The sequence below is a fragment of the Jaculus jaculus genome, chromosome 11 (assembly GCF_020740685.1).
Source record: "Jaculus jaculus isolate mJacJac1 chromosome 11, mJacJac1.mat.Y.cur, whole genome shotgun sequence".
In the NCBI taxonomy this organism is placed as follows: Eukaryota; Metazoa; Chordata; class Mammalia; order Rodentia; family Dipodidae; genus Jaculus; species Jaculus jaculus.
The window spans coordinates 24766337-25010129 of NC_059112.1; the positions used below are offsets into that span (position 1 = coordinate 24766337).

A 243793-nucleotide genomic window follows, 5' to 3' on the forward strand; every position below is an offset into this window, starting at 1 on the left:
TCATTAAACCTAGGAAGTTATGCTGATGCTGAGAACCATTAACCATGAAAATGGCCACTGAATTTTCTTTTTTTTAAAAGACGTTAGGGCTGGAGGGATGGCTTAGCAATTAAAGGCACTTGCTTAAAAAAGATCTTACCTTCTTTCCACCAAGGACTTTCCTGCTCTCCCTATTTAAATATACTCATTTCCAAGCTTCCTCTCCCCCTTCCTTGCTTTATTTTCTTTCTTAATGATTAACGCACCACAGCAGAAAGTGTCCTAAGTTACACATGAGTTGTATATCTTCCTAGTAGATGTAAACTCACTATATAGCAGGCTATTTTTTTTGGTGTTTTTCTTTTTTAAATATATATTTTTTTTATTTATTTGAGGGGTAGAAAGAAGGAGAGAGAGAGAGAGTACACCAGGGTCTCCAGGAACTGTATACAAACTCCAGATGCATGTGCCCCCTTGTGCGCCTGGCTTATGTGGGCCCTGGAGAGCTGAACCGGGATCCTCTGGCTTTGCAGGCAAGTACCTTAACCACTAAGCAATCTCTCCAGCCCCTATAGCGGGCTTTTTTTTTTTTTTTTTTTTTTTAATCTCAGTGCTAGTGCCTAGCATAGTCCCCAACAAACAGGATAGCAAATATTCTACTTTTTTAAACATTATCTTTTTTAAATTTTTATTAACATTTTCCATGATTATAAAAAAAATCCCATGGTAATTCCCTCCCTCCCCCCAACACTTTCCCCTTTGAAATTCCATTCTCCATCATATTACCTCCCCATCTCAATCATTGTACTTACATATATACAATATCAACCTATTAAGTACCCTCCTCCCTTCCTTTCTCTTCCCCTTATATCTCCTTTTTAACTTACTGGCCTCTGCTACTAAGTATTTTCCTTCTCACGCAGAAGCCCAGTCATCTGTAGCTAGGATCCACATATGAGAGAGAGCATGTGGCGCTTGGCTTTCTGGGCCTGGGTTACCTGACTTAGTATAATCCTTTCCAGGTCCATCCATTTTTCTGCAAATTTCATAACTTCATTTTTCTTTACTGCTGAGTAGAACTCCATTGTATAAATGTGCCACATCTTCATTATCCACTCATCTGTTGAGAGACATCTAGGCTGGTTCCATTTCCCAGCTATTATAAATTGAGCAGCAATAAACATGGTTGAGCATGTACTTCTAAGGAAATGAGATGAGTCCTTTGGATATATGCCTAGGAGTGCTATAGCTGGGTCATATGGAAGATCAATCTTTAGCTGTTTTAGGAACCTCCGCAAATATTCTTTAATAAGTATTGTCCACGTGAAAGGAAGAGATGTTTGTAGTGTGGTAAGCAGGTAACATCAGGAGACATTTCTGAAGATTCTGGTGAGACAGGGTATGTTCAGGGAGGTATGGCCGTAGATGATTTCTGAGATGTTCAGAGGACACCTGACTATCATGTTATCAACAAGTTGATTTTAAAGTTTCTGGGCCTTTTTAGTCACCTGGGGCAAGAAGCACACATTACGTACGTGATGTGTAAGCCTACATGACCTTACTCCCGCCAAGATAAGGGCTTTGCTTTGGTCAATTTTCTCAAATTCTGCAATTCAACAGTTGTCATTGAAAGTAGGGTAGGGGTGGGAAGGGGAAAAAAAACAACTCCAAAAGCAAACACAAGTGACAGGAACAGCACCCAAGAGCTAAGTGCCTGCTGTATCCAAGCATCACGCAGTTTTAATTAGTCAAGTAATTAGTTTGATTTGAGCTAGGTCTCACCATGTAAACCAGAGTTGCCTCTAGCTTCTGAGCTACCTGTTTCACCAACTCCCTTATTGCTAGGATTTGGGGATTACAAGTATGGGTGACTAAACCTGGCTAGATTTTTTTTTTTTTTAATTTGTAAGTTTTTATAGAGTCCTTCCAGGTTGGATTGCACCTCTTTTAAAATTTATTTATTTACAAGAGAGAGAAAGAGGCAGAGAGAGAGAGAGAGAGAGAATGGGTTCACCAGGGCCTCTAGCCACTGCAAACAAACTCCAGATGCACACACCGTCTTGTGCATCTGGCTTACGTGGGTCCTGGAGAATCAAACCTGGGTCCTTTGGCTTTGCAGGGAGGCGCCTTAACGACTCAGCCATCTCTCCAGCCCGGATCATACCTCTCTTGCAGATGATATGGTCAGAGCCTCGCCCTTGCTAACTAGGGGAGCTGGGATTTGAAACGTGGCTTGTCTGAGCCAAACGTACCCTCGCTGCATGGTCTCAGCTTGCCTCTGTGTGTAAGCTCCTCCAGAGATGTGAGACGCAGGCCTCTTATTCGGAGACGGCGAGCGAGTGTTCCGCCCTGGAACTGAACCATCCGCAATGCCTGCTCCGAGCAGATGTGCAGGGGTGCAGTTACCCTGTGATGTCTGTGCCCAAACTGAAGATCCCTATCAAGGTGACGAGTAAAACTTGAGCATGAGAGGAAGCACAGATGGCCTTCTTCATCCTCTTCTCTCTCAGACAAGCCAGACTGTCTCAATGTGTGCGGATGGTATATTCTTTACAGTCGCTCCTTGGGGGTCCGAGCACTTGACCTGAAGATATGGTTCTTAGGCTCTTCACGTTTTATATTTCTCTTGGGGATTTGTTCTCAGAGCCTGCAATCCCGTCTTTTAAAAAAATCTCATCAACGAAAGCCAGCATTGGTCATTGTAGAGTGGATTTGACTTTCCAAGACAGCCACTTGGGAGCTCTATCCATTGAATAAGGTGGGTGAACAGTTAGTTGGACAATATTTTGTGTCAAAAGAAGGTTGTGTATAGAATGCAGTTTCTAGCCTTGTCCTGCAGTCTATTAAACTGTCTCTGGGGGGATGTTGTAAAAGAGTTCTAGAATCCACTTTGACCACTATCTACAATGTTAAGAAAGGGCATCAGTTTCCTAGGGACTAAAGGCTGATGGCTATTTGACATTAGCTCTGTCCGACAGTCTCACAGAAAGAGCCAAACTGTAACTGTGGAGTCCTGGCTTGAATGCTCACCTTGAACAGTATCATCTTCTGCAACGAAACTACACTCTTCTGAATTTTATGGCTTTGCTATAAAAGGAACCAGGATGCGAAAGTTTGCTTGATGAACACGCACATACAAGGCAAACAGACCAGTGTAAAAAAAAGGCAGCTGAGAATCCGAGAACCTAGTACCCACAGACTAAAAAAATCAACATGTTATGTTACACTAAAAACTTAATGCAAAAATAGATGATGAGAATAACAGCAGAGGGAAATGATGTTTTTATGGTTATGGCCGTAAGAGGGAAGCGAGAAAATGCTTGAAATTATATTCTTATCTGGCCAGGGAGCCTGTTGTTTGTAATGAATTAGAAATTGCAAGAGGGAAGTCATTCATGAGACTTCTGGCCTGTAGCATTTCTGAGATATTTTAATATTTTGTATTTTAAAGAGTATTTTTTACACTCTCAAAAGCATCATTTTACATTGCAAGTGACACATCAGAATTAAGACCTTCCTCTTAAATGGAGTTGACATTTTATAATCCCTACCCCCCAAAAAAATCTCCCCATCAGAAGGAATGGATATTTTGTCTTAATGTTATCATTGGTCATTCAGCAGAGAGTTGGAGTAAAAAAAAAAAAAAACTGTTTTCAATATGACTCTTGTCATTCAGACAAGAGTTTAGTTCATATTTGCTAACTTCAGAAACCACTGACCTATTTCATCCGGGGCATATCACCAGCGGGGGTTTGTATCAGCATTAGATGCTCCCCACTGACTCTAAATCATTTCAGTTAACATGATAATAGTAAGAAGAAGAGGCATGCTATTAAGCCAGGGGGAAATAATTCTGTAAATGATTCTCCTCTCAAGGTTTCCAAGGTCTGTTCATCTCAAATTACAGCTGTTAGCAAAAAGCCTCTGGTACAGATTGCAGAGCGCTTTTGCAAGACTCCAACTCAGGCATGAGTTCAGAACCATGACCATATCATTTAAAAACATGATGAATGAAGTCCTTGTTCTGGAGAGACCTGTGAAGAAAACTAAGCTTTCCTTTGGCACTATCAGAGAACATTTCTTTTTAAAAAATATTTTATTTAATTTATTTATTTATTTTTTTTTAGACAAAATAATTTTTATATAGGACATCCATCAAGTACTAGATTCTAATTCATTATCATGGGGTGATTGCAACATGATAATGTTTTTAAAAAATATTTTATTTTTACTTATTTACTTGACAGAGGGAAAGAGGGGCAGGAGACAGACAGAGAGAGAGAAAGGGTGCACCAGGGTTTCCAACCACTGCAAACAAACTCCAGATGCATGCATTACCTTGTGCAGCTGGCTTACGTGGGTCCTGGGGAATTGAACCAAGGTCCTTTGGCTTTGCAGTCAATTGTCTTAACCACTAAGCCATCTCTCCAGCCCCTCAGAGAACATTTCTAATGAAGGCGTTTTCAAGAAAGCCTTTACTCTTTCACCTTGACCTTGATGGGGTTTGCCTGGCGCTATCTGAGCTCTGGATTGAGGGCAATGGACTTTGACCTCAGGGTTCTGACTGCCTCTCCCCCCCATCACCACCCAGCTCCACCCCCACCGGGGCTGTGAAAAGCCAGGACGGTTAGATGGATTCTCAGTCCCGCTCCTCATGCTCTCTCCTGTCTCATCCACATCATCTAACCAAGTGGAGGCTTCTAGTACCTTGGCTGTTAAAATACATGTTACAGTCATCATGTAGGATTGCTGGGAGGGTGACATGGGAGAACCAATCTAATTATTAACAAGTAGGCACAGGAACTCACGCCTGTGTTGTCTCAGAGAGCAAGGCCAGGCTTCTGGGGGTCCCCCAGCCAATGTGATGACAACGCAGGGCTGATGGGAAATCAGACCACAGTTAATAGGTGTTCCCATGTTTTCCTTCCTGCCTATCACTCTGAGCTCCCACAGTTTTCCTCCTACCTCTGTCCCCAGGCTGCAGTAGTGTGTAAGAAGGTGCCACAACAGAGAGATTTGCTATGCACGTGAGTGTGTCTTGTCAGCATGCATTTTCTTCACTCACCCCATTCGGCTCCATTAAAAGAATGGCAGGGAAGGAGAGAGAGTGGGCGATTTTATAGGCAGAGGGAATAAGTCATTCATAGAGGCGGTAGCGTCAGTAGGATAGCCAGGGGTTTGGAAAGAAACTCTGCATCCAAATGTGGGAGTGCCTTCCCAGCAACATGAACTTGGGACCCACCACATCCATCCTGACTGTGCCTCATAGCCAGGGTCTTTTGGGCACGTTTCTGTTTTTTTGGGTTTTTGAGGTAGAGTCTTGCTCCAGCCCAGGCTGACCTGGAATTCACTCTGTAGTCTCAGGGTGGCCTTGAACTCATGGTGATCCTCCTGCCTCTGCCTCCCGAGTGCTGGGATTAAAGGCGTTCACCACTATGCCCAGTTTGGGCTTTTTTTTTTTTTTTTTACATAAGGTGTGAGGTTTTGAATTATGTTATAATGCCTCTTGCTTTATTTTCCAGAGGGCACAGTGTGTCTCATCTTCTCCTGGAGGTGGAATGGGTGGCCCATGAGGGTAGCTGTCCTCACTCCACTCCTGTGATCTCTTAAGAGATGGCTTAGTTGTTAAGGCACTTGCCTGCAAAGCCAAAGGACCCAGGTTCGATTCCCCTGGACCCACATAAACCAGATGCACCAGGTGGCACATGTGTCTGGAGTTCGTTTGCAATGGCTGGATGCCCTGTTGCACCCATTCTCTCTCCATCTCTCTCTCTCTCTCCTTCTTTCTCTCAAATAAATAAATAAAAATGAAACAGTTAAAGAAAAAAAAAAAAAGGAAGCATGATCCACCCTGATCCTGAGAAAATCACTGCAGAATATTCTTTGCTGGTGGTAGATCCATTTTGAACTCTAGGCCTCTAAATCTGTGAGAAGCAGGATGAGGAAAATCATTTGTGCTGAATTTTCTGAAGCACACCAGAAGTCAGCCATGATAAAGTAGATGGTCAGACCAGCCCTGTGGAACTGAAGCCTCATGGCATCGGTGCCCCGTCACACCCGTCCTTGCGGCGAAGAAGCAGCAGAAGGGCCTACTGGGCAAGACTTGTTGCTGCTTCGTCTAAGGTGGTATTTCCGCTTAGCCATCATTTCCTCTCTGTGGGAACCCAAAGGCAAAGTGTCCCTTTATTCTCAGCACCGGAAGCCAGAGGACCATAATCCTGAGCCAGGTGTTCGTTTTTGTTGGTTTGATTTTGTTTTTGTTTTTGTTTTTTTTGACACAGGGTCTCACACAGTAGCCCAGGCTGTCCTAGAACGTGTCTTGAATTCACAGCCATCCTCCTAACTTAGCCTCCTGAGTTCTGGGATTACAGGCATAAGTGTACTTTTTACCTGTACATTTTTATCTTGGTAGTGCTGTTTTCTCTGTGGTCGGATTCTCTCTTCCTATTGGTTGCCAGAAAGCTTAGAACCATATGTCTGTTTATAGCATAATTTTTGCCTTCATTGCTCTTGGCTTCATTAAAATATTTTATTTTATTTATTTATTAGAGAGAGAGAGAGAGAGAGGCGGAGAGAGAATGAGCATACCAGGCCTCTAGCCACTGCAAACAAACTCCAGATACATGCACCACCATGTGCGTATGACTTACATGGATTCTGGGGAATCAAACCTGGGTCCTTAGATTTCATAAGCAAGTGCCTTAACTACTAAGCCATCTCTCCAGCCCATCTTGGCTTTGTTTTTATTTCTTTTTTTCTAAAAAATATATTTTATACACCGGGTATGGTGGCACACACCTTTAATCTCAGCACTTGGGAGGCAGAGGTAGGAGGATCGTCATGAGTTCAAGGCCACCCTGAGAGTACATAGTGAATTCCAGGTCAGCCTGGGCTAGAGAGAGACCCTACCTCAAAAAACAAATATATATATATATATATATATATATATATATATATATATATGTATATGTATATAATGTATACACACACACACGTGTGTGTGTGTGTGTGTATCATTTTTATTTATTTATTTGACACAGAGAGAGAGAATGGGTGCACCAAGGCCTCTAGCCACTGCAAATGAACTCCAGACACATATGCCACCTTGTGCATCTGGCTAATGTGGGTCCTGGGAAAGCAAACCTGGATCCTTTGGCTTTACAGGCAAACACCTGAACTGCTAAACCATCCCTCTAAGCCCTTGGCTTCATTTTTTATTTTACTTTTTTTTGGGGGGGGTTGAGGTAGGGTCTCACTCTAGTTCAGGCTGACCTGGAACTCACTATGAAGTCTCAGGGTGGCCTTGAACTCACAGTGATCCACCTACCTCTGCCTCCCGAGTGTGCTGGGATTAAAGGTGTGCGCCACCATGCCCGGCTCACTTTTTTTTTTTTTTTAATCAGGATCTCATAGTCCAGGCTGGCCTGAAACTCTATGTAGCCCAGGATGACCTTGGACTTGTGATGCTTCTGTCTCACCACCACTGAGATTTCTTGTCTTTAACTGATTTTATCTGGCAACCGTATCTGTATCTTTACAAACTGCACTAAATCCTTTGACCATAGCCGCATCTTTACAAGCTGAGCTAAATCCTTTGATAAAGCAAAAAACAACTAGAGATAAATAAAAGTATCCAATAAACCATGTGTTTTGCTCACCTAATATTATCACAGTTGTGATTGAGCTCCTCAAGGAGAATTTTCTAGAAGGAGATCATGTGTCCATCAGATTGCTCAAGGGCCTTGTTTAGCAGGCGGAGTTCCTATTGTACTTTAACTGGTTGATGCTCGGCTTGGAGTCTCTTGTGAGCCCGTCTATATGAGTTGTACCATTTCCTCCCTCCACTCAGCTATCTCAACTTTTCACTTCCTTGAACATGGCAAATTTAATTTCATTTTTCTTTACCGCTGAGTAGAACTCCATTGCATAAATGTGCCACATCTTCATTATCCACTCATCAGCTGAGGGACATCTAGGCTGGTTCCATTTCCCAGCTATTGTGAATAGAGCGGCAATAAACATGATTGAGCACGTACTTCAAAGGAAATGAGATGAGTCCTTAGGATATATGCCTAGGAGTGCTTTAGCTGGGTCATATGGTAAGATCTATTTTTAGCTGTCTTAGGAACCTCCACACTGAGTTCTACAATGGCTCGGCCAGATTGCATTCCCACCAGCAGTGTAGAAGCGTTCCTCTTTTGCTACATCCTCGCCAGCATTTATGGTCATTTGTTTTCATGCTGGTAGCCAATCTGACAGGAGTGAGATGGAATCTCAACATAGTTTTTAATCTGCATTTCCCCGATGACTAGGGATGTAGAACATTTCCTTAGATGTTTATATGCTATGTACGTTTCTCCTTTTGAGAACTCTCTACTTAGTTCCATAGACCATTTTTTAAACTGGGTTGTTTGATTTCTTCTTATTTAACTTTCTGAGTTTTCTTTGTATATCCTGGATATTAATCCTCTGTCAGATGTGTAGCTGGCAAAGATTTTCTCCCATTTTGTACGTTGCCTCTTTGCTCCATTCACAGTGTCCTTTGCCATACGAAAGCTTTGTAATTTCATGAGGTCCAGTGGATGATCTGTGGTTTTATTGCCTGAGCAGTTGGGGTTATATTCAGAAAGTCTTTGCCAAGACCAGTAGAACATGGCAAACTTAAAACAAAAATTTTTTATTTGAGAACTTAAATGCATGGACATGCTATAATCTAACCATTTCCTCTTACTACCCTCTCTGTCCCCATCCACCCCTACCCACTGAGCATGCCTCTCCTCCCAATGGTCGTCTTTCTTCTTTGACGGTGCATTCTTTTTGTCCTCCTCTGTCCTCCACGTCACCATGCTGATGGGCTCAGAACATCACGGGTCTGTGGCGTTAACAACGACCGTGAAGTCATGGATGCACCAGTAAGTCCACGTCCTAGAGACGAATCCTCTATCAGATGTGTAGCTGGCAAAGATTCTCTCCCATTCTGTTGGTTGCCTCTTTGCTCTATTCACAGTGTCCTTTGTAAGGCTTGACAGAGAGGTCTGGCTTAGTGTGTTAAGCTTTCAACAGCCTCTTACTTCCAGCTTTGATAAATTTTGATTCTCCTTAGAGTCTACCGCCATCTCATAGAGAAGCTTCTCTAGCTGGTAGTGACAGCAGCAGTAATATTCTTTCTTTTTTTTTCTTTTCTTTCTTTCTTTTTTTTTTTTTTTTTTGTTTGCTTGTTTTTTGTTTTTTGGTCTTTTAAGGTAGGGTCTTGCTGCAGCCCAGGCTGACCTGGAATTCACTATGTAGTCTCAGGATGGCCTGGAACTCACAGTGAGCTGATTCATCTACCTCTGCCTCCTGAGTACTGGGATTAAAGGTGTGCACCACCACGCCCGGCCTGATATTCTTTCTGCCACCTCTCCTGCAAGGTTCCTTGGGCCTTGGCAGATGTGACAGAGGTGACTCGTCCACTGCTAAGCCCTGGGATTCCTCTTCTTCTTGTCATTTTGTCTTGGGGCTCCTTAGTACTCCCCACCATCTGTAGAGAGAAGCTTCTCTATCCAAAAGTGTGAGAACAGCATTAACCAATGGGTAAAACCATATGCATTTACAAGGCAATTGATGGGCTCAACATATCCATTTAGCCAGAGAACACTGGTACCTTTCCTCTAAGGCCTATGTTCTTCCAGACCCATAGGCTTTTGATTTGGTTGTCAGTTCCAGGCATGAAATTCCTTCTTTAAATTGACAACTGTCACGCATGCCCATAATGTTTTATGATTATTATCTCCTCCTATGACTTGCTTTTGCCCTTCCCCCTTCCTCCACCCTCCTTCCACATAGCCCAGTCTTCTTTCCACCTAGTCCCTCTTCTGCGTAGCTGTCTTTTGCCTCCTCCTTCATCATTCACATGACATGTTGCCGGGCCCAGTATTGTGCTGGTCTTGTGCAGGCAGTGAATGACAGGCACCATGAGGTCATGAATGCAATAGTCACCCCATGTCCAGGAAACAGCATGTCAAAGCACGTCTCCTCATCCTTTGGCTCTTACCTTCTTTCTGCCACCTCCTCCACAGCTCCCTTGAGCCCTGTACAGTGTGACAGACATGCCTCATTTAGTGCTGAGCACTCAGCTGTCCCTTCTGTCACTCAGATGAGATTCGCATCTCCCTAGTGGTCACTGCCACCTAAAAACAGAATCTAGAGCCGGGCGTGGTGGCGCACACCTTTAATCCCAGCACTCGGGAGGCAGAAGTAGGAGGATCGGCGTGAGTTCGAGGCCACACTGAGACGACATAGTGAATTCCAGGTCAGCCTGGGCTAGAGTGAGACCATACCTCAGAAAAAAAAAGAAAGAAAGAAAGAAATAGAATCTATTGCGACCAAATGAGCGCAGCACTCATCTATGGGAATGAGCGTCAATATTTATGTCTGTACATGTTGTTGACTTTATTCTCATGGTGCACAGGTATTTTGACCACGATGCCACCCTGGACAGTTATATTTATAATGATTCAGGATTTAGGACACAGAGGACTGTGACCACATCATGAAAGTCAAATAGATGGTCCAGACAGATGGGCACAGCATATCTATTTAACCAAACAGTAGCAGCTTTGGCACTTTTGCCTATGAATTTCCCAGCCATAGGCTTTTGACTAGGTTTTCAGTACAAGGCATGAATTCCCTCCTGTAGGGCAGGCCTTAAATACAGTCAGAGAGCAGTTGGCTGTCCCCATAATGGCCATGCTGCTATTAGAGCATGCCAAACTCTTTCCCACCTCAAGGTCTTTGCAGATACTACTTCTTTGCAGATACTTCCTTCTGCTTGGAAAGTTCTCCCTCTTCCCAGCCTCCCTGTTGCTCACTCATGAGAACAGTAGCTACCCTTCAGAAAACTGAGGGGTGGCGGCCGAAAGTAATCTTGATGGCCAGGTCCCAGTGGAGACAAGTGAAATGCGAATCTTTGCAGGTGGCTTTCAGGTACCGATCCCTTCAAAAAGGACAACTGACATGGTTCTACATTTTAGGCAGAGCTGAGTGACAGTTTCAAGTTTCATCTCCAATGTCCAGCAGCTCAAGGCTGGTCCACCTCTGGGATGCAGCCATTGTCTTGCCTTCTGGTTTGGCTTCTTTGACTTTGTAATTGTTATAACGATTTAGATTTTTGAATTTATTTGAATATTTTTGTTTGTCTCCCCCAACCCTCTCTCTAGCATTTTGGTGCTATAAGGACAGAGAATACACTTGTTTTGATCTGTGTGTGTGTGTGTGTGTGTGTGTAACAGAACTGTGAGGCAGGGTGTACCCCGACCCCACCCCAGGACTGAACACTGTCCTGACACACAGGGCTCTGCATGTTGGTTGATTTGAATGATGTTGACTTTATCCTTCATGGTACACAGGTATTTTATTTTATTTTTATTTATTTATTTATTTGAGACAGAGAGGCACAGAGAGAGAGGGAGAGAAAGAATGGACCCGCCAGGGCCTCCAGTCACTGCAAATGAACTCCAGACACATGTGCCATCACTTGTGCATCAGGCTTATGTGAGTCCCAGGGAACCTGGCTCCTCTGGTTTTACAGGCAAGGCCTTAACCGCTAAGCCATCTCTCCAGCCCCCAAGTATTTTGGCCACGATGGCACCCTGGGCAGTAGCATTTACAATGCTTCAGGACTTAAGGCACAGGAGGGCTGTGACCACGTCATGAAAGTCAAATAGTTGATCTAGGCAGTTTAAATAGCAGATGGTCTGTCCGCGTGGCAGGCACAGAAAGAGAAGACAAGTGAACTGATGTTTTTAGGCAAGTCATGGAACTCACAGGAGGCTGAAAACAGCCCAGGCGGGAGTCCACTGTCTCTGAGCGCAAGTGTCAGGGTCAGGGCAGTGGACTCTCGCTTGTGCCCGTTCTCGCTACACTATATCCAACACCAGTCACAGGTTAGAATGAAGCAAAGTGTCGGGAACAACCCGCTTACTGTCTCCAGCCACAGTGCACACGTTTCACCAAACAGAAGGAAACAAGGCCAGTCAGTGCGATAAAATGACTTTCCAATTTCTTCCTTACTTCGCTGCCCTAAATAATCATTCTGGTCTCCCCCTCTTCCTTTCTCTGTCTGTGGAGGTGAGTCTTTGCAAGAAACGGGAGGGGTGGGAGAAAGAGAGAGAGAGAGAGAGAGAGAGATGTTCGACACAAATCCAGCCGCCCTCTGCCTCTTGGGTTGGGTAGGGTTTCAGAGTCTCACGGAGGGAAATGCACGTGAACACCGGCTCCCCCACCCCCAGCCCGCAGACGAACCCCCCCCTCGGGAGAAGCAAGAGACAGGAAATTGACCTCGGCGCAGGAACTTACTAACTGCCTCGGTCACATACTGCAGTCGCCTCGGCCGCCGAGGCCCCAGCACCGGACTCTGCACCAATTTGGCTGCATGGTTCCCTCCAGAGCAAGTCCTTCGCCAGGTGACCCCCGGAGGAGCACCCCGCAGTAACAAACCTGAGCTTTCTCTGGCTTTTTATCTACCTCGGCCGACCAAATTTGATTTCCCGCGTCAGTCATTGTGGTGTTGAGACTTTTTTTTTTTTTTTTTTTGGCATTCTACGGCAGGTAAGACTTTTTGCTTCTTTAAAGATATTTTTTTCGGTGTTCGTAGGAAACATTGTAACTTTCTTTAGCTTTGTGCGTTAGGATGAATATTGTGATTGAATAGTGAACTCACAGTTGCCTTGTTCAAGCTGCTGTCAAGCGCAGATCAAACTTTGAAAATGGTGGGGAGCCACCCTGCCCCCTCCTCCCCAAAGTCCTAACAAGATAGCATGGCGTTAGGCTGTTGTTGACAAGGTCTTTCTGGTCCAGGCTGGCCTGGAACTTGCTTGATAGCCAAGAATGGACTTGAACTCCTGATTCTCCTCTCTCCACCTCCCTAGTGCTGCGATTACAGGCTTGTGCCGCCATGCTCAGGATCATGCACATAGTTTTCTTTTCTTTCTTTCTTTTCTTTTTTTTCTTTCTTTCTTTCTTTCTTTTTCGAGACAAGGTCTCACTCTAGCCCAGGCTGACCTGGAATTCACTATGGAGTCTCAGGGTGGCCTCGAACTCTTGGCGATCCTCCTACCTCTGCCTCCCCAGTGCTGGGATTAAAGGTGTGTGCCATCAAGCCCGACAAGTTTTGAAATATTAACAGTGACCATAGCTCTCTGCCTGGTTGTCTAGTTGTGGATTGATTCCCTGTGTCCAAGTGGGTAGTTTCACTATCTCACACAGCATGTGATAAAGTAGGTCAAAAGAGCCTCTAACTTGTGAAAATCTAAATTTTAAAGTTTCCTAGTTAGGAAGAGATACAAAACCAAAATTGAAACAATACAGATTTGGATTCAGAATTCCCAGTCTGATGCTCCTATGCCCAGTGCCCACATTCTGTGCATTTTAAAATTAATTTTAATTCCTGAGGTGATTTGATTTGGAGATATACATACTGTGTGTGAACTGCCAGTCAGGAGTCTGGCTTGCAACTACACAAAATCTGAGGTGTCATGAGTTTTCAGGTGCTTTGCTAATTAAACCTGCCATTGAAGTGTTCATGTGCTGGGTAGTTGATTACTGATTCTAAGCTGATTCTTTGGAGGGGGTAAGAGAAATATAAAGAAATATGTAACTTTGATGAACCTTAGCAAAAAAAGTGACATGTAGGAAATAATGCCGGATGGAAATCAGGTGCTACTTGGGAAGGAGCGTGTTTTATGGTATTGGGGTCCCGGAGGGGGAGCTGGAGCAATCAGGATGATGATAAGGGCTTTGGAAGGCTCTGAGGCTTGGGTGGGTGAAGAAGGTATGGGTTGTTTCGCACCCAGAGGACTGTGCCAGCCTTTACACAGAGTGGAAGATGACCTGGAGGTGACGGGCCCAATTGGAGAGACTGGCCAGAGAAGAGAAGAAAGTTTGGTGCGCCCATGACAGGAAGTAGGGTTAGAAAGTTAGGGTGTGGGCGAATTAAAAGGGCAACTGAGACTAGACTCCACTTGAGAGTTGAGGGAGGCCCAGTCATCCTAGCCTGTGAATTTTCAGAGCTTTTTTCCTGCATCCCCACGGCTGCGTTCGGTTCCCCATTTGCGCTCCTTTGCCTTCCTCCGATCTACGATGTGTGCCGAGAAAGGCTGCTAACTTCCCACTTCCGGTTTCCACATTTCAGGAAGCCCCTGCAATCGTCTGGTAACTAAAATGGCCTTCCTCTTGGGGAGGATGACTTGGTGGGTGAACGAGCAAGTCTCTGTTCCTCAAAAGCTATTCCAAAAGCTCCGTGAACTTTGAGCTGCTCCCCTTTCGGAGCTCAGTGGGCCATTGTGGATGCGCAGCCTTTCTTCCCACGCCCTTGCCACGGGGAAGTCAGTGTGTTATCATGATCCCGGGGTCACCAAGAACCCGAGTCTAGATAGCAAACCCAGCGAGATGAGCAAGAACTTGGAGCCCAGAGGGTCTGTGCCGAATCCTGGTTTCATTATTTCTGGGCTGTGGGAACCTCAGAGGAATTACTTACAATTTTCAACATCCAGCTAAAAAGAAAATAATAATAGTAATTCTAAATGAGATTGATATAACCCACATCCTTACCTCAAATGATTGTTGCAGAGATAAAATGATATAAAAAAAATATATAATAAAAGAAGTTAGTGCCTGGCTTAAGATACTCTCAAGGATCAGCTGTCATGATGTTTGGAAGGATTTGGCACTGGACACAAGAGATGATGAGCTGATAGCTGACCTGAGCGTAAGTTATCTGCAAACTTGCTATTTAAATACCAATATTCCTCTCAAGGGAAGTTGACAGTGATGGCAAGAAGTTTTTTTGTTTTTTTTTTGTTTTTTTTTTTTTGAGTACCAGGTAAGGATATATTATAATGTTAACATGAGAAGAAAAAAAGAAAAGAAAAAGAAAAGAAAAGAAAGATTAGAAGCTGATTTTTCAAGCTTTCTCAGCTTCTCAGAAAACCCCTCTCAGTATGGGCTGCTCTGTCTATGAGCACTCAGGTTAATGTTTGTCACTATGGAGGGAGTTCGAAAGGAACCTGGAGTCTGAGGCAGAGAGAGTGACATTTCTTCCCTGGCCAAGTTCTATTCAAATTACTTAATTTTTTTGTTTGTTTGTTTCTTTTTGTTTTACGAGGGTCTCCCTCTAGTCCAGGCTGACCTAGAACTCACTATGTATTCTCAGGGTGGCCTCAGACTCACAGCGATCCTCCTACCTCTGCCTCCCAAGTGCTGGAATTAAAGGCGTGCGCCACCACGCCCAGCTCTTACTTAATTTTTTTTTTTACAACATTTTAATTTTAGTGCTAGCACACACAGCTAAGAATTCATTTCCACTCATTCGTTAGGATCCTTTTGACCATGAGTTCTCACAGAACGTGTCTGGAGTCTGGATGCTCGGGTGTGAGTAAAAGTTGCCATTCTAAAACAACTTGCTTTCCCACTCTAGCTTACTGATTCCTTTGGATTAAAAAGCTACCCTTTTAAAAAAATTATTTATTTATATATTTGAGAGACAGGCAGATAGAAATAGAAATAGGGAGAGAGAGAGAATGGACACTCCAGGGCCTCCAGCCACTGCAAACAAACTCCAGATGCATGCACCACCTTGTGTGTCTGGCTTACGTGGGTCCTGGGGAATTGAACTGTGGTCCTTTGGCTTTGCAGGCAAGTGCCTTAACTGCTAAGCCATTTCTCCAGCCCGTAAGATCTCATTCTAAAAGTACAAGTAGCGGACTGGGAATGCAGCTCGCTTGGTAGAAAGCAGCTCACTTGGTAGAATGCTTGCCTCCCATGCTCTGGAATGGATAGCCAGCACTGTATCAACCAGGTGTTGTGGTGTGCATCTGTAATCCCAGCACTTGGGATGTGGAAATAGGGAGCTCAGAAGTTCCAGTTCATCCTGAACTACATAGGGAGTCTGAGGCCAGCCTGGGCTACATGAAACCCTGTCTAACAGCAAACAAATAATAATTAAAAAAAATGAATCAATTAAAAAGCAAGTACAGATAGCATGTTGATTATGGAAGAGATCCTCGGTATGTACAGATGACTTTAGTCAATTAGTGATATTTCTTTCCTATTCCTCTGACAGAGTAAGGGAAGAGAATCTGGGGCTTTGTGTATAGAAAGGGATGGGCAGGAGTCAGAGGGGGGTGTAAGGAAGGACTGGAAAGCAGCATGGTTATATTAGGAGATGAGGTGGGCAGTGAGAGAAGAGGGCATCGAAAGTGGAAGTGGGGAGGTGTGAATATCACAGAGCCCCTCCATGATCCTCACTCGTTTTACCCAGCAGCTGTGAATGACCTGGGCAACTTCTTCATGAGCTGAACCAGAAATGCTTATACAGCTCCTGGTCACGGACAGTCGTTCCGCGAGACGGTTGATTTGTCTGCTTCTGGCCTGGAATAGAGACTCCTAATACTCATTGGGCACCAGAATTAAGAATTCTTATGCCTCAAACCATATCCCTGGAGTGGGGATCTAGTAATCTATGTGGTTACAAATACAAGCCTTAAAATGACTTGGAACGGGTGATTTTATGGCTGGTGATTTGAGAGCCATTAATGCAGAGCCCCCCTGCCAGGGTCCCCCTACCAGGGCCCCAAAGCACCAAGATGGTAATTTGAGAAAGTGCTACATGAGGCAAATTGACCTCCTTTCACTTGTGATTAGCATCTGCCCACAGGCAGCATTTTCTTGCGTTTTGAATTTATCCCTTGGGATGAAATCTTGCCAGTGAGATGTCTGGGTCAAGGGCAGGAGTTTCTGGCTCAATCCCATTTACATCTTAACATGCAAACATCAGGTGCCTTCCTTAAAACCTTAAAAGTGTTCCAGACGTGTGGCGGCTTTGTATTAGGGGCAGCACAGGGGGGAAAAATAACTTTCAAGAGCGAAGTACCAAATCATTTCCCAATCGCTCTTTCCCTGTAGACTAGAATACTAACGAGTCACTTTGGGGAGAGATTTTCACAGTATTTTACTGAGTGCATAACAGTTTCTTACAGCACAAACTGGCGCCTTCTTATCTTGGACCTAGTTTCTCATAAAACTGAAGTCAGCCATGACCTACCTCTTCCCCATTTCACAGAAAAGAAAACCAAGACAGAACATGAAGTGACATGCAGTGTGGGTCTCGTCACATTTGCCAGAACTGCACACAGTCATCCATTCGGTTTACTGTTGGACACATGCTTGAGCACTTTGTACGCATGACCTCATGGGAAAAGACGGTGAAATGAATGTGCGGGGTGAATTGGTGTCTACTCCATCCAGAAAGGAAATACTATACTCTCTCCTTGTTTGTTAGTTAGCATACATTTTATTCATTACTTGCATAATCTGTTGACCTAATGCAATGGTTCCTGTTTGTTGAACAGATAGGGAGAAGGTGAATTTTAAATGACTTGGTGGAAAAAAGAACATTCTGGCAAAATATCAAGTGAGTTCGAAAACCAAGCTGTGCTGGCTTGCAAGAGCCAATTGTAATATTTCCAGAATTTTGCAAGCCCCTGAAGCGACTGACTTCTGTTTATTTGTATATAGAAGTGCTTCATAATCATGTGCGATTGGTTCATCTCCTTTCATACTTTGCCCACTGATGTTGTGTTGGTAGCTAGAAATTGGCTATAATAGGAATAGCAAACACATGCCAACAGGTGTCCCCCCCCCCATGTCTGTTTTTATTTTTTTTATTTATTTGAGAGAGAGAGAATTAGCGTGCCTGGGCCTCTAGCTGCTTGCTGTAAACAAATTCCAGACACATGTGCCATCTCTGCATCTGGCTTATGTGGGTACTGGGTAATCCAACCTGGGTTCTTAGGCTTCACAGGTAAAAACCTTAACCTCTAAGCCATCTCTCCAGCTCCCCGGTGTCTGTTTTTTTAAACACTTTGCACCATATCACTGAAGAATTTTGAGACATACAAATATAACCATCTGTTAATATGTGCCAAGAGCCATTAAAGTGTTCATACACTTTGTTCCTCCCGCTATGTGCCTGGAAATGTATTCTTAATAAATAATTCAAAGAAGGAAGAAATAACATGCATGAACACATTCACAATACTATTTTGTAATACCAAAACTTGGAAGTAACCTAAACACTAAGCAGTAGAGGTTTTGGCAGCATTAGCTCCATGGAATGTTTTGTAATCATTAACAGATATCATTATAGTTATAAAAATATATTTCATATGCTAGTAAGCTAGAAACATTTTTTAAAATATACTTATTTATTCATTTATTTGAGAGAGAAAGAGTCAGACAGTGAGAGAGAATGGGCATGCCAGGGCCTCCAGCTACTGCAAACAAACTCCAGATGCATGTGCCCCCTTATGCATCCGGCTTATATGGGTCCTGGAGAATTGAACCAGGATCCTTTTGATTTGCAGGCAAATGCCTTAACCACTAAGCCATCTCTCTAGCCCTACTTAACAGTTTTAAATTGGGGTTAGGGAGATGGCCCAGTGGGTAAGAGTGCAAACATAGGCCGTGAATTCGATCCCTAGCATGCCCGTTAAAAAGCCAGACATGACAGGTCTTGCCCATAACCCCAGTGCTGAGTAAGGCATACACAGGAGGCTCGCTAGGGCTTGCTGGTCAATCAGTCTAACTGAAACAATGGTTTAATGAGAGACTGTGTCTCAGAAATAAGCAGAAGATCAATAAAGTAGGACCCCAGTAGCATCCAGTGGCCTCCACATGTGTGTGCCTGAGGCATGAGCGCCTGTACACAAGCCAGTATACACTACACACCAAAAAGAGAAAGAGAAAAACCACTCAAAATCCAAACATTGAAAAAATTTACTTATATTCTGATTTTATGAAAAATGAGAATTAGAGGTGAGCTAGAAAAATGAAAGCATTTGGTGTGTTAGAATGGGATGTGAAATATATTTTTACTTTATGATTGTAGTGGTGGTGTACATGCATTTTTTTTAACAACTGAAGGGAGAGCCAGGTGTGGTGGTACACACCTTTAATCCCAGCACTCAAGAGGCTGAGGTTGCCAGGTGTGGTGGCGCACGCCTTTAATCCCAGCACTTAGGAGGCAGAGGTAGGAGGATCGCCATGAGTTCAAGGCCACCCTGAGACTACAGAGTTAATTGCAGGTCAGCCTGGATCAGAGTGAGACCCTACCTCGAAAAACAAAACAAAAAAAAAAAGAGGCTGAGGTAGGACAATCACTGTGAGTTCGAGGCTAGCCTGGACTACATAGTGAATTCCAGGTCAGCCTGGGCCAGAGCGAGACCCTAGCTCAAAAAAAAAAAAAAAAAAAAAAGCAACAAAAAAGAAAGAAAGGAAGGAAGAAAGAAAGAAAAATGGAGGGCCAGGGAGATAGCTCCATTGGTAAAATGCTTGGCTCGCAAGCATGAAGACCTGAATTCAATTGCCAGACTAATATTTTTTTTTTTAATTTTCATTTATTTATTTATTTGAGAGCGACAGACACAGAGAGAAAGACAGATAGAGGGAGAGAGAGAGAATGGGCGCGCCAGGGCTTCCAGCCTCTGCAAACGAACTCCAGACGCGTGCACCCCCTTGTGCATCTGGCTAACGTGGGACCTGGGGAACCGAGCCTCGAACCGGGGTCCTTAGGCTTCACAGGCAAGCGCTTAACCGCTAAGCCATCTCTCCAGCCCCAGACTAATATTTTTGCACACTAAGACCCGAGGTATCTTCTGTACACAGCTCTTCCATGTGCACAGTGAGAAACAGCCCACGGAAAAGCACCCATTTAAGGCCAGAGGATCTGGGAGCATTGGTCCAGACCTGTAATTCCAGCTCTTAGGAGGCAGAAGCAGGAGGATTGAAAGTTGGAGGCCAGCCTGGGCTACACAGTGAGTTCTATCTCAAAAGAAGAAAAAAAAAAAAACCTCAGGGCTGAAGAGATGGCTTAGTGGTTAAGGCACTTGTGTGTAAAACCAAAGGACCCAGGTTCAATGCCCCAGGATCCACGTAAGCCAGATGCACAAGGTGGTGCACGCATCTGGAATTCATTTGTAGTGGCTAGAGGCCCTGGCGCGCCCATTCTCTCTCTCTCTGTCTGCCTCTTCCTCTCTCTATCTGTCGCTCTCAAATAAATAAATAAAAATGAACAAAAAAAATTAAAAAGAAAAAAAAAGTAAGATCCTAGGCTCTACCTTCACCACCTTCATTTGACATGAAAGGGTTTAGAGTGAATATGTATTTTTTTAAAATATTATTTGCCGGGCGTGGTGGTGCACGCCTTTAATCCCAGCACTCGGGAGGCAGAGGTAGAAGGATCGCCATGAGTTCAAGGCCACCCTGAGATGACAGAGTTAATTCCAGGTCAGCCTGGACCAGAGTGAGACCCTACCTCGAAAAAAAAAAAAAATATATATATATATATATATATATATACATATATTTACTTTTCTGCAAGGAGAGAGAGAGAGGAGAGAATGGGTTCAGCAGGGCCTCTCACCACCTCAAATAAACTGTGTGCATCTAGCTTTACATGGGTACTTGGGATTCGAACGTGGGCCACCAGGCTTTGCAAGCAAGTGCCTTTAACCACTGAGCCATCTCTCCAGCCCGGAATATGCATTTTTAAGAAGACTAATGGGCGTGGTCTACGGATTCTATTTTGAGAAATATTATAGGATCGAAGGTAATGGTGTGGCTTGGCTCAGGGACTACATTTGTGTGTGTGTGGTGGGCATGGCTGGGGTCTGGAGACTCCTGATCCGAGAGCTTATATGCAGAGGAGGTGTAACAATAGATAAAGCCACGGTAGAATTATTTGTTTGCTATAGAGATAAACTAAAGCCATGAGATTATACTTACTACACTTCTTTTTTATTAAATATTTTTGTTTGTTTGCAAGCCGAGAGAGATAGAAGAGAGACAGACAGAGAGGATGGGCATGCCAGGACCTCTGGCCATTGAAAATGGACTTCAGGAGCACGCACCACTTTGTGCATCTTGCTTTATGTGGGTACTGGAGAATTGAACCTGGGGCCATTAGGCTTTGCAGGCCAGCACTTCAACCACTGAGCCATATCTGCAGCCCCTTATTACTCTTTAAAAAAAAAAAGATTATGTTTTTATTTTTATTTAAGAGAGAGAGAGAGAGAGAGAATGCCAGGACCTCCAGCCACTGCAAACGAACTCCAGACACATGTGCCCCCTTGTGCATCTGGCTTACGTGGATCCTGGAGAATCGAACTGGCATCTTTTGGCTTTGCATGCAAATGCCTTAACTGCTGAGCAACCAAAGGACCAATGTTTGGTTCTCCAGCACTCAGGTAAGCCAGATGCACAAAGTGGCACATGTGTCTGGAGTTCTTTGCAGTGGCTGGAAGCTCTGGAGCGCCCATTCTTTCTCTCTCTCTCTCTCTCTCTCTCTCTCTCTCTCTCTCTCTCTTTCCCTCTCTCTTGCCTCTCTCAAATAAATAAAAACATAAAGCCGAGCATGGTGGCACATGCCTTTAATCCCAGCACTAGGGAGGCAGAGGTAGGAGGATCTCTGTGAGTTTGAGGCCACCCTGAGACTACATAGTGAATTCCAAGTCAGCCTGGACTAGAGTGAAACCCTATCTTGAAAAGCAAAAAAAAAAAGGAGTAAAGTCAGGCATGGTAGTTCATGCCTTTAATGCCAGCTCTTGAGAGGCAGAAGTAGGAGGATCGCTGTGAGTTCAAGGCCACCCTGAGACTACAGAGTAAATTCCAAGTCAACCTAGGCTAGAGCAAGACCCTACCTTGAAAAACCAAGAAGGAAAAAGAACAAACCTGTAGTAGAATATGGAATAATAGTTATGTCCAGAAAACATAACATCACATTAAGGAAGGAAGGTATAGTTTTTGATTAAATGAAGTATTATATATAGAAAACTCTTTTTTTTTTTTTTGTTCATTTTTTATTTATTTATTTGAGAGTGACAGACACAGAGAGAAAGACAGATAGAGGGAGAGAGAGAATGGGCACGCCAGGGCTTCCAGCCACTGTAAACGAACTCCAGACGCGTGTGCCCCCTTGTGCATCTGGCTAACGTGGGACCTGGGGAACTGAGCCCCGAACCGGGGTCCTTAGGCTTCACAGGCAAGCACTTAGCCGCTAAGCCATCTCTCCAGCCCTAGAAAACTCTTAATATGTCAAGGGCGATACACTATTTGGTGATAGATATCTAATTGTTGTTACACTTACTGTGATAAACACATATCACATAATAAACATATAGGAAGCAAATGACACCCCTATAACAGAAGTCATGTCCCGAGGCCATCCGTCTGCTTCATCTGGCTTTAGAACTTTAGTGACTATAATAAGCTTTTTTTTTTTTTTTGGTTTATTTTATTTATTTATTTGAGAGCAACAGACAGAGAGAGAAAGAGGCAGTTAGAAAGAATGGGCGAGGCAGGTAGAAAGAATGGGCGCGCCAGGGCCTCCAGCCACTGCAAACAAACTCCAGACGTGTGCACCCCCTTGTGCATCTGGCTAACGTGGGTCCTGGGGAATCCAGCCTCAAACCAGGATCCTTAGGCTTCACAGGCAAGCGTTTAACCACTAAGCCATCTCTCCAGCCCTGTAATAAGCTTTCAAACGACTTTTAGTGTTCTGTATTCTCTTACACCTAAAGTGATGCTTTTAACTGTATTTACATCCCCCACGACCAGGGCTTTTAATCTTCCAGAACATGGCATGATAATCAAGAATTAATCAAGAAGCCCCTCTTTCACTGGTCTGTGACGTGTCTCCCACCCGCAGTCAGGCTTCCTCAACCCCTTCCCCACCATCCTCATCCCCATGGAAGTGGGGTTTTCATGGTTGGTTCATGGTCAGAGTAGTCTCCTCATTTTCTATTTCCTTCCTTCCCCCATTTCTTTCTTTTTCTTCTTCTTGTATGCATGTGTGTGTGTGCACAAGGACATGCGTGTTCATGTGTGTGTGCACATGTATGTAAGGTGCATGCACGTTTGTGTGCCTGGAGGGCAGGGGTTGACATCACATGTTTTCCTTGGTAACTTTCTACTTTATTTACTGAGACAGGGTTTCTCACTTGAACCAGAGGTTGCAAATTTAGCTCATCTAGCTAGCCAGCTAGCCCCACGGTTCCCTTCCTCCCGTCACATCTGCCCAGCGTCTGTACGAACTCAGGAGAGCCAAACTCAGTCCTTATGCTTGTGTAGCAAGTGATTTACCAATGGAGCCCCATCTCCTCATCTCTGTCCCCCTTTTATGGATAAGGTTACACTCAGTAACCAAGTCTGACTTGGAACTCACTCAATAGCCCTTGATGGCCTCAAACTCATGATCCTCCTGCCTCAGTCTCCCAGAACACTCAAAACACTCCTTCCCTCCCTCCTTCCCTCTCTTCTTTCCTTCCTTCTTCTCTTATTTCCTTTTTTTGTTTGTTTGTTTTGTTTTGTTTTTAGTGGTAGGGTCTCGCTGTAGCCCAGGCTGACCTGGAATTCACTATATAGTCTCAGGGTGGCCTCGAACTCTCAGTAATCCTCCTACCTCTGCCTCCCGAGTGCTGGGATTAAAGGTGTGCACCACCATGCCCGGTGTTTATTTCCTTTCTTCTAAAAAAAAAAATTATTTTCATTTATTTATTTACTTCTTAGAAAAAGGGAGACAGAGACAGAGAGAAAGGGAGAAAAATGGGTGCATCAGGCCCCTCTAGCAAACGAACTCCAGATGCATGCGCCACCATGTGCAATCAGGCTTACATGGGTTCTGGGGAGTTGAACCTGCGTCCTTAGGCTTTGCAGGCAAGTGCCTTAACTGCTGAGCTATCTCTCCAGCCCTATTTCCTTTCTTTTTCTTTAAATTATTTTTATTTTTATTTATTTATTTGAAAGAGTCAGAGAAAAAGGCAGATAGAGAGAGAGAGAGAGAATGGGTGCGCCAGGGCCTCCAGCCACTGCAAACGAACTCCAGATGCGTGCGCCCCCTTGTGCATCTGGCTAACGTGGGTCCTGGGGAATCGAGCCTCAAACAGGGTTCCTTAGGCTTCACAGGAAAGCTCTTAACCGCTAAGCCATCTCTCTAGCCCATCCTTTCTTTTTCTTGAAAAAGGGTTTTACGTATCCCAAGTTGGGGGGTGATCTTGATTTTCTGATCTTTCAGCCTCCACCTCTGAAGTGCTGGCGTTACAGAAGCACACCACCACACCTGGCTTCGGTGGTGCTGGGGATCCAGCCGAGCTCCCACCGCTGCCCTCAGAGCAGTGCTTATGACTCAATCGTTTTGGCCACCATGTCCCTTGGGACCTGGTGAGACCCACAGACCTTCTCAAGGAAAAGCACACACAGGGACAAACATTTTGCCGTGTGGTTTTAGGGGATCCAAGGACGCTTTAAAACCCTGCTAGGGAACCCCAGGCTGTCCAGTGAGAAGCCTGGCCTCAGAGACTGTGAGGCACCCCGAGGAAGTACTGCAGAGTCTGGGGAGCTCAAGTTTTAGTTGCCGTGACGCCAGGTTAGACCCAAGTGCTGACCTTTCTCCACTGATGGCATGCACGAGCAAGACAGACGAGTGTGTGCAGTTTAAAAGCATCAGATCCAGGTCCCATGTTAGCCAGATGCACAAGGGGGCGCATGCGTCTGTAGTTCGTATGCAGTGGCTGGAAGCCCTGGCGCGCCCATTCTCTCTCTCTCCCTCTATCTGTCTTTCTCCCTATGTCTGTCGCTCTCAAATAAATAAATAAAAAAGGAACAAAAAAAAAAAAAAAAGCATCAGATCCTTAACTTGAGGAGCATTTGGGGCTTGAGGATATAGGGAGATGACTCCAAGTCTTTCCTTCCACATTCTCTTCGTGAAGCCAAGGTCAGTTCACCAGTGGGGGAGCAACCTCCCAAGATTCTACTGCAATGCCTTACTTCCTGTCCCATGTGATCTTGGATGACGTCTGAGATGTGGCTGGTTGTACGTAGGACACCGATCAACTCCCACTCCAGGGACTAGTGAGTGGTTAGGATACCCCCTCAGTTGTGGGAGCCAGGTTGCTTTGAGAAGTGACTGCAGTAGCCGGTCTATGTGCTTCTGAGTGTGAGCCCTAGCTTCTCCTGTTGATGCTCGCTGCTTGTTCATGTGGGCTACTGTGGATCGAACCCAGGGCTTGGTGCATGCCAACAAACCCTCTACCGTGGAACCACATGCTCAGCCCAGATGTGACTATTCCTATCTGCCGCTGAACATCTGGTTGAGCCCTGATGACTTTGGAGGTAATCTTTTTCCTCTACAGTCTTTCTGTTTACATTTTTTGTTGTTATTTATTTTTATTTATTTATTTGAGAAAGACAGAGAGAGAGAAAGAGAATGTGTGTGCCAAGGCTTCCAGCCACAGCAAACAAATTCCAGATGTGTGTGCCCCCTTGTGCCTCTGGCTAATGTGGGTCCTGGGGAATTGAGCCTCAAACTGGGGTCCTTAGGCTTCACAGGCAAGTGCTTAACTGCTAAGCCATCTCTCCAGCCCCCTCTACAATCTTTTTAAAATTTATTTTTATTTATTTGTTCATTTGTTTATGAGAGAAAGAGAGAGAGAGAGAGATTGAAAATGGATTCACCAGGGCCTCCAGCCACAGCAATCAAACTCCAAATGCATATTGCCGCCATGTGCATCTGGCTCACGTGGGTTCTGGGAAGTCGAACCTGGGTCCTTTGGCTTCACAGGCAAGTGCCTTAATCGCTAAGCCATCTCTCCAGCCTTCCTGTCCAGTCTTTTGACCACAGAAGCACATTTTTGCTCACTGTCGGTTAGAGGGTAACCGATGTGAACATTTGGGAGCTGTGCTTAGGTTGTAAGCTCCAGCCTCCACTCATCTCTCATCCTAGCTCTTTCAAACCTAGCTGTTTCAATTAGTCAACTCTGCTGAGAGTGATAAGATGAGAGACCTCATTCTCGTGGCATGGGCTCAGGGTGGATGGGCAGGAGGAGGAAGGGCAGAGCAGCCCCCTTCACCCGTGCACAGAATAAGCATATCAAATCAGATGTGTGTCAAGAATCTCTGGATTTATGAGAACTGTGACTCTGTCACTGAGATAGAAAATAAAAATACATAAACAGAGCCACTCATATAAGGAGCATAACTCATCTTTTTGTTTCGTTTTGTTTTGTTTTCTGAGGTAGGGTCTCACTCTAGCCCAGGCTGATCTGGAATTCACTACGTAGTCTCGGGGTGGCTTCAAACTCATGGTGATCCTCCTACCTCTGCCTCCCGAGTGCTGAGTTTAAAGACATGTGCCACTATGGCTGGCTTCATCTTTTATAACCACTTTAATTACTGTGCACCCATGGCTAGGTTTGGTGTCAATTTCAGTATACATTTTAGTCATTGATATTGCATCATATGACTCCAGGTTACACCCTTCAAAACACAAAGACAAGGGCTAGAAAGATGGCTTAGTGATTAAGGTGCTTGCTGGCAAAGCCAAAGGACCCAGGTTTGATTCCCCAGTACCCGCATACAGCCAGATATACAATGTGGCACATGCATCTGGAGTTTGTTTGCAGTGGCTGGAAGCCCTGGTGTGCCCATTCTCTCTCCCTCCCTCCCTCCTTCCCTCTCTCTCTCTCTCTCTCTCTCTCTCTCTCTCTCTCTCTCTTTCTCTCTGGGCTGGAGAGATGGCTTAGCAGTTAAGACACTTGCCTGTGAAGCGTAAGAACCCATGTTCAATCTCTCTCCAGATCCCACGTAAGCCAGATGCACAAAGGTGAGCCAAGCACAAGGTCACACATGCCCATTAGGTGGCACAAGCCTCTGGAGTTCAAATGCAGTGGCTGAGGCCCTGGCACATTAATTCTCTCTCTCTCTCTCTCTCTCTCTCTCTCTCTCTCTCTCTCTCTCTCTCTCTCTCTCCTCTCCTCTCCTCTCCTCTCCTCTCCCTCTGTTTCTTTCTCTCTCTTTCTCTATCAAATAAAAATAAATTGAATAAATAAATAAAGGCTTTAAAAAAACCCACAAATACAGATTTGCAGTGGTGCAGCTTATTATTACTTAACTATATAATGATGTCTATCCAACCATCCTGTTTTTACCCTTCCATACAGCATTCTATAAGTTCCACGGGCTGTCTGCCACTTTATTATAAAATAGGCTTTGTGTTAGACAATTTTGCCCAGGCTTAGACCAATCATTGTATTCTAAGCACATCCAGGGATGGATAAGCTAGGCTAACCTAAGCTAAGCGAGGATGGTCAACAGGAGAATTAAATGCATTTTCAACTTAATAATACTCTCAAGTTAAGATTGATTGGAACATCACTCCATTTTAGGTGGAATCACATTCCACATATACCAAAGGCTAATGATAACCTCTCACTCCTCTGCTTCCTGGCCACGTTTCTCTGGCTTAACACTACACCCAGCAACCAAACTGCCCGTGCAAACAACTGACTTCCCCTGCTGCGCCTCCTCCTTCCCTTCAGGTGGATCTCGACTTTTCCCTGGTCCACTCTGGGACCAGCCTCCACCTTCCTGAAACACTTCTAAAGACACCTCACCACAAACCTTCCCCTCCCTCCCTCTCTTGTACTTTTTTCCTTAGTTGCCACACAAAATTGCTGTTAGCAAACACTAGCGATTTCCAGCTCCCACTGTGAACTGGAAATGTCCCCAGCCATGGTAGAGGAGAATGTATGGGCCTTATTCTCCTAACGAGGAAAAGGGAGCTGTGAAGTTAGGTTCAAACTTAAATAATGTAAAGCCATTATGACAACTACAAAGACCCTTGGCGAGGGGGGAATCTATCAATCTCCTCCTCAATACTTTTTAATTGATGAAACCCAATTTTCCTCAGCATCTAATATCTTTTGGCAGTAACTAGCTGCACTTATACTGCCTGTGTGTCTCTCTGGTTATGGTCAGGGAATACAAGGTGTTGGAGATATACATAGGACACAAGCAGGGTTAAGTCAAAAGGAAACTTTCATGTTGGCAGCGTCATAATTTCCCACATTTGCTAAAACAATGTTGTCATTGTATTCCTATACAGAGACTCTGCAATATCGGAGAAGTATTGGTATTAATTAAAAAATATAATACTGTCGGGCATGGTGGCACTCGGGAAGCAGAGGTAGGGGGATTGCTGTGAGTTCAAGGCCAGCCTGAGACTACATAGTGAATTCCAGGTCAGCCTGGGCTAGAGCAAGACCATACCTTGAAAAAAAATATTTTTTCATATATATATATATATATATATATATATATATATATTTCATTGTATATACATATGTGTGTGTGTGTATATATATATTATGGTAAGTCAGGCATGGTGACTCACGCCTACAATGCCAGCACTCGGGAGGCTGAGGTAGGAGTATCACTGTGAATTCAAGGCCAGACTAGGCTACTACAGAGTGAGTGTCAGGTCAACCTGGGCTACAGTGAGACCCTGCCTCGAAAATCATATATATATGCATTGTAGCAAATGTGGCCTATGCCTTTTTTTTTTAATTTTTTTTTTTTGGTTTATTTTTTTTATTTATTTGAGAGCGACAGACAAAGAGGCAGAGAGAGAGAGAGAGAGAGAATGGGCGCGCCAGGGCCTCCAGCCACTGCAGACGAATTCCAGACACATGCGCCCCCTTGTGCATCTGCCTATGCCTTTTAAGTATACTTGAATTCGTTTTTGTAAGTCTATAAATTGTTGTTTGTTTGGTTGGTTGGTTGGTTGGTTTGGTTTGGTTTTTTGAGGTAGGGTCTCACTCTAGTCCAGGCTGACCTGGAATTCACTATGTAGTCTCAGGGTGGTCTCAAACTCATGGTGATCCTCCTACCTCTGCCTCCCGAGTGCTGGGATTAAAGGCTTGCACTACCACGTCTGGCATAAATCTATAAGTTTTTAAAAATATTTTTATTTATTTGCAGGCAGAGAGAGAAAGAGAAAATGAGTGTGGGTGCACTGGGGCCTCTAGCCTCTGCAGACGAACATGGTACTGGGGATTTGAACCCTGACCATCATGCTTTGCAAAGGAAGTGCCTTTAACAACTGAGCCATCTTTCCAGCTCCAGTCTATAAGGTTTCTTTTTAATTTTTTTGTTGTTATTTTATTTATTTTAGAGTGACAGGCAGAGAGAGAGAGAGAGAGAATGGGCGCGCCAGGGCCTCCAGCCACTGCAAACCAACTCCAGACGCGTGCACCCCCTTGTGCATCTGGCTAACGTGGGTCCTGGGGAATCAAGCCTCGAACCGGGGTCCTTAGGCTTCACAGGCAAAAGCTTAACAGCTAAGCCATCTCTCCAGCCCTCGATAAGGTTTTAAAAAAATATATTTAATTTGCCAGGCATGGGGGCGCATGCCTTTAATCCCAGTATTCGGGAGGCAGAAGTAGGTTAATCTCCATGAGTTCGAGGCCACCCTTAGACCACATAGTTAATTCCAGGTCAGCCTGGACCAGAGAGAGACCCTACCTCAAAAAAAAAAACAAAAAAAAATTAATTTACTTAGAGAGAGGCAGAGAGAGAACGGGCCTGCCAAGGCATGTAGCCAATGCAAACAATCTCCAGACACATGCACCACCTTGCATCTAGCTTCACATGGGTCCTGGGGAATCAAACCTTGGTCCTTAGGCTTTGCAGGCAAGTGCCTTAACTGCTGAGCCATCTCTCCAGCCCTCAAGTCTTTAAGTTTTTGTCTATTAAAATCTCCATCATCCCCATGTTTTCCCTCTACAATGTACAGAATCTACAGAGAAGGGCTTCAAAATTGCTTTCTAATGTGATGAAATATCTTTAATGTTTTAAAAGATCATTTGAATTAATGAAGGGCAATTCTAGGCATCTTTCATGAGGGCTGCAGCTATCTTTTCTTTCGTTCCGTCACTCTTATCTCACAAAAAGTAATTACAATGTGCATTATGGCAATATATATTAGATTCCAGAGTTATGAACATACATGGACAGTTTTCATGTGGTAGCAGGCAGCCCTATGTAAAATTTCAGTCAAAAGTTCAAAAAACTTAACCAATGGCTTTGTTTTGCTTTTTGGCTTTTTTAGGTAGGGTCTCACTCTAGCTCAGGCTGACCTGGAATTCACTATGTAGTCTTAGGGTGGCCTCGAACTCACAGCGATCCCCCTACCTCTGTCTCCTGAGTGCTGGGATTAAAGGCGTGCGTCAGCACTCCCAGCAACCAATGGCTGTTGATTTCCTTAAGTACAGTCCATTTGACATGTCTCCTGGTGGAAAAAAAAATATCACTTTATTATCTGGGAGGAAAAATTCATGCTTCTCTTTCAACAGGCCAAATAGCTGTGGTTTCAGCTTAAAAACTAGATTGTTAGTTTGTGCAACTGTACTCAAGGAAAAAAAAAATTCACTATTTTCAATTTAAGTTCATGTTTTTGTCATTCTGGCCTGTGACCAGCTAGCTTTACATGATCGTAAGTGGACTCATTGTCACTTTCTTTGGAGGGCTGAAATGATCATACTTGGGAATTTTTTCTACATTCATTCACACGGTTTATAGCGTGAACATTAGTGCTGCTTCATTATAAATTTTGTCCTGATTGACTTTGTTTTGACAGATACATAGCTTGTTATTTTGTCTGCCAATTATAATTATTTTTGTTTCCTTTGCTAATTTTGAGGGTGTTTACTGACTCTTCAATACTGTAGCATTAGCACAATCCATGACCAGAGTAAATGCAGAATAAATAACGAGTGTGGTTGTTTTGAAGTGTTTAAGGCTCCATTAGAAGCCTTTAGATTATAATCATAATCTTCCCTTTTATAAGCACTATCATCTGCGGGTCAGAGAAAAGAGGCAAACAACCCCTTTATCTCTTCATATAATATACTCTGTTCTGAATTATGACTTTGCAACAGTTTTAGATGGCCATAGAAAGCCTTCCCCTACCCACCCCCCCAAGAAAACCAGGCAAGTAGTTGGGCAGTATAAATGAATGGCCTTTGATGACATCATACACATGCACACACGCACAAGCAGGAGTGCACACGTGGAGGGTAGAGGCCAAGAAATTCTGTCTCTGCCTTCCGCCTTCCATCTTGCCATCAGAGTCAGCATGTTGGGATGACAGAAGCCCGCCATGCCTTTTGACTGTTATTTTTGGTTGTTTTTTTTTTTTCTTTTCTTTTTTTTTCTTTCTTTTTTTCTTTTTTTTTTCTTTTTTTTCTTTTTTTTTGGCTTTTCAAGGTAGGGTTTCACTCTAGCCCAGGCTGACCTGGAATTCACTGTGTATTCTCAGAGTGGCCTCGAACTCGTGGTGATCCTTCTACCTCTGCCTTTTACCTTTTTTTTTCATTTTATTTATTTGAGAGTGACAGAGAGAAAGAGGGAGAGAGAGAGAAAGAAGCAGAGAGAGAGACAGAAAGAGGGAGAGAATGGGCACGCCAGGGCCTCCAGCCACTGCAAATGAACTCCAGACGCGTGCGCCCCCTTGTGCATCTGGCTAACGTGGGTCCTGGGGAATCAAGCCTCGAACCGGGGTCCTTAGGCTTCACAGGCAAGCACCTAACTGCTAAGGCATCTCTCCAGCCCTCAAGCCTTTTAACTTTTAACATGGGGCCTGGGGATGGAACTCAAGTACTCCAGATTGAGCTGCAAATGCCACCTTTCCAGCCCATGAACGTTTTGTAACAGACAAACCAAAAACAAAAATCTAGCATGTTCAAAAGAAAAACATGTTTAAACAATCTTTTAGCTATTAAGTATTTATTGTGCTTTTATTTTCTTTCTGTCTTTTCCTTCCTTCCTTTTCTATTTCTTTGGCAGTACTGGGGACTAAACCCAGAGCCTCATGTATTCTAGACAAGGCTTCTGCCTCCAGGCTGCATCCCCATTCTTCTTCTCACTTATTATTTTAGTTCACTTTTATTTCTTTTTTTTTAATTTAAGAGCGACAGAGAGAGAAAGAGGCAGAGAGAGAGAGAGAGGCATGCCAGGGCCTCCAGCCGCTGCAAACGAACTCCAGACACATACGCCCCCTTGAGCATCTGGCTAACGTGGGTGCTGGGGAATTGAGCCTCAAACCGGGGTCCTTAGGCTTCAGAGGAAAGCGCTTAACCGCTAAGCCATCTCTCCAGCCCCTCACTTATTATTTTGAGACAGGGTCTCTCTATGTTGTCCAGATTGCTCTTGAATTCACCCTCTGGCCCATGAAGGAGTTGATCTTGTAACCCTCCAGCCTCACCCTTCCCCGTAGCTGGGATTATAGATCTGAGCCAATAGGTCCAGTTTCATTACGATATTTGAAGAATGTTTAGTAACAAGTGAAAAAACTCAGAGTAAGCCAGGCGTGGTGGCACATGTCTTTAGTCCCAGTGCTCTGGAGGCAGAGATAGGAGGATCGTCATGAGTTTGAGGCCACCCTGAGACTACATAATGAATTCTAGATCAGCCTGGGCTTGAGAGAGACCCACTTTGAAAATAATAATAATAATAATAATAATAATAAATAAAAACTCACAGTACAATATTTTATGTCATGTTTTTAATAGCAAATTCAGAATATGGAGGTAAATAATTCATTTATAAGTTACTATTTCATATGTGATGAGGTTTCATAAAATTTTGAAATGTTTTTCAATTTTACTCCCTTTTCTTTAACTAGCATGTATTATTTTTATATAAAAAGACTAGTAATACCTTTTGAAAGAAAGATGATTTGTTTTTCCTTTTTTGTTTGTTTGTTTTTCGAGGTAGGGTCTCACTCTAGCCCCGGCTGACCTGGAATTCACTATGGAGTCTCAGGGTGGCCTTGAAACTCACAGCGCTCCTCCTACCTCTGCCTCCCGAGTGCTGGGAATAAAGGTGTGCGCCACCACGCCCGGCTTTTCTTTTCTTTTCTTTTCTTTTCTTTTCTTTTCTTTTCTTTTCTTTTCTTTTCTTTTCTTTTCTTTTCTTTTCTTTTCTTTTTAAACATGCATGCACCACCTACTGCATCTGGCTTTATATGGGTAATGGGAACTCAAACCTGGGTTCTTAAACTTTGCAGGCGAGTGCCTTAATCACTTTGTCATCTCTCTAGCCCCCTTTATTTATTTATTTATTTTTTAATTTTTTATTTATTTATTTGAGAGCGACAGGCACAGAGAGAAAGACAGATAGAGGGAGAGAGAGAGAATGGGCACGCCAGGGCTTCCAGCCTCTGCAAACGAACTCCAGACGTATGCGCCCCCTTGTGCATCTGGCTAACGTGGGATCTGGGGAACCGAGCCTCGAACCGGGGTCCTTAGGCTTCACAGGCAAGCGCCTAACCGCTAAGCCATCTCTCCAGCCCCCCCTTTATTTTTTTAAGAGAGGCATTTTTTTTTTATGAGGCTAACAATGAAAAAAAATCAAATCTATTTCTTTTTAAACATTCAATTTAACTTCCTAATTAGCATATAAAATAACAGATTTCCTCATGGCATATCACATATTCTTGGTTTGAATTGATTTCACCGCCCCATAAGTGCTCCTCTTCCCTACCGCGCTGCCGTCCTCAATGCTTGTTCCCTTCTGCCCCCCGCCCCCGTGCCTGCTCCAATTTCATCTCACCTGTGTTCTATTCCTTCAGCATTCCCTTTCATCCAGGCCTGGTTTATGCTGTCCTAGGGATCGGACCAGGGTACACGCTAAGCAAGTACTCTGTCAACTGAGCCACATTCCCAACACCTATCTTGTCTTTGAAATTTTAGATCCTGGGGTTAAGGAAATGGCTCAGCAGTGAAAGGCACTTGCATGCAAAGCCTGATGGCTTGGGTTGGATTCACTTGTACTCATGTGAAGCCAGATGCACAAAGTAGCACATGCATCTGGATTTCATTTGCAGCCACACTAAGACCTGGTGCTTCTCTCTCTCCCCCTCTCTATCTCCTTGCAAATAAATAAAATATTTTTAAGAAATTTAGATTTTTTTTTTTTTTTTTTTTTTTTTTTTTTTTGAGGTAGCATCTCACTCTAGCTCAGGCTGACCTGGAATTCACTATGTAGTCTCAGGGTGGCTTTGAACTCATGATGATCCTCCTACCTCTGCCTCCCGAGTACTGGGATTAAGATTTGGAGAGTTTTGGGTTTCTTGGTTTTTGTACTTTGATAACTATAGAAAGACACTGATAATGATAAATACTACAATTACTGGGTGGTTTATATTTTAAAGAGAGTTAGCAGTCTAGCTTGTTTTAGACTTTAAGTATTCACTTAAAAATTTCAAGCAATGAATACAGATTATTTTTTTTCTAACTTCTTATATGTCAAGACATTTCCAAGGGTATCTTTCCAGAAGCACATTTTATTTACGCATCTTAAATACTCAATTTGGGAATGATTGGTTCTTACATACTTTGAAAGGCAAATTTCCTTAACACATCACAAAAGTATTCAATGTAGCATAAGGTAGGAAAATTAGCTCTTATCATTTTATGGCCTTTTTTTTTCCACACGGTAGTAATAAATATCTAAACATTTGTTCATTTCAAATGTTCTGAGTTGGAATATTATAAAATTCTCTGTCAATGTGACTAGCAAAGGAGAGAATTTTCCATTTAAACATGAATGAACTTCCATGTTTGACTTGTGCCATATTCCTGATTAATAAAAGTTTTTCATGCGTGCATGCTTTCTCTGGCTCTGGCTTAATGATAACTCATGATCATGTTAACATTATCTGGCTGGTGTCATTCATGAAACACAGTCTTTTGGCTCCATACCTGACTAATAGTAGCTTAAAATGCCCTGCCCTTTAACAAGAAATCCTGAGGCTGGGTTCCTGGCATGGGTTCGAGGCACAGTGAGGCTGCTTGCCAGTCTCTTGGGATTCATTGAGGTTGCAAGGTGATGGTTCCGCTTCAAGTTTTGGCCTCCATTGTAGAGTGTGGGACCGCATGGGGGTGAGGAGGAGAGCGAGTTGGCAATAGCTGTCTCTTTTTCTAGAAAAAGAAGAATTTCCCCCAGAGACTTCCAGATATCAGCTTCTGTGTCGCTAGCCTGGGTTCCCTAGCCACCATGCTTCATGAACAATGGGAAAACAGGAGATAGATTTGTTATAATTCCCTTAGACCATGAGCTCTCAACAGGAAGAGAAAGGAAAAAAGAACTGTTGTCTGGAAACACACAAAGTGCAGGTACGCATACATGTAACACATGGATATGTGACATATCTATGGTATTAAAATTAATTTAGAAATAGTGATGATAAGAAAGTAATGAGGGACGCTGGCTTCAAGGCTTTGCATATTATCTCACAAAGTTGATTCTATTACTCACAACAGATACAGATATTAAATAGTGGCATAAATTAAGTTAACCTGGACAGGTGACACAGCCTTTTAACTGTTGCTCACCACTCACGGCACTGAGAACTTCTTACTACGTCTTCTGAGGACATACATGTGCGTACGTTAGTGCACTAGACTCAGGGCGTGTGTTTTGTACGTTTTGAACACTTTTACCTGACACAACTCAGTGCTCAAGCGGTCATCCTTGACATGCAAATTGCCATCCGAGCACCTAGTGCTTTACAGACATCAGGCCCAACTTCTCACTATGCTACAGCCTGGCATGCACACAAAGTGACCTGCTTGGTCCCTAAACACATCTTTATTTGAGTGCTCTGTGTCTTGACACATGAAGGTCCCCCCCCCCTTTTCTGCTTTGTCAAATTCTTTTCCCTTCCAGACTGCGTTCAATGCCACTTCCGGTGTGAGGCTTAGAGTGACTTCAATCATCTGCGATACTCACTGCTTCCTCTGCACCCTTTTCAAAGCCTTCCCTTCCCAGCTCAATTTTTTAGAATTTTTATTTATTTATTTATTTATTTGATAGAGAAGGACAGAGAGAGAGAACGGGTGTGTCAGGGCCACCAGCCACCGCAAACGAACTCCAGATGCATGCACCCCCTTGTGCATCTGGCTTACGTGGGTCCTGGGGAATTGAACCTGGGTCCTTTGGCTTTGCAAGCAAATGCCTTAACTGCTAAGCCATCCCTCCAGCCCCCCAGCTCAATTCAAGTCTTGCTTCCTCAATAAATCCTTTACAGGGTCACCGCATGAACATATCTCTATTTCATTTCTGGTCTATTTCCTTCTTTGAAGCAAATGCTTATTTACCTAATGCATCTCATGTCTCTACGTGTTATTTCCTGGGCTCCAACCTCTGCATCTTTTCTCTACGGTAGGTTAAATTCCACAAGAGCTTGTAATCACCCACAGTGACCTGTACAAAGGCAGTTAAGAAAAGCTGGTTAGTGGGTTGGGGAGATTGTTCATTTGGTCAAGTGCTTGCCTTGCAAGCATGAGGATATGAGCTTAATATGTAGAACCCATGTAAAAAATGTCAGGCATTGGGCTGGAGAGATGGCTTAGTGGTTAAGCGCTTGCCTGTGAAGCCTAAGGACCCTGGTTCGAGGCTCGATTCCCCAGGACCCACGTTAGCCAGATGCACAAGCGGGCGCACGCATCTGGAGTTCGTTTGCAGTGGCTGGAGGCCCTGGCGCACCCATTCTCTCTCTCTCTCTCTCTCTCTCTCTCTCTCTCTCCCTCTTTCTCTCTCTGTCACTCTCAAATAGATAAATAAATAAATGAACAAAAAAAAAATGTCAGGCATGATAGCATGCACCTATAATCCCAGTGTTGGAGAGGTAGAGATAGTAGGGTCCCTGGTTCTTGCTAGCCAGTCAATTTAAGTTAATCAGTGTACTAGGCCAGTGAGTGATCCTGTGTCCAAAAGATGTGAATGGCGGGGCCGGAGAGGTGGCTTAGCGGTAAAGGCACTTGCCTGTGAAGCCTAAGGACCCATATTCAATCTCACTCCAGATCCCACCGTAAGCCAGGTGAGGCAAACACAAGGTCACACATGCCCACTAGGCAGTGCATGTGACTGGAGTTTGATTGCAGTGGCTGAGGCCCTGCTGTGCCAATTACCTCTCTCCCTCTCCCTCTCTCTCTCCCCTCACTCTTTCCCTACCCCCCCCCAAGTAAAAAAAAAAAAACAAAAAAAAAAACTTTTTTTAAAGAGGTAAATTGTGTACCTGAGGAATTATGCTCTGGCCCCACCACACACATGCATATACATGTGTTCCTGCCAACCCATACATAATACAAGAAGCTGGTGACTATTTTAATGTAGGAGGGTCCTAGGGCTTGTTTGTTTGTTTTCATTTATTTATTTGAGAGTGACAGAGAAAGAGGCAGAGAGAGAGAGAGAGGGAGAGAATGGGTACGCCAAGGCCTCCAGCCACTGCAAACAAACTCCAGACGCGTGCGCCCCCTTGTGCATCTGGCTAACGTGGGTCCTGGGGAACTGAGCCTGGAACCGGGGTCCTTAGGCTTCACAGGCAAGCGCTTAACGGCTAAGCTGTCTCTCCAGCCTGGGTCCTGGGTTTAAATGGAAAGGACCCAGAAAAGGAGATTATAGCCCATTAAGCTATATCTGCATTGTCTGATGTATCTGTTTTGTATACAAGTGGTTTGATTTGTTTGCTTGATTTATTTGGAGTTCCTTCATCTTCCTCCTCCCTCTTCCTTCTCCTCTCCCTCTTTTTCCTCCTTCTCTTCCTCCCCCTTCTCATAAAAAGTGGCACTGAGGAAGAATGGAGCTGGATGCACGGTGGAAATGGTGAACAGGTGACCGACTCAGGAGATTTGCATTTTGGCAAATGCAAAGAGAGAGGGGCTATTCAAATAATGGGAAGATCTATTTGGTAGAGAGGGACTTCTTATCACCACCACCACTCCCCCCCCCCACCATGTCCTCTCATGCAGGCAAGTGCCATCCAGTGAAGTGGTTTTCTGATGGATGCCTGCTCTGCCCCCTGGCTCCAAACCCCGAAGAACAGCCTCTCCTGATCCTTGTCCACAGGGATGGCAGCAGCTGCTCTTAGAATGGAGAGAGCTGCTTTCCAGTCGTCTCTTACACTGCCCTTCCTGATAATCCCAGGCCAAGAGTACTGGGCGGGGGTGTCTTATCAAAGATTTCTGATTTACATACCTTAACACTGAAATGCCCAGAACTGTTTTGTGCACAAATAGCAGTGATGCCTTACAGTTGAGATGAACCTGGAATTCAGCCAGCAGAAGGCCGTTGAAGGGCGAAGAAGAGATAACAGATGTTTCATGTGATGGAGAAAGGAAGTCTTCCAAAAGTGTATACAGAGAAAGGGAGGCCATGTACCTGTGGAGTTAGCCTGCAAATGAACTCCAGACACATGCACCATTTTGTGCATCCGGCTTTATATGGATACTAGGGGAATTAACCTCAGGCCATTAGGCTTTGCAAACAATTACCTTAACCACTGAGCCATCTCTCCAGCCCACTAGTCCCATTGTTTTAAAGGCCCAAATAAACAAAGCATGGCATTCTGGAAAAACTTACTTGCTATAATATAGACTCTCTAACCTCTTCATAAGATATTTGGTCAGTGGGCTTTAGTTATGGGAGGCACTTTTGGTATGGTGTTTTTTTTGTTTTTGTTTTTTTTTGTTTGGTGCTATGACAAAACACTTGAGCCTGAGAATTTTTATAAAGACAGGTACTGCCTGATATGGCTTCTCTGTTTTCTTTCACATCGCAGCATGTGTATTCAGTAAGGTTCTCCTCACTAGGGTCAGAAGTAACAGAAGTGGGAGCCCAGCAGAGCCCTGGAGGGGAAGACTGGGTCACCACTTTTGAACACCAAAATAATCTCCCTTTAACTTTTTCTTTACCTGTTTATTTTTTTATTATTATTTTAGAGAGGGCAAGAGACAGAGAGAGAGAGAATTGGCGCTCCAGGGCCTCAGCCAGGACAATAGAACTCCAGATGCTTGTGCCACCTAGTGGGCATGTGTGACTTTGCACTTGCCTCGCCTTTGTGCATCTGGCTTACATGGGCTCTGGAGAGTCAAACGTGGGTCCTTAGGCTTTGCAGGCAAGCGCCTTAACCACTGAGCCATCTCTCCAGTTCTCCCTTCAATTGTTGTCACTCCTGCTTTAGGTGATTATACCTTAATATGATTTTTTAATATTATTTATCTATTTGAGACAGAGACAGAGGCAGAGTCAGAAAAAAAAAAATCGGTGTACCAGGGTCTCCTGCCACTGCAAACAAACTCCAGATGCATGTGCTACTTAATGCATCTGGGCTTTATGTGCATACTGGAGAATCAAGCCTGGGTAATTAGGCTTTGTAAGCAAGTGCCTTTAACCACTGAGCCATCTCTCCAGCCCGCCCCCCCATATGATTTAAAAGTGGCAACTTTATGTGCTGTTCACTTCTCTTGACAAGTTATTTGCCTGGGTTTCCCAAGGCCCCGGATGAAAATGAGTTTCTTCAGAGAGGATGTGAACTTGCCTGCCATGCACCCTGACAGAGTACCGCTCAAGCTCACCTTTCCTCCCTCTCTGCTTTCAATAGAGTCCAGGCCATGCCTCCCTCCAGTTCCTGGGGTCGGAGAGGAGGCAGGTTTACTTCTTATTGTCATATCCCTGGCGGTGTGTCCTTTGGGGTTCCAGCTGCGATGTCTACCTTGGTCTCCATTACTTTCTCTACCTGTGTGTTGACTTCTGTCATCCTTGCCTCAGGTAGGCCATCAGGACTACTGTCACTTGTCATCTGTTTCTTCCAGTTTACATGTCACTGGCCTCATTGAGTTCTTTTTTCTTATCGCCTGGCAGTTCTCTGTGATGTTTTCAACTTTTTTTTAAAGGAATATCTTCTTTAAAAAAAAATTTATTCATTTACAAGCAGAGAGAGAGAGAGTGAGGAGACAGAGAGAATGGGCGCGCCAGGGCCTCCAGCCACTGCAAATGAACTCCAGACACGTGCGCCCCCTTGTGCATCTGGCTAACGTGGGTCCTGGAGAATCGAACCTGGGCCCTTTGGCTTCACAGGCAAGCGCTTAACTGCTAAGCCATTTCTCCAGCCCCAACTTTTTTTTCTCAAATTTTTATTAACATTTTCCATGATTATAAAAAAATATCCCATGGTAATACCCTCCCTCTGCCAACCACTTTCCCCTTTGAAATTCCATTCTCCTTCATATCCCCTCCCCATTTCAATCATTCTACTTATATATATACAATACCAACCTATTAAGTACCCTCCTCCCTTCCTTTCTCTTCCCTTTATATCTCCTTTTTAATTTACTGGCCTCTGCTACTGAGTTTTTTCCTTCTCACGCAGAAGCCCAATCATCTGCAGCTAGGATCCACATATGAGGGAGAACATGTGGCTCTTGGCTTTCTGGGCCTGGGTTACCTCACTTAGTATAATCCTTTCTGAATCCATCCATTTTTCTGCAAATTTCATAACTTCGTTTTTCTTTACCACTGAGTAGAACTCCATTGTATAAATGTGCCATATCTTCATTATCCACTCATCAGTTGAGGGACATCTAGGCTGGTTCCATTTCCCAGCTATTATAAATTGAGCAGCAATAAACATGGTTGAGCACGTACTTCTAAGGAAATGAGATGAGTCCTTAGGATATATGCCTAGGAGTGCTATAGCTGGGTCATGTGGTAGGTCAATATTTAGCTGTTTTAGGAACCTCCACGCTGATTTCCACAATGGCTGGACCAGATTGCATTCCCACCAACAGTGTAGAAGGGTTCCTCTTTTTCCACATCCCCGCCAACATTTATGATCATTTGTTTTCATGATGGTAGCCAGTCTGATAGGAGTGAGATGGAATCTCAATGTAGTTTTAATCTGCATTTCCCTCATGACTAGTGATGTAGAACATTTTTTTAGATGCTTATATGCCATTCATATTTCTTCCTTTGAGAATGGTCTATTTAGCTCCATAGCCCACTTTTTGATTGGCTTGTTTGATTCCTTATTAGTTAACTTTTTAAGTTCTTTGTATATCCTATATATTAATCCTCTATCAGATATATAGATGGCGAAGATTTTTTCCCATTCTGTAGGTTGCCTCTTTGCTTTATTCACAGTGTCCTTTGCAGTGCAAAATCTTTGTAATTTCATGAGGTCCCAGTGATTAATCTGTGGTTTTATTGCCTGAGAAATTGGGGTTGTATTCAGAAAGTATTTGCCAAGACAAATATGTTGAAGGGTTTCCCCTACTTTTTCCTCTAGCAGTTTTAGAGTTTCAGGTCTGATGTTAAGGTCTTTAATCCATTTGGACTTAATTCTTATGCATGGAGAGATAGAAGGATCTATTTTCATCCTTCTGCAGATATATATCCAGTTTTCCTAACACCATTTGCTGAAGAGGCTGTCTTTTCTCCAATGAGTATTTTTGGCATTTTTATCGAATATCAGGTGGCTATAGCTACCTGGACTTATATCTGGTTCCTCTATTCTGTTCCATTGATCTACATGTCTGCTTTTGTGCCAGTACCATGCTGTTTTTGTTACTATGGCTCTGTAGTATAGGTTAAAATCAGGTATGGTGATACCATCAGCCTTATTTTTGTTGCTCAGTATTATTTTAGATATTCGAGGTTTTTTGTGATTCCAAATGAATTTTTGGATTGTTTTTTCTATTTCCATGAAGAAAGCCTTTGGAATTTTGATAGGGATTGCATTAAATGTGTAGATTGCTTTAGGTAAGATTGCCATTTTCACAATATTGATTCTTCCAATTCAGGAACAAGGGATGTTTTTCCACTTCCTAGTGTCTTCTGCAATTTCTCACATCATCATTTCTCATCATTGCAGAGATTCTTTACTTCCTTGGTTAGGTTTATTCCAAGGTACTTTATTATTTTTTTGATGCAATTGTGAATGTGAGTGATGCTCTGATTTCATCCTCTGTGTGTTTGTTGTTAGCATATATGAAGGCTACTGATTTCTGTGTATTTATTTTGTATCCTGCTATGTGGCTGTAGGTTTTTATCAGCTCTAACAGTTTGCTGGTAGACTCTTTAGGGTCCTTTATATACAGAATCATGTCATCTGCAAATAATGATAACTTGATCTCTTCCTTCCCAATTTGTATCCCTTTGATGTGTGTCTCTTGCCTTATTGCTATGGCTAAGACTTCCAGAACTATATTAAATAAAAGTGGGGACAGTGGATACCCTTGTCTTGTTCCTGATTTTAGTTGAAAAGCTTCCAGTTTTTTCCCATTTAGTAATATGTTGGCTGCAGGCTTGTCATAAATAGCCTTTATTTATTTTTTTTTTTAATTTTATTTATTTGAGAGAGACAGACACAGAGAGAAAGACAGATAGAGGGAGAGAGAGAGAATGGGCGCGCCAGGGCTTCCAGCCTCTGCAAACGAACTCCAGACGCGTGCACCCCCTTGTGCATCTGGCTAATGTGGGACCTGGGGAACCGAGCCTCGAACCGGGGTCCTTAGGCTTCACAGGCAAGCGCTTAACCGCTAAGCCATCTCTCCAGCCCATAAATAGCCTTTATTATATTGAGATATGTTCCTTCTATTCCCAGACTCTGTAGGACTTTTATCATGAAGGAATGTTGGATTTTGTCAAATGCTTTCTCTGCATCTAATGAGATGATCATGTGATTTTTGTCTTTCAATCCATTTATATGATGTATTACATTTATAGATTTGTGTATATTGAACCATCCCTGCATCTCTGGGATAAAGCCTATTTGGTCAGGGTGAATGATCTTTCTGATATATTCTTGTATTCTGTTTGCCAATATTTTGTTGAGAATTTTTGCATCTATGTTGATGAGGGAGACTGGTCTGTAATTTTCTTTTTTTGTTCTATCTTTGTCTGGTTTTGGTATTAGGGTGATGCTGGCTTTATAGAAGGAGTTTGGTAGAATTCCTTTTTTTTCTATTTCATGAAAAAGCTTAAGAAGCAATGGTGTTAGCTCTTCCTTGAAGGTCTAGTAAAATTCAGCAGTGTATCCATCTGCAGCCCCAACTTTTTTGATACTTATAAGATTAGTGCATATTGTATTTTATATTAATATGTATTTAGATTTATATTTATATATTAATATATTTTTTTCAATGAGAGGAAAATCTGGGCAAAAACAAACAAAAAAATAAACAAAAACTCCGCAGCTTGCTATAATTAGATATCAACCTCTGATCATAAAATCCTAGCTTGCTTGCTTTTTTTTTAAGGTAGGGTCTAGTCCAGGCTGACCAGGAACTCACTCACTCTGTAGTCCCAGGATGGCCTTGAACTTGCATTGATCCTCCTACGTCTGCCTCCCAAGTGCTGGATTAAAGGCATGTGCCATCATGCCTGGCATAAAATCATGGTATCCATCCTTGTTAAACTGAAAATTTTGTGCTAAGAAGTTCTTTCAACTTGATTTGGGATGATCAGAATACAAATTTAGAGTAGCATTTGTTATGTAAATAGCAGGCCAGTACATACATTTGTATCAAAATAGCACTGAGAGCAAACAATTTCATATTTCTTATAAAATACAAAGAGCATCTTGCCAGGTATGGTGGCACACGCCTTTAATTCCAGCACTCGGGAGGCAGAGGTAGGAGGATCGCAGTGAGTTCGAAGCCACCCTGAGAATGCAGAATGAATTTCCAGGTCAGCCTGAGCTAGAGTGAGACCCTACCTCAAAAAGCCAAAAAATAGATAAATAAATAAATAAAAAATACAGAGAGCATCTAATGAGCTATGATCATGAGATTTGAGGTAATAGATAAAACAAGTCACTTCAAGTCTCCTCAACCTAGTTTTATTTACTCCAAATCTAGGTAGCATTAAGCCTGCAGTGGAAACAAAGCAGGAAAAAGCCTTATTTGACTAAACAATTTCTAAAACAAGGGCCACAGAGCAGCAGCAGTGCTTTCATGAAATGGTGACTCATTGCTTCTGTTTCTCTTGTTTCTGGTATCATCCATAGCAGATCGAGAGATTGAAAGATAACCAGTCCCCGCTTCTCCTCTCTCACCATAGCAGAGCCACGCTTGTTGACAAATACTTGTCTACTTGCCTACAGGTTAGCTGAATGATTACTGTTACTATGTTGGAGAGGCAAAAAGTTAAAACAAAACAAGCCAATAAGTAGAAAGAGACAAGGTTGCTTCCCACAGCGACCTGAGTCTTTGAGGGAAGAGGTTTGTTTATTTGGTCGTCATTTTCTTTCTCTTTTTCTCAGCATCACATGCTTTTGTTTTATTGTTTTTAATTTTAATTAATTTATTTATTTGACACAGAGAGAGGGAGAGAGAGTGAGAATGGGCACGCCAGGGCCTGTAGCCACTGCAAACGAGCTCCAGATGCAAGTGCCATCTTGTGCATCTGGCTTATGTGGGACCTAGAGAATCAAACCCGTGTCCTTAAGCTTCACTGGCAAGTGCCTTAATGGCTAAGCCATCTCTCCAGCCCACATGATTTTATCTTTTTATTTTATTTTATTTTTATTTTTTTATGGTTTTTCGAGGTAGGGTTTCACTCTAGCCCAGGCTGACCTGGAATTCACTATGGAGTCTCAGGGTGGCCTCGAACTCACAGCGATCCTCCTACCTCTGCCTCCCAAGTGCTGGGATTAAAGGTGTGCGCCACCACGCCCGGCTATGATTTTATTTTTATACTGTTCTTTGCTGTAGAAATAGTACATACTTATGAACGAAATTTGAAAAGTGTAGCTAGGCATAAAAAGGGGGCTGGAGAGATGGCTTAGTGGTTAAGCGCTTGCCTGTGAAGCCTAAGGACCCCGGTTCGAGGCTCGGTTCCCCAGGTCCCACGTTAGCCAGATGCACAAGGGGGCGCACGCGTCTGGAGTTCGTTTGCAGAGGCTGGAAGCCCTGGCGCGCCCATTCTCTCTCTTTCCCTCTATCTGTCTTTCTCTCTGTGTCTGTTGCTCTCAAATAAATAAATAAAAAATTAAAAAAAAAAAGGGGGGGGAAGGGGGACAGTAGAGATGGCTCAGTGCATAAACATGCTTTCTTGCAAAGCCTGATGGACCAGGTTCAAATCCCCAGAACCTATGTAAAGCCAGATGCACAAAGTGGTGCATGTGTCTAGAGTTTAACAGTGACAGAAGGCCATTCTCTCTCTCTCTTCCCTTCTCTCTGCTTGCAAATAATTTTTTTTAAAAAAGGGTGGGCTGGAGAGATGGCTTAGCAGTTAAGGCACTTGCCTGCAAAGCCTAAGGACCCAGGTTCAATTCCCCAGTACCCATGTAAACCAGCTGCACAAGGTGGCACATGTGTTGAGTTTGTTTACAGTGGCTAGAGGTCCTGACACCCCCATTCTCTCTCAAATAAATAAAACAAAATAATTAAAAGGCTGGTTGTGGTGATGCACACCTCTAATTCCAGCACCTGACGTAGGTGGACCACCATAAATTTGGGGGCCATTCTGGGCTACAGAGTTTCAAGTCGGCCTGGAAGAGAGGGAGGCCCTGCCTCAAGTTTAAGGGAAAAAAAAGTGGTGGAGGGGAATGAAATTACACAAGACAAGAGTGGTCAACCTCCTGGTAGAGAGTTTTGTTTGTTTGTTTGTTTGATACATAGTACTTTTTTCATGTAACAATACTATTATATACCTTTCCTTACATTATTAGACAGATTTCTACAATAGTGGGAAAACAGTGTTTACTGGGAGTCTGTAGAAGGTTTCATGGAAGAGATGGAGTTTGAGCTGGGCTCTGCGGCAGTTACCAGTCACCAGGAAGGAGGCCAGCAGGGAAGGTCATATGTCAGGAGAGGAGAGCAGATGGCTAATACTGACAAAGAGAGGGCAGGAAGACGTGAGGATGTCACACTGTCACTATGGCAAGGACAGGACAGAGACAGGAGTGGAGCCAGAAGGCTGGGTGGGAGTTATTTTCTTCTTCATGACGTACACAGGCTTTGTACAACTAAGCTCCAATGTTCTTCTCCAACATCATCCCCTACCTACGCGTTAGCCACAAAAGCCAAATCTTACCTGTAAATGTTCAGGCCTCTCCTACCAGCCCCCTGGACACTGGTCAGTGTTATGCCCAGTTCTCAGCACCCCCTGTGACCAAGGAGAACCAAACACATATGCAAGGGCAAAGAGCTTTATTTTTGGGCTTAAGCTCAGTCTCTTGACTTCACCAACGCAGTGGATCCATACAAGAGCCCGCAGCAGCAGGGGGACAGGGTTTTTTTTATAGGGATTTGAATAAAGAATTAGGGAATGGACACATGATTGGTTGATTGCTTAGGACATTGGCGGCAAGGTTGGTGGGCGGGAGCTAGGTAACTAAGCAACCTCTGTTGCGATTGGCTAAACAAGGGAGGTAGGAGGGACAAGTCTTTGGCAACTCTCAGGTGTCCTGGGCAGGGGGCAGGGCAGCTGCCCCTTTGTTCCTTTGTTTAAGCTGAAACTTGTAATTTAGGCCTAACCAGGGCAGCACTCTACTGAAGCCTGGCATGGATTCATTCAGTTTCTGGGTCCTTCAGTCAGTTCCTCTGCCCGGCCATGGTACCTCTTCCTATTGTCTCTTCTCCACCGAGGACCAAGTTGGACGATCACTGCATAGTCCAGAATGACCTGGAACTTACTCTCCTCCTGCCTCAGCACCCTCAGTACTGAATTTATAAGCATGTGACACCACACTTGACAAGATGAACTGGCAATGCTGTGAAAGCGATTAAGGAAGGCTGTTTGTTGTAGTGTTGTGCCTCGACCCCTGACCAGGAGCCAAGACCCCCGGTCACCCAGGAGTCACCTAGAGGACCGCCACAGAAGCCGAGACACTCGAATGTAAAAGCAACAGGTTTCTTTTAATGTCAAGCTTAAGCAGGGACTCAATCCACCCAGACCGACGCAGCGGGAGTGGGAGAGAGCCTCGACCTTCTAAAAGTAGGGGTTTATAAAGGAAAAGAGTGGGAAGGGGGAAAAGGGGTTACATCACATTGCATCTTTTAAAATGATTGGTTCCAAGAAGGCGCGCGCAGGAACATTTCTAGTTGCTCATCTCTGGTCAGCAGACTGCTTGCAGATCCTATCTTTTGCAAGGGGCCGGAGGCCCCCACAGCTAAGTATTTCTGGAATGTCCTGTTGAGCAAGCGAGCGTGAGTTACAGAAGCAAAGGTCGGCACTTTAATCAGTTAGTTCCTTATCTGAGCCCAGCCCGGGATCCTCCTTTGTTCACAATGGTTTGTCCTACAATGGCAGTGTCATTGTTTAATTAGTTACGTGTTATTTCTTTCTGGTCTCTCAGTAGGAGATAAGCCTGTCATAAAGAAGAATTTATGTTCGGATCCTAGTTATACCAAAATAACCAAGGCAGGCAGGTGTCCCTGAAGGAAGTGGAAAGGACTTGGAAGGGAGGGAGGGAGAGACCATAGACCCGCCCATAGCTGTCACCACCCACACCTCAGCACCCTTCTCACGAGCTCACCGGCATGGGCAAGGTACAGCTTTGCGCCTTATTTTTCCCAGCTGTAAATTGAGCCGAGGGCTGGAGACATGGCTTAGCGGTTAAGCGCTTGCCTGTGAAGCCTAAGGACCTCAGTTCAAGGCTTGATTCCCCAGGACCCACGTTAGCCAGATGCACAAGGGGACGCACGCGTCTGGAGTTCGTTTGCAGCGGCTGGAAGCCCTGGCATGCCCATTCTCTCTCCCTCTCTCCTTCCCTCTCTCCCTCTCTCTCTCTCTCTCTCTCTCTCTCTTCCTCCCTCCCTCCTTCTCTCTGTCTGTCACTCTCAAATAAATAAATAAAAATAAACAAAAAAAACTGGGCCGAAAGGATGTCGATGATAAAGAGGTGTTGTCCTGAAATAGGGCCATGTTCCTAAAGCTTCCTCATAGCACAAGGACTGGCAAATGCAGTTACTGTGATCTAGGAGGCGCAGGTGAGAGATCCTTCCCGACAGCCTGGACCATCCCGCAGACAGCATTGTCATTCGCATTTTGCAGCTGCGGTTCTATGACTTGTCCAGGGCTAGGCTGTTGATCAGCAAGACTCCACCCCTGGCCCCTCTTCCAATGGCAGTGTTGGATATTCACACTAACATGAAATCACCTCACTCCATCCAGTGCTCTGGAGATTTTGTCCTCAACAAAATGCCCTGGTGTCTTGCATCATATAATCAATTTGTAAATTAAGGGTCTATCCTAATTCTAGGGAATGTTAGACAGCTTAATGATTTTCCAGATGAGAGGCCATCTGTCCTGACATCAATGAGAAGAGAAAAATCTGTATGGAGACTTTTTAAAAAATTTTTTGTTCATTTTTTATTTATTTATTTGAGAGCAACAGACACAGAGAGAAAGGGAGACAGAGAGAATGGGTGCGCCAGGGCCTCCAGCCACTGCAAACGAACTCCAGACGCGTGCGCCCCCTTGTGCATCTGGCTAACGTGGGTCCTGGGGAATCGAGCCTCCATCCAGGGACCTTAGGCTTCACAGGCAAGCGCTTAACCGTTAAGCCATCTCTCCCGACCGAGACTTTTTTTTTTTAACCTTTTGAGTAAAAAGTCACTAATACACGCTAATTTTCTCTGGAGGTTAAAAAAAAAAAGGCAAGAAAGGTTGATTTGAAATAGATAATTTGGGATAGCTAGCAAGCTAAAGGGCTTTTTGTGCTTAAAATATCAAGGTGATGATCCAACGTGCATTTGAACTCATCCTGTGTGGATGGAAAGTGTACTGACTCAGCAGGTTCTGATTCTGGGCCTCCAGTGCTCAACCACGCTTCTGTGCTCTCTGGTTTCCCCATGGGGGAAATGAGTAGGTTGAATTTGATGACCTTTTGGTCCTCTCATCATTACTGAGTTTCTTTCCACAGTGGGGGACATGTTACCTTGTAGGGGAGTGCCAGAGATTTGGGGAATTCCCAGAACACAGGGCCACATCATAAATATTCAAAAAATATTCACAACACACTTAAGTCAGAGAAGAATTAATAGTCTTTAAGAAGATTTAAAAACTCATCAGAAAACAATGACCACCTTTCTCGGTTGGTAAAATAGATGATTTATGAAAGAAAAAAAAAGGGCTAAGGTAGAATCTATGTATTGTATGTAAGGTATAATCTATGTTATTGGGTTCCCCAGAATGAGGAATGAGTAGGAAAAGAAAAGCAAGCAAAATAGAACACAAATAAAAAATAAGAAAAGAAAGAAAAGAAAAACGAGAAAAAGAACTCAAAGCCAGCGTCAGTGGTGCACACTTAAATCCCAGCACTTGGGAGGAGGCTGAGGCAGGAGCGTCTCAAGCTCCAGAGCAGCCCAGGCTACATAGGTAATGTAAAACCAACAACCACAAGTAAGCAAAAAGACCCAAACAACCAAAAAGAAAGAAAGAAAAGAAGATAAAATGCATATGGTAAAAAGAGTAAGGAAATTTTAATTTTTACCAATTATCAAGGAAATACAAGGGAAAAATTAAAATGGTCAATATTATGCTGTTGTTGTTGTTGTTTGGTTGTTTGGTTTTTTTAAGGTAGGGTCTCACTCTAACCCAGGCTCATCTAATAGACAGGGTAATAGAATGGTAGTCTCATATACAGTTTAAATCATTGGTAAAAGCCTTTTTTTTAATTTCTAACTTTATTTTTATGTCTGTGTATGTGTGTGTGTGTGTGTAGTATATGCATGTATGTGTGCAGGTGTGTGTGACCCATGTGCACGCTGTGGAGGCCTTATTACCTCAAAACAGTTGCTCACTGAACCTGAGGTTTCCCATTTTTCTGTTAGACTGGCTCGCCAAAAAGCCCCAGTGATTCTCTCCACCCCACTAAGAACCGGAGTTCTAGGCACCTGTAGCCACACCCTGCTTTTTTTGTTTTTTTCTGTTTGCATGTAGGAATTGAACTCAGGCTCTCATGCTTTCTATAGCAAGCACTCTTGCCCACTGAGCCATCTCTCCAGCCCCTTTCATCCCCTTTGAAAGAGATTATTTATTAAAGCAGACAGAGAAAGATAGAGTGTGGACACACCAGGTCCTCCCATCACTGCAAATGAGTTCCAGATGCATGTGCTGCTTTGTGCAGAAGGCTTTACATGGGTACAAAGGAATCGAACCTGGGCTATCAGGTTCTGCAAGCAAGTACCTTTAACTGCTGAGCCATCTCCCCAGCCCTTTTATCTCTTTTGTTTCAGTAATTTCACTCGTTAAAGGCACTTGTTTGCAAAGCCTGAGGGCCCAGATTTGATTTCCCAGTACTCACATAAAGCCAGATGCAGAGGGTGGCAATGCATCAGGAGTTTATTTGGAGTGGCAGGGAGGCCTTCTGGCAAGCCATTCGCTCTCTCTCTCATTCTATCTTCCTCTCCCTCTGCATGCTAGTGGTTAAATAAATGATCGTATCTACATTGTAATGTTGTATAGTTATGAAAATTATGTTGAAAGAATCTCAATATAAAAATATTTTCAATATAAATATTAAATAAAAAGTAAATGCCATACTCTGTAAAGTATGGTTTTAATTTTGGGAAAAAAGTGAAGCATGGGGGGAAGAAACAAAGGAAAATATATGCTAATATTATACAGCTCTTGGCTCTAGGTGGTAGATATATATGCTAATAGATAAAAATATATGCTAATATTATACGGCTCATGGCTCTAGGTGGTAGATATATATGCTAATGTATACAAATACATGCTAATATTATACAGCTCTTGGCTCTAGGTGGTAATTGGTTTTTGCCTTCTGCTGAATGTGTTCATATTTTTGAAATGTTTCATAATGTGCGTGTAATCAAAATATAATGGTAGATAGAGATGGTCCAGAGAAAATGAGAAGTTAGCAGAAGAGGTGGCCACCTCAGTCTGATGGGGCCCACAAATAAAAGGGAGACCACTTCACCATATTGGGCATGGCATGGGGCTCTCTGGCACATAATGGTTTTCATAGTCATCAGTGGTGCTTTAGAGTTAGGAGATATCTTATGCTTGACAGAAATCTAGCCAGACATCAGGCAGATTACATATTTTTTTTAATTTTTTAGTTATTCATTTATTTTGAGAGAGAGAGGCAGATAGAGAGCAAGAGAGAGAATGGGTGCACCAGGGCCTCCAGTCACTGCAAATGAACCCCGGACGATGCACCCCCTTGTGCATCTGGTTTACGTGGGTCCTGGGGAATTGAACCTGGGTCCTTTGGCCTTGCAGGCTGGTGCCTTAACCGCTAAGCCATTCCTCCAGGCCCCCCCTTAAAATACTTTAAAAGGTCACTACAGCAGCCTGGCATGGAGGCACATGTCTGTAACCACAGCAACCAGGAAGCTGAGGCTGAAGGGCTGCAGATTGAAAGCCAGCCTGGGCTACACAGTGAGAATTTTTCTTCTTTTTAAAGCCACTGTACATAAAAGTATATATTTTTTATTTTTTTAATTAATTTATTTTTTATTAACAACTTCCATGATTGTAAACACTATCGCATGGTAATGCCCTCTCTCACCCCACTTTCCCCTTTGACACTCCATTCTCCATCACATCCCCTCCCCCTCTCAATCAGTCTCTCTTTTATTTTGATGTCATCATCTTTTCCTTTTATTATGATGGTCTTGTGTAGGTAGTGTCAGGCACTGTGAGGTCATGGCTATCCAGGCCATTTTGTCTCTGGGGGGAGCACGTTGTAAGGAGTCCTACCCTTCCTTTGGCTCTTACATTCTTTCTGCCACATCTTCCGCATTAGATCCTGAGCCTTGGAAGGTGTGATAGAGATATTGCAGTGCTGAGCACTCCTCTGTCACTTCTTCCCAGCACTATGCTGCCTTCTTAAAAGTATAATTTTTCTGGGGGCTGGAGAGAAGGCTTAGTAGTTAAGCATTTGCTTGTGAAGCCTAAGGACCCTGGTTTGAGGCTCGATTCCCCAGGACCCACGTTAGCCAGATGCACAGGGGGCACATGCATCTGGAGTTTGTTTGCAGTGGCTGGCGGCCCTGGTGTGCCCATTCTCTCTCACTCTCTCTCTCTGCCTCTTTCTCTGTCTGTCACTTTCAAATAAGTAAATAAACATAAAAAATACTTTTAAAAAAGTATAATTTTTCTGTATTTTATTTCCATCTAGAAGACGAGACTAAAGCTCCAACTTGAACAACATGCTATCAATAACAAAATATCCCTCTGTTTAAAACTTTCAACCTGATAGGTTTTATTTCATGTGTACATATATATGTGTGTGTATGCTTGTTGGAGCATGCGTGCATGTGTGTGTGTGTGTGTGTGTGTGTGTGTGTGCCTGCTAACAAACTCAGGGATCCTGTCTGCCTTCCTGGTGCTGAGACTTCAGCCACACCCCACCATTCCTGGCTTTTTATTATTATTTTTTTAATTTGTTTTTTGTTCATTTTTATTGATTTGAGAGCAACAGACAGAGAGAGAGAGAGAGAGAGAATGGGCACACCAGGGCCTCCAGCCTCTGCTAACGAACTCCAGACGCGTGCGCCCCCTTGTGCATCTGGCTAGCGTGGGTCCTGGGGAATCGAGCCTCGAACCAGGGTCCTTAGGCTTCACAGGCAAGCGCTTAACCAAAAAGCCATCTCTCCAGCCCAATTCCTGGCTTTTTATTTGGGTGCTGGGAATGCTAACTGAGGCCTTTGCGCTTGCAAGGCAAGCACTTTATGCACCAAACTGTCTCCCTAACCCCCTGAGAGATTTTTTATCATTATTAAATTATTATATTTACTGAGGGAAGGACAGAACCAATGGAAGGAAAATAAATGTGCCCACGTGGTCTGGAGAGCCCACATGGTGGGTCTGGAAGAAACATAAAGAGAGTAAGAGAAGCAAGTACAGAGCCCACGTGGGAAGTAATTGCCGGGGTGTCCTCCCCTAGACTCAGGCCAGCTAGGCTGTGACAAGGGGGAGACTCACCAGAAGCTGGAGGTTCACAAGTGATGAACGGGCCAGAAATTGCCTTCCCCTGGTAACCATATTTATAACCTTTGAAAGATTTTGGATATAACACAAAAGTAAAAAATAAACGAGTATCTTCCCATGTACCTACTGACCAACTTCTGCTGCTCTAACTCTTTCCCAGTCTTCTTTCCTCCTTGGCTGTTGTTCTCTGAACAGCATGAAACAAGTTGCAGATTTTCTTTTTATTTGATCTACAAATGCATTTGTATCCGACAAGGATTTGAAAATAAATGTCCAGGCTGGATATCCCGCATCTTACGTGCTTGGGACAGACATGTTTTGAATTTTGGGATATCTTCTAGACTTTGGAATGTTTGCATATACATAATGAGATATGTTGGGGATGGGACCCGGGTCTGAACATGAGACTCATTGATATTTTGTGTATACTTTATGCATTTAACCTGAAGGTTAATTATACATCCTATCTTAGATAATTGTTGGGGTTTTTGTTTGTTTGTTTGTTTGTTTTTTGGTTGGTTTGTTTTTTTTTGGTTTTTTTTTTTTTTTTTTTTTTGGTTTTTCGAGCTAGGGTCTCGCTCTAGCCCAGGCTGACCTGGAATTCACTATGGAGTCTCAGGATGGCATCGAACTCATGGCGATCCTCCTACCTCTGCCTCCCGAGTGCTGGGATTAAAGGCGTGAGCCACCATGCCTGGCTTTAGATCATTTTTGTACATGGAACAAAGTTTTCATGGTGTGAATTTTTCAATTTGCCGTTTTCAGCTTAGGGATATTCACCTGATAGAATTAACAGCAGTTCCTTGATACCATTTGATACCTATGGGGTGTTGGAGACCACTTCACGTTGCTGGGATGAACATCCAAACTAGACACAGTTTGGGGGGGAAGGGATTTATTTCAGCCTACAGATCCAGGAGGAAATTCCATCAATGGCAGAAGAAGTTGCTTCCATACATCCAGGCAGGGAGAAAACCACCATCAGCCAGCAAATACCAAAAAAGCAACAGGCACAAATGGACACTGGGGGACGGGGGGTGCAGAGGGGAAACCCAGGTGTCCCGTCCCGCGGGACCTAGTTATTCATGGGGGCGAGGAGGACCCTAACCTGAAATAAGATGGGCGAGAGAGAGGAAGAGACTCAAGCAAATGTACACTTGTCAAGAGTCCCATTTTATTGAGCCACAGCGGCCTTTTTAAGGATTAGGGTTAGGGTTAGGGTCTTGGGTGAGGGGGGGCTGGAGGAGGCAGGTGGTGGAAAGTTACAGAATCTTCTTGGTCTTTGGCCTAGGACAGTTTGCGGTTATTCCAAAAATTCACGGTACAGTTCTCACTTCTCTGCAGTTGCCAGGCAGGGTGTTAATTAGTTAGGTGTGGCGGAGTGGGGGGATGGAATGAGTTAGGTGTGGCGGGGTGGGGGGATGAGGAAAGGTCAGAAGTTGCTCAGGGCAGAAGTTGCTCAGGACAGAGGTTATCTCAGGGCAAAGGTCTGTTCAGGGCTCATCTCCAAGTCTCCAACACCCAGGCAGCTTCAACCACTCTGCATACCTTTTGGCCAGGCAGTTGGAAACAAGCTCTAACAAAACACCTGAGCCTATGGAAGACATACCTATCAACTACAACAGGGGGTGTGATTTTTCTATAAAGTTATTTCAGATGTTTGAATTGTTTCTCTTGAGGAAAGAAGGAAAAAGCAAGTGTCTGGGCTTCTTGGCAGTTAGGGCCTTCCCTGGGGCCATCCATTCTGCACATGGCCTACTGCTGTCTCCAGGTGCCAGCCAGGCTCTGGTGGGTTGGGACAGAAGGTGGCTCCTGAGGACACAGAACCAGCTACCCCAAGGAGAGAAGTGGGTGCAGCATGTGCAGGTCCTTGGGCCAGCGCTCTTGGGGGAAGACACCACTTAGATGGGTTTTCGTAACTGACAGGCTGCCCCAGCCCATCATAGGCCTCTTCATTTTTGTCTTTTTTTTTTTATTGTTGTTCACTTTTATTTATTTATTTGAGAGTGGCAGACAGAGAGAGGAAGAGGCAGGTAGAGAAAGAGAGAGAGAATGGGTGCGCCAGGGCCTCCAGCCACTGCAAATAAATTCCAGACGTATGCGCCCCCTTGTGCATCTGGCTAACATGGGTCCTGGGGAATCAAGCCTCGAACCGGGGTCCTTAGGTTTCACAGGCAAGCACTTAACTTCTAAGCCATCTCTCCAGCCCTGTCATTGTTTTTTTTTAAAGAACATTTTTTAATTTTATTTTTATTTATTTGAAAGAGAGAGAAAGAAGCAGAGAGAATGAAAATGGGTGTGCCGGGGCCTCCAGCCACTGCAAATGAACTCCAGATGCATGTGCCCCCTTGGGCATCTGGCTGACGTGGGTCCTGGAGAATCAAACTGGGATCCTCTGGCTTTGCAGGCAAAGCCTTAACCGCTAAGCCATCTCTCCAGCCCCTAATTTTTTTTTTTAAATTATTTATTTATTTATTTGAGAGCGGCAGACACAGAGAGAAAGACAGATAGAGGGAGAGAGAGAGAATGGGCGCGCCAGGGCTTCCAGCCTCTGCAAACGAACTCCAGACGCGTGCGCCCCCTTGTGCATCTGGCTAACGTGGGACCTGGGGAACCGAGCCTCGAACCGGGGTCCTTAGGCTTCACAGGCAAGCGCTTAACCGCTTAAGCCATCTCTCCAGCCCATCCAGCCCCTAATTTTTGTCATTGTTCTTGAGACAGGGTCTCACTCTGTAGCCCAGCCTGGCCTGGTACTTGCCATGTATCCAGCCCAAGCTAGTCTCCCAAGTCTGAGATAACTTTTGCCATTATAAATAGCCTAAAAACAAGAGCACGTATCTATCTAGCTAGATGTTGTGTCAAAGTAAGTCCATGGAAGGGTAGCCTATTCTAACTGTCTTTCCTAAACCCCTTGCTGGGTAAGGGTTAACTTTGAAATAAGACCATGAGCTACCATGCTAGGCTGGGCTATGTTTTTAAAAAGTGACTGCCTGGGCTAGAGAGACAGATGGCTTAGCGGTTGGGGCGCTTGCTGGCAAAGTCTAACTGTGCGGGTTCAATTCCTTAGTACCTACGTAAAGGTGGATGCACAAAGCAGTGCATGCATCCAGAGTTTTGTTTGCAGTGGTGCACCCCTTGTCTCTGTCTCTTTCTGTCTGATTGCAAATAAATAAATAGATAATTTTTTAAAAAGTGATCACCTGAGGATTCCATAGGCATCTTGAAGTAAGCCACGTCCATCAAAGCCGCTACCTTAAAACCTGCAAAAGTAATTAATCATTAGCTCAAGTAGTCATAATTTCACCTTTGCTTGTTATTATGCTGTGTGGTTCCAAATGGGGCTTTTTCACACAGTGAGGACAAGAACAGTTTCATGCATTAATTCAAAGTGCAGGAAGGAATTAATGCCATGTTAACATTTCCACCCCAACCTCCACAAACTCCCTGTAAAGACGTGAGGGCAGATCTCGTTCCAGGTGTACCAACAGGGATTAACCATTTCACCTATGGTGACAAAGCAGACCACTTAAGATAGTAGAGCTAGGAATGTCAAAGAGACATGAGGTGATCAAGAAAGGGCAGGTATGTTTTTTGTTTGTTTGTTTGTTTCATTCTATTTTATTCTGGCAATCAGAAAAGACCTGCATTTATCTGTGGAAGGGGCCCTGGTGGAGAAACAATGTCAGTGTGCAGTGGGCATTGAAGCTGAGGTGGCATTGTCGGTGGTCCATGTCCCCATATCACATAGGCAAAAACCAGGAGGTGAATCTTTTTTTTTTTAATTTATTATTTATTTATTTGAGAGCAACAGACACAGAGAGAAAGACAGATAGAGGGAGAGAGAGAGAATGGGCACGCCAGGACTTCCAGCCTCTGCAAACGAACTCCAGACGCGTGCGCCCCCTTGTGCATCTGGCTAACGTGGGACCTGGGGAACCGAGCCTCGAACCGGGGTCCTTAGGCTTCACAGGCAAGCGTTTAACCACTAAGCTATCTCTCCAGCCCAGGAGGTGAATCTTAAAATTGCTTTATTAGAGAACTCTCAGTCTGAGAAGACAGCGGCTAACATCTTAAAGATCTGTCTTGCATCTCGACTTTGGCCAGCAGATTCTATAGGAAGGGCAAACAAAGGCAGTTAGTCATTCAAAGTTTAGTCCTGCCTGCCTCTCTCTCTCTCTCTCTCTCTCTTTCTCCGTGTGTGTGTGTGTGTGTGTGTGTGTGTGTGTGTAATAGAGGGGAACCTGTTTTCCCCTCTTATAGTCTCTCTGTGTAGCAGAGCACTGGGTTTGCTTAAACCAAGACCACCGAGCCTTAACTCAGAACAAACCAACCATTAGTAGTGTGTGTGCGTGCATGCGTGTGTGTGTGTGTTCAGATGCCTTCCTACAGAATAAAATGCATATTTATATAAAATACACAGCACCACTATCATTGCGGCCCTACCAAAATTAAGATGTCCCACCTGAAAGCCCTCAGGGAAAGTGGATTAGGCGTCTCACCCCACGCCCTCAGCTAGCTCGCACACTCTCCCTTCCTCTTTCTCGCTACATTAGTCCCTTTGCCCATTTGGATGGGTGGAAGGCCCGACACCTTGCTTTGGCCGCAGGAAGCCTCCCTGCCCTATAGCTCTCGGGTCCAATCCACAAAAGCAAGGAGAGGACAAAGATCAGAGGAATCAAGCCACTGAGACTCCAAGGGGCTGGCATGGGGAACCTCATTGGTCATGGGGTGGCACGCCTACCTAAACACGCTGGGGTAGCAGGCAGTTGGGGCGCCCTGCCTACCAGCCACTCACGAAACACCATGAATGGAAGCTCCCACCCAAAACCATGTAAGGAATGATTTCTCCCTTTAGAAGAAATTTCACCGGCATCTAGCTCATCAGTTTTACCTGTGCGGGCCACAGCGGCGCTCCTGTGGGATCATGTGACACCCTCTAAGATTGCAAGGTTTGTCAGTCATCTTTTCAAATAGCATGTAGTGAGTGCTTTGTTTTCACGCGCTCAGAAGAGGTCCTCCTTCAGCTCAGGACAACCAGGAAAGCTAATCTTGCCTAACTGCTTTACAGCTCGGGAAACTGAGGCCCTGAGAGCTGACTCGATGTATCACTCATTGTCACTGGCCTGTTGCGTGCAGGTCACTTTACTAAACAGAGCCTCTTCTTCCCAACTGGCTTTCAGAAGCTATTTGAGGACAAAGCTAGGAGAAGGCATTTCTTTGTTGATGTGATATTTTAATTTGATGCTATAAAAAGTTTGTCTTTTTATTCGTTTCTGAGAATAAGATGTATTCAAACACTACCAAATAACCCTCTTCATCACGGCTACAAACTCCACATTAAAATACATTTATTGGGCTGGAGAGATGGCTTAGCGGTTAAGCGCTTGCCTGTGAAGCCTGAGGGCCCCGGTTCAAGGCTCGGTTCCCCAGGTCCCACGTTAGCCAGATGCACAAGGGGGCGCACGCGTCTGGAGTTCGTTTGCAGAGGCTGGAAGCCCTGGCGCGCCCATTCTCTCTCTCTCCCTCTACCTGTCTTTCTCTCTGTGTCTGTCGCTCTCAAATAAATAAATAAATAAATAAATAAATAAAAATTTAAAGTTTATTTATTTAGCCAGGCGTGCTGGCGTGTGCCTCTAATCCTGGCACTTGGGAGGCAGAGGTAGGAAGATCACCGTAAGTTCAAGGCCACCCTGAGACTACAGAATGAATTCCAGGTCAGCCTGGGCTACAATGAGACCCTACCTCAAAAAAAACAACAAGAAATTTTTATCTATTTGTTTATTTACATATTTGTGTCTGTGTTCTTTCCAAGTATGCACCGCATTTGCATCCAGCTTTAAGTGGGTGCTGGGGAATCGAACCTGGATCTTTAAGTGCAGAACCATCTCCTCAGCCAAATTACACATTTTAACTATTAATTGTTTACCATGTTTAGTGATCATTACTTAACAGTGTTGAATAATAACGAGTACTTATTATAGTGTGTTTACCAGGAGGAGACTGACGCATGGGCATTTGAGAAGCTCTTACAAGGTGGTCATGCAAGCAATCAGTTATGCCGCTCAGTTCCATTCCAAGTCTTCCTGACTTTCAAGTCCCCATTTTATTTTTTGATTTCTAAAAGATTTTATTCGATTGCATAAATTTAATGTGCAACATTATTAAAATCTACATTTCTAATGTTTTTAACACTGTTAAAACCTGCTTCTTCAATGAGCAGTAAAACATTTACCTAATTTATCAGGACAGTTGAATATCTTATCATGATCAGTATAAAAAAAATACAGCTACAAACCTTCAAATGGTAAGTCTGACCCCCCCCCAAAAAAAATCCCACTTTTGGGACTGGCAGGATGGCTTAGCGGTTAAGGCATTTGCCTGTAAAGCCAAAGGACCCAGGTTTGATTCTCCAGGACCCACGTTAGCCAGATGCACAAGGAGGCACATGTGTCTGGAGTTCGTGTGCAGTGTCTGGAGACTCTGGTGCGCCCACTCTCTCTTGTGTCCTCTTGACTCCTGTGTCCCGTTCCCCCATGCCCTTCCCCAGGGAAGATATAGGTTCTGGGCTCCTGATTTCAAATCCTAGGATGTATAAGTTGTATGACCTTAGGTAAGTCACTTAACTTTTTCATGGCTTCGTTGCGGGGTTGTTGTTGTTTTCTCAGCAGGGTCTCACTGTAGCCCACGCCGACCTGGAGCTCACTCTGGAGCCTTAGGCTAGTCTCGAACTCACAGAGATCCTCCTACCTCAGCCTCACAAATGTGACATCCCTGTTTATTTGTTTGCAAGCAGAGAGAGATAGAAGAGAGAGAGACAGAGAGAATAGGCGTGCGCCATGGCCTCTAACCACTGCAAGCAGACTCTAGATGCATGCGCCACTTTGTACATTTGGCTTTACGTGGGTTCCGGGGAATTAAACTAGGGTTGCTAGGCTCTGCAGGCAAGTGCTTTGATTGCCAAGCCATCTTTCCAGCCTCCTGGGTTGTTTTTTGTTGTTGTTGTTGTTTGTTTGTTTTTGTTTGTTTGTTTTTTTCCGAGATAAGTTCTCACTCTAACTCAGGCTGACATGGAATTTTTTACATTTTTTTTTAATTTTTAATTTTTTATTTATTTATTTGAGAGCGACAGACACAGAGAGAAAGGCAGATAGAGGGAGAGAGAGAAAATGGGCGCGCCAGGGCTTCCAGCCACTGCAAACGAACTCCAGACGCGTGCGCCCCCTTGTGCATCTGGCTAACGTGGGACCTGGGGAACCGAGCCTTGAACCGGGGTCCTTAGGCTTCACAGGCAAGCGCTTAACCACTAAGCCATCTCTCCAGCCCTGACATGGAATTTTTTATGTAGTCTCAGAGTGGCCTCAAATTCATGGTGATCCTCCTACCTCTGCCTCCTAAGTGCTGGAATTAAAGACGTGTACTACCACGCCCAGGTAGCCTCCCATTCTTAACATTATGCCTCGCTAACATCCTTTTGCAGATATTCACTCAGGAATTCTGGCTGTAACTCAACCTAATAAAAGATTTCACTGAGCTCGTGTTGGCTTTTCACCTCTCTTGAGTTTCCAGGCCCCTGCTCTGGTAAATGCCCTCATCAGCCCTGGACCAAGATGGGGGGAACCTTATTCCATGCGGGTTTTCCACTCCCTCCCGCCTTTCACATGGCAGGAATTCTCTGCACTCTCTTTTCTTCACTTAATCTAATAAAATCTCTCTAACCCTTAAGAAAAAAAAAAAAAAGATTTCACTGAAATAACCAAAAACTCTGACACATGCATAAATTTCCTAATTCTATCCTCCTGCCTTGGCATCAAAATAATTTTTTAATAATTTAAATGACAGAGGCTTGGCTCCAAACTAAGCCACAAATGCATGCATATATTTAAGTTACCCATAAATCGAAAGGGCTAAAGTCTACCAGAGACATCATGGGCCCCTTTGTCAAAGGGCTAGTTTCCAGGGTCATTATGCATGAGAGTAACCCCAAGTGAATCATCAGAAAGCGTCCAGCAGGTTTTGGGGGGTTGGGGGAAGGGATGGCTCAACAGCTAAAGGCACTTGAAATCCCGAGTTCAATTCCCCAGTTCCCACATAACGTCAGATGCATAAAGTTCTTTGCCATGGCAAGAGGCCCTGATGCACCCATGCTCTCTCTCCCTGTGTTGTCTCTCTCTCTCTCTCTCTCTCTCTCTCTCTCTCTCTCTCTCTCCTGTCAAATAAATAACAATATTTATTAAAAAAAAAAAAAAAAAAAGAAAGAAAGGGTTTAGCAAACGTGTCGTCATGGCCCCTATGCCACGGACGCTCAATGTTTGACATCTTAAATGTGAAACCAGCTCAGTTTTTAGGGAAAAACTGAGTCTCAGACAAGTCAGGTCACTTAGTCAAGGTCACTTAGTTTACATATTTAGAAAAATCATGTGGCCTTTATTCAACTAACTCATTTGCAAAGGCTATTATGTACAATTAAATAGAAACTATAGGTTAGCAAGAATAAAAAGTATTTTGGAAGGGAACATCAGGATTTAGAAGATTTTTTTTTTTTTTTTTTTTTTTTTACAGAGGTCTGCCGCACATGGTTTACATGTGATATGTCAGCATTGACAACCGCCAGTCAGAATTTTGATTAGAAAGAGCTTTCCTTTGTCTGAAGTGGGGCAGGTCTTACGGCAGATGGGACACTGTCCTGCAAGGCTAGACTCGTTGCCTTGAGCTCTCTCACCAGCAAGTGAATGAGAATTTGTTTAGCTCTTTGATAAAATTCATACTCTGTCAATTTACGCGGTCCTGTTTAAAAGGCCAGGCACTGAACATGGTAGTTTCCAAACAAGCTCCTTTGGTTCACGGAGGGCCTAGCAGAGTCCCTGATACGCTGATGGCTGTCCAAAACCGTTGAAGAGTGAAGTAACTTAACAACTGAAAGTGGTTCCTAACTTTATCACCAGCTTACAGATGTGTAAACTGAGGCCCAAAGTTCAAGAAATGTACCGAAAATCATGCCACTGTGCAGGTGTGGAGCCTCCCTGCTTCCAGATGTGGCAAACCTCAAGGACAGTCCATTCCATCTGCAGCCAGCTTGGCAAAACTCAGGGGGAGACCACAGCAAATTTATTTATAGTGTATCTTTTATGGTTTAGAAAGGCTTTACTAGACTAAGAGAAGGAAAGAGGAGAGCTTATGTAGAACTCCTGCCCATGTTTTGCTTTTGAGATAGGGTCCCTCCACGTAGCTCTGGCTGGCCAGGAACTTGCTATGTCGAATAGGCTGGCCTAGAACTTGTGGCAGCCCTCTTGCCTGTGTCTCGCAAGCGGTACGTGCCTCAGCCCCCAGCAATGCCTTTTCTCTTGCTTCAACACGAATTTCCGCGGAAACCAAGGGCCGTGTGATTAATCAATAAATGAAGGCACCGGGCGTGGTGGCGCACGCCTTTAATCCCCCAGCACACGGGAGGCAGAGGTAGGAGGATCGCCATGAGTTCGAGGCCACCCTGAGACTACAGAGTTAATTCCAGGTCAGCCTGGGCTAGAGTGAGACCCTACCTCGAAAAACCAAAAATAAACAAATAAATAAATAAATAAATGAAGGCAACAGCCCTTGTCATTCATTGCCTTTATCTTTCCTGAAGTCCACACAGTGGCTGGACTCCTTTAGGACCTGGAGCTGCAGGAGGGAGAGCACACTCTGCCTTCCCTGCTGCTGGGAGCAGAAGCTGGCTGAGAGCCGCTCGCCTGTGTCTCCTTCGCACACCAGGCACCTGACGTCTTTGTCATGCAGCGACCAGAGCACTTGGTTTTGTTGTTATCAGCAGACTGATTTTATTCTTTTCTTTCTCCATTCTTTTTCCTTTCCTTGCCTGGCCTTCCCGTCCTATTTCCTGTTTTTCTTCCTTCCTTCCTTCCTTTCTTGTGTGTGAGGGGTCTGACTGTGTAGCTTAGGCTGGACTTGAACTCATTGACTCCTATCTCAGTCTCCCAAGTGCTTGAATTACAGGTGTGCACTCCACATCTACATTCAAGAGCTGAGTTTAAAAAAAAGTTGTGGGGCTGGAGAGATGGCTTAGCAGTTAAGCGCTTGCCTGTGAAGCCTAAGGACCCCGGTTCAAGGCTCAAGTCCCCAGGACCCACGTTAGCCAGATGCACAAGGGGGTGCACACATCTGGAATTCGTCTGCAGTGGCTGGAATCCCTGGTGCACCCATTCTCTCTCTCTCTCTCTCTCTCTCTCTCTCTCTCTGGTTCTTTCTCTGTCACTCTCAAATAAATAAATAAAAATTAAAAAAACTTAAAGATGGTCCTCTTTTAAAAATATTTATATTATTTATAATATATTTTCAGAAGCAGAAAGAGGGAGGGAGAATGAATGAATGAACATGCCACAGCCTCTTGCCACTGCAAATGAACTCCAGACCCATGCATCACTTTGTGCACACAAGAACTGATTTTTTTTTTTTTTTCGAGGTAGGTTTTGTTCTAGCCCAGGCTGACCTGGAATTCACTATGTAGTCTCAGAGTAGCCTTGAACTCATGGCAATCCTCCTATCTCTGTCTCCCAAGTGCTGGGATTAAAGGCATGTACCACCATACTTGGCAAGAGCTGATTTTTTTTTAACAAAAAATTATTTGCTTATTTAAGAGAGACAAAAAAGCAGATTATATATATATATATATATATATAGAGAGAGAGAGAGAGAGAGAGAAAAAGAGAGAGAGAGAGGTGGGGGGGGAACTCCAGAGACATGCACTACCTTGTATATCTGGTTTACATGAATACTGGGGAATCAAATCTAGGTCCTTGAGCTTTGCAAGTGCCTTAACTGCTAAGCCATCTCTCCAGCCCAAGAGCTAATTTTTAAAATATTTTATTTATTTATTTATTTGACAGTAAAGAAGGAGAGAGAGAGAAAGAATGGGCATGCCAGGGCCTCCAGCCACTGCAAACGAACTCCAGAAGCGTGCACCCCTTTTGTATCTGGCTAATGTGGGTCCTGGGGAATCGAACCTGGGTCCTTTGGCTTTGCAGGCAACTGCCTCAACTGCTAAGCCATCCCTCCAGCCCCCGAGAGTTAATTTTTAAAGACAAAAAACCCACCTTTGAGCTGGGCATGGTGGCACACGCCTTTAATCCCAGCACTCAGGAGGCAGAGGTAGGAGGATCACCATGAGTTCGAGGCCACCCTGAGACTACATAATGAATTCCAGGTTAGCCTGGGCTAGAGTGAAACTCTACCTTAAAAAAAAAAAAAAAAATCCACCCTTGCTTCTTGGATAGGAGTTGTTGTAGGTGTGAGTGTTGAGTTACAGGTGCTAGCTCACTTCGCCAAGAGAAAAGGTGTGGCTGGACAGACAGGCTTGGGTCGCTACCCTGAGATGAGCACCCCGTTCCTAACTAGGAAAAGACTCAGTTCTCCCATCTGTTTCTGTTCCAGTTGGTGATCAGGCCTTAAAGATTGTTCCCAGCGAACCGTGCCTGCCTCACGGATGGACAGAAGTGACACCTGTGATTGCCAGCAAAGGCCCTGAGACCACAAAGCCGCCCGTTGGATGGCGCTTGCTGGAGCTGCCCACTGCGGGCTCTTGCCCTAGGGATCCTGGACGTGTGCGCAGGACTCCAGGCCGGGAATATGCTGAGTTCCATCAAGTGCGTGCTGGTAGGGGACAGCGCTGTGGGGAAAACCTCCCTGCTGGTGCGCTTCACCTCCGAGACCTTCCCGGAGGCCTACAAACCCACGGTGTACGAGAACACGGGCGTGGACGTCTTCATGGACGGCGTACAGATCAGCCTGGGTCTCTGGGACACGGCTGGCAACGATGCCTTCAGAAGCATCCGGCCCCTGTCCTACCAGCAGGCAGACGTGGTCCTGATGTGCTACTCGGTGGCCAACCACAGCTCCTTCCTGAACTTGAAGAACAAGTGGATCGGCGAGATCCGGAGCAACCTGCCCTGCACCCCGGTGCTCGTGGTGGCCACGCAGACTGACCAGCGGGAAATGGGGCCCCACAGAGCCTCCTGCATCAACGCCATCGAAGGGAAGAAACTGGCCCAGGACGTGCGAGCCAAGGGCTACCTGGAATGCTCGGCCCTGAGCAACCGGGGCGTGCAGCAGGTGTTTGAATGCGCGGTCCGAACTGCCGTCAACCAGGCCCGCAGACGGAATAGGAGGAGGCTCTTCTCCATCAACGAGTGCAAGATCTTTTAACCCCCAAGACACTGGGCCAATGCTCACGAGCTCACCCCAGAGACCACGGGGAGAGCGCTAGGATACAAGCCAGAAAGGTTGGAGTTCTTTCTGGGCACATCTGAAGCAGTCTTACCTTGTGGATACAGGGCTGAGGAGGCGGGCCACTGGCTTACCTTTCCTCACCTCACTGGGCTTGGCCCAGCACAACCAGAGAGATTCCTTAGGGAGCCCTAGGAATAGTCCATCTTCAAATCCAAACTAAAATGGCCTTCCTAATTTGGACAATAAAGTCAGCTTTCCAAGTATTCCTTATTTAAAGACACATTTTTTTAATTTAAATAAAAAGGTAGCTGGTGTATATAATTGGTTTGGGCAGCTGGAAAGATTACTGTGAAAAACCAAACTGCTATATGAGGCAACAAACCATGTGTAGCTGTTCCACATGTTTCTAGTGTTATTATTTTCTCTTTTTTTTAAGTGTTATTATTTTCTTATGAATTACTAATTCACTTGAAACTACTTATTGCGTGCTGGATTTTTTTTAATGTAATCAAATTTTGAAATGACCATAGATTGATCCTTGCCATTCATTTGCCACTTATCTGTTATTCAGAGTTATATATTATATATGAAATACAGTTCCATAACATAAGACATTTTAATGCTGCTAAATGTTTTTAAATAGTCACTACAATATTTCTTTGTAATTATTTAAAAAAAAAAAAACATTTCTTGCTGGGTGTCATGATGCACACCTTTAATCCCAGCACTTGGGAGGCAGAGGTAGGTGGATTGCCGTGAGTTTGAGGCCACCCTGAGATTATATTGTGAATTCCAGGTCAGCCTGGGCTAGAGTGAGACCCTACCTCAAAAACCAAAAAGGAGCATTTCTTTTTTTTTTTTTTCAAATTTTTATTAACATTTTCCATGATTATAAAAAATATCCCATAGTAACACCCTCCCTCTCCCCACTTTCCCCTTTGAAACTCCATTCTCCATCATATCCCCTCCCCCTCTCAATAATCAGTCTCTCTTTTATTTTGATGTCATCATCTTTTCCTCCCATTATGATGGTCTTGTGTAGGTAGTGTTAGGCACTGTGAGGTCATGGATATCCAGGCCATTTTGTGTCTGGAGGGAGCACGTTGTAAGGAGTCCTACCCTTCCTTTGGCTCTTACATTCTTTCTGCCACTTCTTCCGCATTAGACCCTGAGCCTTGGAAGGTGTGATAGAGATATTACAGTACTGAGCACTCAGTCACTTCTTTCTAGCACCATAATACCTTCTGAGTCATCCCAAGGTCACTGCCATCTGAAAAGAGAAGATTCTCTACCCAAAGTGAGAGTAGCATTAATATAAGGGTATGAACATTAAGAGAAGTGCTTTCTGGGCAGTTTGATAAGCATAGTATATACATTTTTCCAGACAGCAGCAGACGTTACCCCGCTAGGGGCTTATGACTACTCCTGAAAAAAAAAAGCATTTCTTAGTTGATACTATCACTCAAAGAACTCCTTTTACACACTGTGTTGCTCTCTCATTCTAAGAAAGTTTGAAGGAAAACCTTCCAGGTGGAGGCTCACATTGCTGAACGAAACAGTAGCAGCACAAGGCATGGAAGTGAGCGGACGGTTTCCTCTTGCCCACTTCTTCCGACACGTGCTTCCTGCCTAGTTACATGTCTTGAGAGAGAGAGAGAGCAGGTTCAAAGTTCTGTATGATACTCATTTGACAACTATGTTCTCATTTGAGCTGTAAACTGGCTGGCATGATCAATATCATGTATTAATTTTAGGATCTAATTAAAATAATTAGGAAGGTTCCCATGTAGGTATTTATGTATGTGAATTTATATACTTATGAGTGAAAATTGTCACAAATCCCAGGCTCAGAGAACCGGGAAGCTGTGTAGCAACTGTTCAGATAACAAAAAGTTATCAGGGGCAATACTGAATAAACAAGGAACACACACATACACACACATATGCCTCAAACTCAATTCTATCTCATTGCTTACAAGCATTGATGTTGTTTACCTCTTAGAGGGCTACATAACTGGTAGGAGACATTGTGAAGATACACATCATTTTCTATACCCAGATATATCATTTCCCATCCCCAATCTAATAAAATGGGGCCATCTGAGCCATATCTCTGAAGGGCATTGTCATGGGGTAACGTGGCCCTTACACAGAGGAGGTAAGGATCTGCATGATTGGCTAGGATGAGGTTACGCTGACATGACCAAATCATTTTGTCCTTGCCTCAGTGTCACCTATGCCCATGACTTGACAGTCCCTGTCTTCAGTTCTTGGAGTTGGGCATCCTGAGGTTTGGAGGGCTGAATAGGTGACCAGACAGGGGACAGATAGGGGCCCGTACCTCCATATCTCTCATGTCTCTATGACAAGTCCCTATGATTCTCATCTTCCAAAACGCAATTTTAATTAGGTAGCAACTTTGTATGGAGACATCATGTGTCAGTACCATCATTTCCCTCCTCCCTGTCCCCACTCCACTGAGAGCCCTCCTTAATGGGATTGCTGGTATTCACCATGGGGTTGTGGGTTTTGAGTTGCGAAAGCAGCGGTCAGTCATGGAGGGAGGGGGGCAGTGCCTCCAGATGGTCCCTCCCGCCCTGTGGCTCTTACGTTCTTTCCACCCCCTCTTCCGCAAAATTCCATGAACCTTGGTGCTTGTGTTTCAAATCTACTTTAATGCTGAGCTCTCCAAAGGTTCTGGATTTCTGCTCTGGTGCATTTTGAGTGTCCTCAGTGTCTCCATCACCCGGGCGCTGGTTGTCAGGCTCACCATGGCAGCAGTGCTCTTGCTTCTCTCACCAGTTCCTCTGTGGTTTCCCCTGGGCCCTGGCTGATGTGCGAGGGGTGGTTCATATCCTGCCAGAGTCAGCTATCTTTTCTTGTCTAGTTGATAGATTTTGGTTGTCTAGTGTTCTAGCTGCTTTAATGGCATGTGGTATGGCCCTGCTCCCAACCTCTCTCTTTTTCCTTTCTTTCTTTTAAACAAGGTCTTACATGGTAGACCAGTTGGACCTCAAACTTGCAGCATCCCTCTTGCCTCAGCCTCTTGAGTGCTGGGATTACAGGTATGAACTACCATGCCTGGCTTATAAAAGATCTTTCAGGGCTAAAGAGATGGCTTAGCAATTAAGGAGCTTGCCTTAAAAGCCAAAGGACTGAGGCTTGATTCCCCAGGACCCATACGAACCAGATGCACAGGGTGGCACATGCATTTGGAGTTCATTTGCAGTGGCCGTAGGTCCTGGTGTGCTCATTCTCTTTCTCTTTCTTCCCTCTCATAAATAAATAAAAAATAATTTTAAAAAAAGGCCTTGGGGGCTGGAGAGATGGCTTAGTGGTTAAACGCTTGCCTGTGAAGCCTGAGGACCCCGGTTTGAGGCTCGACTCTCCAGGACCCACATTAGCCAGATGCACGAGGGGGCACACACATCTGGAGTTCAGTTTGCAGTGGCTGGAGGCCCTGGCACGCCCACTCTCTCTCTCTATCTGTCTCTTTCTCTCTCTCTGTCACTCTCAAATAAGTAAAAATAAACAAAAATAAAATAAATAAATTTTTTAAAAAGCCTTGGGCTGGAGAGATAGTTTAGCAGTTAAGGCAAGTGACTGTGAAGCCTAAGGACCCAGGTTCAATTCTCCAGGTCCCACATAAGCCAGATACACATGGTGGCGCATGTGTCCAGAGTTCGTTTGCAGTGGCTAGAGGCCGTGGCATGACCATTCTTACTCACTATCTCTCTCTCCCTCTCTCTGTCTCTAATAAATAAACAAATAAAAATAAATCTTTAAAAAATGACCAAGAAAAAGGTCTTTCATCATAAACACAGCTCCAAGACCAATCTTTGTCATGGCTGTTTATTTTTGACCTGTTAAAGAAATGAATTGCTGCTCACTTACTTAGCTATTCCTTAAATATATCCTTTCCTTCTTATTGAAGGGAGGGGTGGGAAGGATCCAGGTACCTGGCTCTAAATGGGAGAAGAGGAGGAAGTGTCATTGTTCCACAGGAGGAAGGAAAGCTAGACAAGGTGCAAATGGCTTTACCATCATCTGGTTAAGGACGCCCAAGTCAGGCTGTGGCCTGTTGGCAAGGGGCAACTGTCAAGTCCTCTCTGGAAAGCCTCACACCTAAGGCCAGGAGTCCATTTTTGATATTTCTCCCAGTGTGGACCTGGTAGACACTGAGCCAATCAGGGTCTGTCTCCCCTGCAGGACTGCATCTCCATGAAGGCCACTTCCTAGTCAACTCAGGGTCAGCAGGGCCAACACAGGGAAGCAACCATAGCTAAATAAAGTTGTGTCAAGTGCAACTAGAGAGAGGGACACAGATAAGCTGCAAAAGTGCGGACCAGAAAGTGAACTGACGTGTGCCACCCTTGAAGGGGTAAGAAGTGAAAATAGGTCACTGGGGGTAGAACATGCATAATTTATGATCTATAGGAGCACGTTTGCGTCTGCCTGCCTAACAGAGAGCATATGTGTTTTATATTTAATGTCAGGTACTCTTTCTGCAGGTTATCTATTGTCCAAGTACCAGGATGAAATATGCTCTGTGTGCATGAAAGAATGATCAAGTCATTTAATGTTTTACATATCTATATAGTATAATATAATATATATTAATATATAATATACAATATTATATATAAGATATATAATAATATATAATATATATATTTACATATAGTTTATTTGCAAGACAGAGAAAGTATGGGTGCATGAGTGAACCAGTGCCTCTTGACAATGCATATGAATGCTAATGTGCATGGAGTATGTAGTACATCTGGCTTTTTTTTTTTAATGTTTTGTTTTCATTTATTTGAGAGACAGAACAAGGCAAAGGAAGAGAGAGAGATTGGGCATGCCAGGGAAATGAATTCCAGATGCATGCACCACCTTGTGCATCTGGCTTCCTTGGGTCCTGGGGAATTGAACCGAGGTCCTTTGGCTTTGCAGGCAAGTGTCTTAACCACTAAGCCATCTCTCCAGGCCACATCTGGCTTTTTAAAAAATTTTTGTTGCCGGGCGTGGTGGGCACATTTAATCTCAGCCCTCAGGAGGCAGAAGTAAGAGGATCACCATGAGTTCAAGGCCACCCTGAGACTACATAGTGAATTCCAGGTCAGCCTGAGCTAGAGTGTGACCCCACCTCGGGGGAAAAAAAAAAAAAAAAGCTAAAACTGTTTACTTATTTACATGAAGAGAGACAGACGATGGAGAGAAAGAGGGGAAGGGCACACCCGCACCTCTAGCCACTGAAAATGAACTCCAGATGTATGTGCCACTTTGTGCATCTGGCTTTACTTGGATACTGGGGAATGGAACAGGGGCCAACAGACTTGGCAGACAAGTGCCTTTAACCACTGAGCCATCTCCCAAGCCCCACTTACCATCTTGATTCATCTGGGACTGCCATAGCAGAACATAATATGGCTTAGCCAACAGCAGTCTGGGGGCGGGCAGTCTGCGATCCAGACCCAGAAGTAGGGTCTGCTGAAGAACTTCTTGGTTTTCAGACGGCCGTCTTCGTTTTAAAAGATTATTTTTATGTTTGACACTTTTCATGCATGCCCACAATGCATTTGCTCTCACTCTTCCCAATTACCCTCCCCATTTCCCCTCATCTCCCACTAAACCCTTCTCACTAGATTCCCATCCTGTTTTCATGCATTATTTTTATCACTTGTTTGTCTTTGGCCCACTGAGTTCCACAAGGGCTGCTTGCATGACCGTGAGTGAGAGGTGATTTACCGGGGAACAGGCACATCACCAATGGCTACACCACTGTAGCAGTGACTTTCTTGTTGCTGGAACAAAACGCCTGAGCAGAAACAGCTTATGGGAGGGAAGAGTTTATCTCAGCCTACAGACTTGAGAGGAATTTTCACCATGGCGTAGAGAACAGAGGCTGGGCATCGCATCTTGGCACATCAGCTTGGAGGTAGCAGCAACAGTCAGCTGGCTCTGGCAAGGGGTTGGAGAGACTGGGATGTATAACACCCAAAGGCCAACCCCCGTGGCACACCTCCTCCAGCAATGCTCCACATCCCCGATTGCCATTGGCTGGGGAATAAGTTTGAGGCTTAATCACAAACACATGAGGCTATGGTTGGGGCCCGGTTGGCAGTTATCCATTACCACTCTGTGTTCTGGGAGACGTGGGCTCTCATAAGCCATTCTGTAACGAAGCACTAGCACGTTCAGTCGTATGCTGGAAACCACGCATGAAGCTGTGCCCTCACATAGAGAAGGGAAAGTTTGGTTCCCTACAAGGTCTTCTTTGTGTTCCTTTTTTTTTTTTTTTTCAAATTTTTAACAACTTCCATGATTATAAAAAATAGCCCATGGGCAACAGTGGACACGCAAGCCTTATAATTGGCCAGTCAGGCCAAATGAGCCAACGGGTGCAACAGTGGCACGTCTGTCATGGTGGAAACCAACTGCCCTCTAATCGGATTGGAGGCCCGCTCCATGGGAGGAAACACATCTCTGATACTGAAAACTTAAAACAGGGGTAGTCATGAGCCCTAGGGGTGTAACATCTGCTGATGTCTGGAAAAATGTATATACTATGCTTATCAAACTGCCCAGTAAGCACTTCTCTTAATATTTATGCCCTTATATTACTGCTACTCTCACTTTGGGCAGAGAATCTTATCTTTTCAGATGGCGCTGACTTTGGGATGACTCAGAAGGTATCATAGTGCTGGAAAGAAGTGACTGGAGTACTGAGTAACATCTCGATCACACCTTCCAAGGCTCAGGGTCTAATGCGGAAGAGGTGGCAGAAAGAATGTAAGAGCCAAAGGAAGGGTAGGACTCCTTACGACGTGCTCCCCCCAAACATAAAATGGCCTGGATATCCATGACCTCACAGTGCCTGACACTACCTACACAAGACCAACACAAGAGGAGGAAAAGATGATGACATCAAAATAAAAGAGAGACTGATTGAGAGGGGGAGGAGATAAGATGGAGAATGGAATTTCAAAGGGGAAAGGGGAGGGAGGGTATTACCATGGGATACTTTTTATAGTCATGGAAAATGTTAATAAAAATTGAGAAAAAAAAATATCCCATGTAATACCCTCCCTCCCCCAACTTTCCTCTTTGAAACTCCATTCTCCATCATATTCCCTCCCCATCTCAATCAGTCTCTCTTTTATTTGATGTCATCATCTTTTCCTCCTCCTATGCTGGTCTTGTGTAGGTAGTGTCAGGCACTATGAGGTCATGGATATCCAGACCATTTTGTGTCTGGAGGGAGCACGTCGTAAGAAGTCCTACCCTTCCTTTGGCTCTTACATTCTTTCTGCCACCTCTTCCGCAATAGACCCTGAGCCTTGGAAGGTGTGATAGAGATATTACAGTACTGAGCACTCTGGTCACTTCTTTCCAGCACCATTATTCCTTCTGAGTTGTCCCAAGGTCACTGCAATCTGAAAAGAGAAGATTCTCTGCCCAAAGTGAGAGTAGCATTAATATATGGGTATAAACATTAAGAGAAGTGCTTACTGGGCAGTTTGATAAGCATAATATATACATTTATCCAGACATCAGCAGACGTTACACCCCTAGGGCTCATGACTACCCCCGTTTTAAGTTTTCAGTATCAGGGATGTATTCCCTCCCTTGGAGCAGGCCTCCAGTCCAATTAGAGGGCATTTGGTTTCCACCATGACAGACATGCCACTATTGCACCCGTTGGCTCATTTGGCCTGGCTGGCCAAATATAAGGCTTGCAGTGTCCACTGTTGAGTATCTTCACTGGTGATTTCTCTCTCTCCCATTGAACTGCATGCAGAATGGCTTCTTCCAGCTTTCTGTCAGCTGGTCTACATGGAGGAGGTTCTCAGCTCAGTTCCAGCAGGACCTACAGCATCCTCTTATAGGAGCATCAATCCCATTCACAAAGGCTCCAGCTTACTTTCAAAGGCTCCGCCTCTTAACACCACCACATTGGGCATCAGGCTGCCGTGCAATCACGAGAAAACTGCAGGAGTTCCAATGGTGAAAGCTTGTTGAGTGCTTTGGCTGCCCTCGGTGCTGTGATGAGCACTTACATGCCATTAATCACACCACATGGCATGGAAGTGGCTCATGTTATGTGAGTTATATATGTTACAGGAGCCAACCGGAGCTCAACATGTTAATGTGGCAAGACCAAGCCATACAGCAGCTGAGTGACGGAGCCAGGAGCCTTAAGCAGGTCTGGGTGACTCGAGAATTCTACGCAAAACCACACTGCCCCACTTCCTCCCTGAGCAACTGGCTGAATGGCTTGGCCACATCCGATTTCATATAGCTGCAGGCCCCACCCCCTACCAGTATATTTAAAAGACGACGATGATGATTTTGAGGTTTAAACATCTTTTTCTTACTAGTAATTTTCTTTTTAAAATAGTTTGTTAGCTGGGCGTGGTGGCACACGCCTTTAATCCCACCACTCGGGAGGCAGAGGTAGGAGGATTGCCATGAGTTCAAGGCCACCCTGAGACCACATAGTTAATTCCAGGTCAGCCTGGGCCAGAGTGAGACCCTACCTCGAAAAACAAACAAGAAAAAAAAAAAAATATATATATATATATATATATATAGTTTGTTTATTTGTTTGTTTGTTTGTTTGTTTGATAAAGAAAGAAAGAGGCAGATAGAGAGAATGGATACACCAGGACCCCCAGCCATTGCAAAGGAACTCCAGACGCATGTGCCACCTGTGCATTTGGCTTATGTGCGTACTGGGGAATTGAACCTGGGTCCTTAGGCTTTGCAGGCAAGCGTCTTAACCACTAAGCCATTTCTCCAGCCCATCTTTTTTTTATTATTATTAATTTAATTTATTAGTTTTCTTTTCAGCAAATACAGTCATTTTGGTACCATTGTTTAGGCTCATCCATGATCTACTCCCTCCCATTGGACCCTCCTTGTTGATGTAAATGGGTTGTGCATTGTGGAGTTAGCCCACAGTTATTGGTACGATAAATGTCTCTGCATATCATGACCCAACATGTGGCTCTGACATTCTTTCCGCCCCCTCTTCCGCAAAATTTCCCTGAGCCATGTTGGGTTCATTTTTGGTCTGCTTCAGTGCTGAGGTGTTGGGGGCCTCTGAGGCTCTGGCTCTCTGATTTGGTAGGAGTTGATTTTTCTCTGCATTGATCTCCTTCCCCTTTGTGCTGGTATCCGGTTCATCAGGAAAACATCACCCTTGCTTGTTTCGCCAATTGTCCATAGTTTCAGTCAGGCCCCTTTTGAGGTATGTTGGGGCAGCTCTCTCCTTAGGATCTGCATCTATCTTTCTTTCCCGGTATCTGCAGCGCAGCTAGGCAGTTGCCATCTTGGCTGGAAGTCTCTCCAGCCCATCTTGTTGATAATTTTCATATATGTTGTCATAGTTAGCTTCACGTTGCTGGGATGAACCTCCAAAGCAGGCACAATATGACGGGAGGAATAGGATTTATTGAAGCTCACAGATCCAGGGGAAGTTCCATAATGGTGGAAGAAGCTGGTCCCCTTTCACAGGTCCACACAGAGAGAAATACCACCAAAACCATAAGCAAGCACACTCCAGGAACCCCAGGCAGAGCTCAAGCACCCTGCATACCTTTAGAATGGAAGTTTGGATTTGCCCCCAAACACACTTAGGGCTAGATCTGCCCACAATGACACCAAGTTACATGTTTAAATAAAACTCCTAAATTTATTGGGGGATATGTATTTGTGGTGGTTTGATTTAGGTGTTCCCCAAAACCTTAGGTGTTCTGAATGCTAGGTTCTCAGCTGATGGAGATTTGGGAATTAACACCTCCTGGAAGCAGTGTATTGTTGGGGGCAGGTTTATGGGTGTTATAGCCAGTTTCCTCTTGCCAGTGTTTGGCACACTCTCCTGTTGCTGTTGTCCACCTTATGTTGGCCAGGGGGTGATGTCCACCCTCTGCTCATGCCATTGTTTTCCCCTGCCATCATGGAACTTCCCCTCGAGTCTGTAAACCAAAATAAACCCTTTTTCCCACAAGCCACTCTTGGTCAGGTGATTTCTGCCAGCAATGTGAACCTGACTGCAACAGTAATGTTGGTATCAGAGGAGTGAGATTGCTATTAGACACCTGACTGTGTGGCTTGGGCCTTTTGGAGCTGATTTTCAAGAGGAATCTGGAAGGATTTGAAACCTTGGCCTAAGTGATGCCTTGCAGTGCTGTAAGTACAGCTTGATGGACTATTCTGGTCAGAGTTGAAAGACCTGAATGCAGTAAGAACTAAAGACCGTGAGGTTTGGTTTATGAAGGTGAGGAAGAGCTTTGTCAGGACTGGGCTAGAAGCAGTTTGTGTGAGAGGCTTGCTGTTATGGCCCTGTCCTGTGAACTTGTGCAGGGTTGCTTTGCATATAAATGGACTGATGTGAGCAGAGGGATATGGCATAGAAATAAAATCTTTGGGCTAAAGCTGGGCATGGTGTGGCGCATGCCTTTAAGCCCAGCACTCGGGAGGCAGAGGGAGGAAGATCACCATGAGTTTGAGGCCACCTTGACACTACATAGTGAATTCCATCGAGGTCAGCCTGACCTAGAGTGAGACCCTACCTCTCAAAACAAACAAACAAACAAACAAAAAGTCTTTGGGCTGAAACTTCTGCCTGCTCAGCTGCAATTGTATGAGAGATTACAACCTTTGAGATTGGGCCAGCTGTCTTACACTGGGGCAACAGGACAAATGTAGACTCTTTTGAAGGGGCCTGAGTGCTCAAGGAGTCTGTTCTTCAAAGTATGCTTTAGTCCCCCACTGGATTAATAAATTGGCACATTACCTGGTATTATGGAGTATAAGAAATGCAGGAAAGAGAGTGTCATTGAATTTGCAACACAGTCTTGTGTTTTGGAGTTGGCCATGGGCAGTGTGAAGCAGGTTTGCTAGATGCCTGCATGGAGACCTGACAGAGCCATGAAGATGAACCATGTATTGCAGTGGAGACCCAATGGAGATGCCAGGACCATGAGATGGCTGCTAAGGATTGCTGCCAGCCTGGATGAAGTTTTCCAGGACTATTAGTAGCTTAGCTGGAGGGGCGGAATTGGAACTCCAGATACTTGTTGCTGGTTAGAATAATCAGACTTGGCTGGGCATGATGGCAAAAGCCTTTAATCCCAGCATTGTGAGGCAGAGGTAGGAGGATCACTGTGAGTTCGAGGCCACCCTGAGACTCCATAGTGAATTCCAGGTCAGCCTGGGCTACAGTAAGATCCTACCTTGAAAACAAAAAGAATAATCAGACTTGGAGATTTATCATTGACAAGAGTTGTGTTCTTGGAGTTACAGAGTTTCATGTTTGCCCTGGTTGTTTTAAATCTTGTATTGGTTGAATATTTCTTTGCTATGTCCAATGCCATCTTTTGCAGGGTGAATGTTTTTCTGTGCCATTATGGGTTGTTTTTTTGTTTTTTTTTTTTTTTTTGAGGGGGAGGGTTTGGTATTATGGCTCAGTTAAAAGATCTTGGACAGGCTGGAGAGATGGCTTAGCGGTTAAGTGCTTGCCTGTGAAGCCTAAGGACCCCGGTTCAAGGCTTGGTTCCCCAGGACCCACGTTAGCCAGATGCACAAGGGGGCACACGCATCTGGAGTTCGTTTGCAGAGGCTGGAAGCCCTGGCGCGCCCATTCTCTCTCTCTCCCTCTATCTGTCTTTCTCTCTGTGTCTGTCGCTCTCAAATAAATAAATAAGTAATTTTAAAAAAAAAGATCTTGGGCTATGGGGATATTTGAACATCACTGGGATTGATAAAAACTATGAGGACTTTGAAAGTTGGACTGAATGCATTGTATTTTATATCATGTATGGTTATCTGTTTATGGGGACCACGGCAGAATGTGGTGGTTTGATTCAGGTATTCCCCCGTAAACTTAAGCATTCTGAATGCTAGGTTCCTAGCTGATAGAGATTTGGGAATTAACTCCTACTGGAGGCTGTGTATTTTTAGGGGTGGGCTTAGCCCGTTTCCCCTTGCCAGTGTTTGGCACACTCTCCTGTTGCTGTTGTCCACCTGAGGTTGGCCAGGAGGTGATGTCCACCCTCAGCTCATGCCACATTTTCCCCTGCCATCATGGAACTTCCCCTCAAGTCTATAAACCAGAATAAACCTGTTTTGCCCACAAGCTGCTCTTGGTCGGGTGATCTCTACCAGCAATGTGAACCTGACTGCAACAGTATTCAAACTATCATACATGAATATATTTTGATCAGAACCCCCTTCTGTCCCCTTTTCTTGCCCTCTTCCTGGTCCCCCTTCCATGGAGCCCCTTCTCCTTTCCAGCTAGTCCTGCTTCTACTTTGATCTCCTTGTTTTTCACCTGGCTCCCCTCCACTATCCACAATGGCACATTGGTCAAATCTGTGCAGGTCTTGTGCAGGTAATGTCAGCTGCTGGGAAGTCATCAGTACAACGGCCATGCCATAGCCACAGGACAGCATTGCAAAGCACTCCTCCTCGTCCCCTGACCCTTCTTTCTGATTCCTCTTCTGGAATGTTCCCTTGGCCTTCAAGGGATTGGTGTAGACGTCTCATTTAGCACTGAGAACTCCACAGTCATGCATTCTTGGCACACTGACAAATTTTGCATCTCCACTGTCCTCACTACCAATTGCAAAAAGGAGCTTGTCCATGCTTGGCGTGGTGGCACAAACGCCTCTCATCCCAGCGCTCGGGAGGCAGAGGTGGGAGGATCACTGTGAGTTCAAGGCCACCTTGAGACTACAGAGTGAATTCCAGGTCAGCCTGGGCTGGAGTGAGACCCTACCTTGGGAAAAGAAAAAGAAAAAAAAGCAGCAGCTTGTCTGACCAAAGATGAGAACAGCACCATTCTGTGTGTATAAACAAATATTTAGAGGGCAATTTGGTGGGCATAACATATCCATTTAGCCAAAACAAAATAGTAGCTTGCCTCCTAGTGCCGATGACTTCCCCAGTCAACAGGCTTTTGACTAAGTTTTCAGGACCAGGCATGGATTCCTCTCTGTGGAGCAGGTCTCAAATCCAACCAGAGAGCAGTTGGTTGTCCCCATATTGTCCCCACTATTCCACCAGAGGGCACACCTTGCCTGACAGGCAGGTTGGGTGGCTCACAGGGTCCACTGTTGGGTAAGACTATTGATGACTTTTCTCCCCCAGTAGCCTGCGCAGCACCTTCCCGCACTATGACAGCCACCCACCAAGGGAGGAGGCTTCCAGCTCGGTTCCAGCTTGATTTCTCAGTGCCCAGAAACAGGAACAAATGGTATCTTCAGCAATAAGGTCTTACCATCTAGTTTGATGGGCAACCAAGAACAGTGGCAATAGCTTGTTTTGAGGTGGTTGTTTGTATGTTTGTTTTGGTTTTTCGAGGTAGGGTCTCATTCTAGCCCAGGCTGACCTGGAATTCACTATGGAGTCTCAGGGTGGCCTTGAACTCACGGCGATCCTCCTACCTCTGCCTCCCAAATGCTAGGATTAAAGGCATGTGCCACCACGCCCGACGGTTGTTTGTTTTTTTGAGACAGAGCCTTAATATTTCAGCCCAGGCTGGCCTTGAACTTACTGTATAGCATAGGCTGACCTTGACCTCTTAGCAATCCTCCTGCCTCAGCTGACCAACTGCTAGAATTCCAAACATGCACCACCACATTTGAGAATCAATCCCAAGGCCTCATGCATACTAGGCAAACTATCTTTGAGCTACACCCCGGCCCTAATTTCAAGGCAGGGTTTTGTGCTAGTCCAGGCTGACCTGGAGTTACTATGTAATCTCAGGGTGGACTTGAACTCACGGCAATTCTCCTATCTCTGCCTCCCGAATGCTGGGATTATAGGTGTGAACCACCACACCTGGCTTCTTAAAGGATTATTTCTAAATAAAATGTTCCAAGTCTAATTTTCACAGTCCTTTTTATTTTAATGTTTTGAATTTGACACTTAATATATGATTTTTTTTTTTGATATATGATTTTATTATTTTTTTTGTTTTGTTTTGTGTTTTGTTTTGTTTTTTGATGTAGGGGCTCACTCTGGTCCAGGCTGACCTGGAATTCACTCTGTAGTCTCAGGGTGGCCTCGAACTCTCGGTGATCCTCCTATCTCTGTCTCCCAAGTACTGGGATTAAAGGCATGTACCACTAGGCCAGGCTTACTGTTCTTTTTAAAATTACGATAAAAAATTTATTGGAATGGAGAAATGACTCAGAAGTTAAAGACACTTGTAGAAAAAGCCTGATGGTCCAAGTTTGATTCCCCAGTACTCACGTAAAGCCAGGTGCAAAAAGTGGCTTATGTGTCCAGAGTTTGTTTGCAGTGGCTAGAGCCCTGGCATGCCCATATTCTCTGTGTGTGTGTCTCTCTCTATCTCTCTCTTAAATAAATAGTTTTTTAATTATTTTAAAATCTACATAATACCCTTCCCACCCCTTCTTTGTCCCCTCTTCCCCTTCCTTTTTATTGCTCTTTCTGGCAATGAAAATGTGACCCATGTAAGCAAGCCAGCACTGTTATTTCCAGCCCTGGGCTTTTCAGTGTCATTTCATAGGCTGGCTGTGCAGGAACTGACAGACATGAAATACAACATGATTCCATCATCTACGCATATTAGAAATATCCTCTTTAGATTATGCTAAGTGAGGTAACCCAGGCCCAGAAAGCCAAGCGCCACATGTTCTCCCTCATGTGTGGATCCTAGCTACAGATGATTGGGCTTCTGCGTGAGAAGGAAAATACTTAGTAGCAGAGGCCAGTAAGTTAAAAAGGAGACATAAAGGGAAGAGAAAGGAAGGGAGGAGGGTACTTAATAGGTTGATATTGTATATATGTAATTACAATGATTGTAATGGGGAGGTAATATGATGGAGAATGGAATTTCAAATGGGAAAGTGTGGGGGTGGGGAGGGAGGGTATTACCATGGGATTTTTTTTATAATCATGGAAAATGTTAATAAAAATTTTTTAAAAATGAAAAACAAAAGAACACAATAGGGGACTGGGGAAATGGCTTAACAGTTACAGCATATGCCTGCAAAAAAAAAAAAAAGAAGAAGAAGAAGAAAAAAATCCTCTTTAAGCCAGGCATGGTGGCGCATGCCTTTAATCCCAACACCCAGGAGGCAGAGGTAGGAGGATCGCTGTGAGTTCGAGGCCACCCTGAGACTCCATAGTGAATTCCAGGTCAGCCTGGGCTAGAGTGAGAGCCTGCCTCGAAAAACCAAAGAGAGAAAAAAATATTCTCTTTATCTTGTCCACTTTTCCACCCTTCAGTCTCGGGTGCCCCTGTTGAGTGAAGGAGCGACAATGGGGCATGAGCCTGGTTCCTTCCTCCGGAGGACTTGGAGCCCGAGAAGGCTGCCGTAACCAGAATGAGAGGTGGTAGACAGACCCCAGTTTGGCACAGCAGTGGGACTATGACCCGACAGAGGGGACAGATGTCTGAGTGCTGGTCCTCAGGGCTGAGAAGGAAGCTCTGAGGTGATTTCTCCTGATAAGGCAAAGAAACATAATCTTTGGCCAAAATCTCAAGCAGTTTTTCACAAGAAGAGATAAAATAAGCCAAGGAACCGACATGTGACATAAGTTCAAAAAGGATACTTGGTTAGACCTAAAGCCCCCACTCACTCTAGATTTTTTTAAAATATTTTTTATTTATTTGAGAGCGACAGACACAGAGAGAAAGACAGAGAGAGAGAGAGAGAGAGAGAGAGAGAGAGAGAATGGGCGCGCCAGGGCTTCCAGCCTCTGCAAACGAACTCCAGACGCATGCGCCCCCTTGTGCATCTGGCTAACGTGGGACCTGGGGAACCGAGCCTCGAACCGGGGTCCTTAGGCTTCACAGGCAAGCGCTTAACGGCTAAGCCATCTCTCCAGCCCTCACTCTAGATTTTAAAGCACATCCTGACATTGAACTTCATAAAGATAGAATAATAGAAGAATAAGAGGTTAGACAATGGGATGTATTTGGAGTCAGAGAATCTGGGGAGGGGGGTTGTACATCTCCCAGCCTCAGTTTTCTTTTCTCAAAATATAAGCACTGATTTCTAGGATACTCTGTAAAGTTATTCGTAAAATAATTACTATTGAAGACTTTTATATCTATAAACTGTCATTCAGACAGAGAGGTGTTGTGACATCTTTGCTTAATCTCATGTAGAGACATAACATTCTAGATGAGATTAGAATTTTCCAGAACGTTTTTCATGTGGCCCACGTGATGGGAAACCCACACAGAACCCACTTAAAATACTGTCAACTAGGGCTGGAGAGATGGCTTAGCAGTTAAGTACTTGCCTATGAAGCCTAAGGACCCCGGTTCAAGGCTCAATTCCCAAGGACCCACGTTAGCCAGATGCACAAGGGGATGCCTACATCAGGAGTTCATTTGCAGTGGCTAGAGGCCCTGGCATGCCCATTCTCTCTCTCTCTCTCTCTCTCTCTCTTTCTCGCTCTGCCTCTTTCTCTCTGTCTGTTGCTTTCAAATAAATAAATAAAAATAAACAGAAAATGTTTTTTAAAACTGGAAGTCTTTTAAAAAATACTGTCAACTAGAGTAAGACACATAAAATTAAACATGAGATGATAAAATTGCAACAAACTATATCTGAATGCGTACTGAGTCCAGGCCGGAGTCGGGCTCTTTATATGCATCCCAGTTAGTGCACACACATGCTGTTATAGTTACCTTCTTGTTTCTAGGACAAAGTGCCTGACCAAAAGCAGCTGATGGGAGGAAAGGGTTTCTTTTGGCTTACAGTCTCGAGAGGAAGCTTCCTGATGGCAGGGGAAAGCATGGCATGAGCAGAGGCTAGACATCATCTCTGCCACAGCAGGTGGAAAACAGCAGCAGAACAGCAGCTGATGCCGGGCGTGGTGGCGCACACCTTTAATTCCAGCACTCGGGAGGCAGAGGTAGGAGGATCACTGTGAGTTCAAGGCCACCCTGAGACTACATAGTGAATTCCATGTCAGTCTGAGCTAGAGTGAGACCCTACCTAAAGAAAGAAAGAAAGAAAGAAAGAACAAAGAGAGAGAGCAAGATGAACTGTGGCAAGGCAGAGCTGGCTATAACATCCTAAACCCACTAACAAACACCTCCTCTAGCAAGGCTCCACCTCCCAAATTGCCACCACCTGAGGACCAAGTATTCAAAACACATGAGCTGATGGGAGACAACTGATTCAAACTAACACGCACGCACACACACACACACACACACACACACACACACTAGATAGTCTCTTGATGTTGACAAAACATTAAGGCTCAGACATGAGTAGAAATGTTTACTTTTTTCTAAAATTTTTGTTATTTTTATTTATTTATTAGAGACAGAGAGAGAAGAAGATATGGAGAGAGAGAATGGGCACACCAGGGCCTCTAGCCACTGCAAACAAACTCTAGATGCATGTGCCACCTTGTGCATCTGACTTACATGGGACCTGGAGAATTGAACCTGGGTTCTTAGACTTCACAGGCAAGTACCTTAACTGCTAAGCCATCTCTCAGCCCTTTTAATTTATTTTCATTTTTATTTAATGTTTACCTTTTATAGCCATTTCTTGTCCCAATTTACTATCAAATTTTGGTGTAATTAACTGGATCAGCTAAAAATTATGTGACTGATGATATTTAGTGGTTATTATAATTGCTTTTCTTGGACAGAATTATCCCTGTCATGTTCTGTGGGGCATGGGGATGCTTGGTGCTTGACAGCCTTCATATATAACCTTGGTGTCACTCTCCCCATTATAATGTCTCAGGTGGTTCTAATCCCCCTTCCCACCCATCTTGTCTGATCTATGCTATCCTTACTTCCTGTTTCCATTTTCTTTCTTTTTTTAATATTTTATTTATTAGAGAGAGAATGAGTGTACCAGGGCCTCCAGACACTGCCAATGAACTCCAGACACATGCACTACCTTGTGCATCTGACTTACATGGGTACTTGGGAATCAAACCTGGATCCTTAGACTTCACAGGGAAGCACCTTAACCACTAAGCAATCTCTCTGATCTGTTTCCCTCTTTTTTTTTTTTTTTTTTTTTTTAATTTAAGAGAGAGAGAGACACACACACACAGAGAACTGGCACGCCAGGGCCTCAGCACCTGCAAAAATCAAAATCCATACACTTTTGCCACCTAGTAGACATGTGCAACCTTGCACTTTCCACACCTTTGTGTGGCTGGCCTACGTGGATCTGGAGTCAAACATGGGTCCTTAGGCTTCACAGGCAAGCGCCTTAACCATTATGCCATCTCTCCAGCCCCTGTTTCTTTTTCTCCTCTTCCCATCTTCTTTGTGTCTGGCAGGCTAATCATGGACTGAATCATCAAATCTCTTCCTGATTGGTTTCTGTGGAGGTTCACTAACGGGAAGTCAGAGAGGGAAATATGGCTGACATCGTCCCCACCATCCGTCCTGCTTGGTGCTGCTTGTTTGAAGGGCTGTGACCCTCCATGTCTCCTTCTCCAGCTTCCTCTGAGCAGTGGACCATATTTCCTCACTTTGCCTCTCAGCCTGAAGGAGGCAATTGTGATGGGCTCTTTTTGGGGTACAGCAACTCCTGAAAACATCCCTGTATGGGCTGGAGAGATGGCAGTTAAGCCCTTGCCTGTGAAGCCTGAGGACCCCGGTTCGAGGCTCGATTCCCCAGGACCCACATCAGCCAGATGCACAAGGGGGTGCATGCATCTGGAGTTCATTTGCAGTGGCTGGAAGCCCTGGCACGCCCATTCTTTCTCTCTCTCTCTCTCTCTCTCTCTCCCTCCCTCCCTCTTTCTCTCTCTGTCTTTGCTCTCAAATAAATAAACAAAAAAAATTTTTTAATCACTTCTCAAGTAGTGCTTTCATGTGAATCACATAGAATAAATCTGTTTTCTTGCTGGCTTCTTGGTGACTACTCACTGAATATCAACCCACTGGTATGCTCTGATGTTCATTATCCAAGTACCTGTTGAAAGGTGTCAGCAGTGTGAACAGGTGCGCTTCTCCAAGCCACAAAAGCCAAGAACTGGGCCAGGGAGATGGCTCAGTGGTTAAAGGCACTGGCTTGCGATGTCTGCTCGCTCAAGCTTGATTCTCCAGAACATACATAAAGCCAGATGCATAAAGTGATACATGCACCTGGCATTCATTCTTAGTGGCAAGGGGCCTTGGTGAACCCATACTCTTTCTCAAATAAATAAATAATTTTTTTTAAAAAAAGCCAAGAAATGTCATTTTCAAACCACCATGCTAGCAAAAGAATACAAATGATGAGACTCTCAAGCATTGACAAGAACACGGAATGATGAGAACTATAGGCTGCTGGTGGGGGTGGAAGTTGGGATAATGTTTTCACATTAGTCATGCTGACTTCCTATACCAGTGACCCACAAATTCCATGCCCCAAAGCTACTCCTGGGCAGATTCTCAGGAAGTAATGGATGAGCACATTCACAGTGGCATTGTAGGTGATAGCAAAGGTAGAAACAGCCCAATGTCATTACCAAACAATGCTAAATAAATGTTCCTACACATGGACTACTGTGCAGCAATGAAAATGAAGGAATCAATATAGCTGGGTATAGACAATGTAGAGGAGAAAAGAACAAGTAGAAAAATGTCATTCAGTAAAGTATTATTCTACTTATATAAAGTTCAAATGGAAGCAAAATGTAATATTTAGGGCTTAAAATGTGCTCAGGGGGCTGGAGAGATGGCTTAGCAATTATGGCACTTGCCTGCAAAGCCTGAGGACCCAGGTTCAATTCCCCAGTACCCACATAAAGCCAGATGCACAGGTGGTGCATGTGTCTGGAGTTCAGTTGCATTGGCTAGAAGCCCTGGCATGCCATTCTCTCTGTGTGTCTGCCTCTCTCTCTCTCTTTCCCTCTCTCTCTCTCTCAACTAAATAATTTCTTAAATTATTTTATTATTTATTTAGTTGAGAGAGAGAGAGGAAGAGGAAGATAGAGAGAGAGAGAGAGAATATGTGTGCCAGGGCCTCCAGCCACTGCAAAGGAACTTCAGATGCATGCGCCCCCTTGTCTGACTCTTTACATGGGACCTGAGGAATCGAACTGAGGTCTTTAGTTTTCACAGGCAAATGCCTTAATGGCTAAGCCATTTCCTTAGCCCTAGGCTAAATAAATTTGTTAAAAATGTGTTCAAGCACAGGAATGACTAACACAGCATTCAAATACATGGTCACCTCTTGGAGAGGGGTGTGTGAGTAGGCAGGGACACCAGAGATGTGACAAGTCATTTTCTATTTTTAGATATATTTTTTTTATTTTTTTAAATTTTTTGAGGTAGGGTCTCACTCTAGCCCAGGCTGACCTGGAATTCACTATGTAATCTCAGGGTAGCCTCGAACTCATGGCAATCCTCCTACCTCTGCCTCCCGAGTGCTGAGATTAAAGGCATGTGCCACTACGCCCAGCTTTTATATATATATATATATATATATTTTTTTTTTATTGACAACTTCTATACTTACAGACAACAAATCATGATATCTCCCTCCTTCCCCCTCCCCCACTTTCTCCTTCATAGCTCTGCTCTCCATCATATCATTTTCCATTTTTTTTAAATATGTAAAGTCAGGGCTGGAGAGATGGCTTAGCAGTTAAGAGCTTGCCTGTGAAGCCTAAGGACCCCAGATCAAGGCTCAATTCTCCAGGACCCACGTTAGCCAGATACACAAGGGGCACACGCATCTGGAGTTCATTTGCAGTGGCTGGAAGCCCTGGCGTGCCCATTCTCTCTCTTTCTCTCTCTCTCTCTCTCTCTCTCCATATATATATATACCCCTTTCTCTCTCTGTTACTCTCAAATAAATAAATAAAAATGAACAAAAATAAATTTTAAAAAATGCTTTAAAAATAAGAAAAAAATATGTAAAGTCAGTAATTGGATGGTCATTCATTTTTCCTTTTTATTATTTATTCCTCAAAAATATTTCTACGTTTCATCTACGTTGGTGCACATATAATTAATAACTTAAAATGTTTTTGCAAAGTTCAGATGCTATGGTCAAATTGTCTGAACTTGAATTCTAATTCTGCCACTCACTTCATCTACAGCCTTGGGTGGGTTAACTAACCTCTCTGCTTGCCAGTCTCGTGTTCACAATGGAGAAAACAGTACCCGAGGTTAATGACACTAATGGAATTAATAGGGGTGAAGACTGTCCCATGTCTGGTACCCAGTAAGTTTGATAAAACAGCATCGATTGAATTCAATACACAGTGCAGAGCTAGGAAGACCCATGGATGAAGACGCTAAGGTCTGGAGACTGTTAACTGACTTGCTGGAAGTCTCGAGATGTGGCGAATTTGGACCACCTTACTTTCCCTCCTATCAGCTTGTTTTGGTGCTTTTTTGTAAGCTTCATGAACAGAGAAGAGCGTGGGTTTTTCGACCCGTTCATGTTTCCTCAGTTCCCGGTGTGTCCATGTTTCCTGTGCCTTGTAACTTCTCAGTGCACTGTGGCCTGCTTAGTCCCAAACTGTGCAAAAAGCTGAAGTTGCTGGTTTTGTGGCATTTAGGATCTAGCTAGGGATAAGAGTGCAGGCACTAACTGAATAAAGAAACAATGAGATGGAGTTGGATGAATGGCCAGTGCGTTGAATAAAATGAACTGGGAAGAGAAAGGGAGGTTTGGTGATTGTGTTATAGAGAGAGGCCCAAATGAAGAGAGGCTGGTTGAAGTGAGAGTGCATCCATGCTCAGTTTAAAAAAACAAAACAAACAGTATTTATTCATTTATTTGCAGGGGGGGGGGGAATTAGCACACCAGGGCTTCTTGCTTTTGCAAATAAACTCCAGGTTGCCTACCTCGAAAAAGAAAAAAAAAGAAAAAAAAAAAAACTCCAGGTTGCATGCACCACTTTGTGCATCTGGCTTCACATAGGTACTGAGGAATTGAACACTGGCCAGCAGGCTTTGCAAGCAAGCACCTTTATTTATTCACTCATTTATTGGCAGGGACAGAGAGAGAATTGGAGTGCCAGGGCCTCTTGCCACAGCAAACAAACTCCAGGTGCATGCACCACTTTGTGCATCTGGCTTTATATAGGTACTGGGGAATTGAACCCTGGCCTGAAAGCTGTAAAAAATAAAAAAGGCACCTTCAATGGCTGAGCCTTCTCCCCAGCCCCTTTTTAGCACTTGTTAACAGCTGTTTTGAAAAAGGCAGCCAGGCTGAGAGCATTGGACACTCATCAGTATTCAATGCTACCCAGCTCCCTTTAGGAGTGACGGTTTTGCTGGGGATTCCCAACATCTGTCCACTTGTTATGAAACACTGAATGAGGGTCATTTATGGAATGGATTATCAAATATCCTAGAATAGAAAAGTGACGCTGTTCACAAAAACAGCACAGCCAGGGCCTACACCAGCAAGTGATTTCTTTTTTTCTTTTCTTTTTGTTTTCTTTTAGTTATGTACACAGCGTGTAAACAGCCATGTTGGTCCCATGGTCAGCCTCCTACCTGCCCCCCACCACAGGGACCCTCCTCGTTGGGATTGTGGGTCAAGCAAGTGGCTTCTAACGGACTCTGGACAAAATTTTGAGTAACCCCTCTCTGTGGAATGTTCACACTGGTGGAAACAGACAGGAGAATAATTCCAGCGGGTCACCATCCTTAACTCCAGAGCAGCTGCCACGCTGTGGACCTGTCTGCTTGGGAATCTACCGAGGATCTGGACTGAGGTCACTCTTCTAAAATTTTCACAGAGCCCCGAATAAGTCACTGTATTTGTGCAAATCTCCAAAAACATCTACCCATCCCACTTTAGCTTCCACCTTCACTTCTCATCACTCCACTACACAAATATTTTATTTATTTATTTATTTATTTATTTGCAAGCAGAGAGAGAGAGAGAGAGAGAAAGAATGGACGTGTCAGGTTCTCCAGCTGCTGCACATGAACTCCAGCTGCATGTGCCTCTGTGCATCTGGCTGTACGTGGGTCCTGGGGAATCAAACCTGGGTCCTTTGGCTTTGCAGGCAAACACCTTAACCCCTGAGCCATCTCTCCAGCCCCATATCACTCATCTTCAACGGCCCCCATCTTGCCAATCTGAAACAAATATCTATGAGAAGCAAACCCTCTCCTGCCACTACATCTTCTAGTGCCTTCGTCTTAGACTGCCCCGCCCCACCCCCCCCAAAAAAAATAAGAAGAAACACATTTTAGTGTCTATGGCACATAGTAGACGCTCACTTTATTTCCTGAGAGCATCAATCCTTCACCGTCATCGCCTTTGCACATTAACGCATCGATCTTCCAAAGTGCTTGTTAGAACGGCTGTCCGGTATTGGCCAGCTCTGTAAGCTGTACCATATGTCACATTCCTCACGATCTCATCACAACGATGAGGTGAGGATTGGTGGGTCATTATTTTGCAGGCCAAGCAGCTCAGGCCCAGGAAAACAAAAGGGCCCCTTCACATGTGTGTAACTCCTGCTTGTAGAGACAGAGTTTGTACTTAGATCTCTTGTCTCCAACCCACTCCCCACTTTTCCCAGTCCACTAAGCGTTCATCATAGGATGCCCTTGGGGGGTTATGAGGTAAGAGTGCTTGGTCAGGTCAGAAGCACTGTCCTGACTAGAAGTGAGGTTTCCTATTCCAAGCCCTGCCTGGAATGCTTAAAAAGAAATTGGACCTTGGGCTGGAGAGATGGCTTAGCGGTTAAGCGCTTGCCTGTGAAGCCTAAGGACCGCGGTTCGAGGCTCGGTTCCCCAGGCCCCACGTTAGCCAGATGCACAAGGGGGCACAAGCGTCTGAAGTTCGTTTGCAGTGGCTGGAAGCCCTGGCGTGCCCATTCTCTCTCTCTCCCTCTATCTGTCTTTCTCTCTGTGTCTGTCGCTCTCAAATAAATAAATAAAAAATTTAAAAAAAAGAAAAAGAAATTGGACCTACTACTGGTATGATAAGTAGCTTTTGTGGTCCGAGTATAGGTTTCAACCCTTCTCCAATTTCATGATAGACCCTGCTGGGATAAGAGGATGGGCACCTAGGAGGGGAATAGAATTTGTGTTCCCATTTTAAAAAAATATGAGTGACCTCACAGTGCCTGACACTACCTACACATGACCATCATAAGAGGAGGAAAAGATCATGACATCAAAATAAAAGAGAGTCTGATTGAGATGGGGAGGGGATGTGATGGAGAATGGAGTTTCAAAGGGGAAAGTGGGGGGAGGGAGGGCATTACCATGGGATTTTTTTTTTAATATTTTTGTTCATTTATTTATTTATTTATTTGAGAGTGACAGACACAGAGAGAAAGACAGATAGAGGGAGAGAGAGAGAATGGGCACGCCAGGGCTTCTAGCCTCTGCAAACGAACTCCAGACGCGTGCGCCCCCTTGTGCATCTGGCTAACGCGGGACCTGGGGAGCCGAGCCTCGAACCGCGGTCCTTAGGCTTCACAGGCAAGCGCTTAACCACTAAGCCATCTCTCTAACCCGGTGGGATATTCTTTATAATCATGGAAGTTGTTAATAAAAATTTGAAAAACAAATAAGATCATTGGGCTGTGGAGATGGCTTAGCAGTAAAGGCACTTGCCTGCAAAGCCAAAGGACCCAGGTTTGATTCCCCAGGACCCACATACTCCAAATGCACAAGGTGGCGCATGCATCTTGAGTTCATTTGCAGTGGCTAAAGGCCCTGGCACACCCAATCTCTCATTCTATCTGCCTCTCTCTCTCACGTAAATAGATGAAAAATTTTAAAGTGTGATTATTATTCATCATGTAAGGATACAAGAGGCAGGCCTGGAGAGATGGCTAAGGGATAGAGTGCTTGCCTATTGGCTGCAGAGATGGCTCAGTGGTTAAGGCACTTGACTGCAAAGCCCAAGGACCCAGGTTCAATTCCCCAGTAACCACATAAAGCCAGATGCACTAGGTGGCTCATGCATCTGGAGTTTGTTTGCAGTGGATGGAGGCCGTGATGTGCCCATTCCTGGCACGCTCATTCTCTCTTTCTCTATCTGCCTCTTTCTCTCTCAAATAAGTAAATTAATTTAATTAAATAAAAGGTTTCAAAAAAAAAAAAACACTGCCTGCCTAGTGTGAGTGAGGCATATTCATGAGAATCAAGCCCTCACCAGTCCCTGAATCTGTTGGTGTCTTTTTTTTTAAATTAATTATTTATTTATTTATTTGAGAGTGACAGACACAGAGAGAAAGACAGATAGAGAGAGAGAGAGAGAATGGGCGCGCCAGGGCTTCCAGCCTCTGCAAACGAACTCCAGATGCGTGCGCCCTCTTGTGCATCTGGCTAACATGGGACCTGGGGAACCGAGCCTCGAACCAGGGTCCTTAGGCTTCACAGGCAAGCGCTTAACCGCTAAGCCATCTCTCCAGCCCTGTTGGTGTCTTAATCTTGGACTTCTCCGCCTCTAGAGCAGTGAGGATGGCATTTTTATTATCTGTGCACATTGCCAGTCTAAGATGCCACATACTAGCACTCTGAATGGGCTAAGAGCACTCGTTAGGCAGATACAGACTGTATATGTGTTCAACAAAAGGGAAAGCCTGAAGACAGGAAATCATCTATAAACTCAGGCCGCAAGCCATGTTCACTTTAGTTCTCTGTATCCTGCAGGCAAAACCACACCAGCTTTCTGCTCTCCTGTTAGCAGAGATAACTTGCATCAGAGGCCTGATGTGCAAATCGACCTGACCAGCACACTTACTTCGGTTTCTCAATTTTTTTTTAATTTTTTATTTATTTATTTGAGAGCGACAGACACAGAGAGAAAGACAGATAGAGGGAGAGAGAGAGAATGGGCGCGCCAGGGCTACCAGCCTCTGCAAACGAACTCCAGACGCGTGCGCCCCCTTGTGCATCTGGCTAACATGGGACCTGGGGAACCAAGCCTCGAACCGGAGTCCTTAGGCTTCACAGGCAAGCGTTTAACCGCTAAGCCATCTCTCCAGCCCAGTTTCTCAATTATTTATGAGCTTCGTCCTTCTGGAATTAGAAGGCACTTCAGGGAGCATTTAGCCCAGTTCTGTCACTCTATATATGAAGAAAGCAACTGTTCTAGTTACTCCAGGCCACACAGCTGGCCTTAAGCAAAGCTGAACTTGGGGATCTATGGGCAGTTCTGCAAGCCTTGGACCTCCCACTCTCTAGTCTCTGCCCTGCAGCTTGAGACTCTGAGCTGTTTTAATTTAGTCTTCAATAATGGGAGTTTAAAGGTGTGCCCTTTAAAAGCCGGGCGTGGTGGCACACACCTTTAATCCCAGCACTTGAGAGGCAGAGGTAGGAGGATCGCCGTGAGTTTGAGGCCACCCTGAGAATACAGAGTGAATTCCAGGTCTGCCTAGACTAGAGTGAAACCCTACCTCGAAAAAAAACAAACAAAAAGGTGTGCCTTTTGCTTAAAATGTCGAGTGCATTGGCATAAATTTTTTAAATATTTTTATTTATTTATTTGAGAGAGGGATAGGCAGGGAGAGAGAGAGAGAGAGAATGTGTGCACCAGGGCTTCCAGGCACTGCAAAGGAACTCCAGATACATGTGCCACCCTGTGCATCTGGCTTACGTGGGTACTGGGGAATTGAGCCTTGAACAGGGGTCCTCAGGATTCACAGGCAAGTGCTTAACCACTAAGCCATAGCTCCAGCCCCATAATTTTTTTTTAATGTTAAAAAGAGAGGGAGACAGAGAGAATTGGCATACCAAGGCCTCAGCCACTGCAATCGTTGAACTCCAGACACTTTCACTACCTAGTGGGCATGTACAATCTTGCACTCACCTCACCTTTGTGCATCTGGCTTTTGAGGGATCTGTAGAGTCGAACATGGGTCCTGAGGCTTCACAGGCAAGCACCTTAACCACTGTGTCATCTCTCCAGCCCGGCATAAGATTTTTTTGTTGTTGCTGTTGTTTTGTTTTTGTTTTTCAAGGTAGGGTCTCACTCTAGCCCAGGCTGAGCTGGAATTCACTGTGTAATCTTAGGGTGGCCTCGAACTCATGGCGATCCTCCTACCTCTGCTTCCTGAGTGCTGGGATTAAAGGTGTGCGCCACCATGCCCAGCTGCTGAATTTTTTTTTAAATGAATGAAAATGTCAGAGGCCAAGGCCAGCATATGAAAGCAGTAAGGGAAGAAGACAAGGACCCGACCACCAGAAGCAATGCCACTCCTGTCATGGGCAAGCTCGAAGCCAGAGCTATGACAATCAGCCCAGGGCTTCATGCACTCCAGGGACCTTTGGGGCATGCCCCCAACTCTCCGCCCAGGTCTGCTGATGGAAAACCTGTATCCCAGCCTGCTCAGAACCAGTCAAAGAATCCTGAAGGACAGGGGCTTTTATACAGATGCTTTTTCTATCTGTCCCTCTGAATGCAAGTATTACATACTGATTATGGGAATGAAAAGGCAGAAATGCAAAAAGACGGTAAGAGGAAAAAAAAAACAAACCTCCCATTATCGTTGTTACATCATTTTGTCTCTAGGCTTCCAGACCTTTCCTCATCCACATAATGTGTATTTTCACAGAAGCAGGACCTTATGCTGCAATCTGATTTACAATCTGCCTTTTTCCATTATTATCTTGAGAACAGCTTCCAATGTCAGCGCGTTCATGGCTATGCAGACTTCCACAGCGCTGTGTGTGATGGCGGAACGGTGGCCACCCCAGGCTTTTCCAGGGAATGTGTGGCCATGTTTATTCGACTGCTCTTTGTAGTGGGAAGCATGCACAAACATGTCTATGTATATATCATGCAAATATGCATGTAGATGTATATACGGCCGTGCATTTTGTAACTGTAGTATAGTATAGATGTACCCAGCAGTGTGTGCTTTAGATATCAATTTATTCACTTCTTGTAAATACCCAAGATTTTTTTTAAAAAATGCTGTTACCATCTCCATTTTTCAGATAAGGAAACTCACCAAGTCAAACCCTTAGCATAGGACAGAGTCAAGATCCAATCCAAGCCGTCCATGCACAGCGCCCCGGGCTGGCTTCCTAACCAGCACACTTTCAAAACCAGTTGCACCTATTTGGATTTAGACTCTAACACCTCGATTATATGAACTAGGAATACGTGCAGGGAATGGTTAATCCCTTAAATAAAACTTAACTGGGCGAACGTCAAGTCCAGATGTCTCGAACTTGTTGCCGAATGCCCCGCACCGTTCATTTCTGTGGGTCAAGCTCTTTGCTCCTGAGTTTCTCTGCTCATATGTGTTTCCCTTCCGATGGGCCAGGATCTGAGTGGAACGTGTCTATCGGAGTCCTTTTGTCCCCATAGGAGGCTCAAGTCCTCTAGCAAGACAGTTAGGGAACAAACAGCCTGCACCTTGTTGACACCCTCAGAGCTGAGCTGGGTGGTTTCTAGGCTGAGAGTTCTTCATCCATCTTACCAGACTTCCTCCCAGGAAGGGCTGGGAGGGGACCAGAGGAGGGAAGGAAGGAGGGGACGGGGCAAGAAAACCCCCATCCTGCCACAACACAGAGTCTCGGCTTATGTTCCCCTTTGATACTAACATCTCTGATTCTCCCTGGTTTGTTCTGAAGTTTGAGGGTGGGGGGAGGGGGAGGGAGAGCACGTGTGGACAGTGTCTGGCACTAAGAATTCTGCCTTTGGTGAGGAAGCTTGGCGGGATGGCTCCAATTTCCCTCCCCTTGCATTTAACTGGTGGATGGTTTGTGTCGTGGGAAATGGGTTTCTTGTACTGCCAGGACATTTTCTTAGAAATGGTACCTTCTCAGACAAAGACGTCCAGCCTTCCCAAGGGCTCTGATATTGAGTAAAGTGATAACATAGGACCATTTTCTTTTTAAAATCTCAGACTAGGCCTGGAGAGATGGCTTAGCGATTAAGCACTTGCCTGTGAAGCCTAAGGACCCTGGTTCAAGGCTTGATTCTCCTGGACCCACATTAGCCAGATGCACAAGGGGGCACATGCATCTGGAGTTCATTTGCAGTGGTTGGAGGCCCTGGCATGCCCATTCTCTCTCTCTCTCTCTCTATCTGCCTCTTTCTCTCTCACTGTCCATCGCTTTCAAATAAATAAATAAAAGTATACAAAAAAATTAAAAAAAAAATCTCAGACCATTGCAGATCAATGCTGTTGAATAACATACTGAGTTCCAAAAAGGATAAGAAAAAGACTATGAATTAATAGGGAAACACAAAATGGAAAAGGATGAGTAAAATGTAAGCCTAGTTTTAAAGGTTATTAGATTCAATAGGCACCATTCAATTTTGATCAAACGCTTCGAATGCATTGTACCTGTGCTCATCTGCAACAGTGCCTGTTTGCAGACCTACCCTGGCTGCAGGCTGGATTTTTGCAGCATTGAGCTGGCTCACTCACTTCTGTTTAGGAAAGTTCCATTCATTCATCAAATAAACATTTATACAGAGACTGCACAGTGAATTCCAGGTCGGTCTGGCCAGAGTGAGATCCTACCTTTAAAAAAAAAAAAAGGTGTTTCCTGAGGCTGGAGAGATGGTTCAGCAGTTAAGGCATTGCCTGTAAAGCTTAATGACCTGGGTTCAATTCCCTAGCACCCATAGCCACATGCACAGTGACGCATGCATCTGGAGTTTGTTTGCAGCGGCTGGATGTCCTGGCATGCCCATTCTCTCTCTTCTCTCTCTGCTTGCAAACACGTAAAAATTAAAATTAAAAAAATAAACATTTGGGCTGGAGAGATGGCTTAGTGGTTAAGCACTTGCCTGTGAAGCCTAAGGACCCCAGTTCAAGGCTCGATTCCCCAAGACCCACGTTAGTCAGATGCACAAGGGGGTGCACACATCAGCAGTTTATTTGCAGTGGCTAGAGGCCCTGGTGCGCCCATTCTCTCTCTCTCTCTCTCTCTCTCTGTCGCTCTCAAATAAATAAATAAAAATATTTTTAAAAAATAAACATTCATTAAGTATCTGTTGTAAGGTAGACATCCAGGTGACCCCTTCTTTCTCTGTCCTCAAGTGTAATATCATAACATAATCAAATTGTAATAGCTGTGTGATGTTCACTATAAAAACATCGATAAAAATGTCCGACGGGCGTGGTGACACACGCCTTTAATCCCAGCACTAGGGAGGCAGAGGTAGGAGGATCGCTGTGAGTTTGAGGTTTGAGGTCACTCTGAGACTACATAGTGAATTCCAGGTCAGTCTGGACCAGAGTGAGATCCTGCCTCAAAAAACACCAGAAAAAAAAAAAAAAAAAGTTCCAGCCTGACTCTGGGACAAATTCCATTTTGTGTGCAATTTAATTTACAATCCTCTTCTGGGAAGAAAACCAACACTCCTGATAAAATACCTAAATAATTTTTGACAGATGGTAATGTGATTAAGGCTGGTTCTGGGAAGCCCATCACCCTCAGTCTGTCAGACTTCAGGGTACTTGACCTTTAACCAAGCATCCCTTCTTCTCTGTGAGTCATTATCTGGCCATTCCCTTTTCCTATAAAAGTCATATCAAGTGTGAGTCTTTGAAATGGATTCCCAAGGGCCCTTTCTCTTGCAGGACGGCTACAGCACAGTAGCCACGTGATGGTCACTGGACAGGAGACAAGGAGCTTATTCGATGGCTGGTGGACTTAGTGAGCCAGAGACTCTGGGGAAGTTTATCATGTTTCTGAGTCTCAGCTTCCTCATCCGTGAAATGGTGACAGTAAAACCAACGCAGAAAGGCCAGGTGTGGTGGTACACACCTTTAATCCCAGCACTTGAGAGACCCGAGGTAGAATGATCATTATGAGTTTGAGACCAGCCTGGGCTACAGAGTGAGTTCCCGGTCAGCCTGGGCTAGAGTAAGACCTGCTTCAATTAAAAAAAAAAAAAAAAAAAAAACACAAAATATAGGTTCCAGGAGGTATGTGTGAGAATGAAATGTTAAATGAGAAGGGTTTGACATTGTACTCCATTAATAGTCACTATAAAAGATGATTATGGAGTCACACATATGCCACCCAGAATTCCCCAATCTGGCATGCTATTTAAGGGAAAGACTCTTGGAAAGCAACAGGTCCAAAAAAAAAATGAATAATTAAAGCCCTGTCACCCCCTTGGGATGACCCAGAAGGCACCATGGTCCTGAGAAGAAGTGACAGATGAGTGCTCAGCACTGAAATATCTCAAACACACCTTCCAAGGCTTGGGGTCCATTGCGGAAGAGGCGGCAGAAAGAATGTAAGAGCCAAAGGGAAGGTGGGACTCCTTACAACGTGCTCCTCCAGACACAAAATGGTCTGGATATCCATGACCTCACAGTGCCTGACACTACCTACATAAGACCATCATAACAGGAGGAAAAGATCAGGACATAAAAAAACACAGAGAGACTGATTGAAAGAGGGAGGGGATAAGATGGAGAATGGAGTTTCAAAGGAGAAAGTATGGGGGGAGGGCATTACCATGGGATATTGCTCACAATCATGGAAGTTGTTAATAAAAAAAAAAAAAACCTGTCACCCATAAGTGTTTTGTAAAAGCAGGCAATGCTATTCCCCACAGTTGAGAAGTCACAACTGAGGACAGAGATTTCTGTACAGACCTTGTGAAAACCACCCGTTTCTTTTCTCCTTCCCACACAATTAAGTTGTTTCTTCACAGTGCACCATATTTTTTGCTCAATTCAACATTAAAGTGGCTCACTCTCGCTGCTCTTTGGGTCTTCGTGTCCCAGTGTGGGCTGCTGAGGCACACACACTTGAATTAAATGCACTTGTATGCTTTTCTTTCCCTTTACCTGTCTCATAACAGCTTAGTTCCAGGGCTCAGCTTTGACCCTAAGGGGACAGACATGGAGGCTTGCTGCCCTACATTGCTCTGTGGTGGAGAGTCCAGGAGAGCTGGGTTGGCAGCTTGCTTCTTGTCCAGCTCTGGGTCTCTGCCCAGGGAAGGTGCTCAGGAAAAGGATTCTGTACCAGCAGGTGCCTAGTCTAGAGCACAAGCTTGCAATGAGGGTAGCACCACATTTACACACCTTTTTGTTGTGATTGTTTTTGTTGTTTTGTTTTTCAAGGTCGGGTCTCGCTCTAGCCCCAGGCTGACCTGGAATTCACTATGTAGTCTTAGGGTGGCTTCAAACTCATGGCAATTCTACCTCTGCCTCCCAAGAACTGGGATTAAAGGCATGCACCATCAAGCCCCGCTTACATGTTTCATTATTATTATTATTATTATTATTATTATTATTATTATTATTATTATATTATTATTATTATTTTATTATTATTATTATTATTATTATTAGAGAGATAGAGAGAGTCAGAAAGAGAAAGAATTGGCATGCCAGGGCCTCAGCCACTGCAATTGAACTCCAGATGCTTGCGCCACCTAGTGGGCATGTGCAACCTTGCACTTGCCTCACCTTTATGCATCTGGCTTCTGTGGGATCTGGAGAGTAGAACATGGGTCTTTTTGGCTTCACAGGCAAGAGCCTTAACTGCTAAGCCTTCTCTCCAGCCTGCATTGACACGCTTTTATTTTTTTATTTTATTTATTCTTTTATTTAACAGAGAAGAGGGAGAGGCACTCCAGCCACTGCAAACAAACTCCAGACGCCTGTGCACCCTTGTGCATCTGGATAATGTGGGTCCTGGGGAATCGAACCTGGGTCCTTTGGTTTTGCAGGCAAATGCCTTAACTGCTAAGCCATCCCTACAGCCCTGCATTTACACACTTTTAAAGCTCCTCCCCAAGTTGGGAGCTCAGGGATCATTATAGAAGAAGGATTTTTTTTTTCCTGGTAACAGGGCTTAGGGGGGAGGGTAAACCACTTCCAGTACACAAGCCTGCCCACTCCCACTGTGCCCTTGCCCTGCTGTGGAGAAGGCCTATGGTTTTGACTCTGTGGCTGCAAATCAGGTACCTTTTGGGGCTGTCCCTTTTGGACTGAAAGGGGAACAGGGATGCTATGCTCTGTCTGGGCCTGACTCTTCTTTTTGCTTGTCACAGCCTGAGATACTGAAGTGCATGTGTCCTTGTGGCAGAGGCTCTGAGAGAGGATAGAAGGGAAGGGAGGTAGAAGGTGGCACTCTTAGTCATGGCCCCCTGTGGTGAAAGTGGGGAGAAGAGAAAGAGCCAGGCATTGGGTGGAACCCTACTGGCCTGCTGGGTGCCTCCCTGAGAACGGGAACATGGTTCAGTCTTCACTGTGCCCTCTGCCTAGAGCAACTGGCAGCCCTGACTGGGCCATGACCCGTCCCAGATGCTGTGGGAGATCAAGTCTCACAAGGAACTGAGATAAGTGGAGGGTTCAAGCCTACTGTCTACAGTGTCAAATGGCTGTAAAGGTATGGATAGTTCTAGAAAGCCTTGCTGATAAACAACTGTTCTTATCTAGTACTACTCACACTTTCTCCACTGAGGAACCCTCAAACCCAAGCAGTGGTTTGTCTTTCCCACTCTTTTCCCACCACGCTTGGACCCTGTCCCAGTTTTCTACCTAGTTTGGTTCCTTTCGGAAAGCCTGGACTTCAGAGGGAATTCCTACCTCCACCCTTCCTGCTGCTGATATGCTCTGACTCTTAGAGGAAAACATTGGTTCCCTGTTCTGTTAAAATGATCCTTTCAGCAGGGCCTGGTGGCTCACGCCTTTAATCCCAGCACTTGGGAGGCAGAGGTAGGAGGATCGCCGTGAGTTCGAGGCCACCCTGAGACTACATAGTGAATTCCAGATCAGCCTGGGCTAGAGTGAAGCCCTACCTCGGAAAAAAAAAAAAATAACATCTCTTTCAGAAAGAAGAAGAAAAGATAGGGTAAGAGAACATGAGACTGGAGATTATCTTGCTGAAGCACACATTTTTTTTCTTTGGCTTTTTTTTTTTTTTTTTTTCTGGGAGAGAATATCTAAAGCTTTCATCTGATTCTTGAAAAAGTCCATGACTCCAAAATTTCAAGAACCGTTCCTATGAAAGGATTTGTGAAAACCCCTAAGAATAGGGCATAGAAAGTTCAGGGACTGTTTATTAAATTTATTTTATCCCACTGGCTCAGTTTTAGCAGGTTATCTAATTTCTTTCTTTCTTTTCTTTTCTTTTCTTTTTTTTTTTTTTTTTTGTTTTGTTTTGTTTTGTTTTTCGAGGTAGGGTCTCACTCTGGTCCAGGCTGACCTGGAATTCACTATGGAGTCTCAGGATGGCCTCGAACTCTCAGCAATTCTCCTACCTCTGCCTCCCGAGTGCTGGGATTAAAGGCGTGCGCCACCACACCCGGCTCTAATTTCTTTCTTTTTTTTAAATATTTTACTTGTTTATTTGAGAGAGGGAGAGAGAGAGAGAGAGAATGGGCACACCACGGCCTCTAACTGCTGCAAGCAAACTTCAGAAGCATATGCCATCTTCTGCTTTTGGCTTATGCGTGTACTGGAGAATCGAACCTGGGTCCTTTGGCTTCACAGACAAATGGCTTAACCACTAAGGCATCTCTTCAGCCCTCTAATTTCTTTTGAACCATGAGCATGATCATTGTTGCTTCTTTTCCTGCCTGCCTAGATGTCCCCTAGAATCACATTACTTGAACGTCAATTGTTAGGCATTTCATAGCACTACTCTCTCCAGGCCCGCTCCGTGTGTCACCAGAGTTGCACTTATAAACTGTGACCTTCACCATCTTTCCACCAACTCCACGTGGCTCTCTCACAGAGATTGGACTCCCCATCTCCACCAATCTGATTGCAAAAGTTTCCCGTTCTTCAGCCAGTGCCCTCAACGTCACCAGGCTCCCTCCATGCCAACCAGTGCCCTCCATGCCAGCCAGGCTGGTCCAGGTACTTTCCCACCATCTGGGCATCATGCCCACCTGCCACCATGATGCCTGATCTTCTGAGGAGGGTGCCCTGCCTCTGTGGCCAACTGTGCCTACTCCCCCACCCAGCACCATGTGCTCTAGTTCTTATCCCCCTGCTCATCTCTCTCACTGGTGTGTGAGTGTCCTCAGGGCTGGGCCTGAGTCATATTCCCTGGCATCTGCCCAATGTTCCCAATGGTGCCTGGGTGGGCCATACATTAGAGATCCCTCTATATCTATAGATGGTGTGTATGGGATTTTGAATATTTAAAACTATTCAGAAAAATGTTTTAATATTGAACATGTAGAGTGTTGCAGTCAGGTTCTCATTGTTGCTAGAAATCACCCAACCAAAAACAGCTTGTGGGGAAAAAAAAAAAAAAAAGAGGTTTATTTTGGCTTACAGACTTGAGAGGAAGGTCCACGATGGCAGGGAAAATGATGGCATGAGCAGAGGGTGGGCATCACCCCCTGGCCAACATAAGGTAGACAATAGCAACAGGACAGTGTGCCAAACACTGGCAAGGGGAAATGGGCTAAGCCCACCCCCAACAATACACTGCCTCCAGCAGGCGTTAATTCCCAAATCTTCATCAGCTGGGAACCTAGCATTCAGGACACCTAAATTTATGGGGGACACCTGAATCCAACCACCACCTAGAGAAGGTTTTCTTGTCATTATTCCCTAAACAATATAGTATAACAAATATTTACATGACACGTACATTGCACTAGGAATCGTAATTAATCTGGAGTTCCCAGGGGAGGATGAGTGTACGTTACGTGTAAATACTGTGCCATCTCATACAAAAGGCTAGAGCATCCCCGGATGCTGGCATCCATAGAAGCCAGGGGACCAGTCCTCCACAGACATCAGCGGACAGCTGTGTGTGCTTGATAAATGTTTGTTGAGCATCTGAAACCTTTCTGATAATTGTGCTGTGTTTTAATTCTGTATTTCTTCCTATTTCCTCTGGTTTTATTGTTTCTACCTGTGACTGGTGACTAGAACTGTAAGAGTTCTTATAAAATGCAAGTTCTTAGCTTTGTATTAGGAGGCCTCAAGCTGTTTTTTTTTTAATCTTGGGACCACCTTATAATATTAAAAAATAATTTAAAAAATGGCATTTAAAAATGCCTGTAATCCCAGCACTCTGGAGGCTGAGGCAGGAGGATTGCTAGCTTTAGGCCAGCTCAGGCTTCAGTAGGACATTATCTCAAAATAAAAATTATTAAATAGCCCAAAGAATTTTTGTTGACTTGAGTTATGGCTAGTAATATATACTTATATTAAAATTATACTCAATATGCTAAAATATGTATTTATTTACCACAATAATAAACTCATTAAATGTTAACATAATATGTTCCTAAATATATATATAAAAATAAACATATATTCCTAAACAAAGATTTTAGTTAGTGAAGTGCCATTGATTTTAGTTTTTCAAGTAGCTTTAATGTCTAATATAACAGATGGTGGTTAGACCTCATATCTGTTTGTACTTTTAGTCTAGTACAATTTGCAACTCTTATAGTAGATACAATAAATAAATAAAATCAAGATGCATGTATATATGCAATTAGAAAAAAAGATAAAGCCAAGCATGGTGGCACACACCTTTGATTCCAGCACTCAGGAGGCAGAGGTAGGGAGATGGCTATGAGTTCAAGGCCACCCTGAGACTGCATAGTGAATTTCAGGTCAGTCTGGGCTTGAGGGAAACCATACCTAGAAAAGCCAAAAAAAAAAAAGGGGTGGGGGCAGGACTGGAGAGATGGCTTAGCAGTTAAGGCACTGGCCTGCAAAGCTTAAGGACCCATGTTCGACTCTCCAGACCCCACGTTAGCCAGACACAAAGGTGAAGCAAGCACAAGTTCACACACAGCCACTAGTTGGCCCAAGCATCTGGAGTTCAATGGTTACAGTGGTTGAGGCCCTGGATTGCCAATTCTCTCTCTCTGTCTCTCAAATTAAAATTTTAAAAATTAAAGATAAATGTAATTCTCGGATAACAGTGACATTTCTCTTTAACATCCCCAAAACTGATATTGCAATGTGAACTATTAAACTATACCAGTAAATTTTTTGAACTGTGTCCACTTGAGGAAAATCAAAGTGAAATAACTAAGCAAGGTCTGGGTATTATTACGAATATAGTTTGATCTCAGAGTTCCCTGAAAACATCTTGGAGACCCCTGAGGGATCCTGGCCATACACTGAGAAGCAACTGCCCAATCCCACAACATTTACTTTCTGTATTTTCCTCAAGTATCCCACATTTATTAGCTCAGCAAATACTTATTGAGTGCTATTTTTCCAGGTGCTGGGGTTCGAGATGTAACTGACTCCACAAGTTGTATTGAATTGACCCCAGATGGTTTTGAAAACACAAATGCCAGTTTCAGAGTTGCTGGTTCACCACCAGTGCTTTTGTAGAAAAGAAAAGGGATCACCCCTTCTGGAAAAGCATGCCTCTGTAAGCAGAGCCCCTGTTGTGAACGACTATTGCCCTGCAGACACAGGATTGCTAAATGGGCCACATGCAGCTGCCACGTGCTCTCTGGCTGAATGTCCAAGCAGCCTGGGCTGTGAGTCAAGAGTAACCTCTGCATTCTACATTTTTCTTGTTCTTTTTTTTTTTTCCAAATTTTTATTAACAACTTCCATGATTATAAAAGAAATCCCTTAATACCCTCCCTCCCCCAACTTTCCCCTTCGAAACTCCATTCTCCATCATATCCCCTCCCCATCTCCATCAGTCTCTCTTTTATTTTGATGTCATGATCTTTTCCTCCTCTTAGGATGGTCTTGTGTAGTTAATGTCAGGCACTCTGAGGTCATGGATATCCAGGCCATTTTGTGTCTGGGTGGGGGGAGCACGTTGTAAGGAGTCCTACCCTTCCTTTGGCTCTTACGTTCTTTCTGCCACCTCTTCCACATTAGACCCCTGAGCCTTGGAAAATGTGCTAGAGATATTACAGTACTGAGCGCTCCTGTCACTTCTTTCCAGCACCATGATATTTTTGTTGTTGTTGTTTTTTTGAGGTAGGGTCTCACTCAGACTGACCTGGAATTCACTCTGTAATATCAGGGTGGCCTCGAACTCACGGCAATCCTCCTACCTCTGCCTCCCGAGTGCTGAGATTAAAGGCATGCACCACCACGCCCAGCCATTTTTCTTATTTAAGCTAATAAATTCAGACTCATAATTTGAACCCAAGAAGTGAGATTTCAAAAGGTTCTAGTAAGTTTGTCACCTTAGCCACTAGATTATACAATTCTCGAGGCATAGCGGATGGTGCTTAGCATCTGATAAGGACACAGCTCCTTAGGTTTACTTCATCTCTGCTGGGACTCTCCGGACATTTGACAAACTTACTACTTTCTCTCTTCTTTCCTTCCTTCCTTCCTTCCTTTCTTCTTTCTCTTTCTTTTTGTTTTTCTCTTTCTTTCATGTGCATGTGTATGTGTCTTCCTTGTGGGTGTGCACGTGTGCGTGTGTTACAGCACACACGTGGAGGTCAGAGGGACAAATTTAAGGTCAGCCCTTACATTCCACCTTGTTTGAGGTAGGGTCTCTTGTGGCTGTTCACTTCTGTGTTCTAGAGCTTCCTGAACATTCTCCTGCCTCTGCCTTCCTTCTTGTAGGTACCCTGGGATTACAGAAGCCTGCCACGGCACCCCGCTTCTGTGTGACACCTGAGAACCTGACTTCAGGGGCTCAGAGTTGGGCGGCAAGTCCTTGATTCACTGAGCCATCTCCGGCCCATACGCTCCTCTAATGTGATCACGGTATGTGATTGTTGTGAGTTTCTTACTATGCCTAGTTTGTCAATGAAACTTTCTCATGGGTATGTGTTACAGCCAGGGCAACGTTGCTGGTAGAAATAGTTCAACCAAGAGCAGCTTGTGGGGGTGGGGGGAAGAGGTTTATTTTGGCTTACAGGCTCAAGGGGGAAGATCCACAATGGCAGGGAAAATGACGACATGAGCAGAGGATGGACATCACCCCCCAGCCAACATAAGGTGGACAACAGGAACAGGAGAGTGTGCCAAACACTGGCATGGGGAAACTGGCTATCACACCCATAAGCCCGCCTCCAACAATACACTCCCTCCAGGAGGCCTTAATTCCCAAATCTCCATCAGCTGGGAACCTACCATTCAGCACACCTAAGTTTATGGGGGATACCTGAATCAAACATCACATTCCGCCCCTGGCCCCCATAAACTGATTACCATACAAGACGTAAAATGCAATGTATTCATCTAACTTTAAAAGTCCCCATACTGTTTTATCAATTCCAGTGATGTTCATACATCCCCATAGTCCAAGATCTTTTAGCAGAGCCATAATAACCAAAAAGTCCAACCCCAAAAAAACATAATGGCACAGAATACTCACACTGCAAAAGATGACATTGGGCATAGCAAAGAAATATTTAACCAATATAAGATTTAAAACAATCAGGGCAAACATGAAACTCTGTAGCTTCAAGTCCAATAACTCTAGTCAGTGACAAATCTCCAAGTCTGATAATTCTAACCAGCAACAAGTCTCTGGCGTTCCAATTCCACCCCTCCAGCTAGGCTACTCACAGTCCTAGAAAAGTGCATCAGGGCTGGCAGCTTTCCTTAGCAGCCATCTCGTGGTCCAGTGGATCTCCACTGCAATTCACGGTTCATCCTCTCGTCCCCATGGGGTCTCCATGCAGGCACCCAGCAAACCTGCTTCACACTGCCCATGGCCATTTCCAAAACACAAGACCACATTGCAAACTCAATAACCCTCTTTCCAGCATTTCTTATACTCCACAATACCAAGTAGGTATTCAGACCCCTTCAAAAAAGCCTACATTCTTTTGTTGCCCCAGTACAGGTCAACTGGCCCAATCTCAAAGGTTATAATATCTCAATTGCAGCTAAATGGGCAGCAGTTCACCCAAAGATTTTTCTTTCTATGTCCTATCCCTCTGCTCACACCAGTTCATTTCTACACAAAGCAACCCTTCACAACTTCTCAGGACACAGCCCAGTCCAAGCAAAGCTCTTTCTGACCCTCATAAGCCAAACCTCACAGTCCATAGTTCTTATTACATCCAGGTCTTTCAACTTTGACCAGAATAGTTCATCAAGCTGTACTTACAGCACTGCAAGGCATCTCTTAAGCCAGGGTTTCAAATCCTTCCACATTCTTCTTGAAAATCAGCTCCAAAAGGCCGAAGCCACACAGTCAGGTGTCTAGCAGCAACCCCACTCCTCGGTACCACTTTACTGTTGCAGTCAGGTCCGCATTGCTGGTAGAAATCACTCAACCAACAGCAGCTTGTAGGAAAAAAAAAAGAGGTTTGTTTTGGCTTACAGGCTCAAGGGGGAAGCTCCACGATGGCAGGGAAAATGACAACATGAGCAGAGGGTGGACATCACCCCCTGGCCAACATAAGGGGGACAATAGCAACAGGAAAGTGTGCCAAACACTGGCATGGGGAAACTGGCTATAAAACCCATAAGCCCACCCCCAACAATACACTGCCTCCAGGAGACATTAATTTCCAAATCTCCATCAGCTGGGAACCTAGCATTTAAAACACCTCAGTTTATGGGGGACACCTGAATCAAACCACAGTATGTATAGGAAAAAAAAAATCTAGCAGTCATGTGCTGTTTTTTTTTAAATTTAAAAAAATAATATATTTATTTATTTGAGAGAGAGAGAGAGAGGTAGACAGTGAGAGAGAGAGAGAGAATGGGTGTGCAGGGCCTCTAGCCACTGCAAACAAACTCCAGATGTATACACCCCTTTGGGCATCTGGCTTATGTGAGTCCTAGAGAATCGAACCAAGATCCTTTGGCTTTGCAGGCAAATGCCTTAACTGCTGAGCCATCCCTCCAGCCCCACGATGTTGACTTGGTCAGTGATAGAATGCTGCTGCAGTGGTGGCTGTCCGCCTAGCTGGTACACAGTGAGCCCCGACGGGGTGGAAGCTCTTCAAGATGTGTCCGCACGGGAGTGAAATCGCCTACTGATGCATTGCTCAGAGCACATCCCACTTGCTGGGAGAAGCACAGCTGCACAGATGTGCACTTCGGTGGCGTCTGCTGTTTCAGGCACTTCCTGGGCATCTTGGAATGTATGCCCTGCAGAGAAGGGGGAGCCACTATATTGTTGCAGTCAGGTTCGCATTGCTGGCAGAAATCGCCTGACCAACAGCAGCTTCTGGGGGGAAAGAAAGGAGTTTATTTTGGTACGGACTCAAGGGGGAAGCTCCATCATGGCAGGGGAAAACGATGACATGAGCAGAGGCTAAACATCACCCCAGGACAACATTAGGTGGACAACAGCAACAGGAGAGGGTGCCAAACACGGGCAAGGAGACACTGGTTGTAACACCCATAAGCCCACCCCCACCAATACACCGCCTCCAGGAAGCTTCAATTCCCAAACCTCCATCAGCTGGGAACCTAACGTTCAGAATAAGTTTATGGGGGGCACCTGAATCAAACCACCACATCCCACCTCTGGCCCCCATAAACTGATAAGGCAATACATGACGTAAAATGCAATGCATTCAGTCCATCTTTAGAAGTCTCCATAATTTTTATCAGTCCCAATGATATTCAAATATCCCCATCATCCAGGATCTTTTTTTTTGGGGGGGCGGGTTTTGAGGTAGGGTCTCACTCTAGTCCAGGCTCTCCTGGAATTCACAATTCACTCTGTAGTCTCAGGGTGGCCTTGAACTCACAGCGATCCTCCTACCTCTGTCTCCCGAGTGCTGGGATTAAACGTGTGCACCACCACGCCTGGCTCAATCCAGGATCTTTTAACTGAGCCATAATACCAAAAAATACATCCCCCCCCCAAAAAAAACCATAATGGCACAGAATAAACACTCACTGAAAAAGATGGTATTGGGCATAGCAAAGAAATACTCAAGCAGCTGGGCGTGGTGGCGCACGCCTTTAATCCCAGTACTCAGGAGGCAGAGGTAGGAGGATCGTGGTGAATTCAAGGCCACCCTGAGACTACATAGTGAATTCCAGGTCAGCCTGGGCTAGAATGAAACCCTACCTTGAAAAAACAACAACAACAACAAAAAGGAAATACTCAAGCAATACAAGCTTTAAACAGGGCAAACATCAAACTCTATAGCTCCAAGTCCAATAACTCTAGTCAGTGACAAATCTCCAAGTCCAATAATTCTAATCAGCAACAAGTCTGGAGTTCCAATTCCAACCCCTCCAGCTAGGCTACTCACAGTCCTGGAAAACTTCATCCAGGCCAGCAGCTCTCCTTAGCAGCCATCTCATGGTTCCGGCAGCTCTACTGGATCTCCACTGCAATCCACGGTTCATCCTCATGGCCCCATGGGGTCTCCATGCAGGCAACCAGCAAACCTACTTCACACTGCCCATGGCCATTTCCAAAACACAAGACCATGTTGCAAACTCAATGACCCTCTCTTTCCTGCATTTCTTATACTCCACAGTAGCAAGTGGGGTGCCAATTTGTTAATCCAGGGGGGAATAAAGCAGACTTTGAAGAACAGGACACTCCTCAAGCATTCAGACTCCTTCGGAAGATTGCATTCTTTCTGTAGTCTCAATGCAAGTACAGCTGGCCAAATCTCAATGGTTATCATCTCTCATATAGTTGCAGCTGAACAGGCAGCAGTTTTGGACCAAAGATTTCTTTCTGTGCCATATCCCTGTGCACAAGTCCGTTTCTATGCATTGCAACAGTGCACAGGTTCTCAGGACAGAGGCACAACAGCAAGCCTCTCACACAAACTGCTTCTAGCCCAGTCTGGACAAAGCTCCTTTTCTCCCTCATAAGCCAAACCTCCCAGCATAGTTCTTATTGCATTCAGGTCTTGCAACTCTAACCAAAAAAATCCATCAAGCTGTACTTACAGCACTGCAAGGTATCTCTTAGGCCAAGGTTTCGAATTCATCCACATTCCTCTTAAAAATCAGATCCAGGGCTGGAGAGATGGCTTAGCGGTTAAGTGCTTGCCTATGAAGCCTAAGGACCCTGGTTCAAGGCTCGATTCCCCAGGACCCACATTAGCCAGATGCACAAGGGGCACATGCATCTGGAGTTCGTTTGCAGTTGCTGGAGGCCCTGCCGTACCCATTCTCTCTCTGCCTATCTGCCTCTTTCTCTCTGTCTGTCTCTCAAATAAATAAATAAAAATAAACAAAAAAAAATTGAAAAAGAAATTTCCTTGCCAGGCATGGTGGTGCATGCCTTTAAAAAAAAAAAAATCAGATCCAAAAGTCCAAAGCCACATAGAGTCAAGTGTCTAGCAGAAAATGACACCACTCCTCGGTACTAACCTTACTGTTGCAGTCAGGTTTTCATTACTGGCAGAAATCACCTAAACAAGAGCAGCTTGTGGGAAAAAATAGGAGTTATTTTTGCTTAAAGACTCAAGGGGAGGCTCCATGATGGCTGGGAAAATGATGACATGAGCAGAGGGTGGACATCACCCCCTGGCCAACATTAGGTGGGCAACAGCAACAGGAGAGTGTGCCAACTACTGGAAAGAGGAAGCTAGCTATAACACCCATAAGTCCACCCCCAACAATACACTGCCTCCAGGAGGCATTAATTCCCAAATCTACATTAGCTGGGAATCTAGCATTCAGAACACCTAAGTTTATGGGGGATACCTGAATCAAACCACTATATATATATATATATATTTAATATAAGCACAAATATATACTCAACAGGTATAAAGAATGCTGGTCCATTTCAGTGTTAACTACTGAACTTTGTCAGATCGATGTGGATAGATGCCTTAGCCAAGTGACATCATCATCCCATGCTGTCTCTTTCTTTAATTCTATCCAGTGCTAATGACGATTCCAGTAGAAGGGAGCCAAGACTTGTCCATTAGGGTGCCCACGTGCTCATGGGTTCCAGAGATTGGCTTCGGCGGAACGGAAGGGTTTAGGCAGATCTTGAAGGGAGGACATTCAGTGGAGACTTGTCAGTTTGTTGGAAACTCTGATTTCAAAGACTGAGCTCTTACTTAGCTCTGTTTCCAGAGAGTTCTGTATTTTAGTTGTATTCCATTTGCCATTTCTTTGCTCTTGCATGAATTTGTGCAAAGACCAGAGATGCAGTTTTCCCGCACCTCTGCAGAGATCTAGGCTGCAGTTGCCTCTCTGCCATTGAGTGAGGAGACGAGAATGTGGTGGTCAGAGGATAGCTTGGGTTGGTAGTCTCTGCAGCTCGTGAAGGCTTCCTGGAGGTGTGCAGAGCTCTGGAAAGCAGGTAGGCCACATTTTTGGTGAGGCCCAACCGCATGGTTGCCAGAGGTGGGGAGGAAGAGAGAGAAGGAAACGGGCAGAAAATGAGGTGGGTTCTAGAAAGGTCAGGCTGGGTCTAGCCCTCCACAGGGCCTTGCCATCATCTTGTCTCGGTTACACCTGTCTTCAGTTACAAAGGAGGTGACCCGTATCTAGGACCATGGAGGTCTCTTCTGGGGCTAAGGAGGTATCATGTGACTGCAAGCTTCATGCCCTTGGAATAATTTAAAGATCCTTGTTTTAGTGGCTACAGAAAGTAGAGGAAAGTGCTTCTGAAGTAGGCTAATTTTGTAACCCAACACAGCAAAGACAATAAGAAAGAAGTATCCTTAAGAAGAGGGGTTGGAGAGATGGCTTAGCAGTTAAGCACTTGCCTAAGGACCCTGGTTCAAGGCTCGATTCTCCAGGACCCATGTTAGCCAGATACACAAGGGAGCGCATGCATCTAGAATTTATCTGCAGTGGCTGGAGGCCCTGGCATGCCCATTCTCTCTCTCTCTATCTGCCTCTTTCTCTCTGTCTGTCGCTCTCAAATAAATACATTTAAAAAGATTAAAAAAAAAGAAGAAGTGACCAGAGTGTTCAGTACTGTAATATCTCTATCACACCTTCCAAAGCTTAGGGTCTAATGCGGAAGAGGTGGCGGAAAGAATGTAAAAGCCAAAGGAAGGGTAGGACTTCTTATGACTTGCTCCCCACAGACACAAAATGGCCTGGATATCCATGACCTCACAGTGCCTGACACTGTGTACACAAGACCATCATAAGAGGAGGAAAAGACCATGACATCAAAATAAAAGAGAGACTGATGGAGATGGGGAGGGAATATGATGGAGAATGGAATTTCAAAGGGGAAAGTTGGGGGAGGGAGGATATTTGGATATTTTTTATAATCATGGAAGTTGTTAATAAAAATTTGAAAAAAAAAAGAAAAAATACTTTCTTTTTTAAAAACACTTTTTACTTTTTTCTTTTTCAAAAATATTTTATTTATTTGAGAGAGAGAGAGAGAGAATAACAGTGCACCAGGGCCTCCAGCCACTGCAAATGAACTCCAGATGCATGAGCCACCTTGTGTATCTGACTTATGTGGGTACTGGGGAATCAAACCTGGATCCTTAGGCTTTGCAGGCAAGTGCTTTAACTGCTGAGCCATCTCTCCAGCCCAGCCCTTTCTTTCCATTGCTTGCCTTTGTGTCTTCTAGCTTTTGGAAGCTGTATGATCACGTTCATGTGCTGTGAAGGTAAAAACACGATTTTGCCTTCTCATATTTCATTTTTACTTCTTTCCCAGCCAATCTCAAGATGTGTGACCAAAGGCAAATTCCATGTTTTCTCAGCTACAAAACTGGAACAAGCCAAATACTTTCCTTTGGGGTTTTGTGGGAACAAAATGAAATAAATGAATTGTTCCCTTGGCAGGGTCCCCCACATTAGCTTCTGGCATGACCACCACCTGCGAAGTACTAGAAATGGGCAAGAGGGCAAAATCCATTTTGCAGACAGAGAAACAAGAGTACGTGGTTACCTGGAAAGTCAGAGGAGGAGAATCGAAACCTAGATAGATCATCAATGAAAAGCATCTTTGAGCCGGGCGTGGTGGCACACGCCTTTAATCCCAGCACTTGGGAGGCAGGGGTAGGAGGATCACTGTGAGTTCGAGGCCACCCTGAGAATACACAGTGAATTCAAGGTCAGCCTGGGCTAGAGGGAGGCCCTACTTTGTAAAACAAAAACAACAACAAAAGCATCTTTGCCAGGTATGGTGGCGCACACCTTTAATCTCAGCACTCAGGAGGCAGGGGTAGGAGGATCGCTGTGAATTCGAGGCCAGCCTGAGACTAAATAATGAATTCCAGGTCACCCTATGCTAGGGCAAGACCCTACCTCGAAAACAAAAAAAAACAAAACAAAAGCAACAACAACAATTTTTTTAAAAAAGCATCTTTGCTTAATCCCAGCACTCAGGAAGCAGGGGTAGGAGGATGGCTGTGAGTTCGAGGCCAGCCTGATACTAAATGAATTTCAGGTCAGCCTGTGCTAGAGTGAGACCCTACCTCACAAAAAAAAAAAAAAAAAAAAAATCTTTATCCTTGACACCTTCATAAATGATTAAAAAAAAAATCCCCGCACCTAAGTACACTCATGGCTTCTCATCCTTGTGATGAGTGACTGCAGTGAATGGAACAACTTCTAGCCTGCCACAGCATCCGGGAGGAAAGGTGACAGTCCTCTCCACGTGCGCCCATGGTCACGCTGAAAGCCAAGTGGAATGGAGAGGCCCTGGCGTGATGTCCCATTGGATCACGGCAGCCGGGGTGATAGACCCAGGGACAGCTGGGATTTTGTGGCTGCAGCTGGCTGGCTCCCAGTGCTGGACGCCACTTGTCCGTCCAGCGGGGTGGGACCCGTGTTTATTTCCCCTGGCAGCGTTTCATCTGCAGCTGCAGATGTCGGGATTTTGTTCTGTTCTGTTTTTAGGTTTTAACCACGAGGAGGGACAAACGTGGGTGTGGGGACAGGAGTGAGGGAGAGGCCCTGCCTAGAAACATCCAGATAGCAGGCTTTGCCGGGACAAAAGTGTATGCTTCTGTCATAACTTGCTAGCATGTCTCATACTCAAGCATACCAACCCGCTAAATTAAATTATTCTTTAAAATTGTTGTCAGTAAAATAATACATTGAACACAATTCAACTATGCTTTGGAATACTAATAGTTTTGGAATAGAACAGCATAATGGTCTGTATTTCCAACTTTTAAAATATATTGTACAATTTTATTAAAATCTTTTGGAATGATAACTATATTTTATTATTTTCACTTATTTTTAAAAATATTTTTATGAATGCATTATTTATTTCAGAGAAAGAGGCAGGTTGAGAGAGAAAGAGAGGGAGAGAATAGGTGTGCCAGGGCCTCTAGCCACTGCAAATGAACTCCAGGAGCATGCACCCCCTTGTGCATCTGGCTTACGTGGGTTCTGGGGAGTTGAACCATGGTCCTTAGGCTTCATAGGCAAATGCCTTAACCACTAAACCACTTCCCCAGCCCCACTGTCTTCACTTCTAATCACTGTGTATAGTTTGTATGTTTTTGTAGTCTTGCCATTAATATCTACATGCTATATTGCATACATATTTCTTTCATTTGACATTATTTCTCAACATTTTCCATATCATTCCATGGTGATATTTATTTTTAATATCTCCTTGCATGAATGGACACCATAAGTATCTACATGTTTTGCCTGTGTGTTTCAAAGAGATCTCTTCACAAGATGTTTATCCTTTGACCAGATGGCAAAAATATTTCATAGCTCTTATAAAACATATTTAATGTTCAAAAGGTTGCCTTTACTTTGGTTCCTATGAGCTCTTTTCTTGTGGAGATGAACTATAGTAACAAATTGGGGGTGAACTATAAGAATAAAATATGGGAACGAACTATGAAGATATTTCTTATGGACCTTACAAATAATGTTTCTGAGAATATTGCTGTAAGATGCTTTTTCTGTTAAATCTCTGACTTGTAACTTGCCCTAAAGTTAATTTACAGCACGTAACCCACCCACTGAAAGCAATGTGACTAGGTGTCCCCTGCCTTGATGGACCTCTGCTCTGAATAGCACAGCTGACCAGTACTGGCAAGCAACGTTCACAGATGCCAGTGACCCTAAGCTGCTGTCTTAGCTCAGTTTCCTCAGTGGTCTGGTTGCACTCTGGATCCAGAACAAGTGTTAGAAAAGTGCTTACCATACTATACACTGAAGATAAGGTCAGCAACAAAGTGCCCCTAAAACTGCCATGGGTCTGTTGAAGACAGCAAGAGGTTTTAGTGCGATCATGTTTGTGAAGGAAGTGTGTGTGTACTGTTCTGGATTAGCAATGCCCATCAGGTTATAACACTAAATCTTTTGTTCTAACACATATTTAAGATTTATTCAAAGTCAAAAGTGGGAGAGATGGCTTAGCGGTTAAGCACTTGCCTGTGAAGCCTGAGGACCCCGGTTCGAGGCTCGATTCCCCAGGACCCACGTTAGCCAGATGCACAAGGGGGTGCATGCGTCTGGAGTTCATTTGCAGTGGCTGGAGGCCCTGGCGCGCCCATGCTCTCTCTATATCTGCCTCTTTCTCTCTGTCTGTCACTCTCAAATAAACAAACAAAAATAAATAAATAAACAAAAAAAGTCAATAGTTACCTGCCCTTTGCCCGTGATTCTGCATGTATTACTGTTCTGTTGGCTGATCCTTTAAAGCACCAGTGTGCAAAAGGTACAGCCCCGAAACATCAGCGCCGCAGCAACAGCAGATGAAGTGGCTTCGTCCTTGGTTTAAACATCCCTAAGGGTTAGTTGGTTCCCCTTTTTCTTAGTCTTATTGCAAGGCTTAGTTCTCTTCTCCCAGGCTCTGCTAAAGGCATCAACACTACTCTTGGGTTTAGTTTTAGTTTATTCCAAGGTTTAGTTTTTATGATTCCAGGGTCATGTCCCACTACTGGACATGTTCTGGTTTTTTTAATTAATTTATTTATCACAGAGAGAGAGGCATATAAAGAATGTGTATGCCAGGGTCTCCAGTCACTATAAACAAACTCTAGACACATGCACCACCTTGTGCATCTGGCTTACAGGGGTCCTGGGGAATTGAACCTGGGTCTTTAGGCTTTGCAGGCAAGTGCCTTAAATACTAAGGCATTTCTCCAATCCTATTTTCAGCTTTGTTTTTTGAGGGAGGGTCTCACTCTGGCCCAGGCTGACTTGGAACTCACTCTATAGCCCTCAAACTCATAATGAGCCTCTTACCTCAGCCTCTCGACTGCTGGGATTAAAAGTGTGCGCCACCACCACCCTGGGCTTCATATGAGTTCTGAAAATACTTCTAAAATAACAATGTCCTTTAAAGTTAGCTTTCATTGGCCATTGCTTCCTGGAGCAATCTAAATATTAGAAAGAGCACTTACAGAGGAAAATAACTTTCAGGGGTTTTGATTAGCATCTATCCAGCAGTGGTACGGGTGGGGCACAGATTTAGCTGATTAATGACAATTCTCAGATTTTTTTCTTGGTTTTTTAAAATATTTTTTGTTTATTTTTATTTATTTATTTGAGAGCCACAGACAGAGAGAGAAAGAGGTAGAGAGAGACAGAGAGAGAGAATGGGAGCGCCAGGGCCTCCAGCTACTGCAAACAAACCGAAGAAGCATGCACCCTGTGCATCTGGCTAACGTGGGTCCTGGGGAATCAAGCCTCGAACCAGGGTCCTTAGGCTTCACAGGCAAGCGCTTAACCACTAAGCCAGTTCTCCAGCCCTTTCCTTGGTTTTTTGAGGTAAGGCCTCATTCTAGCCCAGGCTAACCTGGAATTCTCTATGTAATCTCAGGGTGGCCTTGAACTCACAGCGGTCCTCCTACCTCTGCCTCCCGAGTGCTGGGATTAAAGGCGTGCACCACCACACCCAGCCTCAATTCTGAGATTTTTTTTTTAAACATTTTTTTTTAATTTTATTTATTTATTTATTTGAGAGCGGCAGACACAGAGAGAAAGACAGATAGAGGGAGAGAAAGAGAATGGGCGCGCCAGGGCTTCCAGCCTCTGCAAACGAACTCCAGGCATGTGCACCCCCTTGTGCATCTGGCTAACGTGGGACCTGGGGAACCGAGCCTCAAACCGGGGTCCTTAGGCTTCACAGGCAAGCGCTTAACCGCTAAGCCATCTCTCCAGCCCAATTCTGAGATTTTTAAACACTGGTGATTGAGCTCCAGAGTTCATGTACTAAATCACGCTATGCTATTCTGCTGAACCTAACTAAATTCTCTTCTTTTTTTTTTTTAATTTTTATTTATTTATTTATTTGAGAGCGACAGACACATAGAGAAAGACAGAAAGACAGATAGAGGGAGAGAGAGAAAGAATGGGTGCGCCAGGGCTTCCAGCCTCTGCAAACAAACTCCAGATGCGTGCGCCCCCTTGTGCATCTGGCTAACGTGGGACCTGGGGAACCGAGCCTCGAACCGGGGTCCTTAGGCTTCACAGGCAAGTGCTTCACCGCTAAGCCATCTCTCCAGCCCTAACTAAATTCTCAAAGAATCTTCTAGCATGCACTTATTAGGCTCATTTTACAGAGACACTGGGGCTGAGGGAGTTAAAACAAGCTCAAACTAAAGTCCTCACGCATTAAATGGGTATAGGACATCATTTCTTAGAATATGTTTTCTCTTCCACTTTCAAATTTTTCTTAGGTTATATAGCTCTTCTTATTACTTTTGGGACACAAATCTTGATAGCCATAGTCATTAGAACGATGTATGATTGGTTTTCATCCAGAGATAATTAGTAGCAATTGTCACTCAGTGACAATCTAAATATTAGAAAGAGCACTTACAGAGGAAAATAACTTTCAGGGGTTTTGATTCGCATCTATCCAGCAGTGGTACGGGTGGGGCACAGATTTAGCTGATTAATGACAATTCTCAGATTTTTTTCTTGGTTTTTTAAAATATTTTTTGTTTATTTTTATTTATTTATTTGAGAGCCACAGACAGAGAGAGAAAGAGGTAGAGAGAGACAGAGAGAGAGAATGGGAGCGCCAGGGCCTCCAGCTACTGCAAACAAACCGAAGAAGCATGCCCCCTGTGCATCTGGCTAACGTGGGTCCTGGGGAATCGAGCCTCGAACCGGGGTCCTTCCTTACTGATAAAGCTAGTTAGGTGAGGGATAAACGAACTTGCTCCTTGAACTCCAGAATGAAGCGTATTTCCTACTGTGCTCAGCAGTGCCCAACAGGAGTGGGCTAACACGGCATCTCCTGCTGTTGAAAGGCCACCCGCACCTAGGAGCAAGGAAGAACCTTCTGGCTTTGGCCAGGCCTGGCCTGAGAGGAATAAGGGGAAAATGGGGCTGAACCTACCTTCGTAGTGTGTTATAAATACTTCTTCCCACTTCTGATGCTTGCTTTATCAAAGGTAGCTGGGGTAATATAACTCCATATCCCCCCACACACACAAACACACACTTAAATAAACCTTCCAACCCTAGAGGTGGGGTGACTTATTTCACTGGAAAATACGAAGGTAGGTTCAGCCCCATTTTCCCCTTATTCCTCTCAGGCCAGTGATGGTGACTGAGAGACAAGAGTGTGGTAGAGCCCCATCTCAACGAATGTCCTAGCTAGCTAACTGCTGTCCCACATGACGGGGTAGATCAGTTAGCTGATGTTTTGTAATGAAGGAGCCGAAAGCTCTATAGCTCAAAACAATAGCCATTCATTGTTGCTTATAACCTGTGTGTGAGATGGACAGTTCTTGCGGTCCTGGCTGAACTCACCAATGCACACGCGGTCAGAGAGTGTGTTAGATTTGGTTTGTCTTTGCTGGGCTGGACTCTTTCACGTCATGCTCCTTGGCGGGGACAACTGCGACAGCTGCTTTTATTTTTTTATTTTTTATTTTTATTTATTTATTTGAGAGCGACAGACACAGACAGAAAGACAGATAGAGGGAAAGACAGATAGAGGGAGAGAGAGAGAATGGGTGCGCCAGGGCTTCCAGCCTTTGCAAACGAACTCCAGACACGTGCGCCCCCTTGTGCATCTGGCTAACGTGGGACCTGGGGAACCGAGCCTTGAACCAGGGTCCTTAGGCTTCACAGGTAAGCGCTTAACCGCTAAGCCATCTCTCCAGCCCTGCTTTTGTTTATTTATTATGCTTTCTCAACCTCCAAGTAGCCTAGCCCAAGCTTTTTCACATGCGATCTTGTTAGGGTTCCAAGAAAGAGAGCCTGGAGGTAAAGCACTATCATTTGGATGACATTCTATTGACCAAGGCAAGTCACAAGGCCAACTCAGAGACATGGGGTTGAGAAACAGACTCCACTCCTCTATGGGAAGAAGTGTGGAGGGACATCACAACATGCGGAGACAGAGGGGAGAGGAACTGAAGGTAGGTTTGCCTTAACCAGCCACGCCACACCTTCTAAGGTTTCAGGAGATGGGAACAAAGATCCTTTTTTCAGAACCACAGATTTTTATGTGAAACCTTGAATTTCTAAACATTATCAGCTAATTTACGAAGTTTAAGGCGCTAGTTGTTCATTCTGATACGGGCCAAACAGATCAGATCAGAGCTGGACATGGTTGGAGGGCTGTCAGTTTGTGTGTGTGTATGTGTGTGTGTGTGTGTGTGTGTGTGTGCACGTGTGTTGAATACAAGACCAGGATGTTGTAATCCCTTCCCTCAACAAGTTTATGGTTGTAAGTGGGAGACAATAAGTCATTCAATGTTGTCATCATGGGATTCAGTGTGTTATAAATACTTCTTCCCACTTCTGATGCTTGCTTTATCAAAGGTAGCTGGGGTAATATAACTCCATATACCCCCCACACACACACACACACTTAAATAAACCTTCCAACCCTAGAGGTGGGGTGACTTATTTCACTGGAAAATACGAAGGTAGGTTCAGCCCCATTTTCCCCTTATTCCTCTCAGGCCAGGCCTGGCCAAAGCCAGAAGGTTCTTCCTTGCTCCTAGGTGCGGGTGGCCTTTCAACAGCAGGAGATGCCATGTTAGCCCACTCCTGTTGGGCACTGCTGAGCACAGTAGGAAATACGCTTCATTCTGGAGTTCAAGGAGCAAGTTCGTTTATCCCTCACCTAACTAGCTTTATCAGTAAGGAAGGAACCAGAGGGCTGGAGGAATGGCTTAGTGATTAAGGTGTTTCCCTGCAAATTCAAAGGACCCAGGTTTGATCTCCAGGACCCACATAAGCCAGATATACAAGGTAGCGCATGTGTCTGGAGATTGTTTGCTGTAGCTAGAGGCTCTGGCATGCCCATTCTCTCTCTATCTGCCTCCCTCTCTCTCTCTCTCTCTCAAATAAATAAATAAACCTAAAACTATCTTTTTTTAAAAAAGAAAAGAGACAGGCATCTAGATTTCTCTTCCAATTTTCTTTAATCATCGTTTGACTTTAATCTAATTGTGCAGGGTCTGGAATTGAACTCGGGGCCTCACTCATGCTAGGAAAGTGCTCTTCCACTGAGCCAGATCTTCCCAGCTCTTCTGGGTCTTAACTTGTTCAGAACATGGCTAAGGAGCAGAAATACTACTTATTAGAAGACTGCCTTGGGCTAGAGGGATGGCTTAGCAGTTAAGGCACTTGCCTACAAAGCCAGAGGACCCAGGTTCAATTCTCCAGGGCCCACTTAAACCAGATGCACATGGTGGCGCATGTGTCTGGAAGTTCATTTGCAGTGGCTGGAGATCCTGGCATGCCCATTCTTTCTCTCTCTCTCTTTCAAATAAATAAATAAATAAAATTTAAAAATTGTCTTTAAAAAAGAAGACTGCCTCAAAGACTTCGACAGTTATATGTTTAGGGTTTACACATACATACAAAGTAGCACAATGAGAGCCCTGGCTATCCACACCTTACAATACGCTGCCTCCCAGCTCCCACACTGAAGCTTGGGCATACCTAGGTGGCAATATGATATCATGATCAAGTGAAGAAGTGCTTTAACCCCAGTGAAAGCTGGTGCTGACAATGTGGAACATTGACAAGCTTCCTGATGCATTTTGACCTTGAGTTTCCTATTAGGGGTCTCTAGATATCCGCCTCTACCACTACCCACTACCTCCTTACCTCACATCTCAGACTCTGTACTTCTGTAAGCTAAGAGTGTGTGTCCCCATGAGAAAATGGATTCCATTTCAAAGAGCTCTCTAGGCTGCTTTCTGAGCGTCAGGGTTTCATAGTTCATTCATCAGGAGGATTCTGTGCACTCATCATGAGCTGGTGTATTAATTTACTTTTCTTCTGTTATGACAAAACACCTGGAGTGGGGGGATGGCTTAGTGGTTAAGGCACTCGCCTGTGAAGCAAAAGGACCCAGGTTCAATTCCCTGGGACCCATATAAGCCAGATACACAAGGTGACACATGCATCTGGAGTTCATTTACAGTGGCTAAAGGCCCTGGCAGACCCATTCTCTCTGTCTGCCTCTTTCTCTCTCTCTCTCAAATATAATAAATTAATAAAAAAAAAAAAAACAGGGCTGGAGAGATGGCTTAGCGGTTAAGCGCTTGCCTGTGAAGCCTAAGGACCCCAGTTCGAGGCTCAGTTCCCCAGGTCCCACGTTAGCCAGATGCACAAGGGGGGGCACGCGTCTGGAGTTCGTTTGCAGAGGCTGGAAGCCCTGGCGCCCCCATTCTCTCTCTCTCCCTCTATCTGTCTTTCTCTCTGTGTCTGTCGCTCTCAAATAAATAAATAAAAAAAAAAAATTTTAAAAAAAAAACACCTGCCAAAAGCAACTTAAAAGAGGAGGTACAGTCCATCATGGCTGGAAAGGCATGGTTGTGGGAAACTGAGGCAGCTGGTTATATCATCTTCACAGTCAGGAAGCAGAGAGAGAGAGAGAGACAGAGAGACAGAGGAATACTGGTGTTCAGCTTACCTTCTCCTTTTTACTCCGTCCACAACCGCAGCCCGTGGAGTGGCATTGCTCACGGTTAGAGGGTGGGTTCTCCCACCTTAATTAACCGAGTCTAGAAAATCCCTCACAGACATGCCCAGGGATTAGTCTCACAGGTAATTCTAGATCCTGTCAACTTGACAGTATTAACCAGGGCAGGTGTGTGCTGTGCTGGGCGCTGCAAGGCAGCAGAAAGTAGAACCCTGGTTTTCAGGATACTGCTGGCTCCCGAGAGAAAGGGAAGTCGGGGGTGGGGGTGGAGAACGTGCCTTTGATCACGCAGAGGCCGAGGAAGCCCAAGTCCTGCTTTCTTAGCAAAAGGCTGAGAAAGGAAGCTCAGAGAATGGCTTTCTTCTCCGGGGCCTTGCTTTCCTACCGTTACTGTCTTCCTCCTAGTACCCCGGGCCGGGCAGGCTGTGAACACAGTGTGGGGGATCCATCCAGCTCTTCATGCTTCCTAACTGCAAGTGGCAGATGTCAAGATGTGTAAAGTTGTTCCGCCGCCTTTACAAGCCAACTGAGCAAGCTCACCCACTCTCTGTCTCTTCCTGTTGCTTCTGTCTTCCGATGTATTTCAGCCAAGACAAGCGGGAATTGAGTTCAGTGGGAGGAACTTTATTCCTTGCCACCAGTTTGAAGCCATATCAGAAAGAGAACTTGCTGCCAGCATTGAGTGACTGGTATGTGAATCAGCCAGTTGAAGGCTTTGTTTCCATGAGACATCTAGAAGGAACCCCGGGGGAAGCCCCTTCCCACTCACAGAGGTACCTGGGACAACTTTACCATACCCGTGGAAGATGCTCCAAGACTCAGTGCCACCACATCACTTCATGTCAACCGATTGATTCTGGGCCCAAAGAAAATGGGTCTTGTTATTGCTCAAAGGATCTAGACCCATTTCATGACCTGGGCAAGCGATCTGAGCAAGTAAGAACCATTGAATCACATGCTCTGAATCTAAAGTCTTGGTGCTTGGGCTGGAGCAATGTCTTTAACAGTTGAGGCACTTTGCCTACAAAACCAAAGGACTCAGGTTTGATTCCCCAGGACCTACATAAGCCAGACTCACAAGGTGGTGCATATGTACTCATTCTCTCTCTCTCTCTCTCTCTCTCTCTCTCTCTTTCTCTCTCTGCCTCTTCCTCTCTCTCAAACAAATAAATAAGAATAAAATATTTTTTAAAAAACCTTGGGACTGGAGAGATGGCTTAGCAGTTAAGGTGCATGCCTGGGAAGCCTAAGAAGCCAGGTTTCCATTCCCTTAGGCCACACAGTTTGTAGTACTGTTTTGCATTTTAATTTCTCCTCTGTGGAGACCGTGCCCTGCATGGGGGAAAGAGGCATACACGTAGAGCCTTGGGAGCAACTGGGTACCTATAATTCCAGCACTCGGGAGGTGGAGTCAGTATGATCACAAGTTCAAGGCCAGTCTGGTCCATGTTAGAAAGGGAGGGTTGGCTTAGAGCCAGACAGCTTGAATCTGAGCTTCATCCGGTACCAACCATGTGCCCTTGGAGAAATGAGGACCCTAACTGTGTAACCCATTTAAGGAGGTTAGCAAGTATCCACTGCCCCACGGAGAGAGCTCTCAGGCTTCTTGTGTTCCAGCCATCTCTCAGCCAAAAGGCCGAGTAGGGATTATTTCTTCACTTGAGTTCCTCATCAACCTGGAGGCTGGTTGTTAATGCCTCCTAAGTGTTCCATGGAAGAGAAGGGGAACGGAGGCAGGAGCTATGCCGGCCTTCAGGATCAGCATGCAGTAAGTTCCTGCTCCCAGGATTCCACTCTCTCGCTGGCTCCACCCTGTGCCTCACCCATGCTCCACCTGGGACTTCCTTCTACTGTCCCTTCTCTTGTGATATCCTTCCCAAAGCTTACATGACAGTAGCTAGCTGCTTTTCTTCCTTTGAATGTCCCCCTGGGGCAGGGATCTTTTTTTTTTTTTTTTTTTTATTGACAACCTCCATAATTATAGACTATAACCCATGGTAATTCCCTCTCCTCCCTCCCCCACTTTCCCCTTTTTTTATTGAAAATTTTAACTAACATACATAATAGGGTTTTCTGAATATTTTATTTTTATTTATTTTAGAGAAAAAGAAGCAGAGAGAGAGAGAACGGGCATGCAAGGACCTCCGGCCAGAGCAAATGAACTCCAGACATATGCGCCACCTTATGCAGCTGGCTTATGTGGGTCTTGGGGGATCATACTTAGGTCCTTTGGCTTGGCAAGCAAGTGCCTTAACTGCTAAGCCATCTCTCCAGCCCCATAATGTTTTTTTATCATATTCCCCTCCTGTGACCTTATTTTGTCCCCTTGCCCTCATCTCCCTTCCACTGAATCTCTTATAACTAGTCTCTCTTCTATTTTGTATATTTATGTATTTAAGAGAGAGAGAGAAGCAGACAAAGAGAGAAAAAATGGGTGCACCAGGGCCTCCAGCCACTGCAAACAAACTCCAGACACATGCGCTTCCTTGTGCATCTGGCTTACATGGGTGCTGGGGAATCAAACCTGGGTCCTTAGGCTTCACAGGCAAGTGCCTTAAGCACTGTTGCAGTCAAGGTTCACATTGCTGGTAGAAAACACCCAACCAAGAGCAGCTTGTGGGAGGCGGGGGATAAACAACGGCCTTGTGTAATGGTGCACACCTTTAATCCCAGCACTCGGGAGGCAGAGGTAGGAGGATTGCTGAGAGTTCGAGGCCAACCTGAGACTACATAGTGAATTCCAGGTCAGCTTGGACTAGAGTGAGACCCTACCTCAACCCCCCACCGTTCCCCTCCCAAAAAAATGGTTTATTTTGGCTTACAGAGGGGACACTCCATGATGGCAGGGGAAATGATGGCATGAGCAGAGGGTGGACATCACCTCCAGGCCAGCATCAGGTAGACAACAGCAACAGGAGAGTGTGCCAAACTGGCAAGGGGAAACTGGCTATAACACCCACAAGCCCACCCCCAACAATACACTGCCTCCAGGAGGCGTTAATTCCCAAATCTCCATCAGCTGGGAACCTAGCATTCAGAACACCTAAGTTTATGGGGGACACCGGAATCAAAACACCACAGCCACTAATCCATCTCTCCAGGACCCCTCTATTTTGATGCCTTTAAAAACTTTTTTTTTATTATTTTTTATTTATTTATTTGAGAGACAGACAGAGAGAGAAAGAGGCAGAGAGAGAAAGAAAATGGGTACACCAGGGCCTCCAGCCCCTGCAAACGAACCCCAGACATGTGCGCCCCCTTGTGCATCTGGCTAATATGGGTCCTGGGGAATCAAGCCTTGAACCAGGGTCCTTAGGCTTCATGGGCAAGCGCTTAACTGCTAAGCCATCTCTCCAGCCCTTTTGATGCCTTTTTAAACAATATTATTTATTTATTTATTTATTTGAGAGAGAAGGGGAGGAAAAGGCAGAGAGAAAGAGAGAATGGGTGTGCCAGGGCCTGCAGCCACTGCAAACAAAACCGGGGTCCTTAGGCTCCTCCAGCAAATGCCTTAACCACTAAGCCATCTCTCCAGGCCCCCTCTCTTTTATTTTGATGTCTTTTTTTTTCCTTCCTTCATCATGCTTGCATATGTGTGTGGTACGCATATGTGTGTGTGTTCATAAGTGTGTAGTCCTACATGTGTGCAGACGGGTATGCACACAGGTATCTTTCTGGATCATTCTCCACTTATTCACTGATGTATTGTGCAGGCTTTGTGAAGGCAACAACCATAGTTATGTGGTCATAAAAGGAACATGCTCAAAAGTCACATTTCACAGCACTGCTTCCTTTACTCTATCTCTTATATTCTTTCCACCCCCTGTTCTACGAAATTCCTGGCCTTGAACTAATTTTCTGTAAGTAATGCATTGTCATCTGGAGTGACTGTTTCTAAATAATTCACCACAATCAGAAATGAGCCTGTTTACTATCAGACTCCCACATACAATGCAGGCTCCTGTGTAAACCTGCTCCCTCCCTCCGGTGTTCCTCAGATTTGGCTACTTCTGGGGAACATTTGGGGTCTATATCTAGAGATTGACCAGATGTTCTGCCTTGGAACAGGAGAAAGAAGGCTGACTCTTTTGAAAGCAAGGGGACCTGAATACTGAATGTGTGTCCTGGTCTTCCATGGATAAACGAATTTGGTAGCCCACCTGGGTGTATGTAGAACATATGCAGGAGGGGGAAGGTCATTGAATTTGCAACTGGTTTGTAGTTTGGAAATGGCCACTGGGCGAAGTGAGGCAGGGTTGGTGAAGTTCCTGAATTGAGGTGTGACAAAGTCATGAGTATAAACCATGGACTGTGGTGGAGACCCGAGGATTACGGACATGCCAGGACTGCGCGACCACTGTCCAGGCAAGCTGCCAGTTCCGGTTATACTGTTCCCAGAGCTGTGAGCAGCCCAACTGGAGGGGCGGATTTGACCCCAAAAACTTCACTGTGGGTCCTAGATGGGCGTAAAGCTGCAGGGTTTGAGAACTGCTCTGCTTGTTTTTGATCTTCAACTGTTTCAATCTTTCCTTGTACTGTCATCATTAACATGATGAATATCTGTCCATCATGTAGTTTGGGTTTTACAGGCAACCTTGGACTATGGGGATGTTTGAACATTAGAATTAATAAAAATTTGGGGGACTTTCTTTTTGGATGGGGGGAGGTTGGAGGTAAGGTCTCTCTCTAGCCCAGGCTGACCGGGAATTCACTACGTAGTCTCAGGGTAACCTTGAACTCACAGTGATCCTCTTACCTCTGCTAGGATTAAAGGCATGAGCCACCACACCTGGCTGGGGACTCTTTAAGTTGGACTAAGGGCATTGTATTTGACATAATAGATGGTCATGAGTTTATGGAGCCAGGGACAGAATGTGGTGATTTGAGTCAGATGTTCCCCCATAAACTCAGGTATGCTGAATACTTTCTCTCAGCTCGTGGTAGTTTGGGAGGTTGGAGCCTTGCTGGAGAAAATGTGCTTCTGGGCCTGGGTTAGATGTGTTATAACTTACTGCCCCTTGCTAGAGCACAGCTCGCCTTTCTGATACTATTTCCTCCTGCAGTGGCAAGGAGGTGATGTCCAGCCTCACTCTATCATCTTTTCGTCCATCATGAAGCTATGACTTGCAACCATAAGCTAAAATAAAAACTTTCTTCCCACCAATGGCCTTTGGTGGGGTATTTTGTCCCAGTGATGCAAGAATTGGAGGTTGAGGAGGGGGCCCCCAAATTTGAGTCCCAAGTTTGGGCTCTCTCCCATCTTTAACAAAAAAATTGATAAAGGCAAACTCAAGAAGGATAAACTATGACTTAATTACGTTTACTTGGGAAGAAATCACAAATTGTGGGGTTTCTTGAAGAGAGATTGGGATCTAGGAAGGAAGTTTAGAGCATAGTCATAAACACATGGGGAGCAGGAAGCACCCTATCTTGTGGAAGCACTGCATGCTTATAAAGTTTATTTAAGAGAAACATGAGGGGCTGGAGAGATGGCGTAGCGGTTAAGCGCTTGCCTGTGAAGCCTAAGGACCCCGGTTCGAGGCTCAGTTCCCCAGGTCCCACGTTAGCCAGATGCACAAGGGGGCGCACGCGTCTGGAGTTCATTTGCAGAGGCTGGAGGCCCTGGCGCACCCATTCTCTCTCTCTCCCTCTACCTATCTTTCTCTCTGTGTCTGTCACTCTCAAATAAATAAATAAATAATTTAAAAAAAAAAAAGAGAAACATGAGGGGTTTTGGGAAAGTATGAAGGACAGCCACGCGCATGTGGAGAGGAGTCAAACGGAGCCTTTCAAGGAAAGACTGAGATGGAGTGACAAGCTAATGGGGGGTAGTTCATAAAGCTCATTTAGGAGAAACTGAGGCTTTCAAGCAGAGGTAAGAGTAGAGCTACAAGCATGTGGAAAGTAGAACTTAGGTTTATATTTAGGGAGACGTAGGAGGAACACACATGACATCTGCCATGTGCTTTTCTGTGGAGGGTTCTAAAGAGGACAAGTGATGAGGCTCAAGGAGAAATAAGAGAGCAAATGGTGAGGTTCAAGGAAGAAAAGAGAGAAAATATCGAAGCAGAGACCACACCAACCTATCTTCCCTTTAAACTAATACATGTCTTTACAGAGAAATCCCCAGCAAAGATCTCAATTGTCATGAAGTTGATGGCACTTAAACATCTTGACAGGGATAGAAATGGGCCAGGCAGGGACTGTGATGAGGTGGGTGTACAGAGAGTGAGAAGGTAAATTACCCAAGGCCAGCACTTGTCATGACCATTCAGAAAGCATCCTGTTGAGAGAGTCATGATCCTGCAAAACTTAGTTCTAACCACAGAATAAAAGACAACAGAGGAAGTGCTATGGAGAATGGCATTCTTGCTATAGAGAGACTGAAAGAGAAATGGCATAAATGAAGAGGTCAGTCATGTGTAAGAAATTTCATATTTTCTATGTTATTAAAAATTGTGGGCTGGAGGGATTGCTTAGTGGTTAAGGCACTTGCCTTCCAAAGCCAAAGGACCTTAGTTCAATTCCCCAGTACCCATGTAAGCCAGATGAACAAGGTGGTGCATACATCGAAGTTCATTTGCAGTGGCTAGATGCCCGGCGCACACATTCTCTCTCTGCTTCTCTCTCTCTCTCTCTCTCTCTGTGTGTGTGTGTGTGTGTGTGTGTGTATGTCTTTTCCTCTCTCAAATAAATAAAATAAAATATTTCTTAAAAATAAATTTTTAAAAATTATGTCATCTGACCTCATGCTCAATGCCCATAAACATCTGCTCTTTAATGATAATTGAGCTCCACAATTCATGTACTAAACAAAGCTTCACTATTTTGCTGAACTTAACTAGGCCAGGACTGAGGATTTCTGCACTGTGTAGAAGATCTCTGTGTCTATAAAATTCCTAAGCAAATCAGAAGACAGGGATTTTATTTTATCCATCATCCCATTCCAGGTAACGTATGGGATAGGATTGCACACAGGATGGAAATGTGTGACCCCCCCCAAAAAAATTAAGTGAATTTGTGGAAACAAAAACATATATCCAGGTCCCCTATTGTTGAAGGGTTGTAACCAGCAACACAAAGATTAATACAACTTCCAGAAATTGGGCACAGCAAACCTAGAGGGAACATAAGTGGGCCAGAACTCTCAAATGACAGTCTCAATTCAATACAGCAGAGAACGTCACTGTGGGAAGAGCCTGTAAGTGTAATCTAGTCAAAGAACTGGCAGCGCCCACTAGTGAACTCGCCCATGCAGGTGCCACCCTCATGTCGCTATAATCCACACACCTTGATCAGGCTCCCGGGGATTTCTCAAGACACTTGGCAGAATAGGGACCAGTTTACAAAACTCTTCTCCTGCTTGAAGCACTGGAAAAGCTCATGAGATGATGAAAGCGACTGCTGACATGTAGTGTACACACATCTGCCCTAAATGAAACCTAGGCTCAGCCAGTGAGAAGCACATTCATTCATCTGATGCTGTTGGAAGAGAACTTGAAAATATCTGAAGGAACCGCTCCCTAAGGCCTGTACATTTCCCAAAATCCTACCCACTTCTCCCAGAAAGAAAGGGCAACCCACCCCTGTGCACGAAGACAGGTGAGTGGTTCATGTGTCACTCTGAGAGGATATTAAGAGATTCCTAAAGGGCTGGAGATATGACTCAGTGGTTAAATGTGGATGCTTGCAATGTCTGACGACCTGAGTTAAGTTGTCCTGTGCATATATAAGGCCAGGTGCACAAAATCCTTCATGTATCTGGAGTTAATGTGCAGTGGCAAGAGATCTGGCTTACATCTTCTCATCTCTTCTCTTCTCTCTCTCTCCTTGCAAATAAATATTTTAAAAAATTTAAAAAATATAGTTTTTAAAAAACACTGTAAGCTGGGCATGATGGCATACACTTTAATCCCAACACTCAGGAGGCAGAAGTAGGAGGATCACTGTGAGTTCAAGGCCACCCTGAGACTACACAGTGAATCCCAGGTCAGCCTGAGCTACAGTGAAACCCTAGCTCAAAATACCAAAAAAAAAGTAATAATAATAATAAATTTTAAAAGATTCTAAAACCAGGTGTGGTGACAAGTGTTTTGAGCTCAGCATTAGGGAGGATGAGGTAGGAGGATCTCTTGAGTTTTCCTCAACTGGAGATAAAGTGTTAGTTCCAGGTCAGCCTGTGCTAGAATGAGACTCTATCTAAAACTTTTAAAAAAAAATTCTAAGACTAGTAAATCTATAAAAACTAATAAATATTTATATTTTATTTTTAATTAACTATATGTTCTATACAGAACCACATGTTCTAGCAGTAAAAAATGTAAAAGAGTGTTGATTATTGCATTCTCCTATTAAATTCATGACAGATGTAAGTTGCCATGAGTATTTGAAGTTTCTTTAGGGCAGGCCATCCTGCCAGGCATATTCTGGTAGTGGTCTGCGCCTCCTGTGGAGGGCGGAATGTGGTAGAAAATGGTACTGTGGTCTGTTCGTCTGCAGGCTGCTTGCAGTTGCCAGCGTACATTCATGTCCAGTGTTCCGCCGGCACAAGGACCGCAGGCTCTCCACTGCAAAACAAACAAACAGATCAATCAACTTTCTCAGGGATGATAAGATGAACACGATGTGGTGTGTCTTCAACAAGGTCACACTGCTGCTACTGAACAGGTCCCCAACCTGATGCCCACTGCAGATCTGAAACTTTTGGCCCTCTCCTACCAAACTCTCCTCCTTTCTTCCCCGAATCCCACCCACTCTGAATCCATCTTGTGTGGTCTATCTCAAGTTCAGCACTTTTTTTTATATAAAAAGTTTTCCGAGGTAAGGACTCACTCTAGCTCAGGTTGACCTGGGATTCACTATGTAGTCTCAGGGTGGCCTCGAACTCATGGTGATCCTCTACCTCTGTCTCTCGAGTTCTGGGATTAAATGCATGCGCCACCACGCCTGGCTAGGTTCAGCTTTTTTAGAATACAAGTAGAATTCAGATGGATTAGCCCTTCTCAGAGGAGCGGTGGTGAAGAGAAAAGACTTCCTCCTCCCACTGTGGGCACGATGCACCCAAACCAGCTACACAACCAGCATTTGTCAGTAGGAAAACCATGCACCACCTACTTGGTTAAGGCTGTGTTTCATGTTCCCCCTTCACAGGTACAACTCGGTTTTTAAACCACTTGTGAGTCTTTGGGAGCCGGACGCAGGACGCCAGCCTCCTCAGCGAATCTGCGACCCTCCTCCGCATTCGCTGCACCCTGGTGGCTTGGCCCTGGCAGCGATGGCTCGTCCCGGGCTGATGCCCCTCTTGGGACGCGTCTCTTGACACCTTGTGGCTTTCTGGCTCTGGTCCTCCAGCAGACACGCTGCTAAGTGCAGGGAGAGCAGCTTCCACAGGAGGTGGCGGGCTGCCGGTTGTCAGGGGGGCGTCAGCGGGAGGGTCACCGATCCTCCCTGGCTCGGGGACAGCCGAGGTGGACGCGGCCGGCGTCGCTGGGCTCTCAGGCCCCGCAGGCTGAGCAGGCCCGGCGAGGTCCTCCTGCTCTTGGAGGAGCAGGTAGAGACACATGAGCTTGTCGTACTTCTGCTTCCGCACCGAGAGGCACAGCTTGCGCGGGCGGAAGCCCATCTCCTGCATCTGCCGCACCACCTTGGGGTTGAGGCCGGTGCTGACCGGCGGGGGCACTGCTGTGCAGCCTTGACCGCGGGCCACCCAGGGATGCTCCATGATGCTCTCTAACGACGGTCTCTCCAGTGGATTTTTCCTGAGCAATAGGTTTATCAGTTCTTTTACATCATTTGAAATATCCGGTGGGGTCCAAATTTTTTCTGTTTTGATTTTCTTAAACAGTTTCTCCTTCCTGTGGGAATAGAACGGTTTATACCCCATGATCATCTCGTAGAGGATGACTCCCAGGCACCAGATGTCAGCCTTGGGGCCGTCATATGCCTGACCCAGGAGGCGCTCTGGGGAAAGGTAATAGTCTGTGCCCCTGTTGGTTCTGATGTCTACTCCTTCCGTAAAGTAGGAGCTGAGGCCGAAATCAGAGATTTTGATGGTCCCGTTGACATCGATGAGTATGTTCTCCGGCTTCAGGTCTCCATGCACGATGCCCGACCTGTGCAGGTAGCGGACGCCGCACAGGATCTGTCCAAATATTGTAGATGCCTCCCCCTCCTCCAGGGTCCCAGTCTGGCAAATGTGATCGTGCAGATCCCCTCCCTCTGCGAATTGCATGATTATGTATGCATACCTCAGACTCCTGGAAATTTGATACAATTTGATGATGTTGGGGTGATGTAGCTTCTTCATGATGTCAATTTCTCTAGCAACCACTCGTGATGCGGGGCCTCTTCTTGGTGTAATTTTAATTGCAACCTGTGTTCCCGTCAGGCGGTGGCAGGCGAGTTGGACCTGGGAAAATCCTCCGTAGCCGATGATCCTGAGAAACTCATATTGCATTTCTATTGTTGTCATTATGACACATTTCAGCTGCAGAACACAATAGCACCTGTTCAAAAATCTACTTGGGTGTAGACCCATGGCAGGCAGTAATTGTAGTTAGGGTAAACTACTATTGTAACTATCACTCAACTATTACAGTCAACAAGACAAACAAAGGAAAACAATAAATGCCAAAGACAGACAACAGTAAGATATGTCACCAGAACACTGGGTACTTCACTGACTGTTGAGCCAATGCTCATCTCAGGGCACCTGAGGCGACACTGGGGATGTCCAGGCCAGGTCAGCCCTAACCCACATGACATGAGTAACTTCCTCACAATGGCTCCTTGTGAGCTCAGGGCAAGAAATGGGCCAATCATGGCTGTCCTTATAATCTCCAGTTAGCTCTAAGGACATTTCTTTGTCCTACTTAGGAAAGATGAGGATAAGAAATAACAACCTGTGGTCAACACGCATGTGGACGGGGAGTAGACTTCACTGGGTTCGAAGCTCCTGTCTACAGGTCGTGGATCCTGGTTTAGGTTTTGTCCTCCTGTGTGGATTACAGGTGAAGAGGGTAGTTCAAGTTTTGAGTACCCAGAATTCTGATCCAGAGGGCTAGAAAGGGCTCCTGGGGATTTCTAAGGGCTTCCAGGCAGAGCATAAATGGAATGAGAGAGCCTAGGGCCCCACTGTTATTTCTGGTAGTGTTCACGTGCACATGTTAGGGCCTGACGATCACTCCACGTCTGCCCTGCAGGGAGCTTAGCATCCATCCTTTCAGAAGCAACTTTCAATCAACTTGTGCTCTTGGGAGTGAATCTGAGAAGTCTCTAGAATGATTTCTGTTAGGAGCAATAGTTAGAAAGTAAAATGAGAACTGTCAGAAGCGATAATTAGAAGTAGAAATGGGGCACTCGCTAAGCAGTGACAAGATCACCAGGGCAACCAGGGGCCAAGACCACAGACCCTCTGCTAGCTGATATGCAAATGAGCTAAACCTAAGGTGGCTCTCAGCAGCCAGGATGAATGAGGGGAAAAAAAATGGGTAGAAGAATCCCAGCAAAAGCTCAGGAAATGGTCACTCAACTCGGGGGAGCAGACTCCACTTGTCTCTCTGTGTCGACACCCACCGCAAGGAGAAACAGTAGCCCATGGGAACCCCCTCGGCAGCCTGGTATGGAGAGGAGCCAGGCCTGGCCCAGATGCTGTGGCCTGTGAGCCAACTGAGGTCACTTGTGAGTGCCCCAGGGGTTAGAGCCAGGAGGCTAGGGTAGTTGAGGGGATAAGGAAAAAGGGAATTGGCTTAATTAACATGTGTGAAGAGTGAATAAAGTGTGTCAACGGAATGAACATAATGCGCCTCTTGACTAATGAGTTTAGCACTGGCCGCTTTCTTCTTCAGTAGTATGGGCCAATTCCAGAACCACACTTTTCATAGGCAGTATGCTCAAACCAACTGTACCAAGTACAAGGCAAGAAGTGAATAGTTGTGTCTATGTCTGAGGATGATGTTACCAACAAATTTAAGTTGTATTATTATTAAGCTTTATAATGTAATTCATATCAATATCTATATGTACTTCTCTAGAATACATTGGAAAAGGCAATCAAATCCAGGGCAGGGTCATGGTGCCAACACTCGTCTCCCGACCTGGTCATTTATCTCACCCTGTCATGTACAGGTACTTAGTAAGGGCAGCACGGTGCTGTTCCCATCGAAAGGCATCTATGGATGGATGGGTTTGGGGTGCTGTATAGCTCTGGCTCCAGCACTGGATGGAGGCCCTTTTTTGATGTGGATTAGTGGAACATAGGACTATGGTTCTTGTACATGACCCTGCTTACAGCTACCTGAGCAAATTCAGGACCAGTGCTCTACGTGATGGGACCAGGATCCTTGAAGCTTCAGGGAAATCAGAGACTCCACTTAAAATTCAGAGGCACAGAAAAATTCATGTTCTCAGTGATTTTAAAATATATATGACCCACTTCGAGGCTTGGTTGAGCCGCGCAGATCCTCTCAGATACCTGTTCTCTCTGCCTCCTCATACGTGGTAACTGAGGGAATTACTTAGTTTTCCTGCTCATATCTGAGTATTGTGTGAACTATACCTGACACTATGAATGCTCTTTGGACGCCTCTTAAGACTGTTCTCAAGGGAGGCAGTAAGGGGCCGTGGAGCTGGCCTCCGCACTGGAAGAGACTGGACTTCTGTCTCTCTGTGCTGAATGGCTGCGATGGCGCCCGCTCTCACTGACGCAGCAGCTGAAGCACACCACATCCGGTTCAAACTGGCTCCCCCATCCTCCACCTTGTCCCCTGGCAGTGCCGAAAATAACGGCAACGCCAATATCCTTATTGCTGCCAACGGAACCAAAAGAAAAGCCATTGCTGCAGAGGATCCCAGTCTAGACTTCCGAAATAATTCTACCAAGGAAGACCTGGGGAAGCTGCAACCACTGGTGGCATCTTATCTCTGCTCTGATGTAACCGCTGTTCCTTCAGAGGAGTCTTTGAAATTGCAAGGGGTCTTCAGCAAGCAGACAGTCCTTAAATCTCATCCTCTGTTATCTCAGTCCTATGAACTCCGAGCTGAGCTGTTGGGGAGACAGCCAGTTTTGGAGTTTTCTTTAGAGAATCTTAGAACCATGAGTACAAGTGGTCAGACAGGTCTGCCACAACCACCTGTTAATGGGTTGGCTAAGAAATTGACTAAAAGTTCAACACATTCTGATCATGACAATTCCAATTCCCTCAATGGGGGAAAACGGGCCCTCACTTCATCTGCTGTGCAGGGAGGTGAAGTGGGGTTTTCTGACTCTGGGGACTAAAAGGGGGGTATGACCAATTGCACTCTTCCACATAGAAGCCTTGATGTAGAACATACAACTCTATATAGCAATAAAAGCACTGCAAACAAGTCTTCTGTCAATTCCATGGAGCAGCAGGCACTTCAAGGAAGCAGTGGGTCATCATCTGGTACAGACTCTGGCTCTAACTTGGGTGTCAAGTTAGAGGCCAAAACGTCTTCCCTGTCTTCCATTCTTTTCAGTGCTTTAGATTCTGACACAAGGATAACAGCTTTATTGAGGCGACAGGCTGATATTGAGATCCGTGCCCGCAGGTTACAGAAGCGCTTACAGGTTGTGCAAGCCAAGCAAGTGGAGAGGCATTTACAGCATCAGCTGGGTGGATTTTTGGAGAAGACTTTAAGCAAACTGCCAAACTTGGAATCTTTGCGGTCCCCCCCGGAGCCAGATGATGTTGACTCGTAAGGCTGAAGCTGCTTTGAGAGAAGCTGCCAGTGAGACCACCACTTCAGAAGGACTTAGCAACTTCTTGAAAAGTGATTCCATTTCAGAAGAATTGGAGAGATTTACTGCTAGTGGCATAGCCAACTTGAGATGCAGTGAACAAGCATTTGATTCAGATGTCACTGACAGTAGTTCAGGAGGGGAGTCCGACGTTGAAGGGGAAGAACTGAGCTGTGCTGATCCTGAGCAGTGCCATGTACCCCTGAAACGCAGGTCAGAATGGAGATGGGCTGCAGATCGAGCAGCTATTGTCAGCCGCTGGAACTGGCTGCAAGCCCATGTTTCTGACTTGGAATATCGAATTCGTCAGCAAACAGATATTTACAAACAGATACGTGCTAATAAGGGGTTGATAGTACTTGGGGAGGCACCATTCTCAGACCATACAACAGACTTATTTCTTACTTCTGAGGTGAAGACAGATCATGGGACTGACAAATTGATTGAGTCTGTTCCTCAGCCATTGGAAAACCATGGTGCCCCTGTTGGTCATAACCCAGAATCATTGTCTACCAAATCATACGGAGCACTGAGACCAGTCAATGGAGTTGTTAACACTCTCCAGCCTGTCTTGGCAGACCATGTTCCAGGTGACTGCTCTGATGCTGAGGAGCAATTGCATAAAAAGCAACGACTGAGTCTAGTTTCTTCATCATCTGATGGTACCTGTGTGGCAGCCCGAACACGGCCTGTGCTGAGTTGTAAGAAACGGAGGCTTGTTCGACCCAATGGCATTGTTCCTCTTTCTAAGAAGGTTCACAGGAGCAGCAGTGTCTGCTCTGGCTGTGATGTGCGTCCTTCCTGTGCACTGTGTGGTTCAGGGAGTGTCAACACCATGCCTCCTGAAGTCCACTATGAAGCCCCTCTGTTGGAGCGACTTTCCCAATTGGACTCTTGTGTTCACCCTGTACTAGCAATTCCTGATGATGTTCCCACAAGTCTGCACTTCCAGAGCATGCTGAAATCTCAGTGGCAAAACAAGCCTTTTGACAAGATTAAACCTCCCAAAAAGTTTTCACTTAAACATAGAGTGCCCATACCCAGCAGTCTGCCCGATGCAGTTCGTAAAGATAGGCACAAGTTGGTCAACTCCTTCCTAGCAACAGCCAAGCTGTCCCACCACCAAACCCGGCCTGACAGGACCCACAGGCAGCACTTAGACGATGTGGGGGCCGTGCCCATGGTGGAGCAAGTGACAGCGCCAAAAGCAGAGCGCTTGCTCAACCCACCGCCACCTGTGCATGACCCAAACCACAGCAAAATGAGATTGCGAGACCATTCATCTGAGAGAAGTGAAGTGTTGAAGCATCACACAGACATGAGCAGTTCGAGCTACTTGGAAGCTGCCCACCATTCACCACACAGCCCCTTGGTGCAACAGCTCTCCACCTCGTCAGACACCTCTGCACCCACCAGCTCTAGCTCACAGGTTACAGCCAGCACATCTCAGCCAGTCAGGAGAAGAAGAGGAGAGAGCTCATTCGATATTAATAACATTGTCATCCCAATGTCTGTTGCTGCAACAACCCGTGTCAAGAAACTACAATATAAGGAAATCCTTACTCCCAGCTGGCGGGAGGTCGATCTTCAGTCTCTGAAGGGAAGTCCTGATGAGGAGAACGAGGAGATCGAGGACCTCTCTGATGCAGCCTTCGCCGCCCTGCATGCCAAATGTGAGGAGATGGAGAGGGCACGGTGGCTGTGGACCACAAGTGTGCCATCCCAGCGGCGGGGCAGCAGGTCTTACAGGTCATCAGACGGCCGGACCACTCCCCAGCTGGGCAGTGCCAACCCCTCTACCCCACAGCCTGCCTCCCCTGATGTCAGTAGTAGCCACTCTCTGTCAGAGTTCTCCCACAGTCAATCCCCAAGGAGCCCCATTAGCCCAGAACTGCACTCAGCACTCCTTACCCCTGTGGCTCGGGACACACTGCGACACTTAGCCAGTGAAGACACCCGATGTTCCACACCAGAGCTGGGACTGGATGAACAGTCTGTCCAGCCGTGGGAGCGACGGACCTTCCCCCTGGCATACAGTCCCCAGGCAGAATGTGAGGACCCACTGGATGCACAGGAAGGGGCAGCCCGCTGTACTCGACGCACCTCAGGCAGCAAGACTGGCCGGGAGACAGAGGTGGCACCCACCTCACCTCCTGTTGTCCCCCTCAAGAGTCGGCATCTGGCAGCAACAGTTACAGCCCAGCGTCCAACTCACAGATGAGCGGGAGTTGAAAATCTATACAGACTCACTACTATTGGCATTAAAGCTTCAGAAATCTCTGCGTTTGATATTCAAACATCATATGCTGGAAATTTTCACAGTTTTTAGTGAATTTAAGGAATTTAGATTCTCCTTTCCTTTTTTTTCTTATTTTGATTTTTGTTTTGTTTTTGTTTCCATGTTTTCTTGTCACACCTGAGCACTTCCTCCAGTTCGCAGACAGAAGTTCAGGATAAGACCCTGCTGGCCTGGTCCTGGCACATTCTCTGCACTGTTGAATCACTGGACTTCCTGATATTACATGATCACCCCTCTCCCTTCCTTGCACCCGTGGGCAGGGTGGACCAGCAAATGGCAGGGGTAGAAAGCTCCGTTGAGCATGGTTAGGGTGGGGCAGAACAAGGGCACTCTGGGTTCTTAAACTTCCCTCCAGTCTGCAACTTGGCTTAGCTGTGGCTGGGTCCCCCTTGGTCTCCTTGCTGGAGCACCCTACAGCCTCTTTGCCATGTTTGCCATCTGCTCTTAGCAGAACAGCTTCCCCTTGTGTCCAGATCTTGAAGACCTACTTTTATTTGGTCATCTGTCTTGACTCCTTAACTGCAGTAACCTGCTGCAACTGCTCAGGTCACCCCACCCTGTCCCTCCCTACCCTTTCCTGTCCGCCCCTTCTCCAAATCCATGCATACATACACATGTACACACTCGTCCTTCCACTCAGAATGTAGTTTCCACCTATCCTGGTCGATGATGGTAGGGTTAGGACTGCTTGGCCCCTTGTTCCCCACTCCCCAACATCATCTGCCTATCCTTGTTCTCACTGACTGGCTCACCCATGCTTCCTTCCCCTCCAGTCTCCATCCGTGTCCGCTGGTCTCCTGCTCATGTTCCCCTTGCCTGTGGAACACTGTCTGGTCCTAGCTGTGGCCTCCATCACTCCCCATCAAACTCTTGGTAACTTTGTGCCTGTCTCGTGTAATCACATCACCAAAAATGGGGAGGGGGGAAAGGAATTTTTTTCTGCCATTTTGTAATCGTATTAAAATAGTAGGCAAACTGCTTAATGGTTGGGGTTTTTTCACAATTTTCAACATTAGTGATTTTTTTTTGTTCTGTTTGCAAGTTAAAAGGTTTGTCATTGTTTCTTTAAACAACAATAATGCACCATATCCCTATGCATAAAGTGCTTCTTCTATTTATAAGGTTGAAAATTCTGAATAACCCTTTTAGCATTGTGAAAAAAATCAAAAGTTAAAAAAAACTGGTATTTTGTAAATATTGTCTTTTCCTGCTTTGAGCTGTGTAATGGCAGCGAAACATGTAGCTGTCTTTGTTCTATAGAAATGTTTTTCTTCAGAGAAGCTGATCTTTGTTAATGTCTTGATTCTGTTCACAAAGCACAACTAGTGCTTAAAAAAAAGGAAGGAAAAATGAAAAAAATAATTTAAAAAGATACAGAAAAAAAAAATAAAATAAAATATATATGACATCTTTGACTCCAGTCACCTTGTTCTATAATTCATTCCGAGCTGATTTCTTCTGGGCAGCCGAAAGTTGAGACCCTCTTCTGAACAACACTCTTTTCTCTGCTCTTCTCTCACCTACTGACAGCTTCTGGCGACCTCCATTCTAGTTTCTATTTCAGGCTCAGCTTTTTTGTTTTTTTAAGCTTTCTTCATTTTTATTTATTTATTTGAGAGTGATAGAGAAAGAGCCAGATAGAGAGAGAGAGAGAGAGAGAGAGAGAGAGAATGGGCGCTCCAGGGCCTCCAGCCACTGCAAAGAAACTCCAGATGCGTGCGCCCCCTTGTGCATCTGGCTAACATGGGTCCTGGGGAATCAAGCCTCGAACTGGGGTCCTTAGGCTTCACAGGCAAGCGCTTAACCACTAAGCCATCTCTCCAGGTTCAGCTTTATTAGATTCCAGGTGCTATTCAGTGTGATGAGTTCTTCTGACTGAGAGACGATGTAGTGCCCAGGTTCCATCAGCCCACTTCCCGTGGGTTCTTGGGAGTCAAACCCTAGCCATCAGACTGTAACCACGGGGGAATCGCTCCATCCCCCTCAGTGGTGAACTATAGACCATGCTGCAGCTGCACCCATGCCCCTATTCTGATGCTCAACACAGTCTGAGCCACAGGATTGATTTGACTTCTGAGGAGTTGTAGGGATTTGGGGCTGAATAAGGAGAAGTTAACAGAAGTGTTATCTTGCTCATAGCTCTGGGAGAGGTTATGATATAAATTACTAAAGATAACACGCGGTGTCTATATTGCTGGTCTAAATGAAACTGAGGTTCAGCAACCAAGAGGCACTTAAATCGTTTCTTGCTGTTGCCTGTGAAGTAGAGACGTGTCTGAAATCAATGCAGCTTTAGATCTACACTTAAAATCATAAACACAGTGCTCTTCGCTTTATGCAGTGACGGATGGGCAACCAAGCGTGTGCAAGGAGAAGGCAGAAGACTGCTCTATGGGTCGACGCCATTGAGGAGGGTGTGCTGTCTTGACTCAGCCATCACCTGTATTCTGTGTGTTCTGAATGCTTGATCCTCAGATGATGGCAATTTGGGAATTGGAATTATAACCAACTTCCTCTCAAAAGTATTTATCATACTCTTGTTCCCATGTGAGCAGTATGCCTTAAGCTGTCCTCTGTAGGAAGCTCTGATCTTATGATGGCTCAAGACCTGACTGTACTTTCCACCTGGAGAGTCCCAGTTAATAGCCTTTCATGCAGTTTTCACACATAGCATTTGACCTTATTTGACCCCCATACACTCAACACCCTGTTTAACTGTCTTCATGGGGGTCTTACCCTATCAATACTCAGGTCCCTAATGTTCCAGACTACTACAGGGTGAGAACTTTGTTACTCTTTTTTTTTTTTATTTTATTTTATTTACTTGAGAGTGACAGGCAGAGAGAGAGAGAGAGAAAGAGAGAGAGTGGGCATGCCAAGGCCTCCAGCCACTGCAAACGAACTCCAGACGCGTGCGCCCCCTTGTGAATCTGGCTAACGTAGGTCCTGGGGAATCGAGCCTCGAACCGGGGTCCTTAGGCTTCACAGGCAAGCGCTTAACCACTAAGCCATCTCTCCAGCCCTACCCTTTTATTTTTAATGAGGCTCTTCCTCTTTGATTTTTTTTTAATCTTTTTACTGTATTTTATTTGTTTGAGAGAGAGAGAAATAAAGAATGGGCATGCAATGGCGTTTAGCCTCTGCAAACAAATCCCAGATGCATGCACCACCTTGTGCACCTGGCTTATATGGGTCCTGGGGAATCAAACCTGGGTCCTCTGGCTTCACAGGCAAGCACCTTACCAGCTAAGCCATCTCTCCAGTGCTCATTACTCTTAATAACCTAGTCATTGGGCATCTGTGTAGAGCTGGCACATGCAGGCCCTTAATAAGTGCTGGCTGCTATAAATAAATGGCTATAATGGTCCATCATGAGAGAGCTGCTCCAAAATTCCTCCCTTGGCAGAGAAAGCATGAGTTCCATTCCTCGGGGGTGAAATGGGGACTAGGAAGGGAAAGCGTGGGACTGCAGACTTCACTGAAGAGAGAGGGATGGGACGCCTGAGGCTGAAGACTCCAGGAAAAGGCAGAGCAGAGAACTAGAGGAGAGCTTGGCTAGATCCAGCATCACTGGTTTCCTCCACCTGGATGGACACAGTCCCCAAGGCTGCCCGCAGACCACAAAGCAGACACTCCACCCGCTTTGATCAGTGTAGTTGCAGGGTAAGTGAAGTGGCCATGTGATCAGTCACGCAGAGTATGTTAGGATCCAGAGTTGAAGGGGGTGTGTGGCTGCTGGGACAGTTAGTTGCCATCCTGTGCTGCTAGGAGGGAAACACACTTGAAAATAGCCTCAAGGACAGTACTACTGGAGGGTCACATCCCTGCTGTCAGAGGAAAAGCACCCCAAGGTGATGATGGTTGCCCATGCTGGTTTTACTGACATCAAGCCCAGCACAAACCAGTGCTTGATGCCAGGAGAGGGCACTGGGGACAGAGCAGCAAGAGGGAGGCTCCTCCTGCAGCTTTCTAGGAGGGAGTGCCCACGAGGATCGCCCAAGACGGAGAGACGTGCAATGGGGCCAAGGAAGATTCCTGGAGGGAAATGGTCCTGAAACCTAAAGTGGAACTGGTTTCCTTTACACAGCGCTGAGCTCTATAGAAAATTCCAAGTCCTATAGATGTTACCTGTAAGCGGGGCAGGGGACTCATGACCTGGAGAAGAAAGGTTCAGAGGAAGGTCACCCTGCCACCATTTGGGACCCAACAAAGGGAGGAGAGGGGACTGGGGACTGCTCCGACTGCCTCTTTTCTTCTCACCTGGACTCATGGGTCACCTGCCGGGCTGCAATCTCCATGCTGCAGCAAGTCCTCTCCGCAGGAGGTCACATGTCCCTTCCACCTGAGCGTCACCACCACCGCATGCTTCCTCTCAGGACTGTTCAAGGGGCTCACGCCTAGTTTGGAGTATTTATGGACATTGCCAGTGCACGTGGCTCCTGGGACACAGACTGTGTTGATGGCAAGGCAGGGTCTGTCCCCAGAAGCACTGTTATGACCAAACAGAAACTTTAGGTGATGGATATTGGACTTCTCGAAGCATGGAGGAAGGGCTCCTCACACGTGGGCTGCACTAGTGAGAAGCTAGCTGTGGGTGAGGCTGATGCCCACCTCGTGAGTGGGCATACTGGCCTTTGGCTCAGATGTGGACTGTCTGTGCCTTTAGGACCTGGACATTAATTAGGGTCTAGGCTAGTGGGTGAACTGGCATGCTGTGTGGAGTGGTCCACACAGGGGCCATGAAGCCAGAGAGCTTGTCAACAGGACTTGTTGGAATCTTGAGGATGCTGGGGAGTGTGTGAGTAGTTACTGGCCAAAAAAGGAGAATCTGTGGTGGAGATCTTGGAAGCACTCATGAGATTAACTGAGGGTCCAAAAAATCACACTCAGAGGCTAATTTCTGGCCTACAGGCAAACTATACCCAACCCATTCAGAAGTACCTTAAATCATCTTTCACTTTTGGGATTAAAATTGAGAAGTCTGGGCTGGAGAGATGGCTTAGCGGTTAAGCGCTTGCCTGTGAAGCCTAAGGACCTCAGTTCGAGGCTCGATTCCCCAGGACCCACATTAGCCATATGCACAAGGGGGTGCATGCGTCTGGAGTTTGTTTGCAGTGGCTGGAGGCCCTAGCACGCCCATTCTCTCTCTGTGCCTCTCTTTCTCTCTGTCTGTCACTATAAAATAAATAAATAAAAACAAAAACAAAAAAAATGTCTTTAAAAAAAAATTGAGAAGTCTGAGGCTGGGTCTGGTGGCACACACCTTTCATCCCAGCACTCAGGAGACAGACGTAGGAGAATCGCCATGAGTTCGAGGCCACTCTGAGACTACATAGTAAATTCCAGGTCAGCCTGGGCTAAAGTGAGGCCCTACCTCAAAAAGAGAGAGAAAGAGAAGTTTGTGTAAGAACTATTTCATTAGACTTTAGGACTAAGTTCAGGATCCCAGTCCTGTCCATCACTGAAGTCAGAAATGCTCAAGCACAATTGTGAGCAATTAGAAGATGAGACTGGCATATCTATGGCCATCTTGGAAGAGGATGGCATGAAAAGCTTGCCAATGAAGGTTAAAATGTCACCACTATTCATACAAGACCCTTGGGCTGGAGAGATGGCTTGGCGGTTAAGCGCTTGCCTATGAAGCCTAAGGACCCAGGTTCGAGGCTCAGTTCCCCAGGTCCCACGTTAGCCAGATGCACAAGGGGGCGCACGCGTCTGGAGTTCGTTTACAGAGGCTGGAAGCCCTGGCGCACCCATTCTCTCTCTCTCCCTCTATCTGTCTTTCTCTCTGTGTCTGTTGCTCTCAAATAAATGAATAAAAATTAAAAAAAAAATAAGAAAAAAAAAAAAGACCCTACCTCAAGAAAAAGGGGGGGCTGGAGGGATTGCTTAGTGGTTATGGCATTTGCCTGCAAAGCCAAAGGACTCAGGTTCAATTCCCCAGGACCCACATTGGCCAGATGCACAAGGGGGCACACACATCTGGAGTTAGTTTGCAGTGGGTGGAGGCCCTGGCACATGCATTCTCTCCCTCTCTCTATCTCTTTCTCCCTCTTTCTCTGTCAAATAAGTAAGTAAATATTTTTAAAGAGAGAGTCTAATAAGACTAAATCAGGAAAATTTTCTCCCATGATATTGCAGTCAGGTTTGCATTACTGGCAGAAAACACCCAACCAAGAGCAGCTTATGGGAAAAAGTTTATTTTGGCTTACAAAGGGAAGCTCCGTGATGGCAGGGGGAAACAATGGCATGAGCAGAGGGTGGACATCACCTCCTGGCCAACATCAGCTGTACAACAGCGACAGGAGAGTGTTCCAAACACCGGTAAGAGGAAGCTGCCTGTAATATCCATAAGCCCGCCCCCAACAATATACTGCCTCCAGAATACTTTAATTCCCAAATTGTGACCAGCTCGGGACCTAGCATTCAGAACACTAAGTTTATAGGGGACACCTGAATCAAACTGCCACAGCTGGTGACCCCATAGGTGCATCAACTGTTCTCCAGAGTGGGCTCTTCTTCCTGGATGGATGGTCAGCTGTGACTATTGAGAGTGTTACTTCATCAGAAATGTAAGGTGGTGTGCAAAACTGCCTGGTACAGTCTGTGTCCGTAGGTCAGACAGGGTGTGTGGTTTGAAGAGCTGGGATCCTATTATCATCTGAAACAATATGAACGTGAGACTCCAAAAAATCAGTCTTCATTGCAATGTAACAGTGTAACAGCTCTGGGGAAAAATAAACAGGTAAAAGGACCCCAAATCCTGTCTGTAGCCTGTCCTTCAAAAACTTTGTATTTAGTCCAAAATCACAGCTTCCAATGGTCACATTTGGGTCAGGTGGAAATTTTAGGTTTTAGATCTCCATGGACTACAGAGCTCTTGGGGTCCTTTGAATGTGCAGCCCCATAGATGCAGGTTTAAAACTTGATGGACAGTGGTTGGAGCCCTGCTGGGGATGAGGTATCTCACTGGGGGCAGATCTTGAAGTCCAGACCTAAGGTGTGTGGAAACATTGTTTAGAAGCTCTGGGGGGGTGCTGGAGATGGTGTTTACTGGGCATTTTGTGATATCTCTTTGATTAAATGAATGGAAGGGATCCAATTTCTTCCACCATTGATGGAGCTCCCTGGGTTGTGTAAGCCTGAGATAAATCCTTTCTCCCATAAGCTGTATCTGGTGAGATGTTTGTCCCAGCAACATGAAGCTGAATGCAAAAGATATTTGTTACCAGAGAAGTGAGGTCATTGCCATAAATAACCTGACAGTGTGGATTTTGGTCTTTGGGAATAGTTGTGCTGGGGGAATGTGGAAGGACTTGACACCTGAGACAGGAGAAGCCTTGCAGTGAGATAAGCAAAGTTCCATGGGCTATTCTGATGAGAGTTTGAAAATGCTAAATGCAGAAAGAACTGTGATCTGTGAAGTCTTGGCTCATGAACTTCCAAAGGGGAAGTAGAGACAGCAGGAACCTTGTTGGCTTGTTGGCACTGAGCTCTTTGCATAAGGGCCTAAGGGCAGGCTGCACTCTTTTGTCCAAGCCCTAAGAATTTATCATGGTTGAATTTAAAAGTAATGAACTGGAGCCGGGCGTGGTGGTGCATGTCTTTAATCCCAGCACTTGGGAGGCAGAGGTAGGAGAATCGCCATGAGTTCAAGGCCACCCTGACATTACATAGTGAATTCCAGGTCAGCCTGGGGCAGAGTGAGACCCTACCTCAAAAAACAAAAACAAACAAACAAAAGTAATGAACTGGCATGCTTGGTGGATGGAATAGAACCGGGCATCATCGAAGATGTAATGCTTATCACAGAAGAATCACAGCAGGTTGACAGTTACAGGCACAGAAAGTGGTTTAGGTGGCTGAAACTACATTGTCAGCAGATTACCACCGTTAAGGGTGACGATGCCTAAGTGTGAAATCCACCCAGGAACGCCTCAACAGGAATGCAAGTTCTTCTGAAATGCTGTGACTTAAAGGAATAATGCTGAACACAGATGCTCCTGTTCAAGGTTGAGTTGTTACCCCAACCCTGTAGTCAACAGTTGGCTTTGCTGCTGAGCACCTGGTATTGGTTTTGGAAGCATAAAAAACGAAGGGAAGTGGGTCGTGAAGTGCAGACAGTTCCAGGAGCAGCTGCTGAGATGAGACACGTGAAAGAGGGTAGCTGGAGTCCATGTATCGGAGCCCAAATGAGGCCATTGTACAGAACTCTGAAAACGAACCGTAGCTTACAGTGGAGGCCTCGAGATGTACTGGGTATACCAGGACCGGGCGAAGGCTGCCGCGGAGCACTGTGGGCTTGTGAAACAGTTTTCCCTGGGCCCCTCAGCCTAGCTGGAGGGGTGGAATAGAAAATCCACCGACGATCATCACTGGTGATGGATGTTGGACATGAACTGCAGATGTTGACATGATTTCAGACGGAGTGTGATGACTTTTAAACGTGCAGGCAGGAACGCAGCCTCCTAAGGAAGCCAAAATCCCTTCTCTGGATTCTCTTCCCTCTGGTGGAGTTCGCATGGTAGCGGTGCATTGTCACAGGGTTGCTCCTCTTCACGTGTCCCTGGTGAAACTGCTGGCTTCTGGCTTCTGTGCCCCGTGGGCACTCTGTCAGTGGCAGAGGCAGCGTCTGCACTACAATGGGGAGGCGTCTCAAAGGTTCGCATGTTCGTGTTTCCACTACAGAAGGGGTCCTTAGACACGGGATTAGATCTGCCCCCCTTGTGGACTGCTTTCCTGTCATGCTTAGGATGTTGGGAGGAAGAAGGGGTCAGGAGTGAGGCAATGGCTGGATCACAGATCCTCTGTGGTTTGAGGAGAGCCAAGGTGGATGAACACGTGAAAGTTGGGGCGTTAGTTGTGCCTGTCTGAAAAGAGGTGGTATATAGCCTTCCTTCTGAAGAATCAGGTATTTTATCATACTTCTTGTTCAGGTGAGTGATGCAAATGTCTTGTAAATGTCTTTAGGATAGTTTGTTTGCAGTAACAAAAGCTATGCCATGCCCATTCTCTCCCTCTCTTTTTTTTTCTCTTCATCTCTGTCTTCTCTCTCTCCTTTGGAAGCTCTGGCTATTTATGCTGGCTGGAGATGGTGTTTGTTGGCCGTGGATGCTGCCTGCAGATGCTAGAATATATTCCTGATCAGTGCTGCACATGGTGGCACCAAGATCCCTCCAGCACATGGAATATAATTACTTTCACAAAAATAATTAGAGAGAGCTGGAGAGAAGGCTCAGCTATTAGAGGCCCTTGCTATGTTCAATTCAAGACCCATATAAGACGAGATGCCCACAGTGGCACGTGCATGTGCAGTTCATTAGCAGTAGCAACAGGACCTGGCATACACAATCAATCTCTCTCTTCCTCTCCCCCTCCCCCCTCTTTCTCTCTTCTTGCAAGTAGATAAATAAAACTGAGCTTGGTGACACATGCCTGTGATAACAGAATTTTGAAGGCTGATACTGGAGGATCTCTTAGAGTTGCCAAGTTGGGATGAACTTGGAGCTATAGAGTAAGTTCCAGGTCAGCCCCAGCTAGAGTGAGACCTTGCTGCAAAACACACACACACATGCAAAATAGAATTTTAAGACAGGTAAGCTTATAACTTTTTGTTAATTATTACTAACATTATTTATCATTAACCATATGCTTTACATCCTCAATTTTATTTTGTTTTGTGTGTGTGTGTGTATTTTTTATTTGAGAGTGACAGAGAGAAAGAGGCAGAGAGAGAAAGAATGGGTGCGCCAGGGCCTCCAGCCACTGCAAACAAACTCCAGACACATGCGCCCCCTTGTGCATCTGGCTAACGTGGGTTCTGGAGAAGAGAGCCTCAAACCGGGGTCTTCAGGCTTCATAGGCAAGCGCTTAACCACTAAGCCATCTCCCCAGCCCCTCAATTTTATTTTGAAGCAAATCTCACCCATGTCACTGAGATTGGTGGCATGCACCTTTAATCCCAGCACTCAGGAGGCTGAGATAGGAGGATCACTATAGGAAGCCAGTCTGAGACTACATAGTGAATTCCAAGTTAGCCTGGGCTACATACAGCAAGACCCCCACCTTGAAAAACCAAAAACATAAGATAACCATGTCTATTTCAGCATGCATTTTACCTTCTGCTACATCATTCCTTTAAAAAAAATATTTCTGGGGCTGGAGAGATTGCTTAATGGTTAAGGTACTTGTCTGCAAAGCCAAAGGACCCAGGTTCAATTTCCCAGGATCCACGTAAGACAGATGCACAAGGAGGCACATGCAGCTGGAGTTTGTTTGCAATGGCTGGTGGCCCTGGCGTGCCCATTCTCTCTCCATCTCAAATAAAGAAAAATCAAATATTTATTTTTTAAAAAAAAGTTTTGGGGGCTGGAGAGATGGTTCAGCAGTTTAGGCATTTGCTTACAAAACCTAAAGTCCCAAGTTCAATTCCCCAGTATCCACATAAAGTCAGATGCACAGGGTGGCACATATGTCTGGTTTATTTGCAGTAGCAGGAGGCCTTGGCTTGCCCCTTCTGTCTTCCTCTCCTTGGAGAGATTGCTTAGCATTTAAAGGTGCTTACTTGCAAAGCCTGACAGCCCAGGTTCAATTTCCCAGTACCAATGTAAAGCCAGATGCACAAAGAGAAGGATACGTTTGGAATTCATTTGCAGATACAGGAGGCCTTGACATGCCCAAACCCACCCTCTCTGCCACTCTCTACCCCTCCCTCTTCTCTTTCTTAAATAAAAATAAAATCAGGGCTGGAGAGATGGCTTAGCGGTTAAGCACTTGCTTGTGAAGCCTAAGGACCCCAGTTCGAGGCTCGATTCCCCAGGACCCACGTTAGCCTGATGCACAAGGGGGCACACACGTCTGGAGTTTGTTTGCAGTGGCTGGAAGCCCTGGCAAGCCCATTCTTCTCTCTCTCTCTCTGCCTCTTTCTCTCTCTTGTTACTCTCAAATAAATAAATAAATGAAAATTTAAAATAAAGTAAGATCGTTCTGGGGCTGGGGAGATGGCTCAGGGTATTAAAGTGCTTGCAGCACAAGCAGGAGTTTGTATCCCCAGCAGCCATGTGAAAGTTCAGTGGCACAACCCTGTAATCCCAGCACTGGGGAGGCAGTAACAGGAGGATCTCTGGGACCTGCTGGCTAGCTTATTTAGCCAGACTGATGAGTTCCCGGTTCAGTGAGAGACGCTCTCTCATAAAAATAAGATGAAGAGCCAGGCTTGGTGGCACATGCCTTTAATCCCAGCACTCGGGAGACAGAGGTGGGAGGATCGCTGTGAGTTCAAGACCACACTGAGACTACAGAGTGAATTCCAGGTCAGCTTGGACTGGAGTGAGACCCTAACTCTATGAAGAAGCCATAGAAAGACACCTGACACTGACCTCTGGCCTACACACACACATGCACCAGTACATACATGTAAACATGTACACACACACGCACCAGCACACACATGTAGACATGTCTACACACACACATGCACTGGCACACACATGTAAACATACACACACCAGCACACACACATGCAAAAATGTCCTAACACGAACATACACTCAATAGTCGCACTGCCAATCATTTTATTGTAACAATTTATTTTTGTTTTGCTAAGCCAGTATCAAAATAAGATCCACCAGTTGCAGTTGACGGGTGACTTTGTAAGTCTAAACGAACACTCGCCCTTCATCCGTGCGGCTTGTGCCTTTTGCAGAGCTGGTGTGCTGCTTCCCACCCTCCGAAATGTGATGATCGCATTCTGATGGTGGTGTCTGGCAGACTCTATTCTTCTGCCTTCTGTAATCCCTATGAATTGCTGGATCCACAGGCTTCATCAGACTGAGTTCTCCAAGAGAAGGCGCACGTCTTCTCAGAAGAGATCTGCGCTTGTTTCTGTCAGGCAGCTAAGAGCAGCACTACCACTTTAAAATACAAGTCACAGCTTGAAGGGCTTGCTTCCCTCGGTTCTGTGACTTTAAGCTGTAACTCCTTCAGTCTTCTAGGAGGAGGGAGACAAAATTATTTCACTGATTCTCAAGAGGGAAGTATGTTAGGATGCTGGATTTATGGGGTGTCTCTTATCATTCTACAACTCTGCTGGCCTTTATCTTCTTTGTATCCCAAACTCGAAGTGCCTCAAAGCGCTTTCACTTGGACTCTAGCATAAGCCTACCTAATGAACCTGTCTTAACTCCCCCAGTGGGTTAGTGTGGGTATGGAACTTCAAACCACACATACATCCTGTTTGAATCAGGACGGCCTGATGTAACACCACCAGAAACATGGTTTGACTTGCATACTACCTTTCTAGGAGCAAAGCCATGTGACTTAGTTTCTTTCCTAAGTAAGGCTGTACAATTGTAATCCTGACAAAATTCCCTCATGCATTGAGCATGGATTCTCCCAAAATGTTAGTTAGATGCCATTGATGCTTAACTGTTTTCTTTAAAGGGCACCCTAAATTTCTCAAAATTTTCTAAGTGAGGACATTTTAGAATCTTATTTCTTTGTTTATATGGGGGGGGGGGAGCTGGTGAGGTAGGGTCTCGCTGTAGCCCAGACTGACCTGGAATTCACTATGTAGTCTCAGGTTGTCCTCCAATTCACAGCGACTCTCCTACCTCTGCCTCCCCAGTGCTGGGATTAAAGGCAGGCGCCACCACACCCAGTTTTAGAAACTCATTTCTAATAGAACTTCCTTTGTAATTTCATTAATAAAACAAAATCTACATATGTAAAGACAAGGGGCTTAAAACCAAATCAAGTTATTTAATGCATGTTTCCAGAGCTTTTTGTTTAAAAGATTTCTACCTGGTGTCTTTCAATCCACAGGAAAGGGTACATGTAATATTGAATCACTGTAGCATCCCACTTCATCACCTCACGTTCATTCCCTAGAGCTGCTTCTGCATCTGACCAGATAGAACCACCCTGTCATTTCTCTAAGAAAATCTCCTTATGTTAAGGAATCTGCTTATACTTTGAAACTTCACTAATATTACAATGCTAATATTTCTTTAGCTCTTAAAACTAAATAATCTCAAACAAATCAAAGAAGTTGAGGTTACCATGAGGACTGCTCCAGAACTTATGCAAAATCTAGAGCTTATGCATTTAGATAAATTCCAAGGTCATGGATGGACTACCTACAGGAAAGCAACATTTAAGCTCTTATTCATGCCCTCACTCTTCATTCTCTATATGTAGTTTCTGACTGGTAAGACATAGATACAGCATTTCCTAGATGTGGTTAAAAGAGGAAATATGAGGTAATATGAAAATACATTAACTAAGCATTACCACAAGAAATAACCTATAAGCCTAATCTAGTTGCCACAACTAGTGTATCAAGTCAAAAATGCAATCCTGTCCTAGCTACAAATGACTGGATTTCTATGAGTAGGAATAAAAACTCAGTAGCAGGGCTGGAGAGATGGCTTAGCAGTTAAGCGCTTGCCTGTGAAGCCTAAGGACCCCAGTTCGAGGCTCGATTCCCCAGGACCCACGTTAGCCATATAGATGCACAAGGGGGCGCACGCATCTGGAAATCATCTGCAGTAGCTGGAAGCCCTGGCGCGCCATTCTCTCTCTGCTTCTTTCTCTGTCTGTCACTCTCAAATAAATAAAAATAAACCAAAAAAATTTTTTTAAAAACTCAGTATCAGAGGCCAATAAACTAGAAAGGAGATATAAAGGGAATAGAAGGGGAGGGGAGGACTTAATAGGATGGTATTGTATATATGTAAGTAGAAGAACAGATTAATGGGGGTGAAAAGGCCTAAATGAGGTCAGGGGAAGAGACTGAGTAAAGGAAAGGTAGAGGGAGGGCTAATCAAAATCTAAGAGGATATAAATAATAAGTCATATGGAAACCTACTTTTTTGGACAATGGAACACCCAGAAGCCATAGATTACTACTAGAAAATTTTCAGTGTCAGGGATGGGATACCTTCCAGTGAGTTGTTGGTCAGGGAAGCTCAATACCCCCCAAACATTACAGGCTATTGCCGAGGCCCTTGGCTTCCCACCAGGAATAGATGGTAAGACCCTATTGCTGAAGACTCCATATACTTGGGCTGCAAGGTCACTGAGAAATCCTGCTGGAGCTGAGCTGAAAACCTCTCCCACATACCCACTGACAGAAAGCTGGAAAAAGCCACACTGCATGCAGTTCAATGGGTGAGAGAGAAATCACCAGTGAAGATACTCAACAGTGGACACTGCAAGCCTTATTATTTCACCAGCCAGGCCAAATGAACCAATGGGTGCAATAGTGGCACATCTGTTATGGGGGAAACCAACTGCCCTCTCGTTGGACTGGAGGCCTGCTCCATGGGAGGGAATACATCCCTGATACTAAAAACCTACAACAGGGGTAGTCATGAGCCCTAGGGGTGTAATATCTGCTGCTGTCTGGCTAAATGTATATATACGATGCTCACCAAACTGCCCAGTAAGCACATCTTAATGTTCATAACCATATATTAATGTTCCTTTCACTTTTGGTTACAGAAGCTTCTCTTTTCAGACGGCAGTTACCTTGAGACAACTCACAAGGCATCATGGTGCTGAGAAGTGACAGAGGAGTGCTCAGCACTAAAATATCTCTACCATATCTTCCAAGGCTCAGGGTCCATTGTGGAAGAGGTGGAGGAAAGAATGTAAGAGCCAAAGGAAAAAATGTGATCCTGTTAGTAATCAAGTCATAAACTGAAAAAGGCTGTGTCTTCTGCCATATTAGTTGCTAAGATTATTTGAATATTTAAGGTCAAAACACACAAAATTGTGATTTTCTTTTCATTATTTCTAATATATGGAAGTTATTAATAACCCATTGAAGGAATATATCAAGACTTGGTTTGCAGGCTGGAGAGATGGCTTAGCAGTTAAGGCACTTGCCTGCGAAGCCTAAGGACCCAGGTTTGATTCTAGAGGATCCACATAAGCCAGATGCATAAGGTGATATATACCTCTGGAGTTTGTTTGCAGTGGCTGGAGGGTCTGGCATGCCCATTCTATCTGCTTCTCTCTTTCTCTTTCTCTCTCTCTCTCTCTCTCTCTCTCTCTCTCTCTCTCTCTCTGTGTGTGTGTGTGTGTGTGTGTGTGTGTGTGTGTGTGTGTCAAATAAATAAAAGTATTTTTAAAAGGAATGTTTTCACAAATTTATATATCATGAAAAAATGCATGCAGAGACACTATACATTCTCCCCCATCTTCTCTTTCCTCCAAAAGAATGCATGAAATTTAGCTAAACAGAGAATAGTCTGAAGTAACCGAGGATCATCTGAATATGACTAAGTTCTAGGTAAAAGGATGTAAGTACGAGTGTCCTACAGCAGCTTCCAGAAGTCAACTGGCACTTGTCTTTTGCTCCCATCTTTATCTTTCCTCCAACAGAAGGCACAAATGCTGGTTAGGGCTGAGCTGTTATCCTCTACACTGGCCTATGGAAATAAAGGCCACATTCTGGGTATGGCAAGACCCTGAACCCCCTAAAACTTCATGGAAAAGAGCACTCTCACCAGTTCCAGAGTCTTTAGCTCTGGGATTTAATATTGAGACATAAATCTTTACCTTTTATCATTGGTATTGGGCTTGTCCCTAAAGGCCAGCTTTTTTTGGATGAAGGAGGAAATGGAAGGTTTTGAGACATAACTAGCCAATAATATCTATCTTTTTTGGGTGGGGGCAGAGAGGTGTTCAAGGTAGGGTCTCACTCTAGGCCAGGCTGACCTATGTAGTCTCAGATTAGCCTTGAACTCATAGTAATCCTCCTACCTCAGCCTCCCGAGTACTGGGATTAAAGGTGTGTGCCACCATGCACAGCAATTTCCATTCAAATATTTTTACTCTTATGACAAATGTGGCTGCTCTATTCTAGAAGTCAGAAAATTTAGGTTGGAGTTGTACCTCTGCCACTAAACTGGCAAACCAGCTAGCTTCTCTAATCAGTATGTCTCTGCCCATTAGTTGGGAGAGCACTATCTATGTAATAAGATTGCCATGAGACTTAAAAAGTTGCATTTATGAAAGCATTTTGGGTTAGAAATTACCACACACAGATTACTTGGTCAGTATAATTATAAGGTGCTCATAGATAGCAGTTTACATTGTATCCTCAGTAATAAGTGTTGACTAAATATTTCTTAAATATTTTAAAGTCTTTCATAGTGCTTTTTTGAGCTATATAAAGTCGATATTAAAGCATTTATTTGTGCCCCTAACAGACACAAGTAGTACTCTTAATTTTGATGTCAAAGACATAAGTGTGTAGATAGAAGCCTTAGTTAATTCACTTAGTTGGAATAAAAGTAAACCTGGGGCTGAAGAGACAGATGGCTTAGTGTTTAGACACTTGCCTGTGAAGAAGGACCCCAGTTAGAGGCTCGATTCCCCAGGACCCACATTAGCCAGATACACAAGGGGGCGCGCGTGTCTGGAGTTCATTTGCAGTGGCTGGAGGCCCTGGCACGCCCATTCTCTCTCTATGTCTCCCTCTCTCTCTGCCTTTCTCATTTCTCACTCTGTCTGTCACTCTTGAATAAATAAAAAATGAACAACAAAAATTTCTTTTAAATAAACCTGTTTGCTAAAGCCAAATATGCTGGAGAACAAATGTAGTACAGAAATGAAAATTTTGACATTCTCCCCAGAAATTACAAAGAAACATGCAAAAATATTCTTTAATACTTAAGCCACTAACTCTACCAATTCAAACGAAGGATTTCCTCACACTGGAGTGTGACTAAAATATTTTATTAAATTAAGTATGCAATTTGCAAATGGTTTCATAAAAAATTCTAAAAGCAAAGTTATAAACATTTTTAATAAAAAAGTACAGATTTAACAGCAAAATTACATTTTTATAGTACACATAAAAACATTGTTTCTGATATACTGTCTGAAAACTTTATAATATATTCTCCAACTGACAGCTGCAATGTTGCATCTTAATAAGAAGTCTCATGGTTAATTCTATCCTTTATTAATACCAGGTTCATCATTTGGACCATGAAAGTCAATTGCACAACTTTAAGAAATATAATAAACTCTGTCATCATGTAATGTGAAGATATAAAAGGCTCTTCTGGATGCAGATGTGTTCTAGCCTTGTTTCTCTATTCAGTTCTGTAAAGAGGCATCAAGTAATACTGTAAACTTGAATAACATTTTAAAAATAAGCACCATTAACATACATTCTACATAAACTTTCTTCTCCTTTTAAATGACACTGTTTTGGCCACACAAACATTTAAATCTGTTTCTTTACATGTAAATAAAAATAAGCAACACCTAAAACACTACACAGAAACACTATCAACCTTCACCTCACTGCAAATGGAAAAGCACTTGAAAAGCACAGCACACATGATTTTCATCTTTTTTTATACAGTTTCTTAGTTGAGAGCAGTTAAAACATTGTCAGAGCAATTTCCTGAGTTTCAAAAGTTTCCAGCTCAGAAATAATTAATTTTGTCATTATACATGTCCTTTATCTGAGCATATAAAACATCTGAATTTGAAAAGAAAGAGACCAAAACAAAGAACAGGAAATCACCAAAAAGAATTGTGAGCATTTCTTCTCAAAATATGGTATGGAACAGGACACGTTAGAATCACACATTTCTACTACATAACACACGCTGTACTTAGAAGACAGAAGCGGCATGGGAAGATTAAGAAGAAACTTCAGTTTCAAAGTAATCTGGAGATGTATGAAAACAGCTAGTAAATGTCAGAAACATGCTCCAACTGTTCTCATAGGAACAGGAAGATAAACAGATTGAAAAACTGTTATGTTATGAGTGCTTCTGGCCCAGCTGCATACTCCCCGGGGGTTTCACATTAATTCTCTCTCTCTTTTTTAATCTGGTAGATGCTAGTAAGACACTATTAACTGCATATGAGTGTAACAAGAATATTCCAAATTACAAAAATGCTGTACTTATAAAACATTAAGTTTACAAAGAGTTCTTCTAGATGAGTTACATATTGGTACAAATCTACCAATACATGAAAACCTTGATAACTCCAAACTATCTTTTTACCTTTGTCATACTAGGATTTAAAAATGGGACAAAAGAGAGATTATAAACTTTTCTTATATAATTATAGTTAAATTATACTAAATAGGGTAGGAGAAAATAAAGAACTTCATAAAATATATAGGATGTTTAAAGTTTGTACAGTTAAGAAAGACTAAGCCAGGCATGGTGGAGCACACCTATGATACCAGCACTCAGGAGGCTGAGGCAGGAGGAATTCAAGTTTGCTGCCAGCCTGCTCCGAATATCAACCTCAAGGCTAGTCTGGGCTACATAGCATTACCCTATGAGAGGGGAGAGAGGGATGGATGAGAGAGTGAGAGAGGAAAAGGAAGAAAAAGAGGAAGACAGGAGGAAGTGGAAGAAGAGGAGGGGAGGAGAACAAAGAAATTATCACCAGATTAACCAAAATAAGGCAAAGAGTTAAAGTTAATACAGCACAGAAACAGCTTCCTTTGTTTGGTTTCTAACTACAGAATGTTCCCTTATAAATATAATTATAATATTGTAGTAAGCCTACGTGATATAATCAAATGTGAATTAAAAAAACACAAACAGGTGAGGCTGGGCATGGTGGCGCACGCCTTTAATCCCAGCACTTGGGAGGCAGAGGTGGAGGATCACCAAGAGTTCGAAGCCACCTACCTCGAAAAACCAAAAACAAAACAAAAAAACAGGTGAGAAAACATTAAACAGAGAATGAGTACACACCTGCACATACTCCAATAACTCCAGGGCTTAATACTGTTTTCATTTTTTAAGTCACAGTAAGTTATACATAGGAATATTATTTTGTTAACTAACAATTATAATTTTATAGTAAATTGTAGAAGGGAATTACTTTATTTTTGATGTATATACTTCTAAGCATTACAGGTAAGTGTGCTAAACTACCGGACATTTTAAAACAAATGGCTACAAACAGACGTAAATACGTCTATACTAGTCACTAAACGTTTCTAAACAATAAACATAGATTCAAAATTTGTGGAAATAAAATTAAATGATAAGGCTCTTCTTTTACAAGCATGCAATCATAACACGTAAAGGCATGTGCTTTTAGTGTTATTTTCAGTAACTGCTTGTTCTTTTGGTACACCATTCTGTATTTTAGGATTCTTACAGTAGCAACTTAATTCTATCATTGCTGATCAAGATTTTGTAAACCAAACAAGAAGCAACAACAATGTTTGCTGACATGTATGTTGAAAATTATTCTATTTTAGCTATTTATCTATTTATTTATACTAGGAAACCTTCATTTCACCACATTAAACCTGTGCAGAGGACATTATCATTTGCATAAGAATGAGACTTACTAGCTCACTAAACAGAAGAAAACATTTCTTTCAGAAAGCTGGCTCTTTTTCAAAATAAAAGTCTTTCCATTACAAGGATTACTTCTACAATTATTTTAAAATGTTTTCTGATTTAAGCCAATAGGATTTTGACTTACTATAGTTTAGAAATGACATCTCAAATTTAAAAATATAGCCAGTTAGTACTGTTTGAAATGCCACTTACAGACAGTTTTAGACGGATTTCTAGAAGGCAGAAACATAAGGTAAGTAGCCATTTCTCCTTCTCTGAAAAGCTTTTCTACCTAGGGAAGGTATATAACTGCTCAATAGTCTCAGAACCAATTTCCTCCCAGAAAATACACATGCAGAGAAAAACAGAACAGAGAGGAAGAGATGAAGATCACATACACAGCAGAAGAAAATACAGCACAGTGTCTATCTATAAGATACGACAAAATGAAAAGATATGTTTGGCTTGGAAAACAAAAAATCATCAAGGGTTTGTTGGTTCATCTTCCTTTGCTGTTACCCCTTCTAACAGCCTTTGAAAATCAAACCAGGTATCCAAGCACAATGCCTCTCACAAATGCCTTCAGGGTTTTACTTAATGTCAAACAACAATTAATCCAAAAGTAGCCTTTCATCTCAACACTTCAAATTTTAAAACTACAGCTGATAGCTTTCTTAGATATCTTTATAACTGGTGAAAAAAAATTTCTTTACTGATTTAACAGGTAACATTTGACATTTGACCCAGTAAAAAACTTCTCTTGAATTTTCAAAAAACATTTTTTCTGTTTTATAATCACATATTATTCCTAATAAAACACATATTAAGAGCAGAATTGACTCAATTACTATAAATAAGACCAATTTTAACCTACAAACCTTCACACTTTTAAGTCAAGGACTTTTTATTTTAACATGACTTTCAAGCACCCTGGTTTAATTTCAGAGAACCTGTGAAAATGAGAAGAAGAGAGTTATTTTACATATAAAATTCCAAAACTTCCTAAGAAATACATCTTGTAATTAATTCAAAGTATCTATACTTAACATACTACTTAGTATCAAAGTTCCCTCTTCCATTTATATCTGATAGCAATACCTATGTTTACGATCTTGGTTGATTATAAAAACAAATACAGAGCCGGGCGTGGTGGTGCACGCCTTTAATCCCAGCACTCGAGAGGCAGAGGCAGGAGGATTGCTGTGAGTTCAAGGCCACCCTGAGACTCCATAGTGAATTCCAGGTCAGCCTGGGCTAGAGTGAGACCCTATCTCGAAAAACCAAAAAAAAAAAATACAGGCTGGAGAAATGGCTTAAGGCACTTGCCTGTGAAACGTAAGGACTCGTGTTCAACTCTCCAGGTCCCACATAGGCCAAACGCACAAGGTCACACATGTGCACAAGGGGGACAGATGTGTCTGGAGTTCGAATGCAGAGGCTGGAAGCCCTGGCGCACCAACCCTTTCACTTTCTCTTTCTCTCTCATTTAAAACACACACATACAATCCTAAACTCCTAAATTACTAGTCAACACAATTAATGATTTTTCTCAACTTCCCAAGCCTGAATGTGGTCTTCATGAAGAAGAGTCTGCTGTGTGAAAAGATCAGATGGAGTCTGCACTACATGGTTCCTATGCATCCAGAAAGCACCGGGAAGAAACCTCTGATATACCAGCAGGTAAGGCTGATTCATCTGTACACAAGATATAACTCTCAGCATTACATGCCAATATGATAAAATTTTAGTCTAATCCGTTTGTTAAAACACACACACACAGGCTGGAGAGATGACTTAGTGGTTAAGGCACTTGACTACAAAGCCTAAGGACTCAGGTTCAATTCCCCAGAGGGGCACATGCATCTGGAGTTCATTTATAGTGGCTGGAGGCCCTGCGTGCCCAATTCTCTTTCTCTCTTTCTCTCTCTCTCTCTCTGCCTCTTTCTCTCTCTCAAATAAATATTTTTTTTAATTTTTTTTGTTCATTTTTTATTAATTTATTTGAGAGTGACAGAGAGAGAGAAAGAGACAGAGAGAGATTGAGAAATGGCGCGCCAGGGCTTCCAGCCACTGCAAACGAACTCCAGACGTGTGCACCCCCTTGTGCATCTGGCTAACGTGGGACCTGGGGAACCGAGCCTCGAACCGGGGTCCTTAGGCTTCACAGGCAAGCGCTAAGCCATCTCTCCAGCCCAAATAAATATTTTTTAACTACCCTGAAATATCTCTTACTTCCACATTTAGAATTAATGATATTCTCTATAATTTAACCAAATAAGTTTCATTATGTGATATGAATAAGTGTATAAAACCAAAATTGAAAGCAGAAGGGACTTAAGGAGTCATATTCTCAGACAAATATTTAATAATCAGCAAATCTTTAAATTTGGAATTTTCTGTTATTAATCATTTTCTGGAAAGGGACATTTCATGTCTGTTAATAAAAGTCACTAGTGGCGCCGGGCGTGGTGGCGCACGCCTTTAATCCCAGCACTCGGGAGGCAGAGGTACGAGGATCACCGTGAGTTCAAGGCCACCCTGAGACTACAGAGTTAATTCCAGGTCAGCCTGGACCAGACTGAGACCCTACCTCGAAAAACAAAAACAAAAACAAAAAAAAAAAAAAGTCACTAGTGGCATTTAACTTATAAAGATACATAAATTCATATTAGCTGAAGCACTTCTAACAAAATTTAAACGTTCAAATTATAACTGCACTTTAGCAAAAGTCTCACAAATATATTGTCTTTCAAAACTAGCTAACCTTAAACTATGAGATATATATATATATTTTTCTAATTATTAGATTTAATTATTAATTAGATTATATATAATTATATATATATAATCTAATTATTCTGGATAATACATTTAAAATACATTTATACATACATGTGTATGTAGTTTTAAACTTATGATCAAAGCTTTAGGAGATCATCACTGACAAAAAGCCTATTTTTATCTTATTGACCAGACAATATAAATCTAGAAGGACAGTTTCACTTTAAGCATTATCTTGTGGCTTAAATCAAATGTTAAGTTAACTATTGTTGCATATAGTTTCAAGCACGTTATCACTAACAGAGAAGTCTACACTCACCTGAAGCTATGGCTTGTGAGGTATTTAATGACAGCTGGTTTGATGCGAGCAACTCCTCCCTGGCTGTGGTTTCCTCTCCCCGTAATCACAGAAAGATAGGGCTTACCACCATTCTGCTTAAATTCTGTTAAAACAGGAATTGGAGCAACTAAAATCATGTCTTACATTACCAACTGCTCACATATATTTTTCATGAGCAACTTCATGAAATTGTTTTCATGATGCTTTAAAGAAATTACCTAAAAAAAAAAAAAAACAGAAAAATTCATGTTTTAAAATCTGTTTTAGAGCCAGATGTGGTGGTGCACGCCTTTAATCCCAGCACTTGGAAATGCAGAAGTAGGAGGATCACTGTGAGTTCAAGGCTACCCTGAGACTACATAGTGAATTCTAGGTCAGCCTGGCCTAGAGTGAGACCCCACCTCAGAAAAAAAAAAAATCTATGTTTTAAAATCGGACTTCAGGAGGCAGGATGGTGAGCTGGAGGAAGCCAGGGCTACAAGACAAGTCTGAGGACAGTCTGGGGTACAGAGTGCCACTGTCTCAGAAAGGAAAAACATGGCTAAATAGACCTTCTTCCCCTATGAGTTGAGAGATTTTCAATCACTGCAAGAAGTTCTTTCTGAAATAGTAACAATGAGAATAGCAATATTAATGATATCTAATAATTATTGTGCACATAGACTTAGGTTTTTGCTTTAAATGACATTCACGATTATGCAGAAGATCCCATTGAGGATTTTTTACAATATAACTGATATTCTATACTATGTGATGAAAACACAGAAATGTTCCGAAAGTTACACCTAGTTTTCACAGAAATGCTAGTACTATGAGTGAGGAGATGGTAACTTGAGTGAGAAAGTGATATGTATGACAGGAATAAAAAGCCTTCTGAGGGCTGGAGAGATGGCTTAGCGGTTAAGCGCTTGCCTGTGAAGCCTAAGGACCCCGGTTCGAGGCTCGGTTCCCCAGGTCCCACGTTAGCCAGATGCACAAGGGGGCGCATGCGTCTGGAGCTCGTTTGCAGAGGCTGGAAGCCCTGGCGCGCCCATTCTCTATCTCTCCCTCTATCTGTCTTTCTCTCTGTGTCTGTCGCTCTCAAATAAATAAATAAATAAAAATAAAAAATAAAAGCCTTCTGAAACCATTTTCAGAATGAGTTGAAATTTGATACCATATTGAGAGAAAAATAATTGACACATGGCAGAACAATCATATTTTATCTATACTTCTGTTAACTAAAAATCTTCACAACAACCCAATGAATTAAAAGTACTCTGAAGCTAGCCAGCTTAGATTTAGTTACAGCTCTGCCACTAAACGGGTGACCATGGACAAATTAATTGTCTTCTCAGTGTCCATCTCCCTACTGGGAAAAATTCCCCAACACCCCTGTAAAGCCAAACACACAAAGTGAGGCATGTACCTAGAATTCACTGGAGGTGGCAAGAGGCCCTGACATGCCCGTTCTTTTTTTTCTCTCTCCTGCTCTAATAAGCTACTTAGGAACTATTCCTTTAAAAATATACTTCAAAATAGGGGAGATAATTCAATGGTTTAAGATGCTCCCTACTGGGCTGGAGAGATGGCTTAGCAGATAAGGCGTTTGCCTGCAAGGCCAAAGGACTGGGTTTGATTCCCCAGGACCCACATTAGCCAGATGCATAAGGGGGCACACGCATCTGGAGTTCATTTGCAGTGGCTGGAGGGCCTGGCACGCCATTCTCTTGCTCTCTCCCCCTCTTTCTCTGTCAAATAAATAAATAAAATATTTTAAAAAGATGTTCACTACTAAAGTCTGCTCTCCAGTACCCACATAAAGCCATATGTACAAAGTGGCACATGCACCTGGAGTTTGTTTGCAATGGCAAGAGGCCCTGATGTGCACACACCTCTTTCTCTCTCTCTTTCCTTGCAAAAAAATAAATATTTTTTAAAAGACACTCAAATTGTTTACTCTATCAAATGAAAAATGTTAAAATACACTTCAAAAAGGATTCCATCAAAAAAACCATAACTACAACAATCACCATCTTATAAAATTAGCAATAGATTCTTAGTCTCATCAGTTTCTACAAATTTCTCCAGTTATCTATAGCAAATGTTTACACACTGACTTGTTAAATCAGGGTTGGAGAAGCACACACATTGCATTTAGCTAATTTGTTTGGTTTTGAGACAGGGTCTCCCTGTGTAGTCCATGCTTGCTTTGAACTCAGTATGCAGATGTGGCTGCCATCAAACCATGGTGATCCTACAACAGCCTCTCAAGTGATGGAACTATTAAGTGTGAACCATCATGCCTGGCTTGGTATATTTCATTTCTGGTTTTTCAAGATAGGGTCTCACTCTAGCCCAGGCTGACCTGGAATTCACTATGGAGTCTCAGGGTGGCCTCAAACTCACGGCAGTTCTCTGACCTCTGCCTCCTGAGTGCTGGGATTAAAGGCATGCACCACCATGCCTGGCAGTATCTTTCTTAAGTAACTTTAAAACTCAAGATTTTCTGGACCTTTGTGTTCTAAATTTCAATAAATGTAAAGGTAGTTATTGAAAACAGCCATTTATCCTAATCCATCTGCCTGTTTCTGATCGCATCTTCATGGTGAGGTTTAACATGATCTTCTGTCCCCAGGAATCCTTATTATTAACCATATCCAAATCCTCCACTTTCTGGATTGATGTTAGGGCAAAAATACTTTGTAGGTGCTAGCAGCATGCAATTCACTCAAAGGCACAAGGTCTAGATGCTTCTATTTTATTTATTTATTTTTTTGTTTTGTTTTTTGTTTTTCAAGGTAGGCTCTCTCACTCTAGCCCAGGCTGACCTGGAATTCACTATGGAGTCTCAGGGTGGCCTCGAACTCAAGGCGATCCTCCTACCTCTGCCTCCCAAGTGCTGGGATTGGAGGTGTGCGCCACCATGCCAGGCTTAGATGCTTCTATTTTAATTTTCACCCTAAATTTTGACAATCCTTTTATATGGTGATTAAAGTCAATAAAGAAAGCCACAGATTCCACCCACAGCAAACATTTCTACTCAACAATACTACCATCTGGTGGTAGCTGACATCAGTTACAGGTTACCACAGGTGGGCAGCACACAGAAAACGGGCTTTAGCTTCCAAAATAGGGGTTTTTATTTTATTTTTATTTTTTGTTTTATGTGTTTGTTTATTGTAGAGAGAGAGAAAGAGGGAGGCAGACAGAGAGAATGGGCACACCAAGGCCCTCCAGCCATTGCAAGCAACTCCAGACACATGTGTCTCTTGTGCATCTGGCTTATGTGGGTCCTGGGGAATCAAACCTGGAACCTTAGGCTTTCCAGGCAAGTGCCTTAACCACTAAGCCATCTCTGGCTCCCAAAAAGGTTTTGAATATGGGGTATGAACAAATGTTGCCATAGACAAGTCATTTAAATATTTTCTCCCTAATTTTTTTAACTTATGAGCTTGTGTATGTGCTTGTTCATGTGTGGAGGCGTATGCAGCTGTGCATGCATCTATGGACACCTGCGTGTGGAGGTAAGGGGTCAATGATGGGAGTCTTTCTCAATTACTGTCCACCTTTTTCAGAAAGAGTCTCCCACTGGACCTGGGGATCACCAATTCAGCTAGACTGGCTAGCCAGAAAGCTCCAGGGCTCCTTCTGTCTCTGCCACCTCACAGCTGGGATTATAGGTACCCAGCTTTTACATGGTCCAAGGGATCAAACTCATATCCTCATGAATGCACAGCAAGCACTTTGGTAACTAAGCCATCTCACCAACGCCTAATTTTCTTTGTATTGAGATAAAATTCACATAATGCGAACTCTCCATTCTAAAAATGTACAATTTAATTAGGCCTGGCAGCACAAGCTCGTACACACAGCTACTTGGGAAGCGGAGACAGGAGGGTCACAAGTTCAAGTCCAAGATGGGTTACAGAGCAAGTTCAAGGGCTTAGGCAACTTAGTGTTACCCTGCCTAAAAACAAAAAGTAATTACAGGGCTGGAGGGATGGCTTAGTGATTAAGGCCAAGGACCCAAGTTCAATTCCCCAGGACCCATGTTAGCCAGATGCACAAGGGGGTACAAACATCTGGAGTTCATTTGCAATGGCTGGAGGCCCTGGCATATCCATTCCCTCCCTCCCTCCCTCTCTCTCTGTCTCTCCCCCTCTTTCTCTGTCAAATTAATGAATGAATAAATAAATAAATATAAAACATTTAAAAAGTAGTAACACAGAAAGCTGAGTGTGTAGCTCAGTGATAGAGCACTTGCCAGGACATTTGAGCCTCTGGGTTCAATTCCCAGGTACCACAAGAAAACACAGTACAATAGTGGATTTGTTTGTTTTTGTGTGTATGAGGGGGGTTATTTTTAGTATATTAAACTAAGATAATTTAACATATGTGAAGTGCATGATATTGAATAGTGGTGAAAAGACCTTTCTCTAAACCTTGGGAAAAGGCAGAACATAGGCAGAGACAGGTGTGGCCTTTCCTATGCACCTAGATCAAGTAGATGTGCGCAGAAAGGAAGACGATGCCCTACTGAGGACACTGGCAAATCCTGCCTCTGGTGGAAATTCTGCAAAAACTCATTGTTTTACTTACCTTTGTATTTTATTAAACATCTATTGAACAAAAGCTATAGAATATTCATGGCAAGTCCTACTTAAGAATTCTCAAATTACATTGTACCCCTGCTATAGAAATACAACAAAGAAATAGAACCGAAACAAAAAAAATAAAAAATTAAAAATAAATAAAATTAAAAATGGTCATGCCAATGAGAATTCTCTGAAGAATAACTAATACAAATGTCAGCAAAGGAGCAGAGTCTCAGCCCACACTTTTATGTTCTCCTCACTTGGCAAGCTATACCACACAGACATTGCAAGTGGACAAGGTGTCACTACTGCAGTCCCACCTTCAGTTTTCTGCTGTAGAACTGTCATCAGATGTTCTATAGCTTCGTCCACGTGCAGCCCGTGGAGGTCTAAGACATTCTGTGGCAGCAGGGATGAATTGACTTTCTCAAAGATCTCCACAGCGGCGAGGTGGTTGGCTTCTTTCAGCTTCTGCTCGTGAAGACTGCCCTGTGATCATAAGCACAGCACCAGTGGGCACTTGTGACATCTACTACATGGAGAACAACAAATCTAACATCTTGACACAACAGGCTACAGGACAAGAACACACCAAAGCTTGGGTGAAATTCAGTACATTAGTAATACAGTTCTTAAATTGGTGAACCAATGTTTGTAACAAAATTTCTGAGCCAAAAAAATTATTAAAAGAAACTTAGCCACACACATCTCAAGAAAAAAACCTATTGGTTTATAACTTGATTAAAAAGGTGTGCTCTAAGCCAGGTGTGGTGGCGCACACCTTTTATCCCAGCACTCGGAAGGCAAAGGTAGGAGGATCACTGTGAGTTCAAGGCCACCCTGAGGCTATGTAGTGAGTTCCAGGTCAGCCTGAGCTAAAGTGAGTCCCTACCTTGAAAAACCAAATAATAAAATATAATAAAAATAAAAAGGTGTACTCTTTGGTAAGACCAGGTCTCAGCTTAGTGGTCTGTTGGGCGCTATTGTGGTCAAAGGGCCACACCACTTTGACAGCATCTTCTATTCAAACACACACACACACACCATGTGGAACTATAAAAACAAAAGGTGAATCAAAGAAGCTTCTGACATTACCAAATAAAATTAGCCCAGGCAAAAATTTTACTTTCTGGAAAGATAATGATATTCTTTTCTATTTGTGAATATAAAAGCTATGCGTTACTAAAGAAGTAAAGCTTACTAATAGAAACTTTAAATCCCTGTGGTACCATCCTAAAAGCTTCTGCTTTCCGTCCACCAGCACATTCAGCTGTGCTACTGAATCACACCAGACTATAACCACATAATCAAATCTAATCTAAAAGAAAACACAAACTGTAAGAACAAACTAATTTCTGGGCCTGGTGGCACAAGCCTATAATCCCACTACTTGGAAGGCTGAGTCTGGAGGATCATTAAGCTACTGCTAGCCTGGACAACACAGTAAGACTGCATCTAAGAATAAATTTTAAAAAATAAATAAAGAGGGCTAGAGAGATGGCTCAACAGTTAAGACACTTGCCTGCAAAACCTAATGACCCAAGTTTTATTCCCCAGCACCCACATAAGCCAGATGCACAAAATGGAGCATACATATTGAGTTCTCTTGCAACAGCTAGAGGCCCTGGTGTGGCCCCTTCTCACTCTGTCTCTCTATTTATAAATAAATAAAAGTATTTTTTCAGTTTTAGATCAAAAATAAATTTTAAAAAAATGCAACAAGCCAGATGTGGTGGTGCACACGTTTAATTCCAGCACTCAGAAAGCAGAGGCAGGAGGAACAACACAGGTTCAGGCCATTCTGAAATTACATAGTGAATTTCAGGTCAGCCTGGACTAGAGCAAGACCCCACCTTGAAAAGGAAAAAGGGGGGATTGGAATGCAGTTCAGAGGTGGGGTTTTACCTAGCATGTACAAGGACTTAAGGTAATCCTTAGTATCAAGGAACAAGCTAATTCATGTAAACCATAAGTACAAAAGCAATGACAGAAATGGACATTCAAAGGAGATGAAATTCTCACAGCCATTTGTTTTTATATTATCTCTAATATTTCCCCCAAACAACTAAATGAAGCCACAACACAATACAGGCATTATGTGCTTCTAGATTATTTAGCTAACGAACAAAGAAACAAACTATAATCAGTTGTCTACTTCACCTGCTGTGCATAAAAGGTGGCCACATTTTTTTTCCCCATCCGGTAAGCTTCCTTGGCCTTGCTGTAGCACTCCATCCTCTTCTGCTGGTGCAAGAAAGCTTCTGCCCTGTAGTCATCATACTCAGGGTACTCAAAGTCCTGGAAAGAAGGCTCACTTGGAGTATCTTCAGTCTCCTTCAGTTTCTTTACCTAGAAGGTGTTACACAATACATGACAGACGAAGGCTGCAGAGATGGCTCAGGTGGTAAAGCACATGCCATGCAAGCATGAAGACCAGATGCCCAGCCCTGTAAATGATGGATGTCGTGGTGTGAGCCTAATCCCACCACTCAGAAGGTGGAGACAAAAACAGGTGGATTCCTGGAGCAAGAGACTGTCTAAAAATAAGGTGAACAGCAATTGAGGAAGAAACCCAACATTTACCTCTGATCTCCACACACATGTGCACACACATGCATAAATGCCTGCATACTTATGCTCCCACTCACATAGGACCACATACATATGCACGTCACATGAACAAAAATTAGTAATAAGAAACAAAGTTTAAAAATCCTTGCCTTATCTTCAGAAAACTTTCATTAAAAACTAGGTTCTCCCTCTCTGATCACTTGTGAACTTCCAGCTGTGGGTGAGTTTTTCCTGTGGCTGGGCCTGGGCTGCTCGACCCCCAGCACTTACTCTGCACATGGGTTCTACCCCCTCCAGCTCCCCACATGGCAGGAGCTCCTTGAACTATCTTTTTTCTTTCCACACTTTCCCCCAGATCTGTATCTGGTCACATGGACTCCTGAGCTACATGTGGCCCACCTGGGCTTTTGGGCTTAGTGGTGTATTTCTCTTCTCCTTGCTTTATCTCCCCTTACCTCCCAGCCTTCCCCTTTCCCCACTCCTTTGTAAAATCTGAATAAAATGTGGCAATTTAAAACTAAAAATAAATAAATAAATAATTTAAAACTAGGTTCTCATCCAGGCGTGGTGGCACATTCCTTTAACTCCAACATTCAGGAGGCAGAGACAGGAGAATCGTTGTGCGTTTCAGGTCAACCTGACACTATAAAATGAATGCCAGCTCAGCCTGGGCTAGAGTGAGACCCTACCTGGAAAGAAGGGGGGAAAAAGCAAAAAATAAATAAAAAATACTCCCCCCGCAAAAAAAAAAAATTAGGCATCCAGGCAAGGATGGTAGTGTGTACAGCACACTGAGGCAGAGTTCAAGACTACCCTTGGCTACATTTATTTCAAGGCCAGTCTAGGCTATATGAGGCTCTCTCAAAAAGAAAAAAGGCCAGGCATGATGGTGCATGCATTTAATCCCAGCACCAGGAGGCAGAGGTAGGAGGATTGCTGTGAGTTTGAAGCTGGCCTGAGAATACATAATGAATTCCAGGTCAGCCTGGGCTAAAGCGAAACCCTGCCTCAAAAAAACAAAAAAGAAAGCCTGGTGTGGTGACATACGCCTTTAATGTCAACACTTGACAGGCAGAGGCCACCATGAGATTACATAGTGAATTCCAGGTCAGACTGGGCTAGAGTGAGACCCTATACCTCAAAAAAAAAAGAGAGAGAGAGAAGTTACCATGTTTATTATCTCTTCTCAGATTTCTTCAGTGTCTATGTTGTAAGTCAAGCACTTACCGATTATCATTAACTTTTTCATGCAATTAATGCCACTCCTTTATCTACTTTTATCTCAGGGACACCGAAGCATTCAATAACATCAAAATAATGGTCATAAAATCAAGTCAAAAGACAAGATGGTCAAATAATACTAATTTATCCAACACAATTTTTAAAATATGTTTATTTATTTAAGACAGAGAGAGAAAGGGGCAGACAGAGAGAGAAAGTGAGTATAGGCAAGTATGGTGGTTTGATTCTGGTGTCCCCATAAACTCAGGTGTTCTGGATGCTAGGTTCCCCAGCTTATGGCAATTGGAAATGAAAGCCTGCTGGAGGCAGTGTACTGTTGGGGGCGGGCTTATGTGTGTTATAGCTAGTTTCCCTAGTGTTTGGCACACTCTCCTGTTGCTATTGTCCACCTGATTTTTGCCAGGAGGTAATGTCACCCTCTGCTCATGCCATCATTTTCCCTGCCATCATAGAGCTTCTCCCTTCCAGCCTATAAGCCAAAATAAGCCTCTTTTTTTTTTCCAACAAGCTGCTCTTGTTTGGGTTATTTCTATCAGCAATGTGAACCTGATTGCAACAACATTCCAGTCTCCTGCCACTGTAAAACAACTCTAGACACACGTACCACTTGGTGCCCCTGGCTTTATGTGGGAACTAAGGAATCGAACCCAGGCCATTAGGCTTTACAAGCAAACACATTCAGCAACTGAACCATCTCTACAGCCCTCAGGACTCAATTTTGAGCTTGCATTTAAACCTATCCAAAAGATTCAGAATGAGCATAGTGCTCAATGCCTATAATGCCAGCACTAGAGGTAGAGGCAGGAAGATCCTAAGTTCAAGGTCATCTTCAACTACACAGCAAGTTTGAGGCCAGTCTGGACTATGACACCCATCTCAAAACAACAACAACAACGTTTCAAAGAAGTAATGGCAGATTTCAATTTATAGTTTTAAAAAACTAGAGACTGGTATGTTGGCACATAACTTTCATGCCAGCACTCAGGAGGCAGGCTAGAGTGAGACTCTGCTTCAAACAAACAAAGCCTAATGCTGTGCTAGGATTAATATATAAATTCAGCTCTTGGAGCCATGCCACATGGGTGAGGGAGGTGACTGCAGGCCATGTTCCCGGAGCTGCAGCAGGTGGGTGAGGGGGTGCCTGACTCTGGCTTGTGCTTGGGGCAGAGCTCCAAGAGGACCCAACAACACCTCCAAGCTTGGAGACAACACACTAGACTGAAATACCCAAACCACCAAGCCTGTGGTTGTAGGCCTAAGCCCAAAAGGGTCTTGGGGCTAATTGCACAGCAAGAACCAGCTATGGGGCAAGACAAGGAAGTCGTTCTCAGGCAAACTTACTTCTCTGCAGGCCTAGTGGTAGCAGTTAAATAAACAGAACCCTCAATTTAGACCAACCTGCATGCCAGCTCAAGGGCATCAGCCCTGTGCCCTTCAGAACCATGGTGTAGGTCATACTTCAAAGTCCTCAGGCAGTAAGTAACACGGGCAGAAACGAGCACTGCTTCAACAGCAAGAGAGCCACGCAGGCCACGGCCACACCCGGGCCCCGACTGTAGGCAACACACATAATGGGGACTCTGCTTAGACCACAAGTCACCCAACTCAAGTAAGCAGGCAGACAACCTCCCCACACTCCCCCCTTGACCAAAACTGACCGGATGATACAAATCAGAGGCCACAAGAGGAACACTCTTACTCTCAAAGCCAATCAAAAAAAAAAAAAAAAGGCTGGAGAGATGGCTTAGCGGTTAAGAGCTTGCCTATGAAGCCTAAGGACCCAGGTTCGAGGCTCGATGCCCCAGGACCCACTTAGCCAGATGCACAAGGGGCACATGCATCTTAAGTTTGTTTGCAGTGGCTGGAGGCCCTGGCGCGCCCATTCTCCCCAACCCCCTTTCTCTCTCTGTCTGTAGCTCTCAAATAAATAAACAAAAAAAAAAAAAAGAAATCCAGTACAGCACTCTCAAAACAAGAGGTCACATTAGAGATTAGGTAAGCCCCAACTCAAAACGAACAATGTAAGACATCAAGTAAATAGATCCTCACCAAGAATGCCTAGCCCCTTAATGGAAGCCTCCAGTGCAAACACAGATAATTCAGACACAGGATCCCATAATGAAAGTGTATTAACCATTTAAACAAAAGGCCATGAACAAGTGGAGAAAATAAACAATTTGAAGGTGAGTCAACAAGTAGAAGACCGTAACAACCAGTAGACTAAGGTAAGTGAGGAAATGATCAAACGCAAGCATGATTCCAAGGAACAACAAAATGTCAAAGCAGGACCTGAAAATGGAACTCAATAAAGGGATGGAAATGATACAGAAAGTGTAACAGAGAATATCAAATAGCCCTCTTAAAAGCCTCCCTAAAAAGCCTCACAAACAGATCATATTGAGGACAAAATTTCAGAAGTTGAAGACAAGGCAGAGGAAATAGACTAAGAGCCCAAAAACTATGATAGGTTCACAAATCATGTGAACAAAATATGATCATGAGCCTACAGGAGGAGAAGTAACACAGGCTAAAGGCACAGAGAACATCTTCAACAATTTCATTCAATAATTTCATTCTCACAGGAGAGAGACCCATCCGACTACAAGAAGCTCACAGAACACCAAATAGACATTACCAAAGAAAAAATGCTCCAGGTCCCATTACAGTTAAAATACTAAACAATGGAGACCAGAGAAATGGGTCAGCAGTAAAGGTGCTTGCCTGCTAAGCCTGACAGCCTGGGTTTGATTCCCCAGTACCCACATAAAGATAAGTGAACAAAGTGGTGCCTGCGCCTTGAGTATGTTTACAGTGGCAAGAGGCCCTGGCACACCCATTCTGTGTGTGTCTCATTTTTAAATGCTAAACAATGAAAACAAAGAGAGTGCTAAAAACTGCAAAAGAAAAACAGATCATTACACACAAAGGTAACTCCATTAAAATTACCTTTGATTTTTCTTTTTTTTAATATTTTATTTATTTGAGAGAGAGGGAGGGAGGGAGGGACAAATCAGAGAGAGAAAGAGAATGGGCAGGGCAGGGCCACTGCAAATGAACTCCAGATGCATGTGCCACCTTGTGCATCTGGCTTGTGTGAGTACTGGGGAATAGAACTGTAAAATTTCTAGAACTGAATGACAATGAAAACACAACATACCAGAACTTATGGGACACAATTCAGGCAGTTCTAAGGGTAAAATTCATATCACTATATGCTTTCATAACTTAACCATTCACCTGTAGGCATTGGAAAAGCAAGAAACAATCCAATCCCAAAAGCTCCAGATGGAAAAAAGAATTATCCACACAAGAGTAGAAATTAATAAATGAGAAATTAAGAAAAAAATTAAAAAGTTTGACAAGCTCTTCCAGGTAAAATGGTGGTGTAGAAGACAGGCCAAACCAGCCTAGAGGGAGAAATAGCAGAAAAACAGCAAAATACACTCTTCTACTGAAAAGTGAAGGTGTATAAGGAATTATCAACCACAGCAGAGAAACAGGCGAGACCCAGAACTTCTAGCAAGCAGGAAGCACAAAAGGGGCACCACCACAGAGCTGGCAGCCCCGATCCGCCCACCTGCCAGCCCAGTACAGCACGGGGCTGCAGGAGAAAAACCCAGGTGGAGGGATTTTCCACTCACATCAGCCTCACTGCAAAGTCAAGACACCTGAAGGGAAAGACAGCAGGGACGAGCTGAACGGCTGCTCAAGGAGATCACAACCGGGACCAGCCTAGCAGACCCCGTACAACTCCAGGCACGCTGCCCAGCCTCCCTTACCCCATCCACCACTACAGAACCACCAACCCCTAGCCATGCAGCATCCCGCTCAGCCTATCAGACACTAGATCCAGCCATACAAGCAGCCTACCTGAATTTAAAGAGCAACTGAGCGGGACACAGGTGGGCATTGGTAAGACTGAAAGCCTTTCCAAAAGGTAAGATGGCCTACTTAAACAAAGCCAGGTACACAGGCCTGCACTGGAAGTGCTAATTTCACCTTCCACGTCAGGGCAGGTTATGTGTTAGATTTGACTGATGTATTCTTGGGTCAGATTTACCATTCTCAGATAAACTATATTTTGGTGTTGACTAATGTTGCCTTTGACATTTCCTGATTTATAGGGCCTTTGTCTTTTTCTTTGTCATTATTGGGGGCAGGGTCTCACTTAACCCAGGCTGATCTGGAACCAATTCCAGCCCAGGAATCTCAGCCTCCTCATTGAAAGGATTAGGGGTGTGGGGCAAGCTAAGAGACTTTGGCTTTTTAAGGTTATGTTTGTTTTAATCCCCACTCTTGCATAAATACTCTGTGCTGGCTTTGATTGAATGTGTTTAATTGCTCAGCTGAATTTCAGAATTCGCCAGAATTTCCTCCAGCCGACCAAAATACTTCAATAGCAGGCAACAACACCTCGTTGTTTCTGCTGTTAATCTAGGACTATGAGAGCCACACCTGGCACCTTAAACGCCTACCCTGAAGATACAGAAGTCAGATTTACACAGCTAAGAATACTGCAGATAGTGAGAACACCCAAGCATCAAATTAACTCAACATGCAAAAACCTCTACATTATAATGCAAGAAACAAAAAAAATCAAGACAATACAATTCCACCAAAAATTACAAATCCATCAAATGTGTGCCTCCTTGTGCATCTGGCTTACATGGGTTCTAGGGAATTGAACCTGGGTCCTGTGGCTTTGCAGGCAAGCACCTTAACCACTAAGCCATCTCTCCAGCCTGAGTTTCAAGTTTTATTATTGCAATAGAAATGTTTTATGCTAGCTTTTCTCAAAAAAAAAAAAAAAAACTAAGATGGTATGTAAAAAATCTAAGTGGTAAATCATATGGAAAAAATCTAGTTTTTTGGACAACGGCACACCCAGAACCTGTAAGATTGTTACTAGAAAAATTTCAGTGCCAGGGATGGGATATCTTCCAATGAGCTACTGGCCAGGAAGGGTATTGGTAACCACAAAACATTACAGGCCATTGCCAAAGTTCCACATGCTTGGGCTGTAAGCTCACTGAGAAATCTTGCTGACACTGAACTGAAAACCTTCTCCCTGTAGACTAGCAGACAGAGAGATGGAAAAAGCTACAGTACATGCAGCTCAATGGGACAGACGTCATCAGTGGAGACAAACAAACAGTGGACAATGCAAGCCTTAAGTTGGGCCAGCCATGCCAAATGAAAAAAATGGGTGCAATAGTGGCATGTCTGTTATGGGGGAAACCAACTGCTCTCTCATTGGACTGGAGGCCCATTCCACAGGAGGGAATACATGCCTAGTACTGAAAACCTATTATGGGGGATATCAGGAGCCCTAGGGGTGTAATGCCTACTGGTGTCTGGCTAAATGTATATATTATGCTCACCAAACTGCCCACTAAACACTTCTATTAATGTTCATACCCATATATTAATGTTACTCTCACTTTTGGTTAGAGAAGCTTTTCTTTTCAGATGGCAATGACCTCGGGATGACTGAAAAAGCACCACAGTGCTGAACAGAAGTGACAGAGGCATGTTCAGCACTAAAACATCTCTAGATCATACCTTCCAATGCTCAGGGTCCATTGCAAAAGAGGTGGAAGAAAGAATTCAAGAGCCAAAAGAAGGATAGGACTGCTTACAATGCACTCTTGCACACATAAAATGGCCTGGTTATACATGACCTTGCAATGCCTGGCATTACCTACACGAGACCCACATAATAGGAGGAAAAGATGATGACATCAAAATAAGATAGACTAACTTAATAGGTTGATATTGTATATATGTAAATACAATGATTGTAATGGGGAGGTAATATGATGGAGAATGGAATTTCAAATGGGAAAGTGTGGGGGTGGGAAGGGAGGGAATTACCATGGGATATATTTTATAATCATGGAAAATGTTAATAAAAATTAAAAAAAATAAGACTAATTGAGAGGAGAAAGGGATATAATGGAGAGTGGAGTTGTGAAGGGGAAAGCAAGGAGGGAGGAAATTATCATGGTTTATTGTCTATAATTATGACAGTTGTCAATAAATAAATTTTTTAAAAGCATGGGGCTAGAGAGATGGTTTAGCAGTTAAGGCACTTGCCTGCAAAGCCTAAGAACCCATGTTCAATCTCTCTCCAGATCCCAGGGAAACCAGTCTCCCAAAGGAAAGGCAAGCATGAGGTCACACATGCCCAATAGGTGGCATAAGCATCTGGAGTGTGATATAGTGCCTGAGGCCCTGACACACCAATTCTCTCTCTCTCAAATTGGAAAAAAAAAAAAAAAAGTTTGATCAACCAGGCATGGTGACACATACCTTTAATCACTCAGCACTTGGGAGGCCATGGTATGAGGACTGCTATTAGTTCAAGGCTAACCTGAGACTACATAGTGAATTCCAGGTTAGCCTGGGCTAAGGCAAGACCCTACTTTGAGAAACCAAAATCAACCAAACAAAGAGCTGGTTCTTCAAAATAAATAAATAAACAAACAAAATTGGTAAACCCCTAGCCAATTTGATCAAAAGAAAAAAAAAGTCTCAAATTAACAAGATTAGAAATAAAAAAGGAGCAGTCATAACTGACACTAATGAAATGGGAAGAATCATCAGGACGTAGCTCCAAAACCTCTATTCCACAAAATTCAATAACCTGGAAGAAATGGATTAATTCCTATACACACAGGCACTGCCAACACTAAACACAGAACACATAAGTATACTAAACCAATCTATTATATCCAGTGAAACTGAAAATGTAATTCAAAACCTACCAACCAGACAGTCCAGGACCTGACAGATCCTGGGCCAAATTCTACCAAACCTTCATTGAAGAACTAAAACAACTTTTTCTTTTTCTTTTTTTTAAAATATTTTTTGTTCATTTTTTATTTATTTATTTGAGAGCGACAGACACAGAGAGAAAGACAGGTAGAGGGAGAGAGAGAGAATGGGCGCGCCAGGGCTTCCAGCCTCTGCAAACGAACTCCAGACGCGTGCGCCCCCTTGTGCATCTGGCTAATGTGGGACCTGGGGAACCGAGCCTTGAACCAGGGTCCTTAGGCTTCACAGGCAAGCGCTTAACCACTAAGCCATCTCTCCAGCCCATAAAACAACTTTTTCTTAAGTTATTTCATACAATTGGTAAAGAGGACATGCTCCCAAACTCCTTCTAGGAAGCAAGCATTACTAAAACACCAAAGCCAAACAGAGACACAGAAAATAAAATTATAGACCAATATCTATGATAAGCCTAGGCATGAAAATTCTCAAGAAAATCCTTGCAAACCAAATTGAGTAACAAATTGTTGCAGTCAGGTTACCATTGCTGACAGAAATCACCTGACCAAGAGCAGCTTTTGGGGAAGAAAAGGGGGTTATTTCTGCTTACAGACATGAGGGAACACTCCAGGATGGCAGGGAAAACGATGGCATGAACAGAGGGTGGACATCACCCCCTGGCCAAGATAAGGTGGACAATAGTAACAGGAGTGTGTGCCAAAAACTGGCAAGGGGAAACTGACTATAAAACCCATAAGCCTGCCCCCAACAACACACTGCCTCCAGGAGGCGTTAGGTCCCAAATCTCCATCAGCTGGGAAGCTAGCATTCAAAACACCTCAGTTTATGGGGGACACCTGAATCAAATCACCACACACATCAGAAGAAACATTATTCACCTTGATCAAGTAAACTTCATTCCAGGAATGCATGGATGGTTCAACATAGGGAAACAGGTTGATGTAATATAACAAATATATGAACTTAAACATAAGAACCACATGATCATTTCAAGATGTAGAGAAGGCTTTGACAAAATATAGCATCACTTCATGATTAAAACACTGGAGAGACTAGGAATGGAAGGACCATATCTCAAAATAATAAAGGCTATATATAAATCAAAGAAGGACCAAATCCTACTAAATGAGAAAAATAAAAGAGTTCTCACTAAGACTGGGAATAAGACAGAGTGCTCTCTCACAACTACTCTTCAACACAGAGCTTTAAGTCTTAACCCAAGCAAAGGGCAAGAGAAAGAAATAAAAGAGAGACAAACTGAAAAGGAGGAAGTCAAACTAGCCCTGTTTGCTGATGACATGATTTTTTATATAAGTGGCCCAAAAGATAAACACAGCAAAGAGGTAGGATACAAAATCAATGCACAGCTGGGCCTGATGGCACACGCCTTTAATTCCAGCATTGGGGAGGCAGAGGTAGGAGGATCACCATGAGTTTGAGGCCATCCTGAGACTACATAGTGAATTCCAATAAATAAATAAGTAAATATATAACAACAACAAAATCAATACACAAAAATGAGTAGCCTTCCTATACGCTAAAGACAAACATATGGAGAAGAGATCAGTGAGGCTGTCCCATTTTCAATAGTCTCCAACAAAGAAAAATTAAATATGGTGGAATATCATTAACCAAGGAAGTGAAAGATTTATACAATGAAAAGACAAAACACTGAAAAAGAAATCGAGGAGAATACAGGAGATGGAAAGACCACCAATGTTCACGGATTGGAAGAATCAACATCATAAAAATGGCCATTCTACCAACAGCAATTTATAGATTTGATGAAATTTCTATTAAAACTCCAGCAACTTTCTCCAGAGATAGAAAATATTATCTCAAAATTAATATAGAGGACTGGACAGATGGCTTAGTGGTTATGGTACTTGCCTATAAAGCCCAAGAACCCAGATTCAATTCCTCAGTGTCCACATTAGCCAGATGCACAAGGTGGTGCATGCGTCTGCAATGGCTAGAGACCCTAGTGTGCCCATTCTATCTGCCTCTCTCTCTCTCAAATAAATAAAATATATTTTTAAAAATTAGTATGAAACAACAGAAGGTGTCTATGGTAGGGTCACAGCTAATGGGGATTTGGGAATTAACACCTCCTCCTGGAGGCAGTTTATGGTTGCGGGAAGGCTTATGGGTATTATAGCCAGTTTCCTCTTGCCAGTGTTTGGGACACTCTCCAGTTGCTATTGTCCACCATGTGTTGGCCAGGGGGTGATGTCTTCTACCCTCTGCTCATGCCACCAGTTTCCCCTGCCATCACGGAACGTCCCCTCAAGTCTGTAAGGCAAAATAAACCCTGTTTTCCCAAAAGCTGCTCTTGGTCAGGTGATATCTGCCATCAATAAGAAAACTACCAAAAGAAACACTTCAGAAGGTATCTCAATACCTAACTTCAAGTTATACTACAACAAAGCCATAGTTACAAGAACAGCATGGTATTGGTACAAAAACAGACATAAAGATCATTGGAACAAAAGATCCTGGCCTTAGTTCAAACAACTACAGCTACCTTATCTTTGAAAAAGAAGCCAACAATGTACACTAGAGAAAAGACAGCATTGTCAACAAATGGTGCTGGAGAAATTGGATATCCAAATGTAAAAAAATGAAACTAAACCTACACCTCTGACAATGCACAAAAATCAACCCCAAATGAATTAAGGACCTCGGTAGAAGACCTGAAACTCTAAAACGATTGGGGAAAAAATAGGAAGAACTATCCAAGACATAAGAGTGGAGAAGGAAGCCAGGTGTAGTGGTACATGCCTTTACAGCACTTGGGAGGCACAGGTAGAAGGAGTTTGAGGCCACCCTGAGACTATATAGTGAGTTCCAGGTCAATGTAGGCTAGAGTGAGACCCTACCTCAACAAAACAAAACAAAACAAAAGTTGGGAAAGACTTCATGAATAGGTCAGGTCCTCAGTAGCTAGGGAAATTAAATACTCAACCAGTGTGACTGCATGAAGCTTAAAAGTTTGTGTTTAGGCAAGCACACCACAAACAGAACCAACAGATGACCCACAGCCTGGGAGAAAATCTTCACCAACTGTAACTCTAACAGATGCCTAACATCCTCAAAGAATTAAAAAAAAAAAAAATCACCAGGAGTGGTGGTACACGCCTTTAATCCCAGCATTTGGAAAGCAGAGGAGGAGGATCACCATAAATTCAAGGACACCCTGAAACTATACAGTGAAGTCCACATCAGCCTGGGCTACAGACCCTATCTTGGGAGGGGGAAAAAAAAAATCAAACAATCCCCTCAATAAAAGGAGCAGAGAACTGAAAAGAGAATTCTCCAAGAAAGAAATACAAATGGCCAATATTCATTTAAAGAAATGTTCAAATTCCCTAGTCATCAGAGAAATGCAAATTAAAACAACTTTGAAAATCCACCTCATTCCAGTCAAGATGACAATCATCAAAAAATCAAATGACATAGTGGCGCACACCTTTAATCCCAGAACACAGGAGGCAGAGGTAGGAGGATCACCATGAGTTTGAGGCCACCCTGAGACTACATAGTGAATTCCAGGTCAGCCTGAGCTAAAGCAAGACCCTACCTTGAAAAAAATCAAAAACTAAATAAATAAAAGCAATTCCAAAGCAAAATAGTTCAGCCACTTTGGAAAAAGGTCTGACACTTTCTCAAAAAGTTATGATATTTCTGTGCACATAATTAGATGCTAGGACCAATCAGATGATAAAAATCCACTGCTGCTCAAATAAGCCTCGTATTCCACTATAACTACATGACTCTATAGAAGTTGTAACAATCCGAGCTGGGTGTGGTGATGCACGCCTTTAATCCCAGCACTTGGGAGGCAGAGATAGGAGGACTGCCATGAGTTTGAGTCCACCCTGAGGCTACACAGTGAATCCCAGGTCAGGCAGGGCAAAATTAAGACCCTACCTCAAAACCTCCCCCACAAAAAAAAAGAAGTTGTAGCAATCCAAGGGCTTGATTTTTATACAGACATTAAAGAAAGAACATATGCAGCTATAAAGTCATCATTTGAAATACCCATATTCTAAAACATGTTACTGGTCGTTAGATTTCCAACATAGTAAAAATAGTGAAACCTATTTATTATGCTCAATGAACTAATCATTTGTGTAGGCAATCATCTATTATTACAGTTTAAAAAAAAAAAAAAAAGTAACTCCATACCTTTTTCTCTTTAGATTTCTGTGTTGCATGAGAAGTGATATTCTCATTTTGATGAACATACTCTTGAGCTACAACTGTTTTCACAGGGTCGCCTTCAAGAACACAGTTTAGAAACTGTACTGTTTGTTCTAATGAATAGCTGTAGAAAGAAAGTTAAGTGCAAATATGTCAGTAAATGAAAGATATGTGGAGATGTTCCATAAGCAATTTTCAAACATTTTCATAAGAACATGAAAAACTGGCTTACTTTTAAGTTTTCAACATTGAAATAAAATGTTTATTGTATGTTGCAAAAAGTCAAGAATGATCTAAGGGAAAGTAACACATAATGGGTCCCAAAAACCTCTGGTGTTTTGTCTTTTTGATGTAGGGTCGCACCATGGCCCAGGCTGACCTGGAATTCACTATGTAGTCTCAGGACGGCCTGGAACTCATGGTGATTCTCCTTCCTACCTCTGCCTCCCGAGTGCTAGAATTAAAGGCGTGCACCACCATGCCTGGCTTCAAAAACTTTTTTTTCTTTTTTTTTTTTTTTTGTAGTGCTGAGGATCGAATCCAGACCATTGAATATACCAAGCTGCCACTCTTCCACTGTGCTACACTCCCAGCCTCAAAAACTAATTTTCAAAAATATGTATCAGGGCTGAAGTTGGCTTGGCGGTTAAGGCACTTGTCTGCAAAGCCAAAGGACCCAGATTCGATCCCCGAGGACCAACATAAGCCAGATGCTTAAGGTGGCACATGCGTATGGAGTTCGTTTACAGCAGCTGAAGGCCCTGGTGTGCCCATTCTCCACCCCCCCCCTTTTTCTCTCTCTCTCTAAAATAAATAAAATAAATGTTTTTTAAAAATGCGTATCAAACTAGGCATGATGACATACACTGTAATGCCAGCTATTCAGAAGGCTAGGACAGAAAGATTAAAAGTTTGAGACCAGTCTGGGTCACATGTAAAGACCATGCCTTAAAAAGCAGGGGTGGGGGTGGAATGTTGGAGAGATGGTTCAGTGGTTAAGGTGCTTACTGGTAAAGCCTAATGACCCTGGTTTGATTCCCTAGTAACCACATAAAGCCAGACGCAAAATGTGGTAAATGCATTACTAGTTTGTTTACATTGACTAGAGGCCCTGGCACGCCTATTCTTTCTCTCTCTCTGCTTGCAAATAAGTAATTTTTAAAAAATTTAAAAAGATGCACTAGGGCCTCCTGCTACTGCAAACAAACTCCAGATACATGTACCACTCTTGAAAGTTTTTGTCATAAGAAAATGATATAGGTCTGCAGAGATGGCTTAGCACTTAAGGCACTTGCCTGCAAAGCCAAAGGACCTCAGTTTGATTCCCCAGGACCCATGTACGTGAGATGCACAAGCTGTCACATGCATCTGGAGTTCATCTGTAGTGGCTGGAAGCCCTGGCACGGCCCCATTCTCTCTCTCTCTCAGTCTCTCTTTCTCCCCCTTTCTCTATGTGTCTACCTCTTTCCCTGACTGCTCTTTTAAATAAATATTTTTTTTAATGATACGTTGCTGGGAATGATGGCACACACATTTAATACCAGCACTTGGAAGGCAGAGATAGGAGGATTGCTGTGCATTTAAGGCCACCCTGAGACTACATAGTGAATGCCAGATGAACCTGGGCTAGTAAGACCCCACCTTGAAAATTAAAAAAAAAAAAAAAAAAAAAAAAAATTTAAAAAAAGGGTATGCTTGAAGAAACAAATACACTTAACACAAATTAACATACATGCATCAACCAAAATGTCCTAGCACCCACTAATACACACAATTTTTATATTCTATATACCAATTAAAATTTATTGAGTCAATTTTAATACAAATAAGATTAGTGAAACCCTGGGGTCAATTATCAGCACCAAAATAGTGGAAGGACATAACACTGATAATTCAGTTTCTGGTTTCTTTCTTTTTTTTTCCCCCGTTGGCCCAGAACTTGTGGCAATCCTTCTACATCTGTTTCCTGAGAGCTGGGAATACAAGCCTGTACCACTACACCTAGCTTTGGGTTTCTGATATTTTATTCCAAATAGCTTGGTCACAATTTTTTTCTTCCATTTTATCACCTATATCCCTTAGATACTCTGTTGGATCTACATAATTTCAAATTCCTTCAAAAATCAATAATCAGGTAAGAGTATATACTATGCTTATCAAACTGCCCAGTGAGCACTTCTCTTAATACTTATACACTTATGTTAACACTACTCTCACTTTGGGTAGAGAATCTTCTCTTTTCAGATGGCAGTGACCTTGGGATGACTCAGAAGGTATCATAGTGCTGGAAAGAAGTGACTGGAGTACTGAGTAACATCTCGATCACACCTTCCAAGGCTCAGGCTCTAATGCGGAAGAGGTGGCAGAAAGAATGTAAGAGCCAAAGGGAGGGTAGGACTCTGTACAACGTGCTCCCTCCAGACATAAAATGGCCTGGATATCCATGACCTCACCGTTCCTGACACTATCTACACAAGACCCTCATAAAAAAAGGAAAAGAAGCTAGGTGTGGTGGCGCACGCCTTTAATCCCAGCACTCGGGAGGCAGAGGTAGGAGGATCGCCATGAGTTCAAGGCCACCCTGAGACTACAGAGTTAATTCCAGGTCAGCCTGGACCAGAGTGAGACCCTACCTCGAAAAACCAAAAAAAAAAAAAGGAAAAGATCATGACATCAGAACAAAAGAGAGACCGATTGAGATGGGGAGGGGATATGATGGAGAATGGAATTTCAAAGGGGAAAGTGGGAGGGGAGGGTATTACCATGGGATATTTTTTATAATCATGGAAAATGTTAATAAAAATTGAGAAAAAAAATTTAAACAGAAATGCAAAATGGAAAACTATCCTACCCTCAGTCTAAAATTATTTGAGCAAAATTTATGATGAAATTCTTCAAATTAACCAAAATTTGGTAATTCTGTTCCACTGCCTAAAGAAATTGATCCCAAAGAAAATTATAAATTATTTTATATTGCTCAGAAAAGAAATAATGAGGCAGAGGTAGGAGGATCGCTGTGAGTTTTAGGCCAGCCTACAAGTACAGAGTGATTTACAGGTCAGCCTGATTACTGTGAGACCCTACCTTTAAACAAGATATCTAAAATACTGTGATATTTTAGTATTATTCTTTTGTTTGTTTGTTTGTTTGTTTTTGTTTTTGTTTTTCGAGATAGGGTCTCACTCTGGCCCAGGCTGACCTGGAATTCACTAGGTAGTCTCAGGGCGGCCTCGAACTCACAGTGATCCTCCTACCTCTGCCTCCCGAGTGCTGGGATTAAAGACATGTGCCACCACGCCTGGCCTAGTATTCTTCTTTATCTTATTAAGGACACCTTGGTTCAAAAAAGCGAAGGTTTGGGGGGAGGGAGGTTATTACCACGGGATACTTTTTATAAACATGGAAAATGTTAATAAAAATTGAGAAAAACAAGGAAACAAACAAAAAAAAGAGAAGGTTTCTTATGTAGCTATGTGTGATGATTTTTTTGTTTGTTTGTTTTTCAAGGTAGGGTGGGTCTCACTCTGGCCTGGAACTCACTCTGTGATTAAAGGTATGAACCACCACGCCTGAGTATATGATGATGATTTTTGATCATATCTTATCATATACTTAATCCTATCAACACGATGATTTATAATGACTGTCACCGAGACAGGACCTACAATCACCTCTGAGGACTAGGTTAGCCTCTGGCACACCTGTGAGGGATCATCTTAGCTTCCGTGGGATGCGGATGACACCACTCCGGGGACTAGGGTCCTGGACTGTATGAGGAGGAGAGAGCGAGCTGAGCAGCAGCAGTCAACACGCCCTGCCTGGACTACATGGGAGCAGCTGCCTCAAACTCTGCTGCCACACCTTCTCTGCCATGAGGGCCTGGAAGCTGGAAACAAATATATCCTTCTTCCCCTAAACTGACTCTCACCACCAATTTTGTCTCAGCAATGAAAAGGTAATGTATACAGTACAGCAGAATGCATGCCTAGCATACATAAAGCTTTGGTTCAATCCCTATTATCTACAACCAAAAAAATTAAAACAGATTAAGAGATTATTATCATAACAAGAAAAGTATCTGGACCAGATGTAGTGGCACGTACCTTTAATTCCCAGCACTCAGGAGGCAGAGGCAGGAGGATTGCCATGAATTCAAGGCCACCCTGAGACTACCTAATAAATTCCTGGGCTAGAGAGATACCCTACTTCAAAAAGCAAAAACAAGAAAAAACATTTTTAAAGATACAATGATAGTATTCTACCCTAACAAAGATTTCTATTCATTGAATATGAAGAGGTCAAAATATTTAAGAAAGAAAGAAAGAAAGAAAGAGAGAGAGAGAGAAAGAGAGAAAGAGAGAGGGAGGGAGGGAGGGAAGGAGGGAAGGAGGGAGGGAAGAAAGAAAGAAAGAAAGAAAGAAAGAAAGAAAGAAAGAAAGAAAGAAAGAAAGAAAGAAAGAAAGAAGAAAGAAAGAAATAAAGAGAGAAGGGGGGGCAGGGGCTGGAAGGATGGCTTAGCAGTTAAAGCATTTGCCGGTAAGACTAAAGGACCCAGGTTCAATTCCCCAGGACCCATGTTAGCCAGATGCACAAGGGGGCGCACACATCTGGAGTTCATCTACAGTGGCTGGAGGCCCTGACGCACCCATTCTCATCCCCTCACTTCCTCCCTCCTTCTCTCTCCCCTCCCTCCTTCCTTCCCTCTCTCTCCCTCTTTCGCTGTCAGATAAACAATAAGTAAAAATAAAATATTTCTTCAAAAAGAATATGAAGGGCTCTCACAAATCTAGAAAAAGAAAAAATCAAAGGAAAACAGACAGAAGTGAGAAACTGATGGGAAAAGAAACAAATCTTAAGAGGCAACCTGACCTGTAAATCAGGAAAGAAAAATTTAAATGATAATGAATCATTTTTCCTATCAGATTTCAGAAAAAATTTTAACCTAATATCCATTTAGATTACACTCTCGGTGCATATAACTAATACAAGCAGAATTTACTAAAGGAATTTGTCATTAGCTATAAAAACTGCAATGTACACACTACAAACCAGCAATTTCTTTTTTTTTTTTTTAATAAATACTTTCTGTTCATTTTTTATTTATTTATTTGAGAGCGACAGACACAGGGAGAAAGACAGATAGAGGGACAGAGAACTCCAGACGCATGCGCCCCCTTGTGCATCTGGCTAATGTGGGTCCTGGGGAATCGAGCCTCGAACCAGGGTCCTTAGGCTTCACAGGCAAGCGCTTTACCGCTAAGCCATCTCTCCAGCCCTCTTTTTTTTTTTTTTAGGTAGGATTTCACTCTAGAGCAGGCTAACCTGACCTGAAATTCACTATGCAGTCTCAGGATGGCCTTGAACTCACAGCGATCCTCCTACCTCTGCCTCCCAAGTGCTGGGATTAAAGATGTACACCACCACACCCAGCAAGCAATTTCATTATTATCAACTAACCAACAACAGCATTCACCCATGTACGTAAATACGTATGTCCAAAATTGTTCACTGCACCACAGTTTCCGACGGTGATACGCACCTGCAACCCCGTAACTTGAGAGGTTGAGTCAGGAGGATTGCCACAAGTCCAAGGCCAGCTAGGACTATGGAGAAAGACTGTCTCTCCCCACTCAAACAAAACAGTTCTTAAAAAGAGACATGTTTAATTAAATTATGGTATCTGCCTATCATGAAGTAGTCCACAGACTTGAAAAAAGAGCAGAGCCAGACGTGGTGGCGCAGGCCTTTAATCCCAGCACTTGGGAGGCAGAGGTAGCAGGATTGCTATGAGTTTGAGGCCATGAATTCAAGGCCACCCTGGGACTACATAGTGAATTCCAGGTCAGCCTGGGTTAGAGTGAGACCTTACCTTGGAAAAAAAGAAGAGAGGGGAAGGTAGGGGAGGGGAGATCACTACATATGAACAAGTAAAGTAAATACCAGCAAAATAGCAAAGCAATACATAAAATATAACTTCCATTTTAGTGAAATGTACATATATACATATATGCCTGTACATAAATATAAAAGCATGCCTATATGTATATATACACATTATCACATATGTAAGAAAAATTAAGAAGGAAAACTGCGAGAAATTCTCACTTTCTGTATTATACACATTACATGTGAATTGTTTTTAACGAAAACATTCAGTGACACCAGAGTAGAAATCATAGTCAATCATTTTAGCACTCACTTGTGGTCTTTGAAAATGTCCACTAGGAAATTTTGATTAATAGCTGGAAATATTTTAAAAAGCTGCTTCTCCTTTAGTTTAGTAGCACAATCTTTTTCAAACATGAGTGTCTCCCTTTTCTAAAACAAAAACACAAAAAATCACCCTTAAAAGGAGTTTTTATGAAAGAGACAATGCTAAACAAAGGCCTGATTATTTCATTACAAAACAAGACTAACAATTTATAGGAGTCACAACTTCCTCTATGGACTAAAGGCTGGAGTTAGCAGTGTAAGTATCCTTGCACTGTTTATTTATATCACTTTTCTGCATAATATTTGAAATTGCTTAGATTTATACATATACATACAATCACAAATATGTACAAGTGTATATAAACATATACACACCCAATACATTCAATCATATTACATTAAAAGGATAAAGCTATATATTCAGTTACGTACCACACATTTCAATAAATGACAAAGTACATATATAATGGGATATTATATAGCCTCATTGTATAGTTGGTTATATTAATTAGGCTGGCACAGATACAATCTATGAAATTTATGTAATCAACAAAATCATCTAATGAGGACTGGAGAGATGGCTTAGCCACTAGGCGCTTGCCTGTGAAGCCTAAGAACCCTGGTTCGAGGATCAATTCCACAGGACCCACGTCAGCCAGATGCACAAGGGGGTGCACGCGTTTGGAGTTCTTTTGCAGTGGCTGGAGGCCCTGGCGCGCCCATTCTCTCTCTTTCTATCTGCCTCTTTCTCTCTTTGTCACTCTCAAATATAAATAAAAATGAACAAGTTTTTAAAAATCATCTAATGAAACATTTCTCAATCATTACCCAAGATTAATCAACATGACTATATAAATATACAGGATATAAAACATGAAGAAGGGCTGGAGAAAGGGCTTAGTGGTTAAGATGAATGCCTGAAAAGCCAAAGGACCCAGGTTTGATTCCCCAGGACCCACTTAAGCAAGATGCACAACATGGCAGATGCACCTAGAGTTCATTTGCAGAGGCTGAAGTCTCTGTTGCACCCATTTTCTCTTTCTCTCTCTCTCTAATAAATAAATAAAAATAAAATATTAGTAACTTTTAAAAATTATATAGTCAGAGATTAAAGAAAATAAAAATAAGCCGGCCGTGGTGGCGCACGCCTTTAATCCCAGCACTCAGGAGGCAGAGGTAGGAGGATTGCCAAGAGTGAAGCCACCCTGAGAATACACAGTGAATTCCAGGTCAGCCTGAGCTAGAGTGAGACCCTACCTTAGAAAACCAAAAAAAAAAAAAAAAAAGAAAAGAAAAGAAAAATAATATAAGATAAAGCTACTCAGTAAAAACAGCACATAAATCCATGCCATAAAAATTCTGTCCAACTGCTAAAGATTGCCACAAATTGGGCTGAGGCCTTTAGGGGCCAGAGAAATGGGGAAATACAGGTTCTCAGCATCCATAAAATAAAAACAAACCAGATGCTCAGGAAATTTCCAGCTTTTCTGATACTGAGACCTGAGAAATTCTTCCTCTTTATCCTCATAAAAGGGATAATGTGTGCTACTGTGAACACAGTCCTCAAAAACATATTTTCCTCAGTGGGCAACAACTACAATGTACAAAGTTGCAAATGCAGGTTAACAAAAAATCTTAAAATTCATAAATTAAAATTTTTTCACAAACATGTTTACTCAAAAATAATTATATGAGCATTATTATTTTTGACAATTCATATTTAGATATATATGAAGTGCCAGACTAGCCACACATGGTGGCACACACCTATAATCCCCATATTTAGGAGGATGGAAAGTTTAACATGAACTGAAGTTCCCAGAAAACAAAAAACAAAAAACTTATGTTTGTAGCCGGATGTGGTGGCACACACCCTTAATCCCAGCACTCGAGAGGCAGAGGTGGAAGGATTGCCGTGAGTTCAAGGCTATCCTGAGACTACATAGTAAATTCAAGGTCAGCCTGGGCTAGAGTTGGACTCTATCTTGAAAAAAAAAAAAAAAAGTTAGGCTTGTATTAACCATTCTACAAAGCTGAGTGACTGAATAAAAGCTCAATGAGGTCTGGAGAGATGATTGAGCAGTTAAGGCACTTCCCTGCGAAGCCTAAGAATTCATGTTTGAATCTCCAGGTCCCACGTAGCCAGATGCACAGTGATGCAATCGTGAAATGTTGCACATGCCCACAAGGAGGAAATGCATCTGGAGTTCATTTTCAGTGGCTGAAGGTCCTGGCATACCCATCTCTCCCGTGGCCCCCCCTTTCTCTATCTATCGATCTAATAATAATAATAATAATAATAATAATAATTTAAAATGCTCAGGCTGGAGGGATGGCTTAGTGGTTAAGACAGAGGAGTGCTCAGCACATAAATATCTCTATCACATCTTCCAGGGCTCAGGGTCCATTGCGGAAGAGGTGGTGGAAAGAATGTAAGAGCCAAGGGAAAGGTAGGACTCCTTACAACATGCTCCTCCAGACACCAAATGGCCTGAATATCCTTGACCTCACAATGCCTGATACTACCTACCCAAGACCATCATAATAGGAGGAAAAGATGATGACATCAAAATAAAAGAAAGAGGGCTGGAGGGATGGCTTAGAAGTTAAGTCATTTGCCTGCAAAACCAAAGGACCCAGGTTCTATTCCCCAGGACCCATTAGTTCGCAGTGGCTGGAAGCCCTAGTGTACCCATTCTCTCCCTCTCTCCCTCTTTCCCTCTCTCCCCCTCCCTGTCTGTCTGTCTGTCAGTCAGATAACTAAATTATATATATATATGTGTGTGTGTGTATATATATATATATATATATATATATATATATATATGTATATTATATATATATACATGTATATATATGTGTGTATATATACATATATATATATATATATATATATACACACACATATACACATACACACACACACACACACACATATGAGACAGAAAATTATTGAGAGGGTTAAGGAATATGATGGAAAATGGAGAATGGAGTTGCAAAGGGAAAAGTGGGGAGAGGGAGGGAATTACCATGGGTTATTGTCTACCATTATGGAAACTGTCAATAAATAAATAAGCAAGCAAACAAACTTCAGAAAACTGTTTCCACATTACAACATAGTATTTGAGGTAAGCTAAATCTGTGTTCCTGAACCATAGTGACTCACATTTGGCTCCAGAATAAACTCTCTTGTTCCCTTTGAGATAAGACCTGTGTTTTTGTACTGACAACTAACAGAAAGACCCTACCACAGAAAAATGTTAAAATAATAGAATAAAGTAGCTGTACCAAAAGAAATTTCCAAAATTTTTGTTTTAAAGTAACTTTGTAGTTACCACCTTTGTCAAGAAGTAATTTTTACTTGCTGTAAAAATCCTAATCTTGCCAGGTGTGGTGGTGCATGGCTTTAATGCAGCACTCAAGAGGCAGAAGTAGGAGGATCACTGTGAGTTCAAGGCCAGTCTGGCACAATAGAGTGAGTTCCAGGTCAGCCTCGGCTAACGTGAGACTCTACCTTGGAAAAACAAGACAAACGAACAAAAAAAAAAAAATCCTAATCTCTGAAAAATAACTCCCTGTAAAATTTCAAAGATAGGCTGGAAAGATGGCTTAGTGGTTAAAGCACTTGCCTATGAAGCCAGTTCAATTCCCCAGTACCCACAAAAGACAGATATACAAGATGGCACATATGTTTGGGGTTCCTTTGCAACGACTAGAGGCCCTAAGTGTGTTCTCTAATAAATAAATAAAATATTTTTTTTAATTCAAAGGCAATGGACAGGATTCAGAAAATTCCTAAATTAAAAATTACAACAGGGCTGGAGAGACAGCTTAGCGATTAAGGAACTTGCCTGCAAAACCAAAGGACCAAGGTTCAATTCACCAGTATCCATGTAAAGCCAGATGCACAAGATGACACATATGTCTAGAGTTCATTTGCAGCAGCTAGAGGCCATGGTGCACCCCATTCTATCTATCTGCCTCTTTCTCTCAAAATAAATAAATAAAAATAACCTGCATGTTTTTTCAAGTTAAAAAAAAAGGAACTAAGGTAAATAAAATTTACATTGAAGTTTCTGCTTGAACTTTAACTGAAAAGTAGAAAATAGAGAATATTAAAATTCAAATTCACAAATTTCCTTTTGTACTAAAAATTTGTTTCAAAGATGGGTATATCTTAAAAAACCAAAATAGGGCTGGAGAGATGGCTTAGTGGTTAAGCGCTTGCCTGTGAAGCCTAAGGACCCCAGTTCGAGGCTCAATTCTCCAGGACCCATGTTAGCCAGATGCACAAGGGGCGCATGCGTCTGGACTTCATTTGTAGTGGCTGGAAGCCCTGGCATGCCCATTCCCCCCCCTCTTCCTCCCTCCCTCCTTCTGCCTCTCTCTGTGGCTCTCAAATAAATAAATAAAAATAAAAAAATTTTTAAAAGCCGGATGCAACCTTTAAAATATATTTCTTACTACTAAATTATGCATGAAATTATCTTTAAACAAAAGATTGCTTTCATGTTTCTCTAGAATTTAAAAGTATAGAAATAAATGTAAAAACTAAGAATTATTCAGCTAGATTGCTTGAAAAATCCTCCAGATTCATATTCAAATTAAACCATTTTTCAGTTTTAAAATTAGCTTCAACCAGGTTAAATATAAAGTTCAGATTAAGAAACACAGAATTAAATGACAATGACAATGACAATACACTACAGTTAGAGACCCTAGGTTATTATTTATAGTAACACCTACCAAATCATGTTTTTCCTGTAAGGCAATTTCTTCTGACATTATTTCTCGGAGTGATACTTTTTTAGTTTGAATATTCCAGTGATCTAGCATTTCAGGTGCTGCTAAAGTCTTCAATAACTTTTTGCCTGTTTTCTGAGATGATTTCTGCTCAGGGTTATCAATAGCAGTACGTCCAGTCACAGAAGGGTCTACAAAAGCAATGTATGGTAGTATCATATATCCCCAACAGTTAATGCAAACTCGGTTCCATCTGCCTCACAAAGAAAGGAAACACTGGGTGGGAGGAGGCTGGGTTTTTAAATTTTGTTTTGTTTTGCACTTTTTTTTTTTTTTTTTTTGAAGTAGGGTTTTACTCTAGCCCTGGCTGACCTGAAATTCACTATGTAGTCTCAGGCTGGCCTTGAACTCACAGCAATCCATCTACCTCATCCTCCCAAACACTGTGATTAAAGAGGTATACTACCACACCCAGCTAATGTCAATTTTCTAAAGAGGTTTTATTTGCTAATCAAAATTCTTTGGTAACAAATTTTTGTAGAAGTATATCTAGAATGAGTTAAAATACATATACCCCAAATTCCAAGAACAAGATGCATTAAAAATAAAAATATGTGCTTTACCTTGCATACATTTGCCACAAGCTACCTCCTCCTGTCTTTGTCGCTCCTAAACACAAATGCAGAGCAAGGATTGGCGAAGGAGAGAGCATTGGTAAACAAAGTCACAAGGTTGTATTCATTTTCTCTAGAAATCTTTTCTTCTTGTGTAATTATAATTCATTGTTACTAAAGCTAAATAAAACTAGATAAATTAAATTTTAAAGTAGGGCAACATCTAAATGTTTTTTTCTATTTACAGAGCTCATTTTTTTCATCTTGTGTTGTTTTGTTTGGTTGAGACAGAACCTCACTTAGCCCAGCCTGGCCTCGTACTCACTATGTAACAAGAGGCTGGACTTGAACTCCTGAGCTTTCTGCTTTCATCCCAAGTGCTGGGTCTACAGGCCTGCACCTCTAAGTCCAGCTCACTCCAGAGCTTCTTATACTGTTTTTAAAAACATCTGTTTTGGACATTAATTGATAAGCACTATAACCTTTGAGGAAATAGAAACACTCACTGTTTATTTTCTTCCTCAAATAAAAATCAACAATTACATTGAGCTCCATCACTAATTATATAATTTGGCCAGTCTAGAAATGTCACAAATACTGAAAAAGAGAAAAGTAATCAGTAATCTGTTAACTGGTAAAGTCCATTCTCTTTTAAAATCAAAATTGAATAGAAATCTTTCATATAATGGTAGATTGTATGAAAAAACAAAAGATGACAAAATAAACACAAAAGGAGCTCTTCATACAAAGAAGCCTACCAACCATTACAGATTCTTTCCATTTCTCATGAATCACTTTAGCCAGATTCAGATCTATATGAACCACACAATCCTCAACTGTTAGAGACCCTTGTGAAGGGGGGAAAAAAAGAAAAGAAAATATAATCATTACTCATTATACATTAGCAGAAAATGTGCTACCATACCCATAAAACTAACTTGTGTTATTAATTATTATCATGTGTCCATTTACTAAAGCTCTTGCCATTCTTTTCACACTTCTTAGCTGGTATAATATACAAAGCTTCATAATCTATTTAAATTATTCACTTATCTTTGTCTCAGTACACTTCATATATGCCATTAGCTGAAACGTTTCAGTTAAAGATATTCTAAGAAATTAGTTATTCTCTTAAATGTAATTTGAATAGCAATTAAACACTGAGGGAAGCTTATTTATGCAAGTAAATATGAGAATTCCAGAGGAAAAGTTCCAATCTATATCATGGGATAAAAGACTTTCTATATAAATATTGTCTACTTCAAATTACATTTTTAAAAATCCTTTAAAACCACAGTGTCAAAAAAATAAGGCACTACATGAAATTAAGCAACACAAATTACTGGTAAGTTAATATATGATATTTCAACTGCGTAGCTAAAATAGAAACCTACATATTCTACTCACAAAAAGACACACATATAGATAATTTACTTTTTCCTTACCTGAGTCAATGCCAACTGGGCCAAATAACTCACTGAGTTGAAAAGCCAGCTCAGGGGGCAATGCCAGTTCTAGACAGTCTATGGTCAAAGACTTGGCCATCATTGGTGTGGGGTTCAATTCCTCTGTCTTATCCTCTTCACTAACTCCAGCTGACAAACTATTTCCTGCCATCAGAATTTTCTCCATTTCCTGATTATCTTCAGTAAACTCTTCTGTATTTGCAAATGTCACATAATCCTTAGGAAAATTTTCATTTTTCTTTACTTCCAAAGAGTCAGTAAGGTAAATGTCTTCATTTAATCCAAGATTCGAAGTGGTTGTTGCAGAGTTCACACTATCAGATAAATTTAAAGGAGAATGCATACTGTCCCCAGTATCTATGGCTAGTAGATTATCTTCCATTTCGCTGGCATCTTTTGTAGTAACAGGTTTTGAAAGAGACAGAAGAGACTGCTGAAAGCTATATGCACCTGAAAGTTTAGCTTGACCGTTAGAAACTATTTCATTATTACTCTTTATATCTACAGCAGCATTAGGAAATAGACTTGTTATTGATTCAGAGATTTTAGGATTTGGAGCTCCTATATCTGCCTGCTCTAAGTTTCCCATTTCTGCATCACAGGCAGACTGTGCATTAGCATTACTGATTCCAGTCCCAGGGCTAAACTCTGCCACAGAATTAGAACCCTCTGAGGGTCCTCTTGGACTAATAATTTCCTTCAAGTTCAACCCCATAGAAAATGGCCCGATTTGTGATTCATTGTATGATTTTTGTAAATTCTCAGATTCAGTATCCTCACATAATTTAGTTTCAGAATCCAACAGAAGGCTTGTGGCCCAGATAATATCTTTATCACATCTCTCATATAAATCTTTCAGAGCTTCTAATGAAAATGACCCAAAAAGTTTACAAAGAATGTTAAGATTTTCAGATTCATCAGCACTGTTCAGCTCACTTTCTTCAACATATGTACTTTTGTCATGCATTACCCTATATGGAATTGTTTCTTGAACATTTGGTTTTGTGTTAATATTGAAAGCTTTTGGCTTAAATCCATCTAATCTTCCTGTCAATACCCTGACAGAATCAGAAACATTGATTTTATTCTTTTCTATCTTCCATAAAAGTGCAAAATCCTGTGGTTCAGTTTGGGTACATATGGCGATTTCTACTCCAGGGACACAGTTAGGTACTCCTGGAAATGGTGCTAACATCTGCGGTCCTACTACTCCAGGAATAGTTGCTGCACTGCTGATAAAAGTAAGTGGCAATGTGTGCTGGTCAGGAATCTTTTTACTCACACAAAGCTGATTCTCACGGGTCATTTCACCAGGCAGCATTTCAGAACACCGTAGAGTAGAATTACCCAGTGTTTTTAGTTCTTCAGGGCTTGTGCCCCAACAGTCCTCATGTGCTGTATATAAAGTTATCTCATTCATACTGTCATTAGTTCCAAATTCTAGGCTGGGTTCATGTAAGCCAGTTTTTGGCACTCTTGACCTGTGCTCTCTCTGACCTAAAGCAGCAGATGCAGGCCAGTCACCCACCACACTGAAACAGTTTGCTTCAGGATTTGTGTAAGGATCATATTGATAGTTGGTGGGAATTTCTGATGGATCATCACTTTCATGTGGAGAACCTGGATTCACAGATACCCTAGGATCTAAAACTCTGTGTGACTGAGAGCAATTACACTTTTTGTCATTTTGTATAGATGAAGCTTTTTCAGTTTTTCGGTTCCTTTTTGCCCTCTGGCCAATAGTTTTATCAACCGGCCAGTCACCAACAAAATTTGATGATTCCTGCCGGGGCAACTTTTCCAAAGGTGATTTGCTTTTTTGTTTTCCAAAGGCTTTTTTCTTTACTGCTGTCCTTTCTACTAGTGTCTCACCAGATGAAGAATTCTCATTCTGCACTGGCTCCGCATCGGTGAGATGACCGTCTTCTTGACTGCTGTCACCACAGCAAATGCTCGGTGACGGCCCCTCTACAGGACTACGCGCTTCAGCCTCCCTGCGCTCTACGCGCTCTTTTTCACGCTTGTCTGCGGCTTGAACTTGGCTTTCAGAACCCGAACGATGGACTTGTGGAGCTTCCTGAATGAAAGCACTTGGATTGTTGAGATTTATTTCACTAATCTCTTTTCTTCCTTTGTTTAAATCTACACGAGGGAAATAGGTAACATTTTCCAGTAACACAGTTTCTTTGGCTACATCAAGATTCTTCTCTTCAAGTAACTCCAGGTGCTTCAAAGACGAAGACAAAGCAGTTTCTTCCTTTTCAGAAGTAATATTGTCATTGGCTCTTGGGCTGTAAGATGTTTTTTAAAAGTATCATAAGGAGGTCTGTTCATATTGCCATTAATACTATGATTTAAATTAAAGAAGTGTTCTAATAAGACAGGGCACTTAGCATTTATTCTAAAAATTCTAAAAATAAACAAAAATTATAAAAGCTGGGCTGGAAGCATGACTCAGTGGTACAGCTCAATGGTAGAGCAGTGGCCTAGGAAGCCTAGAGCCTTTACTTCATTCCCCAGACTGGTAGAAAAAAAGTTTTGTTTTGTTTTTTTAATTTGACAGAGAAGGGGGGAGAGAGAATGGGTGCACCAAGGCCTCCAGCCACTGAAAATGAACTCCAGACACATGCACCCCCTTGTGCATGTGGCTATGTGGGTCCTAGGGAATCAAAGCTGGGTCCTTTGGCTTTGCAGGTAAACGCCTTAACCACTAAGCCATTCCTCCAGCCCCCAAAAAATACGTTTTAAAAAATATTTTATTTGTTTGAGAGAAAAGAAAGAGAGCAAGATAGAGAGAGCTTTCAGACCTGCAAATGAACTTCAGATGCATGTGCCATCTTATACAGCTGACTTACGTGAGTCCTCAGGAATCAAACCTGGGTCCTTTGGCTTTGTAGGCAAGTACCTTAACCACTAAGCCATCTCTCTAGCCCAAAAAAAATATTGTGAATGCTATCTTAATTCTTAATCTTTCCTTTAGGTATTATATGCACATTCCTTTGTTAAAACTCTAATACTGAGCATGATGTTTGGCATACACAAAACAAACTCTTTTTGAATTGCATAGTAAACATGTTTATAGTTAAGGTATTAAGTATTAATTAAATATTAAAGTTAAAAGTTCTAATTTGTTCCCAGGAAAGGATCATACTCCTTGGCTTCCTGTACCTATACCTAAGCAGAGGTAAAACTATTGTCATTTTGTATAGATGAAGCTTTTTCAGTTTTTCTGGTTCCTTTTTGCCCTCTGGCCAATAGTTTCATCAACTGGCCAGTCACCAACAAAATTTAATGATTCCTGTCAAGGCAACTTTTCCAAAGGTGATTTGCGTTTTTGTTTTCCAAAGGCTTTTTTCTTTACTGCTGTCCTTTCTACTAGTGTCTCACCAGTTGAAGAATTCTCATTCTGCACTGGCTCCGCATCGGTGAGATGACCGTCTTCTTGACTGCTGTCACCACAGCAAATGCTCGGTGACGGCCCCTCTACAGGACTACGCGCTTCAGCCTCCCTGCGCTCTACGCGCTCTTTTTCACACCTGTCTGCGGCTTGAACCCAAATGATGGACTTACAGAGCTTCCTGAATGAAAGCACAACTAGAAGGAGGAGATTTCATTTAAAAATGTCGTTTTAGCCAGGCGTGTTAATCCCAGCACTCAGAGGGAGAGGTAGGAGGAGCACCGTGGGTTCGAGGCTACCCTAAGACTACACAGTGAATTCCAGGTCAGCCTGAGCTAGAGCAAGACCCTACCTCAAAAAAAAAAAAAAAAAAAAAAAAAAACATTAAAATTAAAATGTCATTTGCAGAACAGAGAGATGGCTTAGCAGTTGTGGCATTTGCCTGTGAAGGCTAAGGACCTAGGTTCAAATTCCCAGAACCTACATAAGCCTGATGCACATGGTGGCACCTGTGTCTGGAGCTCATTTGTAGTGGCTAGAGGCCCTGGCACGTCCATTCTCTCCATGTCTCTTTCTCTTTCTCTGGTAAATAAATAAATTAAAATATTAAAATAAAAAATAAAGAAGCCAGGCATGGTGGTGCACACCCTTTAATCCCAGCACTCAGGATGCAGAGATAGGAAGATTAACAAGAGTTCAAGACCACCCTGAGAGACTACATAGTAAATTCCAGGTCAGCCTCAACCTGAGCTAGAGTGAGACCCTACCTTAAAAAAAAAACTGAAATAAACAAATAAATAAATAAAATGTCATTTGTGGGCTAAAGAGATGGCTTAACAGTTAAGACACTTGCCTGAGAAGCCCAAAGACCCAGGTTCAATTCTCCAGAACCCACATAAGCAGATGCACATGGTGGAACATGCATATGGAGTTTATTTTCAGTGGATGGAAGCCCTGGCTTGCTCATTCTCACTTTCTCTATCTAATAAATAAATAAATAATACAAAATTAAATTATATTGTTTTGTCAAATGTTTTCAAACCATATAAATATTAATTTCCAACATAGATTACTTTTCCCTATTACACTTGCAACTTCAATGAGTATTCTTTATTCAGTTTGTGAACTCATATCTCTATACTCCAAGCATTCTCCAAGTCCTAGCTCTCCCATTAAGCCTTCCTAAGCAAAATCACACCTAACATTAGTTGAGTTCTTTGTGTAGATATTAGTCTGGGTAGAGTATTTTCAATGAAGGCTTATAAAATTAAAAAGAAATGTGGTTATAGAAAAAGTAATGGTAAAAAAATAAAGGAGGAAGCCGGGTGTGGTGGCACACGCCTTTAATCCCAGCACTTAGGAGGCAGAGGTAGGAGGATTGCCATGAGTTCAAGGCCACCCTGAGACTACATAGTTAATTCCAGGTCAGCCTGAACCAGAGTGAGACCCTACCATGAAATAAAGAAACAAGCAAACAAATAAAGGAGGGCTGGAGAGCTGGTTTAGTGGTTAAGGCACTTGCCTGTGAAGCTAAAGGAACCAAGTTCGATTCTCTAGTACCCACATATGCCAAATGCACAAGGTGGTGCATGCTTCTAGAGTTGGTTTATAGTGGCTAGAAGTCCTGGCATGGCCATCTGTCTCTATCTGCCTCATTCTCTACCTCTTTCAAATAAGTAAATTCTTTAAGTTTATTTTTCAAGTTAATTCGAGGTGATTTCAAGACCCCAAAGCTATCATTTTTAAGTCTATTATTTCAAATTAAATTTTTGTACATACAACATTTTAACCTACCTCAGACTTCTATCCTCACAAGAATATGCACACAATTCAATACGTTCAAGTCTCTCTGGAACCGAAGAACTCATGATTATTGGCACTGAAACAAAACGCTGATAGTGTTCCATCATTCTTGTTATTTTCTCTTTGCTTATCCCATGAATGTTGCGCCTGAAAATTCCAAGGAAGAGAAAGATAGAAGTAACATTGGTAACTGATTAAGAGGGGAAAACAGAATGCGTAATTTAATGTTCAAGAGAATAACAATGCATTTATACATTTCTTTTTGTTCATGGCTGGGGACTTAACTCAGGCACACTAGGTGAACACTACCACTAAGCTCTATCCTCAGTACCATTAATGACACATTTCTAAACAAAGGAATATCAAAACTCTTTTATTGTGATATAATATATACTACCTGGTACTAACTTCATTTCAGTCCTTTTTATTTTATTTTAGCTATCTTTATTTTGGACAGGGTCTCACTATGAACCCTAAGGTGACCTGAAACTTGGGATCCTCCTGCCTAGACTTCTTGAATATTGAGATTACAAGACATGCACTACACCTGCCCTTTGCCTGCCCATGCTTTGTTATCACTGCTGCCTTATTAATTATTGTATTCAGTATTTTCTAAATCTCCTTGATCAGTTTAGTAACTTTGAAAAAAGGTTGTCCTTGAGCTCTGCAAATTCATCATAAGACAATGACTGCCATTTCAAAGACATTATGAACTGATTAACAAGCATCCCACTATAGATGCTTCTACTTATGCCAATAGGAAATGTCCCAAAGTGCCTTCTTGTGACAACAAACCAAGATTGCAAGTTATTAAAACAAATGTTTTATTATATTTTAAGTTCAAACAAAAAAAGTCCTAGAAGAGGAAATCTCTGAATGTCCAAATATGAAGTTTATGACTGTGCTTCCACTAAGGGTACGTTTGACTAATGAGCTCATACTTACTTAAACTTAACATACAGGAATCTTTAGGCCTCAAATTGAGAGTGCTTTCATTTATACAGCACCAGGATTTGCATCTGCCAGGAGGTCAGACAATATGCTTTTGTCCCTCATAGGTTTGTTTGGTTTTTTGTTTTGTTTTGTTTTGTTTTTCGTTTTCTGAGGTAGGTTTCACTCTAGCTCAGACTGACCTGGAATTCACTATGGAGTTTCAGGGTAGCCTCAAACTCATGGCAATCCTCCTACCTCTGCCTCCCAAGTGCTGGGATTAAAGGCGTGCACCACCACGCCCAGCTATTGTTTTTGTTTTTTCTTTGTGAAAACATCTCAGGTGCAACTCTCTTAACTTGGGTTGAATTCTGGACATGTCTGAATTTCAGGGCTAATATCAGTGTTTGCCTCTTGGAAAAATCTGGCTTTCATATTTACCTACCTCGATCTTGTCTGGTTTCATATCACAGAGAAGCAAAGAGATAGAAAATATGAAAGAGAGGTTAAGAAACATAGACATAGAGGCCAGAGCAAAAAGATCTAGTATACAGCTAATTCAAGTCCCAAGAGGAGAAGAGAGTGAATGGGACAAAAGCAATTTAAAGAAAAATGCTAGGAATTTTCCAGAACTGATGAATGACATCAATGCCTAGATTTCAGGAGAAAAACAAATCCCAAACAATATATATATGTATGTGTGTGAAATCCACAGCTAGAAATATAGTACTGAAACTGTAATTCACCAAAGAAAAAGATGGCATTAAACCAAAAATTTAGAAAAAAAATTAAATTTAAGCTGGTCATTTACAAAGGAATTAGTGATTAGATAACAGGTGACTTAATAGTAATGAAAATGAGACCCAAATTTTCTCTTATCTAGAATATTCACAGTAAAAATGAAAGAATGCAGGCAATAAAATGATTATCAGTGCTTGCCTCAACTATACATACAACTAAAATAGAAATTCCAAATTAAAATTTAAAAAACTTTTCACCTCACTGTAAAAGAATATTTTAAATATTAAATATTTTAAAGGTGAACATGAGGCAGACAAAACTTCCTAGATGAAAGAGAAGTCTATAATAATTTTTAAGTGAAATTTGTAAGTAAGAAAAAAATTTTCAGAATATATTGGACAATGACACCATGTAAGTTGGTAAGGTTTATATGTTTTTAAGTCCTTAAATTTGTGAAAAGACTAAAAAAGGGTTTAACTTTGGAATTAAGGTTTGCACAGTAAAACATACAAGGTAAACAATATAAGCACAGTATATAAAACTTAGAAATAACAAAAGAAGAAAAAAAAACAAACTAGAAATTTTAGATTTAAAACAAATCCAAAATAAGGCATAACAAATAAAAAGCTCCAACTATATAATTTTCTATAAGAGTAATCACAGAAAAGGTAAAATAAATAGAAAGCACAGGGCTAGAGAGATGGCTTAGTGGTTAAGGCACTTGCCTGCAAAGCCAAAGGACCCAGGTGCAATTCCTCAGGACCCACATAAGCCAGATGTATAAGGGAGCACATACATCTGAAGTCCGTTTACAGTGGCTAAAGCCCTGATGAACCTATTCCCTCCCTCCCTTCCTCCTCCTTCTTCTTCCCCTCTCTCTCTCTCTCTCTCTCTCTCCCTCTCTCTCTCTCTCCCCCCCTCCCTCCCTATCTATCTGCCTTGTTTCTCTCTCACACTCGCTGACAAAAAAATAAAATTAAATTAAATAGAAAGCACAGTGAAACATAAAGGAAGATGGTCAACCAGATGAACAACAAAACAAATATAAAAGAACTAAGTTTATCATTTAAGCCAAGATGGACCAAGCCTATGGCATAGTACTCTGGAGGTAGACACTAGAGCATCTGGAATTTAAGGCCAAACCAGACTACATGAGACCTCCCTACTTAAAAAAAAAAAAAAAAAAAAAAAATTAAGCCAAGGTAGACAGAGTACAATTTTAAAATACAGCCATACTGGTTACAAGAAATATATCTAGAAGATATTAAAACAATGAAAGTATGGCTAGAGAAATGGCTTAGTGGTTAAGGCATTTACCTGTAAAGCCAAAGGACCAAGGTTCAATTCTCCAGGTCCCATATAAGACAGATACACAAGGAGGCACATGCATCTGGAGTCCATTTGCAGTGGCTCGAGGCCCTGGTGCACCCATTCTCCTAATCCCCCATATCTATCTCTCTCTCTCTCTCTCTCTGTAATCTCTGAAATAAATTAATAAATAAAATATATTTTTTAAAAAATTTTAAAACACTGAAAGTAAAGGATAAAAAAGAAATATTAACTAAAATAGGTCTACTAATATTAGACAAATTAAACTCCATAACAAAAATTATTCATGAAAATGAAGGTCACTAGGAAGAGATTAGAAAATACAGTAAATTACTGATATCAAAATCTTAAACTCCTAGGAGCTTCAAAAATTACACTCAGGGGCTGGAGAGATGGCTCAGCAGTTAAGCGCTTGTCTGGGAAGCCTTAACCCCAGTTAAGGCTCGATTCTCCAGGACCCACATTAGCCAGATGCACAAGGTGGCACACGCATCTGGAGTTTGTTTGCAGTGGCTAGAAGCCCTGGCACGCCTACTCCCCTCCCTCCCTTCCTCCCTCTCTCTCTCTCTCTCTCTGTCACTCTCAAATAAATTAAAATAAACAAAAATTTTAAAAAATTACACTCAGATTATATAAAGCAAACAGAGAATGATGGGGAGAACTAATACTACAACATAATAGAGATGCTTCAGGGCTAGAGAAATGGCTTAGCAGTTAAGGCACTTGTCTGCAAAGCCATTGCCTGCAAAGCCAAAGGACTCAGGTTCGAATACCCCAGGACCCACATAAGCCAGCTGTACAAGGTGGCACATGTGTCTGGAGTTCATCTGCAGAGGCTGAAGGCCCAGGCATGCCCATTTTCTGTCTGCCTCTTTCTTTCTCTCTCTCATAAAAATAAGTTTTAGAAAACAGAGATGTAGCCGGGCATGGTGGCACACACCTTTAATCCCAGCACTCAGGAGGCAAAGGTAGGAGGATTGCTGTGAGTTCAAGGTCACCCTGAGACTACACAGTGAGTTCCAGGTCAGCCTGGGCTAGAGTGAGACCCTACCTTGAAAAAAAAACAGAGATGTTTCACCACACCTGACTAGGAGGTTTACACATTTCCCTCTCCCAAAACTAACCCACAAGACAGACCCTGTAAAAACAACAGAAAGCTATAGAAGACATAGAACAACATAATCAAAAAGCATGACTGATGGACATATATTGACCAGTATAACCAGTGAACATTCTTATGAAGCAAACATGGCATACTTGTTAAGAAGCACAACTGACTAGACCAAAGAGTCTGTTACACTATCAGAGAATCAGAATCATGAACTGTGTAATGTGATCTACTACAGTTAAGTTAAAAATCAATTTGAAGTACTAGAGAGATTGTTCAGTGGATAAGATGCTTGCCTGCAAAGCCTAATGACCAGGGTTCAATTCCCCAGTGCCCACATAAAACCAGATGCAAAGTGGCACATGGATCTGGAGTTTGTTTGTATCAGATGGAGGCTCTGGTATACCCACCCCATTCTGCCTGTCTCTTCTCTCTTGCCCTCCCTCCCATACTTATAAATAAATAAAATATTTTAAAAATATAAATTTTGCTGGGCGTGGTGGTGTACATCTTTAATCCCAGCACTCAGGAGGCAGAGGTAGGAGGACTGCCATGGGTTAAAGGCCACCATGAGATTACCTAGTTAATTCCAGGTCAACCTGGGCCAGAGTGAGACCCTTCCTCGAAAAAAAAAAAAAAAAAAAAAGAAAAATATAATTAAAAAAAAATTTTTGTTTATTTGTTTATTGGAGAGTGACAGAAAGACAGAGAGAGAAAGAGGCAGACAGAGAATGGGCACACCAGGGCCTCCAGCCACTGCAAACGGCCTCCAGCCACTGCAAACGAACTCCAGATGCATGCGCCATCTTGTACATCTGGCTTATGTGGGTTCTGGAGGATCAAGCCTCAAACTAGGGTCCTTAAGCTTCACAGGCAAGCACTTAACTGCTAGGCCATCTCTCCATCCCCTAAAAATAAAAATATTTTAAAAAATTAATCAATTTTAAAAAGTAAAAACAGGGCTGACAAGACGGCTTAACAGTTAAGGCCAAAACTTAGGACCCAGCTTCGATTCTCTAGGTCCCACGTATGCCAGAAGCACAAGATGGTGCATGTGTTTGAAGTTCATTTGAAGAGGGAAAAAAAGAAAAAAAGGAGAAATATCTGTTCAGAAAAAAATACAGTTCAGAAAAAAAAAAACTAAATTAAAAAAAAATTTAACTATACTGCAATTTATAAAATGAATAAGCAAAGAGAATCATTGTAGATTAAAATCTTGAGAGCCGATTAAGTAACACACAAAGAAAGCGATGGCATCAAATGTTCCTATTAAAAAATGATCTAGTGGCTGGAGAAATGGCTTAGCACTTAAGGCATTTGCCTGCAAAGACAAAGGATCCAGGTTGGATTCTCCAGAACCCACATAAGCCATGGGGCGCACACGTCTGCAGTTCGTTTGCAGTGGCTGGATGCCCTGGCATGCCCATTCTCTCTCCCTTTGTCTCTCTCCCTCTTTCCCTCCCTCCCTCTCTCTTTCTCTCTCTCAAATAAATAAAATATATTTTTTTTTAAAGGATCTAGGGCTGGTGAAACGGCTAAGTGGTTAAGGCGTTTGCCTGCAAAGCCTAACAACCAGAGTTTGATTCCCCATGCATCTTTAGTTCATTTGCAGGCCGTTAACGGGTCCATTCTCTCCTCATGCCCCCCCCCCCAATGCCCACATGTGATGGAACATATCTTTAATCCCAGCACTCAGAAAGTCAAGGTAGTATGATTGCTGTGAGGTCAAAGCCAGCCTGAGTACACAGTGAACTCCAGGTCAGCTTACTCTAGAGCGAGACCCTACCTCAAAAAAAAAAATCCATGGGCTGGAGATGGCTTAGCAGTTAAATGCTTGCCTGAGAAGCTTAAGCACCCCGGTTCAAGGCTTGAATCCCCAGAACCCACACAAACCAGCTGCACAAGGTAGCACATGCATCTGGAGTTCACTTGCAGTAAGTAGCTAGAAGCCCTGGGGTGCCTATTCTCTATCTGCCTCTTTCTCTTTCTGTCACTCTCAAATAAATAAATAAACAAAAGTTGTCAAACTTCTTAAAAAAAATCTAAACCTTCAAGTAAAGATGTTTTAAAAATAACAGACTATGGGCATGATGGCACATGCCTTTCCCACCACTTAAGGAGGCAGAGGAAGGAGGATCGTCATGAGTTCAAGGCTACCCTGAAACTACATAGTGAATTCCAGGTCAGCCTGGGCTACAACAAGAATCCACTTCCAAAAAATAAAGAACCACTAATAATAAAATAAGCAAAATGGGTGTTTTGAAACAAAGGCAGAATAAAGAAAAATTCAGCTGAATTAAACATAAAATAACTTACAACAAAGAAGATCAAGAAAGGCAAGAGTTATTTATTTGAAAACATGAATTTGAAACAACAAAAACTGATCTCTAGTAAGAATAACCAAGAAAAAAATAAGAAATATAATATCAACATATTAGGTTGGAAGTGGGGAACTTAGTGAGAATATAATTGTGTCAACAAAGATAACTTTGCTATGATAAGAAAATTCCAACTGAACACTCTCACAAATATCAAACCCAAACAACTGAGTAAGAGGAAGAAATACTTCCCAATTAATTGAACCTAAAATTATGACATCAATGTCAAGCAAAGCAGGTCAAGAAAGGGAAACCAGGGCTGGAGAGATGGTTTAACGGGTAAGCGCTTGCCTGTGAAACCTAAGGACCCCGGTTCGAGGCTTGGTTCCCCAGGTCCCACATTAGCCAGATGCACAAGAGGGCACACGTGTCTGGAGTTCGTTTGCAGAGGCTGGAAGCCCTGGCGCGCCCATTCTCTCTCTCTCCCTCTATCTGTCTTTCTCTCTGTGTCTGTCTCTCTCAAATAAATAAATAAATAAATAAATAAAAATTAAAGATGCAAAAAAAAAAAGGGAAACCAGGTGGTCAATTTCATTCATTTAAACAAAATGCAAAATCCTCAGCAGAATATAGAAAACCAAACCCAGTAATTTACCAAAAGGTTAATAAAGGGCTAGAAGGGTGGCTTTGCAGTTAAGGCACTTGCCTGCAAAGCCAAAGGACCCATCTTCAATCCCCAGGACCCATGTAAACCAGATGTACAAGATGGCACATGTGTCTGGAGTTTATTTGTAGAGGCTGGAAGCCCTGGCACACCCACTCTCTCTGTCTCTCTCTAAAATAAATAAATAAATAAATAAAAATTTTTTTTACAAAAAGGATAATACAAAGAATTAAGTATAGACAAGCCACAACACTAATGAGCCTTCAAAATATTCTAAGTATAAGATGCCAAGCCAAAAACAAAATTAAAAAGGCCACAACAGAGTATTATGATGTTCAGAATAGGGAAAATCTATAATGAAATATGTTAAGGGTTACTAAAAGGAGAAAGGGAGTAACTGCTAGCAGATATGACCCTTCTCTGTGAGAAAATGAAAAATGTTTCAGAATTGGACAGTGGTGATAGTCACACAACACTGTGAATACACTGAAGTTAGGTTATCCTTCAGTTAATATGAACTTAGTTAAAATTATCAAGAAAACTATCCTAAAACTAAGTTAGGACTACCTTCTAAGAGAAAACAGCAGACAAAGGAAAACGTATTTTATTCCTCTATAGTAAGTAACATTTTTATTCAAGCTGAGTAACCAAATAGAGGGTGAAGCACCTAGACACCTGGAAACCTGCTGCCTTTTCACTCGCTACTTCCTCACCACCTCCTAGTGTCCCAGACCTTTAGGCAGCAACAAGTCCCTTATAGTAACACATAGTTCAGGTGCATCAGATCTCAGGGTCTGATCTAGCTTCAGGTAATACTAGCGTATACACTGACTATAACTGGATTTCTTTTGGTTGTTAATTTTAAAAACAAAAAGATTCTAACTCTTCATAAAACATAAACAATATAAAATCTGTTAATAAATTTTAAGTGGCAAAACTCAAATTTCATCTTGTTTCATAATTTGTAAAGGAAAAAGTCTAGATGGGTTCTCAATCACTGCTATGAAATAAAAACATTAGATAACCTCCAGGTTTTACCTTGCAAGTTCCTTTGGCTTGAACTTCCACCACGTGTCTGGCTCCCGGAAAAGAACCTTGTATTTATGCTTTTGAGACTACATACAAATACAAAAAAAGAAAAAAAATTAAATGCTAGTTCCATAAGAAGCTGGGAAGACAAAACAATTATTGTTGTTGTTTTAATTGTTTTAATAATTTTTCAGGGCTGGAGAGATGGCTTAGCAGTTAAGCACTTGCTTGTGAAGCCTAAGGACCCTGGTTTGGGGCTCGATGCACAAGGGGGCGCACATGTCTGGAGTTCATTTGCAGTGGCTGGAGGCCCTGGAGTGCCCATTCTCACCCTCTCCCTCTCTCTCTCTGCCTCTTTCTCTCTCTGTTGCTCTCAAATAAATAAATAAAAATAAACAAAAAAAATTTAATACTACTAAAAAACAATGAAAATAAAGCCGGGAATGGTGGCACACGCCTTTAATCCCAGCACTCGGGAGGTAGCGGGAGGAGGATCACTGTGAGTTCAAGGCCACCCTGAGACTCCATAGTGAATTCCAGGTCAGCCTGGGCTAGAGTGAGACCCTACCTCGAAAAACCAAAAAATAAAATAAAATAAAAATAAAAATAAAAAATTTTTCAATGAGGGAGCTGGGAAGACAAGACAGCTTAGCAGTTAAAAGTGCATGCTTCCAAAGTTTGAAGCCCAGGGTTTAATTCCTGAGACATCCACCTAAGATGTATGCAAAAAGTACTGTATCTGGCATTCATTTGCAATGACAAGACACACACAATTTTTTTTTTATTTTGTAAATAATAAACCTCAAAGCTAGACATGGTGGCACAAGCCTTTAATCCCAGCACTTGGGAGGCAAAGGTAAGAGGATCGCTGTGAGCTCAAGGCATGGTAAATTGCAGGTCAGCCTGGGCTAGAAAAAGACCCTACCTCAAAGAGTAAAAAAAAAAAAAAAAAAAAAAAAGGAGATCATCCTGTTAAACTGTCAGGTTCCAATGGTTTCTTTTGGGAGAGTTCTTTTGTTTTAGAAAGTCAGTATGTATTGTTTGGCTGTTTCTGTTTTATTTTATTTTTTATCATTTATTTGCAAGTAGAGAGAGAAAGAAAATCGGAAAGCCAGAGGCTCTTGTCACTGTACATGAACTTCAGATATATGCACCACTTTGTGCATCCTGGCTTTCCGTGAATACTGGGGAACTGAACCCAGGTTGTTAGGTTTTATAAGTCAGCACCTTTAACTGCTCAGCCATCATTACAGTCCTGTTTGTTTTTAGACAGAGCTGATATTGCACACCTGACCCTCCTGCCTCCACCTTCCAAATGCTGATATTGCACAAACACACTCTGCTCTTACTGGGGTTGGGATCTTCTTTTCTGTGTAATAAACTAGAAAATGGGAAGGACACATGTATTTTGCAAGACATCCACTTTCCATTACTAAAGAAGCATGGATCCAGCCACACTGGGGTTTGGATCCATTTTCCCACTTCCTTCTGCTTTGCTTACATGTCTTTTTGTCTCAGCATGCACCACAGAACACAAACACCAGGACAAGGAATGAAAACAGAAATCATCTGGAAGCAGGGCATGGTGGCACAGTCTTTAATCCCAGCATTTGGGAGACCAAGTTAGGAAGATCGCTGTGAATTCAAGGCCAGCCTGAGACAACACAGTGAAATCCAGGTCATCCTGGGCTAGAGCAAGACTCTACCTCAAAAAAACCTGGAAAGAAAAAAAAAGAAGAAGAAAAAGAAATAAATGGAAAACAAATGGAAGGACAGGACCTCAGGTAAGCCTTCACCAGGTCTGGGAATGCTAACACAGCTCATTATTTAGCCCCAGGCTATACCACAAGGCTGGGATTCAAACTGGGTGGACCAAAATTAATAAACAAGAATAAATTATAAGGGAGAAAATATAAAATTACTTATAATTTTGACCCAGCAATTTACTTCCAAAAAAATTTTTTTTGTGTTTTTTTTGAGGTAGGGTTTCACTCTACTCTAGGCTGACCTGGAATTCACTCTATGCTCACGTGGCCTCGAACTCACAGTGATCCTCCTACCTCTGCCTCCAGAGTGCTGGGATTCAAGGCATGCACCACCATGCCTGGCTACTTCCAAAAATTTATGCTACCAGTGAAACTTACATAAAAGAAAAATGGGTATACACTTATACTAATCAATATGCACATATACAGGACAAGATACTCAGTTTATTACTTGTAAGAAAATAATAACTCAAAGCCGGGTGTGGTGGCACACGCCTTGAATCCCAGCACTCAGGAGGCAGAGGTAGGAGGATCACCGTCAGTTCGAGGCTACCCTGACACTCCATAGTGAATTCCAGGTCAGCCTGGGCCTACCTTGAAAAAAATAATAATAATAACTCAGTGTCTATTAATGAGGGTTTAGCCAAATACATGAAGATATAAGTATAATTTTTACTCTACATGTGCTAACAAAAAAAATTCCTTAAAATAAACTGATTAGAAAGTAAGACAAAGAATTTCCATTGGGTTAAAAGAATTATTCACACATTCATACATGCACAGTAAACTTCTGGAGAAAACTTCCAGATCCATGACAAGTGACAAAAAAAATCATACTTTGAAAAAAAAGAAAGAAAGAAAGAAAGAAAGCCAGCCAGCCAGCCAGCCAGGTGTGGTGGCATACACCTTTAATCCCAGCACTCGGGAGGCAGAGGTAGGAGGATTGCGGTGAGTTCAAGACCACCCTGAGACTCCATAGTGAATTCCAGGTCAGCCTGGGCCACAGTGAAACTCTACCTTGAAACACCAAAAGAAAAAAAATAAAAAAAAAAATCATGCTTCATGCTTTGAAGATTCCAAGTGCTCTGAAAGTAAAATTTAAAAAAAAAAAAGTATCTGGGCCTTCATTATTGCTCTTTTTGTTTTTGTTTTTTTGTTTTTTGGGTTTTTTTTTTTAGCCCAGAATGACCTGAAATTCACTGGCCTCGAACTCACCTAGGTGATTCTTCTACCTCTGCCTCCTCAGTGCTGGGATTAAAGACATATATGCTACCAGCCTTGGCTCTAACTGGGCTTTTAATATGTTAATGACAGTTAACTTCTGGAAAGATGCTACCACAGCTGAGCAAAAAGAACAGAAAAATGTAAGTGAGGCAAACTGTAGGGAAGAAGCAGTGAGTATATTCCAAGCAAAGGGAAAAGAACTAGACATTGAGATAAATCTGGTAAATTTGGAGAATTGAAAATAGTTGAATTTATAGAATTCTGAATTTCCTAAAACAGCACACAAACATGCATACAAAATTAAATAATCATAAAAGATACCAAGCCGGATATAGTGGTACATGCCTTTAATCCCAGCACTTGGGATTACATAGTGAGTTCCAGGTCAGCCTGGGCTAAAGTGAGACCCTACCTTGAAAACCTTAAAAAAAAAAAAAAAAGAAAGAAAGAAAAAAATTGAAATTTAACATTTGAACCTCAGAATCTAAACCCTGAATAAATTTAGCTTTATGGGGAAAACTCAGCTATACTGTTGTCCTATTTCTCTCACTTCACTGACGACCAGATGCCGCTCAACTACAGACAGACCAAGACCCTGATATTCTTTGTGTGTGTGAACATTTGTGCATGTGCATGTGCATGTGCATGTGGAAGCCAGAAGACAACCTCATGTGTCTTCCTCAGGCATACAGTCTACTTTTTTTGTTTGTTTGTTTTGTTTTTTGAGGTAGGGTCTCGCTCTAGCCCAGACTGACCTGGATTTCACTATGTAGTCTCAGGGAAGGTGGCCCTGAACTCACAGCAATCCTCCTACCCTGCCTCCCGAGTGCTGGGATTAAAGGTGTGTGCCACCATGTGCAGCTTTTTGGTTTGTTTTTGGTTAGTCCATGTTTTTGAGACAGGGTCTCTCAATGTCCTAGAGCTTACCACTTAGACTAACCTGGCTGGCCAGCGAGCCACAAGGACCTTCCCGTCTCCACGTCCTCTGTGCTGGGGTTACACATACGTGTCACTATGCTTGACACTTTTATGTGGATATTGAAAATAGAACTTAGGTCCTCCTGCTGGCAAAGCAAGCAATGACCATCTCCCCACCCTGCTGATATTCTTGAGATTTATTGTTGAAATTAACAACCCCCAATGATTTCAAACCCAATATAAATTTTATGGTACAAACCAAAGCAACATATGGCTTCATTTCCCATGCCTGTAGATTTGTATTATCTATGATTATTGGAGATACCTTCTTCTCAAATGCTTCTTTTGCTGAAAAACAATACAAAATAACTCACTTTTAACATTAAACATACCTTGATTTTTAAAAAGTCCATTTTGTTTTCATAATTTGAACTCTACATAGATATACTTTTACTCATTACATAGCTAAAGAATATTTTTTCTTTGTATTTTAGAGGCAGGGTCTCACTCTACCCCAGAATGACCTGGAAAACTCACCATATAGCCCAGGCTGGCCTCAAATTCAAGACAACCATGCTACCTCAGCCTCCTGAGTGCTTGGACTTAAGGTGTGCACCACTCCAAAATATCACTGTTTTTGGTTTTGTTGCTGGATTTCTTTAGAGACAAGGCCTCATATAGGCTAGATGGGCTCAAACTTGCTATGTAGCCAAAGATATCCTTGGATTCCTAATTCGCCTGCTTCCACCTCCCAAGTACTAGGATTATAATTGTGAATCATGTGCCAAGACCAGCCAAAATATCATTTCTGTGGACATGAAAATTTCAAAGCACAGGTAAATGATGAATAAATACTAAAATTATACACCAATCAGAGAAAATTATACCATGCTAATAAAGCACAGCATGGTATGCTGGACTATATTCTGAAACAAAAGGGGATATTAATGGAAAAATTTAAATTAACATAAAGTCTGAAGTTAACAGAAACTGTCACTTTTGACCATTGTAAGATAGTTATATACAAAATGTTAACATTGTGGAAAATTAGTAGACAGTATATAGAAGCTCTCTACACTATCTTTATCATTTTCCTATAGGTCTAATTTTATCCCAAAATAAAAAATCTTAAAACAAACTAAAAGCATAGACACACAAAATATGCAATGATTAAAAAAAAAAGTAAAACAACTCTGTGGGGCCTCTACTGCTTTTCTATGGGAGACACTCTTAACAGATGAGAATATTTTGAAAAAAGAAAATGAATAATTAAAAAATAAAAACACTGTAAAAAAAATCAATATAACTAGGCATGGTAGCTCACATCTATAATCCCAGCACATCAGTGCTGACTATCACTGGAGGACTGTAGCAAGTCTGAGGCCAGCCTATGGTACGTAATGAGTCCTAGACTGCCACAGACAAAAAAACAGACCCTGCTACCAAAAACAAAACCCAAAAAAGAAAAAGGAAGAAGCAATGAAGTACTGAAATAAGCGAATCACAGAAGACCATGCATTGTATAAAATTTCATTTATTTGAAACATACAGAATAGACAAGCCTATGGAGATAGACTGAGGACAAATGAGGAATGACTGCTAATCGGTATATAATCTCTGACAAAAATACTCTAAAATTGGGCTGGAGCAATGACTCAGAGGTGAAAGGCACCTGTCTTACAAAGCCTGATGGCTGGAGTTCGATTCCCTAGTACCCAAATAAAGCCACGTAGACAAAGTGACCCATATGTCTGGAATTTGTTTGCAGTGGCAAGAGAGCCTGGTGTGCCCATACTCATTCTTATCAGTTTTTCATAAATAAATAAATACACATTCTGCTTATTCTTAAAATATTGGTATTTCTGTGCTTATTGCTGCTATAAGGCCATGATGAACCAGTGTTAAGCACATCTCATTTTTGTTTAATCTTTGCAACAATCAATCCTAGGAGTTAAAGAGCTATTACCCATTTTTATGAAGACAACTTCACAAGGTCACATAGCTAGTAACTGGCAATCCAAAAATGATCTTAACTACATACCACACTGATCCTTTACTTTGGGTTTTGTTGACATTTTCATATTCCTGTGTCCTCACTTTGATTTTTAACTCAGAAAAGAACATATAAAGAAAAGTTTTCAATACCATTTACTTATTTATTTGACATAGAGAAAGAGACAGAGAAAGAGAATGGACATGCCAGGGCCTCTAGCTACTGCAAACAAATTCCAGGCACATGCACCATCTAGTGCACCTGGCTTACATGGGTACTGGGGAATCAAACCTGGGTCCTTAGGCTTCAAAGGCAAGCACCTTAACTACTAAGCCATCTCTCCAGCCCGAGAAAATACAAAAATTTAACAATGCTTGAAGATGGCCAACTGAAGAATTGCCTTCACAGTGCATTCAACATAAAGGCTAATTAAAATGTTGTTTTATGTTTTAATAAGAATTCTCCTAGCACTCGGGAGGCAGAGGTAGGAGGATCCCGTGAGTTCAAGGCCATCCTGAGACTACATAGTGAATTCCAGGTCAGCCTGGGCTAGAGTGAGACCCTACCTCGAAAAACCAAAAAAAAAAAAGAATTCTCACCAGGCATGGTGGCTCAAGCCTTTAATCCTAGCACTGGGGAGGCAGAGGTAAGAGGATCGCCATGAGTTCAAGGCCACCTTGAGAGTACATAGTGAATTCCAGGTCAGCCTGGGTTAGAGCGAGACCCTATCTCAAAAAAAAAAAAAAAAACAGAAGAAAAAAGAAAGAAAGAAAGAAAGAAAATAAATAATAATAAAAGGGCTGAAGAGACAGCTTAGCAGTTAAGCACTTGCCTGTGAAGCCTAAGGACCCCAGTTGGAGGCTCAATTCCCCAGGATCCACATTAGCCAGATGCACAGGGTGGCGCATGCGTGTGGAGTTCGTTTGCAGCGGCTGAAGGCTCTGGTGTACCCATTCTCTCTCTCTCTCTCCCTCCCTCCTTCTGTCTGTTGCTTTCAAATAAATAAATAAAAATAAACAAAGCCAGGTGTGGAGGCAGCTCTGTCTCTCAAATAAATATGGTTTTAAAAATTCAGCCAGGCATGGTGACACATACCTTTAATGCCCAACACTCAGGAAGCAAAGGTAGGAGAATTGCTATGAGTTCAAGACTACCCTGAGACTACATAGTGAATTTCAGGTCAGCCTGGACTAGAGCGAGAACCTATCTCAAAAAAAATAACTTTTAACCCTCATTCACTTCTATGTAACATAAGAATATTAAGACCACAGATAATTTTTAAAAAATTACTAGTGCCAGGGACTGGGATACCTCCAATGAGCCATTGGTCAGAAGCTACAAGAGACCCCTAAAACTATACAGGACAGTAAGTGTTCTTGGTTGCCCACCAAAAGTAGGTGGTAAGACCATACCGATGAAAGACATGTTTCTGTTGCAGGACACAAAGAAATGAAGCTAAATTTGAGCTGGAAGCTTCCTCCCTACAGGCTAGCTTTCATAGTGTCAGAAGGTGTATGCAAGCAACTGGGGAAGCAGAGTCCTAACCAACTGTGGACCCTGTCTGCTTCACAAGCAAACTGCCAGACAGGATGTGCTCAGTGTTATAGAAGTGGTAGGTATGACTGCTATAGGAATAACTAACCACTTTCTGGTTGGATTTAAGGCCCACTCCACAGTGGAAATTCATACCTAGTACTATAAACCTGGTCAAAAGTCTGTGACTGGGGACATTAAGCCCTAGAAGGGAATCTACTACTGTTGCTGTGCTAAATGGACAGGTTATCAAAATGTCTTCTGAATATTTATGTTTATAGGTAACCATAGGTTAGTGCTGCTTTCAGCCTTGATCACAAAAGTTTCTTCCTACAATGGACAAAAGCAAATGCAAAAATGCACAATTGGGGCTGGAGAAATGGCTTAATGGTTAAGGCACTTGCCTACAAAGCCAAAGGACCTAGGTTTGACTCGCCAGGACCCACGTAAGCCAAATGCACAAGGGGACACATGTATCTGGAGTTTATTTGCAGTGGCTAGAGGTCCTGGCACACCTATTCTCTCTCTCTCTCTCTCTCTCTCTCTCTCTCTCTCTCTCTCTCTCTCTCTCCCTCCCTCCCTCCCTCCCTATTTCTGTATGTGTGTCTCTCTCAATATACATATGCCTATTTCGTGTGCATCTCTCTCTCTCAAATAACAAATAAATAAAAACGCACATTGGTCTGGACATGGTGATGCACACCTTTAATCCCAGCACTTGGGAAGCTGACGTAGGAGGATAGGGTGCCTGTGCTACAAAGTGAGTTCCAAGTTAACCTGGGCTAGAGTGAGACCCTACCTAAAAAAAAAAAAAAATCAGTGGGTCATACACACAAAGGCATAAAAGTAGGAAGGAGTTTAGCTGGGAAGAAAGGTTTGAGTAGAAGGATGAGGAGAGAGGGTAATATGGGTGAATGAGATCAACATACATTATATACATGTATAAAAGGCTTTATAAAAATAAAGGGGGTGGGGGGAGGGAGGGAATTAACATGGGATTTTTTTATAATCATGGAAAATGCTAATAAAAATTAAAAAATTAATTAAAGGGGGGATGGAGAGATGGCTTAGCCATTAAGTGCTTGCCTGTGAAGCCTAAGGAGCCTGGTTCGAGGCTCAATTCCCCAGGACCCACATTAGCCAGATGCACAAGGGGGTGCATGCGTCTGGAGTTCATTTGCAGTGGCTGGAGGACCCGGCACGCCCATTATCTATCTATCTCTCTCTCTCTCTCTCTCTCTCTCTCTCTCTCTCTCTCTTTCTCTCTGCCTCTTTCTCTCTCTGTCACTCTCAAATAAATAAATAAAATAAACAAAAATAAACAAATAAATAAAATAAAGGGATAAAAAGTATGAGGCCAGTCTAGGCTATGCTATGGGTTCTAGGCTACTATGGGCTATTAAATAATTAATTTAAAAAGAATATTGTGTGATAGTTATAAGTGTATACATTATAGCTGTAGAATTAAAGTTAATTATAAACTCTTCAAAATTCTTTGTCTTTCAAAATACAATTAGTCAGGTGCACATACCTTTCATGCCAGCACTCAGGAGGCAGAGGTAGGAGGATCGCAGTAAGTTCAAGGCTAACATGGAAACACAGAGTAAGTTCCAGATCAGCCTGGGCTAGAGTGAGACTCTGACTTGAAACCAACAAACAAACAAATACAAATATTAAAATAAATTTTGGGACTGGGAAGATGGCCCAGCAGTTTAATTAGCTTACTTACAAGGCCTGTTGGCCTGGGTTTGGTGTCTCAGTACCCACATAAAGCCTGATGCTCATAATGGCCCATGCATCTGGAGGACTTTTGCAGTTGTACGAGGCCCTGATAAGCCCAAGCATGTATGTATGTTTTTTTTCTCTCTCTCTCATGTGTGTATAAATAAAAAAAATTCCATTTTAAAAAGTGAATTTCATTTGCCTACAAAGCCAAGGGACCCCAGCTCGATTCTCCGGGATCCCAGCTCGATTCTCCAGGACCCACGAAAGCCAGATGAACAAAGGGGCACATCCATCTGGAGTTCATTTGCAGTAGTTGGAGGCCCTGGCATGCCCATTCTCTCCCTCCCTCCCTCCCTCCCTTCCTCCCTCCCTCCCTCCCTCTCTCTCTCTCAAATAAACAAATAAAGGGCTGGAGAGATGACTTAGCAGTTAAGGCATTTGTGTGTGAAGCCTAAGGACCCAGGTTCAATTCTCCAGGTTCCACATAAGCCAGATGCACATGGTGGTGCAAGTGGGTGGAGGTTGTTTGCAGTGGCTAGAGGCCCTGGTGTGTCCATTCTCTCTCTCTCTCTGTCTCTAATAAATAAATAAAATAAATTTTTTAAAAGTGAATTTTCTTTTCATGTTACAGCTAAAGTTATCAAGACCCTGATATCCATTCTTACCACGATTTTGGTTCCATTCATGGGCTTCTCCTAAGTATTTTGTATCAAACTGGTACTGTCCATTAATATAAAAATAATCATCAGTACAAAGAATAATGCCACTCGGATTATCTTCTTGCAAGGTCCTGTAAATGACAAAGGAAATTATTTTCCTTCCAAAATTTTCTCTTCTAACTTATAATCATAATGCAAATAAAAGTTTAAGCAATAGTATTTAAAGGAATAAAAAATGTAAACAAATCATACCAAAAATCTTCAAGGAAAAAGCTCACCTCCTCAAAAACCTGACGTCAGATAAGTCGATTTTGCTTAATGTAAATTACTCAGCAACTGTTTTTGTTTTTTGGGTTTTTTTTTTGAAACAGTGTCTCATGTATCCCATCTGATCCTCCTGCCTCCACCTCCTGAATGCAGGGACTATAGGCATGCTAAGCAAGCACCCTTCCAACTGAGCTACATCCCCAACCCCAGAAATGTTTTAAAATGTTATTTAAAAAAAAAACAAAAAAAAACTGGGGCTAGAGAGATAGCTTAGCAGTTAAGGTGCTTGCCTGCAAAGCTTACAGACCATTCAATCCCCCAGTACCCACATAAGCCAGAAGCACAAGGTAGCACATGTATCTAGAGTTTCTTTGCAGTGGTTAGAGGGCCTGGCACACCTACTCTCTCTATCTGCCTCTTTCCCTAATAAATAATGTTTGTTTAAAAACCTTTATAATTAACTACAAAGGGTTGAAGATTAACGAGTTTAAATTATCAAGAACACCTAGCATGCCTCAAACAGCACTGTGTATTAGTCACAAGCATTCCCCTCATGAGCCATTCGTTGATATGCACTGACCTACTTCACCCACTCTAAATTGGTCATTTCAAGTAGACAAGTACTAGGATAGAACTAATACTTGGTAGTAGATGAAGCAATGCAGATTGCCATAAACTGAGTAACCATGCCAAAAGCATTCAAAAATGTTGCTGGGGCAGGCATGGTGGCACACACCTTTAATACCAGCACGTGGGAGGCAGAGGTAGAAGGACTGCCATGAGTTTGAGGCCACCCTCTAGCCTGGGCTAGAGTGAGACCCTAACTCGAAAAAAAATAACGTTGCTGGACTGGAGAGATGGTTTAACAGTTAAAGCATTTGCTGGCAAAGCCTAAGGACCCAAGTCCAATTCCTCATTACCCACGTAAGGCAGATGCACAAGGTGGCACATGCATGAGGAGTTCATTTGCAGTGGCTGGAGGTCTTGGCACACCCATCCTCTGTCTCTCTATCTCTCATAAATAATAATAAATAGGGCTGAAGAGATTGCTTAGTGGTTAAGGTACTTGCCTGTAAAGCCAAAGGACCCAGGTTCAATTCCCCAGAGCCCACATAAGCCAGATGCACAAAGTGATGTATGCATCTTGAGTTTGCAGCAGCTGGAGCTAGTGCACCCATTCTCCCTCCCCCCCCCATTCTCTCAAATAAATGAATAAAAATAGAACATTAAAAAATAAATAATCCAGGCATGGCGGCACATGCCTTTAATTCCAGGAGAGGAGGATAGCAGTGAGTTCAAGGTCACCCTGAGACTACATAGTAAATTTCAGGTCAGATTGGGCTAGAGTGAGACCCTACCTCTAAAAACAATAATAAAGTTTTTAAAATGTTGAACAGCTTAATTTAATTTGTTATGTAGAATCATACAAACAAGTTTTATGGATAATTTTTTTTGGGAGGGGGCTTGGCTTAGATTTTTCTTTTTTTTTTTTTAACCTGTTTTCCCTGATTCTGGAGTTCACCTTCTACCTTCTATTTAAGATACTCATAAAAATAAAACAAACAGCTGAGCAGAGTGACAAATTAATCCCAAAACTTGGGAGGCAAGGCACAAGAATCATTGAGAGTTCAAGGTCACCCTAAGACTATAAAATAAACTCCAGGTCAGGCTGTGACCCTATCTCAAAAGACCCTATCTCACCCGAGCGTGGTAGTGCACGCCTTTAATCCAAGCACTTGGGAGGCAGAGGTAGGAGGATCGCCATGAGTTTGAGGCCACCCTGAGACTACAGAGTGAATTCCAGGTCAGCTTGGACTAGAGAGACCCTTCCTCAAAAAACAGAAAAAAAAAAAAAAGACCCTATCTCAAAAAAAAAAAAAAAAACTGAAGGGTCCATAATACAGCTCAGTGATAGAGCACTTGAGTAGTATGTGCTAGGTCCTGAGTTAAATTCATAATACAAAAAAAAAAAAAAAAAATCCTCTGAAAATGAGCTTACCTTCCCTAGTATCTATTCATAAAGTAAAAACCAGGAAAAAAAGGCTAAGAACAGAAAAAAGTAAAAACTTAAAATTCAGGGAAAAAAGCAACAAATAAAATTTTCTTGGGGGGGGGGGCGCTGGAGGAATGGCTTAGCAGTTAAGGTGCTTGCCTGTAAAGCCAAAGGATCCAGGTTCGATTTCCCAGGACCTATGTTAGCCAGATGCAAAAGGGGTTCATGCATCTAGAGTCCTTTTGCAGTGTCAGGAGGCCCTGGTGTGCCAATATTCTCTTCCTCTCCCTCTCTCTTTTTCTCTCTCTCTCAACCCCCTCTCCCTCTGTCAAATAATAAGAATAAATAAATAATTTTTTTAAATATGCTGTGGGGGCTGGAGAGAAGGTTTAGCAGTTATTAGCTATAAAGTTAGAAAAACTATAAAATTAGGTTACTATCTATCTGTATTAAAGCATTTTGCAGGGCTGGAGAGATGGCTTAGTGGTTAAGCACTTGCCTGTGAAGCCTAAGGACCCCGGTTCAAGGCTTGATTCTCCAGGACCCATGTTAGCCAGATGTACAAGGGGGCGCACGCATCTGGAGTTCATTTGCAGTGGCTGGAAGCCCTGGCGTGCCCATTCTCTCTCTCTCTCTCTCTATCTGCCTCTTTCTCTCTCTGTCACTCTCAAATAAATAAATAAAAATGAAAAAAAATTTTTTTAATAAAAAAAATTTTTAAAAAAGCATTTTGCATATACACCGTAGTTGTTTAAATTTACACATTACAGTTTCTAAAACTCAATTTAAACTTTGTACCTTGCCAAAAAAGATTTTCCTGATCCTGGAAGCCCTCTGAGAAGAACAAGAACTAGTCCAACATAAGAGGTCTTCTTTCTCGCAGCCTGGGAAACTGGAGTCTCTTGCACTTGGTAAGCACTTGTTGCCTCTTTATTTCTCCAGACTTTTGTTGGGGAAGTGTGAGAAATGACAGAAGGTGGAAATGTGTAGTTGACAGGTCTCCAGTGTGCAGCGGTAGTTACAACAGGAGCTACAAAGCCATGGTTTCCTTGAAAGAGGTCAAAAGCAGGAATCATTGGATTCCACATTGGTGGAGGTGGAGGAGGAGGAAGCAGTAAAGGCAGAGGGGTAAGTACTGGGCAGTAATTCACATCTTTCCCCTTTGGTGGCATTTCAGGGTATTTGTGTGGCTTGAAATTGAACCCTTCAGAAGGTACAAAAACATCAGGGACAGATGTAGACTTCTGATCCCCATCTAAACCTGCTAAATCAAGCCCTGGATTTTGCAGAGGAAGGTTTGAAGAAACTTGAGGTTCACTTATACCCGAATCTCCAGGGGCTTGAGAGAGCTTAGAGTCATCAACAGACTCAGACTCCAAATGATCATTCTGTTTGTGACTGTAATTGCTGCAACCCGAAGGAGACTCATTTGCTGGATTGAAAGAACTACTAAGGAGAGAATCTCCTGGGTAGTTATCTGCTAATGACAATGTGTTATCCTTTGTAAAACTTTCAGACTCATTCAAAACTGAATGTGAAGTTAGTGGGCTTGAACTTAATGCAGAGACAGGATTCTTGAAATTTTCAATCTTTGAACCTCTATTTTGAACAGAAAGAACAGGGGTTGAATCGGCATTCATAAATTTAGTAGGGTCATGAAAATTATTAGCATCTTGTAAAGGCAAAAATGAGTACACTTGGTCATCAGGAGAAGAGTTCAGTTTCTCAAAAGCATTCTGTATTAAGGAATCCAAGTCTTCAGTTAGCTGCATATCCAAAAATGAATCCATTTTTGAATCTTCACTCTCTTCTTCAGGAAGACACTTCTCCATTGCTCCACTTCCTCGTGTGCTTAGCTGGTTCTCGGAAGCAAAAGAACTCTGTGAAGATGATTCTTCTATCTTGGCATCAGTGGCAGATAACTCTAATAGACAATCCATGGCATTTTCAACTGTGCAACAAGAACAGTAACAAAAAGGACATACATACAATGAAAAACTAAGACATAACTTCACTAAAATCCAAGACACATACTGGATTTAGCAGTGAATGGGATACAGAAAAATGCATATTTAAGTCATTTTTTAAAATTTTTTTGGCAAGCTGAAGAGATGGCTTAGCAGTTAAGCACTTGCCTGTGAAGCCTATGGACCCTGGTTCAAGGCTCGATTCCCCAAGGCCCACATTAGCCAGATGCACAAGGGGCGCACGTGTCTGGAGTTCGTTTGCAGTGGCTGGAGGCCCTGCAGTGCCCATTCTCTCCCTCTTTCTCTCTCTCCCCCTCTTTCAAATAAATAAAATAAAAATAAAAAATTATTTTGGGGCTGGAGAGATAGCACTTGCCTGCAAAGCTAAGGACCCAGGTTCAACTCCCCAAAATCCAAACAAGCCATATGCATATGGTGGACCAGCATGTGTCTGGAGTTCATTTGCAGTGGCTGGAGACCCTAATCATCAATATTCTCTCACTCACTTTCTCCATCCCTCTTTCTCTCAAATAAAAAAAATGTATTTTTTAAAAATTGCTTTTAAGAGCCGGGCAAGGTAGCGCACACTTTTAATCCCAGCACTCGGGAAGCAGAGGTAGGAGGATTGCTGTGAATTCGAGGCCACCCTGAGACTCCATAGTGAATTCCAGGTCAGCCTGGGCTACAGTAAGACCCTACTTTGAAAAAAAAAAAAAAATCTACTTTTAGCCGGGCTGGTGGTGCACACCTTTAATCCCAGCACTTGGGAGGCAGAGGTAGGAGGATTGCGGTGAGCTCAAGGCCACCATGAATGTCTACATAGTTAATTACAGGTCAGCCTGGGCCAGAGTGAGACCCTACTTCAATATATATATATATATATATATATATATATATATATATATATATATATATCTCTTCATTAACCGGGCATAGTAGTGCACATCTTTAATCCCAGCACTTGGGAGGCAGAGATAGGAGAATCACCATGAGTTTGAGACCACCCCTGAGACTACACAGTGAATTCCAGGTAAGCCTGGGCCAGAGTGAGACCCTACCTCAAAAAACTTATGTATTTTTTTTATTAGCTGGGCATGGTAGTGCACACGTTTAATCCCAGCACTTGGGAGGCAGAGGTAGGAAGAGTGCCATGAGTTCAAGACCACCCTGAGACTACATAGTGAATTCAAGGTCAGCCAGGGCTAGACTCTATCTCGAAAAACCAATAAATATACACATATATGTTTTTACTAATACACCAAAACCTCTATTAGTGAAAATTTTCAGCAATAAAGCAATACAATGGAGTTCCTTCAGACAAACGGTAATGAACTGTTATCAAGTAGATATTATTTGACCTATTTGTTGAGCAAACATATATAACTATCTGCAATTCCATTTATTAGGACCATTTATAATGAATCTTAAAAGTCAGATGATTTCTTCAATAATTACTTACCTACTACATGTGCTTTCAAAGATTAAATATTTTAAGTATGCATTCTCCTACTAAATCTAATTCATTTCTATGGTCCATGTTATGACTTTCATTCAATACAAAAAAGTATGTGAATGTATACTACATATGAATAAAACATGGTTTTTACTATGTTCAAAGGATTTTGTTGTTCAATGTTTAAAGACAATTAAAGGAGAATTATATCATAACAGAATATATAGACTAAATAATAGACAATTTTGATAATATTCAAATGCTACAGGATAAAGATTCCACCTAGAGTAGTATATGAACTTGCACTTAAAAGTTAAAAACCAACTTGTAAGACAAGGAAAAAGTTAAGCCCAGGCTTGAAAATGCAAACCCTGTTTAAAGTGTTCAGAGAAGCTGATGGGAAAGCGGTCTTCATGAGGTGTGTATGAAGACAAAACTGAAGGCAAGTGGGTAAAATTAAGAAGGATCCTTTCTGTCATGCTAAGAAGCATTAGTTTGTTTTCTAAGGGAACCTGAAGGAAAAAAAATACCAACTGTGGCATTTGGGCTAGAAGCTTTTTACAAATCACTTCACTGAATCCTCCAACTAATAATACTAAAGCACATATCTTAGCAAATAGCTGAAGAAAAGGAAGCTCAGAAAGCAGCTTATCTGGGCCCACCTCACACAGACCGTGACCTGGCGTGTCTGACTCCAAGGCTGAGCTATCTGTTAGGACACAACCAGGGAGTCATGAGAATAGGTAAACACATGAGGGATAGACAGGCATGCAGCTCAATGGCACAGGGCCTGCTTAGCATTTGAGGCTCTGCGTTTGAGATCCAGTATTATAAGAAAACAAAGAATTTTAAGCATTTGAAGTTTGGAGTTTTTAATTTTTGTGTTTTGTCTTGTTTCATTTTAAGGAAGATAAACATGGAAACAGCACAGCACAGTAGGTAGCTCTGGTCTAGTCAGAACACCAACATTTAAATCCCTACTTGCTGGCTATGACACTTTTAACAGTTAATTCACCTCCCTAAGACTGATGTTCTCATTTGTAATATGGGGATAATAAAAGTACCTACCTCATATGTTGTTGTGGGGATTAAATGAGATAATCCATGAAAAAGTGCTGTGCACAAGGACTGGCACCTAGTAAGCACCCAATTAATGTTCCCTTAAGGAGAAAAACAAAGAGGGATTGGAAGGGGCAAGCCTGACAGAGATTAATTAGGAGATCATAGCAAAACTACAAAGGAAAGATGCTCTAAATATGGAAAATAGCGGGGGGGGGGTTTGAATAAATACAAAAATATTTCTAGGAAAAAAATCTACATGACATAAAAATTACAAATGATCAACTGAAAAGTTAGCAGTGTAAAGTAAAAGTACAATATTATAATACAAAGATAATTATCACAAAAAAAGTCTTAAATAGATTGTAGGGAAAATTAAAACAATAAAAAAACTACCAAAAAACAATTGAATAAACAAGTTATAAAACAATATAATGAAAACTCATGTATCCAAATGTTCAATATTCTTCTATTGGAAAAAAAACCACAGGTTAAAAAGGTTTAATTTTATTTCTATTAAATGTTAAAATAATTCTTCCCAATGCAAGAAACGCTGCGGTGTAAGCACTGCGGTTCAGGCGGCTCTGGTGGTATTACAAACTGGCACACCTCACTGGTAGGCAATTAGCAGTATATTCCCAAGAGCTGAAAATTGTGATGCAGGAAATAAAACTGAGACTAAGAGAAAAAACCAAAAGAAACAAATGGCTATTTTCACCAAGATGTTCCTTGCAATATTAATTATTCATGAAAAACTTAAGATATAAATAAATAAGAACACAACTCATTGGAACATTAGGAAACTACTAAAGATAAATGTGTAAATTATAACAGCATTGAAAATTTTATGTTATAAAGTTTAAAATGTGGAATATGAAAACTGTCATCAATGCTATCAATCCAACTATGCATGATATCAAGTGTTTATAAAGAAGGTCTATAGAAGATCCTGAAAAAGAGAAATAAGTTTATTAGGATATAAGATAACATTTTTTATAATTACCCACTTTTATGTTAATGTATGAGCAACAATTAAATTTTAAAGACATTGAAATTAGGAAAATAAATATTGAAGTCTTTCAAAAAAACTCAGCATGCTATCATTTCTAAGCATCACTATTAAAATGTGATTTTCAAAACATACATCATAAAAAGATAAGAAATACTCACATTACAGTTCACAAAATGACTGAAAATATAAGTTTACTAGGTATTACCAAAACCTTCAAATCTAGAGTAATGTTATCCATAGCCAAAAACAATAATATCAACCTTTATCCGCCACCTAGTCAAATAATAGGAGTTCCTTCTCTGTCTGCAAACATACTTCTAAACAGTTTTATAAGTTATTGATAGCATACTATATTCAAGACTTTACCAAAGGCAAAAAAAAAAAAAAAAATCTTAAATCTTCACCAAGAAAGTCCTATTAGATAATGTATTATTATATTTTGTAGAGTTTCTTGACTCCAAAGTCAATGTTCTGAAAGCACGCACTCTTACTTAAGTCTTATTTTAGGTACTGGAAAGACAACAGTAAAACAAAGAGTTGGGGCTGGAGAGATGGCTTAGCAATTAAGGCACTTGCCTATGAAACCTAAGGGCCTACGTTCAATTCCCCAGTACCCACATAAAGCCAGATATACAAGGTAGCACATGCATCTGAAGTTCATTTGCAGTGGCTACAGCCCTTGGTGCACCCATTCTCTATCTGCCTCTTTCTCTCTAAAGTAAATAAATAAATAAAGTATTTGGGGGGAAAAAAAGTTTTTAAGATTTATCTCCATGGAACTTATATTCTTAAACACTGGTTCTCAATCAAGTACACTTTTGCTTCCTGGGGAGCGGTAATTTTGATACTTGAGCATGGGGCACTTCTGGCATCTGGTGAGTAAGCCAGGGAAACCACACAAGCACCCACAATGCACAGGAACCCTTCGCAACAAAGAATCCCAAAATATGAATTTTACCAACCTGTTCTAGAGGAAAGATATAAAGAAATATAAAAGAAAGAATATGGTATCTATACATGAATCATATCTAGAACTGTACATACATTTCTTGAGAATAGAAACCATTCCTTATTTTTCATATTCCCAGTATACCAAACTTAATAGCTTGTCTATGGCAGATGCTTAATAATTGATAAGCAAAATGGAAGTAAAACAATCATTTTCCCATGTTACTACCAATCATTGCATAGTACATGAAGTCTTCTCATAAGATGCAAAGGGTTCAAACTAAACTTTTTCTCACCTTTGAAATCACATTCAGAAAGCATCAAATACACTACATCAGGATCCAAATCAGAAAACATCTCTGAGATACTGGTGAAGAGTTCTTCCTGATCAACTTTTGTGTCACACACGGAAGAAAAAGTAGTGGTGGGCTCCTCATGACTAGCAACACTGGATACGACAACTTCCTGAGAGTTTGCAGTCTTCCGAAAAGGATTGCCCCCAAGATTTTTCCTTTTCCTTGGCATTCTGACTTCCAAAACTAAAATGTTTCCCTTTTTTAAAAACATAAGATTTTTGATACTTAAATCATAATTCAAAGAAAATAGGATTAAAAATCTTGCAAATCCAGCAGTAATAGCACCTAAAATAGAAAGTAAAAACACTCAGACTACGTAATTATATTTCTATTGCTACAACTGGAATGATGTCTTTGTATAACTCTAAGAAAGTGTCATTGACTCTAGCAACAATGCCAAAAGAGAGTCAATTTGTCTCCAAAATATTCTAGTTTTGCCACGATTAAACATGTTAAAAACTAAGATAATAACAAAGCATACCACATGTCACAACAGTGAAGGCACTGCTTTTATAAATTATTTTAAGGAATTTATTTTTATTTACTTATTTGTGAGAGTGAGAGAGAGAATAGGTGCACCAGGCCCTACAGCCACTGCAAAAACAAACTCCAGACGCATGCACCACCACATGCATCTGGCTTATGTAGGTTCTGGCAAATTGAACCTGAGTCCTTCGGCTTTGCAGGCAAGCACCTTAACTGCAAAGCCATTTTTCCAGCCTGAAGGCAATATTTTAATACCATTATTTAAAAACGTAAAACAGTGCCAGGCATGGTGGCTCATGCCTTTAATCCCAGCACTCAGGAGGCAGAGGTAAGAAGGTAGGAGGATCGCCATTAGTTGGAGGCCACCCTGAGACTACATAGTGAATTCCAGGTAAGCCTGAGCTGGAGTGAGATCCTACCTCAAACCCCCCACCAAAAAAAAAAAACTAAAACAGAACTCATAATTGAAATGTCAATTAAGTACCTTCATTCAGATATCTAGTAGGCATTACAAACCAAACGTGCAAAACTGAGCTTCTGATCACCCACTCAAACCTGCTCTCTTTCCAGTCTTTCCCATCTCATTTAACTTAAGTCCACAGATCAAAAACCTTGGAAGTAGGGGTTGAATAGATTGCTTAGCAGCTAAGACACATGCCTGCAAAGCCAAAGGACCCACAAAAGCCAGATGCACAAGGCAGCATATGCATATGGAGTTCATTTGCAGTGGCTACAAGCCCTGGAGTGCCCATTCTTTCTCTTTCTCTTTCTCATTCTTTCCCCCTCCCTCCCTCCCTCCCTCCCTCTCTGCCTCTGTCTCTCAAATAAATAACTTTTTTAAAAAATCTTGGAGTAATTCTCAACTCTTCTCGTTCAGGTTATAATACAATTTTGCCAAAGCAAACCCAAAAGCATATGCAGAACAGGATCATGTCTTGCCATCTCTACTACTATCACCCTAGACTTAACTACCATAGCCTAGGTTGCTGGAATAGTCTAAACCGAACTCCCTGCTTCCAATCTTGCCCCTTCAATGTCCAGGCAAAGCGACTGATGCCTCTATGCTGCTAAACTGTCCACTAGCTTCGTATCTTTTGTTTTTTGTTTTTGCTAGAGAGGGTCTCACTCTAGTCCACACTTGACCTGAGACTCACTCTGCAGCTACCGGCAGACCTGGAACGCACAGTGATTCTCCTACTTCAGCCTCCCCAGTGCTGGGAGTAAAGGAGCTATATACCTCTGTCCCTTTTACTCAGCATGAGAGAACCCTTAAGATGGCCTGGCACCCAGTAACATGTTACCTCTGTGCTGTCTTCCTCTAATCGTCCACTTGCTCTTGCCACTTGAGAGACACTTAGCCTCCTTGCTCTTCTTCAAGCACATCAGCCACGCCCCACAGAGCACCTTTACACCTGGGCTACTGCTCTATGGGATGTCTATGAGATGTACTTTCTCACTGACAAAAATGGCAGCACTATGAATTTAGTGCAACAAAATATCCTATCCTTTTCCTACTTTAACTTTCTCCATTAATTCTACTTTCTAAGATGTTCTGCTTTTTTTTTATTTACTGTGTTTACTTTCCATAACCCAGTAAGGATAAAAACTCTATAAGAACAGGGACCAACAGGTATGAAACAGAACTACAGGCTACTTGTTTTCTCTTCTACTAAACATTTCAAATTTAACATATCCAAAAATGTTTGATATTTTCCCCCAAATCTGCTCTAACCATTATATTTCACCTATACTGATTGCTGTCTCCCAACTAGTCTTTATGCTTGCACCATTATTCCTCCAGTCTATTTTCAACATATTAGCCAGAGTAATCTTTATAACATCTATCAGACTGAATTTAGGGTCTACTCCATGCCAGAGTAAAAGCTCAAGTTCACACAATGGCCTGCCTCCATACCAGCCTTTGGTATATTCCTCCCCTAAAATACCTGCGTTATTAACTCCCTACTACTTAAAACTTTTGTTTCAAGTGTCATATTCAGTGATTTCTTCCCTGACTATCCAACTGAAAGCCAAACATCCCACTCCCTCTGCCCCAATCTCTTTTTCTGTTAACCACTCATTTCCCTGAACACCTTTTAACATACAATAAAAATTACCTTTTCATTAAATTTGTGTCATAGCTCCCTCCACCTTCCAGTAATATGACAGCCACCAGCAACATGTGCCTAAATTTAAATTAATTAAAATTAAATAAAATTATATTCTTATATATTATATCTGATATAAGTAGAGTTCAGAACAAGAATTATCAGAGACAAGAAAGAACACTGCATAATAATAAGGCCCATTCCAGCAGAAAAACACAGCAACCAAAACAGAGATAAACAGGTGACAAAAGACCTGATAGAACTGAAAACAAATTTCACTATAGTTACAGCTTCCCATACTACTCTATTAACAATTAAACCAAACAGAAAATCCAAAGAATACAGAATCAACACCACCAATAATTAAGGATATAACCAACACTGATGGATCATTCTGCTGCACAGCAGCAGAGCATACCTTTATTCAAATGCCCGCAGATATCAAGATAGACCATAACTTAAGCTATATAACAAATCTTAACAAATATTTAAAAAACTGATAGATTACAGAGTATGTACTCCAATCATACAGAAGTAAACTAGAAATCAATACAGAAAAATGTCCAAACACTTGGAAACTAAGCAATATCCTTCTAATGAATCCAAAGTCTTAAGGGAAAAATTTTAAATACTGAATGAAAATATACTGTATCGAAATTTGCACATACAACTTAAGTAAATTCAGAGAACATGGATACATTATATATAATATTACACATTATGTCTACATTAGAAAAGTCTCAACTCACAAGAAACTAGAAAACAACAAAATAAACCAGAGCCAGTAGAAGACAGTAAAAGAGGAAACAACAAATCTCAATGAAATTTCAAACAGAAAAATAGCTGGGTATGGTGGTGCACACCTTTAATCCCAGCACTCAGGAGGTAGAGGTAAGAGGATCGCTATAGCACACATCTTTTATCCCAGCACTTGGGAGGCAGAGATAGAAGGATGCTGAGAGTTCAAGGCCACCCTAAGAGACTACATAGTGAATTCCAGGTCAGCCTGGGCTACATACAGCAAGACCCTACCTTGAAAAACCAAAAAAAAAACCCAAATAGAAAATAATAAAGTTTAGTAAGTACTGGTCAACTGGTATGATCAATAAATAAATATAACAATGTGCTCACTCCGGCAGCACATATACTAAAATAAATGTGACAAGCTTGAACCACAAAGAAAAAAGAGAGAAGATATAAATTACCAGTGTTAGAAATTAAAAGTTATCAGTAGCCTCTACAGATATCGGAAGGCTAAGAAAACTAAATAATTATATATACCGAAATTTGACAACTTACAAGTAACATACCAATTACCAAAAACACAGACTATCATAACTCAATAACAGGAAAGAGATAAAAGAACTGTAATTTTTTTTTGTTTTAAAGTAGGGTGTCACTCTCACCCAGGCTGACCTGGAACTCACTCTGTAGCTCCAGGCTAGCCTCAAACACACAGCAATCTTCCTCCCTCAGCCTACCAAGTGCCATGATTAAAGGCTTGTGCCACCATATCAGGCCAAGATCAATCGATCGATATTATGGATGGATGAATGGACGGATGGATGGGTGGGCAGATGATAGGGATATAGACATTACTTTTTGTTTGTTTTTTGAGGTAGGATCTCACTGTAGTCCAGGCTGACCTGGAATTCACTATGTAGTCGCAGGGTGGCTGTAAATTCACATCAATCCTACCACCTCTGCCTCCCAAGTGCTGGGATTAAAGGTGTTCACCACCACACCCAGCAAGATGGACAATTGTTTTTTCTCAATTTTTATTAACATTTTCCATGATTATAAAGAATATCCCATGGTAATACCCTCCCTAACCCCCCCACTTTCAATATGGACCATTTTTTTTTTAATTTTTATTAACATTTTCCATGATTATAAAATATATCCCATGGTAATTCCCTCCCTCCCACAAGATGGACCATTTTTAATAAACCTTACCATGCGATTCTTTTTGCAGAATTGGGAATTAAACCCAAGGTACATCCCATAGCAAAATAAGCTACATCCCAAGCCCCCCCCCCTCAGCCCCTTAATGTGTAATTTTAAGACTCAAAGAGAGCCGGGTGTGGTGGGACACACCTTTAATCCCAGCACTCAGGAGGCAGAGGTAGGGGGATTACGATGAGTTCAAGACCCCCTGAGACTACACAGTGAATTCTAGATTATCCCGGGCTAGAGAATGAGACCCTACCTTGAATAACCAAAAAAAACTTTAAAAAAAATTACAGGGCTAGAAGGATGGATTAGCGGTTAAAATGCTTGCCTGCAAAGCCTAAGAACCCAGGTTCAATTCACCAATACCCACATAAGCCAGATGCACAAAATGGCGCATGCATCTGGAGTTTGCTTGTAGTAACTGGAGGCCCTGGTGAGCTCATTCTCTCCCTCCCCCCTCTTTCTCTCACAAATAGTGCAACAGTGGCATGTCTGTTGTGGGGGAAACCAACTGCCCTCTAGTTGGACTGGAAGCCTGCTCCATGGGAGGAAATACATCCCTGATACTGAAAACCTACAACAGGGGTAGCCATGAACCCTAGGGGTGTAACAACTGCTGTGTCTGGCTAAATGTATATACTATGCTCATCAAACTGCCCAGTAAGCACTTCTCTTAATGTTCATACCAATATATTAATGCTACTCTCACTTTTGGTTAGAGAAGCTCCTCTTTTCAGATGGCAGCGACCTTGGAATGATTCAGAAGGCACCATGGTGCTGAGAAGAAGTGACAGAGGAGTGCTCAGCACTGCAATATCTCTATCACACGTTCCAAGGCTCAGGGTCCACTGTGGAAGAGTTGGCAGAAAGAATATAAGAGCCAAAGGAAGGATAGGACTCCTTACAACGTGCTCCTCCCGACACAAAATGGCCTGGATATCCATGACCTCAGTGTCTGACACTACCTACACAAGACCATCATAACAGGAGGAAAAGATCAAGACATCAGAATAAAAGAAAGACTGATTAAGAGGGGGAGGTATATGATGTAGAGTGGAGTTTCAAGGGGAAAGTGGGGGGAGGGAGGGAGTTACCATGGTTTACTGTCTATAGTTAAGGAAGTTGTCAATAAAACAAAATATTATTTCAAGGAGCAAATGGCTTCAATGGATTTTCTTTTGTTTTGTTTTTTTTGAGGTAGGGTTTCACTCTAGCCCAGCCTGACCAGGAATTTACTATGTAGTCTCAGGGTGGCCTCAAATTCATGGTAATCCTACCTCTGCCTCCCAAGTGCTGGGATTAAAAGCGTTCACTACCCTGACCAGCTCAATGAAGTGTCTATCACACTTTCTTTTCCTTTTTTTTTGATGTATGTATGTTGCTTGATTTTGTGTGTGCATACCTTAAGGAGAGGAGGGGCCTCTCAATACTATGGCATATGTGAGATAAGAGGATAACATTCTCAACAACAACAAAAAAAAAGTAAGTAAAGTAAACTAAAATATTTTTCAAAATAAACCTCACATTTTAAGAATAAGTCTGCTATTTGTAATATATTATGAGCACAATCTTAAACCATTTACCATTATATACTAATGTCCAGAAAGTAACATATTTCTCTAACAATCAAGAAAGCTATTATAAAGCCGAGTGTGGTGGCGCCTGCCTTTAATCCCAGCACTGGGAGGCAGAGGTAGGAGAATTGCCATGAGTTCGAGGCCACCCTGAGACTCCATAGTGAACTCCAGGTCAGCCTGGGCTACAGTGAGACCCTACCTTGAAAAAAAAAAAAAAAGCTACTGTGTCCAGCCATGGTGGTACACTCCTTTAATCTTTAATTCCAGCGCTGCAGAGACAGGCAGAAGGACTGCTGAGAGTTCAAGGACACCTGAAACTAAATAGTGAATTCCAGGTCAGCCTGAGCTAGCTAGAGTGAGACCCTACCTCGAGTTGAAAAAAAAGAAAAAAGAAGCCAGGTATAGTGGTGTACGCCTTTAATCCTTTAATCCTTGAATCCCACTTGGGAGAGGTACAGGTACAAGGATCAGTGGTAAATTCAAGGCCACCCTGAGACTACATAGTGAATTCCAGGTCAGCACGGACTAGAGTGAAACCCTACCTCGAAAAACCAAAAATAATAAAATAAAAAAGAAAGAAACTTCAATACTAAGTGGAAAAAACTGGGACAATAATACAGCTCTATTAATTCTAAGTAGCATATTTTTACACCATCAACTGTTTTACATATTCTAGTAACAAAATATATGGTTTGCCTTTTCATGACAGGTTTTTTCTTTTAATAACTGGAATAAGTAAATTAAAGCTTGAAACTCCAAGTGTAAAATATTCATGGCCTGTGATTTAAATACTTACCGTCTGTCTAGCATTGATTCTATCAATGTGCTTAGTAAGGCCACAGTTGATATCTGCAAATTCTACAGTTCTTCCTACCATCCAGCATAACGTCTTCTTACTACAAAACACAATATTACATATGTTAAAGCAAACATCAAATTATAATTTTTTCTTATTTTTATTTATTTGAGAGAGAGACAGAATCGGCACACTAGCGCCTCCAGCCACTGCAAGCGAACTCGACGCAGGTGCCACCTCGTGCATCTATCTTACGTGGGTTCTAGGGGTTCAAACTTAGGTCCTTTGGCTTTGCAGGCAAGTGCCCGACCTGCTAAACCATCCCTTCAGCCCCAAATTATAATCGTAAATGAATAAAAATTCAAACCACCAAGCCAGGCATGATAGCACATGCCTTTAGCGCCAGCACTTGGAAGACAGAGGTAGGAGGATTGCTGTGAGTTTGAGGCCACCTTGAGACTCCATAGTAAATTCCAGGTCAGCCTGGGCTAGAGAGAGACCCTACCTCAAAAAAAAAAAAAAAATCCAAAACACCTAAAATAGCATAATTATATTCCAACTAGAAACCTATAAAGAAAAATAACAGAAAGCCATCAACTGACACCACTGGAGGTAACTACTCCACTTGGAAAATGTTTGTATAAAAGGAAAACCTAAGCATTTATTCTTCTTTTAAACTAGAACACTGGGCTGCAGATGGCTTAGCAGTTAAGGCACTTACCTGTGAAGCCCAAGAAATCAGGTTCAATTCCCCAAAACCCACATAAACCAGATGCACATGGTGGTCCATGAGTTTGGAGCTCATATCCAGCAGCTTGAGGCCCTGGCATGCCTATTCTCTCTCCTTCCCTTCCTCTTCCCCCCAACCTCATTCTCTCTCTAGTAAATAAAATATTTCAAAAATAAAAATAAACTAGAATACTATCACAAAGTATCCTCAATGAAAAGAAAATCAGAGTCGGGCATGGTGGCGCACGCCTCTAATCCCAGCACTTGGGAGACAGAGGCAGGAGGATCACCATGAGTTTGAGGTCACCCTGAGACTATATAGTGAATTCCAGGTCAGCCTGAGCTAGAGTGAGACCCTACCTCAAAAAAAAAAAAAAAAAAAAATAGTGTTTCATTTTATTGTTCATTTCAGTTGCAGTTGCCTTTTCACTATCCCAAATCCAAGCCCTTGGTCTCTCTTCTCTGGTACCTCTTCCACCTACCTCTGGCTCCCTATAGTCCCACCTGTCCCCTATGTCTATGACTGACCTTGCTGTTGCCTTTTCATCTGTTCAAGAGATTGAAAACAAAATGAGAATGAAAATTAAAAAAAAAAAACCTGTGCAGCGATTTTTTTTCTTTTTAGCTTCACAATTGATAAAATCTAAATAAAGAATTATCAGTGAATGCAACAAGCTTATGTAGTTGGCTACCAGTAATCCAAGCTGAGGGAGGCTGACGCAGAAAGATCAAAGTTGAAGGCCACCAAGACTGTCCCAAACCTTGGCCCGCAAAACAAGAAAAAAAAATAGTCAAAATGGTAAATTTTATTTTAGGATTTGGGGACTGGAAGTAGATTAGCAGTAGAGTGAGTGCTCTGCAAAGCCCTAGGTTTGATCTTCAGCACCACCCAAAAAAAAAAAAAAAAAAAAAAAAGGCCAGGTATGTATGGTGGGCCATGTCCTTAATCCTAGCATTTGGGAGGCTAAATTGAGGCCACCCTGGGCTACAGAGTGAGTTCCAAACTGTCCTAGGCTATAGTGAGAACCTGCCTCAAAAACATTTTAAAAAAGAAAAAAAAACAGGAAAGAAGGACCTAATAGGAATGTTAGGGCTTGCATATAAAATGCCCCTAATAGTTTTATGTGTTGAAGGCTTGGTCCCCAACTGATGCTATTTTGAGACATGGTGGAAACTTTAGGAGGTAATGAATGCCTGGCTAGAGGAAGTAGGTCATCAGGGGGCATTTCATTTGAAGGATATCTTATCTCTGCCTTTCTCTACTTCCACTACTGTCACGAAATGAATGGTTATGCTCTACCCTATGCTACAGCCACCTGCTATTAGGACATTCTGCCTCACCCACAGACATGGAGCCAGTTGAAACCTCAAAAAAAATCATAAACTAAAATGAGTACTTCCTCTCAGTGACAAGAAATCTGACTAACATAAAGAGTTTAATTATAAGAAAAAGAAAAGGCAGCCAGGCATGGTGGCACACACCTTTAATCCTAGCACAAGTAGGAGGATCACCATGAGTTCAAGACTACCCTGAGACTACATAATGAATTCCAGATCAGCCTGGGCTAGAGAACCTACCTCGAAAACCAAAATATAGAGCTGGTTAGATGGCTTAGCAGTTAAAGCACTTGTCTGCAAAGCCGAAGGACCTTAGTTTGATTCCCCAGGACCCACAACATAAGCCAGATACACAAGGTGGCACATGCATCTGGGGATTGTTTGCAGTGGCTGGAGGCCCTGGTGCACCCATTCTCTCTCTCCATCTCTCCCAAATAAATAAATAATTTTTCAAAAGAAAAAGAAAAACCAAAAGAAAGAAAAAAGAAAAGGTCGTTTACCAAGGAAAGAAAATGTTTACCAACAGAAGGTATAGTAAGAAACAAAACAGGGCTAGAAGGGCAGTCAAGGTGGCGCATGCCTTTGATCCCAGCACTCCCAAGGAGACGCAGGAAGATCAGTGAGTTCAAGGGCAGACTAAGACTACACAGTGAATTCCAGGTCAGCCTGGGCTACAATGAGACCCTACCTCAAAAAAAAAAAAAAAAGAAGCAGGGCTGGAAAGATGGCTAAGCAGTTAAGGCATTTGCCTGCAAAGCCTAAGGACCCAGGCTTGATCCCCTAGGAACCACATAAGTCAGGTGCACAAGGTGACGCATGTGTATAGAGTTCATTTGCAGTGGCTGGAGGCACACGTGCGTGCTCGCTTGCTCTCTCTCTCAAATAAATAATTAAATTAAAAGGAATAAAGCAGACAAGAAAATCACAAGTAGAAATCCTGAGAAATTAACTGAATTTAATTATAATTATACAATCACTTAGCAACTTTTTTTTCTAGAAAAGGTCTCACTCTAGCCCAGGCTGACCTAGCACTCACTCTGTATTACCAGGCTGGCCCAAAACTCACAGCAATCCTACTCCCTCTGCCTCCTGAGTGCTGGCATTAAAGGTGTGCATCACCTTAGTTATCAACTCTGAATCTTCTGACAAAACAGCTTTACTGGACCTTTATAATCTCACTAACTATATACTGACTACTCTACCAGGTTCTTTGGACTCACCCCTGACTGTGCATGCATCAGATTCACTCTTCTATTCATCCACTTCTTTTCTCCTAACCACCACTCACCAAAAAAAGCCTCAATCTCTTCTTTAAAAAGTGTAAGAGGGGGACTGGAGAGATGGCTTAGTGAGTAAGGCACTTGCCTGTAAAGCCAAAGGACCCAGATTTGACTACCCAGGACCTATGTAAGCAAGATGCACAAGGAGGCACATGCATCTGGAGTTCGTTTGCAGTGGCTGGAGGCCCTGGTGTGCCCATTCTCTCTCTCTCTCTCTCCCTTTCTCTCTCTCTCTCTCTCTGTGTGTGTATGTGTGTGTGCGCACACACGTGTATCTCTCTCTCAAATAAATAATAAAATCTTAATAGGGGATGGAGAGATGGCTTAGCAGTTAAGACACTTGCCTGCAAAGCCAAAGGACCTAGGTTTGATTCCCAAGGACCCACGTAAGCCAGATGCACAAGGTGGTACATATGTCTGGAGTTCACTGCAACAGCTGGAGAGGCCCTGGCATGCCCATTCTCTCCACCACCACCCCCCCTCCTCTCCCCCTTCCCCCCCCCCCCGCCGCCCCGCATCTCTCTCAAACAAATAAAATAAAATAAAACAAAACAGGGATCAGGGCTGGAGAGATGGCTTAGCAGTTAAGGCACTTGCCAACAAAGCCAAAGGACCCATGTTTCATTCCTCAGTATCCACGTAAAGTCAGATGCACAAGGTGGTGCACGCGTCTGGAGTTCTTTGCAGTGGCTGGAGGCCCTGGCATGCCCATTCTCTCTCCCTCTCTATCTGCTTCTGTGTGTGTGTGTGTGTGTGTGTGTGTGTGTGTGTGTGTGTCAAATAAGCAAATAAAGAATGTTTTCAAATTAGAAAAACAATTATAAGAGGTCCAAATCTCAGCATTAAAGAATTGTCTAAGCCAGAAATGGTGGCGCACGCCTTTAATCCCAGCACTTGGGAGGCAGAGGTAGGAGGATCACTGTGAGTTCAAGGCCACCCTGAAAGACTACATGGTGAATTTCAGGTAAGCCTGGACTAGAGTGAAACTCTACCTCGAAAAACCAAAACTAAAAAGAATTGTCTGAAAATTTTCTCAATGTACCCAAAATTGATAATGACTGGTGGAATTCTTAACTCAGACTAACCAAACTCCTAATATTTTTCCTGTACACTGGTGATGATTCAATCTCCTAATAGTTTATATTTTTTATTTTTAACTTTAAGCTTTCCCAACTCCATGATCCAATAAAATGCACCCCACTTCTTACCCCCAACATCTACAGTACTACTCCCTTATGTTCAACTTCATTTTCTATGGTTTCAGTTACTCAATAGTGGTCTGAAAATATTAAATGGAAAACTCTAAAATAGGCAATTCATATGTTCTAAACTGTGCACCATTATAAGGTTTACTTGAACACAAGCACTGGGATACCATGACAGTGGATCTGGTAACTCAGACGGCTACTGAGTGACCAATGGGCAGCTACTGAGTGGATATGTTGACAGAGAGATGATGCAGACCCTGCTAAGCAAGAGCAAAATGGCAGCAGACTTCATCAAACTGCCCAGACCAGCTCTCCGCAAGCTGCATGTGGTGATGCACTTACACACCTGTAATCTCAGCACTTCGAAAACAGAACCAGAAGAATTTCTCCAAGTAACAGGCCAGCCTATCTACATAGTGCATTTCTGGCAAAGTAGGGCTACACACCAAAAACCTCGCCTCAAAAAAAAAAAAAAAAAAGCCGGGCCTGATGGTACACACCTTTAATCCAAGTACTCAGAAAACAGAGGTGGGTGGATCATTGTGAAATCAAGGCCAGCCTGGGACTACGGTGTAAGTGCCAAGTCAGCCTGGGCTAGAGCGAGACCCTAACTCGGAAAAAAATGACCTCAGGCTATGGGGAAAACACATATTTACTTTCAAACCACCACAGTTAATTATTTGGGTTGTGTTTGAGACAGGGTATCATACAGCCCTAGATGACCTAAAATTAGTATAGCTGGGGATAACCTTAAACCCCCAATCCTCCTGCCTCAACCTCTTCCTCCAATGGGAAGGATTATAATCACACACTACCATGCTCAGCCTCCAGTTAGTTTCTCGATGTTATCTAAAACCACCTCACAATCTGTTTCACAATGCATACTTTATATGTCTGTAGTAATATTAGTAATCTTAGTAATATTCCTAATCTCATTAAAAGATGCTCCCCCAGTGGATCATCATATTGCTAGTGAAATAATACTTACTTCCCTACTTTCATTAACTATGCTCCCTTTTAAAAAATTATTCATTTCAGAGAGAGACGCAAATAGATAGAGGATTGGCAGATAATAGATGATAAATTAGGGCTGAAGAGATGGCTTAGCGGTTAAGCACTTGCCTGTGAAGCCTAAGGACCCCAGTTTGAGGCTCGGTTCCCCAGGTCCCACGTTAGCCAGATGCACAAGGGGGCGCACGCGTCTGGAGTTCGTTTGCACTGGCTGGAGGCCCTGGTACACCCATTCTCTTTCTCTCTCTCTCTCTCTCTCTGCCTTTCTCTGTGTCTGTCACTCTTAAATAGATAAATAAAAAATGAACCAAAAAAACTTTTTTAAAAAATAGATGATAAATTGATTGATAGAGACAGACAGACAAAGTATATGTGTGCCAGGGCCTCTAGCCACCACAAACTCCAGAGGCATGCACCAATATGTTTATCTGGCTTACTAGGTCCTGGAGAATCGAACCTGGGTCATTAGGCTTCACAGGCAAGTGCCTTAAACACTAAGCCATCTCTCCAGCCCTTTTTTTTTTAAACAGGGGGGGATTTAGATTTTTTTTTAATACATTTTATTTATTTATTTATTTGAGCAAGACAAAGAGGTGGGGGGAGGGGGAGAGAGAGAATATGGGCACACCAGGACCTCCAGCCACTGCAAATGAACTCCAGACGCATGCACCACCTTGTGCATCTGGTCTACGTGGGTCCTGGAGAGCTGAATCTGGGTCCTATGGCTTTGCAGGCAAGTGCCTTAACTGCTAAGCCATCTCTCCAGAGGACACCCCCCCCCCACCGCCATGCTCCTTTTTTTTTTTCTTTTTGGTTTTTCGAAGTAGGGTCTCACTCTCACTCTAACCCAGGCTGACCTGGAATTCACTATGGAGTCTCAGGGTGGCCTTGAAGTCACGGCAATCCTCCTACCTCTGCCTCCCAAGTGTTGGGATTAAAGGCATGTGCCACCACGCCTGGCCCCATGCTCCTTTTTGAAGCCATCATTTCCATCATTTGACCTTGTCTTATTTCATGGATACATTTTTGTTCCTCTATCTCCATTGTTCCTCCAAACCACATCTCCAAGTTCCTTTTCTCTTTTCCTACTTATTCTGTTTTCCCTTTGTAACTCTGAGATCATGAAGAGAGAGAGAGAGAGAGAAAGTGTGTGTATGTTTTATTTTAGTTATTTATTTGACAGAAACAAAAAGGCAGAGAGAGAGAGAATGAGAGAGAAAGGGAATGGGCATGCCAGGGCCTCCAGCCACTGCAAATGAACTCCAGACATATGAGCCACCTTGTGCATCTGGCTTTCATGGGTCCTGGGGAATTGAACCTGGGTCCTTTGGCTTTGCAGGCAAGCGCCTTAACCACTAAACCATCTCTCCAGCCTAAGAGTATATTTTGTATATACCTAATATCAGTAGAGTGCTTGGTACATGACAGCCAAATCAATATTTATAGAGTAAAGAAACAATGCATATAGTACATACAGAGGTTCAGTTTGGAATATATCCCCTGTGGATAACGGGGAATTGTTTATTCTACTGGATTTTCTCTGACCCTCAATCTCTTTCATGGATTCATTTCCTCCAGTTTACTCTTTCTATGTCCTTGCTCCTCCTGGGTTCTGTCCCCAACCTTTTGTTCCCTCACTTTTTTGGTTCATCAGCATTCAAGCTTCAACATCTGTAACTGACTCCCAGAAAGAATTCTCTCCAAAGTTCAGTAAACTGCCTGAGAGACATAGTCATGTGGCTATTAGTCAAGCCCAAAAGGCTCAATTTAGAAATTTTTCAATGACTCTATAGCTTTTCAACATCAAGTTCCACCTCTTCGGTAATATACTTAATTTAAAGAGTTCTACAAACTGGTCCCTTTTCTTACCAGAGAGCCTCCTAGTCCTCTAACTCAAGTACACTACTCCACTCCAATCTAAACATTGGTTTCCAGGCTGGAGACATGGCTCAGCAGATAAGACACTTGCCTGCAAAGCATGACAGCCTGGGTTCAATTCCCCAGAATCTACATAAAGCCAGATGCACAAAGTAGTGCACACGCTTGGAGTTCACTTACAGTGGCAAAAGGCCCTGACATCCCCATGCTTGCTCAGTCTCTCTCTCTCTCTCTTCCTCTCCTTGCAAACAAATAAATAAATATTTGTTTTTTATGGCAAGGTAAGCCAGTATCACATCTCTATGTCTCCATACATGCTCAGTCCAGAATTTCTTCTATCCCACCCCACCAAAACCTTATGTCTTGGCTCACTTAATTTTCTTTCAGGAAAGTTTTCCACTCCCCACTGAAAATTAGGCATACCTTTTTCTTAGCAATTTTGTGTGTGTGTGTTGCATGTGCACAGCATTTCAAATGTGTATGCAGGTGTGTATGGAGGCCAGAGGTTGATATCAGGTTGACGCAGGGTCTCTTGTTGAACCTGGAGCTCACCTGATCCTCTATTTCTGCCTCCCCAGGACTGGAATAACAGACACAAACCACCATGCCTGGCTTTTATGTGGGTGCTAAGGAGCTGAACTCATGAACTCAGTACTAAATGGCAAGCACTTTACCAACTGAGCCATTTCCCCAGCCCCAGCACCTTAATATTTACACTCTGTAGGTGATGTGTATATTATTTAGCAAAGAGTTCAATGAGTATGTTATATGCTAGCACAAGCCAAAATACAAATTTAGTTCTTTAAAATATTATACTTACCATATCAGTACCTGGCATACTCAGGTCCATAATACAGAATATCTCTCTACCACAAGTAAAGTACCTACAAAAATAAATTCATAATCAAAAAAGGGATCAAAAATGACAATGGGACTGGAGAAATGGTTTAGTGGTTAAGGCATCTGCCTGCAAAACTTAATGACCCAGGTTTGATTCCCCAGTACCCACATAAGCCAGACCCACCCTCAAGGTGGCGCATGCACCTGCTGTTCATTTGCAGGGAGTGGAGGCCCTGGCACACCCATTCTCTCTATATATCTGCCTCTCCCCCCACCCCGCAATAAGTAATAAAATAATTTTAAAATAAATAAAAATGACAACAGTTGGGTTTTTTTTTTAATCTGTCCTGAATTCCTTTATACCATCAGAGGTCAGTTTTCTACTAAGACATCCCTGGACATGTAAGTAACATCACATAAACTAGGAAAAGCCTCTGAAATAAGGCTCTAAGTAAACAAGCCTGTGCTCTCAGGAAACAAGCCCCATGGTCTGAAGGAGGAGGAATGAACCTTATATCCACAAACTAAGAACAAGAAGGGCCTAGCTAAAGACAAGTTCTTACCCTACCTACCGATAGCTATCTACCATACAATTTCTGTTTTATAGTCATATGAACGAGGAACTATTTTCCCTCACAGGCCACTTGTGGCACTTGAACTCCAAAAAGTCTTAGTAACAGGGAGACTGACTAGATGGAAATTAGATGACAAAGAGTATTTTTCATTGATCTACCATATGACCCAGCTATAGCACTCCTAGGCGTATATCCGAAGGACTCATCTCATTTCCTTAGAAGTATGTGCTCAACCATGTTTATTGCTGTTCAATTTATAATAGCTGGGAAATGGAACCAGCCTAGATGTCCCTCAACTGACGAGTGGATAATGAAGATGTGGCACATTTATACAATGGAGTTCTACTCAGTGGTAAAGAAAAATGAAGTTATGAAATTTGCAGAAAAATGGATGGATCTGGAAAGGCTTATACTAAGTGAGGTAACCCAGGCCCAGAAAGCCAAGCACCACATGTTCTCCCTCATATGTGGATCCTGGCTACGGATGATTGGGCTTCTGTGTGAGAAGGAAAAAACTCAGTAGCAGAGGCCAGTAAGTTAAAAAGGAGACATAAAGGGAAGAGAAAGGAGGGGAGGTGGGTACTTAATAGGTTGGTATTGTGTAGATGTAAGTAGAATGATTGAGATGGGGACAGGATATGACGGAGAATGGAATTTCAAAGGGAAAGTGGAGGGGGAAGGTATTACCATGGGATATTTTTTTATAATCATGGAAAATGTTAATAAAAATTGAGAAAAAAAGATACGGGGGGATATAAAGGTTTACCAAAAAAAAGGGGGGGGCATGGTGGCACACCCCTTTAATCCCAGCACTTAGGAGGCAGAAGGAGGAGGACTGCCAAGAGTTCAAGGCCACCCTGAGACAACACTGTGAATTGAATTCCAGGTCAGCATGGGCTAAAAAATCAAGACCCTACATTGAAGAAAAAAAAAAAAAAAAAAAAAAAGCCAGGTGTGGTGGCACACTCAGGAGGCAGAGGTAGGAAGATGGCCGTGAGTTTGAGGCCACCTGAGATTACATAGTGAATTTCAGGTCAGTCTGGGCTAGAGTGAGACCCTACCTTGAAAAACAAAAAGGAAAGAGTCTGGGGAGATGGCTTAGCAGTTAAGGCATTTATTTGCCTAGGAAATGAAAGGACCCAGGTTTGATTCCACAATACCCACGTAAAGCCAGATGCACAAGAGGGCACATGTGGTACATGCGTCTGGAGTTGGTCTGCAGTAACTGGAGGCTCTGGAGCACCGATTATCCCTCTGTGTGTCTCTTTCTCTCTCTCAACCCCTGCTGGATTCCCCAGGACCCACATAAGCCAGATGGCCAAGGAGGCACATGTCTGGAGTTTGTTTGCAGTGGCTGAGGCCCTGGTGCTCCCATCCTCCCTCCCTCCCTCCCCCCATCTCTTTCCCCTAAATAAATAAAAATAAAATATTTTAAAAACCGACCAAGCCATGTGCGGTGGCACACGCCTTTAATTCCAGCACTGGGGAGGCAGAGGTAGGAGGATTGCCCTGAGTTCGAGGCCACCCTGAGACTCCCTAGTGAATTCCAGGTCAGCCTGGGCTAGTGTGGGGCCCTACCTCAAAGAAAAAAAAAAAGAGAGACCCTAATTTTTAAAAGATGCACCTACATTTCTACTGACCTCCACTGTGTACAAGAAATAGACTTTTAAAATAACTCATGCCCATTTTTCTATGAAGTTCAGTAATGCCATCTGTCCCTTTCAAAGGAACTAAAGCCAACAGGTGCATAAGCTGGCATTACTAAGCACTGCGTGCTCATTTGCAGGGGAGGGGCTTGTTGTTTTGCAGGTTAGTCTTTGTTGTTAACTAAATCATAGCCTCTCCACAGAAGAGCAGCCATTTTTTTCCTATTCTTCCCACCATCTTCACCACTGTACCCCCCATCCTCACACAGCCCGTAAATAATGAAGACGTTGGCATGGTAACTAAAAATTGATTTCATTTTTGACCTTTAATAAGGAACGAAAGAAGGAAAATTAAGCCACACTTATCAAAATACAAAAACGCATGTTTACATTTCTTATAGCAAGCAAGAATTCTTCCAGTTAAAACTGTAGGATGAGGGTCAAAGTGAATCAAAGAAGACAACTAGTTTGAGAGAAAGCTAAAAACACTAAAAACGGGATGATTCTGGTATCAAGGGATACTGTGTTTCTAAAAGGAAAAAGGAAAAAGAAAAGACGACATGGGAGAAGAGAGGCAGCTGCAAATCGGTCATTGTTTTCTAAGAGGCCAGCCAGGTTCATCTCCGGGATATTCCTCCCTGAGCTCCCTCCACCAATCGCCAGCTTTCCTGAGTTTAACCAGTCTCCAGGCAAGGCGCGCTTCCTGATTGGCTTAAAGATGTCGAGTAGAAAAACCAGCCAATCCTTCCCTAGTCACAACTGTGCTATGGAGACATTACAACCACTGCATGGCAAGAATGTGTACAAACCTGTTCGGACCACCAACCTCAGAGGCTACTTCTAAGGACCGCTGCCGAAAGAGTGGTTCTCTAAAACCAGCCCCGACTCTCGTCTGCCACGTACTTCTTTTTTATCATTATTATTATCATTCCTCTAGCTCTCTTTCTCCAGGACTATAGTAGTAATCAAAAGCATGAGGGATGAAAAACTCTGCCCCCGGTATGACTCACTCAATGGAAGCTGGATGTCCAGAGAGCTCGGGCAGAATATAAGAAAGGGGGGGGGGTGGCTGGAGGACGGTCCCCAGTGACGCCCGAAGTTAAGGACGGGACGAGGGTGAACAGACGCACGGAAACCCAAAGGCGGCAAACGGCTCCCCACAACTATCGCACACAACCGCGATCGGTGGAGCTGGGGAAGTTGGGGGGGGGGGCGGGTGGATGGTTGGAAGAAGCGAGTCCATAATAAACAGCTGGACGGGGACTACGTGCTCGGGAAGGTGGCTTCAAGTTCCCAGAAGGCACGTCCTGGGAAACACCGGAGCGCTCGCAGGGGGAGGAAGGCGGGGATGCAAGGTCAAGTCCGGGCGGGCAGGCACCGGGGGAGGGAGCACGGCGACCGGAGAGGTGTGTCCCGCAGCCTGGAGGCCGGCCAGGCGCGCTGGAGGCTGGGGGAGGACGCGGCCGCGGTGCCCGCCTTCACCCGGCCTCGGGTCTGCGCGCCAGGGCCCGCCTCCCTCCCTCCCTCCTTCCCTCCCTCCCTCTCGCTTCCCCCGTGTCCGGCGCCGTGGGGACCCTCTGCCGGCCCGCGTCGGGTCTGGACGTTCGGGGCTCGCTTTTGGCGGGGACCCCGGTTTTGTTTGTCTTTTTTTTTTTTTTTTTGGCAAGGCGATCCTGGATTATGGGGAGTGGATGGGGTCCTTCCAACGACCCCCCCCCATCTCCTTCGCCCGACACGCCGCCCAGTCCTCCCGCTCGGTCGTCTTTACCTGCTCGTGCACAACGTCGAGGCCCGCGGGGAGGGGGCGGGCAGGAGGGCCGCGTCGTCGAGGCAGCAGCGACCCGCCGCCACCGCCGCTTCGCCAGCCTTTCCCGCCGTCGCCGTGTCCGCGGCGCTGTCCCGGGCGGCGCGGCCGCGGCGGTGGAGGTGGAGCGGGGCGGGCGGGAGACGCGCGCCGAGCACGGCGACGAGGAGCGCGCCCGCCCCGGCCGCCCGCGCGGGGACACACTGCCGCTCTCCGTCGGGCCCGGGAAGAGCAGCCTGGCGGGCCCGGGGCACGCCGCGCCGGGGCGGGAGGACGGCCGTGTGCGGTGTGTGGCGTGTGTGTGTGTGTGTGCGCGCGTGGGGAGGGGTCTCGGCCGCAATGGCTGCCACGTCGCCCTCCGGCCTCTCTCCTCTTTCCACTCCTCGGTCCGCCCCGTGAGGCCCGGCCCCGGTTTGGGGGCGGGAGGGGGGGGGTGGAGGTGGGAAGGGATGACCCGAACCCGCGGACTCTGGCCCCGCGAGTTCCCCCCGCCGCCGCCGCCGCCGCTTCTGCCCGCCCGGAAGTTCCCTCCCCACCACCTCGAGCTTGGAGGGTCAGGATTTCGGGGGGCCACCAGCCCCCAGTCCGGAATGACTGACGGCCAACATAAACAATGGGGTTGTACACACCGCGGGGACGAGCACACTCACACACACACACACCCCTCAACAACACAAAAAAAAAAAAAAAACCACCAAGGTCGCTCTGGCCGCGGGGAGTGCGAAGGGACTCGGCCGGGCGATTCCGGAGCTGCCCCGTTGGGACTTCCCGCCCACCATAGTCAAGGGCCACGCGAGAGAAAAAAAAAAAAAAAAAAGACCCGCGACCCGGACGGAGGCTGCCAGGTCCCAATCCGCGCAGCCTGCCGACTTGAAATCCGGACACACTGGCCCGGAGCTCCCCAAGGGGGAGGGGGAGGAAAAAAAAAAAAAATACGCGTGCAGCGGCCGCTGCCTCGCTGGAGCTGGAGTTGTTGAGGTGCCGAGAGAAAGCAACCGCGTTCCCCCATTGCCGATCGCTGGATGACTAACCTGATCCCTAAGCCTGCTCCATTTTTTTCCCCCCTCCCCTTGTACTCTGCCTTCCCTGTTGTATTTGTTCTGGGATCTGACATGAAACGTACAGCGCTTTCGGAGTAGGAAAAAAAAAAAAAAAAAATGTTTCCCCCTGGCCTGCTGATGGATGATGATGGTGCTGGGTGGTTTGGCCTTCCCTCCCCACTCTCTTCGCAGTTACTTTGTAATTCCTCTCGCTCTGTCTTTCGTAGAAGAAAGAAAATGACCTCCTGATAAAGTATTTCTTTACATCGAAGAGGAAAAGGTATTCTGTGTCAATGTTGTTAGGGCAGGCGCTTTAAACTGAGTGTAAATTGGGAGAAAGTACGAGTGGAAAAAAAAAAAATTTTTTTTCTGTATTTTGTCCGGTTGGAACATCTCACACTCATTGAGAAAGAACATTCTTGTGGTTTCTCTAGAAACCAGTAATATTTATTTAAGTAGAGTCTTCAGGTCTTCAGAATGGTAAATTTCTGATGAAATCACCCGAACAGAAGGAAAAAAAAAAAGAAGTACAAAGGAGAATTTTCCTTTTTTTTGTAATCGTCTTTAAAAAATAACCTTCAGTTGCGGTGTTAAGGGTTCGTTTGCAACAGCTGGGAGGCTCTGGCGTGCCTATTCTATCACTCTCTGCTTGCAAATAAATAAGTTTTTTAAACATGCTGTTCAAACACCTTTATTAATCAAATGTTAAAAACAAAAAATTTGTAATGACCCAGGATCCCAAGTATAAATAGCTATGGCTGGGAACCTGACATTAACTAAGCTAAGCAGCTATTAAAACACTAATAACTGTAATATATGCCACTTTTGAAATGAAGTAACTCTAGTAATTATAAACTTCAAACAAATCTAGAAAACTGATATTAATTCCGTTCATATGAAGTATATTCAACATAATAAAAACATAAATTCTTGATTTTCCTCTGAACATCTGCTACTTTATCTTAAGTCTGAACAATAATAAAATACCCTAATATTGAAGAAAATAGTTCAAAGT

General features: G+C 43.1%; 3 protein-coding genes and 1 pseudogene across 11 annotated transcripts; 2 read left to right on the forward strand and 2 right to left on the reverse strand.

The window, feature by feature from the left end:
• The first annotated feature begins 64030 nt into the window (after positions 1 to 64030).
• On the forward strand, positions 64031 to 65146 carry Rhoh (ras homolog family member H). Its single transcript, XM_004658664.2, has one exon. It carries the CDS (start codon positions 64216 to 64218, stop codon positions 64789 to 64791), a length of 576 nt encoding a protein of 191 aa, XP_004658721.1. The 5' UTR covers positions 64031 to 64215; the 3' UTR covers positions 64792 to 65146.
• Positions 65147 to 128486: 63340 nt separating this feature from the next.
• On the reverse strand, positions 128487 to 129839 carry LOC123464404 (sperm motility kinase Y-like). Its single transcript, XM_045161246.1, has one exon. It carries the CDS (start codon positions 129837 to 129839, stop codon positions 128487 to 128489), a length of 1353 nt encoding a protein of 450 aa, XP_045017181.1.
• Positions 129840 to 131826: 1987 nt separating this feature from the next.
• On the forward strand, positions 131827 to 136310 carry LOC123453328 (annotated as a pseudogene).
• Positions 136311 to 152156: 15846 nt separating this feature from the next.
• Positions 152157 to 241795, reverse strand: N4bp2 (NEDD4 binding protein 2). 9 transcript variants are annotated; one of them, XM_045161156.1, is made up of 21 exons: positions 241703 to 241795; positions 237694 to 237757; positions 229430 to 229529; positions 225113 to 225181; positions 222450 to 222794; positions 220203 to 220294; positions 216513 to 217665; positions 213461 to 213585; positions 207804 to 207892; positions 203646 to 203722; positions 195509 to 195664; positions 190297 to 192608; positions 189614 to 189699; positions 188861 to 188906; positions 188241 to 188428; positions 183481 to 183599; positions 177267 to 177405; positions 164631 to 164819; positions 162791 to 162959; positions 157873 to 157996; positions 152157 to 155722 (listed from the first exon to the last, which is right to left on the reverse strand). In XM_045161156.1, exons 7-21 carry the CDS (start codon positions 217652 to 217654, stop codon positions 155677 to 155679), a joined length of 5007 nt encoding a protein of 1668 aa, XP_045017091.1. In that variant the 5' UTR covers positions 217655 to 217665; positions 220203 to 220294; positions 222450 to 222794; positions 225113 to 225181; positions 229430 to 229529; positions 237694 to 237757; positions 241703 to 241795; the 3' UTR covers positions 152157 to 155676. The 9 variants fall into 9 exon arrangements, with proteins under 9 accessions (XP_045017091.1, XP_045017087.1, XP_045017090.1 ...); XM_045161152.1 differs by lacking the exons at positions 220203 to 220294; positions 225113 to 225181 and having other exon boundaries at positions 152157 to 152544; positions 155651 to 155722; positions 222450 to 222705; XM_045161155.1 differs by lacking the exon at positions 220203 to 220294 and having other exon boundaries at positions 222450 to 222705.
• Between the last annotated feature and the right edge of the window lie 1998 nt (positions 241796 to 243793).

What these genes read in the sequence shown, in the direction of transcription:
- LOC123464404 (XM_045161246.1), bottom strand. Translation starts at nt 129,839, where the DNA reads ATGACAACAATAGAAATGCAATATGAGTTTCTCAGGATCATCGGCTAC.
- N4bp2 (XM_045161152.1), bottom strand. Translation starts at nt 229,510, where the DNA reads ATGGTAGGAAGAACTGTAGAATTTGCAGATATCAACTGTGGCCTTACT. An exon ending in GGAAAATCTTTTTTGGCAAG is followed by an intron (nt 213,586 to 216,512) that starts GTACAAAGTTTA and finishes TGTCATTTACAG; the next exon opens with GACCTTGCAAGAAGATAATC. An exon ending in TGAAGCCATATGTTGCTTTG is followed by an intron (nt 203,723 to 207,803) that starts GTTTGTACCATA and finishes ATTTGTATGTAG; the next exon opens with TCTCAAAAGCATAAATACAA.
- Rhoh (XM_004658664.2), top strand. Translation starts at nt 64,216, where the DNA reads ATGCTGAGTTCCATCAAGTGCGTGCTGGTAGGGGACAGCGCTGTGGGG.